Here is a 288,358-nt window from a genome sequence, read left to right as displayed (position 1 = left end):
AAGGATGGAGGCAGACATGTCAGGGCCTATGCCAGGAACTTAAGGCACATTATTTATAATTTCACAATAACTTGTGATGTCTCTCTGCCCCTCAACTGAGTGCCTCATGACAATTTCCATTGATTAAGCCTCTACTAGGTCCTGGGTTCTTTATACGTCTTATCTCTGATAGGCATCCCAGCCCTGAAGTTGGTATTAATAGCCTCACCTTACATCTGAGAAAACTGAATCTCGGAGGGTTTCATTTGACCAAGGACATACAACTAGTAAGCATGTTAGGTGGGCTCTGAACCTAGGTCCGACTAGGGCAAAGCATACACACGTTCAACTTTACCACCTCAGCCAGATCATTAAAAGTTATGGTAGCTATATTTTCAATCTGCTCTAGGCTAAATTAGAGTAGATGATTTCAATAAATTCAGGGTATTTTATTACATGCTGTGCTGTGTCCGGCACAGGAATAGAGACAGAAGAGAGAGCATGGAGTGAAGGAGGCAGACATAGGACACAGGGGCTCCAAGAAGGACTTCTTGGCACTTCTGAAACTAATTCACACTGGCACACTTAAAGCCGATAAAAATCATGTTCGTTGCCCCATCTCAAATAACCAAGTTGATTCTGCAAATCCTTTTCCCAGGGCCACTGAGAAAGTTTATGCAGTTCACTGGACTGATGAACCTAAAATCTTGTCAGTCTGCCTTTCAGTGATAAAAGATAGAAGCTAATCTTATCACTCACAAATGGAGGCAAGGGCAAGGCCTTTAGATGGAGTCTTTATTTGTCCAGGCGGCCATAATTTCAAGACTGCAAATGAGAGTTCTAATGGTGTTTCACCCCATCCAGTCTCTGTCTTTTCCCCTATACCATGTCACTGGCCAGGGCCTGCCTTACACATGGGCAAAGTAGGTGGCTGCCCCATCAAGTAATACAAGGGGTGCCCACAAAAGTCCTTACCCCAAAAATGCTTCTCTCACTAGCTCATCTCAATGTCTAAAATGTCACCATTTTGGGGTGACAAAAGGATCCTTTATTGACATTTATTATAAAAATAATGTACACTGACTGGAAAAAAATCAAACAATACGTAAATTTATGGAATAGAACATGAAAAATCCCTTTTGCCATCTCTTCACCCCAAACCCACAGGCATTTCCAGAGGTAATCATTATTAACAGATTGAAGCGTGTCCTCCCAAATTTTTTTCTCTGAATTTAAATAAGTAGTTAGACTTTTGCGAAAATGTACTTGGTCCCCTGTTGGACATTTCATTTGTTCGTGATCTTCACAATTTCCAAAAAAGTTGCAATTGATATCGCAGCACATATATCTTTGGGTACATGTGGAAGTATTTCTGAAAGATAATTTCTTAAAAATGGGATTGCTAGGTAAAAGGGCATGTGTATTTCCAATGTCCATAGACACCTGTGGAAACTCTGTAAACTGGGAACTGAGTTATAGTGAGTACAATTAAAATTGACTATACCATGAAGCCTGCCTCACTTGGGCTGCAGCCCAGAAAGACAGATATCTGGGTACATATCCACGAGTATGTGCCATGCATTCAAATACCAACCACTACATGTGTCCTGGAAACAAACAACAGTTGATAACTGTTGTTTTAAGCCATTTTCAACCATTTGAGTGTAGGATCTTGAGATAGTGGGTCACAGGAAGTATTAATGGGAGGGAATGTGGGTCCAAGATGGATAGTACAGAGATGAGTGTCATGAGAGGTCTGGGTACCAGAAAGCAGAGACGTGGGCACAGAGAGAAGAGAGGAAGGTAATGAGAGGAAAATGTGAAGGAAGGGAGAGAGCTGCAATCCATTCCTAAGTCTTCCTAGAGCTAACTGTTCACAGCCATCTTCTTTGTATCTTCTTCCTGACAGTGATGTTCTCACAAGACAGCGAGGTGGGGAGGGGGGGAATTAGACTAGAGGGGTGGAAAATCCATTGCAAAAGGAGAGGAAAGGGAAAGCTCCAGAATAGTTTTCTCTGCCTTTATGAAAGCACTTAGCCCTGCCCCAATGTTAGGTTCCTTCCTTTCTTCTTCCTCCTCCAAAGCTTCTGTCAGAGTCACCATGAGAAATACAAAGAACTGATACTTGAAGTCACCATCATTCCTTGTCCTTCTGACAGGTGATGTAAGCAACAGGCCACCAGTAAGCTTCTCAGCTTCTTATCCAGCCTCCCTTTGCACTCCTGCATTTTCTGTACGGTGAGTACCAATCTCCTTTCCATTTCTGTATCTTTGCATATACAGTTCCCTCTGCCAGGAATGCTCTCCCACCAACCTATCATCCCCATTCTCTGGACCAACAACGATCAAGTCTAAACTTTAATGCCAGTCTTCCAGGATGCTCCCCTGACCCCACCACTACGTTTTCCTCCAGGCTACTCAGTTCTTCCCGTTAAATATTTTCAGAGCACTCTTCCCCTTCTATGTCAATGGAGATTAAACAACTATTTGTATAATTGCTTATTTGCTTATGTCTAGATGAAAGATCCATGAGAGAGGAAGTATGTCTGTCTTAAGCACTAATGTATCTCCAGCATGGCATAGCAGAAGTGTATATACTGCAGAAGGAATGGTGAAATGAAGGGATGGATGGCTAGATAGACAGACAGAGAGCTCAGAAGCAGTCATCAAAAAAGATGATAAGTTGTGCCAAAAGCACTGAATAATCCATAACTGAAAAATCAATTCCTGAATATTAGGAGTTAGCTTTAATCTTGAACTAGTTTGGGGAAATTTTAAGCATAATCACCATGAGATAAGTGAATCTCACTGGCAGTAAGAAAACCCTGCTTCTATGGCCACATAAATTATTTTCAAAATTAAATATATCATAATTCAGGTATATCTCGACCAAAAGGTATAAGTACATTTAAATGTAAACATATTGAATAGAATATATTAAAACTATGGTGAAAGTGATTTTGTCCTTCAATGGAATTCTCAACTAAAACTGAAGAATTAGTTTCATAACAACGAAGAGTTGAAAATCTTTGGGGATGTTTTATATGTTGGAGGAAGAGAATTATTTCAAACAGATTAAGTCATATCCTTCCATTTACAAGAAAATTAACTTTAACATTCCTGGAATGATACAGTCTTTATTTGATACTTGATATTCAAGTTAAGATTTATCTTCATTTTCAACTCTTGGAGCTTAGTTAACAAAAGACATTTTACGTAAGGTGCTCAAATACAGTAATTGTAATAAAACTTTGCCTCTTTGATGAATATATATTTAGCACTTCTACCCTTGTTAAACATCTATACTATCTTGTTTACCTGAAATGCTGGAATGACTCCAAAACTCTCCATGTAATTACATAATTAGGAGGGTTCTTTAAATGAGGATCATGCACTCAAACAAAAAATGCCTGTTTTATCATGCCAATATATAACCAAACTGTAGACATTCCAGTAAAATTCTGGCCAAAACTCTTATTAAATATAGTGAAAACACACAGGAGATGCCATTTAGGTTTTAGGCTAATAAGAATTTGGTAAACATTACATCAACTAACTTTACTACCAAAAAGACCCAACTAATATTAAATGAATCATAAGAATTATATAGTTGGTGATGAAATAAAAATAAACCTCTTCTCACAAGCATAAAAAAAATCAGATCAACCCAAAACACTTAAATTTATCATAGCGCTGGATCCAACTTTTGAAATTATATTCTAATCAACAGTAAAGCAGTCAATCACTTTCTTTATCTTAATCTAAAGATATGGAATTTCTTCTAATTGTCAAGGATTAGATTATCCATAACATTTTTGTAAAAGTAGATTTTATAGTATCTCCAGCCGAAGATTTCTTTGTGGGTAAATATTCACTTATCTCACCGTAGGTAGCTCCTTCAAAAGAATATTCACCTTTGACTTAGAATTGTAGATGGATACCAATTTGGTTTATTTTCCAGGAACTAAATCAAAAAGCAATTCAGGGTCTTCACCTTTTTAAAACTCAGGTCAAAAGTTTATTTTTATGAACCACAAAAAGAATGACCGAATCTCTCAAGATTTAAACTGCATTAGATGTGTGCTATTGAGAAATCCACTTGTTTTCATAAAGAGTAAAACCAAAGCAGTAGGCTAACAATAATTATATCTCTAACACCAAACGACAGGCAGTCCTTATGCTGTTGTCTTTCCTGGCTTCAATATGTTCCGTTTTCTTTCACCCTAAACTCATTTGGCGTGAGTTGTTGATCAAAGAAAGTTATGCATGAGAGACCATTCTCTTCAGGAATGAGGGTCTGTCATGCCCTGAAACATCCCTGTGATTTATAATATATGAACTCTGTGTGAAAAGAGGTAAATAAATTAAAGCAATTTGAAAACAGAGGGGAAATTGGCTGTGCATGCAATTTATTGATCGCACAGCCATGGATATTATATTCTAATCCAACTTTAATTTCTAAATATACTTGAATGACTTGAGCAGAAACTGTCCTAAATGTACGTAAGAATGCGCACACACACACATACACATGTCAAGTATAATAGAACCACATTGGGGAAATAATTTTTCTGCTTATGTGCCTTTTAAAAATGAATTTGATTCTTTCAAGTTCTTATCGGTGTAATAAAATCAGATTGTCCTTTGTCAATACTTTTCATTTTTAAGTTTTATTCCTGTAAGCAATTTGCAGTTCACCAAGAATTTTAAGGCAAAATATTCCTAAACCAGGGAAAGTTTAAACCACACCTGCAAGAAGCAGAGAAAAAAACAAAAGAAGAGACGTCGGTTCGGTTCAGGCTGCTCTTGTGCATCAGATGGAAAGAAGGAGCCATGCTCCTTCCTTGTAGGGAAGGAGGGGATGGCGTGCTAAGCAGAGGGCAGCAGAAATTACCAGGATAATTTTGCAAGTCCTCCTAAGTCAGGGATGTACAATGACTTAAAGGTTGTTTTCTGAAAAATTTTAAATAAGAACTCAAACTCATAATCATAAGTAAATAGCAAAGTTTATTTCAAGCCAAATACAAATAAATTATTTTTGGGCTGCTTGTAATTTGAGATAGCTTTGTACAGTCTTCCTCTCCACTACTATGGAAAATGATGTCAGTTTGGGATAGTAAAATTAAAAATCATTAGAAATGTTTGTGATAAACTTAAGGCATTGCACATTTTGCACGTATTATTAAATTAGGAAGTTGTCCTAAAAATGTAACTGTTCTATGATCCTCATGAGTTAGCTCTTATCTTTCCAAAGAGAATCTGAGATGGTTTATTTTAAAAATACAGTCAAGCTAAAAAAGTAAATAATTGGAAAAAGTTGAATGAAGAGAAAATGAAGGCAGAAAAATAAGATGAAACCAGTATCAAGGTAATACATCATGTGAATCACGCGCAGTCTTAGTAATTTCCAGAATTACGTTGCGAATTGGACTCTGAGCTTCCTAGCATCCAAAGCAAAGTTGCATCAGCTAAAATCTGCTCACCATTCGGAAGGATAGATTTTCCAAAGAAGGACTAGGAAAAATTCCTTCCCTGAACCCTCATAAAAAGGACACTATGGGACACAGAAACATCTTCCACAATGTCACAAAAGTCCTATTTGTGCAACATTCTCCATAAACACCGATAATACAGGGCCAAAGTTCCATTCAGTAAAAGAATTCCTCATGAAGATACGTGTATGTCATCTTATCTGTAGCCTTCTAATGAACTGGATTGATTCAAGAATAAATTTTCAACTACCCTGAATTAATAGATTGCCTGTGCTTTAGGTAGGCCTCACAATCTCACAACCAAACTTCCTAAAAATAGAGAACAGCTCAAGGTTTTAGGCCAGAAGTGAACCCTGGAGCACAGACATTTCCTTTGCCATTACAGTCACCCTCCAGTATGCATGGGTTCCATGTCCCGGGATTCAACCAATCACGGATCAAAAGGCCTACGATGGTTGCATCTGTACAGAACATGTACACATCCAAAGTTTTTTCGTGTCATTGTTCCCTAAACAATACAGTATATCAACTATTTACATAGAATTTATATTGTATTAGGTATCATAAGTAATCTAGAGATGATTTAAGGTACACGGGAGAGTGTGCATAGGTTATAAGCAAATACTCCACCATTTAATCTAAGGGACTTGAGCATCCATGGATTTTTGTATGGGAAGGGTGTCCTGGAACCAATCTCCTCTGCACAGACCAAGGAGGGACTGTAATAGGAAACCCATGAGCTTTGACAATCATCCAAAGAGTGGGCAGAATTTTCAGCATCCTCTTAAGAAAATGAAGGCTCTTGATCCAAATATGTGGAGGAAATGACCACCCAACTTCCACAAGTACCATCTGGCCTTATTGGATGAGTTTGTAAGGATTTGCATTATGCATTCTCTGGCTGATATATTACAACTGATTACAGGTACCCACCATGCAAAGGAAACCCTATCAGATAACTTAAATCTGCAGATATGGAAAATGAAAACATGATATTTTTAATGACCTTTTCTGACCTCGCAACGCTTGGGAATTTCTCCTTCCATGTTCCCTAGGCATTTGAGCCTTGCCAAGTATATCATTTATCACACAATGTTATAAATGTCTGTTCCTTTTCCTGTTTGCATCCCAGGCAGGAACAGTATGTACCTTATTAACTTTTGTATCCCCCAGTGCCTGGCCCATTGGAGGTACTCAGTAAATATCTGTCATATGAATGAATGAATACCGCTTGGGCTAATTATGAGGATTAGAGTGAAATAATGTATGTGAAAATGCATGATGCATAGTAGGTATTCAATAAATTGTTTCTTTTAATCAAGTTTTCAGCAAAGGAAACTCAGGCAATTTTCAGAGCTTTCCAAAGAGTCTCAGGAGAGAGGAGGCAGAGTTGCCATCAAATATCTCTCTTACCCTCCCTGTGATATGTTGCCTAAAAGTTTGTCATTCTAGTAATGTGTAGAGCTTTGGGTTCGGACTTTGATTTCCAAACCTGGCTCAGTCAATAATCCGCAGAGAACTTAATCTGTCCAAGCCTGCATTTTCTCAGCTGTAAAATGTGGATAATAACTGTACCTATTTATCTGAGTCATCATATGAGAAATAAATGACATAGTGCATCTTCAGCGCTTGGAACACCACACATCCTCAATGAATGTGTGTGTTCATTGTTGTCTCAGTTCCTGGTCGGCACAGCGGCCACTACTCCTGCAGCTTCTCAGACCGTCCCCCTCTCTCCAGCAGTCCCTGGATCAAGTGGACCATGACAATTTGCTCAGGAACTGTGAGTGCAGAGATGGTCCAAAGATCTAAATCCATAGTTCTTAGAGGTGGGAACTTGTTAGCAAAAGATCCAGGAGTTATAAGAAGGACGGCCTTTGGGGATTTTCTCCCCTCATCTGAGCCTTCTACAGACTCATTTTGTCTCTTCTTCTTTATCCCTCTCCTTTAAAAATATGCAGAGAATGAAACCCCTTCTGTTTTTCCTAAAAACCGTGCACCCACACCTCAGTGGCATTTCTGTACAAAATTAATTCCACAGACACATTCACTCTCTTTTGTTAAAAGAAGAGAGCATATGTGTTAGAACAAAGCATTTGCTGTACTAATAAAGTTCTGGCTTGAGTAATTAATTTTAAGTCTGTTCAATATTTTCAGAAGTATATTTATTCCTGAAAGCCAGATACACCTGAACTATTTGATCTCTATTGTATTAATCTATTATCAGTTAGAAAAATCCATCTCAAACGGCTACAACACTGTATTTCTGAATGAAACAGAATGTTCCAGGGCAGATGCTGGAGGGGGAGTTTGGATTTAACCTGGTTTAAAAGGTGGAGTCAGAGCCCCCAGAATGATGGGGCAGGTGCCATGTTCAGCATCTGAGATTCTTGAGGGCAAGAGCAGTGACTGTCCTCACGGATCCAGCACAGCGCCCACCATGAAGTCAGCCCTCAACACACACTTGTTATTTAACTAATCTGGTAAAAGAACAATAACTAGAAAACTGGAATTGAATTTAGGAGTCAGCTATCCCAAACCCCTCATTTCATAGATGGGGAAGCTGAAATTCTTCTTTGAGGTGACTTGCCTGAACTCCCATTGTCAGGAAAGGCAGTCCTTCCAGCCTGCGCTGGGTTCACCACCTTGTGTAGAGCATCTTTCCCTGCTTCAGACTCAGTGTGTGCTCCTTTGTCCTGCTTAAGTATGTGCATCATAAGGCACCTGGCCAACTCCACTACTCTATCTGTTCTCTGCAGGGAGGGGACAGGGTCCTTCTGCTGCAACACAAGAGGAATGTGTGCAAGACAATAACCCTGCATCAGTCGCCCAGAGGGACCCACTTGCCATGGGGGATGCCCACTACTGAAGCTGGTCTTGTTTTCCTGCTCAGTGAGTAAAGCATTGTTATATCCAGTGCTTGATTCTACTGTATTTTTCTCGGCAGCTGTGATTCCAAGGTGCAGTGGGAAGAAGTGCTCAGACTTCTACTCTTGATAATTAGCAACAGGTATCACTTGTTTGACCCACATAACTCATCAGTTTGCAGAATTTGGTATGGTACCTAGCTCCCAAGGGTCCTCTCCTCCTGACATTCATGCCATTGTGTAATCTCCTCCCCATCAGTATGGGCTGGACCTAGTAACTTGCTTCAACTTAACAAAATACTGCAAAAGTGATGGCATGTCACTACTGAGATTAGGTTACAAAAAGACTCTGGCTTCTGTCTTACTCATTCTCTCTTCTTGCTCACCCTCTCTTGTTCTCTCACGTGACTCTGATGGAAGCCAACTGCCATGTTGTGAGTTCCCTATGAGGAGGTCTACGTGGAAAGAAGCAGTGAGAATAGCCAGTAGTAAAGTGAGGTCCTCAGTTCAGCAGCTCATGAGGGATTAAATCTTGCCAACAACCACACGTGTGACTGGAAGCACATCTTCCCTCAGTCAAGCCTTCAGATGAGACCACAGCCCAAGTCAACACATTCATGACAACTTCATGAAAGACTGTGAGAACGAGAAGTCAGTTAAGCGACGTCTGGACTCCTGACTGGCAGAAATCATGAGATCATAAATGTTCCTTCTTTCAAGTCACTAAATTTTGGAGTAATGTTACGCAGCCATAGATGACTAAAACATCAGACTTAGGACTCAACTTGAGGGTGTTTCTGCCTCAACACAGACCACTTTGCTATGATATTTTTTTAAACTATATTTTGAGAACTGCTTCCCCCATTACTTCCATTTTCTGCATATTTTATGTTTATTTTAAGACTTCCCCTTTATGCAGTAAATCTGAGTGCTTTACTACCAAGAGAGCTTTTTATTTCTTTTGCTTCCATTGGCAAAGTTCAGGATAGGTCTTTTGCCCTCAGTTATAGATGATGTAAGCAAGACACAGTATGCCAAAATGTGTGTCCAGGGACCAGTTTATTAGATACATATCAGATATATCTATTTTTAGAATTCCATAAAGATTTGAATAAGCTGAAAAACAAGAAATAGAAAAGACTGAACAGTTCCCCCATGGGGTACACATGTTTCCCCCCATTTCACACGAAACTGTGCTGTTCTCTACATCTTAACCAGACCTACCATTAAGTCTTGTGGTATGAGGCTTCCAGGTAGGGATTCTGGGCTTCCTGTCATTGACTTGGTATCTAACCTTGGGCAAGTCAATTAGCCTTGCTCTAACTCTTTCCTCCTCTCATAAGTAAAAATAATATATCTTGGGAGAGAATTTAGGAATCTTTGGAGAAGAATTATTATTGAAGGATACTGTATCAAACAGCTGCCCCATTGATTATATCATATTTGTACAGAAAATGTGTGTATTCATGAAGTTTTACTATCATGGTTATAGTCATATCCAACTGAAAAATCAATTGGCAGCCTCTACAACATTTTTTGAAAACATGAGAAGCTTCTTTTGTCTATATGATCTATATACTATTTACCACATTATGACACAAAATGCATAAAAGCAAGTTTTATCACTGATGAGAATGTACCAATAAATTACATCAATTAAGAAGTGAGGATGTGAGGTCACAATAGATTTTTGACCAAGAGTAGCGTAGGAAAAAATGCTAGCATATTATTGTAGGATTAATAATAGCTGGTTTTTAAAAACATTTATTGTTCAAATAATTCCAAATTGTCCCGTTCCCTGCATTCATCACATTTTTTTGAAAAGTAAAGATGTGGGGAATAAATGAAGTTGTATTGCTGTGAATGAAAGACTATAGGAAGAGATTTTTAATTATATTTTAAATACTTTAAACTTAGTAATTCATTTAAAAAGACCCCACTGGTTGATCATCTCAGCCGGTCATCTAAGTTGACTTTCTCTCACAAGCTCAGCCAAGTCCCACTGCATTCCCTGGGGTACAAGACTCTGATGCAGGGAGAACAGAGAGTGACTCTTTTGACTGACTACTCCTGTTATTCACTCTTTTCACCCCTTCCAGAGACCATGCACCCAGAAATCCCTCCTGGGCAGGGTCCCTTTCAAAAGGAACCGGCAATCAGGTTGAGAGTTCCCCACATGGTCCCAGATATTCTCCCACATTTAACTTGTTATTGGAAGGTCATGTCATGCACTCCCAGCGGCAGCCCTCACTGTTGGTCACGGGTCCTTAACAGGAGTCAGGCAGCACTGTGCCCCAAGACTACAGGGGACACATCCACCCTCTCCGAGTGATCCACTGAAGTCCCCTCACTTAGCTTGATATGCAGTGCGAAATATCTCCTGTTCTTCCCTTCCATCAGAAGACCTCACAGCCCAGTTCCCTCTGAACAAATTCTCTTTATAAATTCATCAACCAAAACTGGTTTATTCCCCTGGAACGGATGGGGGCCAAGAGTTGAGAAACTATTTTTAACCCGATTCCTTAGAAGAAGTTGCATACTCACTTTGGAAAATCACATCCATCCTCACTTGCCTCTTCATCAAAATTTCCAACAACCTACCTGATAGAATGAGCTGAACTGTGATGAAAAAGTCGTTCCGTGGCAAATGGATCCGTGACTCGATAAAACTCAGATGTTCTCACATGTCCTTGGATATTGAAAGCCGCTCTACTGAGAACACACACATTGAAAAAGACATAAGGTTAGCACATACTTCTCTGAGCCGATTACAACATAAACGTAAAAATGCCCCCTTCTGGCCCTTTAGATGCCAAGGTTCAGCCTAGGTCAAAGTCTTATGGCTAAGTTATAAATTCCAGGAAAACATTATTCTTGGAGCATTGACACAAGCTTAAAAGAGAGCTGCTGAGCAGGGCAGTGGAGAAATAAGAAACATATCCAAAGGCATGCAAGGGCAAACTACACAATGTGTCTGACAATAGGGTTTTTAAAATTATAATGAATGTCTTACATGCATCATGTATTGGCAGACTCCTTGCTAAAGAATACATCATTTGGGACTTCATTTTAAGGCTGATGTAAGTAACCACAAATGGGCTCTTGAGTGTTCCCACTATCTGCTCGGTGAAATAAACCAACTCAAAATCCAGTGCTATAGACCACAATAATTTATTTGATCATAGTTCTGTAATCTAGGCTGGGCTCACATGGGTGGTTATTCTAGTCTAACTTGAGGTCACTCTTGTGCCTGCAGTCATCCGGAGTCATTGACTGTAGCTGGAAATCCAAGATGGCTTCACTCACGTGTCTGTCAACTTGGCTAGCATGTTAGAACAGCTAGGAATAAGCTGACCATTTCTCTCTGTCCAGAGGGTCTCTCAAGCAGAGTAGCCAGAACGCTATGTGGTAGCCTGGGGATCCAAGAGAATACAGCTGGAAGCTGCCAGGTCTCTGAGGATATGAGTACAGAATTGGTACATCCTCAGTTTCACCACACTCTGTTCATGACTACAAGTCATAATGCCTGCCCACATTCCTGGGAATGGGAAAGAGAATTGATTTCCAATGGCAAGAGCTACCAAGAATTTACAGCCATCTTTAATTCGCCACGTGAGTTTTTAAACAAAATAGTATACTTTTCTGTCTCTGGAAAACACTAGCATCAGAGATGACTACTCTCTCTGAAATGCTGGCCAACTGAGCACCTCAAAAATCAATTTTAGCAACATTTATAAGTAAAAAGGAGACGGACATCATACAAAGAGATGGCGACAGGATATGAAAGGCCTAAAAAAAAGAGAAAAATACACACATAGGAAATAGCTAATGCTGCAGGAGGCAAAACAGAGCATTCCTAGCCATCTCCAACTCTGCTTTTCCTCTACATTGTCATTGCTGAATGTTCCAACCTCTCTCGCCCTAGAAACAAGATCCCACTAGGTCCTTAACTCTTTCATTAATCCATCTTTCCCATTCATTCATCCATTTATTCAGCACACATTTTTAGTACCTTTTACACGTACTACAGTCCAGGGATATAAAAAATGAACAACACACAGTCATTTCCTTCAAGAAACTCACAATTCTGTAATTACAACATAAGTTAAGGAGAGACGTAACAGAGAGAAAAAGGGCTGTTACCTCAGCCTCTGCAGGCCATGGTGTTAGATTAGATCCCTAGGGAGCACATGAGACATCTTTTGAGAGATGAGTAGGAGTTTACTGGGTGCACAGAACACATGCACAGGCAGGGAGGCATGAAAAAAATTTCATGCTCAGGAAACTGAGAGTAGTTCAGTAGGAACAGAGAACATAGTATGCATAGGAAATAAATCGATGATAAGGCTAGAGATAGAAGCAGGGCTTCATATGTCATTCCAGGGGACCGAATCTTAACCAGCGTGCATAAGGAGAGACTGAAGCAGAAGAGGCACCTCCCAGCAACCCATTCCTTAAGGTCATGGTTTCTTTCTTTTTCCCGAGCCCCACCAGTTCTAGTGTCTCCCTCCAGTGAATAACACTATACAGATAGCAGATTAAATGGTTCTTAATGATAACGGATATTTAATTACTGCTCCTTAAAACCTTTTCCTAAATCTGAGTTTTAGGTGATGGGGACGTTGTGGCTATTTACGCACAGTACCCTATTGTGTGGGTCTTCCTGAAGGCAGTTGTTAGGATTATTAACGCCCCACATAGAACCGGAATCAGTGCAATGCTGGTCGAAAACGTGGAAGAAATAGATGAAATAGAGAGACGGAGAAGGAAATATGACATGCCTTAATGTCAAAGGCATAAAAACCAATTCCTTTGTTCCACTCAGTGAAATACAGAGACAGTTGTTTGACACCCCAACAGAAAAACCATAAGATGTTCAATGAGTTAGCCAAACGGAAATCAGGGCAGGGCAATTCATAAAGACTAAACTTTAATTTACATTATTAACATGAGCCATACCCATTGTCTACCAGTGAGGTCCTGGGTACATTAGTAGATGGGAGCTATATAGGGCTGCATATCTGCTCTCTTTAGCTCTTACTATTCTTCTCCCAGTTGGTGTTTGATGGAAGCTTTGTAATTTCATTGCCAAGACTTTATTTTCTTACTAACAAAGTGAGAGAGAAGGACTGTGACTTTTCCTAGGGAACTTAAGAATTAAGAAAATCTCCTCCTTACCTTGTCTTGGCTAAGAAGCTGTTAGGACTTAGACATTGTCGCTACTTGGGGTTTTTTCTTTGTGTGGAATGGAAGGCAACGACCTGATTGGATGGAGGTGGAGCCCAGATAACTACTGAAGTCAGGTATGGACTAAGGCTGGGGACTAGGGCTTCCCTTCTGTCCTCTACAGAAAAAATCTCTCTCTGAGTGTTATTGTGGACTTAAACCGAAAGCATTCGATGACAAGATGAATGGGGTCATCAGGGATGTGCCAATCTCTGGCACATTTTCTTCGATGGACATCAAATACTATAAACACCCTCAATCCAAGAAGTCTACAATTCTTCTGACTTTAAATAAAATTTAGAACCTAGCTTCCGTTTATTCTCTGTTTGAAACTCAGTCCCTAATTTAGGCACAGTTCATTCCCGAGACCTGTTTGCCCAGTGATTGAAGGTTGACTTTTGGGTAATTATTATAGACAGAATCTTCCATTCCTAACTGTTCAAACTGCAGGACCCTCAAAATTGGAGGCTCCATTTTGATGCTTTTTAGACACAGATCTTGGCGATACGGTATTTCGTTTATTGAGAGCTTGAAGTTGACTGCATCAATAACAGAATGTATTGAAGGTCAGAGACGATCCTGAAAAGACCACCCCACCCCCTGGTCTTGATAACTAAATCAATTTGGGGTTTAGGGGTGCCCCTACCCCAATTCTCATCTCTATGCTTCTCACCTTCTCCAGTTTAACCCACTCTGTCTGGACATAGTCAGTGGAATATGCGGCCTCTTCCCCACCAGACATTAAATATTAATAATCTATTCATTTTGCAGAGTTGGGGAACACAATAAGAATTTAATTGCCCTGCTAAGATCCATTAAAATAAGACCATCAGAAGATGTTTTATAAGATTTTCATTTCTACTCCCAAGCTCTTTAATCTGGCTAATTTAGTACACCACTCCATGCTGGAAGCCAAACTTGCAATTTGGAAATAAGACGGGCTTTTCAATTTCAGTCCCCCGCCTTCCCCCTTTTTTGTTTATTACAGTCAAATGCAACATGCTCTTTTAAGATTCTCTGGATTATAAACATTTATGTCCAATCCTCTTTTAAAATTATTTTCTTTTCCAAACTTTAAGAGGCTAGACCTATTAAAAAGTTTAAGATTTCCTAAGTCTTAGTTTAGAAGGAAGAGCAAAAATGGTTTCCACTATTCAACATTTTGCATGCACAAATTCAAGGTCCTGTTTTTACAGAAGAACCTTTTTCCAAATTTATTTGCAGCTACTTTTGTTTTCCTTGAGGGACCTTTGAAACACTATATTGCTACTTTTCATGTTTTTTATTTGCCCTGTGGAACAATAAAAGCTCAAAGATTCATAAATATGCATTCTGTAAATGTATTATGCTGACAAAGTGTTGCTCAGATAGCTATTTTTGCCTTTGGGGAATGAGTAAGTTTACAGCATGCTTAAACAACACTGTATGGAGGAAAGCGAGCAAAGGAGAAAGAGGGAGAGCCGAGGAAATAGGAAAGGGGAGGAAGGGAGAAAATTGGAGAGAAGCAAAAAGGAGGAGAAAGAAATGGGGGAAAATTGAAGAGCCACAGCAACAAATGAGGAAAGCAATTCATCATGAATGAAAAACACAAAAGAAAATTAACCACAAACGTGCAGCCATATTTTACAAATGTTTCTTGACATTCAAGAAAGAGAAAGAGATCTGTTTTTCTACCAAAGATCCAGGGCTGTCTTTTTCCCTTAAAATGAATCGAACTGAGCAACATGCAATATCTATATTCTAATTTGTGTCAGGCTTTCATTAAAATAAAATTTGAACACAAGCTTTTTGTCCTTACTAATTCTAATTCCCTCTGGAATTAATCTAGTTCTGCTTCATTCAACTCAAATTAGATCAACCATAGGTCTGATGATTATCAATCTGCAAGGAATGGAAAGAGTAACACATTTCAGTGACAAAACAGAAAACACCTAAATAAACACACAAATCTCCAGTGAACTGCGTTAATGAGAGTAAGCGCAGAGATTAGTGAACTAAAGCTCGATTTGCAGGAAGTTTGTCAGGTGTAGAAATGATTATTGGTTAACCCTCTGTGAGCAGTTTCCTTTCTCACAAGAAATTAACTGCGAAATGTAGAAATTCTTCACATTTTTGAAATAAAAATTGTCTTATGCCAAAAATAATAAAAATTGGAAAGAAAAGTAAACAAAATAACATTTGTAACTTAAAGAAAAAATGCCTCAGAACTAGCCAAGTCACTGAGGAAGAAAGTGACAAAATATTTGAGATATTAAGGTTCATTGGATAATCCATCTGCAATTATTACCAATTATTTTATGCCACAGACATTTTTATTACCACTCAGTGAAAATATTGAAAAATAACAAGTATCTTTGACTTGGACTTAAAAAAATGAGCAGTTTGTGTAAAAGTTTTCTCCCTCAGAACTAACCATCTACCATTTGTCTACTTTACACCTTACTCCGCCATGTAACTCTCCACCACCATTAGGTGAGTGGAAGCTCCCTGCCAGTCTCCTGCCTTAAACATGTTGCTTCCTTCAAGATTTCCTCAAAATCCATAATTATGAAGTCAAAATAGCTTTTCTGTATTTTACAAGAGTTACTATTTCGTTTGTCTTTCTACTTCACTTAATAGACATTGAGAGCCTGACATTATAGTTGGTTGTTCTCTGGTAAGTTTCTCATCGCAGAGACATGACAACGAAATGTAACAGGATGTGAGAAGTGCTGTGAGAGAGAGGCCCAAAATGCCACAGGAAGTACTTAATTCTGCCTGGGAGGAACACAGAGGAAATGACATCTGAACCAAACCTTGAAGGTTCATCCAGCAGAGAAATGGGCTAGAGGCATCAACAAAGGTACCAAGATATAGAACACATTCATGGGTCTGTGTGAGGCATAAGGCAGTTAGATAATATGTCTAAAAGAATGGGGAGCAAGGGAGAGACGGCTGGGAAGGCCATCTGGGAAAGGCCCTATACTCCACACTGAAGTGGACTATATCTTATAGACCAGTGGCTTTCAAAATTCCAACCACAGTGCACAAAAGAAATACTTTCTACAGGCAGCCCAGTTCAAATATACATGTAATAGTTAAAATTAAAGTTTTACATAGCAAAACCTATGCTTTCAATTTGTGAAACACTGATATTTCTATCCTATTTAATTCTATTCTATTTCATTTTGTTAAAGTCTGTTATGACCCATCAAATTGACTGTAAACTTAATTTAAAAGAAAATTTGAGGGCCAGCCCAGTGGCACAGAGATTAAGTTTGCACGCTCCACTTTGGCAGCCCAGGGTTCGCCAGTTCAGATCCTGGGTGTGGACCAATGCAACACTTATCAAACCATGCTGTGGCAGGCACCCCACATATACAGTAGAGGAAGACGGGCATGGATGTTAGCTCAGGGCCAGTCTTCTTCAGCAAAAAAAAAAAAAAAAAAGAGGAGGATTGGTGGTGGATTTTAGCTCAGGGCTAATCTTCCTTAAAAATAAAAAATAAAAAAACAGAAGAAAATTTGCTACAGGCAACGCATTTTAGAATGTGAATAATACATTTAATCTGAGTTTTAGAAAGAGATTAGTAGCAGAGGGGAAGATGGTTTGGAAAGCGGAGCTGCTGGAGTCAGGAAGTCCTAGTTAGGACAGTAACTAAAGAGGTCTGGGCAAGAGATCTAGAGTTGAAATAGCAAGAAGCAGAGTGTTCCCCACGTCAGAGTGAAGAACTAATTCATACTAAGGGCTTGGTAATTTGCTACATTTCCACTCTTGGGATTATTAACATTTTCAAAGAGAACCTTTAAGAAAGGGAGTTCTTAAGACAAAGAAAACTCCTTAACAGGGGAGATAACGTGGGAAGGCATCTTCTCGGTGCTACTCAAAATATCCTCCTTAGGAGATCCCGTGTGCACAGAAATTGAGGGTGGTAGGACTGTTATTAGAAATGGGTATAAATAAGCAGGATAAAGCCATGGGTATGGTAGTGGCTTTGCCCATCGTTTCTCCTCTAAAGAATCTCATCTCTCCCTTGTTGGGGCAGAGGTTCCCTCTGACATATTGTGAGCACAAGAAATCTATCATCTCAGTATTTCCAAACTGTGCATGGGGTAAGGACTTGACAAACTGAAGGAGGAAGACACCACCTCTCCATCGTGGCATCCATGTGTCAATTTATTTTTCACTCTATCACCTGTTGAAAATTGTTATAAGTCATGTTAAAACAAGACAAAGAGGGGCCGGCTCCGTGGCCGAGTGGTTAAGTTCACACACTCTGCTGCGGCAGCCCAGGGTTCAGATCCTCAGCACGGACATGGCACTGCTCGTCAGGCCACGTTGAGGCAGCATCCCACATCCCACAACTAGAAGTACCTGCAACTAAGATATACAGCTATGTACAGGGCGGGTTTGGGGAGATAAAGCAGGAAAAAAAAAATTGGCAACAGTTGTTAGCCCAGGTGCCAATCTTTAAAAAGAAAAAAACACAAAGAAAAAGCAGTCATTGTCTCTATCATAGCAATTATTTCCTCTTTTTTCTGAGTGGTAGTCCTAGAATATGTATAATTTGAATTTTTTTTTTGTTACCTTGACATTTCCACATCGCTATGTGGTCTTTGTAGAACTGAAGCCAGAGGAATTTTCCAATTTTCATTTACAAAGTGTTTACAAATTTTCGCCCATTTTTCTCAAACTCAGTTTTAATTCATGCATCCGTGCAAGTCCCAATTTCCAAAGGAAGGAAGGAATTGGAAGTGGGAGAAATACGACGTGATTCACCTAAGGTCTCTCGGAAAGTCAGTTCTAGAATTTGAATTTAATGCTGTGTTCACGTCAGGTCTTTTAAACCGTGGTTCCAGGTTGAGCCTTTTCTGTGCGGGAGGTACATGGAGAGACTCAGAGGTAAGGCTAAAGGGCATATGCACTGAATACAGCGGAAATGAATTCCTTATTTCACTATTTCATCCAGTCTAAATGAGTGTTTAGATCGAGCACAGATCCTCCTTGTTAAGCAAACAGCCCCCCAGCCTTCAGGATGCCAGTTCTTTCCTCAAAGGCCTTTTGTTTTCCGTGGTCCTCAAGATTTCAACATTGCATCTCCATTTCATTCATATCCCATCCCCGAAGCCCAAATGACATTCCTTAACATATGAGCCTTTTATTGTAATGTTTTCACTTCTTTCTGCTTTGATTTCATCCCCTTTTACCTTTTTTGTGCTTTCTGGAGAGAACCATCCTCTTCTGAGGCAATTTTATCACATCTCTGAGGCTTCTTTAAGGAAAACTTTAGAAGTCAGCTTTCATGTGCTCCCATCCACGGTCCCCCGAGAACCCAACAAAATCAGCTACCGCCACGGCTAAAAACAAATCAAAACAGGCCCCCAAGCATCTCTTATTTATTTTTTTATATTTATTTATTTATTTGCTGTGCTTTGCATTTAGAAGCCGATTCCAAGAATTTTTTTTGGTTCCAGCACAGTCCTGGATATGGATATCGAAAGGAAACGTTACTAAATGGAGAAAAGAAAAACAAAAAGTAAACTTTCACCCAGGATTCTATCAGCTAGGGATCTCTGTTAACAAGGACGCGCACATGTCTCAGTACACTGATAAGCCATTACCATAATGACGGGTCTGAGCTATTGCAAATTTGCGGGCTGCTGTCTGAGGAGTCAAAGATCATTACATGCAGCCCAGGTTCACAAAGATGCTCCTAATTCCTTGAAAATTAGTTTTCCCTAGATGCTGTAGGTGAGAACTTTATGGAATTTCATTGTCCACAGGTTCAGAAACTTTGGAAAAATCCACAAACAACAACAACAAAACATCCCATGTATCGTGTGTATATTGATTTATTCGTGAATCAAATGGCTATGTTTCTGTATGTTCTATGGTAAGCTTTGGGTTAAAAGCTTTAAACGTAAAGATCTCCATCCTCATTTCACCTTCGTAATCTCATCTCTAGCACCGATAGTTCACTCCATCTTAACCCTGGCAGATTCTCTCTTCTCTCCAGACGGGATCACCTTCATCATCTCTGCCTGGAGCTCCCTTCTGCCACCTCTCCCTGCATGGTCAGGGGCTTTGCCAGGTAGATGGAAATCTCCATTTCATACTTCTAGATCCGCTTGTTGGTACAAAAGACATACACACACACACACACACACACACACATATACATATATATATACACACATATTTTTTTAAATTTTTTATGCATATACAAGTATTTTAAAAATTATATACCTTTATACACACACACACACATACAGTGCATGCCATCCTCAGCATCTCAGAACTGAGATAGGTTCCACTGAGCTTCCTTTATTATTCCTTTCGGCTATATATTCATCTATATTCATCTAATTATACAATACATATTCCAACATACACTCAGATAATTATAGTAGCATTTTGAACTTCCCATTTACAAAGTGCTTACCCATTCCTGTCCCATTTTCTCAAAACCAGTCTTAAATTCACTCATCAGCATAAGGCCCACGTGTGTATCACAACATCCCGATATCACAATCACTGGCCAAGAAGCACGATAATGTAAACATTAAGAGAACGAGTCCTAACGTCAGATCACCATGGTTCAAATGCCAGCCGTGTGACCTCGTAGGACTTACTTAACCTCTTTGTATCTCCGTTTCTTCATCTGTGAAATAAGGATATGAATAGTACCTACCTCGTGGGGTTGTGGAAAGGGTGAAGTGTGTGAACTCATGTAGTGTTTAGAACAGCTCCTGGTACATCATAAACACAGAAAACATAGGCTTGATTAGAATTGCTGTTTGTATTAGATGGTGAGCTCCATGGAAGGGTGGGTGTCAACGTGCCACAGTGGAGGAAGTCACTGCATAATATGGGTGCCCACAGAGGGACCACTAACTCACCGGTCATGGGACCAGAAGACAGAGGGCAGGCTTCCTCTGGGGGGAAATTTAACTATAATATCCTTTCAGCATGACAGTTGTCAGGATTTCAACCCCCATTCTCTCCTGAAATCATAATCCTAAACCCCAAATCCATACAAGTCCCCAACATTTAGGTCTCATGCATAATAGAAATATTTTCTTTCAAAACGTGTCCCATACTACAGTCCTGGGAAATGGAGCTAGCACATCAGAAAAACAAAGAAATTGCAAAATAATTTTGCTCCTTAACCTTAAATATTTTATGAGATTAATATTAAATATTAGTACCAGAAAATTTGCCACATTGATTACATTTCCCTGTGACAGCATTGTCCCTTTGTGCAAGTCCAGCAAGCATCATTCTCACTGTAACAACGGTGTATTGAATGTGTTCTCCAGGACACACCAGAAGCATAAAATTTGACGTGCCTAAGGCCCTCTGGAGTTGGGCAGCACAGAATGCTTGACTGTGCCCTCACCACCCAGTTTTTGAAGAAGAAAAATCAAGAGGTTTAAGACTTCTTTGGGAAAAGAAGTTAATTTCTTTCCTAAACTCAGTCATCCTACATTTTTATTCATCAACCACACCTTTGCCTACATACAGGACAAGCCCACGTTCGCTCTTAATGACATGGAAACCTTATTACCAAAGATCCATAGCAAAATCGACAAGCAACAGCTATCTACCAAGCACTTATTTTAAGCATAACACTAAACAAGGTGCCAAATGGATAAAAAGAGGTGTTAACCATTGTTCCCTTCCTTCAAAATGCTTGTAGTAGGCTGAGTGATGGCCCCTCAAGATATCAAGGTCCTAATCACTGGAATCCTTGTATGTTATTTTATATGACAAAAAGGACTCTGTGGATTTAATTAAATTAAAGATCTCAAGATGGGAAAGTCACCCTGGATTATCTGGATGGGCACAAAGGTAATCACATGCTTATATTGGGAGGCAGAGGGAGATTTCACTCCAAACCAAAGAGGAGAAGGTGTTGTGATAAAGGGAGCAGAGACTGGAGTAATGTGGCCCAAGCCAGGAATGCTGGCAGCCACCAGAAGTTGGAAGAGGCAAAGAAACAGATTCCCCCAACCCGGAGCCTCCCAAGGGAGAGCAGTTCTGCTGAAATCTTGATTTAGCCCCTCAAGACTCAGTCCAGATTTCTGGCCTCCAGAAGTATAAGACAATATATTTCTGTTGTTAAAAGCTAGCAAGTTTGTGGTAATTTGTTAAGGAGGCAATAAAGAAACTGGTACAATGTTAAAGACACTTAAGGCATCAAGACAACAGTCTAGGAGGGGAGCCAACCAATATTTCCAAGGAAAAAAATTAACAGTCCAATTCCTGCTAAGAGCAAATAAGGAGGTTGTTGTAAGCAGAGAGCTCAGGACAGCCTCAGGCAGGAGACAGTATGTCACCTGAATTTGTGAACTAGGGAGACGGAAGGTGATGATGGGAGGCATGCCAAACCAGGGAACACTACTAGCAAATACTCCCAGCTGGGAGCAGAAAGGTGTTTGAACAACTGCAGCTTCCATGATGCTCTCCACTCAGTTACTGTGGATTGGTGGTTGCAAAAAAAACAATTTGGGGTCATCAAAGACAACATGAGACAGATGGAGAACTTGACGACTACGGGTCAGATATACATCATCATTATCATAGTTAATATTATTATCGTTAACATTATTACAATAAATAATACCAACCTTCTCTTAAAACAATGCTTTTAGAGCTAGAAAACCCTAGTTTTTCAATGGCTCCACTCTTCACTAGCCTTATAATCACCAAGTCTCTTAACCTCTCTGAGTCTCAGTTTTTCAGATGTGACTAATAATACTTGTTTCCTAGTGCCGTGGTGAGGATTAACGGACATGGCATATGGAATGTGCAGAGTGCACTGATTGCCTAAAGTAGATTCTCGATATTAGCAATCCTTATAACAAGCCTGGGAGGTAGGTCATGTATAGCTTGCCTCAACAGATATTCCTGAACTGCTCATTGGATCGCCCACGCTGTCCATCCCTCTGGCACAAATAAGGACCGAAGCCCACGGTGCACTCACCACTTGTGAATAATGGGCTAGCCTCTAGAGCTGTCCTCTCCAATATGGTAGACTCTACCTAGAGGTGACTATTGAACACTGGCAATGTGGCTACTTTGAATCGAGATGTGCTACAAGTGTAAATTATGCACCACATATTGAAGACTTCATATGAAAAAAGAGTAAATATGTCAATCATTTTTATATTGATTACTTGTTGAAATGATATATTGAGTTAAATGTATTATTAACACTAATTTCACTTTTTTCTCTTTCCTTTCTAATGTAGCTTCTGGAAAATTTAAAATTATATCTGTGGCTCACACCTGCAATTGGACAGCAGCTCTGCGTCTGCCCTGGTGAGGTGCTGTCAGCTCTCAGCAATGGAGACGGATGCTTAGCAAGAATCAGCTGCATCTGTACACACATTCGCTTCTTGCCCATCGTACTTGTTATTGTCATTATGCAACCTGATTAAATGTTAAAATATATGAAGAAAAAGAGGCTTGTTATTTCTAGGAAAGACCTGAACAAGGCTAGTTGCTAAAATAAATTACCATTAAATTTGGCGTAGATGTGATAAATATAAAGAATTGAGATAAATTCTAACCTATATCAAAAGGCACTTTATCGAGTTTCTTCTGTGAGCCTCTTTATTATTCCCACCTTACATAAATAAAAACGAGAAGTCTATACAATACATTATAGATAAAACTTAGGTAAGATATTTCACGCTAGTCGGTAAAACCTAATCAAAGACTTGACATTGGTCTGGCATCAAAAGATTGTTGGATGAACGGACTTTTAGACATTTTAAGTAAAATTAAAATTTTGCATTGTACAGATGTCATTTTAACTTAAACCATTTTTTTCATTAATCAACAACCAGTCCTAATTGGATTAGATCAGAAGATTTCTGCTATATTATTATTAATTAAGAAAATGAGAACCAAATAGCTTAAGGCACTTGTCCAAGGACGTCTTCTAGCATAAACGGAGCCAAAGCTCAGCCTCAAATCTCTATGGATCCAAAGCCAAAGGCTCTTTTCATTACGCTGCATGATCTCTTGGTTTATAAAAACAACTTAGACCAAGATTTACAGTTCTATGAAAATCACTGTTGCACCCTAATTCCCCTACAAATACATTGATCTCTATAGGATTAATTCATGCAAGCAAAATAAACCGAAGACCAAATTTTCAAAAACTAGCCTTCATGTACCATATAAAATCAAACCACTCTTCAAAAAAAAAAAATGGGAAAGAAACCAACCTTTCTCCAGGTGCAATTGAATTTTCCCATTTGGCCATTTCTTTCTCATTTAGAAAATGTAAGCAGTCAATACAGAGCATAACTAAGCCCAACTATCGACCTCAACAGGTCGATATGGATGTTCAATATTAGTCAGACATAGCTCAGTTGTCAAATTTGCACTTGAGGAAAAGATTACTGTTTCAGTTCTTATTACTTATTCCAGGAACCAGTGGATCCCCTGTGGTCTTCTACGTAACCTCTCTGTCATATTCAAAGTGAAGCTGCCTTCAGATGCAATATTGACCTTAGAGAGCAATCCTATAGGACAGAGAAATTGTTCCTGGTCTGAGTGTTGATGCTTCAGCCACAGACTTATCCTCATTGTTGTCAATCACCTTGCTTTGGGAGAACAAGATAGACACGATATGCCAACCAGGCTAAGCAGTGACAGGTCTGAGCAATAATAACATAATCCTGCATTTCCTACACTTATTATTTAATGAAATCTAACTATGCTTTTCATTGCAAGAGACAATAAACAACTGTGATGTTCAACTGCCAAATGAAAAGACTAGCGAGACTCTTCAGACAGACCAACGAAAATGCATCATCAAGTGCGTGGCTAATCTTCAGGAAGCAGGAAGATGAACCTTCCGCTTCTACAAGCAGTAAATCTCTGCTGTGTCACTGACAGGACAGGGCACCATGCATCTCTGTTCCCCTATTTACAAGCACAAGCGTGCACACAGTACTCACACACACAACTATATCAGGAAAACAATATCAGGGTGGCACAGCTGTAAGTACCAAATAATACAGCACAAAGTAAGTGTTTTAATAGAGAGCATCATGGCGGAAAATTGTGCACAACAAGACAACTTAATCTGTAAACTGTAGTAGAATAATTAAGCTCACTGTGCCAAATTTCGAAGGAGAAGACAGGCAAGTTTGGGAAGGCACTCATCATGGGAAGAAAATACGGATTCTAAGATTTGTGTACCCAGAGATCATCTTCTCCCCACTTAGCTGTGCAAGTAAAACTACCTCTTCTTAGTCTGCTTTCATCTTCTCTCTCCCAGATACATCGGATACTTGCTAGCTCCTTTGTCCCTTCCAAGCAGGACAGGCTAGGACAGGAATGCCTCCCCAGACAAACCTCCATAGTCTCAGGGTTTATGTGTGACACTGGTTAGACATTTCCACTTTCATAGGATGCTTATTTAAATATTAGTAATAAAATAATCCCCTTTACCAGTTAAGTAGTGACTATGCCAAACATGTAACAACTGATTGTTTGATAAATGAAAACAAACTGAATGCCAATTCCTTAAGTCTCTGAGTGGTATGTTTGGTATTTATTGGGCATCTAGCATGTGCATGAGGAGACAGACATTGGGACACAAAAATAAATGGGACACAGTCTCAGACCCTAAAGAGTTTGGTGTCTAATGCAAGCGATGTACATATAAATACAATGTGATAGTGCAAAACAGATGCATAAACAAGGGGGAAAGTCAGCACACACTTCAACGAGGACAGAAGAATTAAAATCGGGTTTTGAAGGATAAGTAAAAACTCGTCAATTGGAGATTAGATGAGAAGCACAGAAACAGATACTTGAAAAGACCCAGAGTAATGAAAAGTTTGGGTAAGGTAAAGGATACTGGTGAAGATTAGTGAGAGAGAGGCAAAAAAGAAAGAAAGGAGGAAAGGAAGTAAGGGAGGAAGGGAGGGAGGGAGGGAAACAAAGAAAGAAAAAGAAGAATAAAGGAAATACTGGAGCTTAGTCTGAAAGACTATAGATACCATGCCCAGGAGTCAGACATTTTCCCCAGAGGCTATGATAACCCATCAGAAGTTTATAAATTTGGGAATAGGGGAGATGTTATCCGATAAATGTGCTAAGAAGAGAATTTTAGCACAATGTCTGGCACAAATAGGCACTCAATACATATTTGGTAGTGGAAAAGGAATATGAAGGCTGTATTGGAGGGGAGATGCACTGAAGGAAAAGAGACTAGTTTTATGATTATCGAAATCCAGGTGAGAGAAATAATGACATGCTATAGGCAGGAACAGGGGAAACTAACAGGAGCAACCCGTCCAACTCGTGTTAAGGAGGTGTAATTGACCTGATCAGTTGAGAGGTTGGATGTTAAGGAGAGAGGAAAGAGTCTAGAAGTCCTGGATTTCACGTGTATGTGATTCCCAGGATGGTGGTACCCATAATGGAGAGAAGAAAGATAACACAAGGATCAAGTTTCTGTGAGAAAATCTAAGTGTGTCACTAACCCTTTTGTAACGGTACATGTGTTTATGAAATTATATGTTTAATATGTCTCCCCTTTAGGTTTTAAATTCCAAGGATGCCACACAGCCCATGACATAATGCTTGGTAGGGAGTAAGTGCTCAGTTCTAGTTAGAGAAGAAAGAACGGAGGGATGGTGGGAGAGAGGAGAAAATTGAGAGACGGTAGTAGGAGTGGGTCTAGAGTTCAGGAGAGACGCGCACGGGTCAGCAATAGGATCCCTCATATAGACCCCAAACTTCACTAGAAAGTTATTGAATGAATAGTGTGGTATAAATGCAGCTTTAACTCCATTGCAATATAGATTGAAAAATCGACAAATTACTTCCTGGCTGAAGGGCATTTTTCACATGTGCTTATGTTTATTTCCAGTGAAGTTGCACCTGCATGATTCATTTTTAAGGTAGTACCTTTAACTGAAATATTATTCTATCTTAATTTTAAAGCATCCTGAAAGAGTAATAGCAGATTAATGATTCTTTATTTGCATCCCCACATGGAGTATGATAATGCCTTCAGTACCACATCTTCACTGTCCCGTTTCATATGATAAGATACAAGTACTCAAAAAACTGCAGACATTCTAACAGACACCATCAGAAAAATAAATCCCTGACACCAAAGTTCTCAGGATTTACAACAAAACCACCCATCGTGTATTCAAGCAACAACTCTCACATTACCAACTTGATGTTTCAATATGGAGCTCATCTCTGATCATTTTGATACTGTCTCCACCAACAATGTTTCAAATATGGATTGAAATTATTAGCATATCACAGGAAGAACGGAGAGGAAAAATTACACAAAGTGAGTAAAGAACACTCTGCATGTTTTAATATGTGGAGTCAAATATTCTTTTACACCTAACTCAATTTTGTCTATAATATAGGCCTGACTTCATATGAAGCGATTGACATGCTCTCCCTATTTCATCTATTGTAACAGTCTTTAATCGCCTGAGCATTTCTTAATCAAAAGAAGAGTTCCTCACTACCCTTGGATATCAGAGGAGAAGGTTTCTATGGCTATTACTGAACCGAAGAATTATTCTTTGAAGAACCTAAGGTGAAGCATTGAAAGATCCTTCTGGGATACAGATGAAAAATGCGACGTGTGTTTCCCCAAGAATCCTGTGCAATCCATCAAAAGACAAATAAAAACATAGGCCCACACTCACTTGATGAACGTATTCGTTTTCCTATTCTTCTCTTACATTTTCTGTGTGGCTGCGATATACTAGTCCTACTCAGGTGGAGCATGGCAGGACTAGGTGAAAATGCCAGCCCTGATTAACGAGTCAGGTGAGGAAATGACCTCTGAGATGCTTTCCTTTTAATAAACCTTTTATGCTAAGTAGCCAGGCCGCGATGGGAGAGACATCGTCACGGGAGAGCCAAAGATATGTAACAAACGAACAATAGTAAGATTTCCTGCATTAAGGCATGTCCCATCTGTGGCCATAATGTCACTGGGTGGAAGTTATTTAATTACTTTGTTCTGGAAACCCAAGCCTTTTGGGTTCAAAAGAAGGCATTTAGAAAGCCTATTGGGAATTAAGCTAATTAGCACATATCCCATTATTCAAAAGCTCAATCCTGGGAGACTAAATAATTATAAAATTCAAGTCAGAAATGACTCGCCTTTTTTTTCTACTGTGCCTGGCAAACGGAGTCTTTTTATTTCTTTTTAAGATGGAAATCTACCCATTTGAAAACAGAAGTTGTTAACTTGCTCCCTGAATTTAACATCTGGTAACATTTTCATCTTTTGCAAACTAGTAAAATGTTATAGTATTTTTGACAGTGGGCGTTCAGTGCCAGAAGAAATTTTATCAGTACAAAGAGACTACAAAATAGGTTTCTTACTGGGCCACAGGGTTTCTTAATCCTTATCTTACAGCATAAAAAAAAAAGCGCTGCAGGGAGGGTGCTATTTGCCTATAATTTCTCTAGGAATTAATTTAGGGAAAACATAATGGCCAAGAACGGGGCACAAGTATTCCCGTATACGGCATTAATGCAGAGAGCAAAGTCTGCTGCTATTTGAATGATTTACTTATTGAAAGACTTTATGAGTGCTGCCGCTTCACTGTAATCACTTTTCCTCTTATTTTATCAGTTACATCTATCTTTTATTGCACCATATTTATCACTCATTGATTTAGGCTTTAAAACAGCCTTAACTTTTATTACCACGTGATATTAAAAGACAAACATATTAAATATTACCAGCAAACTTTTAATAAGGAAAAATGGAAACCCTCTGGTACCACAGAGCAGAGCCGTCTCGGAGCGTGCGCGCAATGCCCGTTCCGAATGGGCGGAGATGCTGCACAGAAGCGGAAGTGGTCACAGCACAGGCTGTGGACGTAAGAATCGGGATGTAGATTCTGGTTCTGGTGCTTGTAAGTTCTAAAGACTTGCTCAAGTCCTTTAAACTCTCTGAACTGCCGTTTTCTCATTTGTCAGATTGGGGAAATAAGATGCGCGAATCAAGGTAATTTAGGAAAAGCAGCTGGCACAGTGCCTGGTGATCGCTCAGCTCACTAAGAGTCCTGTTATTCCTGTAGGGGGCACTATGTAAAGATTAAATTGACAGGCATTATTTTAAAATTTCAGCCTCATGATTTTGAGCAGAAGAGAGCTAGAAACACGTGTGTGCGCATGCACGTGCACCCCCTCCCCCCCCCATGATGAGTTTATATTTGACCATGGCTATATAACATAAAAGTGAAACATTTGTGTGTTCAATTTTCCAAAGCCTCTGTATACAAATAAATTATACAGCAAGGACTTGGAAGAACAAATGACTTCTCTGAGAACAAGGAGGGTCATGCTCCGTAAATGTTCTGATTAAGAGGTTCTGGCTAGGTCTGATTTATCTGGGGTATTATAGAAACAACTTAGAGGTGGGAAAGAGAATTAGCACCTTTTCAAAAGCAAAACAAAACAAAAATCACTAAAAATCTTGGTTAAAGGAAAAAATACTGTTACTATCACCCAAGTGTTCTACGCAGTACTCAAGTGAAATTATCTGAACAGGCCTTACATACAAAAGAACATTATTTGCATTATTATTAAAATAACAGAATTGCCAATGTTTTGGGGACAGTTACTATGTGTCTGGCACAAGCTAAGCGTTTTTCATGCGTCGTCTTATTGAGTCTACAACTCTGGAAGGAAATAGAAGTTTAAAAAAGTTAATAGTTTGGCCAAAATCTCACAGCTCCAAAGAGAAATAAAGAGGCTTGCCCTTACCTCAGGTCTATCTGATTACAAAACGGACACCTCCTCAGCCTAAGATGTGCTTCTGAAATCTGCCCTTTTTTGTGTGTGGAGAGGAAGATTGGCCCTAAGCTAACATCCGTGCCAATCTTCCTCTTTTTTGTATGTGGGACACCACCACAGCATGGCTGATGAGTGGTGCCCACATCTGCACCCAGAATTTTAATGCATGACCCCTGGGCTGCCAAAGCAAAACGTGAAAACCTAACCACTACACCACCAGGCTGGCTACTGAAACCAGCCTTTTTAAAAAGTCTCTATGAGATTAGAACAACTCAGACATCTCCAAAAAACCTCTTTTTTGGAATAAAGTATCTGGCATTTTTCCATGAGAGAGAGGACAGTATGTGTGCATGCCCACAATTTTATGTACTACCATCAAAGATGCACGTCAAAGACAAGAAAAATGAAAAACTTGAAATGTGCAGTAAGTTTTGTATGGACAGTAGACAATGATGACAGGAACAGAGTACGCCAGGAATTCATGTCACTAAGGAGGAGGATGAGGAGAGAGAAAGTTCAACTTACCTCCGGAATGTCACAGTGAAAACAATAAGATGGCTTGAACCTAAAGCTTTACAAAACCAGAGATCTATCATGGTAAATCCCTTACACATGCAACATCAATAGGAGTGAAAATTCACTCACTGATTTCGTGACACAAGATAGAAAATTATTTGTATTTCAAGCCCTGAGCCAAGAGAAGGGGATGAAAATATCCCTTTTATGCTGGAAAATTGAGGAGTCACTGCCTGTCTCCTGCTCCTTGTCCATCACCTCATTTCACACGAGGAGGAGCAGAGTCTCAGCTGTGTGGGGTCGGGTCCCAGCTCTGCCCTCATGGATGTGTCACTTGTGGCAAGTCACTTAACCTCTCTGTGGGTCGGTTCCACAATTCATAAAATGGAGAAAATGAGGGTATCTACCTCATGGGATAAGAATGAGGATTAGATTTGTAAAGCACTTAGAACCACGCTCAGCCCAGAGTAGATTAGTTTTTTGATAAATAAATATTTTTAGTTGCATGTCTAAATAGAAATATTTCAACTATAGATAATAAAAACTAAAATGTATGGCCTTCTTACTATGTGCTGAAACAAGTTCCTTCCATGGGTTAATTTATTAATTCTTGCAAGTTTTTGGAGTGGGTACTACTCAGATACAAACACTCAAGTCGGAGAGATGAGATAGCTCGCCCAAGGTCACGTGGCTGATAAACTGTGGAACTGAGAGTCCACCCAGGCCATCTGGCTTCAGAGCTCCCGTTCTTAATTAGAAAACAGATAATTATTCTCCTAAATACAGGAAGGAAATCTCATCACTGAAGAACTAGGGGAATTGATTAATGGTAAGCTTCAAATGAGTTCTTAAACTGGCTTATTTTAAAATTAATCAAAACAAACTGAGACAATACAGTATATTATCTTTAACTTAAGAGGAATGTGGGTCTGTTTAATTTGTCAAAGATCATTTATGTGATTCCAAAATATATATTCAAATTTTTGCACTTCCAGTATTGACGTACTTCACTATAAAGAGACAAGAAGAAAATAGCCACATAGATTAACTATGACCTAATTACGTTAGCCTTGTTCCCTGCAGGAACTTTCCATCTTAATTATTAGCTCTACATTGTACTAAAGACAACGCTTCCATCCTTAGGTACCCTCAAGTTGCTCTCTTAGAAATCCACGGATAACAGCTATTGACAAACCTCTCATGCTCCATGTGCCGTATCAGCCCAAGGCAAACGATGATAAGGTAAAAATGTTCTATGGGATGTAGTGAGATGATCCGAGAAAAAAAAAAAAAGCCCCAAACAAATAAGTTGGTATGTTTAACTGTTAACCAGGTTTCCTTTTTTGCTGCAGAATTTCTCAGAGCTATTAATGCACTTGTCAGTGTGTGTGTTGCGAACTTCCAAGAAGGGAATTTAATAAAGTGGTTTTTCCCACATTTATTTGACCATGGGGACTTTAGTTCTGAGAGCACAGATTTACGTCTCCTGGAGGTAAGTGATCTCCAGAACACACTTTGGTACTTGGCACTTCAACAATATCTCTGTTTTACACATGATCATGTTCTAAGGAAGGTATTATTACCTCTGTTATGCAACTGAAATAAAAGCTGGAGATACCAAGTAACTTGGCCAAGTTATAGTTATTATGTGGCTGTGACAAGATTCGAACTCAGCTCCGACCTGCTCCAAACGTTCTGGTCTTCCCCTCACATCATGCTGCATCCATCACAGAGAAGTGGAGCATGCACTCCCAGACCGCCTGCACACTTCCCATCTTTCTTCCTCCCGGTGCTTCCAGGTACCACCAGCATGAACCTGACGTTTGGATGAGAAGAAAGAAAACTGGTAACCGCGTCCTTGATTTTCTTGCCTCTTCCTCTTCTCCATCCTGTAGGGGAAAATGTGCCCACAGATTTGACATCTGACTCTGAGATGGAGGATTTGGGAAAGAAACAATATTTTGGTCCACCAGAGCATGAGCACAAAAATCCCATTAAAGACCACTAGGAGCCCCGCAGCCTTCTCAGAAACATCCAAGTGCAGACTGAATTTCCCTCTGGAGAAGTGCAATCCCTTTGCCTGGTTGGACCATAGCAGGCAGGCCTTCCCCTTAGCAGGGATGCTGAGGTGGGGCACGATGCCATCTAATGTCATTGAGGAGCTCACCTTCAATGGTTGCAAGAATCCAATTTATTCCTATGGACAGAGCATTTCTTCCTTAGGATAAACAAAAGTAGGCTTTTACTTTCTCCTGGCACATCAGAACTTTTCCTAATGTGCTCATAAATTGACTGCCTATTGCCTATACAAGAATATTACATATTCTTTAATTATTTCAAGAAGAATTATTTCATTCCTTCTAATATCACTCCAACTTTTCTTCTTTCTACGACTTCCATTCTCTCTTTAATACCATATCAGCAATGAATCTATTGAGCTGGGACTGTGTGCTTTGCACATTTTTCCTAATCCTCCCAACAACTCTGCAAGATATGCAAAGAAAAAGAATTTCTTGACCCCTCCAAGTAAATTAGGATGTAACTTACTTGTGAAAACATTTTCTTTATTTAATACTTAACTCTTCTACTCCAATTCAACATTTTTTGTGGTTATTTATGTAAAAAATATACTTATAGTACAATACTTAAATGATTTGTAAAAATTAAAAACATAGATTATCTTCTTTAAGGCAGCAAATCTTATGGTCCTTTCCATGCATACAGGAAGTGGTTATCATTTCTAGGTAACTGGTATTACGGTGTGGAATTATTCAGAGTTTGAACCATCCACACAGTCCTAATTAAGCCGTATCCATCCCCTTCAGCTCCTTCTCAAGTTTTCATTGATGTATTTACTTCGGTCAAATCAATGCAGTCCTTTCTAAACTGCGAGGTAACAAGAACCAGACCCTAAACATTATGTAATAAAATAAATCATTTTCCCTTCTGTTCAGTTCTTGTCCCATGTGTCTGACATGGCGTCACCATATAAGGAGGTGGCATTTCTTGTTTTCCAACACTGATCTGTCCTCAGCCTCTGAAAGTTTTGACAGCAAAGCCTCTTGAAATTAGATTGGGAATAAAGGCTGGGAAAACATTTAAGCAACTAAACTAGGCACAAATCCATGTTCAAACTGCTCACTTTTGTGTTGTCATCTAAATATCTATGGCTTATAATACACAAAAGAATTAGACAACAGAGTCTGTACCTCCCTTAAAAGTAAACACTCAAAATATTTTAAAATTTGTCCAACAAAACCCAGAACTTTACATTTTACTGGATTGGCATGTTTGCACGGTATTCAATCATTATGTGACTATATAATTAAGAGGGTACTTTTCATAAACACTATTGTCGACACCTATGGATTTTCAGTAACTACTAAACATTACCCAAAGAAACCTCTTTTTCCGTTTGCTGATGTCAGCTTTAGGCATAAAAAATGTAAGTCAGAATAGGGTTTGAACTTGCTCAAGTGGTTGGAGAGGGAAAATGGCTGAATTCAGCCACAATCTGATGACAAGTTGGAGAATGTATTCTGGATGGTTCAGTTCAAAGAATGAATAAAAATAGTGAGGGTCATTGGGAGAAGGTAGAAATGGGAAACACAGAGAGAAGCTGTAAATTTCAACAAGGGATGTTAATGATTCCCACTAAAAGCTCCATATTTAATTAATAAACTCCTCTACTCTTAAGATTAATAAATCTTTTAGGCAAAGATTCATTTTAAATAAATTCATGTCCAAATATAAACACTTATTAATTAATAATAATCATTTCCTTCATTTACCCAAGAAAACACGTCAGCCATTAATGGTAATCTAACTTTGAATACCTCACTGGTATGTTTTCAAATCCAAGAGCGATTTGTTGACGTGATGACAACTGATATGCAGTGGCGGACAGAACACTTTCCTATCAAGAATATTCCCCAAGGCGCCACACACCAAAATAAACTCAAAATGGATCAAAGACCTAAAGATTAGGCCTGAGACAATAAGTCTTTTGGAAGAGAATATAGGCAGTACACTCTTTGACATCAGTTTCAAAAGAATCTTTTCGGACACTATAACTCCTCAGTTGAGGGAAACAATAGAAAGAATAAACAAATGGGACTTCATCAGACTAAAGAGCTTCTTCAAGGCAAGGGAAAACAGGATTGAAACAAAAAAACAGCTCACTAATTGGGAAAAAATATTTACAAGCCACTTATCCGACAAAGGGTTAATCTCCATAATATACAAAGAACTCACACTGCTTAACAACAAAAAAACAAACAACCCGATCAAAAAATGGGCAGAGGACATGAACAGACATTTCTCAAAAGAAGATATGAATATGGCCAATAGACACATGAAAAGATGTTCATCATCACTAATCATCAGGGAAATGCAAATCAAAACTACACTAAGATATCACCTTACACCCGTTAGATTGGCAAAAACATCCAAAACCAAGAGCGACAAATGTTGGAGAGGTTGTGGAGAAAAAGGAACCCTCATACACTGTTGGTGGGAATGCAAACTGGTACAGCCACTATGGAAAACAGTATGGAGATTTCTCAAAAAGTTAAAAATAGAAATACCCTATGACCCAGCCATCCCATTACTAGGTATCTATCCTAAGAACCTGAAATCAGAAATCCCAAGAGTCCCTTGCACCCCTATGTTCATCGCTGCATTATTTACAATAGCCAAGACGTGGAACCAACCTACATGCCCAGAAACTGATGATTGGATAAAGAAGATGTGGTATATATACACAATGGAATACTACTCAGCCATAAAAAAAGACAAAATTGGCCCATTCACAGCAACGTGGATGGACCTCGAGGGTATTATGTTAAGCAAAATAAGCCAGTCAGAGAAAGACGAACTCTATATGACTCCACTCATAGGTGGAAGTTAGTATATTGATAAGGAGATCTGATCGGTGGTTACCAGGGAAAAGGGGGGGTGGGGGGAGGGCACAAAGGGGGAAGTGGTGTACCCACAACATGACTAACAAAAATGTACAACTGAAATCTCACAAGGTTGTAATCTATCATAACATTAATAAAAAAAAAAAAGAATATTCCCCAAGGCACACAAACCTCAGGAGGAAAACACTTTTCTTAGAGGAAAAACAAATTGAAGATCAAGACTTTGCAAATGAAAACCTGATATTCTTGTTTTCTTCATTGGAAGAGATCCAGAAAAAATGAGAAATGGGAGTAGGGGTGGGGCTGGGGCTGGGGGTAGCAGCAGGAAAGGCAACTTTTCCTTTTCAATGGGATTTGTTAAAATGCCATCTTGATTCCCAGGATGTCACCGAGTTCTGTGATGACAGGTCATGTCCAGTTACAGGTAATAGGGACACCCCTTAGACTTCTTACGCCAAGACACCACTTTTGAGCTGGTTGGAAAATATGAGAAAAGATCAAACCCAATTCAATAAAAGGAAGAGGAGGATGGGGGGTAAGGATGAGGCAGAGATGAAATAATTAGGAAAATTAGAAATGCTTTCTGAGGGAAAATCCACCAAAGAAGACATTATATATACAGCTTTAGATTCACCGTGAAGCTTAACGTTCAGGACCCCTCACTGCATGGACCCTTCCTAGGTCTGGGCTGGTGAACGAGAAATGTGTTCACATGGTGATAGAATTTTGTAAAATTTGTGAAAGTTCGCTATTTTAACCACAAGCGGTTAAGATTATGGTCTTCTTCTAGTCCAACTTTCCCTCTATTTCCTTCGTGCTAGCATGGAGTGGCTGCGGGCCGTATACTAACACAGCTGAGGGCAAGGTGAAGTGAGGGTACATTTAATTTGGAGTCAGTCTGGGTCACATCAGGAGATGAAATTACAGTAATTTAAGGTGAGAAGACAATATAATGAATTATTAACTGTAAAAGTGGATTGGAGTAGAAAGGGATTGGCTGGAAAGAAAGAGAACTCTAAAACATACAGGAATAGCAGATATAAGGGACAGTCACTACCCCCTAGGGTGAGATAGGGTGCCTAAGGCAGAGCGCCCCACGAGAGAGATCCAGACTGTGCTGGAATGGGCATGGTCATGCCTCCCTGAATGGCAGAAAACTCACCAGGTTTCAGCGCTGGTGGAAGTTGCAAGCAATCGACCCTCAGGGTGCTGGGGAAGACAGTTCATGGGAGGGCGTCTTGCTGGGAGCACTCCACTGTGAGACCACCCAGGGGGAGCGCTGGGAGAAGCCACCAACTTGCTGGGTGTGCTGGTCACTGTGCCCTGCAGCAGCCTATTGCTGGAGAAGCTGCAAGAGCTGTAGGAGCCTGTGTGGAGAGGCCTCTGCCCTGCAGGAGCTGAGCACTAGGAAGCTGCCCATGGAGCATACCAGAACCAGGAAGCAAAACACTTTCCTCCTGTAGTGTCTCTCGAGCGCCGTCTACTGACAAAGCTTAACATTGGGCCAGCTGGCAAAGAAAATATAAATAAAGGGCCCAGATGCATTTTTACAGAGCAGACAATGAATTTGGAGCTGAGAAGTAATAAACTGATAACTAGCACAGTCAATTCCTTTGACTATTCAGCTTCTATATGCACTCTTCTCTGCACACATATTTGAACTCCTGAACATCATCAAAACAATTATCTATTTCCACCCAACAAGAGCTATCTTATAAGTAAAGGTGTTTCCACTCCTTCCCCAAAATAAGAATCATAGCCCCACAGTCACTGTATCCATGGCTGCCTTTTTAATTACTGCTCCTATTCAGTCCCACTCCAGGTGCAATTTCTATTGCCTAAAGACTAAAGTATAAAATTGACATCCAACAACTTGTGCATGAAGTAAAAATGGGAAGGAGAGAAAAGAAGAAAATAGTAAGTACATGCAAAGAAACACACATGTAAAGAAGAGAAAGCATGGAGAGCTGCTGCTGTCCTTGTTTCCGTGATTGGTCCTGAGGTTGTCGTTGCGATCTCTGGTTTCTTTCTTCAATACCCATTCTGCATCTCCCTCGCCCTTAGCCAGAACCTCAGCTGCTCTGGGTTCTTCACCCGGTGGAGTCATGCAAACCTGCATTCCATAAGGGACTGAGTCCTTGTTATCCTGCCTGTTTTTAGGTTACTGTAGTCTTCCATTATCCTTTACTATTGGGCACAGAAGTACCAAAGGGACCCTAAAGATTTCCAAGGGTTCCAGATTGCCCCCATTCTGTAGCAGCAACCCAAGTTGTCCTTGGTAATCAGGTGTAATCATTTAAGCCAGAAAATTGACCCATTTTTGTTTGCCTACTGGTTTAGCACATAAAGAGCCCCAAATGGCCATGTGTCAGTTTCACCCTCCAGTTCAGTGGCAGAACTGCCATGTTCCCTGGTGGAAGCATTTCCCTCTTGAAGACTAAGAGCTCTAAACCAGCACAGCTCAAGGTTTCTTCTTCACTAGCTGCTCACAACTGGCAGCTGTGTGGATGACTCTTCAGATGAGTTGAAGCACCAAATTCAAATGCGCTCTACAGTACCTCCAAAATTCAGGAAGGCTTCTGTGCGTCACAGGTGGTGCAAGGTACAGCAACCTGTTCCTCACTTTGCAGAGGACATCTTGGCGTGGTCCAGACTACCAAACTCCTGGAAACTTCACCGAGGTGGGAGGGCCCTGAATTTTTATGGGGTTCTGCCCTCTCACTTGCGTCTGTTTTATTAAGGCATTTAACGTATTTACTACTTTCTGCTCATCGAATCCAATCCAGGGAATGTAGTGAACCAGGTGATGTTTTGTGCAATATCTAGAGATATTTATGTGGTTTTCAGTCACTTGCGTGTACAGTTGGCTTATTGTCAATCATTCGTATAAATTTATGTATATATATATATACCCACATAAAAGACACACCATACCTGTTCACTGAGCATTGTAACAGGAAAGCGCATGGCTAGATATCACACAAAATGTGAACTTTGGCAACCACTACTGGAAGCAAGTGAGTGAGTGGTGAGGAGTGAAGAAGAAACAAGGTATAAAATAAGCAAAGGCAGAAGCTAATGGCGGAAATTTCTCACAGTCGTCAAACGTATATCTGTAAGTAGAGGCTTCAGGTCTCATAAAAACTAACACAAAATGGAAGTTCTCTTTATTATTTGATAATGAAGCGTATACTATTATAAAGCCTCACACCATTTTTTTCTTTTTTGATGGGAATAAAATGAAATAGGATCAATAAGAATCCCTTTGTAGAGCATGAACCTGTGGCAGTACTGCCTACAGCAAAAACATTTGTCTGTGAAATCACATTTTATGCACCTCACTGAACAATAATAAAAATATGTTTATCAACTATGTACAAAAAAAAGACTGACTATTTTCTCGATTAGAATTGTGACAAAATACTTGTCATTTGAAGAGGAAATCCAAGAGCATGCACCTCCAAGCCCCCACAAGTGGTTGGGTACCATTTATTTATGGATTTGCATATGTGTTATTTCTTCCAGTAGGTGGCAGTAAAGGGTCTCATTCTAAATCGATTAGTCTATTATAACAATTTCTGACAGATGAAAATAAAATGTCTTGAGGACAAGGATTCTTTTTCCTGATTTAGACAAAGGTGCTATATGGTCCAATGGCCATGCTGACCCGTTTCAGTTATATGAGAATTCTAACCTAAAACTCAAATGCAAATGTAATTCCCCGAGCCTGGTAACCTACAAATCCACTGAATTATCTTACCCTGGGATAATCTGGAGGAGGAAAGGGGACACATATTGACAGCAGCATATTGTTTCTTTGGGGAGGATCTTCTTCTACCCTTAGTGAGGCATATTTTTCTGGATCAAGTTACTACATCTTTTGCAAAAGAGCTAATCTGTTAAACTCATGGTTGGTAACTCCCAACCAAAACATTCACTGGATAAGGTTGAAAATATTCAAGACAATGTGATCTAAACATGATATCAGTTTGGACCTGCTACTGGTTTTATGGAAAGTTCTAGTCTTCCTTTTCAAATATATATGTGTAGGACTATATGTACCCTTAGAGGAATATAGTTATTCTAAATGTGCTTTAGAAACCCAGAATTTTCATATGTTAAGAATGGATGGATGGTTCTATAAAAATTAGTGTTTCTACAGTATCACGGTAGGCAGGGAAGTTAAGTACTCAGAGAACATGAGTTAAAAACCAAAGCTGATGAACAGCAGGACTGGCTTGCAGGTGGGACTGAAGAGGCAGCGTGCAGCTGAGAGCTTTGAGAATAGCATCAAGTGGAAACAGGAACAAATGATTTTTAATAGTGGAAAGGCTTACACATCACCCTTAACTAAAAGATCACGAGTGGATGTGCCTGATCAGTTATTCTTTTAACTGAAGATTAATGCAAGTTGTTCCATTATTTTAGCTGCTTAAGATGCCCACGTATTTGATATAGCTTTAGCTGGCCTGCGGTACTTGACAGATCAGAATAAAAAGTCTTGTTTCAAACCAAAAAGCATTATAATCCACATTAAAGATATTTGACAGGGGAGCTCCTCCTTGTTAAGTCATTTTCCTTGTGTCTTAAAATCTAAGAATGGTACAAATTAGACTGTTTGTACTTAATTTTCATCTTTGACTGGAAAACTTTAAAAGTTTAAAGAATCTATTTGCCATTGATTCCACCTGTCAGTCAATAAGATAGACTTTCTTTGGGGAATTCTCTCTTCTCCCCATGCTCTTTTGTGATTCTACACCACACAAGATTCTTAAACATCAAAAAATATATATTTTTCTGGAATAATCCACCACTCCCATTATTATAGTCTCATTACGCAAAGTGTGAATTTTTGTTGTTGTCTTTTTAGGATGTGCCTGGTGTCTATGTGGGGGGGGGGGGTGCTTTGGGGTTTTTGCAGAGGCTTATTTTATTTGTTCCCTTTGGGTTTTTGATTTGAAGCAAGTGCTTTAGCCACATATGAGGTTTTACTAAATCAGGCTGACTTCCTTGTGAATAAGTATCTTCTCCCTCCAGAGACTAGTACCTATTAAAATGTGGCCCCACCTCTCCCAACAAATAAAAAGTCATCCAAAGTAAAAGCACCTTAGAAATGCTTAGTTCCTCACTGTTAGCAATCAAAGGGGCAGAGTAGTTAGAAATGTGAATGCAAGTGGCATCCCTGTGTGCCAGTGGGCAGGAAAGGGTCCAAGGATAAAACAAGAAAATGAGGATATTTAGAAAAGCTTTGAGACAGAAGGAGAATGATTTAATGAGAGGCTACTTGTTAAAGGCAGCTCCGGGAGGGCTGAAATCAAGAGGTTGCTCAGCATGCCATAGGTCCAGAAAGGGTTCTTTTAGAGACATTTGTGTGGATAGGAGAGCAATCTATTACTGCTTGGTTTGAAACAACTGAACCATATGACATTTAGGGTTCCCTTTTTTTCATTGAGGAGCTTCTTGGAATACAATATGGCCTCACTTAAAGGAAGGAGACATACAGAGAGAGAAGTAGAGAAAAGAGAAGGAGAGAACAGGAGATGAAAGCAGAGAGATCTGTAGCTTGATGTGAAAGTGGAACAAATTATGGAGAGTGATGGGTCTATAAATTCCTGATTAATGTGCTAAGTTGGGTTGAAAACAAGGCTACTACTTATAAATTATCTTCTTATATTACCCCAAAATTGGCAACCAAGGCTCCCAAATGAAGGACATACATGCTCTAAGATAAACACCAACAACTGGGGACAAGACGCCACCTCAAGGATGTACTAAAAGATTCAGAACCAGCCCTACCACAGTCACCTTGTCCCCCACTGTCACCCTGATCTCTTACATTCATCAATGGATGCTTGAGGAAAGAGGAAGGAGAGACCCGTCTGCATCGTGTGTTTTCAGTCTAGTAGAGTTTCGAGGGAGATGGGTGCTTCTCTTCCCGCCTCACCCAAAGCACAAGAGAAATACACCGTGAATGACTGGCGAAGCCTGGGGTGCCTTCAAGAAGAGGAGATGAGCATTGTCTTTGCTGGTTGGATCTTTTCTTCGTAATGGTTTTGTTAATCTGCCCCCTGTACCTATTTGAGCATGGAAAAAAATAGAATTAGAGAGCAGTGAAGGGAAGCGGGAGGAAGGGGCAGGGCAGCTGTGTAGCAGCCGGCACATCTGCAGCTTCATGAGGTGAGTTTTCCATGGGTCGAGTGGACAGTGAGGAAGTCTCGCTAGTCTTGCAGGAGCCCTCCCTGAGAACACTGTCCAGCAGGCGAAGAGACCACTGCGGTAGGGGACTGTGAGGTGCATATCCCACGGGAGGCAGGACCAGGGAGGGAGGGCGGAGGAGTGGGTGGAGTCAAGCTGGAATCAGCTTTCTGAGGATGTAAAATTTGGCAATTGGTTTGCTCCTCCAGGGCCCCTTGAGAGAGGCAGTACCCGGATGCTTATCGCCAGCAGCCCCTTGTCCATAAAGCTGAGGAAGCTGAATCTTCCCAAGTCTGAGAAGCGGCTGAACGATGTATTGACATAACCATGGCTTTTCATGTTTTGGGGCGGGGGAGGTGGGGAGGTTATTTTGCCAAACTTACAAAAGTAAGATATTGTAACTAAAATTTCTTGAGATCACTGTCTCTTTCTACTTCGATTTCTCTTTGCTCTCATTTCCTCTCAGGTTGGGTGGTGCTGGAACGCAGATGTGGAGAAATAGAGTTGGGAATATATTAGTTTGGGGTTAGTGGGATATATTTACGTGGGTCTCAGTCACTTCTGCTCATTGTTAGGTTATGGCTGGCCCTCTAGTGTAGGAAAGACTTCCAGAAATATTCCTACCACCCAGTGTGCCAACTCATCTGGAGTCGTGGCAGAAGGCACAAGGTGAGGGGTCATGTCATGATACGCATGTGTCCTAAGCACACATCATGGAAAGTATATAATCAGTGAGAGAGAAATGAAATTTAAAATGTTTGGAACCAGAAGCTAAATGTAGACTTATTCTCCCAAATATTACAGCTCATATTTGAAGGAGAATAAATAGATAACAACCCTAAAATTGTACTTGATACTACTAACAACAATTTATAAAGCTAAAGAAAGCTTTTCTAAACCATCAATAATTTTTAAAAACTGAGCAAACTTGTTTTCTACAGAAAATGAAATTACAAAATTGTTGTTAAGTGAAGAAGTGAAAAAAAGAATATGAAGCCAAAGAAAAAGTAGGAAAAAAAGCAATATTATAAATGTGTTAAGCAGCTAATAATAAAAAATATTAGGTTTTTTTCTGAAATCTATCATGTTTTTGGTATTCATTAGCATTTTAATTGTCACAATTTGTTGTGATTTCTTTTCTCACGTTGAATAAGTATTTACTTTCTTATCTAACTTTGCATCCTTTTCCTTAAAGATGCTCTGCAAAGTTATTTCAGCTTGAGGCTCCATTCAACCTGGAACCCCACTGGCTTGTCCTATAAAAGCCTTGAAGGCCAGTCAGTGTTGGAGGAGAAGTGGTAACCAACAGAGAAGATCACTGCCATGAGTCGCTAAGTTCCCAGTCCCAGCATCCAACATCATAAGAGTTTGCTTTTGATAAGGAGGATGTATCCTCAAACCAGCTCATGGCCCCACCTACTTCTGCTCCAAGGAGCAGGAGTGGCAAGAGGCTAGAAAGAGCAGACCACACTCCCTCCCTCTTTAGATCTGCTGTATCTGCAGCCTGGCCCTTGATGGAGTTTAAAAAAAAATTATATGACTTTGAATCAAATATGAAAGTATAATCTTAACTCAATTGGGCTGGACTTTTAATAACAGAAAGATACCAAAAAGTTGTGGAATCTGCCCAAGATGTTGTTAAGGGACCCATTACCTACTCAGAAAAGAAGATTCCACGGAACACATTTGGAGACAGTGAGTGGACAAAAAAATAAGACTGTATAATGTCTTGCTCCCATCTAGTTACGTCTATGCAAGCAGGGAAGAGAAAACAATAACACACCAGCTTGGACTAGAAGTAGAGATAAGCACGGCACTGGATGCCTGATCGCTGTCTAAGCAGGAGGGAGCAAGAGGACTGTGGTCAAAAATTACCTACTTGTTATTTACCTTAAATTTATGTTAAAAAATAAGTTGATCCCTAAGTGAGTAACTAATCTAGAACTGGGGTCACCCATAACAAAGATGAGTTGCAGGAGAGGGGGTTTTCAAACATAAGGACAAGTAATATTTTAACTCTTGGGGTGTTATCAGAAAGTAATCAGCACCAGCCTATGGGTTTGGGGGGACTTGGGGGGAACAGGTTGTAGGGAAAGGAAAGCATCACCATTTTGTTTGGGATTTCCCATATTCCTCATAGATCTTACCATAGCAGAGAACATTTAATTAAAGGAACAGTTAGCTGCCTGGGACTTGGCAGGTGCCTAGCAATGCAAGGAGGCACCACAAGAGCTTCACCCAGCTTCCTCCACCCTCTTCCTTCCTAATCATCTTCATCCTGTTTTACTGAGCTGGAGTCAGAAGAAGCGGCATCTTGTAAGCAGATAGGTGGCAAACCTACCTCTGTACATTCATTTCACTTGAGAGCTCCTGATATTTTCTTAGGTACTGTACTTTGATCTCCCACCACTCCATCCTCCACCTCCTGCCAAAGTGATGCCAAAATGCACGTCAGGTCAGATCACTCATCGGCTTAAAATTATCCAGTGGCTCCCCTTCCCTGGAGGAGGAAATGGAAAGTTTTTAACTTGGCATATTAAGTCCTTCTTGATCAGATCCCAGCCTTGTCTAAAGTCTCATCCACTACATTCCACCTCAGATGTCATTGCTATAACGGCACTGAGCCAACCGCTGCGCCCTTGCTCTGTTTTGCACCTTTTGAATAGTCCCATACTCTTCCCGAAATTCTCTTTCTCCTTTGCTGGTTCCCATCCTCACCCCCATGACTCAATTGAAGAGAGTCATCACCTCTGGATGGTCTTCCAGGACTCCTGCTTCCCCGTATCAAGGAGCACTTTTTTTGTACAAAGCACCTTGTTCTGTTGGTTGGTCTAGCATTTATCTAATTGAATTGTAAGCATTTTTTTTTTTCTACTTTTCTATCTCTACTAATGGACATTGAAGACTTTGAGATCTGGGACAGAACCTGGTACCTGGTAATTGCTCAAGAACTATTTCTTTATTTATTGAATGAGTGAGGAGGAGCTTGTGTGGGAAATGGGATAGCAAGGGAACAAGTTGGCAGCCTTTTCAAGTGACAGTTAGGTCCTGACTCACACACAGCGATGGCACAGCGGTACTAGAAAGGTTGGAGAGATATTTCTGAAGGAAATGTAAGGTCCATGAAGGAAATGATGTGGGGTTTAAGAAGAGAAGGGAGTTGAGGATGATGACCTTTCTAGATAAGAAGATGACAAGACATGTTATCATTAAATCACTGGGTTTGGGAGTCTGACTAATGAATTTACAATTGGAAATGTTGACAAGTTTCTTTCATGTCAACTCATCTTCGTTTATTGGTTTTCTCCAGGTCTCTTCAGTCCTTGGTTCTACGTCACACCTCATCACTACCCTTTACTTACTAAACACACCCTCAGTGTCTCATGCTCAAAACCTAAGCATAGAGGGGCCAAGTGGAGACTGCATGACTTGTAAACACCAGCTGGCTCTGCTAAGAGGTGCTGAGGTTCCACGTGAGTATTTTGAAATCTCATCTGAGTGGTTAGTTTTGTACTTTGAGGATGACTATAGCTGTCACCTCCTAGAAGTGAAGGATATGGTCATTTTAGCAGTTGCCAAAACCTGCTCTGTTTCTATGCTCTTTCTACTACCTAAATACCACAGAACATAAGTCATCTTCTGTGGATGGAAAAACTGCTCAGAGACTGTCCCCGAGATGGAGTTTGGAGACCAGTGTAGGAAATTCATCTGGACACAGTCCCCAAAATACTACACAGTAAGAAATCAGGGGGAGGGGTAAGTTGACCGTATTCTGCATGACATATCTTGAAAGCAAACGAGTTTCTAACTTTACCGAAAATATAACAAGTACTGTGTGAGGGGGTTTATTTTGCCCTCCCAACCAACTCAAAGAGTTTACCCAAGCCAAACAGTTCTAGGTGGCAGAGAAAGAAAGAAATGCCAAGCTTGTCTGATTACAGAACCTATGCTCTTCCCATTACATCCTATTAGAAAAGTTTAGCTGATTATAAAAAAGGGTCGCATTCCTATATCAGCAACACTTTGAGAGTCTTATAACCATCTGAATTAACTGCTTACTTTTCCTGATTAACTCTAGTTCGACAGTAAATCCCAACCATAGAAGTTTTACTCTAACTTTCCCATTGAATCTATTTATAAAACCCAAAGCATTTTGATAGCACATTCAGTATAGCGCAATCGTTAGAGAACACACGTAAATTATTTTAAAGGCATAACAGATCTCCAAGGACACCCTCATAGATTAAGTGTCAGAAATGAAATATTGCATTTCAACTCCATAGGACTTTTGGAGTAGATCTGAAGACAATAACTGAGACTCCTGTAAAGTGCGATTTATGATCCTGCAATTCTAGAGGCCAGCCACTTTTACTAACAATTTAATAAAACATATGATTTGGCCCCCTAGAGTAGACTCTGCTTCAGATCCTGTCACCGAACGATGATGTCCCAAGCAATCAGATTGCATTTGTGAATTTAAAGAATTTACATCAGTGAGCCTCATCATAGCAAAATTCTCCACACTTTAGAAAAGAATGTAAACTGTAGGGGAGTATCTGGCAAACCATTTGATCTCATCTCTAAATGAAATGAGTCTTTGGAGACACAGATGCTAAAAAATGTGATTTGCAATAAGGGGAGGTTGACTGGCCCCCGGGCTGTTCTTCAGAATGCCAGTCACCAGCATTGTACCACAGACATAAATGGGTGAAGGAATCAAAGAAGAAATAAGGTCCATTCCAGCCTCCCACCCAGCAAGGCAAAGGATGAATGCCTGTTGGCTCAACTTTTCTGCATTCAGAAATACACACACAAAGCCCAGTGGTCTCTGGGCAGCAGGCAATCTGTAAATTCCCCCGTCTGTTTGGTCCTGCTCAAAGAGCAGCCTCATTGAGCTCTATGATATTGCTGTTTCACCATTTCCTATACTGCTTCTTAACTCTTCAAAGAATAAGGAAATCAATAAAGTTTCTTCTGTTTGTTTATTGCAATTTGGTATACAGTCGCTTCAAAACCTCCCCTCCATGCTGGCTCTAACAGCTGAGGGAGGGCAGATGGGTAGAAAAGCATTTCTTTCTTCAGGAGCTTTGTTATTTCTCCCCTATTCCCTGTGGCTGAGTACAGGATGATTTAGCAACACAGCGCGGTGAGGGGGATGTCATGACGGGCTCTAACATCGCCTGCCTGGGATGCAGGTGCGGGCCAGACTCAGAGAGATGGCTCCTCACCTGGGGGAGCAGCACGTGAACATCTCAGCCACCACACTGGTTTGCCAGCAAATCTTGGGCTCTCTTTTGGATTTGGGAAGAGGGCATTTCTAGCAGTAATTTTTATTTTGATATGTTGTCAGGTTATTCGACCAACTCAACAATCACTTTTGACTGTTGCTGAATATTCTGCCAGCATGTGGCTCTCAGAAGCTTCAGAATAAAGCCAACCACCAAAGCAAATGGCTACTGCTTATAAAACTGACCTATTTCTCTGTAGAATTGTGCTTCGAGTCCAAGTCTCACTTCCTCTTTTAATTAAAAAGACGTAAACTCTGGTCCTCTGAACAACTCTTTCTTTGAAAATAAATAGTATAATTGAGTTTAACCTCAAGTCAATTTTTTTGTGAATTACGGAGGAGAGAGGGACCATTGCTCTGCACCAGTAAATAAAAAGTGAAGAGGGAGATGTCTTCTTGGGTGCAGAGACCTGGCACTTCCTTCAAAAACATCTGCTCCTATATTCAGTGTCGGCAGCTAAATGTATAGTCATTCTCCTTTCCTTTCATCCTGCAATGCAGGAGGATTTAGCAAAGCTTTGGTTATTAGTATTTTTCCTTTTAAAACTGAAGGAAAATTGTTCTAGAACACACAGCTGCTTCCAGGACATTGCAGCTGCTCTTGCTCTTGGCTGGAAAGCTACGTCTAAATACTGTGGGTAGAAATAGTTTAACATAATCAAGCGACATACTGGTGTTCTGTGTGGCTCCTTACCAGGGCTACTGGGGATTACAAGCCCATCAATGCTTCAGGACAAAGGATGGAGAAGAGAGCTTGCTCGCTCCGTCTGCAGAAGGGAGCAAATCCGAGGAGACAGTGAGCTAGTTGAAGGAGAAAATAATTCTGTGACCGAAGTATGTTAGAGTAGGAGTCGGAAACACATGTAATAAAGCTCTTAGGGATGAATCGGAGCAATTATATAAAGATACAATGAAACTGGTACATAATAGTTTGTGCAATGAAATTATACCAGTATAAAATGGGGATATGAAGATTTGGAAAGAAAAAACAACCCTGGAATTAAACTGGATCACAGCCTGAAGATGCAAGGAATAGCCGTCAATCATTTATAAATCAAGCACATCCCTAAGCGTGTAGAACACATCGCTGATTGTCCTAATTCTTACTACATCCTGCAGTGTGGACCATTTTTAACTCCATGGCAGAGACTGTGGGATGTTCAAGTATGTGTGGAGGAGAGCCACGGCCATGACCACACAAGTGTGAACTGGTTAAATCGCCAATGACTCCCTGATTGGGAATTTGATTAGGAGAACAGAAGAGGAACAAGGAAAGAAGACATCGATTTCCCAATATTTTAAGGGGTTTGTTTGCATCGTATAATTATTGGATTTTCGCTGCCATTTCTGAGAAAATATGAAAAAAAAAATGGTCCTAAATTAGTCTTGCCAATTATTTGGGGGGAGAGGGTTTATATAGAAGTTTTTTGGCCCATTATATAGTTTAGCCCTTACAAGCACATGTTTGTTAAAATAACACGGACTTGATGCCTGTTTTGTGTCAGTGCATGCTGGGCTGTGACAAAGTCACAAACATTTTCCATTTGTCTCTGTGCATCCCTACTACTCTCAGTCCTTCCACCACATCCCTCTCCATGTGAACCCCTGCACTGAACAACGTCGGCATGCTCAGTGGCCTGTATTGCACACAAGTTTCCTTCCTTCCCAGCTGCATATTCTAAAGAGGGAAGAAGAGGTATAATGAAGTGTTTACTTAAATTTGAAGCTCAGTCGCTCTGAAAAATATAAAATTTATTCATTATAATCTTGTACTACTTGGTAAAATTAGAGCTGTTTCACTAGTTCTATGTCAGTATTTTCATGGCGAAGACTGACAGCTGTAGACGAATGGCTACCCAGACCGGGGGAGAAAGAAGAGCAGCCCGGGGCACTAAGCGCAACCCAGGACTGATGGAGCCTCCCGGAGGAGCTGGGCCACTGTGTGTTCACTTGGACCTCAATTTTTTATGAGCAGAAAATACCATGCTCCTTTGACCTAGCTGCCCAGGTGGAGGGCTCTAACTTGTGGGTTAATGTAAAAGTGACTTGTTCTAACTCGGTGGGTCTCTGTTAACTAGTTGAGAGACGATAGAGAGTCCATTAGCCATAGGTAAAGGCTAAGGACCAGAGTTCAAAGCTTAGTTCTATTATTCACTTCAGAGTAGCCTCGAAAAAAGTCAACTTCCTCTCAGTCTGCTTTTTTCCGCATTTTCCCTCAAAATGATAGCTACCTCACCGGACTAGGAGAAGAGTCAAATGGGACGATGAATTGTGCAAGTTTGTGGACTGTAGATAACATGAATGTTAGTCACAATTATCACAGAACATGGAAAGTATGTTCTGAAACAGTGTGTCCAAACTTGCGGTCTTCACACTCAGGGAAAGAAGTTTTCACCACGTCATAACAGTCCCCAGCTCCCTCAGACCTTTGCCCTTTGCCCTTTTCTCTGTCCGCTTTCCCTTGGATCCCAGGACCCACAGTGGAAATGTAAACACTACAAATTCCCAGTGTGATTCAAGCCTGACCAAGGTTTTCAAGTGCCCTCCCCTCTCCGCCTTCCTCACCTCCTCCACGCCATCATGGCTTCCTTTTACTGAGAACTTCCTCTGTGCAAAACTCTCTGCCAGGCACTTTACACACAGTGTCTCTAAACCCGCGACACATTTCAAGGGAAACGGCACTTTATTATGGTTACAGATGGGAAACTGAGCCTCAGAGAGATTGAGTAACCCTCCAGTGGAAACACAGAGAATAGGTTGGCTAATTTACTTTCATGGAAGGTGGGTCCCTTCTGAGTCACCAAATGTTGTCCTCTAGAGTTTAGGACAAACTCCACAACTGTATGAGGAAGGAATAAGATTTATGGAGAAAACAGAAAACTTGGAAAACTAGGGTCAGCAAGAGAAGAGAAGGCACAAGTCTCTCATCTTTCTGTGCCACTTAAGTGTGGGTCTCCCTTCTGGTGAAGGGGCATTGCCCCCTTGCACTGCCTTTCCTAAGGCCAGCCTGAGTGGTGTCAGTGGTGTCGGGCAGTCTAGATGTGGGAATCAACTGCTTACAGGGTAATCTGAGAATCCCAGTTGCCCAGCAACTCAAGAACTTGGGGGGGGCCAGCCTTGTGGCCAAGTGGTTAAGTTTGCACACTCCACTTCAGTGACCTGTGGTTTGCCAGTTCTGATCCTGGGCACAGACCTAGCATGGCTCATCAAGTCATACTGAGGCAGCGTCCCACATAGCAGAACTAGAAGAACCTACAACTAGGATATACAACTATGTACTGGGGGGTTTTCAGGAGAAAAAGAAAAAAAGAGGAAGATGGGCAACAGGTGTTAGCTGAGGGCTAATCTTCAAAAAAAAAAAAAAAAAGAACTTTGGGCTCATGGGATGCTGCACATCCAGCAGAAGGAAGAAGCCCTGAAACCATGGGGGCTTGATCTTGGGGACTCCCCTTCTTGCTGGGACGAGGTGGGGGTGCCTAGTCTCAGTTCTTTTTCCAGGCAACCCTGAAAGGTTCCAGAATCCTCTTTAGACAACTCTGCTCCATACCGACGTTGATGAGAGAGGGATTCATTAGCGAAGCCAAAAAACAACTCCTCGTGGGTCTCTCTCAAAGCTAATGACCTTTCCTCTACATCAGTTTTGTCCGCACGTGGCCCGCTGATGACCCAAAATCCTGCGCTGTACGCAGACCTCCAGAGTTTTTTGCAAACAACTACCACCCCATCAAAATGTTGAATTGAAACTTACTTTCTCAAGTGTGTCACGAATTAGAAAAACATGTGGTGGAACTATTGAGCAGAGGGTCTGTTTTAAAATGTGTTATTTTTCACTTATGGTGAGGCCAGCAGAGTTGGTTACTCATGGAGCCCAAGAGGAGGGGCACTCCACGCCACGCAGGGAAGCACTGGGGTGCACAGGAGGAAATCAAGAGCAAGAACTGTTATTGTGGGTTTCTTGGGGAAAGGTTGGAGGAGGCAGGATAAACAGCTAAGCAGATTTAAGATAGGCTAGTTAGAATAATCTCAGTGGGCTCTGGGGTGTAGGGGTTGCCCATAGTTGTCTGGTCCCTGGCCAGGGGGTGATTAGAGCAGAGAATGGCAACCCCAGAGTGTAAGGGATGAAGAAGATGTTTGGGGGCTGTGGGCTCTGGATTGCTTAGTTTGCATATGAAAGGCACGGAAGCAGGTGAGACATTTGCTGTCTCCAGGAATTAACTAGCCCCGGGAGAGGCGGTCTCTCCAGGCTCAGCAAAGCCCCTAATGGCAAAGCATCAGAAATACAGAAAATTAAAAAGCCTGACAAATACAGGGTCTTCTTGGCCACTGGAGCTCCTGCCTCTTCCTCGCAGACACTGCTGCCTCTCTCCGTACTTTCCCTTATTCCACCCCATCCATCTGCTTGTGAATAAATACAGTCCAATGGCACCACTGGGAAAATATGTGTTTTCCATAAAATTTACGGGTAATTTAGACTTACCCTTTTAGGTACCATCATATTCATCTTTTTAAAAACTGAAGCATGCCTTATACAGCAAAGTACACTCATCCCGCGTGTCTATAGCTCGATGAATTATCACGAAGTAAGGACGTTTCTTTTTAGTCTAACCATTTTATGAGACACTTTCTGAAACATATTACACACTTCCTTAGAGTGTTTCGTGGTGGGTAGGGGTGCAGACTCTAGTCCCAGAAGCTTTGGGTTCAAATCCTGGCTCTTCACTTCCCATCTGCGACTTTTGGGCATGACACTTCACCTTTCTGTCAACTTTTCTCAATCTCCTCATCTGTAAAATGAAAAAAATAATAATAACAACTACCTTGTAGGTTTGTTGTGAGGAATCAATGTGCCTAGAACCATTCCTGACATATAATCCATGATCAATAATATTTGCTTTTATATGACTGAGAAACGGTACATAGAAAAATGATTAACTTTTTCTCAATGACAATTCCATTTCTCGATGCTGTAAGAGATTCAGAAGATGTCCTTAGCTGCTGGCTTACCGTCCTTGTCTGATGGCTATGGTCTTGGAATTCTGCTATTGGCTTTTTGTAGATTTTATTTCTTTTCAATAAGTCAGGCTGTTTGTCAAACTGTCTTTTTGTTTCTTCTCATTTTTATATCCTCAGTACCTAAAATAGAACTTAGAACTCAACATACACCCAATAAATATTTTTGAAAGGACGAATAAACTGTCATTCCTTGCTTTCTCCATTATACTTGCTTCTGGTACCAAATAACAAAATTTGTCACTTGTTATCTGCAACCAAATGCCCCAAGGTGAGCGGGTTCACTTGGGAGTCTAGGGCTGGGATACAGACGTCCAAACACCACCAAAAATCTATTTGTCTAGGAAATAAAGAAAAGAATCATATTTTCAGGACAGGGTGAATCAAACACAATCAGCGAATCCATTTATTAAGCTTGACAGTACTTTTCATGTTTCTAACTTGCTTCTGATCCTGATCCAGTCCCACAGACTGATGCCAGGGTCTACAGGGCCGTAAATAAATATTGACAACACCATTCACTAGAGCCCTATACAGCGGGTACCAGCAACACAACTTTGGTATGCCTCTCACCAAGTGTGGCTCGAGATGGGGAGACGGGGCGTTCTCTCCTTCCTCCACTTCTCTCTCGTTTTGTTGCCACAGGCCACCTTGAACTCTGGCACTTGGAAGATTCTCCCCCATCATTAGTGACAATGACCCCTAATGGTAGACGAGTGATAATGAACAGCGTCAGATGTACACAGAGGAAGAGGGAGCCAGACTCACCAAGGCAAGGGGTTCTTAGGGAGTTGATAAAGATTGTGGTAGGTTCCCAAAGATGTCCCTGCCCTAACCCTTGGAACGTGAATATTTTACTTGGCAAAGAGTCTTTGCAGATATGATGAAGATCAAGGACCTCGAGCTGGGCAGACTTTCTTGGATAATCCAGGTGGACCTGATCTGATCACATGAATCCTTAAAAGCACAGAACCTTCCCGGTCACAGAGAGACAGCAACATAAGAAGGACTCTACCTGCTATTGCTGGCTTTAAAGATGGAAGAAGGGGCCACAAACCAAGGGACGCAGCAGCCACTACAATCAGGAAAGGCAAGTGGTCAGATTCTAAAGCCACCAGAAGCGACACAGCCCTGCTGAGACCTTGATTTTAGACCAATAAGACTCCTGTGGGACTGCCGACCTACAGGACTCTAAGATAATACAGTTGTATTATTTAAGCCACCAAGTTTGAGGTCATGTGTTAGAGCATCAACAATAAATGAAGGCAAATATCTACAGAGCTCCATCTTGGGCCAGCACCGAGCGAAATACTGAGGCTACAATAGCATGCAAAGCAGACCCAGTTCCTGCCCTAAAGAGGCTGACGGTGGACTGTTTGCAGGGTTCTAAGCCAGCTGAAATCTGTAGTATAAGTATACTTCCAAGATACGATAGAGAGACTGTCTTGTGAGGACACTTACCCTCTACTACATTAAGACTGCAAACCATACTCGTAAGAATCGTAAGAATAGACAATTGTTGAATTAGCTTTCCTATGCTCTTGGCAAAAATATATTTGTGTAAGTAACTTCAGAATCTTTTACTACTGAGATAAAGTAGTACTCACGAATCTAATTTTTTTTCTTTTTGAGGAAGATTAGCCCTGAGCTAACATCCACCGCCAATCCTCCTCTTTTTGCTGAGGAAGAATGGCCCTGAGCTAACATCCACCGCCAATCCTCCTCTTTTTGCTGAGGAAGAATGGCCCTGAGCTAACATCTGTGCCCATCTCCCTCTATTTTATATGTGGGACACCTGCCACAGCGGAGCTTGATAAGCAATGTGTAGGTCTGTGCTTGGGATCCAAATGAACAAACCCTGGGCCACCAAAGCGGAGAGTGCAGAACTTAACTGCTAAGCCACCAGGCCAGCCCCGAAACTAATTTTCCAAAGGGCAAACAATTCTTCAACATTATTTAGTGAAAACTGCCAGAGAGGATGAGTGGGATGAATACCCAATAATTAACTTAGCAGAGGTAATAAAAACAAGTGGCATGTGGAATTAAATATAAACGGCTGCCAATTTTTGTCTTGTTTAGTAAAATTGGTTATTCACAAACCATTAACAGAAATATAAATGCATATACTTATAATACATTGACTAGTTGATTTTAGGTCATAACCATCTTAAGAACTGAAGCATATCCTTTCATTATTTGACCTCAAAATTATATTTCGTATTTGGGTTTAATACAAAATATTAAATTGGATGCCATTTCCTGAGAAATAAAATACCTTCTTTTTGGTCATTACTAATATCTCACAAGAATGCAAGGTAAGCTATAAATGCACAAAGCTACTACTGCTTATCTGATTGGCTTAGCTGGGAAGACTAAAAAATTGAAATAACTGATTATTTTTCATTTAACTTTTTGCTGAAGATTATCCTTCTCAACTATACCATGTCTCCTTGTAGAAATGCATCCTAATTTACGTGAAGATAAGTTAGGAAGGAGACAAGGGTCCTTATAGATGGTGGACTTAGAGAATGAGCCTTCTATCTGACCCTAATAAAATCAAAGACATTGTTTTTCGAGAACAACTATGCTATAACTAACGGCTCTCACTCTGATAATTTCTATAGACACTCTCTTCATGTAGGAAGTCAGCTCAGTTCCTCATTTTCATTATTCCATGGTGCCTTTCTGGTACGCATGAGGATTTCTCGACCTTGACATTATTGACATCTGGAGCTGGATAATTCTTTACTGCTGAGGGCTGTCCCGTGCATGGTAATATTTAGCATCATCTCTGGCCTTTACCCACTCGACGCCACTAGTATCGTCTCCTCACTCACCCCACTCCTAGTTTTAACAATCAAAAATGTCTCTAGACGTTGCCGGTGTCCTCTGGGGGGCAAAATCTTTTCGGCTGAGAATCACCAGCCTAAGCGACGACTAGTAACTAATGTATCCTAAAATAGCAGAAAAATATCTTTGGAGGCATGAAGCACCTTGTAATTCATGGTTGTACTTCCAATATGAACTTGGTGAAGAAGACACGTCATTAGCAGGACATGGGGAACTTTCTCAGGGTTAACTTTGCAACATATTGACCATTAATATAGCACAGACAGCGCTTTCGTTGCAATGATCAGACTCTTTCATCTTCATAACCAGAATTGAAATAAAACTTGAAAAATACTGGTAATTTCTAGAAAAATTATAATATTCTCCTAGCCACTCTCCCCAATCATTTTATAGACACCCTTCTAGTTCAAAGGACATCCATATATAATGAATTCAAAAATGGCAAAAATCTTGATAGAAACCCAAAGATTACATAAATTTTATATACATCATCAAGAATGAGGATTATAAAAATCACCAAACAGGTGCAGAGAGATTTAGAAAGATGACAAAACTTATTCCCTTGTCACGAAACAGGTTAAATTACCTGAGATACAAGATGTGGGATACCACATAAAATGTTAAAGACACACAAAATTCAGTTTTTATTTTTATAAGTTTATTTACAAAATGCTTAGTGCCCGGGGAGGGAACAGTGGGAGGCGGTGGGGGAGATGAAAAGAGATTCCTAAACGAGGCACTGAATTATATATCATTTCTATTCCTTCTACAACCAGAAAGTGTTTCGGGTTTATTTGCAACACATAAAGACAAGGGGTTTGAACAGTGACTTGTGCTTGGTGTTTGTTTTAAGGGGAATATTATTAAAGACTCTCTAGATTTTTTGGAAGTGGAATAACATAACCTGAAAATGAAAAATATCATCATATAAAATTTAGAACTGGTTCAAGTCTCTAAGGACACATACCAGAGAGTCAACCAGCAAAAGGGGAGCTGACAAATTTCTGTAGTTAAACTGTGCTCTGCGTGAGAAACACTGGGAAGAAAACATCTGGGCTTATTTGAACAGATGATATATTTAAGGGAAAGGATGAAGGGTATAAAGCTGTGGTCAGACGGTGCAGGGCTACCATTTTCACACCTCGGCATCCTAGACGTATTGCAATAAGACCAGCATCTAGATGTATTATCATTCTGGAGTCTCACAGTTAGCATAAAATTGGGAAAAATGGCATTTATCTGAAATTTTATTGAAAGAGATCAGCACCCTAGATGGATGACTTCGCAGAGCTGTAAGTTAAAAGTCACGTTCTCCACAATTTGCCACCAAATACACACAAAAGAGGACAGAATTTAAGTTTGCTCATTTTGCTTAGCTGGCCTTAGATGTGTAACCCTAGATTTCAGGGTATAATGGTATGTTTAAGAATATTGGATTTCACTTCTAAAGCATGAATACTTTTGAATTCCTCATTTTTAACTTACCAGGTGAAGTCCTGTGGTTTAACCTATGGAAAGGCTGGATCTTAGAGTGCAATGCTCACACACACACACACACACACACATACATAAGCAGGCTATACGTTCTTTTTGCCCTTAGGAGATTGAAATGTGATTTACCAAGCTAGTGGACAGGTCGGCAATTGAAATCAAACTGCTCTCTGCTTCTCAAAACACTAGGCATGAGGGTCGTTTCTTCTGATTGGTTGTCCCTGGAGAGAAGTAAAGAGCACGGGGAGGAAATGTTGTGGCCGACGCACCTGAGCTGGCTGCGGGATCAATGGTCAGTATCAGCGGGGCTCTCCTTAATGAAGCCCTCACCAGTGTCCCCGCCTTGCTGACAACAGTGGGTAGCACGGGGGCCGGGGCAGAGGCAGGCGAATCTATTACGAGACAAAATAATTGCTTCATTTTGTGGTACAAAGATATAAATCTGATTTTTGTGTACATAGAGCTGGCTTTAAATCCTTAACTGGAAGAGACCCTCGCACAGGACACAGAGGAAAACATGAGAGAAAGAGAGTGTGCAGGGCCGTCCGGCTCACAGAACTCCAGGAGAATTGCCAAGTGGGCTTTACAGTCAAGCATCTCTGAGGCTCTGCAGGCAAACAGCCACCCCAGAGCATGCTGTCTCCATCACAGAGAGAAAAGAGTTGTTTTCATTTGTGCTTTTCCATGATAAGGTATTTTGACAAATCGATAGAAGGAAAAGACCCCCCTGATTTACACCTAATTTATCTCATTATTGCCTCATTATGGTGGGGGAGCCTCGGCAGGGCCCCTTCCCCAAATGCTGTATCTGGCATACCTTGAGAGTTATAGGGAAAATGGAAATGAAAGGCCTCACTGAGGATGCCCATGTCATGCTTACATTTTCTTGAATTTCCTTGAACGGCTTTTGTGCTGGCAAGTAAAATTACGAGGCCGTTATGTCCTTTTGAAGATGTGTTTCTAAGATTAAAATCAGAGCACAGTCTCTCTGAAACATTAACACAAAGCAGCCGAAAATGAAGGAACTCAGATTCTATCTGTAGCATTCACTCCTGTTTTCAGATTTTTACATTGTAGTCCACCTGATAACCGATAAAAAGTACATTATGAAAAAATGCATTATGCTTATTTTTAAGCATGAGGATAAGTCAATCCTTTACTAGATATAGACAAATCACTAACATGGAGCTGACTAGCAGTGAAACAGCATGGCTGTAATAAGTAGAAAAGCAGAGAATCGTATTTGTCTTTACGATTTAGGTAGAATAGGATGTGAATTCAAATCGACAGCCATCCAAACCGTAAGTCACAACTTTAAGGCACAATCACCTCTTCAGAGCCACTATCCTTTTAAAGGAACCCCTTCTCCTGAACTTTTGTCAACATCTCAATACTCTTTCCAAAATCTTTTTTTTCTTGTCTTCCTAACTTTTTTTCATCCATTGATTTTTCCACACAAGTATGTATTTTGAGATTATTTTGTCCCACCCCTTACGGGCTCTGTGAACTTGAGCAAGTCAACATTTTGAGCTTACTTTGCCTGATCTCGTTAAAAGTGGGGATAATATTAAGAACTACTCAATAAAATAATAATGACAATTTACAAAAACGAATACAGGGAATGTGTCTAAGTGTCATGCTTGGTGCTTAGAATGCCCCCAATGAATACAAATTAAGTGTAAAAGCACTCCATTCTTCTATCTCTTTGATCACCATTCCCAGAGATCTTTGCAGGATGCTGGAGAAGTGCCTTCTTGCCTTTCTTCCGAATCCCCCCCTCCTCCCCCCAACCGCTGACTTAGTGAGAAAGCCCCCACTTCCCAATCTCTGGTCACTCATAATCAAGTTCTGCATTAACACACCTGCTGAGCAGACTGTCCTCACCTCTGATGTTGCTAAGCGTCCCTATCTGCAAACCACAAATGAGAGGGACCATGATGAATAAAACAAAGGCCTTCTCTATATTTTAGCTCTTTAATGCAATTCGGAGGATCCCTCTGCAGTCAACAGATAACAGCATGAGGCTTGAAGCAGAAGAACTGGAATAAAATCCAACTCTGTCAGTGACCTTGGGAAAACTCTTGATCCTGCCTTGAGTTTTCCAACTGCTAAATGGGGGCAATGACATCACTTTCCCAGGCATATTGAGAAAATATATAGAAATGAGTTCATGTATGTGAACGTTCGTTCAACAAGGATTTATTGGGTACTTACCATGTTCCGGGGCTCTGCTAAGCACGGAGGATACAGCAGGAATCATGCTGGACAGTGCCTCTGCTATCGGGGAGCTTAGAACTTTGCATGGAGAGCAGACATTAAATAATGACAGAATATTCAATCACAAGGGGGATTATAAAGGAGACATACAGTGTGTTAACAGAGTACGTTTCAATGGTTAGGATTGTCAGGAAAGGCTGGGTAAAAAAAAGGAGCATAACATTAGCCTCATTGTAAATACCTGATAAAGGTGAGGTATATAGAAATGAGTTTTACTTATCTGGATCTGGGACTCGTATAACCATTAAAAAGGAGAAATGTCTCCTAAGTACTCAATCTACTCCATTTTCATTCAAAAATGCATTGTGAAAAGAGCCTATGGCTTCAAACACACAGAGATCTTGGAAACAGCGGCAGAGATTGCGTTACTTTCTGATGACAGGTATTCAAACATACATTTCAGGCAGTTGACAATATGTAAGTAAACGACAAAGAAAAACATAAATGTTAACCAATAACCCACATTCCTTGGGCATTGTTAATCAGGCAGACTTGATCGTCTGAAGCTTTCAATATTTCATTCACTCATCCATTCATTTCCTAAAAAAGTATTAAGCAACTCTATGCCAGGTACTGAGGTTATCTCCATCTTAGCTTTAAGCAAAACCACAAAGAAACATTTACTCTGTGCATTTCTCAGACCTGTTCCTATCCTCCTGTTCCCTCATGCCTCCTCCGGACAGGTCACAGTCCTTCCTAACCCCTCGCATTGCCATCTTTCAGTGAAGAATTCCATTTAGCCAAATCCCTTTTCAAATGCAAACAACCCATCCCTTAGTAACCATGCCGTCGGATTCTCTCCGGATAGTGGACTACCGCAAGGAGAAAAGTACCCTGGTTAGCCTTCGGCAGTGGATCCTCTTGTGCTCTGCCTCACCTGCCCTTGGACCACCTTTTACTCCAGCCATTGCTGAGACAACCAGCTTCACGCAGGTGAAGTCTACAGCACCTGACCTCAGCTGCTGCGCTTGACTCTCACTGTGCACCCAGGGTTCTCTGATGCTCCAGTGAGGGATGCCTGTGGGAATCTGCCTGGTACGTATGCATGCACGGATGATAAATGAGGGAGTTGACATCGCAGGACAGGACCTGGTGTACGAATGCTTCCCTCTCCCACTCTGCAGGTGGAGAATTCCAGGGATGCATCCTCTGGCCTAGAAAGTCCCAGTGGGATTGGGGTCCAGATTCCCTCTGCGGGGATGAACTGGAGAAGACGCCCTTGAATTGCCTTTTCCCCCCTCCCTCCTGCACTCTTCCCTAGGCTCCCACTCTTGTTCCCTATGGTCACTTCCCCAAATAAACCACCTGCCTTCCACCCCTCATCTCAAACTGCCTTGGGACTGGGGTTGGGGTGTTGCCTGGGCTAAGGTACTTACTGGTGTCATTCGTGTATGCACTTGAAATGACAATGAGATGGGCAGACTGTGAGATAATTCCAGAATGTGATACATGCTTCAAAGAAGTAAAGGAGGGCAATACAGGAGTGGCTGCGTTCATGAGGTCGGGGCTGCCAGTGGGAGGGTGTGTGGTGACGTAGTATTCGATAGGGTGGTCTGGGAAGGCTTCTCGCAGAGAGAACATTTGAACTGACACCTTAATGACAGGAAGGCCCTGGCGATGGGAAAGTTTGTGGGGGAAGAAGGTTACAGTCCATCCAAACCGAAAATGCAAGTCCCTGAAGTAGCTTAGAGAGCAGCCTCCTGGAAATACAAACGAACATCAATGCAGCTGGAGCAAAGGGAATGGGAGAGAGAACCAGATGCTGGAATGTTCTTTAGGCCTTTTCAGGCGGTGATAAGGAGTCTGGATTTTATTCTAAGGGCAACAGGAAACTGTTGGAGAATTTTAAGCAGAGAAAGTGAAGTGACGTGATTTATATTATAAATAGTTCATGCTGACTCTTGCATGGAAAACTGAAGAATCAGAAGAGGGGAAGCAGGTAGGGCAGTTGGGAGATTCTGGTGACAGACGACAGTGGTTTAGACTCGGATAGTGGTAAAGGGGACAGAGAAAGTCTAGAGACGCAAGGACTGTAGGATTCCCCATCAGGCAGTATTTGGATTTAAAGTCCAATCTGATACCCTGCTGCTGGATGCAGGGGCCCATGTGTTTTTAGCTGGGGAGGGGGCCAGGGTCCTTTTCCTACCCTGGGGTTGCTTACTCTATATAATAATTTGGCATCCCACTTTTGAGAGACTGTGGGGTTTTAGTTTAGGATACTTTTCTCATGAAATAGTCTATTCTTATTAATATTTCTGTTCTCTTAGGTCAGAGTAACTTCATAACCGTCTGCACTACCTGCCAATCCGGTTACTGGGCTGGTGCAGAGTGAGCAAAGGGGTGGGATTCTGCATACAGCAGCCAAGCAAAGATCCATCCAAAGATCTGCCGGAGAAAGGAGGAAGAATGTTTTGTTGAGAAAACAGCAACAGGAGTTTGATGATCTAGGTAACATGTGATGGCAGATTAATTAATATTAGGACAGACATGAAATTTTAACTTTACAGAAAATAATGGGACACTGAAAATAAAGAATAATGAACACAAGAGGCTGGAACAACTTTCCTGGAATAGTTGCTGCGTGCTGATTACTAAATGAGTAGATATTTATTGAAGTTAAGGGAAAATATCCGATAGCAGCAGCATCGAGCTACACATTAAGAACATTACTGAAAGAGAAGCCATTTGTTGAATCCATTCTTGGGAATTATCTGACAGGCTTCTTACTGTCAGATAAGATTTAAAATTTGGAAAAATGAAAAAAAAAAAACAACCTGTGGTGTTGGGTGAGAACTGGAAGAATTGGTGTAACCTTGTAATTTTTAAAAATATAGGCAAATATATACAGAAATAGATACGCATGTTTGTATACATGTGTGTGTGTCTGAACACACACATATATTTCCTAGCTCTGTATATTAAAAAGGCCCAGAAGCAATGTCATCCCAATAGAAATAAGCACACCCAGCACCCACATCTTGACTTCTAAATACCCTTCCCCAAGGAAAGAAACCAGGGCTCCTTGAAGAAATGACTGATTCAAGGGCTGGAGAACAGAAAACAAGATGAACACGTAATTTCTTTCTGTGCCGGGAAGTAAGGAAGTACTCGAGAAATTATGGAGACTTGCCAAAAAGACAGGAGCCGGCTTGTAGGATCTCCTACTAACCAAATATGGGACAATTTCTGCATCAAAATAAATGATAGTAACAGATTATGACCCATGGAATAATATAAAAATCTGTGTCCATATTGATATAAATAATAAAATAAAAAATAAATTGGAGAAAAAGGGAAAGTTATTCCGTACAGTAGCATGCCAACTAACAAATGTAGAAGGAATGACAGAATTGCAAAGTCACTTTTGGCAACCATCATAGTAATAATTAAAACAAGCAAGATCGATATAGTGAACAAAAGTGTGTCGAGAAACACGGTATTTACATATTCTCAAAATATCTACCCACTACATACTATTAATTACAAAGAAAAAAATCAAACTTTATCATTAAGGTCACCAACTTACTAAGTGATCAAAGTTGCATCAACAGTTGCCGGAGTCCAGCTCCAGCCGAGTCCAGGTTTCCTGAGGGATGGACGGCGTCGGCAAAGAAAGAAGGCAAGGCGAGACTGGAAGTGAGGTTTCCAAGTCTGATTTATTCAAAGCATTCAAGCATTTACATATGGTTCAGGTCACATGTTTATGATTTCATGGAACTATCCCAGTGTATAATTTTGGCAAACAAAACGGGTACATAAGCATATCTTGTTACAATATTAGCACAGTATGTCTACGAGAAGCAAGCAACCTTTGTTAACTATAGATATTGACCTTTTCTATATGTCTACTAGGCGTCTAGAGGTCTAAGACTGACTGCAAAACGGGGTGTAACGTCTAGATTCAGTTCCCCATGGGTCGAATGGCCCTAAGCCTCTATCTTTATTCCTGTAACAACGAAAGCAGAAGTATTGCAACGTATAAGGGGACCAAGTACACACAAGCCCCCAGCTCCGTCTGATCAAAAGCCACACAGGCACAGTGCTTGGGGTTTCTCTTTTACCATTAACTATTTTATAGGGTTCCCAATCCTCATCATAATCCCAGTTCCTCTGTGTCAATATATTATGATATTTTTTCTGTAACTTTATCAGGATCATGAGTTGTTTTAGGAGAGTGTACCTTTTGCATATCTTTGCTCCTTGGTGGGTGCCACCATTTACCTCCTGTCCTAACAGGCCTAGGATAATCTCTGCCTCCTAGAAGGGACCTGAGGAGGGAATGTTCTCCTTTGAGGCTGATTATTAGAAGGCTTCCTCCTTGAGGGCTGTCCAAATTCCTTTACCACCTTTCCAGGAGGGGGTCAGCACGTTTTTTTCCTTCAGGCTGCTGTTCCCTGAACCCTCCCTAGAAGGCCAGGTTACATCATCTTCTTTCCCCTGCTTGGAGAGATTTTCCCCAGATATCCCCATGTACAGAAAAAGAACAGCGAGAGCAATACTGCTAAGATTAGCAGCATGAGTAGGATCAAGAGCGGCCGACCGCCATCTTCTGAGGGTCCGCCGTGCGTTCCCTTCTCTCTCTCCCGGACGGTTGCCCTTGGGTAGAGGCTTAGCTGACTGGTGGGCGGCTCCCGGCAAACAGTAATGGGCAAACCAGCATTCTTACTGCGTGGTATGTTGCACAGAGACAAACTCAGCCTTCCTTCAGGAATATTCCTGCAGAAGTGAATTATGAGGAAACATCAGACAAACCCGAATTGAAGGACATTCTACAGAACTGGTTTGCACTTTTCAAAAATGTCAAAGTCATGGAAGATAAAGAGGAGTGCCCAATGACATCATTTTTCATGTACATTGACTGATTTCTTTTGCTGTTGACCATTGATTGAATTTCTTCTGATGTGAATTATCTGTTTATAGCCTTTGGTTTTTTTTTTTCCTATTTGCTTGCATTTTTACTTATCAATTTTACTTAGCAACTTGGGGATATTTACCCATATGTGATTCTCAGTTTATCATTTGTATTTCAATTTTGTTGATATCCATTGCCAATTGTTTATGTGGTCAAATGCATTGTGTTTTCCATTGTATTTTGATTTTATGGTATATGTTAACATAAGATATCCATTGCCAATTATGGAGGTCACTCACTCCCGTGGTTATAGGGTTATGCATTCTCCTAAATTTCTCCTGATTTTTTCTTCCTTCCTCCCTTCCTTCCACCTTCCCTCCCACCCTCTTTCCTTCTCTTCCTTCTTTGTAAACTTAGGTCACTGACCCACCTGGTATTTCTTCTTCTATATAGTGTGAGTTAGGAATCTAACTTCATTTTCATCCAGTGAAGAGTGGCACCAGAGCCTTTTACCTAATAAAACACACTTCCCCATACAGAAGTCACTTCTTTCACATACTAAGTTCCCATACTGCTTCACTGTGTGTTTGACATGTCTCGTTCCCCGACTCTCTTCACCTGTTCCTCTGCCAACACCGTACTGCTTCAATTAAAGCAGCTTTATGGTAAGTTTTCATATGTGATGTTAAGTTCAGTCTATTCTTGTTTTTTTAAAACATTCTTGGCTATTTTTGTCTATTTATTTTTCCAGATGAACTTTGACATCATTTTATCTGCTTCAAAAAAAAAAAAAAAAAAGATGAGCTTCAGATCGATGTTGCATTACTAATATTATAAGATACTTGACATTTATATTAATCTCCCCACCTGGAACATGGCCTCTTTCTCTATTTGTTCAGGATTTGCTTTCATTCCTCAACAAGACTTGATGATTTCCCTCATATGGATCTTAGATGTTTCTTGCTCAATCATTTCTAAGCATTTCATAATTCTATTTGTCATTTTTCCCCACTTATATTACTAACTGGTTATTGCAAATATAGGGAAAATACACATTTCCAAACCCACCTGGCGTCACACCCCCCAGCTCACCCACTCTCATCTTTTGTTTCTCAGAGCGCCAAGCACTTCCGGCCTGAAGCCCTCGCATCCTTCCTTGCCTGTCAGGATCTCCCCTTGTTAGTTCTCTGGTTGACTCCTTCCCACCCTTAGGTCTTGACTTAGATGTCGCTTCCTCAGCATCTCTTTCCATAGCATGCATCACAATTTGCGTTTATATATTTCTGTAGATGTGTTTCTTCCTGGATTTTAAATCTGTGAAAAGAGGTATTTTGCTCAACTGTATCTAAGGGTCTAGTATATGGGGATGAGCAATAAACGCCTGTGGAGTTGGTGGATCAATCCCTTCTGAGGGCCTCACTCCCTCTCACCACCTTCTGCACTCCCTCTGCAGCATCTTCCGTTTCTTCTCCCCTTGCTACTACTCTCGTTTCAGTTCACTTTATCTTTAAAAATTGAGCTATTTCCATTTTTGGTTACCACCCGATTTTTCTTTATGTGCCACAACTCCCGTGTTTACTCCCATTTGTTTTCCACTCCAGTCCCCTGAGATGGTCACATGGACATCACCATGACCTCCTCTCTAAATCCAGGGGCCTAACCTCGATCCTTATTATCTTCCATTTCTTTGTAATTTAAGGCAGCTGGTGACTTCAAATTTTTCTTTTGGTTTAGCTTCTCCCTGTTTTTGATCCTCTCACCCCCTTACTTGTCCTCATCTTTCTGATTTTTGCTGTTTTTCATCTACGCACAATCCCCTGGACTGCTCGGCTCCACTTACAGCATTACAATGTTCGCTTACTAATTCAACAAAAACAAATTTACTACCACCAATACGGCATTATGTCAAGTGTTGACCACCACATGGGGTGAGCACCAAGAGGAAAAGCACAGGATTCAGTCTGGGTGGCTCCCGAAAACGTGTATTTAATGACAGCCATGAAAGATGAGCAGGGTTTTTTTCCCTAGCCAAACGGGAAGCGTTCTTTAAGCTGTACTGGCCCTACGTGAGAAAGAGCTGAGGGCCTTTGAAAAACCAGTCCAGTGGGACCAGAATGCTGAGAGCAAGGCAAAAGCAGATGGAGCTGTCGCTGGAGAAGACGTGCATGGATTCTTTGTCACACTCGTGTGATAACAGCGACATTTAGCCAGCACTCACTTGGTACCAGGGACTGCACTTGGTCCTTTATACAATGTATTGTAATTTAATTCTCCTGAAGAGTTAGGGATTTATATCCCTACTTTACACTTGAGCAAGTAAGGATTAGTGAAATTACATAATTTATCCACAGGATCATGTTTCTGGAAAGGAGTGAAAAAAATGATTTTCTATGCATTGTAACACTCACAGTGAAAATAACTGACTTAAAACCCCCCTGGTTTTGGACTGGCCCTGTGGTAAGTGGTTAAGTTCGATGTGCTCCACTTCAGTGGCCCTGGTTTATGGGTTCGGATCCCAGGTGCAGACCTACACAACTCACCAGTCACGCTGTGGCAGCTACCCACATGTGAAGTGGAGGAAGACTGGCACAGATGTTAGCTCAGGGCTAATCTTCCTCAGCAAAAAAGAAAAAACCCTGGTTACAAACCTTAACTTTAAAGTTCCCTTTTACTTTTTTATCTCAAGGATTAAAATTAGATCTAGAGACCTAAGTGAACAGTGAAATGGGTATGTACGAAGACCAGAAAGAAACTTCCTAGGATAAACGTCTCCATCCAAAAGTAAAATACACTTTACTAACTTTCACATCTTTCGCTGAAAAATAATGAGAGTCTGTTTTAATTCACTATTAATTGTGCCAGGAATTCACATGTAATTAAAAACAGCTAATTTAACAATTCCATCAAAGTCCTTTGATAAGGGTTTCATTGCAGGTGTCTTTCTCAACAACGTCATTTTGATTTTAAAAAGTTAACGCATCAATTTGGTGGTGACTATACCTGCACCAATGGATAAGACACTTAAACACATATGCCTGGTACTGACTTTTCTAATTAAGAAGCATACTTTTGGAATAATATTTATAACTAGTCCAAGACTATCTTGTGCCTAAAATTTACTCTTACCTTACAATCACGCACACACACAGACTGAAGGCTCTTCAGCGTAAGTCACAGGTTAGAAAATTAGCTATTCTTCACCACGATCTAACGGAACGTGAATGTGGAAGGTACTCCCATCCCTCCACCACCAGCCTCGCAGATTCTACCCCATTAAGATCTTCACTTATTATGTGGAAAGAACATTCCAACCATTACACTGTTAGCAGCACATTACAGTCATGGGAATGGAATCTGCTGCCTAAATTCTAGACTCTTTTTACAACTTTAGAAAACTTTTCTTATTCAAAGACAGAAAATGATGTACTGAAGAGAAGAGGAACATGCGAAGATGTGCCTGAGTTTTGCGTATTTAAAAAACTCCTTCTTAGGGTCTGTCAGAGCTCTCTCACCACCCTGGACGGCTCCAACCCTTGCGCTTCTCCCAGGTGGTAAAGTCACGGAAACGAACAAGAACTGTTTCTTTAGGTTTAGTGTCAAGTGAAAATAAACAATGGGACACTTCAGGGAGAAGAGAAATCAGAGATCCATAAACATTTTATTGTACTCATTTTTAAATTTTATATTTTTATTTATATTAGGATATTATACAATTTTCAAAGCTAACAACAGAATCTTTTTAGTAGGTGTATTTGAAGCATAACAAAATAAAAGTATTTCACAAAAGAAGTCCATATTACAGTACTATTGAAATATGAGGCATAGGATAATTACGCATTTGTGGGTTATAAACACAATACATTCATTTTAAAGAAAAAACATTTAATATGAATAACATTTTGGCTAAAATAAATATCATGTAAATGTTAACAGCAACACCTGAAGTATAATGATACAAGAATGGTGTTTTGTAAAAGAGACTATGCAAATGGTAAAGCATTCATGAAATGGCTGTAATATCTTACTACATTTACAATCATTGCACATCGTTGAGCACTTTATACAGGAATTCCCTTCTTCCACCATTCCTAAACCTCAGCTTACAAAACAAAGTCACCCCACATTTTCCCCTGGGCAACTGGTACCAAAGTCTAAATAAGGCTTAGAATCGGATGTACCTTTCATTTTACTGTTTGCCAAATCAATCCAAATGTTTTACTTAATCAACACAAAGTTTACCTATAAACAGGAATATAAAGAGAACATTTTATAAGTGATTATAAAAATTAAAACTTCTAATCATCTTCATAATTCTTTAAAATGATCCCATTCAAAATTAGAATTTGTTTTTTTATGCAGTGGTTTCTTCAGGAAAAATATGAACACTTAGATAAAAAAAAAAATATCCAAAAAGTTTCCACATGTAGAAAATAATAGTGGATTTCCCTGATCATTAAATTTTCCCCAGCTGTTTCCTTCTAGCAGATAGAGTCACTGAAAGAAAAACTTCAATTTTTGCTTGCAAGTCACTGCGAGGGGGCAAGCTAATGAATTTTAGATCCAGGTATTTTTTCAAGATTGCAAGAAAGAGGAGAGATCTATTCCAACCACAGAACATTTCACCTCCATCAATTATATTGCATTAAAATGAGCATGACAGTAATCGTCAACAAAAACAATTCCTCTCATACTTCTGGCGATAAATCTATGGATGCTCAGGGTAAAGGTTCTAAGTCACTCGAATCTGGGAGAAAGAATGCATCTGGCCCTCATAAAGGACCGATCAGGTTTCCTTTGCCTATTGCGAGATAAAACGACCCTTCGGATACCATAACTAGTGAACATACCATAACTGACTAAATTTTGAAAAAAAAGAAGAGTTTATACTTTTGCCCTTTATACAGTTTTAAAGTTTACAAATGACTTGAAAGTATTAAAATGATTGTAAGAAAAATACTTACATGAAAAAACAAACCCAGCAATTACATCGGCTAAAGGTAGGTGTTCTCTGAACATGAGGTTTTCACGTTGGCAGGATTATCCATCCCAAGGTTACATGGTGGCATGGTGTCCCGTAACGGTGACTGCGACTCGGCCTCTTGGCTTCACAATTCTGTGAGGAACTGGTCACCACTGACATGAAGGCATTCAGGGAAAACACACTTCCACGACAGCATTTAGGAAACTCTGCCCATCTCCTTGAACTAAGCGAGGCGTTACCATGTCGGTCATCTTCATGCATGAATACAGTACTTGGTTTCAAAGCTTCTCAACAGAAATGTTAATCTCATAAAAATTCTGACTGTGGTAATGGCCGGTTTTCATTTCTTTAAACATATTCTAAAATTACAACCTTGTCAAATTAGTTGAAACGGCATCAACATTCACAGGTACAGCACAAGACACATCCTTTCTTCCTCTCTAACAAGATAAAAATGCATGCATATGGAGTGGCCCAAATTTCTAAATATTAAAAAAAATGTTTTCAATCCAGGAAAACTTTCAAATACAAATATTTTTTTAAAGGGTATTATGTTCTCAGCAAATCTGAAACATTAATGGATAAAAATGCACATATGCACATACAATATAAATAAGAGGGAACTTGAAGAATATAAAAAAATTTCTGAAGGGGACCAATCAGAACTTCAATAAAATCTATGAATAAAAACATATGCTGACACTACGGTGTACAGTTATGAATAGAGCATTTAAATTTATAAAGAAATTGAAATATAGTACTGTAAGGCTATTCAAAGGATATTTTTCAAATGTACAAACAATAATAAAAACACAAAAAAGGCGTCGGGCAATGTGCAACTTTCAAAATTACTATCACACCAGCCAAACAAATCCTTAACCACTTTTGAAATGGATTCATTTATACCATTTTAATGCAAAGAGAAGATCAAAGATATTAAAACAAAACAAAGGCAAAAAACTCTTCAGTGTCTGACTCACATTTTGTCCCCGAATCTTTTCACATTTAATAGTTGCATTTTCAACGTATAAGCTAAGAATTCCAAATGCTTCTCAAATAATTTGTCTACACTTATCTTGAGAACTGTACTTGAAAGCTACAAAGCTAAGAACCAAAACACATACTTCAAACTTTTAAAAACAAAATGATCACGAAAGCACACAATTGCGTTCCTCTCGAATGTCCACGTCCGACTGTAAAGCGAACACGTCCCAAGTTTAGATACTCTTCCCCAGGCTGGGAGTGTATCTTGACGAGCGCCACGCTGCGCCTTCAATATTTGGCACTGAGAGTCTATCTGAACACAATTTATCAGCAGAAAACTCTAAATAACTCTAAAAAAATCTCTAGCCATTAAAAACCATCGTGTTTCGTTTACTCTCCTAACATGCAATTTGATTATTCCAAAGTCTTTTGGGGTTTGCAGGCAGGTGACGCAAATTGGTACAAAATGAAACTTATATGAAAACCGGTTAAGGATTCAAAGCACACTAGCTCTGAAATATTCATCTTAACACCCAGACAAAAACGGGGAGGTATAGTCTGCACAGAAACACTTTAAATTATTTTGGTTACGTTCTTCATAATCTTCCACGTGTCTAGCTGCTGGCGGTGCATGCGTGCATCCTCTTCGCCACGTCATAAACATAGGCGATGTCTGGTCGCTTCTCCGGGTCGGGGTTGATGCACATGTTTACTAACTGTCGGAGCTACGGAGAAAGAGAACACGACACACTCAGGAGAGCCATTCCAGTTACTTATTAAAAATCAACAAGCTTTGAATAGCTATAGATTTGCAGAGAAGGGACACTTTCTGAGTAAATATTCCTTTGACTAAAAATTTACGGGACTGCTGTCAAAGATTTTATAATTAGCTGAATGTTCTGAGAAGCACCTTCACACGTGGAGCAAGAAGTACTTCCCGCAGAGGCTTTAAGACGACCTTATGATTCTTCAGAGGAGTTTAATCAGAAGATACCAGTCACTAAAGACAACAGGTTTTTAACTGTAAGGCTTCAGATTAACTATAGATATACACACATTGATTGGATCTAGAATTTACCACATTAGCCTTGAATCTAAGTTTACATGTTCATAATTAGTTTACCATATCTCTAAATTTATATAAGGCAATTAGGGTAGATGACTATCATGGATTTATCATGAACCGAGATATATTATATGATTATATTTCTATATATCAAGTTTTTATCAGTTTCATGTTGAAGGAAGAGTACTCCTCTAAACTAAGAATAACGAGAATACTACTGCATTCTAATTCTTGTCTGTGTGAAGTAGTATTAACATCCTCATTTCACAGATGAGGGGGCTGAGGTTTACTTATTTACACCACACAAGAAAGCACATAGCAATAGACTAAGAAAATATCCCCCGACCTGGTCCTAAAGCCACTGAGTGGAAGAAAGTAGGACTTCCTTCTCAATTTTAATTGCCATGAAACTATGTGTCTTCGTAACACTGGAGATGGTGTTTTATAGACAGCGCGCCAAATGAAGAGGAAGAATCAGATTCTTTTGCTTTATAAGTATGTCTTTAGGAATAATCTAGATATTTTGAAAGCATGCATTAAGTTTTTCTGGACAGTATACTGGCTCTTAATTTATCAAATTACTATAAATTCTTCACAGTCCTCAACTTCAACCATAAAAATTTTCATCTAGAGCAAATAGAAGTGGTGATAAAAGTTGTGGGCTGAATCTTTTAACAGTGCAATGGAGAAGGTTAACGCCAGTGAGAAATGTCATTCTTACATCCAGGACATGTGTGAGGAGCTCACCAGACAGGAGTGGGGCCGGAGGAAGGAGACGGCAGGTACAGTGAGGTGGAAAGCAGGCTTGCTGAAGGCCCTTGTAGCCCTGTGCCCTCAGGTCAGGCGCTGTCTCTGGAGGTTTATTTCTTTGTCTACACAGCAAGGAGGGTGTAGATGCCCTATAAGGGTTCTCCTGGCTCTAATCCCTTAGATGACACAATTCTACCAAAATGACGTTTCATGATTCAACTTCACATTTGGAAATTGAACAGTATCAATGGTCATGTTACACTCACTGAGAGGGTCTGAGGACCTTAATTTGTACTCCTTGCAACGGAGCAAGGAATAGCTTTAAAAACCCCTAAGGGGACAGCAATACCCAAGGCATTTTATTATGGTGATCTAAGAGAAACTCAGATCAGAAAGAGGCTGGCATTTTACCCATTATATAAAAACATATACATCTAGTTATACACAATACAGACAACAATGGGAAAAGCATTTATAATAATACTTATATTTAAAAGGATAATGTGTTCTAACAGATCATCTAGTTGTCACATATTTTGTTTAGAGATAAAAATGATAAAAGCAGCAGAAAGGATAATAGGAAAACGTAACTGTGGTACAAAAATTCACTATATTTAAACAAAATACAAGTGGATGCAATAGCAATTTTTTCACTGAATAAAACTGCCACATCCTTCGAGCTGATCCAGAAACCTTACTTTTCCTGCCTAACAATTGAGAACAAGGTGAAATTTCCAACAGGCTGTGGCAAATGTCTGGCCCTGACGCTCTCCTGCCATGAGGAAAGAGCCCCCAATATTAGAGAGAGACTGACACAAGTTTGCTGAGACGACAGTGGTTCTCTAGCTCTCCAAAGTAAAAGACGGGAACTAGGAATAATATGGAGGGGAAAGATGAAGAGGGGGCACGAGCAGGTAGAGGGAGCCACATGAGCAGCTGCTGCTTAGCCCCTCTGCAGGGACAAGCCCTCAGAAGAGAGGACAGGTGAACCAGAAACCCTACAGCAGAGAGAGCCAGAACAACGCACTGCTTGCTTTTTTCTCCTCATTTATGTGGCTCGATCTCCATCAGATACGTAGCTTATCTCATCATCAAGATTTTTCTTTTCCAGAGGGACTATTAACAAGCACCACAGTATAAAAACCAGATATGAGATATAAAATAGGCATACCTCACCATATTTATGAATCAATCTCTTAATAACTTCTTCCCTAAATTTTTTGTTATGGTAATAAACTAATAAAATATGAAAATAAAACCCTATACAATTAAAATATGCTTCGGCAGCGATTCTCACTCGTTCGCGACACCAATCTTTCTGGAGGATCCACTCTGCAAGAGACACTGTGCTGGCATCTGAGGACACTGAGGGGAACGGGGACACGGAACTATGCACAAAGGAAGGCTTACAGCCCAGGACGGGAAGAGAGAACACGACTCATTCTCCTTTCTGTCATCCTGACTCTTCCTTTCTGCCTCTCTCTTCCTCCCGTCATTCATTCATTCATTCATTCATTCAGTCACTTAGCCAGTGAATAAAATCTTATTGAGTATTTACTCTGAACCAGACACTTTCCTAGGAGGTGCGGACAAAGCAATGAATGAAACATCCATGGTACCTGTCCTTATATGACTCACAGTCTAGTGAGGGAAGACTGACTGACAAAGAAATAACTGTGAGACTCAGGAAATCACACAAATAATTCTACTGTGAAGGAGAAAACAATAGGTAGCTCAAGAAATACTTGTGAGGCAGAGTTGGGAAGACCATACACAGCAGCTGCCCAGAGGATGCCATCATTGCTTTCCCCGTTTTCCTACAATCTACTTACCTCTGAGCGGTCCCACCTTAGTCACTGAGGACCCCCAGCTGACTGTATTCCTCTCCATTCCAACCACTGCACCATCATCCTGGGTCACTGGGCATCCATCTGGATCCCCTCTCCAACACAAAGTCCTTGATTACCTGCCCCCTCCCTTCACTTTCATTCCAGTTTAGTCGCTCCTCCCCAGGGGACACCTACTCCTTAAAACGCCGTGTGTCACAGAAGAAACGCAAGCACAAGCTCCTGTCCTTCCTGGTCTCTCACGCCGCCCTTCATCAAGACCATTTCCAACTCCTTTCCTCCAGTCGATCCTCTCCCTTTGGGTTTACGTCATTCGATTCCAGTCTCGACCTCTCAGCACAATCCTTTAGCCACTCACTTGGCAGCACCATTAATAACCGATCCTTTGTCTTTTCATTATCCCTATCCTGAAAAATTTTCCTTTGCTTCTACAGCAGGATGTTAAGGACTGCTGGAGAAAATTCCAGACAACATGTAGTCTGGAGTCACCGGATTCATGGGTTCCAACTGCAGCTGGACCTCAAAAGCTGTTCTGCAACCCAACTGTTACACCTGACGAGGCCCATTCCCCACAACGGCTAGTCTCAACCCCTACTACCCCGTGGGTGCGGTCCTCCTCCATTCCTTCTCACCCACCTCCCTGCCTCCCACCTCGCAGAGACACATAAGGACCATCAGACCTCAGCTTCCTCAGTGTCTAGCCTCAACACTTCCAGACATATCTGTATCTGAGCCATCTCATCTCTCTTCTTCTAGTATCAGAAGAATATTTCTTTTCTTCTACTCTCAATTCCATCACTGGAATCTCATCCAGAATCTGAACCTTTATCCACTGGTAACTAGGACATAGCTGGCTCTGAATGAATATTTAAGGAGTGAACAATGATCAGTGGTTCCTCTTGTCCATTTTCAATCTCTCCTCCTTTGCTGACACCTTCATCATAGTCCAGATAAGTACAGTTAAGTCTCTCCCACGTTAAAAAAAATGCATGGAACCCCTCCTAACTACTGCCACATTTTACTTATTTGCTCCACAGCCAAGCTTCTTGAGGGTGAAAAAAAATACTGTAGTTATGATATCCAGCTCCTCAGTCTATTACTGTAAGCTCACTGCCATCACCTGTCCACCCCCTCCACCCCAACAGGACTTCACTGAAGCTGCTGTGGCAAAGATGAGCAGTGATCCAGGTGCTCATCTCACGAACTCTGTTCTGTCCACCTCTCACGTGCCCTCTCTGTGCGGCTGATGCTGCTGCTGGCACCGCGTCGGGGGGGCACTCATCCTCGGACTCCAGGCCACCACTCTGGTCATCTCCTCTAGCTTCTCTCACTGTTCTCTCTGGTTTCCTTTGTAGGTTTATCTTTCTCAGACAATCCCTGAAATGTTGGTATGTCCCAAAGTTCTCTCCTTTCCTTATCTCTTCCTTTTCCACTCTACCTTCTTATCCTCTGCTTTTTTTTTTTTTTTTGAGGAAGATTAGCCCTGAGCTAACTACTGCCAGTCCTCCTCTTTTTGCTGAGGAAACCTGGCCCTGAGCTAACATCCGTGCCCATCTTCCTCTACTTTATATGTGGGACGCCAACCACAGCATGGCGTGCCAAGTAGTGCCATGTCCACAGCCGGGATCTGAACCGGCAAACCCCGGGCCACCGAGAAGCGGAACGTGTGAACTTAACCACTGCACCACTGGGCCGGCCCCTCTACCTTCTTATCCCAAACAGCTTTGTTTGCTTCCATGGCTTCCACGACCGCCACCAGGCTGAGGCACACAGACACGGATTGTCAGCCCAGACCCCTGCATGGGCTCCAGTCATGGATCTCCAACTGCCCTCTGAGCAGATCTATCCACAAATACTCATATTAATCATGTCCAGAACTGAGGTCTTACTTATTTTTCACCCCAAACCAGTCTGTCCTATCTTGGACAGTGTCTCCAATTTCTCAAGCCAGAGGAATCTGAAATTCACACAGGACACCTCATTATGCTTCCTCCCCACTTGCCCAACAACCATCAACCACATCCTACTGTTTCCTGACTGCTGACAACTGCCTTTCTTCCTGCGTCACGGTCTCCACTGTCGCTGTCTGGAATAGTCTTGCAGCTTCTTGTCCCCAGCTTTCTTCCAATCTCCAGCACTGCCTAAACACCAAGCTGACTACAGTTCAACATTAAGCATTTCAACGGCTCCCCAGCGTCCTCTAGAAAGTCGAACACCTTCAGCGTAAGATAACATGGGCTTCTAAAATCTGGCTCCTGCTCACCTTTCCAGACTCACATTTAGCCCCAAACCCCTCCTCCCTCCAGCCCCACCGTACATCTAACCATAAGAAATCACAGTTCTGTGCTCACCAAACTGTTTCAGGTTCCCGCATCTTTATTTATGCCGTTCCTCTTATTAGAATGCCTCTCTCAAAACCCCCTGCTCTCTTCTCTGACGGTCACTACTCATTTCAATGCCCATCTCTTCTCTAAAGTCTTTCCTAACCACCCTATTGCCATGTACAACTTAGTATTTTCTACTTGGCCTCCATAATATCCTTCACGTACTTTTACTAAAGCCCTTATTAACACCTCCTTGTACTTCACTCAGTGTCTGTGTTCTCCCAACGGCAAGGTCTGGAGGATGGACAAACAGTAAGTGCTCAGTGGCGTGTTGAATGAATGCAAAAACGAATAGGTAACTTCTGGGTGAGAGAAAAAAGGAAGGTTTTGTGGCTGTGGCATCTGAACTGAGGTCTGAAGCATGAACAGAATTCTAATATACAGAAGGGGCGGAGAGGATTCTAAGCAGGAGTAACAGAATGAATGAGGATGCTCAGCCAGAGAAGGCGTGAGGCGTGTGAAAGCAACGACAAGGGCTCTCGGATGGCTGGGGAGCAACGGGGATGAAATGATAAACTGAGGCCCAAGAAAGGAAAGACTCGAGGAGTTTATATCTATTCATGCAGGCAACAGGAACTCGGCCCTTACACCCAAGGGAGAGATCATGAGAGCTCTGTTTCACTTCACGTTCTTCTGAAATAGTCCAAGTTAGAGCAAAGAAAGAGCAATACCAGCAGAACGCTCAGTAAAGTTCCTCTAAGATTTCAGGCAAGAAGCATTGTTCATCAGAAGCTTTCACCAGGATATGTGAAAGGACAGTGTTGCCACTAAGAGGAGGAGGAAGGAGCAGTGGCCTTGAAGGGGCAAGAGGGACAGTGAGCTCTGAAGGTATCACATTTGAGATACCGCCATATTGACATTTGGGTGGAACTATGATTTTGGAATGTTAGGTTTAATTCTGCATCTATACCTAGATAACTGAATTGTATATTTGAACAATTTTTGTGACACTACCCATTTCTAGATTATGCAAATAAAGGAGGCAGTTCAAGTGAAAAGTTGTCAACCTATGGTGAACATAGTTTTCAACTGTATGGTTCTCTTAAATATGCACGTCTTCATTTAGTCTTGCTTAAGGGCAGCCATCATTTTGGATTATAAACATATCCCATAATTATATAGGATTTAATATTTTACAAAATCTCCCCTATCCTTTTAGTATTTATTTATTATTATTATTTTTTTTGGTGAGGAAGATTTGCCCTGACCTAATATCTGTGCCAATTTTCCTCTATTTTTTTTATGTGGGATGCCTCCACAGTATGGCTGAGGATTGGAGTAGGTCTGTGCCTGGGACCCGAACCTACAAACCTGGGGCTGCCGAAGTGGACCGTGCATAACTTTAACCACTAGGCCATGGGGCCAGCCCCTTAATATTTAAAGCACTGTAAACCCCCCACAACAATCTCATTTTACAGAGGAAGACATTAAGAATCAATTCAAAAAGCGACGGTGGAGCCTGAATTGGAACCCCATCAGCTGATCTTTAATCAGGTCTTCTCCACTCCTCGCTGCTGAGAGCTTGCTTACTTTTACTCACGGGCCTTCTGGTTTGAATTCCTCACGATCCTGATTTAACTCTGCATGCTTGGTGATCATTCAGTAAAAAGCACTAACTGGTTGAATTTCAAATCATTACCACTATAAAGAGATGTCACTTGGTTTAAGGTAGTATCTGGGTTCCAACCGAGAGAGATGAGTTACTAGGTTTAACCAGGAAATGCTAGTTCTTAGGTGGTCATCACAGAGCGGAGAAAGTACCATCTCAGGGACGTCATTCAGCTACTCCGGGGCTGGTCTGGTTTCTACCCAGTGAACACAGCAGTGAGATGCTTCCTCTCTGATCACGGATGTCAACCTGACTTAGTTTGTTTTCCCTTAAGCAAATCAGAATAGAATCCATCACTCCTGGTCCTTGTCAGAGAGTATCTAACAATGTATTGAATGTTCGAAGATTTGAATATTCAAAGAGTATTGAAAGGAGTGCTACAGAGCTCCCATCAAACTCTTGCTAAGAGAAATTAAAATTCAGGGAAGACTCTGTAAAGGATAAAATTCATCGTCCCAACTTTGGATAATTTAACCAAATTAGGTCACCAGAAGGCTGCATCCTGGGAGCACATGAGTTTATCCTGCTGCCAAATCACCTTTCCAAAGTCATCTTTGCTGCTTTTGGATTTCATCAAACATCACTTGGGTATCTGCTGCATAACTGCTGTTGAAGACACTGCCTGGCACACTATCCACGGATCCTTAGGGAAGAAACCTGCTGTCATAATTTAGTAGGAAAAAACCATCTTTGAGGAACTGGCATATTTCCTTCTTAAAAACAGAAACCATTTGCTTACTGTTTCCCTCTGAGCAACGACAGACAGGAAGCGATAACCAAATGAGCCAGTCAACCGCAGCACCTCTGCTGGCCATTAAGATGGGTACAGTTCATTCCCTTCCACCCTCGGTTCTGAATCGGTACTTCTATTTCTATCTTAGTAACCTGTGAGTCATGTTTCTTGTTGTAAGTTATCTCAAATCCTTTTTTTTTATTTAAAGTTTGTCAGCTGAGCTAACATCTGTTGCCAATCTTTTTTTTCTTTTCTTCTTCTTCTTCTCCCCACAGTGCCTCAGTACATAGTTGCAGGTCCTTCTAGTTCGGCTCTGTGGGACGCAGCCTCAGTGTGGCTTGATGAGTGGTGCCATGTCTGCCCCCAGGACCTGAACTGGTGGAACCCCGGGCTGCCGAAGTGGAGAGCATGAACTTAACCACTCGGCCACGGGGCCGGCCTCCTATCTCAAATCCTTTTTGAAAAAAGATGGATTGTAAATAGAAAATGAAAGATTTACAAAGGCCTGAATTCTTAATTTGATGCAGTTTTCCTTCATATATATGAGATGTCTATTGATTGTTCTAAAGATACATTTAAACAGATTGTCAACCTAGTGTGGGGCAGGGCAAGGGAGAATCAGTTGCAACAGTCTTTTGGCAAAGTGAGGGAAAAACAATCACAACAAATAACTTACTTTCGTGTTACAAACAGCCATGGCCTAAGTTTTATGCCTTTAACTTTAATAATTTGGTTAAAAATGCAAGTTTATGTGGATCCATGAACAGTCTCTTGTCATATCAGATCACAATTTGAGTTACATAAATAAGGTCACATCTCGTCCTTTCTTCTTTTTATGTAAAGAAAGTATGACCTCACTTTTAGATGGTAGAGGTATTTGTGCCCCTGCCATAATGAATAGGAGGATTAAACAGTCACCTACACATCAGAAACTAGGAATAACATTAAGAGACAGCAGAAAGGGTTTAAAAGTCATTAATCAGAGAAGAGAAAAACTCATACCTTTGCCATATAGTCTCTAATTTTTTTTTTTTTTCTTTGCTGAGGAAGATTGGCCCTGGGCTAACATCTGTTGCCAATCCTCCTTTATTTTGTATGTGGGTTACCACCACAGCATGGCTGACGAGTGGTGTGGGTCTGTCCTTGGGATCCAAACTCACAAACCCAGGCCACCAAAGCAGAGCACTCAAACTTAACCACTATGCTAGGGGACCGGCCCCTCCAAATTTCAAGTTGTAAATAACTACACATAACAGGTTGATTCATTTGGTTACTCAGGGGCACACTTTCTGCAGCTGGTGGACATGTCATCTGGAGGCCACGTGACTTAGGTTTAGAGGCTCCATGGAAGCGGTGGTTAGTTTTTCTAAGTTTCCAGTGGACAGCTGGAATACAGTATCCTGAGCATTCTCAGATCGAAAGACATCTCTTTGTGCCCCAGGAAGCAACTCTGGGCCTTCAACTACATCCTATTTCCGGTACCAGAGCAGAGAGAAAACCATTTCTTAAAAGCTGCCATGTCTTGAGTTCTCACTGTGAAGCAGGCACCATTCTGTGCATTTTTACACGATTTAACTTCCCAGTCTTCATAACCGCTCCATGGGGTAGGCATTACTAGGACACACTTTACAGAGGAGCAGCGTTCCTCAGGTCACAAAGGCAGTAATGGGCACGGCCTGGGACCGAAGGCAGGCGGTCCAGTTTCAGAGCCCAGCCTTTGACAAAGTTGCCGTGTTACGCTGCCCCATGAAAATCCTACTTGGTCTGCAGGTTCCTTCGTGGCCACCTCTGCACAAAGGTGAGGTGACCTTCCAGATAGGCAAAGACAGTTGTCAGGCTATTTGATTCTCAAAAGAATACCAGCTCTAACGCCGGTTCATCTGGTGTCTAAAATCAGTGGATCTGCCCTCATATTCCACAGGCCAACTCTGATCAAAAATTTCCTCCAAGAATTCTCTCCAGGGCTCTGCACAACGAGGTACGGGTCCACCTTATTCGTGAGAGAGACACATAAACGATGACACAAAAGTGTTCAGATTAGTAAGACGATGAGAGTTACAATTTTAATGTTATTTCTAATCTGACTCACTCATTAAAATGACAGTAACTCCCTTCGAACAAATGAAATGTACTTGAATGTTCTCTTAAGTTTTCTATCAGAAAGTGAGACATTAAATAATCAAAATGAAATAATTATCTTAGAGATCTCTCTCAATGTTAATCTTGTAATTTTAAAAAAGCTCCTGTAAAACTCTGGAAGAAAGGAAGTTACTTTAAAACTCCTTAACATTCATCCAATACTTTGTGATGATCCTAAGTACTACATTATTAACCATGTTCAAGGAAAACATATGTTCACATAATAACTTTAAGAATTTTATATATATTCGTATATGTCAGGCTTCAGCATCTAAAAATATTACTAGGTTATCACTTGCTCAAAAAATTTGTGTGTGTGTTTGAACTGAAGGAATTAGCTTTCCATTTATTATTTGATATTACAGAAATAATTCCAAATCAGTAGATATTACAACATTAATAAAAGTGAACAGGTGCAAGTAAAGAAACATTTCATGGTTTAGGTCATCTCAAAAAATTTATTTAGTTTGCATTATTTTACATGTTTGTAAAAACGTGTACTTCGGGTTTTTTCCCAATTTGTTTTTATATATGAAGCTAAACTTAAGGCAAAAATAAAGGTCTGAACATGCAAAAGCCTTTAGAAAATCAAAGAAGAAACTGTTTAATTCAGATGCTTAAGGGAAATTTAAAAGCAACACAGAAAGATTTAAACGAGAAAAAGCATATAAAGTAAAAAACAAAATGGATTCTAACATTTCTAAAGGATTACGAAATCATAAATTACATGAATTAATGAGTATTTGTTTTCAACGAAGTGGAGAAAATACTAATGTATTTTGATCTATATATTTCTAAAGAACCATCAAAGCATATAGGTTGCAACCAGAAATACTAAAAAGAAGAGAGCGTTAACAGTCATTGTCGTGAGGGCGATAACCCAATTACGCATCAAGTGCAGTCACGTACAGGTAATAACAATAGGGCTCTTTGTGTGTGATAGCTTTAGGTCACTAACACAACTCTCAACAGAACAATAAAGACTGGTGCTATTGGTACTGCTTCTTGTCCACCCCCATCTTAATCCCTCTGAGACCAATTACGTTAGATCATGCTCCCAGATAGACCCAATTTCCATCTACCCAAGGACATATTTTAGCACCCCAAAGTGGGTCTAATGCATTAAAGCACACCATATTTCGGAGCTTTAGATATTTATCCAGAATGATTAGGTATCTGCAACTTGTACACCCAAGTGTCACTAGTGAGTGACTCGGGGGTAGACGGAAGCGGGGAAAGAAAGCCATCTCGCACAGAGAGGAGGTAATGTAATGTCTATATGACACAACTGAAGATCACTCAGTGTCTTTTGAAAACTGTGATAGTCTTACAGAAAGTTACATGGTTTTATAGGATCCCACAGGATGTGTGGAATATAGGGCACCGTTTTGGATTCGCGTCTTCAAGGAGCAAGTCCCCAGTGTCACTTCAGAAGCATAAGTGAACAGAGGGCCTGCTTAAATATATTTTTTTAAATAAAAATGGAACATTCAAAGCTTAAAGATCCCACCTTATACGGAGGCAACTTTAAGATGGTCAATTGATATTACAAACGAGAATAGCTAACTTACTAAAACAATTTTTAGGAAGGAAAATCAAAATGTTAGAGTGTTTGAGGTCACATTCAACATTAAGTTTATTTCAATAAATAATGGCACAGTTATAAATTATACTTAATGTTATGCATCTCTTTCTACATTTTAAAGTAAAACATTCTCATCTCACTTAGCATTGGATCTTATAAGATCAGAAGGACTACGGAAATATTTGTGAAAACAGATTTACCTCCAAACATTATTTGTGCTTTATACTATAATGTCCCTCCTTTAAATATACGTGGCACAGTGTATTAGGAAAAATCTTCCAGCACCAATTTAAATAACATTGGTCAACTTCCACTAACAACTCCAGAGAATTTATACAGTTCTATTAAAATCTGTGAATCTAGCAACTATGAATAATACAACTATTCAGACTGCTTAAATGAATAAAAAAGTTTTATAAACCAACTGTAACTTTAAAAAATGCAAAAATAATCTGTGCCTGACACTCTCATCTTGGTTTTTTTCTTATTTACATAAAGTAGCTCTTTTATGAGCCAAAACAAAGGTCATGTTTTTTTGTTACTGGCTCAACTTTCTTAAAAAGCTTCTTTAAGCATATTCTGAATTTAAATATGAACAGCAGTTATTTATAAATGTTAGGTATTAAAAATCAGTTATAGTTTTCAAAGCTTTCATTATTTTCCTTTCCTTAAGGGTTACCATTTGGAAAATAAGTATTAGTACAATTATGACAAACTATAACATTTTTTGGTTTAGCATATTACACATCAACACATCTGATATCTTACAGGAAATGTAGGTAGTAATTTTTACATACTGTAATATGTAAAGATAATTCCAACCCTTCCGCAGACAGGGTCCTCATTCTTTCCTTTCAACACTACAGGCCCTGGAGTCCTCAAAGGGCAGGAGGGTTCTGAGCATACGCCAGATGGTGTCTGCCCTGGACCACAGCATCCTGCTAGGCCAGGAGATTCCAGATAAACATGGTGTGTGAGAGGGTAAGAAGAGAGACGAGAAAGATGAAGAACTGGCAAGTCCGAGGGTAGAAATCAGGAAAGGCTCACTCACACAGCACCTGGGAGTTTTCTTCGGGTGGTATAGTATAGGTCTTGCAGCCCAGCAGTGGCATGTGAGAGGTGGAGGCGCCTGGAGTCTAGTGTCTGCTCTAATACTGTCTGGGTCTCTATTTGCTCATTTGCCAAATGGGAATAATGCTATTGCCTTTATTTCTTTAACAGGAAAGTTGTTATACGGATTAAAGAAAAGTGGTGATTTTCAAAGCTGAAAAAACTCACTATTCCAATTTTATTTAAAGCCATGTAAATACATTCATACTCTGTAATAACCTATAAATATATAAAAATCAGTTTAGTCAACTAAAAATTTATTGTTTTGTTATTTATATATAATCAAGCATAGAAAAAGCATTGTGCTTTTTAATCCTTATATTTTAAATACTCTGGAAAAATCAATACTTTTCTTGTCTCAATAATGAAAATGATGCTGGAAATTGTTATACATTTGAGTGAAGCAATAGGAAAGACACCATACACCGTCAGGTTGCACAGCTAAATTACTCCTGGGAAGGTCAAAAGAAGGAGAAAACCCTTCTTCTGGCTTTCATTTCTCTAACTTAAAAAAAATAAAATAAAAAATAAAGGCAGGGCCATTGAATAACGAAAGGGAGGTTCAAGTAAAAAAGGTTTATTACCACTTACGAGGTGAAAGTTTATGAGATTTCATTCATCTTCCATTAGCTCTTTGATTGGATGTGAACTTATAGGTTGATATTTTAAAGGCTAATTGTATATTTCAGAAATAGTCCCATTAATGAATTTTTAATAAAAACAGATACTTTTCTATCTGTGGGCTGGAGGCAGAAAGTCACAAAATAAATACAATGTATAACAGAGAGGCATTAAATAACATGAAAACTAATTAATGGTTTAATAATTCTAATTCCAAAAGTGTATTTTGCTTTCTTCATCTATAAAAAGAACAAAACCTACTAAATTAACAAGTTTTCAAAAATATAACTGAAGATAAGCACAAACATTGGGTCCTATGAAAGTCTTTCTTCTTTACAATAAATTTAAAATTACTGCCAGATACCCACCTGCCACAGCAATCAGTTCAGATGCACAAGCGCCACTGCAGTAACATCCACCTCATTAGAAGCTTTAACCGTCTCATCGAGGTTTCACTGGCACTTAAATTTCTTGTTCACTCAAAGCATTGTTTTTGAATCCTCAATTTAATTTCTCCCTCCTCTATTTTCTCAAACCAAGAACACCCTGATGCTCCCTACTTATGCCATTTTTCACTTTCATCTGCAAACCCTTTACTCAACTCTTCAGAACTTCCTTCCAAATGTATCTGCTCAAACCTAAAATGAAGAGAAATCTGCCGAAAGCAACCATTCAGGCACAATTCTATTCAAACTTTCTTGTGTCTTCTCTATTTAAACTAGGAAATTATTTATTTATTTATTTTTGCTGAGAAAGATTCACCCTGAACTAACACCCACGCCGATCCTCCTCTATTTTTCAGTATGTGGGCCACCAGCACAGCATGGCTGCTAACAGAGTGGTGTAGGTCCACACCCAGGAACCGAACCCGGGCCGCCGAAGGAGTGCACCAAACTTATCCACTAGGCCACTGGGGCTGACCCTAAACCATGAATTTTTAATAATAAACTGAAAGTATTTAAAGAGACAAAAATCTCTACTCTACATGATTTTAATGCTCAGATCTTCAATACAATACGTTGGTTAAAAAGAACTCACTCAGAATAGAGTCCTATTTTATACTTTCTAAACAATTATCACTATAACTACTACTTTAACTTAGCATCTCAGGACATAATTTAGTGAACAACAGTGAAAACGCATAATTTTGATGACCACTCCGGTGTCTCTCAAGGAAACACTGAGATTGAGGGGGAAAAATCCATTTGTCTTATTTCCCAGTAAACGGACACTGGACAGTCCAGAAATGATGCTGCTTGCTTCTAAGAATGTAAAAATCATAAAGCAGGTAACATCAGTAAAAGGAACTATCATAGCTTCTGGCCTGTCTTTTGAGTAACTTTCTGCCTTACCGATAGAGAGCTCTTTGAGAAGTTTCTCTCACTGGTTCAATTGTCATTTATTGGTTCACTCATTCTTTTTTTTATTTATTCCTTTAATCTCACTCTTTCCCTCCATCACTCCCTCAATGAATCAATCAATTAATCACTGTATCTTTTACTGTGTTGGGCCATAGAGACACTGGGATCAAACACAGGTACCGCTCCTCAGGAGCAGGAGCTGGAGAGTCTGGAGGGGAGCAACGTGTAGGAAGAAACAACCAGCACTCGGTGTGATGCCAAGGGAGGGAGTACAGGAGGGGAGAAGGGAGAGGGCAGCCAGGTAGGAGATGACGTCTACGCTTTGGTTTAAAGAGACTGAGTTCGCTGCTAAAGAACCAGGGAAAGCATACTTCAGAAAGAGGAAACAGAACCCACAAACACACAGAAATTCATGGAACTTCTAGGAGAACCTGCATGGGTAGAGTTAGGGAAAAAAGAGAGTCCTCTGTGATCAATAAGTCTTGAGAGAAGCCCAGATCAGATGACGAGGGGCCCTTGGAATCATAATTCCCTGTACCTAATAAATGTTCAATAAATGTGTGCTTCACTGATGTTAATTTCATAATCACCAACAATACCAAGTTTAACTAAATCTAAGAGATTTCTAAGAGCAATTTGCTTTCCCAAACAATACTACTTTTGGTTTTTGATGCTTAAGTGCATCTATGTTTTAGAATATAAGAAATTTTTTAAAAATCCCAAACTTTTAAACTCTGAGTTCTTCTAAATGGAGTGACTATATCTAGAAATAAATATCATAGAGTTCCTTAGGATTCCCATTGGTCGAGGCTGGTGTGCAGGCATGGCTACTATTCTCATGAAACGTTCCTTCAAACCCTCCTTGGGCAGCACCCTTAAAAATTCAGCAGTAGCTAAACCAATCTGACAAGCTTTCAAATAGACATTTGGTGGGAAATTAATTTGCTTAAAATTTTCATTTTTCAGACACTTATATAGAGTCTGTTATTGTTTCAGCTATAAAATTGACTTATTGAGTCTTTTAATTAAAAGTTCCCTGTTTAAAAACTTAATACTTCACTTTTCATTGTTTCCTATATTTTGCCATGCTAAAAAGTCAAATGGCAATTTGGACTTTTAAAAGACCTAAAAAGCCTACTATATATAAAGAAATATTTAAGGTACCGTTAACGTATGGCAGCACCAAAACTGTTTGGGTTTTTTGCTACCATAAGTTCTGTATCATTATACTTAAAGAGAGAAATATTGATCAGCGCATCTGCATTTCAAAGCTCTGGTTCTGAGAACTTTCCCACATAAACGAACAGATTAAAGTAACATTATTAGTCTGTATTTGTGTATCTCATTTCTTTAGTAGGAATTAGTTTCCGCGTTTACCTAGACATGACCGCTTTCTACTTTACCACAGCATAACAACAGATTTCAGCAATATGAGGAATCGTACTGTCTTTTTTGAAAAGTGCACCCTGTAACGTGTTTTGCTTATATCTCCTTTCGAAACTGGGAACTGTATGGAGTGAAGTAAGAAGTGGAATCTGTTTTCCTTTCCCAACTCCAAGACCTTCTATCTGGGCCAGACTTTGATATCTGCCCCTTGGCTGAGGATCCACGGATCCGACTTCACACTCAGTTGCAGTGAGTAGCCCTGCAGGCAGGCCGACTTCAACGAACCACTAGTGGTATCATCATTAAAATCCTGCTGAAGGTCACCATGGCAACCGCCTGCTGAGGCTTCACTGCTGCACTCGGCATCTCCTAATCAGCTACCATGTGAAATGCAAATGCAGACAGTCTGAAAATTAGTCAAGAAGAATAGGGGATGAGGATGCAGATATGTGAAATATTCATGCGCTTCATGGAAAAAAGAAGACAGCATGAATGACACAACAAAGAACGGCCCCTGACATTCTTGCTATCATTTTGCATTATTGTTCACACCCTACTGTATTTCCAGGCCTATGGTTCTGAAGGTGGTTTTGTGAAATGCCATATTTATATTCTACACCCAAAATGGTAATTAAAAATGGCTAACGTGATAGCATTAACATCAAATAAAGATAATACTTCTAAATTATCATTACTGTCTTGGAAGAGTTTATTCTAATTACCTGAATACAAACGCTATGAAACACAAAGCCAGGCATCATTGATTATCAGTATCAAAACCACTAGAGAAAAAGGTACTTATAACATTCTAGGGCCACAAATGCTTTACATATGGAAAAATTCTTTAGAGATATAATTCAAGTTACACTGACTCAATTTTCCTTATATAAAACTAAAACCGATTGCTATTCACTTCAAAATAGAAAGAGCGACAAGACTACCTAATGAGTGAACATTACCATTGTTTTGTATTTTTCCTTTCCTCCTTTCAGGTTCCTTGGGCAAAAGACTCTCTTGCTCATGGGAAGGCAAGATGTCTAGCTCTAGACAGTGTTTTCTCTGGGTAGATCCCCAATGACCTTTCCAAAGAGTTACGTGAAACAGTTAACCTGAAACACTGCTTTTCTGCATATCTTCTGCTTAAATACTGGCAAAATCATGACATATTAGGTTAAAATGGGAGATGTTTTTTGTTCAATGAAAAACTGGACGCTGGGTAAAGCCAAAACAATTTATCTCAGTGGGTTCCCAAAGCAAGAAAGGATTTCAGACTTAGATCTTAATAAGGCAAAGTCTTCCAAAATTTTTAAACCCATCCCATATGCTTTTTAACATGTCTACAATGATAACCTCAATACATTTCCCCATAGGAATTTGATTTCAGCAGTGAGGTGGTGACAGGACAGGTATTGTCAAAGGAGGGAGGGTAAAGCTGAAAGAATAAGGCTGAGAAAGATGTGGCTAAGAGATGTACGTTTCAATTTCTGGAAAACATAAACAGGAGGGAAGCTCTGCCAAGAAAAGAAAGTTCTGATTGTTTGCCGGTCTGCGGCTGTGAGCATGAGGAGCTGCGCTATTAGGAAGGGCGAGCGGACATGCTGATGACCTGGAGCCTGCGTCTGAGCACTAACTCTGCCCTTCGCATCTTCAGTGTGCTGTGAAGGCAGCTACTGCTCCTATCACACCTAGGAAGTGGCCAATTTCACACCACATGCTGCGTTGTGTTCCACTCCACATTACGAATTGCAGAGTCAACTCTTTCAACAGCAAGTCTCTATGAGAATGAAAACAGAAGGAAAAGTGCTATTCCTGTCACCTATACTCATCATTCGTATTTCTGGATAAAGGAAAATTTCTTAATAAAATGCAAACATTAGCCAAATGAACAACAGAGGAACACATGGGCTGAAAGACAACTTACTTCCTCTGAATAGTGATCTGAAGGGAGTGGTGGGTAGTCGCACTGCTCTATCTTCTTACACAGCGAGTACAAATTCATCTTGTCACCGTAGAAAGGACTCTGTAGCGCGGCCATCTGTAAAATGCTCCCAATGAAACTGATATAGTTACAGGGCAACCTTAAAGGCGATTTCATCAAGTATTTTACACTGGGGTAGAAAATAATTACAAATATCTTAAATCAAGTTATCTGGGCATTTTGGTTTTTATGACTATCCCTTTCTGAGAATTGTTTAGCAAGTTCTAAAAATCTTACTTCAGTTTTTGGTTATTTTTTTCAACATTTAAAATTCCCTGAAAGGGAGAAATGGTTGGCATATAACTTTTTATTTATATACATATGCAACGTAAAACAATATTTAAGAAAAAGAACATCAAGTAACTCTTTGTAAATATAATGCCATAAAAACAACTAGTATTTCTCATGACGAAACAGACGTCAATGCTACTACATATCAACCACGTAATGTTCAAAATAAACAAGAGTAAAACTGAAGTTAAAACTGAATTGTAATCTAGCAATGGTTTCGGGAGTAGAATGCATAGTATTTCACCTTGCATAATAGTCTCTGTAGAGAAAGGTTATTTCGAGAGAAAAAAAAAGTCTTCTCAATCTGAACGTTATAACTGATCCTCAAGTAGTTTACAACGAATTAGAACTTCTTCTCTTTTGATAATGTCTCAGAAATACTCAATACGTTCAAAAGCTTTACGAGTCAAAGCCGCTACTTCAAGGCATCCAAATGAGGTTTGTATGTGGGGAAAAAAACGACTGGAAGAATGAACAACTTTAAAAAAGACATTATGGAATTTAAATTTATTTTAAGACAAGGTTCTAACTTGACATTTAAAGTGCAAGCAAGTACTGTGGTGAGCAGGGGTACAAACTAAAAATTCAATTGAAAATGTTCGCATCCTGTTCAGAACCTTCTAAATCCTTGAACCGCGGCAGCGAGGATACAACACGAGGTGCGAGGCTGCCCTGAAGTCAGTCACCCTTTTCTACATGTGCTAATAAGTTTGATTTTGGAAGGACAATGCGTACATTCCCCAGACAGGCAGAGTGTGTGTGAAACACGCTAGTCCATGCTGAGCTACTCAGCGAGCGTCAGCGGGGACAGGACAGGCTGAAAATGGCTCTCATCTGTCTTCTGGTGCTCCAGACAGGGCTTTAACTCCTTCGGAGCCCGAACGGGGAGGGCCGGCCCTGGAAACCAACCCGCCCAGCAGCCCAACAGATCTGCACCTGGCCGATGCTTCACAGGAAACCTACACAAACCGGCATGAAAGCACCGTAGGAAGAGTTCTGCCACACGAAGAGAAAAAGGTAAAAAGCAATGTGAATGTCCCTAAACACACAAAACCTCCACATCTGAGAGGAAATTTCTACAAGAGGAGATAACAAGAATAACCTCTTTTCTTGTTTAAAATGCAAGGACACTTTATGATAAAATAGAATATTAAAAATGTCACCTTAAAAAATATTCTGTATATGCAAACTATAGTCTCTCCAAGTTTGCAAAAATCCTAAGTTAATGTACACATATTCATTACCATACGCCAGGAGTTCATTACGGGACTTTTGTCTCAAGACTGCAGAGTGTTAAAAAAAAAAAAAAATCCGAACGTCCCCTAAGGAGTTAAACAGGAATAGTATATTTTCATGCATCTCCTGCTTTGACAGATGAAAAATGTCAACTGTCCTGTTTTTATTTTCAAGCTTTTGCACTATTCATCTGGTTCATTAGTGCATCTCGATGCTGCCCCTGACAGCTGCTCGCCCTCTCCTCCCAGCAGCTGAATTTTTCAGGCTAATTTGATCCTCCACACTGAGGCGATCGCTAGGATGATTGACTTGCTCCCTGACCTCCAGGGTCTGACTTCCCTGATTAGTATTCTGGGGGTGTCGGAGGGACGAAAGCCCACTGTCTGTCTGCGGGGCTGGTGGCAGCTCTTTTTTTTTTTGAACTGTAAGCCACCAACCTACAACCCTGTAAGGATGCGATTGCGGCGCCGAACAATAAAAGGAAATGTGTAAAACCTACTTTTCCATGTAAAGGTCCATGTAGCAAAAGCACAGCATCTTGATTTTAATTAGGAAAGTCTACTTTGTTGCATATCAATTAAAACCGTACCGCTAGTTTTTTTTTTTTTTTTTGAGGTTTCAGGAATATTTGAAAGTCTAATCTTCTGAGTTTAAAATACATTTTCAAAAAAAGGTTTCCCTACTCCTTCATTGTTAACAATAAAATTCTTAGTGGGATACGATACAAAATATCTATGTGATGTTATGGCCAATTTTTTAAGGCTAAATTACTGGGTATTTCTAGTAACGTTATATTAAAACATAACTGGAAGGAGATACAACATAAATGTAAGTTAAATTTTTAGAACAATTTTGGTTTTTCTAAATGACTTGCATGGAGGAACTGAGAAAATGCATTGAGAGGAGAACTAATGTTAACATAATAAATGCTTTAATTCAAAATCATCCACACAACACCTAAAATTCATGGATGGAGGAGCGTCCAAAGCAGAAATTTTTATTTGGTGGTCATTTTAAGTACACATAAAAATGGGGCACTGCCTTTCAAAAGGCAGAGCCAGAACGTGAGGAATGATTTCAGTTTTGACATGAGAGTCTGCTGGTCCTAGAAGAATTACGCAAACTCCCCAAAAAAACACTTATTATCTCAAGTGAACTTCTTCCTTTTCATTGCTAAATTTAATCTCATTAGTAGAACCCAACTGGCTGTTTACTTTCAGGTGTTTAAAGGGAAAACGCTGCTTTGATAATATTAGACAGTGGCCTGAAGGAATCCCAGGTTCCCTAAATAGGTACAAAATATTTTAAAATGTATAAAGTGACTTTTAAACACTACAGTGACTTAATCAAATCAGTTCTTTTCAACACTGTACCAAATTATTGACAGAATATAATAGAGGGAACATAAATCTCCTGTAATCTCATGAGCATACATAAAAACATATATTCTGTAATGTCACTAATTCATAATTTTTCACAATAAAAATTATCCTAAGGATGTCATTTAACAACATTTAAAAATCCTTTCTTTTTAAGTGGTCTTGAATCACCTTCGCAGGAAGAACAAAACAAATATTCTCAGGTTCCTTAAATTAAGGAAATTTGAATCAGCAATCAGTGAAATAATAAAGATTGTGATACACATTAAAAAAACCCTTCTGATGCTCTCCTCTCAAGTAATGGTGGAGCAATTAGAATAGATGATGTCATCATGTATTCCATTTAAATCAGGAGAACAAGAGACACAAAATACAGAGTAAAAACTATATTGGTTTCTATCCATCCACTTTAGATTTCTTTCGTACATATTAAAATATGAAAATGATTCCAGGTATTGCTTTCCTTCATTTTATTTTATTAAAAGAATTACTTAGATGTAGACTATTTTTTAATGAACAGCTTTGACACAAATACTATATTCCTAGGAAAATTACCACTCGATTAAAAAATAAAATTATAGAAGTCACTCGCTTGAGTGCTCTTTGATACCATTATTCTATAACATGGACATAAAATGTGCTCATAATACACTTTCCTCTCCACATCCAAATCACTGCACTGCAATATTTGCTGGAGGATCCACCTATATGATATCATTTTCCCTTGCTAAATATTACCAGAAGAGGACAGAGAGTATTTCACTGCACTTTACCAATACAAATTCTTACTCATGGAGACTAAATTAAATGACAATGTGATGAAGAATTATCTGTTCACATACCATCTTTAAAGCTGAATTACTCTATGTAAAAGTGAAAAAAAATTTTGATAAAGATATTTCCCATGCTTTCATATTTTAACCATTCCATTATACCTCTCCTGCTATGTATGCATAAAAAGGTTTTTTAATAGGTGTTCAAATGCATATTTTTGTAAATAAGATATGTAGAAAAACATTACATTAACATAAAAAACATTTTAAAAATAAAATTCTCATCCAAAGGAAACAATTCAAAAATATACTAGGGGAAGTAAATGTGTAGGAATGTGTGGTCACTAAATTCCATTATAAAAACAATTACTAAGTCAGTGAATTAACTCTTCATAATTAAAAGGCTAATTCTTAAACATCATCCAGAAAAAATAAGTATATACTATAAAGATAGGGGAAACACTACAGTGAGTGGCAATACATCAATATATGGACTTTATCAAATTACCTACCTCATACAGCAGACAGCCAAGGGACCAGATGTCAGATTTGAAGTTATATCCATTTTCATGTATTCTCTCGGGAGACATGTAATAAGGTGTACCCACTGCAAAAAAACAAACCAAATAAAATAAGAGGAGGATAAAAATGAAGATGCAGCTGTGGTAAGAAGTGACACACAAAATTCTGGGTTAAAAATGTCACTAAAATAATTCATTAGGATCAGAAAATTGTTTTTGAGAATACCCAAAACTTTTAAATTACCCCTTTACTCCCTAACCCTTACACAGCACATTGACATCTATCCTGGATTAAAAAGGGTATGTGTGTAGGGGGGGGTAAATTTTATTTCCTCTTGATCAATTCAAGGAGAATCTAGGAAGCATAATTAAAGGGAAAAAAAGAATTCTAATAAGAAAATCTACTTAAGTGGCTCACACTGGTTTCATTTCTTTAGTTTTTTGAACACGGCTTGCATATCCCAAATAATTAAGTGTGATAATATAATAATTTATTCAAAAATAAATACCTAATATGTAACAATTGAGTCGAGTGTGTATAAATAAGTCATACTTACTAACTTTTACAGAAACATCTCTTAGAACATTGTTGTGACTCTTAAAATTACAAACGATATTATCGTTGACCTTCAGTACCTTACTCCCACTTTACAAAGAATACCAAAACGTTATATAAGAACATGTGAAAAGTCACTGACATCTCCAGAAAAACGTTGAGATTGCTACTACTGAGACCTTTTAAAGACAAGATACTCTCGATAATTTGGGGGTTTGTTTGATTTGATGTGTGAATACTTTTTCCTCTTTTTTTATGGCCATTTTAGGAAACGCTAACATAGTAAATGCTCATATAATAAATTAATATTTATTAAACATTTAAAAATAAACAAGACGCATACATTGTATTTTGAAGGGTAAAAACATTTAAGTGACTTGCGAAGTGAATATCTTAAATTTTAAGCTTAGATGGTTATTATTTCACCATTATTAGCCCAAGGCTTTTTGCCAAATAGAAAAACTGTGAGAACAACATTTAGAAATTTTACTTGCTTCAGGCAACAGCTACCAAAACTACGCTGCCACTTACAGAGAAAAAGGCATTCCCCTTTTTCTATCAAGTTTCACCAACTCCCCAGGATTTTACTTAAATCTTAATGAGACTGTGGCTCACAGTATGGGGGGGGATGGGGGGAGGTTTGGTCAGAGGCAACGGGAAGAGTCAAGCCCACCATCAAAGCATCATCCTCAAAGGCAGGAGTGAGTTTTCCAAAAGAATAAAGTAGAACCTAATAGTTGCGTGCGGAAACTATACTGTGCCACAGGTGAAAACATCGCGAACCGTGTAGTCGCAAGAAATCCTATCTACACTACAATCCATTTTTACTAATAATGGATAGTCCTGGTCAGAAAGGATGAAAGGGAAGTATTTAAGAAAGTGAAGGAGAAAAGCGAAGAAAAGAGTGTGAAACAGGACGATAAAAGAAATTGAAATAAAATCTGAACTATCCAGATATGAAATTAATCAGACAAACTTTAAGAAATAAATTCTTTAACTGCAGCATTTACTTTGAAGACAAACGAGTAAATCTGCCAATTTCGGCCAGGGTGAGAAAAGCCAAGTAACTTTGAGAAACACCTAGGTTTAAAGAATTTGTACTGTTACTGGGTGAAACAAACACAAGCTCTCCAGCTTTGGGAGTCCCGCCACCCTCCCCTGTAGTCTGCATAGGCGACGCCGATTAGTCCTGGATTGTTTACACCCTCCCCGCACCTGAGCAGGGCTGGCAGGTGCAGTGGGAATGATGGGCGGGCTCAACACAGGCCCCCGGTTTCAGGACAGAAAGCAGGTGAGTGGCAGTGAGGAACGTGCAGAGAGAGGCTTCACGGAATCCACAGGGGGCAAGTGAAAACACTGAGGCTTGAAGGTTCAGAGTTTACCAACAGCAAAGGTAATTTTACCCAGGAGCTCTGGGAAACCTGCTGATACGTTAGGGGTTTGATATGAGTGTGAAAGATTGATGATAGGGAAAAAGAACAAATGCCAGCATTTTACAGAGATTAGCCGGAGCATCACACCTTAACTGCTACACGAACAACTCACGGACGGACGCCGCGCAAAGTGAAGGAGGCAGGGAGAAGGATGCTTAAAATTAGACTCAACACAACTTAAAACGTAAAAGGATTTAACGTACAAAAAAGCCTCTTCTAGGGAGCTGCTGGAGGTCATTACACAAAGTTACACACTGAGTTAACGCTGCTCCTTTAAACTGAGACCCTGACTCTTCTCTTCAGGTTAGAAATAACAAACTTCTTTATAGCAAATATGCATGTTTATTTTAATATTTAAATTCCATATACCTTGCATAGACATTAAGAGGTAAATCTAAGTATGCTACTCACCTCTTGGATTGACACATTTCCAAGAGTCATTATGTGAGAAGTAGAAAGTCTGCATCCTGCGCTACAGCTATTAATTGGTTAAATTCATAATTAACTGCTGACCACAGAGGGAGGTCCACCCTCTCCCTCCTGCATGCTCCCTACAGTGCACCTCGAGCTGGGCCAGGCTCCTCTGCCAACCGACCGACACCGAGCAGGGAGACAGAGGCCATCATATAACGATGCATCCTTACCTCTCTCCCTGGCAGAGGCTCAACAGCTCAGAAGCTCAGGAAAATTTGAAAGACATTTCAATGCAGTCATATGTTTTCCACATTTCAAATTTAACGAATATGTAATTATTTCCTAAAAACCTTCTTTTAAAATCCCTGACAGCTGTGGTCTATATTGCTGTTGCCTTAACAATGCTGTGACTTCTTTTAACAGCTGTACAAGAAAAAGGAGAGTTGTGGAGTGACACGGTTAGACATGAAAATGATCATGCAAATTCCTATGTACTGAGGAGCCTGAGGACTGCAGGATGCATAATTCCACTAATCTTTCGAGAATTTATGGCTGTAGGTAAAATGGGAATATGTATTCCAGTAGCAGATTCTTATGTCATTTTAACCTCCTGACATGAGTAGAAGTGAGTAAGAAATGGATAACATTCTGATATTAGTGGAAAATGGCTAACAACTGAAATGCTCTCTGACCTTTCTTTAAAATGTACTAAGATAGTCGTTCAAACATAAAAAATTTTTCATTACATTAATTGACTTATTCTAGCTATAGGAGAAAAGTTTTACATGGCATATACTCTACTAACAATAAACATATTCTAAAATTTATCCTGAACAAAACGAAAACTGATTTTCGGAATTTCTACAACATGTTTGAGAGAGCAAAAAAACTCTAACATGCTGCTATTATGGAATATATGACTAAATTAATAACTTTCATTTTATCAGAACAAGTTACATAGAGAATTTCAACAGTTTAGCTGAAAATTTAGCACTGCAATTTCTGAAAAGACTTGAATGAGAAAAAAAAAATAGAACCACGGAAGCATCTTTTTCAATGGTTAGCTTTGGGTTGCCACTTTCTTTGCTTTTTTAAACAAGGGAAGCACGACAAGGCCAGTCCAAAGTCAGGAAATCTGTTTCACATCTTCCCTTTACCACTAACCAGCAAGGACCACTCAACTTTTCTTTCCTCATCTGTAAAACGCAGTGATGAGAAAGATGAGATGATTTCTGAGATCCCTTTTGCTGAAATTCTACAGCACTCATAAAAATCCTACAGAAATCCATATGGAAGTGAAGTGGAAAGAAGGAACGTACTCCTTTTTTAAACTATTACCTAGGACAGCTAAACAAAGTGTTTTACATCAGAGAGTACAAACAAGCAAATTCAGTTGCTTCTTTCTCTTGGAATCAGAGCAAACTGCAGAAAAAAAAAGCTTTGAACATTCCTGGTTGGGAAAACTTAAAAAGACACAAATCATCTTATACCTCAGTTTCACTAAACAAACAAAAAAAAAGAAAACAAAAAAACCCCCAAAACCAGACACAAGTTTAGGGAACTGGAATTAATTTTCCTTCTTTCCTTCATACTCTCAAGTGAGCCCAGAAATTATGCTGGCAGACTTAACAGAGGGAGCCAAACTCATTCAATCGTGGAGAGTATTATCTGAGGTCAATACAGAATGGCTGAGTGGTATATCAGTATTTCTTCTGCAAAAGACAACTATAAAATAAAATTTGTCGTCTTTTAAGTGTAACTGATAACATTTAAGGGCTTGAGTAATGCTGAGGGAGAAAACTCCAGATGGTTGTATTGTTGCTGTTCCCCTGCTGTAGGCACTGCGTTAAACGCACTGCATTACACATGTGATCCTGCTGAACTTCTAACAAACGTTTATCAGGCCCCACTCTATAGCACACACCGTTCTTGGTGCTGGGGAGACAGACGCAAACGGGAGAAGCTCTTGACCCTGTGGAGCTCACGGGCTGTGAAACGGGGACCGCTGTGAGGCAGCTTTCCGAGATGTTGCTACTATCATCTTGTTTTGGAGAGGAGGCAGAGGGAAGTTACAAAATGTCCCAAAGATCATAACACTGGTACAGTGTAGACCTGGAATTCAATTCAGGTAGTTCTGCCCCTTGCATTTAAATAGGTAGTTATTTCATTAAACCTGGCCACTGAGAAATCTGACCCGAAAAAAAAAAAATATCTCTCCAAATTAAGGAGCAGAGAAATTTTCTAAAAGTCAGCACATACACATGAAAAGCCAGGAATAAGGGTCTGGGTTCAACGGGCTACGTGTGAAAATTAGCTACTGCCCAGCTACTCCGACTGTTTTAAATAAATACTTGTTAACGGTGGCTGAGAGGTTAAATGTGCAGTTTAAAATTAGGTAATAGCTTCTTCCCAAAGCAATTATTTAAGTCAAGAAAGGGCTGAAAGTTAAAAATGAATCAGTGAGAGCAGCCGAGAGTACTGACTGAACATATGCTGCCTTTCCAGCCCCAAACCACACTGAACCGTAAAGGGGTACAAGCTACGGAAAGACCAAAGAGGTGCTGGAGGAGGTAAGGGAAAAACAAGCATGTGACCACAGGTGGCACTTGGCACCAAAAATGAAACTGTGCTAATGTCTGGTTCAAGGACACTAATTTTCCAAGTTGAAATCAGATGATATATCACACTTGTAAACACTGTGGGGAACATGAATTGTACACTCAAGAGACTCCAGTGTGAAAATTCTGATATCTGGTCGGAATGATGGCCATGCGTTTACTCTTCTGGCCATATCACAAATCAGAGAGCCGTTAGTCTCGCTTTGGAAGGTAAAGGGGTTGATACAATCCTGTAACAATGACGACAACATAATTCCCACCACGGGGTTTCAAATGTTTCTTAGCACAAGGATCAGTATTAGAGAGTTCCGGTTAACTTTTTTTTTTTTTAAATCTATTCCATCTTCAGGATATACAATAAGCACAGACAATAACTAAACGCACACACGTACACACCAGAAGAAAATTCCCCATCTTTCCTCTTCTGGGGGACATCATGGAGCACGGAAATGCCATACTGAAACATTATTAGTGTAACTGTTCTCATTTGCTTTCCTCGTCTCACTAGAGCAAGAGTCAGACAGGAAACATGTCACTGTATATAATAAATGCAACTTTGATGCAAATAAATTTGCTTGAAGAGCAGGGAACTACCCCGAATTACATAACCTTTGCGGTAAATAATGTGGTTAGATTTTATAGCAGATTGATTTTTCTAATTAAGTGTTGTTAAAATTACTTTTATTCCTCTCCTCCTTTATTCTAGTCCACGATGGAGTAAGCCACTCAGAAGCAGGGTTGGTACTAAGGAGAGAAGCCCCTTGAGGATTAAATAAACTTTTGTAAATAGTAAAAAAAATAGAACTGCCAATAAACCAACAATAATGACAGAAAAGGACTTGGTTGTAGAATTTATATTATGCCAGGTGTGGTATTTTCTCCCTTTGAAAGTAAATGTACTTCAGAATGCAATAGAACACCTAAAAGGTCTATGATAAAAATGTGAAATTTTAATGTCAAAACATCTGTCCAAAAAAGAAAGTGCTTAATTTCAGGAATGTAGAAACTTCCATTAAAATCTCTGACTTTGAAACAATTTCACCTTACCAGGCTTTAGCGGAGGGTTCAAAGGACTCTGTCAACCTGCTACAGTAACGTGGGCAGGAGAATTTTGGTCCCCATGATCTCTGCCACCTCGTGTTACACCTGCGTGTGTTATGTTACATGGCAAAGGGACTTTGGGACATAAGGTTACAGAACTCACAACAGGGACATTATCCTAGACTGTCCCTGAGGGATGCAACAGAAGGGGCAGGAGAGACTCCAAGTCTGAGAGGGATGCTACCCACCGCCGCTGGTTCTGAAGATGGAGGAAGGGAGCCAGGAGCCAAGGAAGGAGGGCAGCCTCTAGAAGGTGGGCAGGGCCCTCAGCTGACACACAGTAAGGAAACAGGGACATCAGTCCCACAGCCCAAAGAACTGGATTCTGCCAACAACCTGAATCAGCATGAAACGAATCCTCCCCTAGAGGCTCCAGAAGGCAATGCAGTTCTGCAGACCCCTTGATCTTAGCCTGGCGAGGGCCATGTTGGACTTCCGGCCCAGGGAACTGCAGAGTAATAAATTTCTGTTGTTTTAAGTTACTACATTTGTGCTAATTTGTTAGGGCAGCAATAGAAAACTAGTAACAAATGTGTTAATGATGTATGCATTGCACGGGAGAGTGAAACATTCAGTTCAATGTGCTGAGGACCAAGTGCACATCGGGAAGCACATTAGGCATTGAGGGGCTACAGAGAAAAGTACACAACTCTATGATTTAAAAAATGTTTGACCTCTAAGAGCTCCCTGGCTTGTTTTGCGATGGGATGAAGCAGGTTTTTGAGGCTTTTGGGGAAGCGTGGAGGGAAGGGAGTGGGAGAAGTAATGCATTTACCATAGGAAGAAGAAAAGAATAAAATTATGGACTTTTGCAACTTAAATGAACCCTGGCCTGTTCACTAACTGATATGACTCCAAACTAGGGAATCACAACCACCTTAGAGACGTGAATTAGAGACGCACAAGAGAAAACAGTCCATGTGCTACACGGCGCTTAGTCTGCAGCTGGGGAGTGAAACTTCCTAAGTAGTAATTTTTTATTATAAATGTTTAAATTGACCCAAATACAGTCCCTACCACAAGCACGTCCAGCAGGGATAACCACAGATTTATTGATGAAGAGAAAAGTCACCAGGGATCAATACTCTAGTGAACTTCATGAATCATTCTGAATTTAAAAATAATTCTCTGCTCAGAGTTTCCTAATTTATAATGATGGAAATTCCCGAAGGCTGTAGATGGCTCCTTCATTCACCACTTCCACACGTTCTCATTAAAAGAGTTAACTACCCAGTGAGTTGCAACAGCTACAAATATGTCACAAAAATAAACAAGTAGAGAAAGGATACAACTATATAAAAAATGAGGTTTTGTTCCTTCATCTCATGGCCATGGACAATGCTCACCTTCATTATGCCTGGTTCTCCTCTTCCTGGACACGTGAGAGAATTACCTTTTTCCAGGCCCTTGAGACAGCATGGCCACAAGACTTGTTTTGGCCAAGAAAACATGAATGGGAGTAATTTGTGTTACATTCTAGTGGAAGGGTTTAATTAGGAGCCAGTAATGCTTCTGCATGCTCTCTTCCCCTCATGAGATCACAGAGATGTATGTGGATACGAAGAGAACACAAGATTGAAGCTGCTTAAAATGCCAAGTCATCACAGAGGGAGGGCAGGTACCCAGGGGGCCACACAAGGTCCACAGAGGACTGTGGATGACAGGAAACATACTGTGCTGTACTGCCAAGCAACTGAGATTTGGGTATTGTTTCTTACTGCAGCATAATCCTACCTATACTGACGGACAGAGTCAGTTAAATTCATCCTTTGATATGTCGCCTGTCTCTAAGCCCATCCATTCAAGCAACATTTACTGAGTGTCTACTATGTGCAGGGCCCTCTTCTAGGCACTTGAGATACATCAGGGAACCAAAAACACAAAGATCCCTTTCCTCATGAAGCTTAAATTTTAGCTGGAGGAGAGAGACAAAAAGTACTAAGCATAATAAATAAATTATACAGCATATTAGAACATAGTAAGTTCCAAGGAGAAAAGAAAATTTAAAACAGGGTAAGGATGAGAAATTCTAGAGACAGTGTGGGTGTGGGGGTCAGGTTCAGTGTTAAACAGAGGATCTCAGTTTCCTAATCTATAACACCCACTCTACCCACTACAGATACTGAGGAACGGAGGAGAAGAGGTGCTTTAAAAGTGCCTGTAAATTATAAAATGCTGTAAGCATATTCATGGCTACAGCTGTTGTTCCCATTTGGCAGCAAGAGGGGGTTCCTCTGGGTCATTATTATAGGAAATAAGGGCAGTTTGACATGATTTGCCTAAAAATCATATTTGGAATATATAAAAATTATTCTGTCAGGGCTGGCCCAGTGGTGTAGTGGTTAAGTTTGCACGCTGTGCTTCAGCGGCCCAGAGTTTGCGGGTTCGGATCCCAGGCAGGGACCTACACATCGCTCATTTGTATGTGGAGGCATCCCACATACAAAACAGAGGAAGATTGGCACAGATGTTAGCTCAGAGACAATCTTCCTCACCAAAAAACAAAACAAAACAATTATTCTGTGTATTCTGCTGTATTTTTAAATATTCAAAGGCAAAGATACTTGATCCCTTAGCAAGTTGCCTCTGGGTCAGAATATTCACATTTGCTGAAAGGAGATTTTAGAGCAAATTAAGGAAAGAAGTACACCAAAAGAAGATTCCGCCTCTTGTCACATAAGAAACAAGGAAGAGGGACAGAAACCAAAGAACGGTCTAGATCATAGATGACAGGCAGGTAAACTCTCTTCTAAGGACTGATGAGTCACATGGGTATACTCTGCCAAGTTCTGCGTGGCACAAAGAGGCACTCACAGCAAAAGAAGACAACTACCGGGCAGAGAAGAAGCTGCAAATAGCAGCCAGCTCTGGGAATGACGATCCTGAGGAAGACCAAGGAGGGTCACGGCTGCTGTCACCAAACCACATGGGTCATGGTGCTCTCCTCATTACGACCTTGCAGACGGCTGACACTGCACTGGGGGTGAGATGTGAACTCTTCCCAGGAGACCCTTCCTTCACCCTGCACCCGCCCCTTCCTACACACCTCCTCAGTCAGCCTGAGACATCACGCCCCCAGGCCCTTTTGTGCGCAGGAGCACCCTTCCAGCCTTAGTTCAAACATCACCCCCTCACTGAGGCCTTGTCTGACCACGTCCTTGCTAAAATACTTCCCGGACCGCTCACTCTCTGTCGCTACCAAATCATCTTATTTCTTTCTTTGTTTTTTTATTATCTATTTCCTCCCACCACAAGGTGAGATCCATAAAGACAAAAGACTTATCTTGTTCAGGCTACATTCCTGGTCCATTAACCAGCACTTGCATAAAAAAGGCACTAAAACTACTTTTTAAATGAATCAATTCAGGTATTTTAACAGAATAAATAAACTGCACGGATTCCCTCTCCTTTCCCCTCTTCTGCATCTGCGCCACCAAGGCCTTCATCATGTTAACATAAGAAACTTAACACTTATACAGCATATCACAGTGTTCAGAAAATACTTTTACATTCATTCTATTATTGGATTAGGGATTGGCTAGAGGTAAGGGGACAACATAGGATGGTTATCACCCACATCTCTGTTTTTATACATTTGGAAACTGAACCTTAGAAAAGTTAATGAATGGCTTGATCAAGGTCCTACAGAACAGTGGGCATGTAAATCCAGATGTCCTCCATTCTCTCCAGAACATCGTGCTAGTTCTCACTCAGAACTAAGCAAGAGGAAAAATGTGGCTGGCCCAGAATGAGGAAGGAATGTGCAGTCAATGATCAGGGCGGAAAGTTAAGAGGACACCCAACTCCAGAGGACCCTGAATGCTAACCAAGGACTCTGCATGAGACCCTTTAGGCAGCAAGGGACCATCAAGGATTTGGGAAAAGTAACATAATCAGATAACATCTCTTAGGAAGATAACTCTGCTGGGAATATACAGAATTGATTAAAAAAGAGTATTAGAAACAAGAGAGGATATTCTCACAATCCACACATGAAGTGATTATCCATGAAGGAAGAGGGAATAGAAAGGAGAGACATTATGATTCAATGTGTGTGGTGGGAGTGGGGAGGGGGTGAAGACAAAGTGAACGCCTCTGAGATTTTTTTCGATTTGGAGGATCTGAACATGGTTTAAACATCCAGCAACATCAGATTTAGTATTTGTAATTTTTAACCCTGTATTCAAGGAATTATTCTATTCTACGTTGACACACTTTCAATTTAAAAAGTTGGTTCTGAAAACTGACTGGACACATGGCCACCTACACAACTTCATTTGCTACAGAAAATGTGAGAGAACTACAGATTTTATTGCATGTTGATTTGTTATCATGGAATCAAAGGATTCAAATAAGAGACGCAAAATGAAGAGACAATTGAAAAATTCACAGACTTGCCAATCTCTGAAGCATTGTTAAATACAACAAATTTTACAAGTGTGTGTTCCTATTAAAGAATCAAAATAAGTGAAAACAGTATCCTTTATGATTCTCGAACAATAAAACGTATTTTGGAAAAAAGAAAATATAAATGCATAATTACAATCTTTCTAAAATCCTGCATATTTTTGCCTTTTTGAATTAAGTTCCTAACATCTTCTTTACAAAGTTAAATAAAATTTGGCTCCAGGACAGACTTCATTTAAAGTAAAATTATTCAGATTTCTCTTTATGAACTACACACAGATCTCATTTATTTGTAGTTTCACTAAAATTTAGACCTGCTCTATGGATAAACCACACCCTACAGATTTTATGCTCAGTAAAATCAGAACACAAATCAAGACACACTAAAACCTACAGTTCTACCATATTTTCTGTAAGTAAATTTTTATTTTTCAGTTGTGTTTTGGAAGCAACTTTTAGAATCAATCTTTTAAATTTGCTCTTAAAAATAAAAACATATGACGACACGTGAGGGTAATAATTCTTTAAGAGTAAAAATTAGAGTCAACTTGTCAACAAACAAAAGTCTGTGTCAGGATTTCTATCCTTGATATTTTATACATATTCTTTGTTAGCAGAGAATTTTTCCTGACCCTTGTAAATAGGATTTTTATTGTGTCCAAATGACCTGGGAAGGCTAGAGCTCAAACTTTAATTTTCGATGTTCAATGCACTTTGCTTAGTCAACTTTAGTTTCAAACCATCAAAATCTTCACTCTGAAGAGAAGACAAGCAAGAATAAAAGAAATTTTCTTATTTTAAGAATATTTTTTTCTCAAAATAATATGGGGAATAAAAATTCTTGTGAAAGAAATCACTTTTCTATTGATTAATTCAAAGAAACTGTCTCATTGTTACTTCCTCACCAGCTATACTTTACGTGTGTCTTAGAATATTTTGTAATTATGTGCATCCTCTATATATAATAAACATACACACACACGTATAACTACATGACCCTAAGTGAACTGATTTAGATAAAACCTGATATTAAAAATTCTTAATGGATTACTAAATTAAAATTTTACTATTTCACATAATTTGGATTAACGCATCACCTAAACTTGGAGATGCCTAGGTTTGTAACCCTGTGCAGAACTTTCGTAGGAGGCAGTGGCAGGCAAGTTAAAGAAGCCCATTTCCAAAACTGTTAAGATCTGGGTTTCATATGCTGGATCCTTAGGGTCAGGCCACTACTCCATGCTCAGAGTGACAGTCTGTGAAGCAGTATTTAAAAAATACATACGTGAGCATGAGCATGTGCAGGTCTGTGTGTGCGACTGTACCTGGATTTCTAAGTAAATTAATGCCAGGATGCTGTTAAGATATTCCGGTGAAGTACAGTACGTTATCTTCACTTGCGATAAATGGCACTGGCTTGAACAGTTGAGGTCTTCTTCATAGAAATCCTCCACTATTTGCATTGTAAGCACTGGAACTACCAAATAAAACTTTATGAAAGTGCAACTCAAATTTATACATTTCTTATGGAATTCCAGACCAAATTTTCTTTTCCAGAAAAATCTGTAACGCTCTATAAAAACAAATGTAAAGTGAAAGGGAAAAAAAAACAGTATTACTCTGCATCAGTTGAAATTTTATTTTCTTAAAGTACTTAACAAAATTGGAACTCTGTGAAAAGGGTAAAGTAATATCTTTCCACCAGGACCCAATATTTTGTCATTCAGCAGATATTGATGGGTGCCTACTCGTGTGCTCGATACTGTTCTAGATACAGAAAAATTAAATGACAGGCTCAAGGCTATACAGAATCTCAGTGAGAAAGCCAGTAAAACTTTAAATAGTCTAGTCAACCAATTGAGATGCTCATTTCACTACTTTGCTGCTGGTAACTCACTTATTCCTCATCAGGTCATTTAAAACTTTTTTATTTCACATTTAAAAACAATAATTTTACCAAAAAAAAAATCAACGGTTTTCAAAGGAATTGTGACACGAAAAATGGGACACCATTAAATTGAAACCAACTTATTTTACCTTAATTCTTATTTTATTCCGGTCGTCACCATTTCGTCTAAGTCTTATATTTACAAGGAGAAAATATGGGTTTAAGAGAAGCTAAATCTCTCTCTTTAGGTTATTCAGTCTAAAAATTATTTCTTCCTAGTAAGTTCTATTCCTTCTAAGCTGGACAACTTTCTATCCATCGTTAATATAATGTTGTAATAGCTACATTCAGTTCTATTATAGGTATAAAGGACACTGCTACATCACTAGCTCTAGCATGAATAAACTACAGAGATCTCCTACTTTATAACTCAGGGGAATATTTTCATCATTAGCCACAGACCATCTTTAGGTTTTCCCCTCTGCAGTAATTACAACTAGATGTGTTATTTAATAAATAAACATTTACAAACTACTATAGTATTTTTAAAAGTCCTCTTCCAAGATATGGTTTGTTCATCATATTACCTTAATATTATTAAGTGTAGAATAAAAAGAAATGCTCCGTGGTAATAGTTAACACCCCGTTTGTTCATGAGCATTTTCTTCTACCAAGTGTCCGCAAGGGGTCAAATCAACAAAAGTATCCAACTGTCGTGTGAATGGATGGATTCCTTATCCCTAACAGAGAGGTGCAGGTATGTGCTCAGGGTCTGATGATTTTTAAAGTAGTTTTATTTAGAATGTGAGAGCTGACATATAATTGGTACATCCCTTATGTTTTTAACCACATATACAAAAAAGGATAAGTGAATGAAATTATATTGTGGCTCTTACCTAAAGAATGTGCTGCTGTGGTTTTGGAGCTGAAAAACCGCCCGAGCCCGAGATCACCAAGTTTGACCACCCCAGTGGCTGTAATGAACACATTAGCTGGTTTTATATCTGTGAGTAAAATGAAGGGATCAGGTGAAAGATGATGTCAGTTTATGTATTTTCAAAGGATTAAAAACCACTTTTCATGATAGAATTTAACATATATCTTAAAAATGAAAGTCAGTTTGAATTTTGAACCAATTACTTTATTTTGAATAATTCTGATGTATCCTAAATACTTCTGAGTTCTCAGTCCCCTAATAGATAATCATCAATGCAGCATGATGAAGACCGCTACTAATTTTCATTTAAAATGCTTTGTTTTCCATTTTCAAATAAACTTTTTTGAAATTTAAAGCACAAAATAAATTTGTGTTCTTTTCATATCAATTTTAAGTAAGATATCTTACTAAATATTAATTGATATTTATTTACATAAAATATAAAATCATAACTACTATGTATATAATTATCTACTTAGATGAACTTACAAATCTTGATTGCTTAAATAAATTGTATGGAAATTTTTCATACCCCTAAAATCAGTGGATCAATTCCTTAGTGATGTAACTTTGAGATACTCTGCCCAACCATTTGGATAAGAACATATTAAGAGCTAATGCTGGAAATTAAAAATCTAAAAACAATACACATCTTTCATTTGAAGGAAAAAAAAACTCTCTTCCTTATGCATATTCAATTGCTTTCCTGCATCTATCTTTTCCTTTACCAACATAATCAGTAAGATGCTCAGAAGAGTCAAGCAGAATAATAACTAATTCTCATTATTATTTAAAACCAAGTAGGGATTTACTTAAAGGGTTATCATTTTAGTAAAATTATAATTCGGAAATAAATTACCTGAGAAAGCACGACACTGTGCAATGACTGGAAGGCATTTATTCTTAAGCTGCCTAATAACGTGCGCTGTTTCTAGCAACGGTGAAAGTTACTCACGGTCTTCTCTTACCTCTGTGCATGACTCGCCGAGAATGCATGTGCTCCAACGCACTGCAGAGCTGCACGAAGTACTTCCAGACAGTTCTTTCAGGAATTAGCCTCTTTTGTTTCTTAAAATGCTTTTTAAAAAATTAAAAGTAAGGATTATAAGAACTAAAGTATCTTAAGACTAGATTCTGACATGTAAAAAGCTGTTTAGTCAGAAAAACATCTACTTTTCTCTACTTATTACCAACTAAAAAGCATACCATTTTCTACAGTGAAATGATTCCAAGAATTTTACCTGACATAACAGCTTAAGTTTCTCCCTGTTATATCTAAAGTTAGCTCAGGCCATATCATGCTACATCTGTGTAATGTCCTACTATTTCAAAAACTTAACATCCATATAAAATAATTTCTAATCCTAAAAGGAAGATGTCAAACTTCATTTCAAGAAAAGCCAGAATAAAATAGTCTAGAAACCTGAAGGTAATTATGTTCATTAATAGACAATGCTTCTCCTGATAGAAGGTTTCACTATAGAATTCCTTTTAAATACTGAATCCCTTTGGTGATCTGAAATATCACTTAACTTATTAAAAATTAAATAAGGAAAAGGGATTTATGTAAAAAGTTTTCATGAATATTTCTATTGCACGTTACAGGTCGAACTTGCACTTTGCTTTGAACGAATGAAACAAAATTTCACAGAAGAAAAACATTACACGAAGGCCCGGGCAAAAAGGTGAGCACCGATAAGCTAGCAGGAGAAGGAGGCAATCGATAAAATAATTGCAAAACCAGAGGTCCGTGTTTATGCCCATTTTTCTACATTATAGTGGCTAAAAGAATATACTAATAATATACTCACTCAAGAACAAAATTCTTAAGTGTCATAAGATTCATTATATAAAATTATTTTTCAAAAACAAAAATGCAATTGGTTTCCTATTTAACAATACTTGTAAATGACTGACATATTTAAACAAGTTTTCATAAAATTTTCTGATAATTTTAACTTTTTAAAATACATATAGTTATTAAGAGATACCAACATTTAAACATGTACTTGGATGCATTTTATGTGGAAACTTGACATTTTGGGAAGTTCAACTGATTTGATTATTTGTTATTGAACAGGGAGAAACTGCACTTCAACTAATTCCAAAACACAAATCTCCATCACTTTTTACCCCTGTGACCAGTTGAGGGCAGGCTGAAAGGGAACACAACACAGGGAGACCTGCTGATACCCCTACTTCATACGGGGCCAACAGTCACATCCATGTCTCCCATGCACTCAGCATACCAAAGGATGAATCTTTAAGGAAAAGCTAATGACTTTAGGTTAATCTTTACCATAACAGATCCCATGGAAATGAACTTATTAGCAATTTCAATGGCTATACCATCAGTAGTAAAAAGCAAATAACAATTGGATGACCCGGTAATTAAAAAGCAGTTCAGGGTATTTTACTAAAATGTTGAAAACCTCCCATACCGTGTTTCATTATTAAGTATTTTTAACTGCAGGCTGTGTCAACATCAGTTTTCATTCTAAAGGGGCAATGCTGCAAAATCAGTTCTGCACACATCATTTTCTTTCAGACTTGGAAGGAGTCCAAATAACTCCTGTCTATGTGCTCTCCTCGACACTGGATTAGCATATCAGAGACTGTTTGATGTCAATAGGAAGATGGGGACCAGGTTTCTTTTCATTCAAAAATAAATATACCGTATCATGTAAGTATCAGACCATGAAAGACAAATTTTATGCTTTAATATAGATTCTGAAGTCATCACGAGTATAATTAATTTGGCAGCTTACTTTTAAAGTCCCCATTATTTAAAAAATAAATTATACAGGAAGAGGCAGAATGAAAAAACTGTCCTCAAAATGCACATTAGGGAAGATGTTATCGGACCAAGATGGTGCGATCATTTTCAGGTTTTTATATTCTTCTTTGGGACTGTCTCTTTGAACAACAAATTAGAAATGAAGACAATAGAGTGACATCAACATAGTGCCACTAGACAGAACGACCTGGCAAAAGGTAAGTATCCACATTAATAACAGGTTTTTGAAGAATAATGTTATGGAGTTGATCTGATTATAAAAGAAATCCAAGGCAGTTTTATTATGTCATTGGTATCTTCCAATATTATTTTTTATGTCTGTTTAAACATGTAGTTTTTCAACCATTCCTGAAGAACAGGGATTTTTTTTTTTTTTAGAAAGCAAATACTTATGATGAGAAAAGCCTGTCTGTTCTGATGGTGGCACTGTTGGCTATCTCTTAAGAAGAGGATGAACAGAAAAAAGGCAATGAAAATCTGAATTGTTTTTACTATTGGTAAAATTTATATTAGCACTATAAAGCAGGAACTTCCATAATACCAAAGTATTAAAAAAAAAAGAAGAATCTTTTCTTGAAACTTATTCTAAAATATACGTATCTTTTAAAAGTTAATTCTCTAGTCAAAATAGCATTACTGTTCAAAAATCCTACTTTTTTCTGAAAAAAGACAAAAAGACAGCCCTATCTAAATATTTAGCTCTAGATTAGGAAAAAAAAATCTAATGCAAAATTTACAGAAATAAAATATTTTGTACATATGTCATGTGGTAGGCTTTTAATAAAGCAGTAAATAATGCAACCAAATTTTTTAAAGGTTAGTATCAATAAAGATTTATGTGAAAAAGATGATTATGTGATATAGCACTTTTACTATATTTGTCCTATGAAATAGAATTGTAACTCTTTTATACCTGAAAATAGAAGAGGCAGAAATTAGCCCTTGGTATACCTGATCACTTGGACATAATTTTTATTTAGTCTTTGTAAGTCGGCTAGTCTTTTCTCTATGCAAAGCTCCAAATACTAATTGTTTTAAAAGCATATTTTCTATCTCTATCAACGTTATTCAAACAGACACTGAACAATATTCAAATTATAAAAACAGATGTAACAAAAAGCTAGTCAGTGTGCATATAAAACACATATAAAATATCACATTGTACTGTATTCTCACTTATGTGTAAAAAGATTACCAGCATTTCTCTTAGGTGAAATTCAGCATACCTAGTAAAACACATTTGCATTGCCACTTAAGTGATGTCTATTAATACAAAGGAGGCTAGTTGGTGTAAGCTGCTTCCAGTCAAAGACTTTGGGAAAACAGTCACAGCTTTTTTTTAAATCATCAAACATCTTCCTACAAATTAAATGCCCAAGACCAAATGCAATTATACAGTGAACACTGAATATCAAAGTGCCGTTGTCTGGACTCAACTGGATCTCTTGGTTCCTGCATTCTAGCCGCTACAACTCCACGAGGAACATACATTACTTATTACTTCTAAGTTTTGCAGTCCTAGCATTCCTCCTCCAGAAATCTTGGGAAAAGCTTCAATGATGTTACCCAGTATAAACTCATCCACAGAGGAAGAACAAAAATTATATTCTTGTTTTATACATATATATAAAATTAACCTCCATGGTATATCAAAATATTTAAGTTCACAGTTTGGTATGCTAATCTTTAAAGAAGAAAGTTTTCAGACAAAACACGTGGAACTGCCAGGGCCAGCTTCGTGGGCATGCAACCTGAGCAGCCAGCAGGGCTCGGCACTAGTTTAATGCTCTGCTGTTGCCATCTTGAAATTCTTAAGACTTTTTTAACTGGGGAACCCACAATTATGTAGCTGGTTCTGGAACCATATACCAAGCATCTTTAGAAATGTACAGCCATAGTTAAAAACAAAGAGCAACAAATGGGGTTCTGCTATGCGAGGCATTCTTGAAAGATTAGGAAAAACGATAATGAAATAATGAGAAATAATGAAGTGATAAGAGAACCAGAATTACAGGCACCGGCTGTTCCCCATCTCTTCCAAGTACCTAACAAGAGGAAGCAAGTAATTTATGTTAAATCTAAGGAAGTATTTGCGGCCTGGGAGTGTCATCAAGTGTTTTATGTGCCACTAACATAATCCATATTCACCTTTTAATAAGAGACTCGATGATGAGGCTTGATGGTAGCTGGTTGTGTGACCTTGAACAAGCCACTTAATCTTGCTGGGCCTCAGTTTCCTCACTATATTAAACAGAGTCTGGCTTATGCGGTCCCCACCACCTCTAAAATACAACCTACGGTTCTACAGTCTTGGTTACAAAAAAAACATAAATAATAAATGCCTGCTTGGCACGTTTTCATACTTAATTTTACTAGTAGGTCGTATCCTTCAAATCTCCAGTTAATAAAAATAAAGCAAAAAAATATATAATAATACCTCAGAGATCCCCATAGGTCCAGTTAATACTATAAATGGTCTTCACGTGGGACGACAGGTAGTTAGAGTTCTTTGTTATAAATTTGTAATTAGGTCAAACATTTACCATCAGAAGGGATGTTACATTCCCAGACAAGCGTATCTCTGTAATTATAATGCATTTTCATAAGACTACAGTTTGCAGTGGTTATTTCAAAGAATTAAATGCACAGAGACTGGAGGACGGGACAGACGGGATGCTTCTGCAAGTGTAACTGGCAGTTCTAAGTGATTTTTATTAGATATTAATCCTTCTATGGAAACGTCTTTCTTCTGAAGGTGTAAGGAGGTCTTAGCAGACTAAACTGCACCAACATTTGCTATACACATTTTGGGAATTATATAAATGCGTAAAAGAGTTACGCCTCCGTTAGAATTTTGCTTTGTAATAACTAATTTGCAGCATGTGAATATTTTCACTCTTGGCACCCTGAATAAAATTCAGAATCTTAAGTTGCTTTAGAAGGTGCGAAGTAGAATGGGATTGGCAGCCATGAGACCACTGAAAATACCTATCGCTGGCATCTCATTTTATCTACTTTGATAAAATATTTCCCATCCAAGCTCAACCAGTCTTTTTCCTTTCCTGTAATGCTGGAAAATCTGTTAAGGGTATTAAGCTGTTTCTAGATTATAATTTAACAGAATATCAATGTAAGCTCTTTCATTTCCCCAAGTCAAAACTGTATAGTGTATTAACATAAACTGAAAACATATTTCACCTTAGGGTGGAAAATGTGAAACAGGTAATGATTTTTTCTGAGCAATTAAGTTTTGGAAAAAACCCTTACATGATTTAGCAAACAAGAACGCAAGCTCCTATAAAGTCACAATGTTCATCCCCCCAAAAAGTTGTCTTCTGAACATTGGTGTATCAACCTCAAGGAAGCTTACCCAGGACATTAAAAATATCCACAAAAAATCTACGAACGCATGAGAATTATTACAAGGGACGATCCCTGCACTGCCACATGGATAATTCTTAAGAGAAGCTTCCATGTTACCCAAACGGAGAGAGAAAATACTTGGAAATACTTAAGATGCTTTCTCTACTGCATCAGAGCGAGAGAGAGAGAGAGAGAAGCAGTCAGTCTTCTGGAAGACACAGAAGGTCAGAAGATAAACGGAAACAGGTGCCTCTTTCATGGATTCTTTCGGGTTATGTTACACGGGACAACAGAACATAGCTTAAAAGATATTTCAATATTCTCGATGGACAAGGAAAACACAGCAGGACAATAACGAGACAGTAGAAGTCCCTCAGTAGAAACCTAAATGAAAAAAAATGGGACAAGAGTGTATCTCTTCTCTTTACTGAACTGTCTAGAGCCACCAGTGCTGCTGCCTGTGGTATCATACGGTTTTTAAAAGGCAGCTTTTGACGAATATGACCTTCAAACTTAAGGAGCAAAAAAGCTATCTTCTGATTTTCCCCAAGTAAACACAGATCAAAACTTCTACATCACCTTTTAGTTATGCTCACAGAATTACAGAATGGTCATTATGGGACATGACTTGCAAGTTACTAAAATCTCTAAGTGCTATACTACTTCACTATCAAACTCCTTAAGCATCAAAGAAAACCTAAGTGATATTTCCCCAGTAACACTGCTTCTATAAAAATAATTTTGTATAACACACCTATACGTACATACCATAAGTAGACATAAATCTATATGGATACATAGGTGTACGTGCATTATGTGTGGGGGCCTATGTATATGTGCCTATGTATATAATATTCAGTTCTATAGAGTTTTTTCCAGATAGTGCCATTAACTTGTAACCTTCAGACTTCTGAACAATTCTCAGGTGATCTATAATATAAGATAGATAACAATCTTATACAAAAGACTCAGTGGGAAACAGCCTGCATGAGGAATCACTGGCAATTCTCAGAGTTGTCTGGCTTGGGCTACACACTTGATGCCAGACGCTGAAATGGCAAGTGTAGGTATCTCGGCAAACTGTAAATCAAGTTATCAAAGATAGATGGTACTGCTGAGAAGATTTTACTGCTTACAAGTCCAAAGGGCAAGACTGTAGAAGACACTTCAAAGAGATTTTATTTCTAACACACCCTCTCAATTTGGATAAGTACAAATACAAAGGTGTCTGCAAATCCAAAAACAACCACACCAAGAAGGTGAACAAGATTTATAAGTTATAATATTTGAAGACAATAATTATCTCCAAAACACTGTTGGTATTTAGCTAATTTATCAACGTCTGTGGTAAGCAGAATTTTAAGACATACATCACTCCCCAAAATTCCCAATTCTGGTGTATAATGCCCTCCCCTTGCGTGTGAGCTGGGTTGTGAATACGACGGACCATCATTCCCATATCACATGATATCTTCCACGGCAGAAGGGATTGTGCAGATGTACTTAAGGTTTCAAGTTGGCTGCTTTTGAGTTAATCAGAAGGGAGATTATCCCAGGCAGGCCTGACCTAATCCGGCAAGCTCTTCAAAGAACAGAGATTCAAAGCCAGAGAGACTCTCCTCCTGGCCCTAAGGGAGCAGACTGCCAGGCTGCGGAGAGGTCCCTGTGGCAGGGAATAGCAGGTGGCATCTAGGACCTGAGGATGGCCCCCAGTTGACAATCAGGAAGGCAGCAGGGACTTTAGTCATATGACCCCACATGGGGAACTGAATTCTCCCAACAACCGGTAAACAAGGAAGAAAACCCTAAACCTCAGATGAGGTCACAGCCCCAGCTGGCACCTTGATTTCGGTCTTCTAAGACCTTAAGCAGAGAACCCACTAACCAGTATGTGAACTCACGGTCCCACAGAAATTGTGAGATAATAAGTTTATGTTGTTTTAAGCTGCTAAATTTGTGGTAATTAGCAATAAAAAGCTAATACAAAGTGTATTTCTAAACACAGTAAAAATCAATATATACAATTAACTTTGTCTGTATAAAGGAAGAGTCTGAAAGGTCCTACCAAATTTAAGAGAATGTCACACAAGTGGTAATAATGTAGAACATACAAAGCTGACAATCCAAGACAGCCTATACCGAATTATATTAGGAATAAGAAGAAATAGCCTAGATCAGGAACAAGACAAGGATGCCCACTCTCATCACTTCTATTCAACAAAGTTGTAAGTCCTTGCCAGAACTAGGACTCAAGAAAGGCAAGAAAGAGAAGCCACCAGAATTGGAAAGGAAGAAGAAAAATTGTCTCTATTTGCAGATGACATGATTTTATATACAGAAAATCTTAAAGACTCCACCAAAAAGCTGTTAGTTCTAATGAACGAAATCAGTAAAGCTGCAGGATACAAAACTAATGTACAAAAATCAGTAAGGTTTCTATACACTAACAACAGATTATCTGAAAAAGAAAGAAAGAAAATGATCCCATATACACTAGCATCAAAAACAATAAAATACTTAAGAATAAGCTTAACCAAGGAGGTAAAAGATCTCTACTCAGATACTACAAGACACTGATGAAAGAAATGGAAGATGACACAAATAAATGGAAAGGTATCTTGTGTTCAAGGTTAGAAGGATTAATACTGTTAAAATGCCAATACTATCAAAAGCCATCTTAAATTCAATGTAATCCCTATCAAGATTCCAATGGCATTTTTTACAGAAGCAGAAAAAATAATTCTAAAATTTACATGGAACCATAAAATACTCCACAGCCAAAGCAATTCTAAGAAGACCAAAGTGGGAGGCATCACATTTCCTGATTTCAAGCTGTAGTAAAAAGCAATAGTAATCAAGACAGTATGGTACTGGCATTAAAAACAACAAACCAGTGAACAGAATCGAGAGCACTGTTAGAAGGGACGCCATCAAAAAGACAAGAGGTAAATACTGCTGAGGATGTGGAGAAAAGGGAACCCATGTGCACTGCTGGTGGGAATACTGGTGCAGCCACTATGGAAAACATTATGGAAGATCCTCAAAAAGTTAAAAATAGAACCATCGTATGATCCAGCAATTCCACTTCTGGGATTATATCCAGAGGAAAGGAAAACTAACTCAAAAAGAAATCTGTACCCCCATGTTCACAGCAGCATTGTTTATAACAGCCAAGACATGGAAGCAACCTAAGTGTCCATTGACAGATGAATAGATAAAGAAGTTGGGATATCTGTATGATTTCACTCACATGTGGAAGATAAAAACAATGACAAACAAACACATAGAAACAGAGAAGTTACCAGAAAGGAAGGAGGGTGGGGAGAGGGCGAAAGGTGTACAGGGGAATATGTGTACTGTGACAGATGGAAACTAGACTTTTGGTGGTAAACACAATGTAGTCTATACAGAAGCTGGAATATAACGATGTACATCTGAAATTTATATAATGTTATAAACCAATGTTACATCAATAAAAAATTAAATAAAAAACAAACAAAATTTTACAGGGCTAGCCCTGTGGTGCAGTGCTTGGGTTTGGCACACTCTGCTTTGGCAGCCCAGGTTCATAGGTTTGGATCCTGGGTGCAGAGCTACACCACTTCTCAGCAGCCATGCTGTGGTGGCATCCCACATACAAAATAGAGGAAGACTGGCACAGATGTCAGCTCAGGGTGAAACTTCCTCAAGCAAAAAGAGGAAGACTGGCAACAGATGTCAGCTCAGGGTGAAACTTTCTCAGCAAAAAAGAAAACAAAGCAAAACTTAATGCTAAAAAAATAAAATGCATAAATCCAATAAGTCTTTAAAATAAACCTAATTCAAAATACAATACATTTCTTTTAAATTAATAAAATCAAACTTTACGCTTTGTTTGCAATAGCACTGGCTGGAGTGTCAGGACGCAGGGCCGTATAAATTGATAATGGTGGTGTCAGCTAGTTCAAGCTTTCCAGACAGCAGTTTGGCACTGAAACCACAGATATCCTGGCTCATTGAACCCACTTTTGGGGGTTGGAATCTAAGAAAATAATCCAAAAGAAGTATCTGAACAAGGGTGCTTAGAAGTACTATTTATAATCATAAAAAGGAGGGGAAAAAAAGAAACAATAAAAAAGACTGCACAAACTATGGTTATTAATGCACAGAATACTATACTGTGATTTAAAATAACAGAGAGGTATAAATGAGTAAATATAAAATACTGATGCTATTCAAGAATACAAGAACCATACACTGTACGTACTGATTACAACTATAAAAAAAATCTATGCCTATACACTGATACAAATGGATGTGAGTTTAGAATAAAAGTAAATATCATTTAAAAAAAGTTGTGGTGTATATATATCATGGAATATTATTCAGCCATAAAAAATGAGGAAATCCTACTATTTGCAACAACACGGGTAAACCTTGAGAGTATTATGCTAAGTGAAATAAGTCAGAGAAAGACAAGTCCTGTACGATTGCACTTAGATGTGGAATCTAAAAGAAAAAACAATCACACAGCACGATGGTTACACAGTTAACACTGCTGTATGATATACAATTTATATGAAAGTTGTTTATAGAGGGTTCTCATCAAAAGAGAAAAAAATTTAAGTAAAAACAAAATGTAAGTCAAACCATTATGCTGCACACCTTAAACTTATACAGTGATGTATGTTAATTATATCTCAATAAAACTGGGTAAAAAAAGAGAAAACTACCCTTAACTAATTATTTGGAATTGTGCCAAACTCTTAGCACAAAATAGATATCCATTGAAATCACGCGTATTGCGTATTTCACTAAAAAATATTTGTAAGAATAATATTCAAATACTTCCTTCTTAGCCAGTTAGGTGTGATATGAAAATCCTTTTGGCAGATAAAAAACTTCTCAGTTTCTGCTCAAGAGATTTATTACATGGGGTTATATTTTGTTTTATTGATATTTTAGCAAAATATAGGTTTTAAAAAAAATAACGTGAAATATATGCACTTATATTTTCTTCTGTCTCAAACTGACTTTCTAATAGATAATTAAAAATATTGGAACTTATAAATAGTTCAATGAATAAACTACACTTTGGCAAAATGGGCTAGGAAAATTTAACAGATATTTTAGCAATATTTTTACTGACAAGCTGAAATAAACAAAGCTCTTGTTTATGTAATTCTGAAATTAGTCTCGCAACTCCTCTACACTGAGTTTCCATCACCAAGTATGTTTCTTGACACTGGAAGAGTGAAATAAACAGTTTTAACAAGGCATACTACAAAATGGAGCATGCATTGGCCAAATTTGGGTACAGTAAAGAAAACGTATAGCATATGGATCACAACTTGATAAAGTGAAATCTGTTTTGTAAGAGTCTATTTTCCTTTAAAATTCTAATTACTGATGATAAAGAAATACATGATGAAAAATTCTGGATTTCCTTTTATCCTAAAACTCATCTGGGAAGTATTTCATCTGACCACAGCCTCAGGTATTCCTTTGTCACTAATTAGAGAAATACTGAATATTTCAACTATAAATTGCTTAATTATATTTGTCAGCCTGCTCTAAACCAATTAATTATTTACTTCTAAAAATCTTTGATGCTTTGCTATCCAGAGGTTCATTTCTGGAATACAGACCAGGAGCTACATTTCCTCTATGCCAATTAAGCTGAAGACCTGAGACAGTGAAATGCATTGTTGTGATGCACAATGATTTACAGTATTACTCACTATAAAGAGATGAACCACGTTCCTTACAATTGCAGTATCTACTTCCGTCCTTAACAAAGCATTAAGTCACTACCACGTTCCTTCATGAAAGAAGTTCCTATGATTTTTTCCTAATGTAGTCCCTTTTATAAAGAATAGCTTACAGCACAAATAAGAATGTTTAGAAAACAATTTTAGAGTTTCTTAGGGCCAAAAACCCTTCCTATATCAGAACACTGTCTTCTCTCATGGCAGCGTACACTCAATATCTTAGTGACTGCTCTTAAGACCAGACTGTGAAACTGTCTGTGACTGTCACACCACCACCCATGCACACCCGCTGACCCCTGGAACAGAGCAGCGTAACAGAGGCCAAAGAATCAACTTTGTACATATATTCACCACATATTTATTGAGTTACTCTTATCAGGTAGCCTGGCGAGCAAAGCAGACACAGTCCCTGTACTCAACAGGGCTGTCAGTCAAATGGGAAACAGAGACATCAACAAATTAATTCCACAAATAAAGGCGTGATTACATTACTGAGTGCTGTGAAGGAGGAGAGTTCCGCGAGGATTAATAGCATTGAACAGTCAGTGGGTGAAAGGAAATACCCTTGAGAAAGTGATGTCTGGGTGGAGAACTGAAGGATAACAGGCATAAACGCAGCCAAGAACGGGGGAGAAGAGCACGTCAGGCAGATGGAACTGCATGCACGAGTGCCCTGGAGGAGGGAAATGCATGGTACCCTCAAGGAATGGAGAGGTCAGCGTGCGGGAGCCCTCGAGAGGGAAGCAGGGCCAGACTCAGCAAATACTTGTCAAGCACCCACTCTGTGCAGGCACTGGCCTCAGACCAGGGATCCTTGAGTACACAAAACACACTGAGAATCCTCCCTCCGAGAGCTTACGCTCTGATCACACAAGGTTCAGAGCATCCTGTCAAACACTTTCATCTTTACCCTCAATGGGAAGCTCAAGAAGGATTTGAAGGCAGAGGTTTTCCTCGTTTCCTCTCCCTCCTCACCTCCCTTAGAGACTGATGGAGAAACAGATTTGAGGAATGGCTGCTTAACGCTGGGAGGTTAGCTGCGCAATGACGGTACTTCCTACCACAGGGAGAGAAATGGAAACGGAGCTGGGTGGAGAAATCCGAAAGACATTTGGAAGAAAAATAAACAGAACTTGGTGACAGATTGAAAATTCGAGGTAACGGAGAGAAGCGTGGAAGAGAGGCCTGGTCTCCAGCGAGCGTGGCTGGATAGACCGATAGGCGCTGAACCCGGAAAACGAGAGGAGGGTAGTCCGGGAGGTAGACTGTGAACCTCTCTGCAAACACACTGAGTTACACGGGCTCCGAATTAAAAGAGAGCTCCACAGTAAAGATAAAAAAATTGCATGTCAACAAGAGTATAGAGAGTAACTGAATGAGTAATTGAATCCACAGGCATGAATGAGATCAACTACGAAGAGTATAAAGCAAAAAAAAAAGCCAGGACTGAAACTTTTAAAACTCCACCATGAAGAGAAACTCAGCCAAGAAGAGAATGACTCCGTTACGAAGAATCAGTCTCCAGAGAGGCAGGGAGAAAATCAAGATACTTTGGGACTCAAGAAGCCAGCGGAGGAGTATTTTAGGAAGCAGAATATGAAACGCAGAGCCAAACGCAGCTGAGAGATCAAGCAGAACGAGGACTGGAAGAGGTCCACCGATTTGACGACAGAGGTCATTTGAGAGCCATTTCTTGTAGTGTGTTTGAAGTGGGGTCAGGAGTGAGTGTCTTACTGTGGAGGTAAAACAGAACTAGGGCAGGAAGGAGGAGGACGCAGGCGGAGGGGGTGGGGAGACTTCGATCAGTAGTGTCTTCTCTCATCACCTTACTTCAAATAGCAACCCTTCTCCTCCACGCTCCTCATTGCCCTTCTCTCCCTGACTTTTCTCCATTGCGCTCTCCAGCATCTGACTCACTGTATATTCCATGTGCTTATCATTTTGTCTTCCCCGCAAGAGGTAAGTTTCGTGAATGAATGAATGAGGGACAGGTGTGCCTGCAGGCGTTTGCATGTGAACGTGGGTAATTCAACAATGACCTCAGGATATTCGAATGATGACAGAAGGGATCCAGAAGACACACAACAGTTTAAATGGCTGACACACTGAATTCAAGCTGGAGAGCAGGGTTCTTAACTAACTGCTAGAGAATCTGTGAATGCCTTGATCAGAAAATCCGGAAAGCTGTGTAACAGAAAGCAAATTGCATATGCATCAACATTTTTCCAGGAAGAAGGTCAAGGGTTCCCAGGAATTCTGTGACACAAAAACCTTTAAGGGCCACTAAAGAAAAGCACATGGATTTTTGCATCAGACAAACCTAATTTCAAATACCAGTGTTTCAATTACTAGCAATAATACTTATCTTCTTTAAATGTCAAATTTACCTCTCAAATCCTTGCGAAGAGTAAATACGGTAACGCACATAAAGCACTCAACATTGCTTTTAAAAACCCCTTACAATAAGCCCATGTAGCACAGGTTACTGGCCGTGCTCAGCATCTGTTGAGAGACTGAAGATACAACTGGACAATGGCCAGACCATACACAAAAACAGAACTTTGACCCACAACCTGCAGCAACCTGACCAGGAAAGCAACCTTTTATCTGTAACAAACCACCCAGGAGGGCAGCCTGCTCTAAGGCAGACTCGCAGGAAGCCAGCCTGCTGCCTCCCGTGACAATCCAGGAAGCTCAACAATCGCTTCTGTAATAATCAGCCCCAAATGGCCAGGACTAGATCAATAACTCACTGTTTCCCTAATTTTCGTCCCTGCTTCCAACTCAGGACCAATCAGAGAGAGCGAAATATGCATTCTTACCAATCTCCTAGGATGCCCACTTCTCGTGAGCTCGCCTGCAGTTTCCCAGGCCAGCACGTCCAATTAGGGCACACCTTCCTTTCCTTTCCTTTCCACTGTAAAGATTTCCTACTCCCCTGCCTGCACGTGAATCCCTGCCAAGATGTTAGCGACAGCGGTGGACTCCCTTGTTACAGCAAGCTCTGAATAAACAGCCTTATTAGCTTTTCTCCTTTGGTTGGTCTGCGCTGATTTCCAGACTGTTCGCCTCGTCTTCCAGAGTGATAGAAGTTTCTCCTGGTACAGGGTCGGCCACATGAAGACTGTACATTCCAGCCTCCCTTGCAGCTGGATCTTTTCATTAGACTAAATTCTGGCCAATGGGATAAAACTGACGACGCTCAGCAGCAGCATCCAGTGATGTACCTTAAGATACAGCCAGCAAGCGCCCTCTGCCCCTTCAGGCCTAGGAATGGCGATCTCATCAGCTGTAAACAGGCCTGGTCTCTGAGAATTTGAGAGATCAGAGCTACCTTATTAGCCCCAGAATTTTATGTAATAGAGAAATATTAATAATAATAATAATGGTGGTGGTACCATTTACCTAGGTTTACCACGTGTCAGTGTTCTTAGCTCTTAATAACTATCAGCTAATCATTTAAAACAACCCTATGAAGTAGGTCCTATTAGTATTTTGTTTCTGAGAAAACGTGGCACACAGACGTTAAGTCGAAGACAAGCAAGCAGTTTTTAGGCTACTCTTATTTAGAAATTTCTACAACTCGTAGCTGAACTTAAACCCAATTAATATGCCCTTAGAAAAGAACATTAAGTAACTTTTAAGTGGTCGAATCAGCGTTTGATGTGCAGGGTCTGAATGCAAATGCAACGCCCACTTTCTTATCTGGTGAACCCCTCCCAGAAAAGTTCAGGCTGCTCTGGAATCTCTTTCTGCCTTCCTCCCCTGATGGCCAAGGACACAGGATCAGGGTGGTCTGCTCAGAGAAATCAAGCTGCAAAATCTCAGCTTTAGCTCACAGAAGACAACCCTCTCGGTCTATCCCCAAGTTGGGTTTGAAGTGTTTCCACATCTATGCTGACCAGGGTGAACCTCGCCAGGTACACCAGCTTCATAGTCATAATCACCACCATTGCCAACCACTTCTCACGGATCTACCATATGCCAAGCAACCCTCTGAGGTCTTTAAGTATCTGATGTGCCTATATGTTTAACAGACAACTCTGTTAGAAAAAGCGTAACTTTTAGTTTAAAAAAAAAAAGGACAAAACTCACCTTTATCATTCTGGACAGATCACCAGCATCTGCTAATTCCAAAACTATGTTTAGCTCATTATCTTCAATGAACGATGCATAATATTTAATTACATTTGGATGGTTGAGTTGCTGAGAAAAAAACAAAAAGCATCAAAAGTTTTCTTACTGTAAATTCCCAAGAGTTACTTAAAGTTTCATGACTTAAGAAGACACTCAAGTGCTACTGTGTTTCATTTGTAAGTTACAGAAACCTCACCATGACAGTGTATTTTTCTTTAATCTAGTGAATTTTGAAACAAGTATTGTAATTATTGAAAGTAAAACTAGATATCAATTTTATTTTAATGTTCTTTATTAGAAATAATAAATTATGCACTTAAAATTTTAGAAAGTATTGCTATATCCAATAAATACATAAACAGATGGCTATAAATGAATGACCACATTAAATCACCAACTGCTAAAAATTATATCCTTTAAAATGAGAACTGTCATTGAAGGGCACTCAAAGATAAGAGAAGAATCCTGTTTTATTCCTATTTTGAAATTGGGGCTGATCCTAGAATAACTTAGCCAGTGGTAAAAAAAAAAAACAAAAAAACTGGCATCTACTATATGTATCTAAATATTGCTTTTACATGAAATAATATAAATATACTGAATTTACCTATAGGGTTGATTCACAAAATAATCCTATGAAAAATTTTACCTTGTAGAAATATATGCATCAGTCTATACATATTTATAGTCTTTTTGTACCATCTTTTTGTTCAATCTTTAAGTAAGTTAACACAAGACAGTTTCTCAAAGAAAATTATTCAAGAATTATCCCAGGCAGTATATATATGATTTCCTTCTCTTTTTTCTACTTACAGGTTTTCCCCCCATATTTCCTATGATGATGATATATCATTTCTCTAATGATGATATATTATTTCTCTAATATAAGTTTACATATATTTTAAAAGCAGTTACTTCATGCCCCAGGAAATAACTAAACCTAACAGAACAGTTGGAAAGCACAGCTTATTTTGATCTTATTCTCATTTTTTTGGATAAATCTGATTCATTTTAGACACGAACAACAATGGATGGTGTAAAAAACATCCAAATCTTATTGAAAAGTGAAAAATAGAACATAAGCCACAGTATTCCCTAAAAGAAATTTCACCAGAATAAAAGCCGGGCAGAGTGAAATCTCATCAGATTCTTTGAGTGGCTGAAAAACTGAAAAGTTGATTCTGACATACTCTACATCAGCCTTTCTAAATCTGGAAAAAAATACAGAACTATTATTTTTTAAAAAGTGAGCCATTTGGATAGGTCCACATTCTCAATACATCACATCTTAAGATAATACTAACGTGCATTTATATTACTTAACCTTCAGAATACGTCTAATTAGGATGGTCAAGAAAAAATTTCTTCAATGTTTTATGCCCATTTTATCTAGTTCCTAGTTTGAAATGAGAAAAAAAAAAAAAAACCCCAAAAACTAATCCTATCAAATGTTCCGATTAAATTATTTTACAATGAATCCAAAAGGTAAGTAACTATATTCTTCAATATACTGAGATTCAAACTTGTATAATGTTACTTGAAATCAGTATGGCATAAGTCTTAAAAACCTTTCTGTTTATAAGTATGATTATTTTAATAAATCACTTCTACCAACATATTCAGTTATGTTCAAAACAGCCAGTAGTTCGTTTGTTACTCACCTTAAGGAGATCTATTTCTTTGATACAATCAGCACGTGCTTTGGCATCCATTAAATCAAATATCTAAAAATAGAAACCAGAGCTATTTAATAAAATAATAATCTACAGTTCAAGCTACCATATAAATTCATTATAACACTTTACATATAACTATACAAACACGAAGGAACTTCCTTTCCAATTAGCTTTTAGGAGCTGTGGAGATCTATAGGTATTTTACCTCATGCTACCCCTGAGCTTACATTTTTCCTCCAAAGGCAGTCAGAACTAAAAACAGGAAAAGAGAACAGCTAGATATTTCAAGGCTTAAGTTCAAATGGAACAGAATGGGAGTTATGAACATTATTATAATGAAATAACAGTTAATATAATTAATAAAATAATCAATAACAACGATTAATATGTGCTAAATAGATTCCATGAACTACGTCATTTACTTCTCATTTAATCCTTATGAGGACGATAATATTGGTATTCCCATTTCATAGATGAAGAAAAGTAGGTTTAGAAAGCTTAAGAAACTGATAAAAGTTCACAGAGCTAATTAGTGGGGCAGCCAGAAGCCACTCTCAGTTATCCGGTTACAACCCAAGTCCTGAACCGTTAATCTACATGGTCAAATGGCATCTCAAGGTCTAATGTGAGGTGCATTCCTGACCTGCTGACACCACCCCAAGGAGGCTGAAAACTGGTTCTTTGGAGAGGTGGGTACAAAATCCTACACTTTTTGAGTATGAAGCACAGATATACATACAAATATATTCCCATCAGTGGAATTAAAATTTCATGGGGGGAGGAGGGTAATTAGGAAAAAAATGTCTCAAAAGGCTGTCTGGAAGGTGACAATGAAGAAAAGGTGAGGAAATATCAGTCTAGTGTGAAAAACATAAAAATAAATAATATAATCAAAATTGTATATCTCTGAAAACAAAGAAACCTCTCAATGTTCTAAGTCTGCGGAAAACAAACAGTAAGTAAAAAAGCAACACACTAAATAGTACAGAAAATATGTGAATAAGTCAATACTACAAGATGATTAAAACTGGTCACATAACAAAACCACTTTAATGACATTTCTAGTCCTCAACTTGATCAAGGCTTCCTGACTGAGGAGCCGATGCGTTCCAGGAAAAGGAGGTGTGTAACCAGAAAGTAGCGCCTCGACCCACGTCCTTGTCACTCGGGCAGGAATCACTGGACACCTACAGAGGGCACAGCCTCTTCACACAGGCTGCTGTAATCTTCAGCACATTCTCATAAGGTAGGCAGTACTGGCTCCAATTTAGAAACGAGAACTGAAGCCCACAAAGGTTAAACAATACGCTTATGGTTGTAAAACTGGTAAATGGCAAAGCCAGGATTTGAATCTAGGTTGTTCCAGCTCCAGCGTCTGTGTTTTCCCCATTGGCCCAGGCTGCTGTGGAGTCTAACACACATACACAACTAACTAATAAGTACAAAAAATACGTGTGTAGAAAGTGCAGTATCAGAAACCTACAGAAGGAATCCTCATGCGTGTGAGGGGGAATTATAGGATTCTGCCAGCCAGAAACGACAGATGTCTAAGGCACAAAAGTCTACATGGAATGTGGGTGTATAATTACAGCTTATAGGAGGCAACTTTTGCTTGAATATCATTCTTAATATCCAGATATGCACACGGTTCTAATTTTTCCTTAATCAAAAAAACAATATGAAAAATTTTAAAACAAAAATAAAATCCATAAACTCACTGCCTTAAAGAATTCTAACGTTGCTTGCTCCCTTCCATTTCTTGTACGATGCACCTGTCCTTTAGGTGGTGAAAATAACTGCGGTACACAAGATGCTATATGCTTTTTCACCTAAGACTACGGGCAAATACTTCTCATATTTCTACACAGTCTTCAACTTATTTTGGTTCTACTGTTTCTAACGAAAACTTCAAATATAAGTTTATGTCTTGCAAGTTTTTAATGTGAGACAGCCGAGCAGTGTATACTGTTAAGATTTGAAAAAATAGAGAATCTTATCCTAGTTAATGGTTTATAAAAAGAGAGAGAGAAACCGGATGGTATCAAAGTTCTCCTGACTTAATTCAAGTACCAGAGAAGGAAACGTGTGTGCTAGCACGTGCATTAGAAATAGCAACGTCCTTTTCCTCCACCAGTAGTCATCCTAATCATCTTAGCCACGGCAAACTTGCATTAACTACTATGATTTCAGAAGGGAACAGAATGGAATGAAAGGAAAAGAAAAAAAAAAGGAAAGGACAAGGAGTGGCAAACACTATCACAACGTTGAACTAAAATATCTAGGAAGAAATGTTTTTGCAAACATCAAGTCCACGTATGTAACAAACTTTGGTAAAATGAGAGAAAATATTAGATTTAAATGGACACTAATAGCAGAGATAAAAAAAAAAAAAGAACTCCCCATATTAAAGCAAGCAGGGTGACCCTACTCACTGAAGGAAAACCTTACACACCACGATCCTCTTAAGAGCATCTAGCTTCACTCTACACACAGACGGGTAACAGAGATAAGGTTAACCTGCTCACGGTCTTGCTTTCCATCATTCACAGTTTCTATCAAAACTATGCTATTATTAGATTTTATTATAGATGCAAATAACAAAACAGGCTTCCAGTCCTTAAGATACACACCGTCAGACACAGAACGCAGACTGGAACACGGAAGATCGCAGGCAGGAAAGTGTGGACACTTCAAGAAGATTTCTCATAGAAATAAGTAAAGTCAAAAGTTCATTACCTTAAAGAAGTAAGCTTTACATTTAGCAATCTTAAATAGAAAAGTCACTTATCCCCCAAAATGCCAAAGAATGCCAGAAAAATGATGTTGTTACTATATAACACGTTAAACGATGATAAATATTAACGTCAACAGAAAATTCGGAGCCTGATGTTAGTTACAGGTATGAAATACACATACACAAACAGATTGCTTACACTGAAAAGTCAAAATGGCAAGAGAAATAACTGATTCTTGCCAAATCATGGATGCTGATGTCACTCGCGGGAACTACAAGTCACAGGGGACTTGATATAACTCCAAGAAATGTGAGGGAGAACAAAATTTTAAATGCCTTTGAAGGAATTCCTGAAAACTTTTTTTTTTAAGGAGACAGAAAAAGGATAATTCTTGTACTAGCGATTAAAACGAAGAAAACCACAAACTTGAAGGCACATATAAATCTAATCTCCCAGTAACCAGTGCCTCTACGATGGGAGCAATATTAAAAACCAAAAGATAGCGAGTAAGATGAGAATAAGAAGTGTAGAGAGCTTTAGGAAACCTTTCCAGACACAAACTACCCAGACAGACGTGTGCTACACAGAAATCACGACTCTTTAATTCAACATTTATAATTAAGCTAATTTAGAATCACGAATTGACTTCTATTTTTAACTGAATTCCCAATAATATAAAGTCAATCCTCAAACGCTGACAGAAAGAAGGATTGCTGACACATTTAAGGCAAAACTAAATTCAAATACATTTTTAATTGGGAATTCAGAAGTATGTTATCTCTCTTTTTCTTTTAGCCAGCAAGTCAGGGCAAAAATAAAAACTGAATCTTTAGATTAATCATTCCCAGACAGAGTGTCAAAGCTGTCTGATCTCATGAGCAAGAAAAGGCAACACATAGGGGAAAAAAATCTGGATTTTGTAAAAATATTTTTCATAAAATATTTACAAGCTTATTTTCAGAAGACATCTTTTTCAGCTGTACCAGAACTTCTGGGTTTTTGAACTTATTTTATACTTGGTAATAGAAAAGTTATTAGCAGTGTTCAGGCAAGTACTGGCTGATAAATTCTTGGTATTCTCTGAATCGTTTTAAAAGTTTTCTTCAAATTTTGCCAAAATCACTCATGACAAATGAAACTGAAAAAGCTAACACTAGATATCTTTTCAAGAGGAAAAAGAGGCCTTCAAGTAACTTAGAAATGTCCTTGAAAAAGCATATGTCAAATTGTGAGAAGAAAAAAACACTTAAAATGTAGCAAAGAAAGTATTTAAATATGTATACTAAGAGAGTTTGACAAACCTGGTATATCTCACTTTAAGTATATCTTACATAAATAGAAATCTTAACCAAGTATCTCCTGGGCCTCCCCAGCTTTATAGAGCCCGAATAAATGCACTGAACAGCTTGTCCCTAAATTGAGTCCTGTATTCCATGTGACAAGACCTCTGTCCTTCCCCTTCTGATTTCGCCTCTGAACACCCCTCTGTTCATCCCAGTGTTCTCGCCCCTCGAACCCCCGGTTCCAGAACAATGTTTCCATCCCTCTATTCCAACTGCCTGACAGCTGTGCAGACACACCCTTTCCTACCTGTTTTTGGGGTCTGTGAAGGGGACCCTTAAGTCCCAACTCTACCACAAGGAACATTTTTGCTACTACCAGCCTGCAATTTCTGCTTCTCCTGCTCGCTGACTGGCAGGCAGAGACTTTCCCTTCCAGAGCCTCCCTTTCATTTGAAGGGGCAGAAGATGAGTGAGGGGGTTAGAAATCCACAGCAGAAGGGCTGTGACCTCTCTGGATATAAATTACAATCTCTGAACAAGAAAAGTTCCAACTAATTATAGTCTCGACCACCAGCCCTTCCCTGTCTAAGTACACAGGCACTCTGAAGGGTGGGGCGGGCGGGGACGGGGCGGAACTTCAGCAAGGTGAGTCGGAGAAGAGTTCCACACTGGTTTCAGAAACCTGCTCCCTCTAACATCCGGGCGGGCAATCCAGCTGCTGTCAGCCTTCCAGCCTTAACGCATGTCTCAGAACTGCAACTCAAAAGAGAGGCCTCAATTTCCTTCTTGTGCATTCGTTCAGGTCCTGGCAAATGATGGCATGGAACTAGGTACGTGATTGTGTCACTAACCATTCTCTGACTCTGAAAAACTCTCTGTTTCCAAAGGATGCCTTTTAACTCAACAGGCTAGTATATGGTGACCTAACTTCCAGTCCATCAGTAGGCCCTGTTCAACAGGTTTCCTTAAAATTAAAAAGCCTCTAAAAATCATCCCAAGAAATTCATCTTTTGTTGTGATTTTATGAAGCTTGAAGCTCAGCAAAGCTTAGTCAGGGTCCTACAGGTTAAGGAGCCACCCTCCAGAGGAACGCTGGAAGCAGTGAGTGAGAACGTGGGCACAGGAGGAGCAGACAATCCAAAATCACAACTGTGAGAGGAAGAGAAGCCTCTGAAGGGACCAGAGAGGGGGATTCCCAGAGAAGTAGGAGAAATAAGATGGGAGATCACAGAAAACAGGAGAGGCAAGTTTTGCAAAGCTGTGGGTGTTGAAGCAACAGATTATACGGAGATGTCGGTAAGAAAGTCAAGTGATGACATGACAGCCGGAGAAGGCAGGCTGACGTGGGAGAAATGGGGCAGCTGGTGAAAAAGTCCACAGGAGGCCAAAGAAGAGGAACCCATCCGGAGCATAGGTGGAGTTCAGAGAACATGAATCAGGGTAGCTGGGCAATCGTGAAAGCACATCAGAGAGTAGAAACTGTCTCTGTCAAACAGGAGAGGACATTTTCTGCTGAGCAGGAATGCATATGGGCTGTGCCTAAGGCTTCAAAGTAGTTGTTTTTAACTTTCATTGTGGACAACATTATAATCATATATCTGCTGACTTGGGGTTCTTCTTACAATGAGGTTAAAACATTCAAGTAGTAAGTATAAGAGAGGACATTTCTTAGAGAAATAACCTGAGCCCTTCTGTGCTATGGGACGTGGAGCAATGATGACATGTGAATAGAGAAATGAAGAAATACACAGTGGAGATAAACCATGATGAGGGAGATTCTGAAGTGGAAGCACCCAGGTTGCTCGAATAGCTGACAAGGTCCAAGAAAAGTAAGAAAACAACTGAAACTGGACTTCAAATAAGAAGTTTGGAGCATATGGAACAGTGTGCGCGGTGTCAGGATGATTCAAAGAACAACTTTCGTTGGAAAGAGGAATGAGAGAGAAATGGGGACTGTAGTTAAGAGACAGACTTTTGAGAGTGTGAGAGAGAACAAGAGTGTAGAGAAAGCCAGGAGTGTGGACTGAGAGGGCTGACCGAGCGCCCTGGAGTCAGGCAGGCAGAGAAACCGTGAGGCCGCATCCTAGTACAGTCAACACGGTGCCCGGGAACGGAGAGGAGCAAAGGAGAGTAAGGGGCTGAAAACACATTATTTTTTTTTAAAAAAAGTATTGCCAACAGGCAAACAAGGAACAAGGATGGAAAAAAATATTTAACTGGATAGCACTGGCTTCAAAGATGGAGGAGCGCCAGCTGGCTGGGTGTGGAACAAGGCTGGAAGTGCAGCGGATAGCTAGCAAGCTCTCATGCAGTACCCCACGTCAAGGAAGGAAAAGCGTCTTACACTGGAGAGGGCTGTGAGGAAGTGGGAAGGCCAGATTCATTCAGAGAACAATGACTAAAGATCTACTGTGGGAAAAAGGTCAGACGTACTGCTCTTAAAACCTGCCTCCTGAATGAAAGCTAGGATGTCATTTTATTTGCTTTTACACATTCTTTTAGCTCTAATGTTTACAAACCTCTAAAAATCCCCTATTTTATAATTTTTGTTCATATGGCCAATAATATTACTTATTTAACAGCTGAACATGTTTCACTTAATCACGCTGGCCTTATTATTGCTGTGTACTGAAGAGGGTGAGTACATTCTCTACACCGCAGTCTGTGCAATCTTTAAAAGATAGACCAGATTTTATCACTCACCTGCTTAAACTCCTCCAATGGCCATGCATTACCCTTACAACAACAGATAACATATAAGTAACACATAAACCTCTCCACAGCCTACAGACAAAACTCTCAACATCTGGTTCCCACCTCGCTCTCTAAGCCATGCGACTTCTCTCCTTCAGCCCATTTACTGAGGTCACAAGGATCTGTGGTCAGGACACAGAGTCCATCCTACCGTTTGGGGCCTCCAGGTGTGCTGTTCTGGAACCCGCTCTGCCTGGGGCTCAGGACTCCTCGTCCTCCACCTCGGCTTAAAGTTCACATCCTCAGAGAAGCCTCTGCTACATGCTCTATCTCAAAAGCCCTCCTTCCCCGGCCTGGTCTGCCTCTAGGACCACACCATGGTCACGTCCTTCTTGGCCAGGATTATGTGATTTACTGTCTGTCTTCCCCACAAAAATACTGAACTCAATTGAACCCCTAGTGTTGAATACAGTGTCCGCCATATAGCAGGTCCTCAATAAATATTAAATGAACACAATAAAAATCCTCAAGATCATAAATAAAAAGTTATTTCAATACTTACTCACTGGGCCTGGCCAATAGAAGAAATTATAATTTTAAATTTTTAAGATGAACCCATACAATCAAAACATGTGTTATCATAATGCTAACCCCAAGGTACTGAAACCAGCTCAACACAAGGTTGACATAAGGGAAGCCATACTGTAGGAAAGAGACCATAGTGTAACTTTGAATGACCTCTGACTAACCAACCCAGCTAGACTTGCACCCTCCAGGAGATTCTCCTGTTCTGTAGATTTTATGACCCCTGCTAGTGCATATACCTCCTAGCTGCGATAAGATGATAACTTCATTCTTTTGAGTTCCTTAGGAACGTGATGACCCACAAACAGAGTCCATGCTGATAGCCATCATCAATGACAACCGAAAGATCTGGTGTGGCAACTCCCAGTCTGTAGCACCAGAGGGTCAACATTCCTACCCCCTCCCCTACAGCCCACTGGCCTATATAACTGCTTCAAGATTCTGTGCCCCCTTAAGATGGTTCTTTTGGACATGAGTCAGCCATGTTCCCTCTTGCTAGCAAGCTGTAACAAAATGTCCTTTCTCTGCCACCATCTTGCCTCTTGACAATTGGCTTTTGTCTCGCATCAAGCAGATGGTGCCCTTTGCGCTATTAACAGTACCATAAGATGCTAAAGAAAATAAAATGCGAAACATCAAAAAAGGACAAAGGACTAAATTATGCCACTGATGTCTACTGTATTATTTAAATATTTTTAACGTTAGTAATCCTTTTATACCATATGTGGTAATTCATTATAACCCCAAAATGTTAACTAGAATGCCCTATTCTCTAAACATTCAACAAGACTAAAAATTTACTATATCCCTTATATCCCTAAAATAAAATTGCAAGCACAGTAAAATAAAATTAAGAAGCTTTAATTTTTAAGATAAAATGCCTATATCTTCTTGACAAGTAAACTAATATCAATTACTAAATTAGTCTCCAATTTTTAAAAATGTAATATATGGATTATTTTACAAATGCTTCCGATTTTTATTTGCTCATATAACAACTGGAAGTTTCAAAGGAAGTCTCTAGAAATTAAATAATAAAGTTGATAAAAGCTGCAGGATGAATTCAGCAATCACAGTGAACACTGAGAAAGAGAGTGAATATATGGCTAACGAGGTTATGAATATATTAAAATCCTGTATCCATTATGGAAGAAACTACCACTGTCTACAAATATCTAATTGCATGCAATCCTAATTTCTAATCACAAGGAAACATGCAGAATCTAGAATCTAAAATTATTAGCTTACGTAACAAAACAAGCCACACTCATTAACATACTTTAAAAAGTGATTTTTTAACAAACGTTTTAAAATAACAACCAAATATAAGCAATATAAGTAAAGCATTAAACATCAAAGAATCCTGTCCTTTCAGGAAGCTTTTGTGAGGTTGCCTGGATCAAAAAGGTGACTTTGAACAAAATATAACTTTCCGTTTGCTTTTAGGGATACAAAAGTGCTTTCCAAACCAGTAAGTGTCACTGACTGACAACGGACGTCCCACAGTAAAACAGTATTATCTGGACATATAACTTAAGAGTAAGCAGAGAAATGAAGCATTAATGAACTAAGGATTAAAGTACCTCACCTATGATTACACAAGAGAAACAGTAAGACTCAAACTCATACTACTCTAACACCATGTCATAAAACCGATGAAATAAAAACCAATTCCAATTACATAGGTCTAATCAATGAGCTAAGTATAATAAAATACAGATTGCATGTACCAGATCAAAACAACTCTTTGATAATCTTTCCATACAAAGAACTGAGGTTTTGAGACCCAACTCATTTCCCCTGTAAAGACTTTCCTAGCCTCATCTCACCTCTGTGCCCCTCAAGGCTGCTCCCATTACAGTACCCATCTCATGAATTTAGAGGTGTCTTGGTCGCACTTCTATTGGAATCCCATGAGTCCCGTGATGCTGTTTATCTCAGGAGTCCCAAAGCCTTAGACACTGACCATTGAATGCTAGGTGATCAATAACAGTCGTGGAATGAAGTGAATGAGCAGCAGGAAGGGAGGCAGGCAGGGAGAGGGGGAAGCAACGTTGGCATATGGAATTGCGTGGTTACATCAGTTAAATAATATCTTAATTTTTGGCAAATGAATCATGATGGGTTGTGGGAAAACTTTCAACAAGCTTGGTTCATGTTGCTATATACACAGACTCTGAGATCCCTTTATGATTTCAAAGAAGTAACATGCCTTCCGTACACACGCTCTTCCTTCCACATACAGGTAGCAGGGAAACTTACAGGAAAGGCAAGAGCTTAGCACACTGCTTTTTTAAAGGCCCCAGCTCCTGAGTCAAGTAATGCAGCCTTTAAATAACAAGTTGCATGAGGAAGTCCTGTATTCCACTCTTTACGAATGTTTTTAAAAAGTGCTAGGATTCTTCAGAAAGGAAAATATTCTGGTTAAAGAGATTTTAAAACATTTTCACTTTAAGGTGCAAAGATAGCTTTTTAAAAGGGAAGAACTATGGGCTTTATTGTTAAGCACAATAAAGTGCAAAATATCACAAAAATCCATAACATGTCTGAAATGCAAATATATTTCTCCTCACAAAGGTTTAACACACAGCTCTCTAATTAAATAAGCTAAGAATACCTTCACAACATCATATCTCTCTTCTATAAACAACTTACAATTAAACTAGAAGATGCAATAATGTCAACACTTAAAAAGGCAGAGAGGAATGGCATAATCCAGAGGACAAACTTGGACTCCGCAGAGCAGGAGACATTGTCTGAGGTCTATCACAGAGTCAAACGGGGGCAGTGCAGGGGGCGTCTAGCACTGAATGGAAACACAACTGTGCACATTAACTCATGTCCATTCAAATTTCCAATCAAAAGGAAGAAAAATACAGGGAGGAAGAAAGATGCAGATGGTACTCAGAGAGACCTGGAGGAGCTTTTGTTCCTTCTCTCTCTCCCTCTTTTCTTCCCTTCTTCCTTTTCTCTTCTTGCTAAGTATTTCTAATGACAAGGCTCGGTGATTTAAAAAGTAATCAATGGAGATGGAATCAGTGGGAAGGTGGAGAAGAAGGCCAAGAAGGCCCCAGGGACCTCCAAATGATGTCTCAACCCATCTACCCTCTGGCCTTGACCACCTGCAGCAAGTCAGCAGCCATTTTCTCTCCAGTCCATTCTGTGTGTGTTCAGTTTGCACTTTTATTTTGAAAATAGCCAATTTTGAAGGTTATGACCCTACATGAGATTCCACAGTGAATCCTGACTTCCCTACGATTCAAATTCCTGTTCCTGGTTTCAATGCTCTCCAGAATCTGGTCTCACATCGACAGCCTGGCTTGAGTTCCAATTCCACCAACACCAGCAGCTCAAACTGACCTCTCCATTCTGTGGACTCCCACCTATTTAAATCAGGAATCCCCATCACAGGATTTAATAGCTCAATGTTCTAGATAGACTCGTTTCACCCTGAGGGTAGAAATAATACCACTTGTTTCTTTTTTATTTAGGTCAGTGCTCAGAGATAGAGTGGAAATTCAAAAAATACATTTTAAAAATGGATCAAAGAGTTATTCTGTAAGGCAATAATCATTCCAGAAGTCATCTGTTTCATAAACACTAATATCTCATTCTATACTGTATTTTCTTAAGCTATAAGTGGCCTATTAAAAGACAGAAGATTGCTACTCTTACAAGCTGCTGGTGAGAAAGTCAACTGGTCTAACTTTGGAAAATGGTGTTAACTTGTAGTGCGAACCATGTGCATCCCCTTTAGCTCATCATTTCCACTCTTAGGCACATATAAAAGACAAATTTTTTCATGCGTGCACTAGGAAAGACACATATCAACATCACAGAAGTACTTTTTATAATAGCACATAACTGTAAACAACATAAATAGCAAGCAACACTTAACAAGAACAAGTGAATACTATACAGCAGTGAAAAGGACCAAGTACAGCCACATGCACCAACATGTGACAACATCTGTATAAAGGTTAAAAAATGCAAAAGCCAACAGCAGATTTGCTTAGAATTTATACAGATGTAGGGGAAACTATAAAGAAAAGCAAAGGAATGATAAACACAAAATTCAGGATATGGTTACCTCTGAGGGAAGGGAGTGGCAGACATGGGCCAAAATTACTTTAACGTTTTATTTCTTAAGCTGCATGATGAATATGAGGGTGTCTCTATTATTCTTCATCTCTAACATATATGCCACATGAAATCTTTCATAAATATTTGCTACTTCATTAAAAATGTAAGTGAAAACTGTTCACTCTGTAATGGCTGTTGCAAGTATAGTGATCTTTAAGAAGTTAGAAAAAAAGTAAGAGGAAACTTAGGTTTCACAAGTCTCTACAGAGGAAAGGTATCAGGGTTGCAGAGTAAAACGGGAGGTCTACCGGCAGGTGTGAACACTAACTCCCTTATCTGATAAAGAGAAGTAAAACTGTATGATGTCAAACACACTCTGAGGCAGAAGGACAAGTACCTTCTAGACCAGAGGGCAAGTGAAATTAGACTTCAAGACTTGCTGGGGCAAGTGAGACTCCCAGGGCTCTGCCAAGCGAGCACTGCAGGGCAGACCAGTGGGGCTAACCCACGGGGCAAGGGCGGGACTCGGGAAGAGGAGCCGGGCAAGACAGAGAATCTGAGGAAAACAGAGAAGAGTCAGGGTGGGAGCGCAAGGCTGACCCCAAAATGACACAAATACGACACGGAGATTTTCAACAGGATATCAATCCTCTCATCTTATCTACTTCATTTTTGAAAATTTCCCAGGAAATAAAGTTCATTTTTCTTTCATTTATTGCCAGTGTGGTTCTCCACATTAATATACCTCGCCCTAATCTTGACTGCCGTTTGTCAACTTAGACAATACACATTGAGTCTATTTTTCCTACTGTGATGCCTTCAGCTGAGGACACAACATCTGGAGCCGTGTCCAGTGAGGAACAACAGTGCTGCCTCAAAGCCTGGACTTGTGGGAGCATGTCTAGGATTATTCCCGGCATCACTGAGTCTGGGTGAACAAAACCAGCTTAATTTTTAAAGCCTAGAAGTAATATTAAAACTAAAAATGAATCTCCACTGTGTGCTACACTCAATTCAAGCTTTTCAAGCACAACGTTTACTCTTTCTCAGCATTCTCAAGGCTGTCACTACTCAATCATTCAGGACATCCTTTTCTCTAGCTGTTATTCATAGCATAATTTTACATTGATTTAGATAATTAAAATCATCTTACCTGCACTTTTTTTAAAGCTACTGGTACTCCATCCAAGAGACAGGCTGCTCTATAAACTTCACTAAATTGCCCGCGACCAATTTTCTTTTCTATTCGAAAGTTGGCTAACGTATTATAGCCCATATCCGGTCGTAAGGCCTTCTGTAATTAAAAAAGTCAGAAAAGTTTTCAATCACACAATATACACACAATCATGGACTGTTTTCACATAAGCAGGTAAGGCTGCAGACATCCATTCATTCAACAAATATTTACTGAACTGTTCATGCCAGACACTGTTCTCTATAGACTGGGGATATAGCAGCCAATTAGACAATATTCCCTACACTCAGAGAACTTAAATTCTGGTGGGGAAGAAAAATGATACACAAGGTAAATATGAAATATATATAGAGAGAGACAGTACGTGAGCTAGAAAGGACTAGAAAAAAATAAATGAAGGAAGAGGCATACGAAATGTCAGGGATAAGGAGGATTTTGAAATTTTAGATAGGAACTCTGTATAAATTGTCCTTAGTTCACAGAACATAAACTTATCCCATTCAATCTAGCACCTCTTCGGTATTTCTTTTCTTTTTCAAAGAATCTTTGAATTGAAACGGATCAGGTATATACATACACATTCATTTAGTCCAAGCTGCCAATTAGTGCATGGGGAACTTCTGAACTTCCTGATAGTTACTTAACTTCTACAAAGAAGATTTTCCAGTGGCAGGAAGTTTCCCACCCCATCACTACTTTTTATGATTAAAGACTTTATTTTTTTAGAGCAGTTTTAGGTTCACAGCAAAATAGAGAGGAAGGTACAGAGATTTCCCAGACACCCTCTGCCTCCATTCATGCATAGCCTCCGCCACTACCAACATCTTCCACCAGAGTGGTACTTCTGTTACAACTGACGAACCTTCATTGACACATTACCGTCACCCAAAGTCTATAGTTTACCTGAGGGTTCACTCTTGGTGTTGTCTACTCTCTGGGTTTGGACAAATGTATAATGACATATATCCATCGCTACAGTATCATACAGCATATTTTCACTGCCCTAAAAATCCTCTGTGCCCTCCCTATTCCTCCCCCTGCCCCAACTCACACTGGCAACCAGTGATCTTTTTACTGTCTCCATAGTTCTGCCTTTTCCAGAATGTCATATAATTGGAATCATACAGGACGTAGCCTTTTCAGACTGGCTTCCTTTTCTTAGTACTTAATTACATTTTCAAACAATATTTTTTTTTCCTTCATGGAAAATATCATTTCTTTTTTTAACTAATTTTTTTTAGCACTTACTATGTGCCAGGTACTGTGCTAGCTGCTAGAGAAATATGGATGAATTAGAAATGTTTTCAACTCTCAAAGAGCCTACTCAAATACCTGAAAGACACTCTTCACTGTGCTATGAGAGAAACAATGATAGGGTAGTCTAGTTTAGCTATCATATGCCCTTATATCTTAACTTTTTTGGCTAAACATGCATGGGCCTTTTCAAGATTCTTAGATTATTGGTAAGTACACTCTTCCAAGCCTTTCACCACTTTGCTCACATTTTTGCAGACTTGCTCTACAAGCCAACTTAGAGTAAACATGACATTCTTGTGGGGCCTGACTAGTGTACCTCCTAATGACACTGAACATTAAATACTTATCAATGCAATCAGAGACGGCACTGGTTCAGAGATTACATTCAACTCGATCTCTTAGACCCCCAAATAAACCTCTGTTAAGGCTGGTGACTCCATGACTTATGCAGAAGGCTATTTTGTCATATGGGCAGTACTTCAATTAACCAGCAGTACGTTTTATCTCGTTAATTTCCCTGTACGTACCTCACGAGCAAAACTCTATAAAATTCTGCTGAAGTTTCACTAGAATTCAAACACAGTGTTTCTCAAAAAGACAAGAAAAGGAGCAAGAATTTGCTAGTGTACATTGCTTTTCTTTCTTCTGAAGGTCCAAAACATTGTCACAAAAAATTCCATTCTTCCATTAAGACACGCAAAATAATGAGAATACAAGAAATTTCACAAATTCATTTCATAAACATAAGGCCAAAAGTAATTGTTACAACAGAATAATAATAGTAACACCTACTACAATAATAGAAGGTTCCATTTTGGCAACTACAACTTAACAGGTACTATATATTAGGACTCATATGCCATCTAATTCAATGCCCATGACAACCCTATAATGTAGATGTTTATCAAAACTTGTCTCATTGACTTCCAAGCCCTGATTCCCAGGATAGCCTATGCTTTACTGTCATGGTTACTGAACAGTCACCTACAATATGACCCAACACTATGGGACCCTACATGATGATTCACAGATACTTTCCATTTCAAGTCTTTTGATGGGAAAAAAAACCCAAAAACCAGGAATAGGAACATGTGTCAAAAAGAAAACAAAAATATATACCATAATAAGAAAAATAAAATTAACAAATAAAGGGAGACAGCTTGCCATGCTGTTCATTCATAAGATTTTCCTTTTGGAGTCATTGAGATTAATTTATAATTAAGTGTTGCTGTTACAAAATGGCATCTATTTAACAAAGGAAACTGACAAAGTACCACTTCTCAGATGTATTCAATGGATATTAGCAACTTTTTTTAGTTTAAATAAAAGTTTCATTTAAAGAGGACAGATTTTTTTAGATTGCTTCTCTTTTCTAAGAAGTCTTTTTTTAAAAGATATTGACACACTAGCAGAGTCCCAACATCTAAGACACAGAATGCCTTCCTCTCCCGTGTATGTACAGACCATTCTTTCTCCTGATGAAAACGTGTCAATCTCAAGAGTAAAACACAGCTTCATCATTAGGAACACTATCATACAATCCAGATACTTCCAATTTGACTGGGAATTCCATCTTCTGTCTGCACAATAACTGACAAATGTTAGCGTGAACTGCTAAAGCAGTGTGACAACCGCATGCTGAGAGCAGAGTCTCGCTAATATGTTTTGGCGTGCAGGTTTGTAATCACACATTTACATATGCAATGACCTACATTTGCATGTCAGATCACACACTGTCTTGGTTTATTAAGACTGGGCACCTCCCTGTGCTTGGCGGCCAGAGGGGCGAGAGAAGGCCAGAGGGCGGTGTTTTTTGGCAGTTGAGGCATGAACTGCCACCGAGGATTAGGTTGATATGGCCTGAGCATTAGACACTTCATTAGACGTAATCTGTTTAACAGTGGGCAGTGTATGTAAACTTCACAGCCCATTTGCGGCACCTCTTTCCCCCCATGGCCTTTCTTCAAAGGGCAGTGTGGCTGAGTGACAGCTTGTCTCATCTGCTCCCATGTCCTGTCACCCAGTGTAGACGTGGAGAGCTGACACGAGAAGGAGCATAGCTGCACATCTCCAGCTACCCTTGGGTCTCGTTGCCACACCGCAATTTGTATAAAAATAAGCTCATGCTGGATGAGGTCTCCTTTAGGAGATCATCAGACAGGTAATACGCCTGCTTGGGTAATGATCCCATTACACTGTATTCAGTGTCAAACTTCATGTCCATGAGTTATATTCCATTGTAGGCAAAATTGTATTAGGTGCCTTAAATAAAAAGATGAGACATCAAATGAGTGCCCACTCAAGTAAAGAACTATTTTGAGGAAAAAGCTATATTCTCTTTTTTGAATGATACTCAATTTCCCATTTTTTTCAGTTTAGCATTTGAGTTATACCGGGAATAAAATAATTCAGCAAAATAATGAGATTCAAATCAGTATGAAATATAAACCCAGTGAAATCACTTTAATTGCCCTTTCTCTGTTCTCAGTTTGGCGTATAAAGTGGGTCTCAGGTCTCAGTCTCCTACAGGCCCTTAAGGCCCAGGGGATTTTTCTGAGCTGCACAAAATGGCTTTTGGATTTGAGATGAGTCATTCAAAGGACCTTCAGCTTTCATGAAAGTAAAACCAACTCTGTTTCTTCCACTCTAAAACGAGGGTAAGGACCCCTTACTGCGTATGGCAGAGGGCTCTTCTAGTCACTTGAAACTAGCCAGGGGCCTCGTCCACCAGCCACACCATTTGTTCCCCAAGTGCACACTGAGCTTTGGCCCCTCCATGCAAGGCATCTGCTCGTCCCATGCCTTCTGAATAACTTCACTCTCACACCTGCGAAACCACAACTCATCTTCGGGATCCAGCTGCCAGCCCTTCTATGGAACCGTCTTTAGCTCACTCAGGCAGCTCTGCTGCTCCCGCCTCTCTGCTTCCGCAGCAAGTGATGGGCGTCATTCGACTCCACGCACAGTTGTACCAATTCGGGCACTGGGCGAGGTTCTGGATCAGGCTGGATTTTAATGATTTGTTTATAAATATGTATTCCTCCTTCATACACTGAGCTTCTCAAAGGCAGAGATCAAGTTTTATCTTTGTACCCAGATGCCACGAAGGTTGCCTGACACGAATTTTTATATAAATGAATTTTTTATAAATTTATTTTAAAAAGACACCAAAGAGGTTGGCCTGGTGGCGTAGTGGTTAAGTTGGTACACTCCACTTTGGTGCCCCGGGGTTCGCAGGTTCAATCCTGGGTGCAGACCTACACACAGCTCATCAAGCAATGCTGTGGCAGCACCCCACATACAAAACAGAGGAACTCTGGCATGGACATTAGCTCAGCAACAATCTTCCTCAAGCAAAAAAAAGAAATTTTTTAAACAAAGACAATAAATATTTACTGAATAAGTGAATGTATTTGAAACAACTTAATGCATGCAAAAGGTTTTAAACACAGTGCATGACTGTAACACTGATAGGCCCCAAGCAGAACCTAGTGGGGAAGCAGTGTAGTGTAGCGGAAAAACATCAGACCCACACAGCACGGTGAATGCCTCTGCCTCTAACGGTTTCCCAACAGGAGAAAGAGAAATCCCTTCCATCCCCGCTATTAAAGGAGACCTTCCTTCCTAACCAAGCCCCGTCCCCGTGGAGTGACAGGGGAAGCACTGGACACTGTGCTCCAAAGCTTGGCCTCGGCATGGCATGACAGAAGAAGCCGCCGAGTTCCCATACAGCCCAATAGAACAGGCACAGGTTCAGGAGTCAGTCAGCAAGGCCTGGGCTCAAATCTCAGTTGTGATGCTCAGAATCTTTCTGAACTGGGCAAGCCAGCCAAACCTTGTTTCCTACTTCTGTGAAACAGGGGTAGGCCTACCCAAAGAACTGTGTCTGAGTGAGACAATGAATCTGAGAACCCACGACAGAGCCACGCACACAGCAGGGGCTCACTATACTCTCCGTTAAGATACTCATCTCCCCAGGAGTGCCAGCCGGAACAACTTTCCACCTCACTCTCCCCACCAGGGTCCTGTGTTTGTGGACCCTCCTTCACATCCTCCAGCTTTCAGGACTGAAATTCTTTAGTCTCCACCTAATTTTCTTTTCTAGTCCTTCTTTCTGAGCCACAGTGCAGTCTGTCTCTACCTACTGCTCGACTCCCCATATGCCAATGGCATACTCACCAGGGTTCTAAGAATCACCCAGTCACGGGCTCTGCCGTCCTGCTGGGACCCCACTCACCATGTGGATTATCTTCCTGATTCAAGAAGGAACAGAGCCTAACTCCTCGGTCATGAGGCTATTCGGGTGCACACAGCATATCTAACGATAGTTATTCTGCCCAAAGTTCTCTTCATAATTCTTGTGGGGGAGCGCTTAATACATAAAACCATGTTGGGTGGCAATTACATCATATGGTTGGAACATGCTTAAAATAAAGTTTAAAATCACAGGTAAACTGAAGAGGAGAACAGCTGGTTCAAAGCTCACAACCCCTGTGAGTAGGAAACTGCACACCCTTCATGACAAAAGAAAACTGAGAAAGGGCATTGCTAATGCTGCACAAAATATCTTCCAAAATTAGTAAATAAAGACTATACACCCCATATAAGTATTTTCAAACAGATTCATTTTTGGAAGAAGTCTCAAAACTAATTAATGGATAACAAACTATAAGCCTACAGAGGGTTTTTTTTTTTTTTTTTTAAACAGTTATTTGGTATATCTTTTTTTTTTTTTTTTTTTTTAAAGATTTTTATTTTTTCCTTTTTCTCCCCAAAGCCCCCCGGTACATAGTTGTGTATTCTTCGTTGTGGGTTCCTCTAGTTGTGGCATGTGGGACGCTGCCTCAGCGTGGTCTGACGAGCAGTGCCATGTCCGCGCCCAGGATTCGAACCGAGGAAACACTGGGCCGCCTGCAGCGGAGCGCGCGAACTTAACCACTCGGCCACGGGGCCAGCCCCCTACAGAGGGTTTTTTTAGTATTTATTTCTTATTTACTAAGTATTAAGACATCCACAACTCCTCTGATTAAAACTGCTCTTGGAAGCATTTATATTACATTTTTGTGGTAAATTATTAAGTTTAGCCTCTTGAGATATCTGAATGTATACACTAACAGGTTATATTAGGAAAGCATCCTGAAATCTCAGAAACATAAATATTCAAAATCACAGATGTCAACTAAGAAATCAAACCCTAGAGCGAATGAGGCTTTCTGGAACATCTTAAATGTTCTCGGTTCTTCTTAGTGAATCTCCTGTTGATCTGAATGCATTCAAATCACAAAACACCAGATCTTACTAACTAATTGGGATTAACTTCTACATGTCAGTCTGTGTTTACTGCTTTCTTCACAGAAATACTTTTCATCTCAAAAGAAAATTCATTCTGCTTTGCCACTAGCTCTTACTGTCACAGGTGCAAACTCCTTGAACAATTAATAACTTCCTAGCACTAAATTGATTTCTCTTAATTTAAGGCAACGACATTTAATGAGCAGTAAGATAACTCCGGATAGCAGTACGATGATAACTCTCTCTGGGGAAATGAGGAGCCACAGCACGCACGCAATGGACTCTCCAGAGAGAAAATTACATCCTGATAATTCCCAGAGGCATTGTTATCAATGGCCAAATATACAAGCCAGTATTAATTACAATATTTAGCATCATTAATAAGGTTTTCATTGTTACTGCAAACTTGCCTCTTACTAGTGATTTTCATCTTTCAATTATGTACATTAATAAATTACTTTATATTTCATATTAATATTATTGAATCTCTCCAAAATTTAAAAGTAATAAAACTTCAAAATGCCTTTCAATTTTATTTAGCAATAAAGCTCATGCTATGATCTTGAAAAATATATTACTCACCTCCAAACTATACAAACTAGAATACCCTTCTAACCCTATCTAACACAACTCTGACATACATTATTTTCCACAAACTTCACTGGAAACCAAAACAACAAAACAACACAAAAAAACCCACATGTGTCAGTGAATATATGCTTCTTCCCATTTGAAAAATCATCTTCCTCAATTTTTTTGAAGTATTTCAAAAGTAACCATCCTTAAAGATACTTAAGTGTCGGAGATTTACATCAGTTTGAACAACATGCCATTAATCATTATAACTGGCTTTTTATCAAACAAAGGAGGAAATTCACTATAGCATAAGAAAAATGAGTAGCCAAACATAACCTATTATCTGGTTAAACATTTATAAGACCCTGGTATCTGTACCATTTAATCATCATTAGCAATACTACCCAGCATAATTACTATATCCAAATTACGTAACCGAAAATACTGATTATCTTTCCCAGCTTATCGTGAGCAGAACAGTTAATTAATGACAAAGACTCTTCCATCTCCACTACCCCCCCACGAACACCACTAGCTATACACTGGTAAAATTATAGAGAGAGAGAAAAAGCTTCTTATTGAGAGAAGCAGAGACAGAAAGAGTGAGAGAGAGACAGACAGAGAGAGAAATAGAGGGAAGATGTATTCTAAAATGTATTCATTTAGTCCACAAATATTAACAGGGGAGGGAGTTAAACACATAATACAAAAACAATAAAAAGACAATGAGCAAATACATAACAGTATCCAGTACGCATTCATCATACTGAAGAACTATGCAGACAAACAGAGCGATATAATAGAAAATAAGTGGATAGTTATTTTAGATTGGGTAATTTAGGAATGACCTTGCTGAGGTGACACTTTCACTGAGATTAAAAGACCAGAAGGAAAGGAAGGAGCAGCCAAAGGGGAAAGAACATCTGGAGAAAATGTCTTTGGGAAAGGAGGAGCTTGGCGTGTTCCAGGAACAGAAGGAAGGACACTGTGGCTGGAGCATGGAGAACAGGGGGACAGTGGGAAGGAAGGAGGTTCAGGAAGTAAACTGACAAAACCACACGGTGCTCTGACGGCAAGAGTGAAGAGGCTGAGTTCTAGGCAGGGGAGCACCGCACTGTGACAAAGAGAACTCGTGACGCTGTGTGGAGAAGGAACTGGAGAGGAGACTGCGGAAAGCACGGTGGAGGCAGAATAAGGCCGCAGACCCGACCCAAGGGGCCCAGTTAGGCGCAGACAGCACGCGGACTCCAGAGAGGATCTTGAGGTAGAACTGCTGATGAACTGAATATGGGAAGTGCGGGACAGAGAGAAATCAGGGATAACTCACAGGTTATTGGCTTGAGCAGCCATTTACTGGGAGTAACTGAGGCTAAAGGAGAAGCAGTTTGGGCAGAAGGTTGGTAATAACAGTGCAATAAAGGCTGTTAGGTGATACAGAAGCAAGCAATGGGCAGAGGAATCTGTGTGCCAAGACAATCAGTGGCAGAACGTTGTCAGTGTGGTCATCGTCATCATCGTCATCACTGTCACCTGAGCGCTAACTAGGTACCAAGCACCACACTAAAAGCTCCACACGTAACAACTCTATGAGCTGAAAACTATTATTCCTCTCATCTATCGATAAGAAAAGTGAGGTGTACTGCCCTCCATCACATGGCCAGAAAGTGGGGGATCCAGGAATTCATCAGGCACTGACTTCAGGGCCCAAGCTCTAACCACCATCCTCAACAGCCAGCCCTCTGTTTACTCCCAGCTTCTCTCCACACTCCTCCCAGAAACTCGGGTGTCCCCAGGGCACTGCCCTCAGCCTTCTCTTGTCACTCTGCCCACTCACTTTGAGCAATCTAATTCACTTTTCTGACTCTCTCATTTGTTGGTTCTGCAAGTTAGCGCTGAGTTAAATTATTCCAGGTACTCCTCTCATCCTCAATCAGACCCTCTATCATACGCTTCCAGAAGCTCCTCCTCCTCCACCGCCTCGTTCTCCTACCTGGCATGAGATCCAGTCAAGGGAGAAAAAGGGATGCCTAATTAAATTTATTCTGTATAAATGTGGCTGAAAAAAGAAATAATTATCACAATTTCTAAATTTGGAAAATACTTGTTTTACGAATATTTTAGCCAGAAAGCTGTGTGAGACATAACTACAGTCAAATGAAAAAAATCAGAATATTCACATAATGATACAAAAGAAGACAAAATGTAAAGGTATTCTAAAGGTAAAATCATGTGACTGATCTCTAACAAACGCACTAGAAGGCAAACATTCAAGGCTGCTCCTCAGAACAGGAGCCCCGGGTGGGCATGGACTTAGCCAGGAAGGTTCCCGAGACTGAAAACAGGTCTGAAATTCTTCCCTGAATTGTAATCAGAGGTGGTTTGTGAACCATATGAAAATTATTAGTCTCATTTAAGAAGATATCTCATTTTGGTCAAAAGAAGAATAGTAAGACTATTTACTTTATTCACCAAGTAAACACTTGGTTCCAAAGGATTTTGGAATATTTCCAAATATCAAATTCACCCTCAAAAATAGAATAATTCTCATCAGTGAATTATTAAAACTTTATTTCAGGCCCTGAACATAGTTTTAAATAAAGTTGGAAAACTATTAGATTAATGTCAGCCTCATCTTTGCCCACTTCACTCTCAACAGACTGTTCAAATAGAAATTTCCAAGAGAGCAGAAGAGAGAATCCTTACTGCATTGCCATTCAAAATCATCTAAATTTCTCAAGGTATTTCCTTTAAAATTTGAGGAACACTTATCCCTAAGTACGTAAACATGAACAATCAACCTAAATTCAAAACTCAATCCAATTTTAAATACTGTGAAATCATTTGACAGCTTTCTTAGTATTCTATGTTGCCACACAATCTCTTCCAAAAACAACTCTAAAGTAACTAAAATCTACATGATATTAACACAATGTAGTTAGATTGATGAATATTTAGCTGGTGAAGAGGGAGAAATTAAATTAAATTTCATTTAGAGATTGATCCATTCATCCAACAAACACCTGTTGAGCACCCATATCTACCACTCATTGTTAAATATGATGCATTCAAGTGAACGCTCCACTGCTGGTAGAGGATATCCTTATTTATTAGAAGCACACTAGTATAAGGAACTACCATCAATAATCATTATTTTCCTGAGAGGAATCTTGCTGCTGTCTTCCAAATTACCTATTTCCTCCACTATAACATTTTCCTTAGAGTCTCTATCATGAAATGCAGCCCACATGCATTATAATGAGCCGCTTGCTCATTATGCTCCATTAGTGATTAAATCTTCTTAAACACCACCTGAAACCATTACTCATCACCTTAGATTTGGAGATGAAAGAGAGCATGGTACAAGCAAGATATGGCTGAATCTGAATTCAAAACACAAAACGCCGCTGGAGAAGTAAAAGGAGACCAGATGAGGCAAGACCTTCTAAGTCATGTAAGAAATGGAGAATTCATCCTAAGAATAATAAAAAACCAGCTTTATACGGACAGTGATGTAATAAAATGTACACTTCAGAAAGATGACTCTTACTACAACGTAAAGAATGGAATAGAAACAGTAAAACAAGGAGTAAAGAGATCAACTACAAAGTTGCGATAATCCAGGAAAAAAATGACAGTCACCTAGAGTAGTTACAATCAGGACGTAGAGAATTAGCAGATTCAATAGTTCTTCAGGGGGTCAAATCAAGAGGACATAGAAACTGCCTAAATGTAAGGGAGAAGGTCCCTTGTTTGCAGTCTGGGCACTAGACGGATGCGGGTACTGAGGTACTAATTACAAGCAAGAGTGCAATCCCGGGCAGAAACAATCAACTTCATCTTGAAGACTAGGAGCTTGGGGTACCTATGAAAACACCAGGAGTCACTGTGACTGAGGAGATTGGACTGGCCAGGAAATGCATGAGGAGCTTTCTCTGTGAAGGCTAAAGGATCAGCGCTCAGGGTCGCCCAGACCCGGGTCAAATCCCAGCTCCACCACTCTAGCTATGTGAGCACGGCCAAGCCAGTTAACTAGTCTGAGCTTCAGTCTCCTCATCTGTAAAGGATGAAAAATAATGCCTCATACGGTTTCTGCTAGGATTAAATGAAACAGGGTATCCAAAATGCCCAGCACAGGGCAGGTGCATTGTAAGAATGCAATCATCAGCAGGTACTGGTAGGACATACATGGACGGAAGGGGATACGACACTAGCCAAGTGGCCACATTTTCAGCTAATGGAAGGAGTAGTGAGGGGGTCAGAAGGTAACAGCTATAAGAAAGGTAACAGTCCTTTCGTTGGGTGGGTGGCAGAAGCCCCAATGCAGCATGTTTCACCCCTCCCTAACCCCAAGAAAAGGGAGAAGCAATGGTTTGGAAGAGGCACCATGGATGGAGAAGGCTGCTGGTCCCACCTCCTGACCCTTACCTACATGGGTGTCAGAGAACAAGTGGCCTCCACTTGAAAGCGTTACAGAGAAAGCAGTGTCCTTGGGGGAAAGAGGTATGTTCCAATGGGAGGTGACAAAAAAGTTCAATAAGAAATGGAGGATGTAGGTGGTTACCTGTACAGGGAAAGAGAAGTGCTGGAGATATTTATGTACTTTAACATTCATTTGAAAGGTGGTGCTTGAAAACAGAGAGAATGGGTTGATTTGACACCAAGTTTGTATTCACTCAACAAATATTTACTGAATCCCTACTATGTGCTCTGGGTACCATTCTGGGGACTAGGGATAACACTTCTACTCTGGAAAAGAAGACAGACAATGAATAAAATAAAAAGTGATAAGGTGATAAATTTTATGGAGAAAAATATGGCAGCAAAGCCATACCGGGTTGTGTGAAAGTTCCTTTTTCATTGAATGATCAGAGAAGAGGACATTTAAATATATACTTGAAGAAGATCAGTGAGCAAGCTGATGAGAAACTACTAGAAAGTTTTCAACAGACGTGATTTGACTGAAATTTCGTATTTTATATAATTTTGTATTGACTTCTGTGTTGAGAGCAGACTGGAGGGGGCGGCACGGCTGGAAGCAGAGACCAGCTGGGATGCTCTGCAATAAGGTGTGTGAAAATTAAAGTAACTGACGTGAGCGGCAGCAGTAGAGGAGGTAAGAAGTACTCCAATTCTAAATATATTTTAAAGATAGACCCTATGGGATCTGTTAACAGATGAGACATGAGATGAGAGAGATGGGAGGAAGTCCGGATGTCTCTCGGAGTTTTGGCCTGAGCAACTGAAAGGGGAGACTTGCCACTGACTGTGATAGAGAAGACTACAGATGCGATGGCTTGAGGGGGAATACTCAGAGTTCGGATTCTGACACATTAAGTTTGAGATACGCGAATTTGATGCCAAGTAGGCAACTGGACTTATGAGTTTGGAATTCACAACAGAGGTTTGGGTTGAGATATAAATTTTAGAATTATCAGCATATAGATCATACAGAGAATCATGAAGCTGGATGAGATCACCAAGTAAGGGACACAGACAGCAAAAAGGTCTGTCTAAAGCTTTGGAGACTCCACCGTTGGGAGGTCCAGGAGGTGAGAAGAAATCAGCAAAGGAGGAGGGACCAGGAAGACGAGAGAAAATCAAGGTTCTTGGAAGCTAAGTGATAAAATGGTTTCAAAGAAGAGAGCACAATCAACTCTACCAAACGGGTGCAGATGAGTCAAGAAAGACGAGGCCTGAGAACTGACCTCTGACAAGGTAACTGGACATCCTGACAAGAGCGGGTTAGGCTGCAGCAGGGCAGAGGAAGCCCACCTGAAGCGCATTAAGAAAGTGAAAGGAGAAACTACAAATTAATCTTTCTAGGAATTCTGCAACAAAAGGCAGCAGATATACAGGTTAACAGCTGGAGAAAAGGACTTCCAAAGCTGTTTTTTGGTTTTGTTTTGCTGTGTTGTTTAGATGGAAGAAATAACAGCATAATCGTATGCTAACGGGAAGGACCCGGTAGAGGGGGCTAAAACGATTAGGGGATGGAGATGGAACAGTGTGGCTAGTTGGTCTGGTAACAGAAAAGGCAGATCCCTTGAGCACGGATTCTGGGAGGAGGACATCCACTATCCACTGCAGGAGTCTGCGGAAGTTCTCTTCCGATTGTTTCCATTTTTTAAGTGACATAGGGAGCAAGGGCATCAGTTGAGAGTGAGGATGGGGGAGAAAGAGGTGGGTGTTTGAGGAGAGAAAAGATGTGCGATAGTCATTGAGGAGAGTGAGGAGTGAAGGGACTAAGGCTATGGTTGCTGAATAGTATTAAGGTTTACTTGAGGTTCATGGTCACGAATTTAAACATAGGAAGAGTCCTCTTTCCTCAAAACAGCTGCTGCTCATTCTCCTGTACCTACATCAACAAAGCTATTCAACAAAGTAAGCTGTTAAAAGGAGAACATTACACCTAAATTTCTATAAGGAGTTCCCAAAATAGAAGCTCCATTCAATGCTGTATAAGTACCTTGGCAAAATCAATTCAGCAAAAGAAACAAGCTAAATGATGACCCTTATTTCATAAAGAAAGTAATTCTGTAAGATAAGCTAAAGAGAGGGGAAGGTAATACAGTTATCATGTCCAAAAATCTCACCACTCAACAGAATCCACTGCGGGCTACTTCACTTTGACCCACAGTGCACCCGGATTACTGCCCCGGACATGCTACAAGGTAAACTTCCTCTCATCTCTCCATGCTCACTTCACAGAGATGCAAAACCACAGGCGGACTGCTGTTCTGTAATAGCTAGACCTTAAGTACATGTGAGGGAAGCCATCTTAGAGAAAAGAAGCAATATTGTAACTCTGACCCTGACTCGCCAGTCTCTGAATACATTCCAGCCTGCACGTAGCCTAGATGATTAAGCACCTCTTGATTTTACAAAATATATGATCTGCTTGTTCTATGACTCTTGCTTACATGTATCTCCCAGCTGTGATAAGACAACTTTGTTCTCTGAGTTCCCAGGAACATGATGACCTCCACAAAGAAAAATTCTGTGTTGGTACCCATCACGAATGACAGAAGAAAGAGATAATGTGGCGCCTTGAAGTTCGTCACACCGGATGATCAACATCCCTAACCCCCCTCCTTTCCTGCCCATTTCCCTTATGCAACTGCCTCAAGATTCTGCATGATTTTAAGATGGTTCTTCAGGCCACTAGTCCACCATCTTCTGATTATGCTAGCTAGTCGTATGAATTTTCCTTTTTCAATCACCCGCTTGTTTGCAACTGATTGGCACCAGATTGCAGTGAGCAGAACAAGCCCCTTTTTGCTCGGTTACAAATTTCTGGCGACCCAGATGGGACGTGCCTCTGCCTGTGGCTAGTCAAATCCAGGAGAAATCTTGGGACTCTCGCAGCAGCTGCTGGGATGTTCTTTCTCCCGGAGACTGTCCCCTGAGTTCTCCCGACTGCCAACCACCTTCAACGCTTCCCAGTGGCGGAAGAAACAAAACAGGCTCTAGATTTGTTTGCTTGTTTGTTTGTTTTCGCTTCTGGTGAGTCAATGGGCTCAATCTGGAGTAGGGTAAGTCACCTCGGTCAGGCCTGCCATGAACTCCCTGTCTCTTGGAGGGGAAATCCCAGAGGGATATCCCCATCCGAGTCTGGGTGTCGACTAACGAGAGACATAGTGTAGGACTACCTGGAATCTGTCGGGTGCACCTGTCTGTTCTGTTTGGGATCCCATCTGCGTATCAGTTCTGTTTGGGATCCTGTTTGTGTCTACGTGTCTATGTGTTTGTAATTCTGAAATGGGGGGAACTCTATCTGTCCCCAAGAAAAGCCCTCTGTGCTGCCTCTTGGCTAAACAGGCTGACTTGAGCTATGAGCCCCTGTCCAAGAAGAAGATGGTTTCCTTTGCAACACGACACGGCCACAATATTCTTTAGACTCCACAGAGGAAATGGCCAAAACGGGACAATTTCAGTTTACCCAAAGTGGTGTATTTACATACGCAATTGGAAAAAGCCAGTATAAAATTAAACAACCAATGGGGAGCCTATTTTAATCTGTTGAGGCCTCTAAATGAAATCAGGAATACTTTACTGCCTCTTTAAAAGAAAATAAATAATTAAACATGCTAGTGAAAGGAAACCAAATCTCCTCTCTTGCTAAGCTTCCCCACTTCAACTCCCCCAAAACTCCTGATCCAAAATTATGCAAGAGAAAATAAGTAAACTTTTGAGATAATTTGGAATTATAATGGTCATTCTGGGGAACCTCTGTTTCAGATGAGGCCACCTTAAGGGGACACCCTTGCAAGAGAGAATTCAAAACCTCTTATGATAGAATGCAGTCTTTGATTAGTACGCAGAATCTTCTAAAAGACAAAAGGATTTCAAAAACAGCTGTAAAAAGGATCCTTAGAGCAAAAAGAAAAGAATCCTTAGGAAACATTTTGGGCCATCTGAGCAGGTCCACCTGCCAGAAAAATAATTTGGACCCAACTATTCTTCTGAATTTTGTACCTGATATCTGATTACAATTTTGAAGATCTCTATTTGTGTCTATCTGTCTCTATATGTACCTGTCTGCCTCCAGATGATATAGTTTGTAAAGGAGCTCTATTTAATTGGCTTGGAGTAAATAACTTATAAGTTATTTCTAAATGTAACAGAAACTAGCCCGGATGTCTTTCAAATTAACACAATATAAAATGATCTTTGGTAAATGAAGAGCTTAAGTTTGTTGGTTTGATTGGAATAAATATGTTTCCAGAGTTATCAACATCAGATGTGGTACAAACAGTATCTCTGTTACAAAACTTGTCAGCAAAAATAATAATACAGGGGCTGGCCTGGTGGCGTCGTGGTTAAGTTCACACGCTCTGCTCTGGCAGCCAAGCTTTCACCAGTTCGGATCCTGGGTGCGGACCTACACATCACTCATCAAGCCATGCTGTGGCAGGTGTCCCACATATAAAGTAGAGGAAGACGGGAACAGATGTTAGCTCAGCGACAATGTTCCTCAAAAAAAAAAAAAAAAACCAGAATAATAGCTGATTTTGTCTGATGTATCATGAGGGTTTTGTAGGCAATCTAAACATAATTATTGGGAACAAGTAAACTAAAAGGATGTAAAAAAGATGAAAGTTTTTGGACAAACTGTTTAACAATAATTATGTTATAATCTATGTACTTAAAACAACTTAAGATGATGGCTAACCACTTTAACGTCACATCAAGTTTTTAAGAATAATCTAAACATAATTGTCAGGAACAAAGAATTTACATAGATAAAAACAGGTACAAATTTTCGGGTACAATAATTATGTTTTATGCTTTGTACACTTGAAAAATAGCTTCCAAAATCTTTTTGGTAAGTTAAATAATAAAAACCTGTTGAGTATCTAGGTCATTTCCACATAAGATAAACTACTAAAACTGATTACTAAGCATAGATTTACCTGCCTCTGGTCTCTTATCTTAAAGAAACTGGAAAATGCTTGAGTGTGTTAGTAAGCATGTTTTGTGCATGCTGAGCCATTTTCTATGAGAAAGCACGCATTTCTAGAAAGTCTGTATACAAGGAAAGTAAAATGTATGTTTTCAGTAAAGAAAGTATAAAGAATAGAGATGTTTCTGCTTGTTTTGTTAAGAAAGATAAACCTGTCCTAAAGGACAAGGAAAGAAAAAAAGAAAAGGTGGCATGGGACAAATTCTTAAATGTAAAAAGTAACTGACGGAAGGTTTGTGGAAGTAATACCCTGAGGAGTTTTGTGCATGGTCAAGTTGGCTGAGATTAAAATGAATGAGTTACAATATAAAAAAAGTAAGCTGATGCAAAATTAGAACTTGGCTTTCTCTCTTAAAAAAATAATTTTCTTCAACTTTTGGTCTGCTCTTGATATAGAAGTTCAAAAGGTTTTCCTTTGAGTAAGTCTACCTAAAAGACAGAAAATCTATGTTTTGTTAAAATAATTTCCTATGTTCAAAAAAACCGAGGTCTGTTAAGGTTTTTTGACTGTTGTAACTCTCTGTTGCCTTTGACTACTTCTGTTGTCACCTCGACTGAATGGATAACCAAGCATTATTTCCTATTTGACCAAGTGTTTTACAAACTTTTGATATTTTTGATGAACTTCTGCCAAAATTAAGGTCTTTTGACTTTAAAAAAAAAAAAAAAGAACCTTTAAGAATTTCCAATCAGCCTTGGGACTTCTCAAAGAACTTGTTCGATTTCTATAAAGAGGAAAACATTAAACAAATCAGACCTATTTGTATGTTAAATTACATGGGAAACATTATCAAATAAATGATAATAAGCCTTCCCAGATTATACTGTGTGGGTAAATGTTCTTACTGTAAGTGTTTTAAAAATTATACAACATTCCAAAACTTCTGATCTGTCCTGGTTGTCAGTCATAATTCTAGTTATTATCTTAAAGTGTTGTATGTTACAGAAACAGCCAAATGTCTTGTCAATTGCCATTTTTTAATGTTTTGTTATATGCAGACAGATGTTATTTTACTCTGATGTTTTTGCAAATGTATTTCATCTTCAGAGAGATGCATGGAAAGGACTCTGACATTTGCTCTAAAACAAAGGTTTCTGATAAACTTTCAGATTATAAAACCAAGCTGGGTAAAAACTTAAAGAACTACAATAGGGAAACTGATAGCCTCATGAAACTGCTAAGCGAAGATCAAAAGTTGATATCATGGGACTGAATAAACTGATGAGGATGTCTATAATTTTTATGACTTTTTCTTCGAAATATTGCTGATTTTTTAATGTTTTGTTTGTCCAGGTTTAAGGAAAATTTTTCCCTTTTCTTTTAAGGAACTATGACTTATAACAATTTGTAAACAAAATTAAAGCATTTATCTTTTTCTCCCTATCTGATCCCTCTAGAATTTGAAATCTTTTGATGAGTATTCTTATATTCATGGCAATATAGTTATTTGCATAAGTTCAATAATAATCTGTTCTCCGTATAGCAGGACATAATTGGAAACAGTGGTTATATTACCTAAGGCTTTGACTGGAATGTCATATTTGAAAAAAAACATAGACTCAGATACGACAAGACAGCTTTTGAGGAACAAAGACTGGACTTTACAGAATAAAGCCACTTGGAAATATTGGCCTGGTACATTGCTTACAGGGTTCCCAGTAATTTTACTAGGTAAGTAAGGAAGGTCACTTCCCTGGTAGCTGTAGGAACCCCAGGATATTTTGGGGACCTGGAGAAAAGAGGAATTCCCCCAAATCTGTAGGAACTGCAGGCAGAGTCTGAGGACGAGTCCTTGGTCTGCCTTTCCTGGCCTCAAGAGGCCTTTAAAGTTCAATCTGAGATTCCTTATGAAAAGTTCCAGCAAAGCAGATTCAAAAGAGTATACATGATCAATTGCTATTCTTACTGTACTTATGTAAATAATTGGGCCAAATTTTTTTTTTAAACTAGACCTAGTTTACAAACCAATGAGTCTTTGGCTATCTTTGGTAAAAATGAGGGTGATTTCAGAGATAAAAAATTGTGTTTCAATATAAGCTATAATATACATCTATGGATGATGGATTTTGGTTCTGTTAATTGTCTCTGAGGTTTTTGCTTTGTAGCTGTAAACTGGACTGTATCCTGAATTCTTCTAGTTTCCTCAAGTATCTGCTACAGATCTCCAAATTAACGTTTTCAACCTTTTTCTGTCCTTTTTCATTTAGAATTATTGAAAACTAAAACCACCCTTTTTCCTGAAGCCCTGAAAACTAAAATTGGACAAGAATGACGTAAAATCTTATTTGACATGGGAGCTGGAACTTAGACCTCACTCTGCAGTACAGGTCCTAGAAACTGCTTGGCGAGAAGAGGAATTAACTTTCTTTAATGAAGACTTAACACAGACCCTAAACCAAATTAGTCAAGGATATCATAAAGTACAGATCACAGTAGACAATGGGGGAAAGAAAAGTGTCCAAGTGGTCAATGAATATAAATGTCCATGTAGAGGATTCATAGGTGGCATAACCTGCTTTTCCTCTGCTCTCTCAACTTCACTACCTACCCCCATTGGAACCACTGTCCTGGTATGTGCCACCATTTTTCTCTTCTTTCTTTGTTGGAAATGTAGAAAATGTTGCCGGTGTCTCCAACAATGTTGTTGGTCTGCATTAAAACAATGAGGAGACCAAACAGCCTTAATAAAGGTCAGAACTAACTCTCTTTTCCAAGAAAGAATGACACAACTTAAAGGGCTTGCTTAGATCCACACTGTCAGGTTTAAGCTTCCAGAATCTTCCCTCTTGCAGCACCCCTCATCAGCAGGAAGTAGCCAGAAGATGTCAACAGCCTTATTCCTGAGCACTTCATATGATTATGAAGTTACAACTGACAGTGTGGAAATTGTAACAGCTGGATCTTAAGTTAGCATGAGGGAAGCCACTTAGAGAAAAGAAGCAATATTGTAACTATGACCCTGACTCACTAGTCTCTGTGAATACATTCCAGCCTGCACGTAGGCTAGATGATTAAGCACCTCTCTCTTTCACAAAATATATGATCTGCTAGTTCTATGACTCTTGCTTACGTGCATCTCCCAGCTGTGATAAGACAACTTTGTTCTCTGAGTTCCCAGGAACATGATGACCTCCACAAAGAAAAATTCTGTTGGTACCCATCACAAATGACAGAAGAAAGAGATAACATGATGCCTTGAAGTTTGTCACACCGGATAGTCGACATCCCTAACCCCTCTCCTTTCCTGCCCATTTCCCCTGTGCAACTGCCTCAAGATTCTGCATCATTTTAAGACGGTTCTTCAGGACACTAGTCCGCCATCTTCCGATTATGCTAGATAATCATATAAATTTGCCTTTCTCAACCACCGGCTTGTTTGCAATTGATTGGCACCAGATTGTGGTGAGCAGAACGAGCCCCATTTTGCTCAGTTACAGTTTGGCCTGCCGTGAACTCAGAGGAATGATCAGTCTACCTTACTGCTCGGGCTGGAAGACTCTGAGACAAGATTCTCATACCCTCCAAGCTGTAAAAATACGGAATGCTTATTTTCTGACCTGTAGATCTGGGATGCTCTTTCACAGGCAGCCAAAGCATTACATCAGATATCTTCAAACTTACAAACAACAATTATAACTAAGCCGTGATGATTCTTACAATTAAAATCAATCCTCCCTCTACTCGTTCCCAGAAATTCTCAGAATTGCACTCCGATTATAGTTGTTTTATATTTAACTTTATGACAAAAAGTGAATGTACCATAGCCCTCTTCATTCAGTGACTATAAGTTAAAATACTCACAAAACGTTAGTTGTAAACTTCCATTGTTTTAAAATTAGTCTCATGGTAAAAAGTAAATATTTTAGTACTTCTCTGTCACCATCTTTTATCCAGTCTGTATTTTTTTTAATTTAGCTAAATCCATAGTTCCACAAACAAGACTCCCAAAGTAATGAGAATATACAGGATAAAAATCTAGTCAAAACATCCTTCCAGTACCTTCTAGGTTTCAGTAGAAGGAGTCAAAGAATGAAAAAAAGAAAATGAAAGAAAGGGAGGGCAAAAGAAGCTGATATAAAAGATTTTCCATAAGTTCAAGAGAATGACAGTAATGCAAAAAAAAACTAATAAAGATACATAAATCTTACATTCTAAAACTGAAAAAAAAAAAGGAATTCAGACTGTACTAAAAATGAGAGCATACATATGCATTATGGGGTTACAGTATTCATGTTGGAACAAGAAAAAGAAAGATATGCCAAGGATATACATCCCCCATCATTCTAACAGGGTCTTGGTATCTGACACTCAGAAAGCGACTTCCTTAGTTTCTGCTTCTGTCCAGACTGATATTAGCATTACAGAAGTGACAGAAGTCACTCGGCGAACCAGATGTTACCACATCACCCCCGTTATTGAGGCCAATGGTGTGGAACAAAACAAAAGAAGGTTGTCTACCCCAAGCAAAGGCGGTCCTTTCCCAGCCTTTCAAATAATGCTACTGAGAGCAGGAACATTTTTCAAAGACTTAATAAGCAATAACGCCTATAAGCTCTTGTCGGGTAATCTCTCTTTCACTGTCTCACACCATAGGTCTGAACGCAGAGAGGGAAAAACATCCTCCCCCTCCCCCACCAGCCACGGGCAGCTAGAAGCTGGGATGACACCTGCCAGTTTCCAACAGGGAAAGGGGTCCGCCCACATGGGAGCAGCAGCAGGAGGCACAAAGGAAGGGAGCAGTGGGAAAAGGGATGCAGAACCATACGTATAATGTTGAAATGTATGCCATGTGGCAGCCTAGAGTGTCACAGGAAAACAGTGACTCTCGTTTTGGCCTCCTATTGCCACTGCGACCTTTCCTGGTCGGTGAGTCAGTAGGAGGCAAAAATGCAAGTGCTTATTGTTTTTTCCCTTTGAAATTTAGGGCTGTTCAAAACTGTGAATTTCAAAATCACAGCACGAGCTACGTAATTTTTAGAGGTGCATCTTTTACTGTCTTCGCTAGAAACAAAATAACATGAAACGATAGTTTGTGTATGTGTGTAAAACTGGGACTAAGATCTGTCTACATCTAGTAGACAGAAGTTGCTTACTGTAAGCTTAATAATTTACCACCATAACACAAAATATAGACAGTAGATTTAAAAAGTAATCATCGTGAAATTAAAATATCAGCCTTACACTAAGCTAAAGGGTCTCTTTTCTGAATACAGAGACCTCAGATAGGTCTAACAAAGAAAAGCAACATACAAGCCAGTTAGGTAAACGGCTAATAAACATGTTCATTTGAAGGAGTCCCTGGTTGGCATCGATGACATGTTCTCATTGAGTCTCTGCTACCTGCAAGGAAGTGCTGCCCCACAGAGCACTGAAGGGAAGTTGGACACAGTCCTCTTCCTCGAGGAGAGTTTCACCCAAGAGCAAAGATAAGGAAAATGTCCACACAAACTGACAGAGGTGGCAGAAATACCAGGAGACATACAAAGAATGTATCATCAGGTTTCCAAGAAAACATATTACATTTAGAAAACTGGAATTAGCTCCATAGTACAGATGGCATTTTAGATGGTCCTTGAAGGATGTGCAGCATCTCAAAAATTGGAGACGAAGATGGAAGGTGCAAAATTTGTGTGCAGTATTTTCTGAATTGTGCTTCACAGACTCTGATTCTGAGAGAAGCTAACAGATGTGCTTAAATCCAAAAAAAAGGGTCCCACAGTCAAATTTAAGTTCGGAAAACACTACACCCTACATCCTCCCCCCGTGGAAACTGACAATGCACGTTAGCATAGGGAAGGCTCTGAGGGAGAACTGCCATCAAGTAACTGTTTAACCCTCGTCTCCCAAACTTAGCTGACTGAAGAACCCATTGGGACAACATCTATCAATTCTTCAATTTCAGAATTACTGTCTAAGCAAAACTGGGACAAGGCGTATTGTAGAATTGAGACTTATTGCAGAATGCCTCCAACACCAACCTGAGAAGCAGCCTCAATGAATAACAACAACAAACTGAGGTGCTGCCCCTGTGTGGGGGTGTTTGTTCTTTTAAACATGCTTTATATATTGAGCTTTATGGCCCAAATCCATAATGAATAGAGGATTTCAATAGTGTGTGTACATTCTTTTTACTGAAACATTCTTTTTACTTCATTTTATGTTACAAAAACAAACAACTACAGAACAGGAGAAACACACTACTAGTCAGAGAGATCAAGAAAAGAAAAGTAACCATAACAGGAGGCAGTTGTGTTCAAGCTAGGAGCAGCCCATCAAAACGAAGACGGGCACAAAATACACTCTCCCACCACTCGGTGCAGCCACATCTTCTGTTTTCTCCCTAAGCCTAACATTAACCCTCAAAGCCTATGGTCATTCAATTAAAGTTAAAGGCTAAAGGTGCCCCTTTTTTCATGTTTGATATGAGAAGTAAGTATCCTAAAACAATATTTTAAAATAGAAACAATTCTGACAACCTTGGAAATTTCTAATTAGCATTTGTGGCTACTTTATTTCCTAAAGATACTGTGACTGTGAGTATAGAGAGGGATACTTGTTCCAGCATTTATTAGAAGAAATTACCTGTGGTTGGAACTGAGGAACAGGTGGCCCTTGCATTCCTTGTGATTGCTCATCCATTGTCTGAAGCAACAGGAACTTAAGAACTCTGCAAAAATGTAAAGTTGAACTTTAAATAATGTAACCATTACCAAACCGTGTTGTTCATCATATGCCTGATGCATGCATTCAAATATTAGAGATTTACTTAATGCTCCAAAAAGTATCCATTAAGAAATCCCATGTCTTATATCTGCCATTAGCTATATCCAAGCTACATTTAACTGACACAAATATTCAGTCCCAACTAATCCACTTCTCCAAAGTAGCCGTATGTGCCTAGAAAATCCTGTTTGGTGAGACGAAGTTCTCTCTTCTCCATTAGACCTTATAGATCAAAGACACTTCCCTTAGCCTCCCCAAAAGAAGGTAATTCCCCCAGTAAATCTCCTATAATCACGGTCAGTGTTTTACATCCCTCACCTTCATATTCTAAAAATGATAGTACTTTGGTTCTACTGTATGTCCAACTATAATGCTTACTGCAATTTTTAGGTTTAAACTTAAAAGGCGAGCCCTTACATGAGGGTGTTTACTCTTTTACGCATACTTTGCTTATAATCACAACGCAGACAGCCAATAACTCAGTCAACACAGGCTGAAGACCAACGATACAACAAGTGCTGCAAGAGGCTCAAGAACTGAACTGCAAACGAGACACAGCCATTGCCCGTCCAGAAGCTACTTTCACACCAATTCCACACAACCCCAAGTACTTCCAGGTTCTTTGTAAGTGTTATTTTATAACTAAAATCATGTGGTTTAAAAAACCAGGGTCCACTTAAACAGGATTAACAGATGGAGAAACTAAAACACACCTTCACTTCATTATACTCTTTAAAAAGCAAAAAAAAAAATATTCTGGACATGAGTCACTTGTATTGCAAATATTTTCTTCCATCCTGTGACTTGTTTTTTCAAAACCTTCGCAATGGCATCTTTAAATTAACTGATGAACAGAAATTCATACATTTAATAAGGTCTAATTAATCAATTTTTTCCTTTACAATTAATGCTTTCGTGTACTATTTAAAAGTTATTTCCCTACTCTAAGTTTTCACACATTATCTTCTAATGTCAGCTTTATTGTTTACCTTTCATATTTAGATCTGCAATTGATCTGGAATTAAACTTTTGTATGACATAAGGTAAAGTCAATATTTAGTTTGTTTTTCCATATGGATATCCAATTGACTTCAAATCATATATTGAAAAGATTATCCTTTACCCCACACTCGACTACACTGCTACTACATGACGCTTGTCATGTATCAAACATATATATACACACACACACACAAACACACACATACACACACTGTATTAATTCGTGTAGCTTTATTATAAAGTCTTGATATGTGCTTAATCACAGATCTAATTTTAACATGAATTTTACAATCAGCCTGCCCATTTCTATTTAAAAAACAAAAAGCCTGTTGGGATTACACTGATTTTATAGATCAATATGGGGAGAATTGACATTTTAATATTGGGTCTTCAAACCTATGAACATAGCATATCTCATTTATTTTAGGTTTAATTTCTTTCAACAATGGTTCTGGTCTTTCACATCCTTTTTCAGGTTATTTCCTAAGTATTTTATATTTTTTGATAATATTATAAGTGGTGGATTTTTAACTTCAATTTTTCTGATAAGGTACAGAAATACAACTGATTTCTGTATACTGACCTCTTATCTTGCAAACCTGCTAACTCCCTTATTAGTTCAAGCAGCTTTTCTGTAGATTCTTGCCCTACTGCAGTGGCTGGAACCTCCAGTACAATAAACAGAAGTAGAAAGTAGACATCCTTTTTTTGTTCCTATCTCAAGAGAAAAGCATTCAGTCTTTCACCATTAAGTAAAATGCAAGATACACATTTTTCAAAGATGCCCTAATTTATCAGGTTGGAATACTATCCTTCTATTTTTACTTTGCTGAAAGATTTTGTAAAGAATAGATGTCAGAGTTTTGTCAAATGCTTTTTATGCATCTGAGATGATTATACAGTTTTTCAGTTGTTAAAATGTTGAATCATGGGGACTCATTTCTCAACGTTAAATCAGTATTCATTTCCCGGATGAACCCTACTCGGTCATGATTTATAATCATATTTATATATTGTTGGACTCGATTTTACATACTAATGGATCCGAGAGGGGAGGTGAGGGAAAGAGAAAGAGAATCTTAGTAATGAATCAGAATGCCTTTCACTGTGAAATCCAAATCATCAAAATCAGCATTTCACATCTAGTGTCCCACAGATACTTTCACATGACAGGGCATGAAAAAAGGGGTGTCCTGGTCAAAGACCTCTGTGAAACACGATTTACTATATGGAACTCAGAGAATCACAAAAAATATTAGCACACTCAAGGAACCAAGCAGACCTGCAGTTTAAAAAAAAAAACAAAACTTCACTTAAATATTTAACTTATTTAATCACAAAACGCTTTCTTTGTGTAATGTTTTTTTAACATCCCACAGCTTGACTAATCCTAAGAACACACTGAAAAATTCTGTGCTAGATTATAATAAAATGGGTTTCATCATACCTACTAATGTGTAACAACGTCTAAGCAAATAAAATTAAGAAGGAAAGAAGCCTAAGTGAGAACAAAAAAACCCATAAAACTCAAAGAAAGCTTAGAAGTGATTTAATCTAACCATATGCATAACAGGGAAATCACTTTTACAGTATCTCAGACAGAGGTCACAGGGCCTCTGCTCAGAAAATAAAAGTCTGTATGAAATTCTCATATTGCCTGTAAGCTTAATAAGTACAATGAATAAAAAGCCACAAAATTTTCTTTGCATAATATCTAACATGGTTCCATGTGTCACTTGATTCTTAATGCTATTACAGGATAAGAAGATGTCAATGTTTATACACTGATTTAATACAATGATTTATCATATTTTCAAAGGCCAAAGATATTTCTCTTTCCACTAATCTCCTCATAAATAAAATGAAAACAGATTTTACTATGTTAAATATCTATTCAGTCTTATAGATTATAAATTGCATGTTGCAGGGACCTATCTGTGTCACCCACAGCTGTACCCCCAGGGCTGAGGTCAATGCTTGGCACAAAATAGGCGCTGAACAAATATTATTTAATGAATGAATGCATCTACATCTGTCATAAAAACATCAAATAATGATTGCTACAGTTAAATTAAGTCTAAAGTCAATGACGAGAAAAACTATGATCAAATTCAAAAAATCTGGCAACCTATCTTCGATCAAAAAAGGCTGCCCATGTGCACCGGTCCTGTGGCCTAGTGGTTAAGTTCAGTGCACTCCACTTCAGTGGCCCAGATTCGCAGGTTCAGATCCCAGGCATGAACCTACACCACTTGTCACCCATGCTGTGGCGGCATCCCACATACAAAATAAAGGAAGACTGGCACAGATGGGAACTAAGGGATAGTCTTCCTCAAAAAAAAAAAAAAAAAGGCTGCCGAAAGACGGTGCTGCCTGAATTGGGTTTTAAATAACGAACAGGAGAAGTTAACAAGGTTCAGATGAGCCAAGGAAGAGAGAAATTCAGGGAAGAGGAAAGAACACATCGAACATACCCAAATGCGGAACACAACATCTTATAAGTAGTTTCAAATTAAAGTTGGCAAGTGGTAGGAGACAGGTGGTGGGGAATGAGTAGCAGAACATTAAGCTAACAATGCGGAAAGGTGGCAGTTCATGAAAAAATTTTTTATGATATTTACTTTGTCCAGTTGGTATCAGAGAATTAACGTTGGGTTTCAAGCAGCTAAGAGAGAGAAGTTCACTATTTTTGAAAGACAACACTTTGTGCCATGTGACAGAGTAGAGAGTTCACAACCACATGATAAGGGCCCTCACCAAAGTCTTCTTACCTGACCTCAACTAGCTTTCAACACACTCACTATCTCACTTTCCTGAAATGCTCTGTGATCTGGCTTTTCTCCACATTTCTAAGTTGCTTTTTCTATCTAACATACATGTTGGAATGCTGTAAGCCTTGAATCTTCTTTTTTTTTTAAAAAAAAAAAAAACAAAACCTACAGTCTCTCAAGTCATCCCACCTAGTCCCATGGCTTTGAATACCATCTGTATATGACTGCTCTGAAATTAAGATCTCTACCACAGGCATCTCTTCTGAGCTCTGAGCTACAACACCAATATCCAACCGTCCAGCTGATATCTCCACCTTAAATAGAGGATTCCATCTCCTACCCCTCCAAAGAGAGAAACTGCTTCTCCTCTACTCTTCTCTATCTCCTTACACACACCATGAGGTACTCAGTTGTTCCAGACACAAAATTCTTAAACTTTTGGGTCTCTGGACCTCTTTATCTGAGAATCCTAAAGATTTTTGTTACTGTGGGCCATATCTATCAATATTTCCCATATTAGAAATTAAAACTGAAAACTATTTAAAATATATACTAATTCATTTACAAAAAAAACAGCAATAAACTCATTGATGGTTATATAGAACATTTTTTATGAAAAACAGTTACGTTTGCAAAAAATTAGAGGCACTGTTTCACATTCTGCAAATTTCTGTAATGTCTCTCTTTAGAGAAGCAGCGTCTACAGTCAATCTCTTGAGATAGGCTGTTTTGGCTGAAGCATATTTTTAAAAAAATCTAGTCTTATACAAATGTATAGTTGAAAAACAGAGGAGCATTTTAATATCCATTGTGAATACAACTGTGGATAGTCTTCTTTGAAACTTTGACTGCAACGTGGACTCTCAAATGTTATCAGTGAACTTCCTTCCATACTCTGTTCTAAAATCCAATGGTTTCTCTTGCCCTTTGAATAGATCTTTTCACTCCTGCATGATTTTGTAGTATCACGCACTGGTCATCTGAAATATTTTAGTTCACTGAGTTACTCAGATCTTCTTAATGTTGACCATTTCACTATACAATATTAAAAAAAAACACATTCGATAATATCACCACTAATCTCATCAGAAAAGTTTTTAAACATCCAGAAAGATGTCAAGCCGATAGCGATGAATACAATTTTTCCAAAATTCTAATTTTCACTTTAATAGTTCGAGTTTTGTCATTAGTAACAAATAATGTCTGTTATTTTCCTTTAAATGACACTTAATTTTCAAGAAAAGGTCTACAAAACACCAAAGTCTGAATAACCACAGTTCATCTGTCAGCCATTCTTTCAAGTAAAAACACTGTTTCATGAAAAGAGTGAATTCCTCAGCTTGCTCTTCCAACACCTGCACGAATGTTTCCTCGAGACAACTTTGATTTGCCACATGGGTACTGTAAGCATAGCTCCCATCTCATCACACATATTTAAAGATGTGTGCTCACAGGTCGAGACATGATCAAAATGATACTCTCTAACTGCTTCATCAAGGACATTTTTAAATGAAACTTGCATTTTTTTTTATTACAGTCACACAGAAGGTAAAGAACACAAAGACTAGTATAGTTTGGTGTCACTTCATTGATTCAAGCTAAGGTACCAGTGGCTTTACAAATAGTAACGTCTTAGTATTATTACAAAATTCATTTGACCTTGCAGAGCACATGGAAGTGTGTCAAGGACCCCACCCAGCCCCCAGCCCCAGAAATCTAGAAACCACACTTGCAGAAGAGCTGGTCTAGTCAAAACCCTAAAATTCATCCTTTATTCTTCCCTTTTCCTCATCTTCCTGCTCCCCATATCCAATGCATCAGTAAGTGTCATTTGTTCTGTTTCCAAAATGTATCTCAAATTTGTCATGTTCCTCTATCACCACTAATACCACCCTACAGGATATCACTTATCTCCACCAGGCACTATTTTAATAGCCTACTAATTGGTCTCTCTTTTCCACCATTCTTTTCACAGTGCAGATTTAAAAACATAAATCAACTCATAACACTCCCATTGTTCTTAGAGTAAAATCTGAACTCCCTGCCAGATACTGCAAGGCCCTGTAAATAATCTCCTGCCTACCTCCCACATTAACCCAACCCAGTCCTCTCATGACTATCCTCCATCAACACTGAACCCCTTCTGTTCTTGGAATCTGTTAAGCCCTTCCTGGCATCAGGGCTTTGTACTCACTGTCCTCTAGGCCCGGAATCCCTGAAGGGCTAGCTCAAAATCAGGTCTACCCTAACAGCCTCTCCAAAGTGGTACCCCCATCCGGGTATCTTTCACGTCATCACTTCTGTTTCTATGCAGCAATGATCACAATCTGTAATTATCTTACTTTTTACTTGTTTATTGTCTATTTCCTCTGCTATAATCCAAGTGACATGAAGGCAGGGACCTGTCATTTTGTTCTCTGCTGCATTCCCCAGAAAGTACATAGCATAGATGGCCCTCAACCAATACCTGCTGAATGATGGAAATGAGGAAAAGAGGAGAGATTTGAGATCTGCTTATGTTAAGACTTTTAGAACTTGCGACAGATCAGATATGGCTAGTGACAGAAAAGGAAGTTAAAGATGACTCCAAAAGTCATCTTTAGCTTGGGGGACACAGTACATGGTGGTAGCACCATCCAAATTAGATAACAGAGGAGGGGAGGTAGGGCAGGATACAGGATGAGAATGATACAGGAAAACCTCATGGTGATCATTAAGGGAAAGACCATATATATGATGTTCTATAATAGCCAAATTCTGCCAAGTAGAATCTTTGGGTAAGGGAAGTTCAATATATTGTCTTGTAGTTTTCATACCTATTAGTTTTTTATTAGCCCAAGGTTTTCAATGTGTTTGAAAAGAGTTCTTCTCTTAAGCACATTACAGTCCCCCTAAAATCTTCCAAATACTACAAATAGTTTCACATATAGCCACAAGTTCAGTACACATTCAAGTAAAACAATCTTCCCCATTCTGGTGTGCAGTCATATCTTTTGCAGAAAATAAAACTACAAAATCAGGAATTTGAATTTCAGATATAATAGCTAACTCAACGACAAAACTAGTTAGTTTTAAGAAACTGCGTCTATCAGTGGATTAAATTTCACAATTCAAACGACTCTAGGAAGAAAATTCATATGACCTGGTAAGAAAATTAATAAATAAGACACAATATATTGTAAATAATAAATAATACAGTCCTCAGTGAGCCCATATGACAACCATCTGAAAACCTGAGCACTGATCATTACATCACCATTCCCTAAACGAAAAGAATACCTTTCCTACTACCATATTTTAATAAATCTGCGAAATTTATAAAGCTGAGATAAAGCAAATTAAATCATGCTAAGCATACTTTTTTGAATACTATTTGACTTCAGAATAACTACAACTAATGTATTCACCTTAGCCAAAATCTTCATCAAAATGAGAAGATCTATTCTGTCTATAGACATCCTCAATAAATTTCACCTTCAAAAATTTAATATTCTTGGGGCCGGCCCCATGGCCGAGTGGTTAAGTTCACACGCTCTGCTTCCGCGGCCCAGGGTTTCGCTGGTTTGAATCCTGGGCATGGACATGGCACCGCTCATGAGGCTATGCTGAGGAGGTGTCCCACATGCCACAACTAGAAGGACCCACAACTAAAAATACACAACTATGTACCGGGGGCTTTGGGGAGAAAAAGGAAAAATAAAATCTTAAAAAAAAAACCAACTTAATATTCTTTCCAGAAACTGGCTTAATATAAACCAACATATATTTCAAAACACCAACCTGATTCTTTGTCAATTATAAAATATAGCATTAAAACTCAATAGGATTTTTTTCTTTTGAGGAAGATTAGCCCTGAGCTAACTGCTGCCAATCCTCCTCTTTTTGCGAGGAAAGACTGGCCCTGAGCTAACATCCATGTCCATCTTCCTCTACTTCATATGTGGGACGCCTGCCACAGCATGGCTTTTGCCACCAGTGCCATGTCCCCACCCGGGATCCGAACTGGCGAACCCCAGGCCGCTGAGAAGTGGAACATGCAAACTTAACCGCTGCACCACTGGGCCGGCCCCTAGAATTTTTTTTTTTTCTTTTTGTTTTAAAGATTGGCAGCTGAGCTAACAACTGTTGCCAATCTTCTTTTTATTTTCCTTCTCCCGAAAGCCCCCCAGTACATAGCTGTATATTCTAGGTGTGAGTGCCCCTGGGTGTGGCACGTGGGACGCCGCCTCGATGTGGCCTGACAAGCAGTGCCATGTCCAAGCCAGCATCCTCACCAGTGAAACCCCAGCCGCCTAAGCGGAGCGCGTGAACTTAACCACTTGGCCACGGGGCCGTTCCCCTAGAATTTTTTTAAAAGAGGCTTATGTATATCTTCGTGAGAAAATCATTTGGTACATTTTATTTGTGATCATGATTTTTTTAGTCAAAAGAAATTATAAGTAGCCACTGGACAGAAAAAAATTGAGAGTTAATATTAAAAATGCTTAGGTAAAGAAAAATACTTCTTTCATTCTACAACAAAAATTATTTAACAGTAAACACATAAAGACCAGTCAATTTTGCAATCTTCCAAATTCAACTTCTAACTTAAAGCTTAAAGTAAATCCGATTTGACTAACAAAGGGTATGTACAGATTCTATTCATTAAAAAAAGACTTTCTCTTTGTTTCCAAACATATTTTGACAATTCCATCACGCTATCCGTTTTCTCTACAGCCGTTCTTGACACAGTATTAAAGCTTAAATATGTAACTATGCACATACCAAACTAAAGAGAGACTTCAGATAATGGTTTTAGAAGTTTTTCTTTTCTTGATTTTTTAGAATTCTAAGAGTTGAAGAGTATATACTAATCCAAATTCACTTGATAGTTTCCTTTTCTTAAAATGAAGTTTCCTTTCAATCGTCAAGGTTATTCATAAAATCTCCAGTATTCCTTCTAGTTATATGTAACATTTAGATACTCTATAAGAAAATATTAATATTATTTCATTAACCAAAAAAGCAATAACTTAGGAATAACAATAAAGAGGATCAATGGTATTAAAACAGCCATATTACTCGTGCCCAAAAGAAAGTCACTGGCTTAACTGTATGTATATGTGACACCTAAAAAAGTGAAAGAGTATCATGGAAATTTTAGGGTAACTGATACTTGGCAGGGTCTAAATGCTCAAATCCAGAATTAAATATTTATCTTGGCCCCAAAGTCACCATTCAAGCAGGAATATTCCTGACCTCACCCTCCTGTCTTCATTTAACTAACTGAGTCATCCAGTAATTCCCGTCATCAAGCAAGTGACATTTCCGTATCAGACAACACAAAGAAAATTAAGTAGGAGTACTCAGCGTCAATAGTTCATTCACACATTTCTGTCTCACTACCAGGACATTTTTAAGAGTAATACAATAACTACCAGAACTTTGAAGAGAAGGATGAAGGTTTCTTGGGCATCACAACCTCAACAATCATAGTTGAAAACATTAACCTAGCACCAGTCTTGGCTTCTAAATGCCACTCTCCACTTAAAGGAGTCAGGGTGCTTCGGAGAAATGGCTGATTCCAGGGCTGGGACTAGGAAAGCACAAGCTGAGCCTGAAACATCTTGTGCCAGAAAATACAGTAGTGTTCAAAGAACAGTGTGGACACGTAAAAAGGACATAGAGCCAGCTTGAAGGGGTTCCCACTGGCCATGTTTGGAACAATCTGAGAGTAAAGGATTATAATCCACTGAATAAAATAAGAACCCATGAGTCCATAAAGATCTAAGTTGATAAATAGTGGGAAAAGGGCAAGCTATTCCTTACAAGATAGTGTCACCTAATAAAGAAAGAATGATGGAATTAAAAAGTCACCATTTGCAGTGATCAGGGAAATAACTGATTCAGGGAAGAGGCAACAATGGATGCTAAACTAGTGGAAGAAGTTATTTACAATGTCTCAAATTATCTCCCCCACACGCAAAAATACTTATTAATTACAAAATAATAAAGAATAATGTCATATTAGCGAAGCTGGCAGATATCACCTTAGCCAAATGACCAAAGTTAACAGCACCAGTACAGGACATAGAGACGTCAGGTAGCTGCAAATATGATGCACTTAAAGAAAACGTAACTTCTGTGCTATTCCTGCCCAAAAGGCAAACCCTGAATTTAAACATGAGGAAATATCAACTAAACCGAAATTAAGGACACCTATCAAATCACCGGCCTCTACTCTTCAAAACCATCGCCGTCTTAAAGGCAAAGCAACACTGAAGAACTTCTCCAGACTCCAAGAGGCTGAAGAGACACAAGGGGATACGAGACACAACCCAAGATTGTCTTTTCCTAGAAAGGACATTATTGGGACAAGCTGAATGAATGATGGAATCTGAATAAGGTCTGTATATTAGTAGTAATATTGTAACAGTGTCAATTTCCTGAGTTTTATCATTATACTGTGGTTACGTGAGAGAATATCCTTGTTTTTAGAAAATGCACAATGAGGTACTTGGGGGGTAACAAGGACATCACACCTACAACAAATCTCGAAGGTTTCATTTTATATATTTTTTATACTGTTATACACATGATAAAACAAATGTGGTAAAATCTTAACATTGGGGGAATCTGAGTGAAAATTATATGGTAATTCTTTGTTCTGTTCTTATAATTTTTCTGTAAATCTCAAATTATGTCAAAATTAAAAGTTCGAAAAATAAATCTAAAGATACAATATAAAAAAATGTTATGCTATACCAGTGTCTACAAAGAAACAGCGGCATACCTTTACGACAAAACTTTGCATTTCTTCCAATTAGAATATTACTACCAGGAAATATGTTATTTAAAAAACTCTTCAGTCACTACTATGATTCAATAATCTATTACTTCTCAACTTTGGAAACTCATCCTTTCTAGAAGTCTGTACTAAACTAGTCTCTTAAAACATTATTTACACTAGTTTTGGTACAAAAAAAAAAGTTCCTATAAATACTAAACACCTCAAAATAATGAAAAATAAGCACGTCTGTGCACACAGCTGACAAATCAGAACGGCTCATTCCAGGAACGGCCCGGGATCTGAGGAAGATTTAAAACCGTGTCATCCGTGAAGTGAGACCTGTGGAAGAGAGCTATGCATGGGCTCTTCATGTTTCACTCTTTCGTGACAATGACCAACTGTATCGCTCCTTATCTAATATGTAATTTGTATTATTAAAGAGTCTGGAAGCTATTCCCTGGTACTCATTACACATTTTTTTTAAAGTATTCTCAACATAGAAGCAGTTAAAAATGACAACCCAAATACAAAATAATAAAATTACAGCACTGGAAAAAGATTGGTAGAAAATCAAATTCTAGCTTAAATCTTGCCCACAGTTTCCTTCATAAGGCAGGGTGTTCCGTCTTAACTTTGTTAACAGTCTAATAGGCACAAAGAAACGTACATTAGAAATAAACACAAAACATGGTGACTGTCATGATAAAGAAATGCAAATTTAAGCAACAAATATTACACAATTGATAGCCTATGAAAATGACACATACTTAAAAATTGTAGGGGCCGGCCCAGTGGCACAGCCGTTAAGTTCACATGTTCCAATTCAGCAGTTCAGGGTTCACTGGTTCCGATCCCAGGCATGAACCTACGCACCGCTTGTCAAGCCATGCTGTGGGAGGCATCCACATATAAAGTACAGAAAGATGGGCACGGATTTTAGCTCTGAGCCAGTCTTCCTCAGAAAAGAGAGGAAGATTGGCAGCAGATGTTAGCTCAGGGCTAATCTTCCTCAAAACAAACAAACACACAGAAATTGTATATAATGCTTACCTGAGTGCAATAACCTTTCTAGAAAGTACTATGACAATAAACATTAAGAATCTTTCATACACTTTTCCTTAGTAGTCTTAACCCCGCCACTCTCTCCTAAAGGAATAAATGAGTGAATTTTGGATTACATACAAGAATGTCTATCAGAGAAGCACTTCTCATAAAGGAAAACTGGAAACAATGTAAAGATCCAACAATAGGAAAATGGCTAAATGAATTACAGTAAATACATAAAATGGAACACTAGACTGACAAAATGTTTATTAAGAGTTTTAATGATAGTTACAGATGTACCCAATATAATGTGAAGTGAAAAAAGCAAGACTCTGAGACAAATTTCCATGTCATACGTACTCAAAGGATACCATTCTTAACACTATCAATTAGTTAATTGTGTCATTATTTGTTTAAGCTATCTATCATGCCAAAATGTAAGCCAAATGAGGGTAGGAAATTGTCTATCTTCTACATCATTGTACTCCAACAGTGCCTGGCACAGAGGTAAACATGTAGCAACCAAAAATTTGCCTACGATTCTAATATGAAATCATCATATATGAAATCACAAACAGCAAGCTGCATGATAAAATGCATAAAATTATCTTAACACTGTTTTTAAGAAAAGCATTATTTGTATATGTATATGGGTATGAAAACAGGTACAGGTAACCTTTGCTTCCAAAATGGCAAAATGATAATTCAGACCAACCCTTGCTCTGCAGAAAACTAGGTGCACAAAATAAACTTTTTTTTTTTTGGTGAGGAAGATTAGCCCTGAGCTAATATCTGTGCCAGTCTTCCTTTACTTTGTACATGGGATGCTGCCACAGCATGGCTGATGAGTAGAGTAGGTCCGCACCCAGGATCTGAACCCACAAACCCCGGGATGCCAAAGCGGAGCACGCTTAACTTTAACTACCCAGCCACGGAGCCGGTCCCCAAAATAAATATTTTTTAATCTGCTTTAATGCATCACAGAGCTATGGAAATAGTAAAGAATTAAAGGATCACTATCTGAGGGGTGCAAGAAACCAGGAGAAGAGAGTCTGACACTGAGCATTTTGTCCCACTAAGTGTTGTACTGATTGTGGAGGGGCAGCCATGATGCTGAGAGGCTGTACAGTGTTTCTTTAGCCTCTTGGGACTGGAGAAACAGAAACTGGTCCACGGCTCAACAAGGGGCTCGGGTGGACAACCCCATCATTTGGGTTGGGACCTTCAAAGCCTTAAACCTATTACATGAGAGAGTTCTCTAGTCACTAAATCATGTGAAATCCTGAAACTGGATTGAGGTGATCTGATAGCTACCACCCCCAGACACCCGGCAGAAACAAACTGAAAATACGCTCCAGGGGAAGGTAATCTCTCAGGCTTCAAATTATTCCTATCAATAGTCCTGTACATATAATATCAACCACATAATAAAAAATAACCAGGCACCCTAGTAAATAAGACCACAGGAACAAAAATCAGCAGAGAGAACGGGCAGACCAACAATGACCTCAGACGGAAGGCTGAAGATGCAGAAAGGAATAATAGATAAAGGCAAGAGGGCAAATTTAAATAAACACTATCTGCATAAAACAACAGATGAAAGTGACTGTCGAGTTAAAAATGAATCTAGAATTGAAAACATGAAAACTGACATATAAACAGAAGGGATAAGTGAAAGTGTTCTATGGTTCCTATTAGAATATCTGGGAAAAGGAAGAGTACAAATTAACATTATCTTTGTTACTTTTCTAGTCTATGTATCTTTTTTAAAATTTATTTTAGCACTTCTTTTTATTATGGTATAATTTATATACAGTAAAACTGCCATTTTTCGTGTGCAATTTCTGTAAATTTTGACAAGCACAGTCATGGAAGTACTACCAGACTCAAGACTGGAACAGTCTCATGAGGCTGCACAATTCCCCCATGTCCCTCTACACTCAAACTCTCCCCCAGTTCCTGGCAACCACTGATGTGTATTCCATCCCTACAGTTTTGCCTTTTCTAGGATCTCACATAAACAGATATCATACAGAACACAGCTTTCTGAGTATGGCTTCCTTCACTAAGCATGGTGCACTGCAGGTTCACCTATGTTGATGCACACAGTTTGTGCATTTTTATGGCTGAGTAGTACTCCACTGTGTGGATGTACCACAGTCCATTTATCTATTCTCCAACTGTAGTACATTTGCATTGTTTCCAGTCTTGGACAACTACAAAGAAAGCCACTATAAACATCTGCATACAGGTTCACATGTAAGTTTTCATTTCATGTGGGGAAATATCTAAGAATGGGACTGCTGGATAATCCTAGATTTTAATAGGTTCAGGATGCATGTAAAATGGAAGGTCTTTATTTGGTATGATAGCATAATAGACAATGAAAGTTCCTAAACCCTTCTGCACCCCACATGCCCTCCTTGTGGTCTCAGCAGGTTTCTCCTCACTTACTTTTTCCTTGTTTACTGCTCTAACGAGAGCATCACACAGCCTGGATTTCACATTTGTCTACTGGACTCGTATCTCTGTCAAGTCATCAAGTGAGAAGGAAGGAAATGAGAGAGAGGATTTCTAATAAAAATTACGGTAAATTAAGAAATACAACAAACGTTTCAATTTTGTGAAAAAGTAGACATTACCTCCCCCTCATTATTCAATGAATTAAAATAGGTCTAAAATAAAAATAGCTAATTGTATGCTGAAAGAATATAAACTTCGTATTTTCCCTGGAAAACTAAGTCCATTATGAGGACAGCTGTTTATGAATTCCTGCTCCTATTCCTATAAAATGCACATGGCCGTTACCTAGTCAGCAGGAATGGAACACTGGAAAAGTACAACACAGATACCCAGAGAAATATTTAAACTGTTAAATACAGGCTTTTTTGACATGGGATAATTTATGTGGAAATTTTTTTCAAGACACAGAAATAGGAAAAGTTCATAGCACTTGGCAAACATCTTTTTCTTTGAACTAAACCTTTCTGGAGGTGTTGCTATACTTCAGACATGTGTTCTAAGACATCCGAAAGAATACAGATGAGGGTCCATCGAAATATCATTGTAAAGTTGTGTTACACTGAAGCATCACTGAAAAGTAACAAAATAAAGGTTGAGATAAGCGGGACTAATGTTTTTACTACGGTTCTTGCTGACACCTGCTGGTTCAATTTTACCTCCCTCTTTAATGTACATTGATATATTGAGAGTCTTCGATACCAGGGCTTGTAGCACATGAAACAGAATCCTTAGATTAATCAAGGGACTCCCGCCCCAAAAACTAAATGAGCACACATCAGCCAACTCACCACTTCCCAGATCCACTGACTTTCCGAAACCAGTGTTGTGACTATACCGTAACTCATTTCCCAATGAATCTAATTAATACAAACTCTCTGTTACCTAACATTTTGGTTCTGCCTTATTATTTAATTCTCAGAATAAAGTTACATTTTTTAACTTATTTTAAACTGCAAAAGCAAGTCAGTCACGTTGTTATAAATCAAAAATGCCAAAAAATGGATGTGTTTAAAAATATTATAGAGGGTAATTTTTTGGTTTGTCTTAGCACATCCAAAATCTTACACTTGTAAAATAGGACAATAATATATGGCCCTTGCTAAGTCCTCAAAATTTTACTCTCCTCCCTCCCTCCTCCTTTCCGCTTGCACAAAATAATATGCAAGAGAAGTGGCACTTTCCTCTGCCTAGAAACTTTAGTGTTTCATATTCCTAACATTAAAAAAAAAACTTAAACATCTAAGGAAATAAACACCACAGTGAGCTGCCTTTCTACTTACTTTTTACTTGCTCTTACTCTTTCTCTAGTTTAGCAAACCTAATAAGAAACAGACTCCAGACACCACTATTATATAGGCGACAGGATGAACTCAAATTCAAGACTGCACCTGAGGATACATAAGAGAAAGCCAAAACAAGCGTGCGGTGTAGGTTGTGAGTAAATGCCTTTCCTTCTTTTCTTAATTACACATTAATATGTCTCTCCCATAGCAAACAGTCATTTAAACCTAAATAAGAGTTATTTCCTAATATGTCATTTTGAACAAAATTAATCCTGTGTGTATGCTATGAATCAGTAGTTCTAAGACCTGACTGGCTACTGGGATCACCTGTGGAGGGTTTTGTTTGTTTGTTTTTTTGTTTGTGTGGTTTTTAAGGTATGCCTTTTTTTGGTGAGGAAGATTGGCCCTGAGCTAACATCTGTTGCCAATCTTCCTCTTTTTTCCCCCTCCCTGAAGCCCCAGTACATAGTTGTACCTCCTAGTTGTAAGTCCTTCTAGTTCTTCTATGTGGGACGCTGCCTCAGCATGGCTTGATGAGCAGTGCATAGGTCCGCACCCAGGATCTGACTGGCGAATCCGGGCCACCAAAGCGGAGCACCTGAACCTAACCACTATGCCACTGGGCCAGCAACTTTTTTTAAAAACCAAAGCTGCTGGGGCCCCCACATCCCGATCCCTGATTCTGACTGGACAGGTCTGGAGTGAGACCTAGATTTCGCCACTAAAAAACAAATAAACGAAAAGGTGCACAGATGATGATGGTGCAGTACCAGGCTTGAGAACCACACAGCACTTGACTTTAACAGGCGGTGGGTTCAGTCTATTTTCAGGGTGGCTCTCTGCGTCCAGGAGCATTACTGCAGCTGCAAGTGATGAGCACTCTGGCAACAGATGCCAAAACTGTGCCTTGCGTTCGGCCCCACCAATAGAGCTGTTTGAGACTCCGGCAGAGAACAGGAGAGAAGCAGTTCATGCTCAACTTCTTTCTGAGTCTAAATTGGACCCCAACAAAAATAAGCAATGGAGTTTTTATTCAAGGACGTTGACTGGTGACTTAGAGGAAGCAGGGGCAGGGGAGCAGCAGCTGTGGACTATCCTGAATGGATTTGTTGTTGTTAATGTTGTGATTATTACACGTTATCATATTTTTTTAAAAAGAAGGAAAATCGAGAAGGAACACAAACATCTCTCAGGCACCCACAGAAGTCTCTTCTGAATTATCTCCTCCTCCCCCTTTTTTTATTTTTGCTCAGGAAGATTTGCCCTGAGCTAACATCTGTGCCAGTCTTCCTCTATTTTGTATGTGGGTTGCCGCCACAGTGTGGCTAACGAGTGGTGTAGGTCTGTGCCCAGGATCCAAACCTGCAAACCCAGGCCACCAAAGCGGAGCATGCTGAACCCAACCACCAGACCACAGAACCAGTCCCATCCTCCCTCCTTTTTTAAAACAGATCTAAAGTTATCGATTAGTTTCAAATCCATATATAATCCAATTTACTCCCCAAATTGCAATGTTTGCAATAGTTATTTCAGACAATATCTATAAATGAAATATCTGAGTTTGATTTTTAAAATAATACATAGGTCTAAGCTATTAAACTTAAAAAGAGAAAGCAAGCATCTTGACATTTGCCAGTTTAGGAGACATGTGCCAAATAATGTTACAGCACAGCAAAGATGAGTGTTAAGACATGATCTCCTCTTTAGAGTTCTCTATTATACCATCTAAATACAAAGGCTACTACTTTCCTGAAAAGGATGTATGAAAAAAAAATTTGTATGAGAATCCAGGAAGGAAGGAGGGAACGGGGGAAACCAAAGCCAGATGAAATCCACCTCTGTGACTTTCCAGCCCACGTTAGGATGAAGCCAGTGTCTCCTCTTCTGAGTTCTCATCAGCAGCAGCCCCTGCTGTGGGTATGGGGGTGGGGTTCGTCCTTCTGTTATTTCTGCCGCTACTCCTCCTGGCATAGGGAGCGTTTTCATAGACGTCATTTACTTCTCACAATCCCTACTCTCTGAACACGGGTTTATCCTCCAAAGGCCAGTAGGACTGAGAGAGTCAACAAGAGAACCCTCTTGCCCTCTTTGGTAGAGAGACCGAAGTCCCCACAGACCGAAATGCCTGCTTCTCCTGGGCATTAAAGTAGCAGAGTTCTGAAGGGTTTGTCTAACTTCTCAGACTTTCCAAGAGCGTGAGGATAAAGTCCCCCCTGGAACCTGGGGGTGGAACCTGGGGCGGGGTAATGAGAAACGAGTCCACGGAAGTGAGAAATTCATTCAAAGTCTACTTTTTCTTTTAAAGGACAAGGAGCAGTTTTTATTCTCCACGTCAGTGTACAACACATTTTTCCCAAAAATATCTTCAACTGTAACTGAAGCTCCAGGAGGATGGTTTCAATCATTAGACTTGAGAGGCGCAGCCCCGAGTGGACACGGACTGCGACCATCTGACCCTCCGTATCGAATGGCAGCATCTCAGAATCCAAAGGGATGTGACAGAACATCTATTTCACCCCCCTTCAATTTCATATAGTCATTCCAACCACAAAGACTAACAGACTTTAGAAATCATTGGCGGGGGCGGAAATGGTTATAAACGCTGTGTGAGAATTCAGGAAAACTTCATATTAAATATTTTCTTTTATTCTAAAAGCACTTGTAATTCAAATATGTCAATTCTAGCATTAAAAAAAAAAGATGTGGCAGGAAGGCTTTTTCCCCAGAAATTTTTGCTTGTTTTCTCTTGGACCTTTCCATCCCAGACCCAGGAGTCATTCTGGGTAGGAGGAGAGTCAGGAGGGTCCAGCACGGCCCAGCCACCGCAGGGACGTCTGGTCAGACTATGCAGTGGAAACGGAAGGAAGGACCCGGAAGCTGAGCATGGCCTGCCTGCGAGGCCGTGCACGCAGCGTTACAGAGGTGCTACAGTCATTTGCTGCCGGCCCAAAAATAACACCTTCCAGAGTAACGAGTTTCCACAGCGGGGATTTCGGCAAGTTCCTCAGTGATTGACAGGGCATTGCTGCAGTGACAGAGGCGCCAAACCAGCCCTCTCCGGTCCTCCTTGTGAACAAAGACTGGGTCACATTTTTTCATGTTCCTGACGACACCTACAACAGCACTGAAGCTTTAATACGATGATTGATGCCTGTGAACATTTAGGTCCTAAGCCAGTGTAACTAATGTGGAACTCTGGCGCTGCTGAGGCCACGTCTGAGTTATTTCTGGTTTGGAAACAGATGTGGCTGAAGTACCTCTGACTTTTTAGGTACAGCCAAAAAGAGTCAGCAGACTGGACGCCCTGAGATGAATGACTGCAATAAACTATCCTCAGAAGTGAAATTTTAGCTTGGTGCTAAATCCAAACTACCGTGTTCTTGGTGATCGCCATACAGTTTATTAAAAGCCTCTGCTCCGCAAAGGGCTCCCCGAGTCTGACGGCTCTGAACCAGAGAGTGTGTCTCAAATCTCTCTCAGTATATGGGACGTTCTGAAATACAGCTTGACTGTGACCTTCGAGTGTCTCTTGCTTACGGTCACCGTGTGGGAAGACACGTCTCCCACGCATTACGCTTCCTCATCACTTACACTTCTCCGGTGCAGACACCCCGAGTGTCTCTCAAGGTCACCTTTATTTTCCCAATAGACTATCAACATGGTGAGGTTCCAGAGAGAGAAGAAAATAGGAGCAGAAAAGCAACTTTAAAAATCAAGTAAGGACAACAGGAGAGAGGGGAAAATACTTTTTTAGCTATAGCCAATTCCTTAGAATATTAATAATGGAGTCTATGAAAAGAACTGAATCACTTAAGTTTCGTCATCTTAAGCAGGGATCAGCAAACTTTTTCTTTGGGCCAGGTGGTAAACAAATTTAAGCTTCACAGGTCACACAATCTCTATTGCAACTACTCAACTCTGCAACAGCAAACCAGCCATATGCAATATATAGAGCAAGAGGGGTGGATGTGTTCCAATAAAACTTTATTTACAAAAACAGTTATGGCCACATTTGGCCTAGAGGACATAGTTTGCCAACCCTTGATCAGAAGTAACGTTTGTCACATTTTGGCCCAGTGAAATTCTGGGACCTGAGAAACATTTTATAGGCCCTGTTATCTGAACTCTCTCTACTGACCTTGGAGCTTGCCCATTTCCACTATATGCTCCTGGTTTTTCAAATGGGATTAATAAAATGAGTCAATAAGATAAAACAGAATATAGACCTATTAAATTTATACTAAAATAAGGCTGAAATGTTTTGTGGCTATCCTAACTATTTTATAAATTTAGAACGACCTATGGAATAAATTCTAGCAGGACTCCTTAATTTACATTTCTTTTTTTTTTTTTTTTTGAGGAAGATTAGCCCTGAGCTAACATCTACTGCCAATCCTCCTTTTTTTGCTGAAGAAGACCGGCCCTGAGCTAACATCCGTACCCATCTTCCTCCACTTCATACGTGGGATGCCTGCCACAGCATGGCTTGCCAAGTGGTGCCATGTCCGCACCCAGGATCCAAACTGGCGAACCCCAGGCCACCAAAGCAGAACATGCGCACTTAACCACTGCGCCACGGGGCCGGCCCCTTAATTTACATTTCTGTTATTCTCTCCTCACCATACTCAAATACCAGCCTCTCCCCCTACAAAGTCCACAAATTAATGACATCACGTACAATAAAACATACACATACTGTACATCACATACCACAAGAATCACTATTTAATATTCTATGGCTCTCAAGATCTCAGCATGAATAAATACAAAACGTGGGGAAGGCACCCAGTAAGTCTTATACCACAAATGACCCAAAAAACCCAAGAGAAAGCAGTTACTAACAGGAGAAAAAGCAAAGCAGAGATTTTGGCAGACTCATGGCACTGGGGAGACGAAAGTGGAGGACAGAAAGCGCCAGGCATCCACTCAAGATCCCTGAAGACAGGCCAGCCTCCACCTGATCAAGGTGAAGGTGATAAGCCCACCAGAAAACAATGAATCCCCTCTGGAGATGGTGACACCATTCAGAGCCCCTCCAAGTTCTCATACACAGTATCTAGTATGCAATAAAAAATCCCCAGGCTAGCCAAGAAATCAGACATGTGATGTAAAAAGCGGGGGAGGGAAGGAGGACTATAAAAATAGTCCCATAGGTCCAGCCTTGGTAGCCTAGTGGTTAAGTTCAGCGCACTCACCTTCGGCAGCCCAGGTTCGGTTCCCAGGCGCCGACCTACACCACCAGCCTCTCAGTGGCCATGCTGTCGCAGGGGCTCACATACAAGAAGAAGATCAGCAGCGGACGTTAGCTCAGGGCAAACCTTCCTCAGGAAAAAAAACCAAAACAGTCCCAGAGAAGAACCAGATTTTCGAATCATCAGAAACAAACTCGAAAATAATTATGATTAAGAAGGTGCATAAATTAGTTGAAAATGAGAATTTTATCAGGAAACTGAAACTATAAAAAGAAACAAACGGACTGCCCACGGAGTGATAGAAGTCCTAATTTAACGCTGGCTCTAATGAGAGAGGGGCTCAAGTCTCTCGAGTGTTCTCTGACAGAACAGCGAGGGAACACAGGACTAGCAGGGCAAACGGGCAGGGGATGCAAAACGACAACAAAGGAATGATCAAAAAGGCAGGAAAAGAGGCAAAAAAGGAACAAAGAACAGTTGAAACAAGAGAAAATTAACAAGATGACAGGCTTAAATTCAAATATATTAGTAATGACATTAAATGTAAATGAATGGAAAACTTCGACGATAAGACAAAAATTATCAGACCAGACTTTTAAAACTTCTAAATTGCTTGTAAGTCACGTCTTACATAGTAGGACACAAAAAGACTTTTTAAAAGAATGAACGATACTGTGTGAACACGGGCCGAAAGAAGGCTGGTGTAAATATACTTACATTAGACAAAGCTTTTAAGACAAAAAGCATTAGTAAAAACAGGAGGAATACTTCATAAAAACAAAAGTTACAATTTAACAAGACACAGCAATCCTTCATTCGAATAACTCAGCCTGAATCTGTAAAGTAAAAACGGACAGAACTAAAAGGAAAAAAGGACAATTCCACAATCAAGAGTTGGAAGTTGCAAAACCTCTCTCTCGGCAGCAAAGAGAACAAGCAGACTAAACAACCCAGTACATATAAAAAGGCATTAAACCACACAGTTAACTAATTAATAGCATTAAGCACATATATGGAAAAGAAGGAAGTCTGCACATCAGCATCTACACCTTGGCAGAGGATGCCGTGGTGCACCCTCCACGTGGCACCTTGGGACTGGGCACTCAGTCCCCAAGCTGCAGGGAACGACAACTGCTGAGGGCTCCACCCGCGTCCCTCTCCAGGCAGCTGCATCCAATGACTGGTCAATGTGAGGGTACGAAGGTCCAGACCCCTTCCACCAACCTAGGAGAAGCCTGAAGAGCTATTCCAGCTCCTGCATGTTCCCAGGGGATCGGCTGAAGCCTTTGTTGCAACTACAATGCGATTCAAGCCGCTCCTTCTGCCCAGCCCTGCTTCCCTCCCAGGTGTTGTTCCCAAATGCATTATACACAAAAGAAAAAAAAAAGGCCATGCATGCCGATCTCCATCTCAGAGTCTGTTTCCTGGAGAATTCAGCCAAGGACAGTTGCTAAGGAATGGTCCAGAAAGCAGACTCTGAGATGGGATTCTGCAGCTGGATCACAGGTGGCAGGTGAGTATGGCCAGCATCTCCCATGAGTAGTAGCCCGAATGTCAAAACTTCTACTAGGCACGAAGTGGGATGTGGTACCAGTTGATGGAGACTTATCAGCAGGTGAAATAATCTCAGGCCCCTGAGAGGTGACAAGAAGCAGTAATTACAGGGACGATGGAATCCGCTGCTGCTGGGGCTGTCAATGAACTGGGGGTGGGGGTGGGGGGTGGGGGGAGGCGGGGATGAAAAACTGAGACTGACTGAAGTCACATGTGAAAAGTAAGAAGGCTTCTTTCACCTTCCGCAGTCAGAGAGCAGAACAGGCTGAGGACTGAGCCCAGGAGCTAACAATCGGGGCAGCAGACCACCAACGGAAACTGGAACAGTCAACGCTGTCAAGACCGCTAATCCAGGTCAGGATCCTGACTGGGAAGAACCAGGACTCTGAGACTTCAGGCAGGGATGTTTGGGTCAACAGGCTTGAAAACCTTGAAACTCCAGATCACCTAAAACCTTGTGGGCCGACCCTCCCTCGCCCGAAAACAATACAGAAGCTTCTACCTGTAGGACACGCGAGGCCCATCAGGATCCACTCCCACCTCCCCTCGCAGCCGCCAGACCAGTAACCAGGATCAAGGGAAGGAGTAAGGCCAGGAATGGGGCACAAGGACGGCTTCCACAGTCCGGGTAACACTCGAGTATATCCTTACCTGGGCAGTGGTCACGTGGGTGTGTTCACTTATTTTTGTACACTTGAATAGACTATACTGTTCTTCTCTGTTGCACTTCAATATAAAGGCTTTTTTTTAAAAAAAAGCAATTATATTTAATTTACATTTTCAAAGGAAAGTGCTTTATTAAGAAACTTACACAGATCTTTATAGTAATAGCGCTCTGTAATACTGGTATTCATATATTTCTATCTCTGTCGCTGTAACTACATAGTAAGGCAGATACCACATGGATTAAAAATTATCCTTTTAGAAATGTTAATTGAAAAAAAATGAAATGAATATATGTTAAGTAACAGAATTACAAATATAATCAAATTGTAGAAATTTCTATTTATGCTTGCATAATAAATCAAGATACTTAATCACTGAGTAGATTGAAACAAGAGTAGAGACTATTCATAGGTTCCTAAGTGCCAGGCACTGGGCTAGATGCCTTACAGACATTACTCACGTAATTCTCGTAATTGTCTTCATGTATTAATTCTCAACAAATGTGTCTGTCAGGCATGGTTCTAGATGCTAGGGATTCAGTAGTACCCAAAAAGCCCAGGTCTCTCCCCTCTGGTTCTGTTACCGTGCCCAAGAGGAAACAGGCTAACGCAGGAAGCCCACGGCACCCATGGCCACTGAGGCAGACACCATAGACTGATCAAGCCCATGTGCACTCCCAACTCTGCCTGGCCTGCCTCAACCACAGATGAAAAACTGTGTGCAGGTGTTTGTACGTCTACAAAACTAACTGTAAAATATGAAAGAAAGAGGAGCCAAAAATAGCCAAGAAATTTTTGAGAAACACCTCCAAGGTAAAGGGTCTTTCCCAAAGAGATACCAAGACTTATTGAAAGTGCAGCCAAAGCAGAAAAAAACAAGACCAACAGAACAGAAAAAGAGCCCAAAAACAGAACTACTCGGGGCTGGCCTGGTGGCATAGCAGTTAAGTTTGCGTGCTCTGCTTCGGTGGCCCAGGGTTCACTGGTTCGGATCCCGGGCGCAGACCCACACACTGCTTGTCAAGCTATGCTGTGGCAGGTGTCCCACATAAAAAAAGCAGAAGAACATGGGCATGGATGTCGGCTCAGGGCCAGTCTTCCTCAGCAAAAAAGAGGAGGATTGGTGGAAGATGTTAGCTCAGGGATAATCTTCCTCAAAAGAAAAAACCCAGAGAACTACTCATGTATGAAAACCTTACATATGATAGAAGAGGCATCAAGGACAAGTGGCAGACATACAGACTATTCAATAAGCAGTACCAGGACACCTGGTTACCACCTTAAATAAATATAAACATACATACATGCGTATACACATTAATAAGGGATTACCACTATAAAAAATTGAGGGGGCCAGCACTGCAGCCGAGTGCTTAAGTTCACATGCCACTTTGGTGGCCTGGGGTTCACCAGTTTGGATCCTGGGCGCAGACCTACACAAGCTCATCAAGTCATGGTGTGGTAGCATCCCACATGGCAGAACCAGAATGACCTGCAACTAGGGTATCGAACTATATACTGGGGGGCTTTGTGGAGGGAAAAAAAAAGAGGAAGATTGGCAACAGATGTTAGCTCAGGGCCAATCTCTTCAAAAAAAAAAACTGACAAACTCAACTATGTCTGTCCATCCAGAGAGACAACTGAAAAGGTGCAAAGTCATACACCAGGAAAAAAATACTCGTAATACATACAACCAACTCAGAATTAGTATCTAGGATTTGTAAAGAATTCAGTAAACAAAAGACAACCCAATTTTTTAAAAATTGGCAAAAGACATGAACAGACAATTTTCTGAAGAACATCTGAAAAAATAATCTCAGTACAAATCAGGGATATACAACTAAACTAACAATAGGATACCATTTCATACCCATCAAACAGGCTAAAAACTTTAAATTCAGGCAAGATAAAACCACGGTATGGAGCAACTGGAACTCTCATACACTGCAAGTGAGAATATTTGGAGGGCAATGTACCTATGTCCCCGCAATTCCCCTCCTGGGTATATACTCTAAAGAAACTCACACGTGCACAAAAGACAGGCACAACAATGCTCAGGGCAGCATCGTTTATGACAGCGACATGCTGGAAAGAGCATTTCACGTCGCCCAGGCCCCCAGAGGTACCAACGGCCTACAGGACCACTTCATTTGTTGGTCTCCCAGTTTGAGGGTCCCTAATCCACTGAGTTAAAATAAAGATGATCTGTAAACTTAAATGTTGGTCTCTGTTACTACCTGTTTTAAAACACTTTGAAAATATAAAAATGATACTACAAGTTACAGCAAAGGAAATAACAGCAGAGGGACCAAACAAAATACTACATAAAATTTATCAGTACCCCTTTACTATTAATGTAATAGAAAACATGGCAAAATCCTTCTACTGATTTAGAACAGTCAAGATTCTAACAAATTCCACTTGTTGGAAATAAAACATAATAAAAGTTACCATCCTTTTCTTCTTGAGCCAATCTCCTAATAAATGGTGGAAATAAATGGTGGAAAACAAAACACAATATTTCTAAGAAAAAATACTAATACTATAATTCCAATAATAATTACTCATTTAGAAAAACTATCTTCCATTCCAAAAACCATATGCAATCCATACAACAGCATACTCTTAATAAATATTTTGTTAAAGCTTAGGTCATCTAAAAGCATTAAAGGAAAATAACGGCAAAAAACTCTACCACTCTCCCAGTTTGAGTTGGGTTGCCTGTTTTGTGAGAAAATATTGGGGTATAGATTTAGGAAGACGGAGGCATGCTGAAATTTAGAGGAATGTCAAAAAGTCTGTTTATGTTTGTTGTAACTCGCTGAAAACTGGCAACATGTTCCCGGATGACTACCCTAAAACAGACTACATTGCAGATTTTCACAGAGGATTTTGATGGCAACTCTGATAGTATTGGGCGGAGGGGGGGGAATCCCTGGATATTTTTTTATACATCTTCAGGAAAAGGAAACAATGCTGAAGCAATATTTTCATCGGAACATTTTCATCTTTTCATTTGTTTCAAGTATAACACAATCACTTCGGGAAATAATATGACTAAGAGTATAGGAAAGAATTTTCATGGCACTTGGAATGGTTAATTTATGGGTCAAACCTGACTGGGTCATGGGGTGCCCCGATGTTCGGTCAAACATGATTTCTGAGCGTGTCTGTGAGGGTGATACCAGATGAGATAAGCATTTGAATCAACAGATGGAGTAGAGTAGGTTGACCTCCCAGTGTGCGTGGGCATCATCCAATCCACTGAGGCCGGGACAGAACAAGGTGGAGGAAGGGAGGAGTCACTCTGACGGGCCGCTTGAGCTGGGACACTGGTCTTCTCCTGCCCTTGGACTAGCACTTACACCACTGGCGCTCTTGGTTCTCAGGCCTTTGGACTAAACTGGAATTACACCCCCAGCTTTACTGGGTCTCCAGTTTGCAGATGGCAGATCATGGGACTCTCCAGCCTCCGTAATCACAGCAGCTGCTTCCTTATAATAAATCTCTTTGTATATGTGTGTGGACGGATGGATATAAAGCTAGATATATAGCTAGCTGCATAGGTTAAGGTAACCACATATAGAGAGAGGGGGTGGGTGGGGGGGTGGGGGGGTGGGTGTGGGTGTGTGTGTGTGTGTGTGTGTGTGTATCCTATTGGTTCTGTTTCTCTGGAGAACCCTAACACAGTGTTGTATTCTTAAATTAATATATTTGTTTATACAGCAATACAAATCAAATAATTAACACAAAATAATGATCCCCCTGATTTTTTTTTTAATCACTGGAACCTAAAGTTAAGTTTAACTTTTAAATCAGTTAGTACATAAATCCATTATTCATTCTAACAACTTCTTAAAATCGATTAAATGCTGTTTGAGTAGTTAGCTTCTACAATTTTTAATAGTTTATCATCTGAGCTTAGTGGCTATTCTGAGTATAGTACTGAAAATAACACAGCCCCACAAGGAATGAATAAAATAACTTTAAGCTGTCGGTCCCTAAAGAATAAATATTTTGAAAACATATTTTGAAACATAAAATTAGCCTTCATCTTAAGAGCCCGTAACACTAACCTGAGTGTTTCAGGAGGCCTGTAAGTGGGTCATGAGATATTTGTTCCCAGACTGAAAATCTGTATACAAATTGCTCCCTGGAAAGAATTTTCAACCAGAAGTTATAAAAACTAAAAGAAAGATTAATAATGGAAAGTCTGACCTCACACCAGCCCGCCTGCTAGGATATTCTCCTCAGGAGGATCCTACAACTGCTCATCGCACTCAGAGCTAGAACGAATCCTTCGTTCTTTCAACCTGAAAGATGCAAATAGTAACTTTTTCTCTCAACTGTAATTTAAATGTAACTAATCAAGTTATAAGATGTTTGTTCATACAATCGGGGACTAACTACGTCATAACCAGAAATAACAGAATTTTAAATGTCTATTTCAAATGACAATCTTTTTCACTCTCTCTTCCTGTATGACACTGAAACCAGTAAAATCTTAAGTCAGAGTTATATCCAAAATATGTAATAAGCCACATATGAACTGGACTAAATTTTAACAGATACATTTCCCAAGCAAATTGCAAACTTGGGATTTTGAAGGAAGCCTCAAGAGAGTAATAAATTTACTGAAATACCATTGGCATACAAATATTATCCATAACTGACAAATCATTATTTTCTACTCATTTAGCATACTTGGTTCAGGGCAGTAAAAACAAAACATGGGAGTCAACAGACATGGGTCCAAGGTCTGGTTCCTCCACTTGCACATATATATAACCCACCACATGTCACTTAACCTCTCTGACCATCAGTTTTCTTCTTTTGCAAAATGGAGATGATCACACTTTCCTGACCTACTTCACACAGTAGTCAGGATGACTCAATGACATAAATTACAAAAGTACTTTATTAACTCTGAAAGCAGAACTCAAATGTAACATATTACTCTACTATTACACGTATGTTATTTGAAAAACACCTATACCTATAATATTTTAGGTTAGGTATTTCGTATTAATAACAACAATGTCAGGAATGCCATGTGCCATGGGCCCCAAGTGTCCCTGTATGGCCTCAGTGAGTGCACCAACTACAGGGTCTAACCTCCTCAGACCATGAGCCCTCTCTACAGCTAGTGATCAGAGCAACCACAGTGTAACTTCAGTACAAGGGCTTCCTCCCTGGGTGAGGGGGACAGGGTTGCCACAGGCTACAAAAGGTGCTGAGCCCTCAGCCCGGGGTCCTCAGCTGCAGCCCCATTCACTGCCTGCACCGCCGCCATCCGGGCAACCCATCGCACGGAGCGACCGTGGGCAGCAGAACCAGCAGCACCATGCTGATGTTCCTGCTGTCTCCTGCGCCTTCCATTCCAGCTCGCTCTGATCACCAAGTCTCACTGTCTACATCCGTCCCCTATGAAGTTGTGGCAGGCCAACCTGCTTGCCCACTCAGTCATTCCCTTTGGAATCTTGTTACTCCTTGCATTCTCTATGAGGTTCAGGTTCTTCCCTAAAGAAATTGGTTCGGCAAGCAGTGTGCTGAGAGCTGAGATAGACAACGACTTTTTGGAACCCCTCCAAAAGGGCCCAGCCGGAAGGCGATGTGACTATGGCTGTTAAGACGGGATTTCCCTAAGAAGACATGCATGGGATCAGCACCAAAGAAATTTTGCTCAGAAAGTGAACTATGGAAGCCCCAAAGCAAGCAGTCGGCTGAAACCAGGGCAGTCTGGCTGAAACTGGAAGTGCCTCGACGGAACCAGATTCCTCCATGGAAATCCATCCCCCACTCCTGGAGGAACCATGAAGCCGAGTGGCACCCTTCAGTACCTCTGCTCTCTAACCCTGTGCCCTCCAACCCCGACTTGTCAGCCTTTAAAGAGAAGGGGGACAGGAGATGGGGCCAAGGTCTCTGCATCGCCAGGGAGACCGCAGGAAGAAAGGGAGGGCGGGGCATACAAACTTTTATGGCTCTTTTGGATACTGATGTTCAAGCGGCTACCTTGCCAGCTTCTCTTGAAGGGCAAAGGCCACACATTCAATTGGTTGAGTTTGAAAATAGAATAAAAGAAACAGAAGTTACTGTAGCCACCCAGGTGGAACCTTCTGAGCCCCAATGTGCTGCTCCAATGCTGCTCCCACTGCTGAATGCACACCTGCCACTGACGTCTGACACATCTGTACTGTGAACGCTCGTTAAATCCAGTGGGTATTTCCTCAATTTGGAAGATCTGCCCGTAGGAAGGGGAAGTAGGAAAAGTGCATCACAGACCACCTAGTGAGGCAGTTCCCACCCATGTTACAGAATAAAAACAATACAGAATTCCAGGAGAAAAAATCACAACCTTGACTAAAGACTTAAAGGCGGCAAGAACATTGAGAGATGCAGTATTTCGATAAATTCGCCCCGCATGGCCCGCAAAAAAGATTAACAGGAGCTGGAAGCCTACAGTGGATTCTCACCAACTGAATTCAGTTGTTGCCCCTGTGCTCTGGCTGTTCCAGACACTATGACTGGGACTGACTCAAGTGCAGAAACCGATGACAACTGACATGCCTTCTTGGCCACTGCTAAAGCCTCTTTCTCAATCCCTTTGGTACCAGAACATCAAGACCACTTTACTCTCACCTGGCCGCAGGTTCCAAGACAGGATGACTGAGCAGCCATGGGGGTACTCGAATTCTCTCGCTGTTTGCACCAATGCAATGTGGAACAAGCCCTTCTCCCTTCGGGAATGACTTGGTTCCACTGTATCGATGAAACCATGCTGACTTACAGGCTCAAACAAAGAACAGGCAGCAGTAACTCTGGAATAGAACCTGACTGACATGAAAGCCCAGGGGTGGCGCATCAATTCTGATAAGACCCAGGGACCAGCCATTTCTAAGTCAAATTCTTGGGAGCAACGCAGGCTACCCTGAGACAGTAAATGAAAAACCCCTCACCCTCCAGCCCCCAGCTACCGAAAAGGAGGCCCGGGACTTAGTTGAACTGTCTGGAGACCACGTGTGCCTCCTGCAGGCTAGCCCACCCAGGGGTCACACAGAGTCTGGTTCCAGAGAGCAGTGCAAGTTCTGTTCCCTGGCAGTGGAGTTCCTGCCCTAGAGCAAACGGTCAGGAACCTCTCCTCAACTTTAGTCAGCACGGTCAGTGAGACTGTGCAAGCTCCAAAGACCGGTAAGTCAGTCTAAACTCCTTTGCACAAGCCATAGTGGATAACATTCGAGCCTTAAACCACATCCTGGCTGGGCAGGACATACATGAATTAATACCACTGGACAGGTGGGGCAAGCCATACATCCCGTAAGAAAGGAAGTCAACTCATTATCTGAGGTAAGATCTCCTGGTACTCTCCGGGCCTTTATTCAATTGGCTGAATCCAGAATCCTGGGGTACCCGGTTGAGACGAATAGAGCAGGCTGGCCTCATCCTGTTGACAATCATCCTTATAGAGCATTGTATGAGATAATTTGAATGGATCTAGTCTCAGTGCCTGACAGCACATCTAATCCAAATTGCTGATGGTGTGGCATAAAAATGTAAAACTGTGACTTCAGCCAAGAATGTATATGGCCAAAGGGTGGGCTGTTAGGAGAGGCTGTCCGTCACGGGCTCTATGCGTCTCTGTACATCCTCACCAAGTGCACCAAACTGCATGTGCACCCACCATCCTCCGTCCCTGAGCCATTTCTGTAGCTGGTCAGGGAGGTCAAGGCAGCCACAGTGTGACTGCAGGGAGACTGTGCTCCCTGCCTGCTCCCCAGGGAGGGGGACAGGCTTGCTTACTGCTTGCCTCAAAAGGTGCTGAGCCTCTAGCCCTGGACTCCTCAGCCATGACCCAACTCAACGCAAGCAGAGCCATCATGCAGGCCCATCTTATCTCACAGTGGGACTCGCAGGCAGGAGAACCAGCACCACAATGCTGATGCTCCTGCTCTCTGCTGTGCTGGAATCAACTGCCTGCTCCCATCACGCGTCTCACTGTCTGTTCTCAGCACCTGGGGAGCTGTGGCAAAACGTGCCTGCTTTGAAATCTCCTTTAGAGTCTCAGTACTCCTTGCCGGCCTGCAGGATAGCTGGCAAATAACAATCCTGAAAAAAAAACACCACCTGTTATTTCCACAGTATCCTGGCATTTCAAGCCTTTAAAGGAAACTGTATAAGAGGAAGTTTAACAAATCAGAATATTTACTTTGAGGCATTTAATATTCTACTTCACCAAACATCACAAACAAACATCACAAACATCACCTGAATTCATTACTCACCAGAAAATTAAGCAGAAAGTTTCAACAGCTACAGAAACAATTTCAAATACTTCCTTTCACAAGTTAAAAATAATTTCCACTAATCATCTGGCTGTTCTAAACATATCTGCCACAAGTTTAAATGAAATGGCCATTAAAAAGGTGATCTGGTAACAAACCTTCCAGCCCGTTAAGGAATCGCGCGTAAGTTCTCTCTCCCCTGCCCCGCACAGCTCTTTGGGATTCGGTCATCTTCCAGGGCCAGGATTCTGGGTACAGTTTTAACAAAGAAAATGATTGATAGATTTTCATTTTCACTTTCAATATTTCCGTATGTACCCACTGGTACAGCCTCAGGAAATTGAAACAGAAATGACAACTTATCTGGAAGATGATCAGAAACCAATCACCGAATGAGTCCTTTCTTTCAATAAAACCCAGACTTACATATTTACATAAAATGTTTTATTGCAAACTCTACCGAAACAAATAACAAGACTATCTTTCCTCTCCCTCTGGTCCCTGTCATCTACTGTTATTCCCTCACCAATGTGTAGTTAAGACTTAAGCATCTATCATACAATGTGCAGAAAAACAACTGCACGTCAGACTACGTGAAGAAGGTATCTGTTTCCTTCCAGATTCAACAATTCACAGCTTTCTAAGGCTGTTTCCCCAGGTGACACTTCACAGTTAGCAGGAATGTGCTGAGCTCAGTTTGTAAGAATACAAGAAAACACACACACACAGAAATTAACTTATCTCCAGTGTGTGCTCACCGGTATGCTCTGTACTTGGTACAACACTCTCATTAGTGTAAGAAAAATTTCAGAATAATAGTTTCTAACACTTAAATCAGTTTGGGCATAATTAAGGAAAGGAAAAAGCATGTTTTAAAAACAAAGAAAAAAACGTCTTTGAGATATGCTCCTGTTCTATCTACAGCATCAAACCTACTCCCACAGGTCAGTAGACGTCAAAGCGGTAAACAATTACAAAAACGGTTTCCATATCCGTTAGACCTCGGACAGGGGAGGGCAGAGCAACGTTTTCCAAGAAAGGAAACACAGAAATCCGCCACGATGTTAACATCTTGAAGAAAGCCTGATGAGCACGGCAGAGCAAAACCATATATGCTAAATACCAAGGTCAGCTGTGAGAAAGACAATTTACCCGTCATCTCAGCATGTTTAATGCACAGATAGCCACACAGTTAGGACACACAAAAATAAAACAACTGAAGCGGATCTGGAGGAAGGAGCCGGTCACTTTATTTTCAGGTTAGCTTAAATCCACGACAGGAGGCAAGTCAGTAATAGTCACGTGCTGCATAACGATGTTTCTGTCAACGACAGACTACATGCGACAGTGGTCCCATAAGATGAGTTCCATATAGCCTGTGTGTGTAGTGGGCTACACCATCCAGGTTTGTGTAAGGACACTCTGTGATGTTTATACAGCAACGAAATTGTCTAACAACGCATTTCTCAGAATGTATCCCCGTCGTTAAGCAACATACGACTGTGTGATTATAGACCAAACCTTCTAATGTAATGTCTTTTTCAATTTTTGGAAATTCACATACCACACCACCTTTTTCTTCTATTATCTTCAGAGTTTCACTCAATTTCATTGACACTGATCTCTTCACTGACAGAATAAGCTAGACACATTTAATTCAACCCATTTGAGTATTTTTATGGTCACGTCCTTGCCACATTAACATTCTTTACTAAGGGCCTATGACATACCAGGCGCTATACTAAGCCCTGGGCACGCAACCTGCACAAAGCTGACGTGGACTCTGCGCTCACAGAGCACGCGACCCAGTTAGAAGGAGTGACTTGGAGGGGCACTAACAAGTGTGATATGCTTGACAAATGAAAAATGCAAGGTGACAAGGGAGCATATAACAGAGTTTGGGGAGAAGACGAGGTGTCAAGGCATTCTTCCCACTGAAGAAGGGATTTTGAGCTGAGGGCTTAAAGGATGAGTAGGAGTTCATCTGGTAAAGGAATAAGAGAAGGGAAGAAATGGGCCAGAAAAGGCATTCCAGGCAGCTCTGCCTCCAGATGGGAGGAATCCTGTCTGTTCCTCACACTCAACGTATACTTCTAGAAAGGTCATATTTCATGGATGCTCAGAGGAGGCTGGCTGGCAACTTTCAATATGTCAAAACATGGTATTTCTTAAATTTCTAATGTTTTTATATTAGACCACTATACGTTAAGAAATGAAATTCTTAATTCTATAAATCAGAACAAGACCTTAATAGATCTCTCAAGGAAGATCTACTGAGGCACATTTTGAATTGGCAGAATTCATTTCCTCCCTCGCAGGGGAGTTTGAAGTGAGTTATTTACACCTTATGTAGTTTCACAAAACTGGACCACACACAAAAGGAGGCGATCACTGATAAGACTTGTTAAAAACAAAACTATCTGCCAGAAAACCTGGCTTATCTCAACTGATGGACACAATTCCCATTGATGAAAGACCAAAGTTCAAGTACAGAATCACTAAGCAAAAAGCTTCTCTTCTGAGAAAAGAAAAAATACAGAATGTGGGCAGTGCCTGCTAAGTAAAAGAAATCTCAGAGAGGGAGAGTGGACACCTAAAATAATGCACCCAGTGTCTCCATCAGCATGCTTGTTGGTATTTTGGAAAGAGACCAGGGAAGACACTGTTTTTAATACGCATTTTCCTAGTACCTTTCAAAAACGTCTTGTCACTGGATGTTCCCAGACCCACCAGTAATGTTCTATTTTAGCTTAGAATATTTTGTCATTTCATTAATGAAAGGAAGGATAACCCTGTTGTTGTTACTGTTGCCATCACTGTTACACTGTGTGTATATATGTTTTAAAGTTGGTAAAGCTGCTTTAAACACAATCCAAATTTCATTTAAGAATCCTTATTAAGTCAACCATTAGTCAGAAATCTTCTAGATTTTTGAATGATCTAGAAAAATAATGAAAAACATAATAAATAATGAATATATCAGCAACTGGACTATTTAAAATGGAAAATATATTCCGCATTTTCCAACAACAGCCACGTAAAATTTGTCTCTCGGTCAGAACAGGTCGACAGGAAGTCAAGTCCATCAGTTGAAGAAATAAAGTTCAGAACTGTATAGTGCTTTTTAATCTACTCTTCCAAAAGACGGCACTGAGTTATAACGTCATAAACTAATGATTATCAAGAATTCTCATGCCTAATTGGAATACTATGTACTTTATTCACAATGTATTTATTTACAATGTTTGTACCACTTGTGAAAACTGCCCAGCGAATAAAGTCAAGGCCTTGCAGACTGCTAGAGTGCCTAGTATACTGTGAAGAATCAATGAGTATTAAGCAGCAATATTAATACATTTTTTAAAAACTAAAATCTGGCATGTGCATATCTCATTATAAAACCATTTTAAAGAAAGCTACTGTTGCGGCCGGCCCGGTGGCACAGCGGTTCCACTTTGGTGGCCCGGGGTTCGCCAGTTCAGATCCCAGGTGCAGACATGGCAGCGCTTAGCAAGCCATGCTTGTGGCAGGCGTCCCACATACAAAGTAGAGGAAGATGGGCACAGATGTTAGCTCAGGGCCAGTCTTCCTCAGCAAAAAGAGGAGGATTGGCAGCAGATGTTAGCTCAGGGCTAATCTTCCTCAAGGAAAAAAAAAAAAGAAAAGAAAGCTATTGTTAATTACACATTCAAACTGTTAAATGGTCCAGGCACCATCAATACACACAAGGTTCGAGGAAGTCCAGGGGAGGCCCCTGCACTCACAGATCTCCACTTGTGATGTCCTTTAGAAAAAATGGAACACAGGAAAGAAAAACCTTTTTTACATCTTCTTCACATGAACTTTGAGCCACTTTAGAGTTCCCAATGATATGAGACCATTACAAACGCCTCCTAGAGTCACACACATGTCTGTCTCCTCATCACTGGGCCTCCAATGCTGAAAAAACAACAGGTGCCCAGTAGACACTCGAATATTTGATGAATGAATGACAACACCTACCTACTCCTGCTGTCTTAGCGAACTTAGAAACAGTGGTTGAAATTGACTCTAACATTAATTTAGAGTTTAAAAAAAAAAAAAGCAGGTGGGATTTGAACCTTTGCTCCATGAACTGACCACCACGCAAGTCTGCGATGACATTAACTACCAATGTTAATTTACTCAAGTTGGTAGTATTTCAGAGCATAATGTTTAGATGGCTAGCATTCACAATAATCAATTCACTGCAATTAAATTAATCATCCTAGAATACCTTCCACTACAGCATTCTTTTGTTTAAAAATTTCTCATTGTTCTCCACCATCTTTAGAATAAAGTCCAAATTCCTTAGCCTGGAATCATTATCAGAGAAATGTACTGAATACCTTCTTCGAAGCAGGCAGGGACTAAGGATAAAGAGAGGAACAACAAATGGACCTTTCCATTAAGGAGCTCACAGCCTGGTGAAGAACTATTCAGAAGCATCTGCCAGACACACAGCCAAGGGAAGACGCAAGAAAAGTCTCCAAGTTTCAGGCTATTGGGTGCAACCTCCAAAGACTGGTTCCCAGACGGGGAGTCAGAGAGTTGGTTTTTCATTTTACAAACACCACTTTGGAAGCTATAAAGAGAATGAATCAGAGCCTCATGTCCCACTGTTTCTGCCAAACTAGCGCCTTCTTGAGCTTTAGAAATCCTGATTTCACCCACCGCAATGGCTTCCGCTCACAGCCCAGCACAAAGCCCTACGCTCCCATGGGACCTTCATGGAGCCCGTTCAAACCAGAGAGACCTCCCCACCCAGTGATGGCCCTGTGCAGTCCTACACCAGGCTATACTCCCGAGGCTCCAAGGGCCTTCCTTGTATTATTAACCACACTGTCAGTCAGGATTATGAAGTCCTTGACAACAAAGACTGTAGCAGATTCCTCTTAATCTCCCATTATGTCTGGCACAGCTCTTTTTCCACAATACACTTCACAAGGTACAATAAATAACTGTTGATTATAAATTGGATTATATTTTATTGAAACATTAAAGCATGTGAAAGTCCATAAACAGATAGTTAGCCTGGAACAAAGAGCAAAGAGTTTAAAAGTAACAGTTTCTAAAATCTTGAAAAAGAAGGAATATTTCCAAAATATAACCCTAAAATCCCTGCACTGTTTTTTTCTAGATTACTTAATTACTTGTAATACATATAGAATCAAAGCCACGGGCCTGGCAGCAAGAATACCAACCAGAAAAACCAGCCTCATCTTAATTCACGATCATAATCCTGGGCTGTAGGACGAAAGCAGCACACACAAACCTCTCACACACCCACTTATTCACCGCCATTCTCTCTTTCTTTCCAGTTCAAAGTCTAACAGATTAAAACAACCTTGTCCACTTAGAAAGAGAAGCCAAACAAACCTACTTATTATTTCATATATTATTTAAACAAAAGAGAAAAATCCAGAATGGTGAAACTACTATTATGTATGTCCAAGAACACGCCAGCCAGCCCTGGAGGCCTAGCAGTTAAGACCCGGCGCTCTCAGCATCACGGCCTGGGTTCGTGTCCCGGTCAAGGAACCACACCACCCGTCTGTCAACTGTCACACTGTGGCAGCTGCATGTGGCCGTGATACTGAAAGCGATGCCACTGGGATTTCAAATACCAGCAGGGTCACCCACGGTGGACAGGTTTCAGCGGAGCTTCCAGACTAAGGCAGACTAGGAAGAAAGGCCTGGCCACCCATCTCTGAAAAATTGGCCATGAAAACCCTAAGAAGAGCGGCGGAGCACTGTCTGATGGAGTGCCTGAAGGGGAGAGGATGGCACAGAAAGCCCAGGCAGCGCTCCACGCTGTTGGACACAGGGTCCTAGGAGTCGGAATCCAGTCAACGGCACTAACAACAAAAAACACCTCCCCAACTGAAAACTGACCATCAGACTACGCACATCTCTAATTCTTCTGGGATTTACAGATTTGCAGTAAAAAATGTGCATTATAGGGGCTGGCCCCGTGGCCGAGTGGTTAAGTCTGTGCGCTCCGCTGCAGGCGGCCCAGTGTTTCGTTGGTTCGAATCCTGGGCACAGACATGGCACTGCTCATCAAACCACGCTGAGGCAGCGTCCCACATGCTACAACTAGAAGGACCCACAACGAAGAATATACAACTATGTACTGGGGGGCTTTGGGGAGAAAAAGGAAAAAATAAAAAAATAAAATCTTTAAAAAAAAAAAAATGTGCATTATAGTCAACTATTTAGAAGTTGATTATTCTGACACCCTTCTACTGACTTCTCCCTGTTGCCTATCTTTTGATTATTTCACTTTGTTTCCATCAAAAAGAAGTAAAGCTGAAGAACACCCACCCACATTGTTTGTTAATATGTCAAACCTATAAAGCATTTTAAAATTACATGTTTTATCATTTGTTTGTATTAAAACATAAAACCTGGTACCTAACAAATGCAATTATTTCATTAATTGACAAAGTTTTATGAGGTCTCCAATTCAAACATTTACCCTTTGACGTACCATTTTTAAGGAAGTGATTTGCTTTATGCTGTTAAACGATAAAATATATTTTAAACTCAATTTGCGGATTAGTCTAACATCTAGGTGGAATTTTTCAAATAATCATTTTTTCTGTTCTGGCACTGAACAAAACTTAGGAGTCATACAATTCTACAAGTTTAGAACTTTATTTTTGTTGTTTACTTCTTCGGTAACTTTATCGAGGAGATTTTTACAAACACAAATAAGCACTGGGATATGATACTGAGGATACAAGTCTTAACCCATTTTCACAAAGAACTTTCTTTGTAACATCGGTAACACACGCCTCAGTCACCTCAAATACGAAACGAATGTATTAGATTACATGATCTCCAAAGTCCTTTCCAGTCTTAAAAGTCCACACAATTCTAACTTCTTCTGAAATAAATAAGTAAGCCATATTGTCGAAATTAAGAGTTTACTCACTTTTTTTTTTCTTGGTGAGGGAGACTGGCCCTGGGCTAACACCTGTGCCAATTTTTCTCTATTTTGGACGTGGGGTGCCAACACAGCATGGCTTGGTGAGTGGTGTGTAGGTCAGCACCCGGGATCCCAACCCATGAACCCCGGGCCACTGAAGCAGAGCATGTGAACTTAACCACTATGCCACCAGGCCAGGCCCCAGAGTTTACTGACATTTTGATTCAAGTGGAGCAGCTCCAAACACGGGACTCCAGGGTGCTCTAGATTAGTTACCTCCCCAGAGCAGGGCCCCACTGATGGTGTATGATTAACTCCTAAGAGATCTCAATAAAAATCTTCATGGAAGAGAGCACTATTGGAAAAGTCAGGTTAAATGAATCTGAAGTCTAAAACACCAAGAAGGAAAAAGTTTTGATTTGCTTAGAATAGCTTAGCATATGGCTGACATCATGAAAAAACTAAGTTAATGCTTCTGGATTTGTTGTTGTTTTCTGAACTATTTAAAGACGATGCGATGCCCTAAGATTCCAATATATAATTATTTATCTTGTCAGAGTACCATGGGAACTATCACATGTTCAAAGTTAATGGGAGAACTCTATAAAATAGGTGACATTTTCAATTTCATAACTTATCCCCTTTTACCCATTTCCATATAGATACTTCTCTTACATTAAAAAAGAAGTCAATCATTCTATGAATGCATACTTAGAGCAACATTTCATGAAGTATTTTATACAGTATTTCCTATTATAAATCAACATTGAAAAACATGCGAGCTATAAGCCCATTACTTATTCACACTTCTATTTTTAGTAAATGACTATGTGAACATAATTTATTTAATAAGCCTGAGAATTTTTTTCTCAAAGAAAAAATTATATATCCTCTTATTGAGAATATTCCATGTAGGTTCTCATTGTGATTATTCAATTAAACAAGTAAAAACCACACATCATTCAACTATCTTCTTAAAAGACTATGATAAATATCAAAAACTATTACAAGGTCATAATTATCAGCAAGAAAATGCTGTACCCAAAGGGGGAAAATGTGTTCAATAACAATAAAAATTATGAATTCTAGCCCTGACTCTGTCACCATCCAGCAAACGCAAGCTTAGGAAGTCAATTTGCTTTCTCAATGCCCTTCCCAGACCATCTGTCAAGTGAAGAAAAGCCTGCACATTCCTCAGGCAAACTGTTAGAAAAGAAACCTCATTCAAACCTCTTTTGTCATATTTTCATCTAGCTACACTGTTAAAACTACAGCTTTCAGTGTACACCCTGAATTGCTTTAGAATAAGTAACAAAATGTTAGCAACACAAACACAGATTCTGAATTGCAATGCAACTGAATTATTAATTTTCTCCCTGTAAAGCAAAGGCTTTTAAATATTAGTTAAAATTGCATGCTTAATTTTAACTGAAAACCCAAAAGAAACAAGGAAAAAAAGACCTTCAAGTTTCCCTATGCCATGAGTTTTAGGATTTCCAAATTCTATGTTTGTATGCACTCTTCCACCAAAATGAGTATCAGTATGCTTTACTGACATGTTAGAGTTTTTATTTTTTCCAAAAGTTTCCACAGGTATCTTCTCAAAACATCACAGTGGAGCGAGTGGGAAATAACTTCCAGATTATAGAAGAGAAAACTAAAAAGAGAGAAGTTTTATGACTTATCCAAGATTATACAAGACGAAAATAATAGAACTCATAGGTTTCCTGACTCGTATAAACTAGTATTAAGTCTTGCCTATTTTGTGTGTGTTTACACACACACACACACACACTCACACACATGCTGAGCCCTGTATAACTGCAGCTTCTTCCTGGAAATTGAAAGACTGCAGAAATCTGCATATAAACAAAATTTTCTCAAGCTCTGTAAGCCACAGTTCAGGGCTAGGGTTTCATGGACTGCAAGGCAGTCCTCAGGGCCATAGGAAAACTGTGTTTAGCTCAAAATCCAACCACATCCTGGAGAGTTCTGAGCCAGCCACAGGTCCTAAAATCCCTTGATTTTCCTACATGAACACTTGTGCCATTATAGGAGTCCTCTTTATGCATCTTGCTTTATATAAGAATAATCCTTCTGGCCAGGATAATACTTTTTTTCTCCCCATTTTATTGAGAAATACTTGACATACATCACTGTACAAGTCTCAGGTGTACAGCATGATGATCTTATTTACATACATTGTGAAATATATTGTGAAACAATGACCACAACAGATTCAGCTAACATCCACCATCTCAAATAGATATAATAAAAAGAAAAGAAAGAAGAAGAAAAAAATCTTTTCTTTGTGATGAGAACCCCTTGGGATTTACTCTCGTAACAGCTCTCGTCCATACCACACAGCAGTATTAGCTACAGTCGCCGTGGTGTACATTACATCTCTAGTACTTATTTATCTTACAACTGCAAGTGTGTACCTTTCGACCACCTTCTTCCAATTCCTCCTCCCTCTCCCCTGTGCCTGCAGTAATTACAAGTCTGATTTCTTTTTCTATAAGCTTGAGGGTTTTGTTTTTGGTTTTTTTTAGATTCCACATATAAGTGACATCATACAGTATTTGTCTTTGTCTGACTGACTTCACTTAGCATAATGTCTTAAAGGGTTGATCCACGTTGTCACAAATGGAAATCAAAACCACAAGGAGATATCACCTTATACCTGTTAAAATGGCCATCATCAAAAAGACAAGAGATAACAAGAGTTGGCAAGGATGCAGAGAAAAGGGAAACCCTGTGCACTGTGGTGGGCATGTAAATTGGTACAGCCCCCACGGAAAACAGTATGGAAGATCCTCAAACAATTAAAATAGAACTACCACATGATCCAGCGATTCCACTTCTGGCAAAATATCCAAAAGAAACAAAAACATTAACTCGAAAACATACCTGTACCCGACGGTCATAGCACCATTATTCACAACAGCCAAGACACAGAAACAATCGATATCCATCGATGGACGAATGGATAAAGAAAATGTATGTATGTGTGTATGTGTGTGTATATATACACACACATACACACACACACATATATATACACACACGTACACACACAATGGAATATTATTCAGCCATAAAAAAGAATAATCTTTTTAAAAATAGTATTTATAATATTCCTTCACTGTTCAAGAATCTTTATAAATTCCCTGTCACTTAACTGTTAGACCAACTTAAATTCATCTTAAGAATTCAAAGCTTACTGGATAAATGAGTGAAGGAAACATAAAGGCCCATCCTGAAGAGTATCCATTTCAGTTTCGAAAAATCATGTATGTTCTACACTTAAAAAAATATTTTACACAAAGGAAAAATCATTTTTTTTCTAAAATCCATTTTAATCTAAAAATTACATAAGGATATGCTTCCAAATATATGTTTTCACTTAACAGTCACAGAATGCCTAAAATGTAAGGTCTTATATTAGAATGGGTCACAAAACACATAAAAATTCACTTATTTCCTACCCTTAAAGAGCTTAAAATACAGCAGATAAGAAGTAATAGGGACAAACTTCTACGGAATTGCAATAAGTTACGATATTGACTATATTCCATATCAAATGATATTCCCAATTACCTAAGAGGCTTTTTTTAATTAAAAAAAAAAGGGAGGAAGAGCTATCAGATGCTATCAGACGCTCTTCTGCTGTACTAAGCTTATCATCCAAGTTTTCTTACTGAACCAAATAAGGTAATGAGTCATATAACTAGAACTTTTCTATCAAACCATCTTTATATGCTCAGGACAAACCTTCCTTGGTCATGATTAATGACTCTCTAAGTGTCCCATGAGTCTTTATTTCACTACAGATTTGTGCACCAATACTCATAAGTGTTCCCCAAGCTCTACTCCTTAAAACACAACCCAGAGTTGTGAACTGGTATTCTACGACCAAAAAAAAAAAAGAGAGAAAGAAAGAGGGGTCCACGGTCAAACGAATCTACAAAATACCGGGCTGACCAAATCCTGGGCTAGACTTCTCAGGGATCTTAATGTGCTTTCTTAGGGGACGGTGACCGTCCTAACCAGGACCGTGGGCACACTCTTCCAAACATGTCTAGCCACAGAACTCTCCCGCAGAACTTTTATTACTATCTTGGGGAACGCTGGGAATTCGCTGAATGTGGTTTCATCAATATTTGATCTAAATGTTCTCCTTTTGTCCAATTTTTGGTATTCAGACTATACTAACTCAAGAGCACGAAATGGAAGATTCCCATTCATTTAATTTTAAAAAGAATTTAAAAATTGGGCCTAGAAGTCTGTTGTGAAGGCAGTTCATACACCTTTATCTCCCATAGGTGTTGGTCTATCAGTTACTACATCTTGAGTCAATTTAAAAAACTGTTCTTTATCTTATTTAGTGGTTTTCTTTATTAAATTCTACTTTGGAATTCACACTCTTACCCTTCTGTCTTTTCTGTTATGTTTTCCTTATAAATCTTGGTCCACCTTTTTATGTTTAACCTTTCTAGGTTTATTTGTTCTGGGCATATCTTTTGAAAGCAGCACGTAGCTGAGGATTGTTTTCTCAGTCTGAGTCAGTCTTTTAAAAGGGAAATTTAATACCCTGTATGTAAATTGTTCTATTGATACTTGTCTTCTATAATCTTGCTGTTTGTTTCCTTGCTGTTTATTTTTTCATCTCTTGCCGTAATCTTCAATCTTGTCCAGCTATTTAGAAAACAAACATATATCCTCTCCTATTTTAAATTCTACTAATGGTGACTTCCAAGTTTTTTTGTCTTCCTTTAACCAGTTTTTGGCTGATGATCAAAGGAAAAATGAAATCCACCTCATGATACACAATCCGATCAGGTGAGCCAAGGCCAGATCAGGCCATTACTCTCCCCTAATGCTTCATCCCCAAGTTCTTATATTATAGACTTTATAACCATAATCTATCTTTCTAAGTTACTTCCAGCCTTTTGCACTATTTCCAATCGTATATAACAACTGTTTAGTTTTGCTTCTACATTTAATTTGTTTCAAGGCTTATTATTCCCAGTGCTTTTGTACAAAGACGTCCTTTCCCAAACTCTTAATTTAGATTTTTCTCCTATAGTACGTGTTCAAGTAATTTTTTTTAAAGAGCACACATGTGATACATTTTCTCTAACCCTTGAAAATGTAAACATACCATTCCATTTTCATCACAAATGAGCAGTAACTTGGCTGTATACACAATTTTTTAGCCACAAACCTTTGTTTTGTTCTCTGCAGAACTCTGAAGTGACTGTTCCATTCCTTCCGGCATTTTGTGATACTAAAGAGAACATTTTGATCCCTTCCAGTTTCTTGGATGAAGATCCTAGTTCCAATGACTTACTTTCATCAATAACTGGGTAAGCACTGTTAAGTACTCACCATTACTTAATTGAGGCCCTGCCAGAACTACATCAAGCTGGCAGCCTGAATCAGCTCCACAAAGGGCGTGGTGAGGAAACTGTTCTATCTGCTTCTTTCATTTGCACACAAACACACCTTTGCTGTGTGATCAATAAGGGATTCTACTCACCCTCTCATTCAGGTTGCCTTGAATGGTGAGTCCCTTGATTATTCAAATCAATAACCATGCATTTTCAGCTGGCACATTCCTGCCTCCTACATACTGATGATCTATGAACCGGGAACTCCAGAACCTCATTTTCAGCTGGCACATTCCTGCCTCCTACATACTGATGATCTATGAACCGGGAGCTCCAGAACCTCATTTCGAGCTCCCCTGGATCTCTCTGCCTGACAGGCAAAACACACATGTCTACAATCTTGAACACCTCAAACCCCTTCTACTCCGTATTGCCATTCCTAGTGAATGGCACTGCAACCCCGTCATCCCACACAGTTCCTAGGTCATCCCAGACCCTTTGACTCCCTCACCTCCATGTAAGTCCCCAACTCCTATTAATTCTACCTCCCACACATCTCTCTGCTTATCTCAGACTCTCATGATTCTTGCTGCTATTATAACCTATTAATTGCTCTTCCCAACTCTGGATATAATTCCTACTCTATACATACTCACCATAATGATCTATCTAAAATGAAAATCTAATTAGGTCAAACTCCTGCCTAAAACCCTCTAAGGAATGAAACCCACTTTTCTTAGCCTTGCTCTTTATTTGCCAGCACTTTCCCCCTTATAAATCCTATGCTCTGACCTTAATGAGCCACTTGCACTTCCTCCAAATGCCATGCTATTTCATGCCCATGTGCCTCTGACACAGGCTGTGCCACAACTTATGAAATAGCTTCCCAGCCAGTCTGCCCAGCCAACCTTGCTCTGTGCTCAGGTAGCCCTTTGTAAAACACCTCTCTGTGTATTTGTCTTAGCGTGTTTTAAGGAATCAGTTATCTGTCCATCTGAGGTCCTGCCCATTTACCACACTAGCAACTACGAATTAAGGGCAAAAGCAGTTTCCTCCTCATTTTTTTTTTTTTACCTCCAGTACATATTAAGATCCAATAAATACTTGTTGAATAATCAAATTTAGAAAACAAGGAGTTATAAAGAACACAGGTCTAACCATCAGGACCTGATTAGTTCAAATTCACAAGAGCATCTACTTCTGAATGACTAAAGACAAGCCACGCTCCTGAGTCCCGCTCACCTCCCTCTGAAAGAAAGTTCATAAGGAGCACGGAGCATCCGATGACAGAGCAAGGTCTCGAATCCCTGTGATCTCTGAATAACAAGGACAGGCGCTTCCTACTGCACACAAATACCTGGAAGAATGAAGTATCAATCCCGCTCAAAAGTGTTAAGTGGTACTCAAATGCAAGACAGTAATATTTCTTCTGCTTAAAAGAATTTCCCTAAACGACAAGTAATCCCTATGTAGCCCTTTCCAAGAAGAGTGTCCAAAAAGCTTTGGGTAGACTTTCTAGTTGTTTAGGGGAATGGCGGGCAGAGACGGCTGTTACAAACACAGTTTCCCTTATACTCCCGCCACGTCATTCGGTTACTCACCTGGCAACAACTAAAGCCTGGCAGAAGGACATGATTACTAAGCCAGCCACTCCGCTGTAACACCAGAAAATGCCTGCTAACCAAACGGCACCATCCGCTGCAAAAGACGGACATCGGACATCCGTAAGGAGCTAAGATAAAGAGCTTGGACCCACTTCCAAACTTCACTATAAAAAAACACCCTACTGAATTCCTTGTACCAAATAGTGCAGACTAGTGGATTCTTTCATAACAAAGCTGATAAGGCCCTATGGAATAGAGGCTAGTAGCTGGAAATACTTTCATTTGCATGAATTATTTATTATAAGGTCATTGTCTTAACAGCCTTTGGTCTTGTAACAAGTACTCACTAACCAAAAATCATCACAAAAAAATTAACACTTCTCATTTAAATCTCTATTTAACACATGATTTTAGATTTTACCCCTGTAAAGAAACCTGCTCCGTTTCTTCCTTCGCTGTGCACACCTACTCTATTACAGACACTGCTCTATGCAGTGATGATTCGACTCCCAAAACCCTCTTTTCTTTACATGCTACGGTTTACAGTAAACCACAAAGTAGTTCTACAAGATTTCCTATCAATTCCTTCCTTTGATGCTCCTAAAAACTAGACACGGAAACGGGGGCCTGGAGCTAAGTAGTAAAGCAATCTCCCCAGCTCAGGTTTCCTGGGGTCCCCTCCAGGGAACTTCTGCATCCACCTTTACCAGGTCCTCACCACAGCCTCAAGATCTGAGTTAGTCACAACAACAGGGTCTATTTAAGGGAGAATTAGGTTAGCAGGACATAATCAATGTTTAACAAAACACATCTAAGAGTTTTACTTTACTTCCGCAAAAACCCCTGCCTTCTCCCTCCTCCTGCCCGTCCTCGCCCCTCAAAAGAAGAAAGAGGAATAATACCTGGATCTCTGCGTTTGCTTCATCTCTTTTGTCACTGTGCACAGACTTCCAACGCAAGTTCAAATTAAGAGGAAATTAAGGGCCAGCCCTGGTGGCCCAGCGGTTAAGTGTGGTGTGCTCCACTTTGGCGGCCCGGGTTCAGTTCCCAGGAGGGGACTTACACCACTGGTCAGTGGCCACACTGTGGCAGCGACCCATATACAAAATAGAGGAAGGCTGGCACAGATGTTAGCTCAAGGCAAATCTTCCTGGGGGGGGAGGGAAAAAGAGGAAATTAAGAAAAGAGGGGAAAAAAGCAAGTATGTAGAAGCCACTGGCTCACAGTTACACAAAACTGTTCTATCTTTTAATAGAAAGATTTTTCAACCTACTTACTTAACAAGATAAATTAGGTTACACTTTGATTTAAAATGTACCTTCTGAGAAACTCAATTCAATTGCTGTTACATTCTTCTTGACATCCTAGAACTGAACTAGTCTTTGAATGGACCGTGCAGAGCTAACCAAGGCAGCGGCTAAGCAAACTTTCTCACCGAACTCTGCCAAAGGATTTCAGTCCCGACCTGCACCATCCTGCCATCCCTCTCCTGCTCCTTCACGCACGGGCCTCAGGATCATGCCAAACTTCATGCGTGTGTCTTCTAACACACACAGAGACTAGAAACAAATGTGCTTTCTCTGGCACACTTATCATGTGAAACTAGGATGCTACGAAGAAGACACTATCCAAAGCATAAGGATTAATATTTTAAATTAATAGCAGGAATAACAAACATAATGTTATGCTGATGAAGCAATCTAGGATTTTATGAGACAAAAGGATTCACAAAAAAACTAAAAATCTAATTAATAGTGACTATAGACTTACAGACACTCAAATGGAACTATATAATTGATATCTATTAAAGTCTGCTTTCAGAAACCTTCTGAATCTATGAAAATGTATTCCTGTAACTAAAGAATAAAATCTCAGAAAGATGGCATACAGTAAGAGGCTTTAAAAGCACAGATTTATTGGGGGTCGGCCTTGTGGCCAAGTGGTTCAAGTTCCCCATGTTCCACTTGAGGGGCCCAGGTTCACTGGTTCAGATCCCGAGCATGGACCTACTCCACTCATCAGCCACGCTGTGGAGGCGTCCCATACACAAAAAACAGAGGAAAACTGCCACACATGTTAGCTCAGGGCTAGTCTTCCTCATAAAATAAAAAAATTTTAAAAATAAAAGCACAGATTTATTAAGGCTGGAAATGGTATTATTTGGGTCCTCACAAAAAAATACCTTACATATTATACTTAGAGCTAAAGTCAGGCAGCAATACCCGAGTTAACTTTTAGTGTCTCCCAGTATTCGTTGAGTATTTATTTGCCTTTTAATGCAACTGCCCTTGTAAGTGAGCAGGACGAACAAGACCCCTAACACACTTTCCCCAGACAGACTCATCTGCTTCCAGGCGTACTCCATCACCCCCTCCCATACCCAGGACATCAGAGCTCCACCCCAGGCCAGACTTCACTGTTACATTCAAGTTACATATAATCAACTGCCCGTTAGACAGTGTCACTCACGTATCCCACAGCATCCCAAACTCGACATGAGAGAGCCACCTGCCCCCTACCACACAAAGAAGCCGTGGTTTGTTCTTAACTTGGTTAGTTTTGATGAATGTAGATTTAATGAGAATTGGGGAAGCTATTCTATACTCGCTGCTTAAACAGTAGAACTCTGAATTCTAAGCTGGTCTGGTTAATATTTCTTCTCCCTTGCTCTTCACCATGAGACACTATGAGAACTTTATCTATAACAAAGGCAAAACCTGTAATCCCTTATATCTTAGAGTATTTCAACTCCCCCTTTCCCTAGCCAAGCACAGGAAGTTATACCATTTCAATATTCATTAGATTTGTAGGTTCTATGCACAGGAGGCCCTAGATGACAATCTTAGCACCAAAATGACATGTAAAGGCCAGCTGCAAGCATATTTGTATAGAGATATGAGAAGACTTCTAAAACCACACTGGGACTAAGTTTGCTCTTCCTAACTCATGACCATACTCCTCCTGCTTACGAAAGACTACAAAGACAGTCAAAATCGCCAACGAGTGAGAAAATATTCCACCAAAAGGAAAGATGATCCCTCTTTATGGTTAGTGAAAGACCTCTACACCCCTGCCTCCAGAGGCAGCAAATACCATGACATAAATAAAATGTCCTAAGAATCAGCAAGAAAGTTGAGTCTCTAATTTCTTTATTTTCATCCCACTTCAATAAAGAGCCACAGCTATTCAAAGTGCGGAGAGGGAGGGTGCTAGAACTGGAGATGAAGGGTACCCTCATCTATCAGACGCCCCTGCCAACACTGGGGGCTGTCCTGGACCCCTCATCTCTCCTATCTTCTCCAACTCATTCCGTAAGCCATTTTTTCCAGCACAACCAATGTGTCTACCTTAGCTGCCAGGAATACAAAAGGGACAAGGGCAATTCCGGTCCCTCAAGTTGTCCACAGGGGACACATACTGTACAACATAAGGAAGCACTATTCCGACGGACACCGTCACAGGGAACTGCTAACAAGAGCTGACAGGAAGGTGCCTAAGCAGGCTGCCGGGTCAGGCAGGACCCTGCAGAGAAGACAGCTGAGGTGCGTCTCACAGAATGCGTGGGTGCTAACCAGGCCAAAAAGAGGAGGCCATTCCTGACCAAAGCATGGAAGAGCCAGGGAGCCACCGCAGTGCAGGAAGACAGGAGCGCGGCAGGCAGCAGAGCCAAGAACCAAGGGCCCAATTGTATTTTTAAGAGACTGAGGGTTGGAAATTATTCTGAAGACAATAACTGAAGGACTTTAAGCAAGAAAAAAACCTGCCTAGAAGCGAGTAGGTGTTGGGACTATTTCTTAAAAAAATGCATTGATAGATAAATAAATAAGGTTAACTCAATCTTAAATTTTAAAAGGGGGAAAGAAGATACTAAAGGGGGTTCTGTTGATAAAAAAATAAATAACTCTTTTTGTTGGTAAAGTACACTATACTATCTCCGAAGTCTGGATTTTCAAGTCTAAACTTAATTTCTTCATACAGCTCATAGACCAAACATTTTTGAACAAATCTATCTGAGGTCCCTTTTATAATAATCTTGATTCTACTTGGACGCTAGCTCCTGATCGGCCATTAACTAAGAACCAAATAAAGAGATCTCAAAGCACTACAGCTTTTATTGCTATTAAAATCAAAATCTGACAACAGAAAGGTACAAGTAACTCTTTACAATCATACCACAGGAGAGGAGAGGGTCAATCTCCAGGTACCTTTCCAGGTGAATTTCCTATGTGTTCATTAGTTCATGAACATACATCTGTCTTTGGTCCATCTGGCACAGGCCCTTTTTAAGTACTTTAAACGTTTTTTAAAATAATTATTGGCATTGTGATTGTTCTTTTAAACTTCTGGCAGTGAAAACTATGAAAAGATACTAAACAAAATTTATCTGTTTTGAAGTAGAACCACCTTTCACCATGTCAGCATTTGATGGCCACAAATCCAATGACAATCTTCCATCATTTCGAATTAGCAATTATTCTTAAGAAAGGAATAAGTTCAAGTATTAAGTTAGTTATTTCTTTCTTTGACTCAGCTCAACATTTTCTCCATGAGGGGATCGTTAGAACGTCTAAATGGAATTAATTTGGCAAATATATAGTAAGTGCCTTTTACCGGCAGAGCAGTTCCCTACCCCTTTACAGACCACTTAGGGCCACCCCTAAGGAAGGGAAATACAAGGACACCTAGCGAACAGTTCAGTAAATCAGCTTCAAATCAATTTCAGCTGACTGGTCCTGTTTTAGCCTCACGTCCTAATTCCAGGAACTCAGTTCTTACTTTGTTCCTTGTTGCCCAAGCCTCCAACTTATACTAACCACCAAATGGTCTCTGTGTTGACCCTACACCCCCACCCCCCATTCCCACCAAATTCATGTCTGCCACACTCATTTTTCCTAGTTCTGATTCCCATCTTGCCCCACTCTGAGATCTTTCAGAACTTAAAATTCAGAAGTCAAATCCAAGCCCGAGTCTCAGACTAGATCTCTCAATAGCCTGACAGTGACACTTGCAGATCAGACCCTCTTCTGTACCACATGGTAAGACCTCCCTCATACTAGGGCCTATGGGCCTTGCGGGGACAAGTGCCTGGCATTCACCCTAGACTTCCCTGAAAGCAACTGCTCAATTGCTCTGGACATTCTCTCAGTGCCACGATCTGCCCAGAGCTTCTGCCCCACAGAGTTGCTGGGATGCAGTCATCTGCCATTCCCTGAATGGCCAGTTCTGACAAGAATGGTCCCAGGTCCTGCAGGAAACACAAGTATGTACAGGACATGATTCACATCTTCCAGAAGTTTATATTCCAGGAAGGAAGCTAAGACAAGCAGAACCACAGGGACAGTCAGGAAGTACTAAAGGCCTTAAGAAGCAGAAGGACGATTTCTTCATATTTTCTGTATAATATTCGAGCAGTGCCTTAAAAGATGAAGATGATTTTCATACACTGAGATTGAAGACTTGAAGTGCAGAAAATAAGCATTAAAAGCAGTGAGAAAAGCATAGAAATAAAGCAGAAAAGGCAGAAAGGGTACAAAATTTATCAAAAAAAATGGTGAGTTGTCAGATGTGACTAAAATATAGGGGAGTATAAAGAAATGAACCCAGAAAGGTTGATTGGGGTCAGGCGGACAGCGGAAGTCCCAATGTGGAGCCATTAAAACTGGGTGTCATTCCTGTGCTCCCATGTTCTCAATTAATCAAAACTGAGAGTGTAAAAGCATAAAGCTAGATCTTTCTTTAGAATATCTGTTTACTCACCTTCTGCTACCTACCAACAACCCCCAAATTTCTCTTCCTTCAACTTGCGAATAGGTGAGAGCCAGCAGGAAAATGGAGAAAAGAAGGGAACAAATGGAAAAAGGATCCTAAAGTGAACAGGATCACGGAATCACTCAGCTTATGGCTGCTGGAGATCTCCAGGGATCAGATGATCTCACCCTCTGCTCTCGGGCAAGTATGCCTTCCAAATTCAGAGAAAGAGCACCTCGACTGGAAACCAAGTTTAACAACAAATGCTGTGCAATGAACGGGATCATCTTTCCAACAGTCTCAAATGCATATGCAAACGCCCCACAAAGCTCACAAGGAAGAAAAATGGGTGTTTGTGTCTTACAGTGGAAATACTGACATTCAGAGGATGAGAACCCACCCCACAAACAAAAAAGGCCTCAGAATGACAGCACTGCCCAGTCAGGGACCACACTCCCAGAGACAAGGGTCCCAGCCTTTCCTAACTCTTCTTCATCAGTACATCATTACAGCCTGGGCTCCTGTTCGTCATCTGGACCATGAATCACACTATCAGTGCTCCCTCAGAGGCCAGATAGTTAACTCTGAAGACTGCATTCTGTGCATATGAACTGAGCGCACACTAAGTGTCAGATCCGTGCTTGGCATTTGAAAAGATGTAAAAATGAACACCTGGACTTAATCCAGGACTTCCAAAACCTTCTATGTCAACCTGCCTCTTATTATTAGATCAAAAAAAAAAAAAAAAAAGGATGGGGAATAGGAATGGTTATGAACAAAAATGGCCTGGATTGATTATAAGCTCCAAATCAAAGAAAAAGGTTAAAAAAAAATCACTTACAGAAAGTCCTTTTAAAGCGACCGAGTTAGGCTTTCTTGACTCGAGAACATACCATGCATGCAAAGGCCTGTATCTCCTGTCAAGGAGGGAAGTTAAAAGGAACTCAAGCACCAGCCCCTTGTTATCAATGGAAATAAGACAGTCATGGAAAAGGAACAGGTTACTCATCGACTCATCGTGATGTTCTTGAACACCTGCCAGCATGGCCAGATGTGCAAGACAGGAAAGTGCGGTGCAGCCAAGCCCAGGAGCAAGATTGAGAACTGCAGGCAGAACTCCGGCAGCGGGGACGAGAGGCCAAACCTGACGGCGAGGCACAGGGCTTGTGCCATGAGCACAGAGCAAACTCTCTCAGCTTACGGGAAGTGGTGAGCTTTCACACCCCGCCGAGAGAAACACCTTCGAAATGCCAAAAATGGTGAGAAGAGCAGGCAGCACAAGCAGTGCATTAACACGGGACCGTTCGGCGGGGACAGAACTAAAACTAACACTCAGACGCACGATTTTCTTTCACTTGTTTGAAGTGAAATTTTCTCATGTTACTACTCAGTTGTTACTTATAAAATATTTACACTTCTTTAGCTAATTTATTTTAATTGATTTATAACAGTGATTTCAATAACACCAATCCAGCCTTTGTGCTGGGACAATGGTGACATGCGCTGCAAGAGTCCGATTATCAGGTGTGAGGTACTCCGAAGGGCTGCACACTTCTGGCCGGAAATGACGTTAGCACAAAAAATGGACTCTCATAAACAATCATTTTTAAATTTAAAAACATTTTTTAAAAAGACCACACGGCATTTCTTAGTGCGGCCTGAGAACAAGCTATGTGAGAATGACCTGCAGGACTCTACAAATGCAGGTTCCCATCACAGACCTGCCGCTCTCCGAACCTGTGTGTAAAAATCACCCAGGGTACTTGTTTTAAAATGCCAATGCACACACTTATCAAACCAGAAGCGCTGACACAGGCTGACCGTAGTCTGAGAAACAGAGCAATAGGACAAATGCTTTGAAAATGCAACTTATCTTGCTAATGGCAAAAAGGTCACCTATATATTCTTGAACAGACATACAAATTTTGTAAAAATTATTTTCAATGTATAAAGAGATATAACTATTTCAAGGAATCATGAAATAAACCCTTCTGGTTTGATGTGATTAACTTCTAACCATTCTGCTTGGCAAGGCAGGATTTTGACTGAAACAGGGAACGTGTCTAATAACCAAACAAACGAGAACCAACTTCTAAGAGAGAGGCACAGCTCCAGATGAAGGGAACCCAGCCCAACAGGATCTCTGAGTCACAGTGAGAAGAAGAAAGCAGAGGGAGAAGCAAATCAGTGGGGTCCCAGACACTTAAGGCAAACACGCAAGAAGGAACGGGGGCAGGTAAGTTTCTGATATACTAAAACGATTAACACTCAAGGAAAGCTGGCTCTTAGGACTCAAGGCATATAATATAACGAAATACATATTTATGAAATATTGATCAGGCAACCCTGTGACCATCCATGAACTTTCTGGCCTTTACTATCCTACCTACTGCCTCTAACTAAGGGATCCTTCCTGGGACTAACCTCCATAATGGTAATTTCTTCTCCTTTGATCCTATTTCAGAGCGAGGATATAGCAACACACCCTGATGTTCCTTATTTTAGAGAAATACTTCACCACTGCACAATCAGGCACGCCAATATCTGCCGACTTGAATCCAGGCCCCGAGACGTGAAATCACAGGTACCATGTCATCGCTCTAACAGCAAGTCTGTCGAGCACGCAACATGAACCGAGCAGGATGCTGCTAATTCAGGCGAAGTGTGAAAAAAAACAAAACACTGTGCAGAATAGTACAAGGGTAACACACAAGGCAATATGACGGTCACGGAATCTAGAAGAACATGGATTAGCAAGTTTCCAACCCCGGGGTTCAGTTTACTCACACATTTAATGAAAAGGCCAGTTTAGACAATTCATCAGTTTCTTCCAGTTCTGAAAGTTTTGGATTTAGTGAATTGTGCACTTAAGGTCGCCTGAGGGAAACTACAAGATTGTAATGGTAAACGGAAAACTAGATTTTGGAACAGCTGTTTCGTGGCAGCAACAGAACCCTGAGCACAGACGACACATGGACAGGACAGCTCTGGTGCCTCTGTCTCTCAGGTATAATCTCTGAACGACCTGAAGACGTTCTGTTCAGAACAGAATAAAAAGACCAGAAATCTAAAAACGCTTTGCAGGGTAAAGAATCTAAAAGGCAAAGTACAGATTTTTCTTGTTAAATTTTAAGTTTAAGCGGATTAGAGGTAAAGATGAGGTCATTACGTTGCCCTAACCCGGTATGACTGGTGTCTTCATAAGAAGAGAGCCAACCCCGGCGGCCTAGTGGTTAAAGTTCGGCACTCTCGACTCAGGCGGCCCGGGTTCGGTACCACACCACCCGTCTGTCAGTCGCCACACCGTGGCAGCGGCTCATGCAGAAGAACCAGAAGGACTTACGACTAGAATATACAACTGTGTACTGCGGCTTTGGGGAGGAAGACTGAAAAAGAGGAAGATTGGCAACAGATGTTAGCTCAGGGCAAATCTTTCCCAGAAAAAAAAAAAAATCTGTATATAAGAAGAGGAAGAGAGAGGCAGACAGACACACAGGAAGGATACCACGTGACAGAGATGGATTGGGGTGATACGTCCACAAGCCAGGGACCATCAAGGACTTCTGCCAGCACTAGAAGCTAAGAAAAAGGCATGGGACACATTCTCCCTAAAGACTTCACAGAGCATGGCCCTGTGTCCACCCCATGGACACCTGAAGGTTTCTGACCTTCAGGACCATGAGACAATAAATTTCTGCTGTTTTAACCTGCTCAGTTTGTGGACATCTGTTGGGGCAGCCCTAGTAACTACAACAGGTGTTAAGAGCCAGGGCCCAGAGCATCCATTTCCTGGACCACAGCAGTCAAGGGCTGGTGCTGGGGCCCCAAAGAGCAGCACCTTCCTTACTGCGGCTGTGTCCTGCTCAGGGCAGCGGCTGTGCAGTCCCATACTGGCGGCTTTCTCATCACAGAAGAGGCAGCAGTTCCCTCGGTGGCCTGGTATGGGGAACTTTGCTGGACGCTCACACTCCCTCCCAATCATCAAACACAATATTAAGTACAATGTAATAAATTCCTTCCTACTTAACAAAAAAGAGAGAATGATTAGAAGAGTAAATGGAGAACTGTCGAATAAAACACAACTCTTTACCAGTTAGCTGATATTTTAAACAATCCAGGTCATAAAATGACAAAGTGAAGTTGAAAACAATATGCCATTCTATAATCAAAAATTTACCAAGTGTAGAAACTTTATTAAAACTTTATTTTAGGGGCTGGCCTGGTGGTGTAGTGGCTAAGTTTGATGCACTGCACTTTGGCGGCCCAAGTTCACAGGTTTGGATCCCAGGCACGGACCTACAACACTCACCAAGTTATGCTGCGGCAGCGACCCACATATAAAAAGAAAACAAGGAGGACGATTGCCACAGATGTTAGCTCAGGGCTGATGTTCACCAAAAACACCTTTATTTTAGATGTATGTTGAAAATGTTAAGAAACGCCAGTTTTCACTGAATACCTCACCTGCCGCCATACTGTTCTATATGTGTTCTAAGACCAAAGACTGTAAAGAAAATAAAGGAAGGAAATCTGTAGACTGCCATAAGAAATTGAAAACAAAAAACATCAATTTCTTTCCATAAAATCAATCCATCAATACGCATTCTTCTTGTATAATATCCTGCAATTTACCCATATTTGTTGAATAAGAAACCATGCCTAGAAATAAACTGTTTGGAATAAGGACATGCTATTTGCCTAAAATAAATTACCTACTGTCCATTTCTGGGTGTCTTCATGATGGTATGCAAACATATCACATTATTTTAATATAGGATCCAGCAGTTAAATAAAAAAGGCAGTGGAAAATGTGGAATCCCTCACACTTTGGAACTGTAACAATTTCTCATAAACATATCTATTCAATTTTCCCAAAGATAATACAAGATACATGGCTTTGTTATGGTTACGACCATGATGAAAATTATGGTAATCTGCCAGGTAAATATGAGGATTTGTGGAAAATACTTCAACAACAAAAAAATAAAACAGAACTGTAAGTACACCAGAAAGAAGAGTTTTAATTTTGCCATTGTAAATGGCAAAATCAGTTTAAGGATCTTTTTGCAACCCTCATTTTCTGCTGTCCAAAATACAACCTGCCAAAGCCTCTTGTGGTTTTTTCCTACCTGAGGAAAGGGATTACTGCCTCTCCCCACCTCCAAAAAGAATCATAAAAACACTAACTCTAACGTGGGCACCATGAAATTGTGAATCTGGAAATCAGCAAAGAGGAAGGGGCAGAATTCAAGCCGAGAAGCAGAAATGGCAGTCAAGCTGAGCAGGAGCCCACTCTGACAACGCTGGGCTGGGCAAAGGGGGCAACAGGGCCTGTCAACAGAAGAAACTGAGAACAAGAGACGTGTGGCCCACAGCTGAAGGTCCTAACAGAGAAATGGGTGAAATGAAGCTAATGCTTGCTAAGCCTAACACCCAACTTTTACAAAGACGTCTTCACATACTCCTCAAAGCAACCTTACCTAGGCTGAGAAAACTGGTCCAAACAAACCAAGAAACTCAACTAAGGTCACAAAGCAGGAGACAAACCTGGGGCTTAGTCTTTTTCACATCATAGTGATCACAGAAAATGATAATATTTGTGCAGCAAGGTCCAGTAAAGAGAAGAAGCTGGCAGCAGCTGGTGGCAATGAGGCTGGAAGCTCTGAAAGCCACATCTGACCAACTCAGGGGTCAATATTCCAGCACGCCTGGAAGCCCCTCTGGGCTAGGCCTGGGCAACTCGACTGTGTGATTGCAAAGCTACTGCGTTTTCCAATCCATTCCACTGCTTCTCAGCGGCTGCACCCAGCTCAGCCTACAGCCAGTTCTTCTCACAGCCAAGGGAAGGGGTACCCCCCAACACACGTCCTGACTGTACGCCCTCCCAAAAACACAGGACTTTCCAGTGGTATTTTTACTGGAAAAAAAGTCTTCTATAAAAGACTTAGATAAGGAAATGCTGTCAAGATGGCGGCGTAGGAGGACTCTGAACTCACCTGCTCCCACAGACACAAAAAATTTACAACTACTGTTGGAATAATTGCCCCTGAGAGAGAACTGAAAATGGGATAAAAAGAACCCCCACTACAAGCGAGTGCTGACTGAAGTGGAAGAGGGAGAAATTCCTTTCTGGAGAGAAAAAAGCCACCTTTGAGCATGGCGCCTCACAGACAGCTGGGAGCAATAGTAAGACACACAGCCTTCCCTGGAGGAGCAGGAGATCTGAGCAGGAGAGCATTAACAACAATAAGCAGCTTTTGGACTCAGCACAACCAAGACAAGGGTCATAATATCTAGCTTTCCTGGCTATTAACCACAACAGGGAATATCCTCAGAAAACCTAGCAGACAGAAGGGGGGGAAAAAGCCTGCTCTTAAAGGGCCCACACACAAATTCACCCATTTCTGAAGGCAACCTAAAATCACCAGAAAGGAAGGTGCACAGTCCTTTGGTGAACAGAGACTTACCTGATGGGCTCTGGGTACCTCTCAGTGAGAGGTGAGACCTCCCCAGGGACTGAGACATTGGCGGCAGCCATTACTGTGACCTAGTAGTGGATTGCTAACACAGATGCTGGAAGATGCCACTGGGGTTTGTCCTCTGGACTGTTAGCCCAGGATCTGCCCCACTCACTAGAGCACTGATTTAACCCAGCTCAGCCAGGGCAGGCAGCCCATCCTAGGGACTGGCCAGACCCAAAAGCAAGCCCTCCGGCAAATTGTGGGCCCATACAGGTGGGGTGAGTGGGTCCACTTCTGTGGGGCAAGGCATGCATGAGGGACATGCCTGCATTGGTGGAGTGTGTGGGGCCTCTGCAGTGGGGCAAATGGGTCCACTTCATTGGGTCAGGAGAGGCACACAGGGCAGGTCTGTGCTGAAGGAGGGTGTGGCCCTGCAGGTGGTGGGGCTTGTCAGCTGCAGCAGACTTGCACTTCTCAAACAGCCACACAGGGGATCAGCCCCACCTTCCAAAGCCTGAAACAACTGGGTGCTCCCATGCCTGGGGCCGGGCTCATCAGCTGCGACCCTGAGAGCTGACAACAGCCTTGCAGGACAGAGGCCTACAGCCACTCTAAGTCCGTGAGCCTAGCAACCAGCCACACTTGGGGCATACCCACTTAACAGAAAAGCTGCTGCAGGAATGTGCTGTTAGACCTGCAGCCAACTGTGCGGGGGCACTCCATGCCCAATAAAGTAACTGAAGGGTCCACAGCAGCCACACAAAGCCAAGCATTACAAGCAGCTGGACAGGGGTACAGCCTAGCCTCCCTGCGCACTTGCAACAAGAGCAACCCTGCCACAACAGAAGGACACACTTAGCCCACACAGAGGTCACTCCTGGAACATTTGGAACTGGTGATGAGAGGGAAGCACACTGCTGGGCCTCATAAGGCATCTCTTACATAAGGCCACCTCTCCAAGATGGGGAGACATAGCCGACCCACCTAATACATAGATATAAGCACAGAGAAAGAGGCAAAATGAGGAGACAAAGGAATATATTCCAAACAAGGGAACAGGATAAAACCCTAGAAAAAGAACTAAATGAAATAAAGATAAACCATCCACCTAAAAAAGAGTACAAATTAAAACTCATAAGGATGCTCACTGATCTTGTGAGAAGAACGGATGAACTCAGTTGGAACTTCAACAAAGAACTGGAATATATTAAAAAAACAACCAATCAGAAATGAAGAATACAATACTAGAAATGAAAAATTCACTAGAGGGACCAAATAGCACACTAGATAATACAGAAGGATAGATCAGTGAGCTGGATGAAAGACTAGAGGAAATCACCCAAGCTGAACAGATAAAAGAAAAAAAGAATTAAAAAGAATGAGGACATTCTAAGGGACCTCTGGGACATCAGGCACACTAACATCTGTTTTATAGGTGTGCCAGAAGGAGAAGAGAGAGACAAAGGGGCAGAGAATCTATCTGAAGAAATAATAGCTGAAAATTTTCCTAACCTAAGGAAGGAAACAGACATCCAGGTATAGGAAGCACAGAGAGCACCAAACAAGATAAACCCAAGGAGGCCCACCTGAAGACACATTATAATTAAAATGTCAAGAATTAAAAATAGAGAGAGAATCCTAAAAGCTGCAAGAGAAAGGCAGTACAAAGGAAACCCCAAAAGGCTATCAGCTGACTTCTTAGCAGAATCCTTACAGATTAGAAGGGAGTGGCACCACATATTTAAAGTACTGAAAGGAAAAATACTCTACCTGACAAGGTTATCATTCAGAATGGAAGGCGAGATAAGAGTTTCCCAGACACGCAGAAACCAAAGGAGTTTATCACCAAGAAACCAGCCTTACAAGAAATGCTAAAGGGGCTTTTTAACTGGAAAGCAGAAGACAGCCACAAATAGGAATAAGAAAATTATCAAAAAAAAAAAGAAAGAAAGAAAAGCAAGAAAATCACTGGTAAAGGCAAATATACAGTAAAGGTAGCACAGCAACCACCTGTGACACTAATATGAAGATCAAAAGACAAAAGTACTAAAATTATCTATTTCCATAAGAGGGTAACAGACACACATGCACAAAAAAAGAGGTTAGATGTGATATCAGAAACATAAAATGTGGGAAGAGGGGAGTAGAGCTTGTAGCAAGAGGTCAAACTAAAGAGACTATCAACTTAATATAATAGATTGCTATATATGTAGACTATTATAGATGAACCTCATGGTAACCACAAACCAGAAATCTTCAATAAATACATAAAAAATTAAGACAAAGTAGCCCAAACATAATACTAAAGAAAGCCATCAAACCACAAGGAAAGAGAGGAATAGAAGAAGAAATAACAGAGAAGAACCACTAAACACCCAGAAAGGATGTAACAAAATGGCATTAAGTACATACTTATCAACAGCTACTTTAAAAGTCAATGGACAAAATGCTCCAAGCAAACAGCACAGGTGGCCTACTGGATAAGAAAATAAGACCCGTATATATGCTGCATACAAGAGACACACTTCGGACCTAAAGACACTCACAAGCTGAAAGTGAAAGGATGGAAAAAGATACTCCATGCAAATGGCAATGAAAAGAAAGCTGTGGTAGCAATACTCGTACCAGACTAAATAGACCTTAAAACAAAAACTGTAACAAAAGACAAAGAAGGGCACTACATAATGATAAAGGGAACAATCCAACAAGAGGATCTAACACTTGTAAATACCTATGCACCCAACACAGGAGCACCTAAATATATAAAGCAATTATTAACAGACATAAAAGGAGAAACAGACAACAACACGATAACAGTACAGGACTTTAACACTCCACTTACACCAATGGATAGATCATCCAAACAGAAGATCAATAAGGAAACATTAGCCTTAAATGACACAATAACCAAATGGACTTAGTAGATATATACAGAACATTCCATCCAAAAACTGCAGAACACACATTCTTCTCAAATGCATACAGAACATTCTCCAGGAGAGATCACATATTAGGCCACAAAATAAGTCTTAATAAATTTTAAAAAGACTGAAATAATACCAAACATCTTTTATGACCACAATGGGATGAAACTAAAACTCAACTACAGGAAGAAAATCGGAAAAGCCACAAGAATGCGGAGATCAAACAAAATGCTACTGAACAACAATTGGGTCCACAAAGAAATCAAAGGAGAAATTTAAAAAATACCTGGAGACAGATGAAAATGAAAATATGACATGCCAAAATCTATGGGATACAGCAAAAGCAGTTCTAAGAAGCAAGTTTATAGTAATACAGGCCCTCTTCAACAAACAAGAAAAACCTCAAATAATCCAACAGTGCACCTAAAGGAACTGGAAAAAGAAGAACAAACAAAGCCCAAAATCAGTAGAAGGAAGGAAATAAAAATCAGAGCAGAAATAAATGAAATAGAGACTAAAAAGAACAATAGAAAACAATCAACAACTAAGAGCTGTTCTCTGAAAAGATAAACAAAATTTACAAATCTTTAGTTAAACTCACCAAGAAAAAAAGAGAAGACTCAAATAAATAAAATCAGAAAGGAAAGACAAGAAATTCAACAGACACCTCAGAAATACAAAAGATTATAAGAGAATATCACAAAAAGCTATACGCCAATAAATTGGATAATTGAGAAGAAATGAATAAATTCTTAGAATCATACAACCTTCCAAAACTTAATCAAGAAGAAATAGAGAATTTGAATACACCAATCACCAGCAAGGAGATCGAAACAGTAATTAAAAACCTCCCAAAAAACAAAAGTCCGGGACCAGACGGCTTACCTGGTGAATTCTACCAAACATTCAAAGAAGACTTAATACCTATCCTTCTCAAACCCTTCCAAAAAATCGAAGAGGGGAAGCTTCCTAACTCATTCTACAAAGCCAACATTACCCTGATACCAAAACCAGACAAGGACAACATTTAAAAAAAAGAAAATTACAGGCCAGTATCACTGGTGAGCATCAATGCAAAAATCCTCAACAAAATACTAGTAAATCGAATACAACAATACATTAAAAAGATCATACACCATTATCAAGTGGGATTCATTCCAGGGACGCAGGGATGGTTCAACATCTGCAAATCAATCAACGCAATACAGCACGTTAACAAAATGAAGAATAAAAACTACATGATCATCTCAGTACATGCAGAGAAAGCATTTGACAAGATACAGCACCCATTTATGATAAAAACTCAGAATAAAATAGGTACAGAAGGAAAGTACTCAACATAATAAAGGCCATATATGACAAACCTACAGTGAGTATCATTCTCAATGGAGAAAAATTGAAAACTCTCTCTCTAAGAACAGGAACTAGACAAGGATGTCACTTTCACCACTCTTATTTAACATAGTATTGGAAGCCCTAGCCAGAGTAATCAGGCAAGAAAAAGAAATAAAAGGGATCCAAACTGGAAAGGAAACTGAAACTGTCACTATTTGCAGATGACATGATTTTACATAGAGAAAACATAAAGAATCCACCAAAAACCTTTCAGAAGTCATAAATGGATACAGTAAAGTTGCAGGATACAAAATCAACATACAAAAATCAGTTGTGTTTCTATACACTAACAACAAAGTAGCAAAAAGAGAAAATAAGAATACAATCCTATTTACAATTGCAACAAAAAGAATAAAATACCTAGGAGTAAACTTAACCAAAGAGGTGGAAGACCTATACACTGAAAACTATAAAACATTGTTGAAAGAAATTGAAGAAGACACAAAGAAATGGAAAGATATTCGGTGCTCTTGGATTGGAAGAATACATATAGCTAAAATGTCCATACTTCCTAAAGCAATCTACAGATTCAATGCAATCCCCATCAAACTTCCAACAACATTTTTCACAGAAATAGAACAAAGAATCCTCAAATTTATATGGAACAACAAAAGACCCCAAATAGCCAAAGGATTGCTGAGAAAAAAGAACAAAGCTGGAGGTATCACACTCCCTGATTTCAAAATATGCTACAAAGCTATAGTAATCAAACTGGCATGGGACTGGCACAAAAACAGACACACAGATCAATGGAACAGAATCAAGAACCCAGAAATAAACTCACACATCTATAGACAGCTAATTTTCGACAAGGGAGCCAAGAAGATACAATGGAGAAAGGAAAGTCTCTTCCATAAATGGTGCTGGGAAAACTGGACAGCCACATGCAAAAGAATGAAAGTAGACCATTATCTGACACCACACACAAAAAATAACTCAAAATGGATTAAAGTCTTGAATGTAAGACCTGAAACCACGAACTTTTAGAAGAAAACATGGGCAGTACACTCTGACATTGGTCTTAGTAGAATATTTTCAAGTACCATGTCTGACCAGGCAAGGGAAACAACAGAAAAAATAAACTAATGGGACTACATCAAATTAAAAAGCTTCTGCACAGCAAAGGAAACCATCAACAAAATGAAAAGACAACCTAACAACTGGGAGAAGGTATTTGCAAACCATATATCTGATAAGGAGTAAATATCCAAAATATATAAAGAACTCATATATCTCAACAACCAAAAACTAACAACCCAATTAAAAAATGGGCAAAAGATCTGAACAGATATTTCTCCAAGGAAGACATACAGATGGCCAAGAGGCACATGAAAAGATGTTCAGTGTCACTAATTATTAGGAAAATGCAAATCAAAACTACAATGAGATATCACCTCATGGCCATCAGAACGGCTATAATTACCAAGACAGGAACCAACAAGCGTTGGTGAGAATGTGGGAAAAGAGAATACTCGTACACTGTAGTAAGAATGTAAATTGGTGTAACCACTATGGAAAACAATATGGAGATTCCTCCACAAATGTAAAAGAGAACTACCATATGATCCAGCTATTCCACTCCTGGGTATTTATTTGAAGAAAACAAAAACACTAATTCGAAAAGATATATGTACCTCTATGTTTACTGCAACATTATTTACAATAGCCAAGACATGGAAGCAACCTAATTGTCCACGGATGGACAAAGTTAAAGAAGATATGGTGTATATATATCTTCTTCTTCTATCTTCTATATGGCATACACACACACATACACACACACGATGAGAATTATTCAGCCATAAAAAAGAATGAAATCTTGCCATTTGCTAAAACGTGGATAGATTCTGAGGGCATTATAAGTCAGACAGAAAAAGATAAATACCATATGATCTCACTTATACGTGGAATCTAAAAAAAAAAAACAAAATTGAGTTTATGGAAATAGAGGACAGATTGGTAGCTGCCTGAGGTGGGGGGTGGGGAGTGGGCAAAATGGTTGTATAGAATCAAAAGATACAAATTTCCAATTATAAAATGAACAAGGCATGTGGAGGCAATGTACAGCATAGTGGGGACTATAGTTAATAAAACTATATTGTGCATTTGAAAGCAGTTAGGAGAAAGGATATTGAAAATGCTCATCGTGAGAAAAAAATTTTGTAACTATGTATGGTGATAAATGTTAACAGGACTTACTGTGGTGATCATTTTGCAGTATATACAAATATCTAATATTACACTGTACACCTGAGACTAACATAGTGTTATAGGAATTATATTTCATTTAAAAAAAGAACCACAAAAGCTGGTTCAGTCACCAAAAAAACCAAAGCAAAACAAAGAATAAGTCAAGTTTTCTTAAGAAAAAAAATCAACTCCCCCCCCAGATGCCAGAAATTCTCTCTAAAAGCAACAAAGGCAGTCACTCCAGTAGGCTTAACATGAAAAATCCTAGTTAAAGAAACACCAAAACACATTCACATTAAAGTGCTATTAGTCAAAAAAGCAAAGATAAACCTCTGAAATCAGATTCCATCTCACTTTAGTAAGAACAAGGAATCTGGAGAGAGGTGCACAATCATTCAACATCACAGAATGGGTGGAGGATCCTCCCCCAAACCCGAGGCAAAGAAAGGTGGAAAACCATGAAAAAGTGGATAAACTTAAAAGTGGTTCATATGTTTATGAAGTCTCTGAAATGAAACACAAAATCTGATAACGAATAATTGGGCATTATTCTGAAGGGACTGAAAAAAGGTCAAAAGATTGCCACAGAGGTCAAAGGACCAAAAAGTTACATATAAAACACTGCTGTGGAAAATCCATGTCAACCCAAACATCAATGGCCTAGAATCCTATTTAGCCCTTTGGTGTTACCTTTCAGGGCAGGGGTGGGCCTCCAGCCTGTTTGTATAAGTGAAGTTTTACTGGAACGCAGCCACACCCACCTGTTCAGGTATTGACCATGGCTACAATGGCAGCAGCTATGGCAGAGACCATATGGCTCACAAAGCCAGAAATATTTACTATCTGGCCCTTTAGAGAAAAAGTTTCCAGACCCCTGTTCTACACAAAAGCCACCTGGAACGGAAAAGTTGCCCCTTACTTATTTACACTGATGATCAGCAGAAGACCAATGGCCAGATTTACAGAAAGATCTATTCCCATTAAGTAACAGAAAACATATTCCTACATTTTTATAGACCAATTAAATAAGTTCCATTCACTTATATTCTGTTCTGATTAACACTCCAGATAGCGATTATAAAATAGCTCAAATTGTATAAGTTCATTACGTAAATAGTATGACAGAGCTGTTACTTTGACAAAGGTTAGGAAAAGAAGTCATCCTGCTTAAAAAACTAAGGAATGCTTCATGACTGCCTGTCCTCATTCCCACCACCCACCAAAAACCATGAAAAATATTCTCTAAGAGTTTTCCTTAGAACAAAAAAATATTCTGTAAAGACATATACCACAAAGGGATAATCAAAATATCAATCACCGAAAGAGGAATCGGCACTTTCTGAGTTTTGTAACTCTAAAAGTGAACAGTTCTATATTATTTTTATGAATAAGTTGAAAAATTCCGAACCGCCAATATATCCTGCAAACAGATATAATTATAATGATACAACCAAATGTTACTCACCTATATCCCCTACAAAAATGAGAAGAGGAGAGATTGAATTGAAACATGCAAAAATGTGAAGAAACACTTCTTAAAACATCTTGCTATGTATTTATAGACATGCTCATAAAGTCACTGCTGATAAAGCAATTCAGAGCCAACGGGCATCACACAGGTCATTTCCAAAACACTCTCAAGTCTTATACTGAGTTTGCTACCATATTTTACATATAATTTACTAAAATACCTATCCACATAACTCGAGCAAATATCTGAAGGGACAAATATTTTAATTTGAACGTGCTGCTTTGCGCAGCTGCAGCTACACTGCACATTTTTTAAATACCAAAGACTATTTAAAAAGGAAACAAAACCTGAAAGGAAATCTGGAACTTACTATCTCATTAAGCAACTTATTTTCCAAAACTGCATTCATTAAATAACCTCCTTTCTCTCCTCTCCAGGTGCCCTGAAGGGTGGCTACATTGGTAATACTATACAGAGATACATTTTAAAACATCAGACAGTTCCTAGGAAAACAGTGTTAGGTTCTAGAAATGCCCTAAGTCTCTGATGATGTCTCAGTCCACCACGTGTTTAAGTGAAAATGAAGAAACCTACAATTCAGTAAATGCACAACAGCTGAGAAGAAAAGAATACTTCAATGTTCGCAATAAATCAGAGCCCAGTGGATTGCAACCACCCGGAAGACGAAGGGGAGGGGACTATGAGGTTTTCACTTACGGAAGCAAACTATCAGTGCACTCCCGATTATCTGCAACTACAGCGCTGACTTTCATTATTCGGGTCTGGCCATTGCACCACCCGCCCCTCTGCCCCCTCCCCTGGGACGCCGTCCTCATACCAGACGCGGCTTCCTCATTCTTGGAGTGACTGCTGTTTTCCTGGGCTGGGAAAGAGCTCTTGCAAGTGTCCAGCCAGGAAAATGTGTAAGTGGGGAAGGGAACGGAGGGGCCAGAGAGGTACGAGCGACATAAGGAAACCCGACGAGTGGTTCAGACCATCCAGCGACCGCCTTTACGCTTTAAATGCAGACGGATTCTCCACCGTGGAGAGATTCCCGGGTAATGGTGAAAATGCTTTACAACTTGGATTCTGAAATTTATTGCTTTCCAATTTCAGAGGAAAAGCCCCATCACACAGTCACTCGGACATTTCGTTTGCTGACCGGCTTCGTTGCTTATCAACTATGAACTTTCCGTCCAAGCGGCGAGGCCGAGGTGCAGCTGAACCGTGAACCGAGACACGGACCAGGGGGCGACAGAGACCCGAGCCTCCCCCCTGTATCTTCAGGTCTCGGTCCCACGAGGTGCCCTCCGCCCCGCCCGCAGACATCCCCCGGGAGCAACCCCGCTCCCTCCCCAGCCCCGGGCCGGGAGGAAGTACCGCCCTCCGAGCGGGAACCGCGCCGTCCTCGCCGCACATTGGCTGCGGAGCCCGTCAGTCCTGCGGGGGCGGGGCCTCCCGCCCCAGAGCGCAATCTCAGGCCCGCACCACCCAGAGGGTCTCCGGGCTTCCCCACCCCGCGAGCAAGCCACCAGCCTCCACCAGGGGATCCTTCGCTTTCATTTCGCCGACCCTGCTCTCCCTGTTCCCGTACTTCTGCCTCTTTGATTCCTCCCAGAGGCAGAGTTTTTCAAAGCTCCAACATCTCTCATCCCTCACCCCAGCAAGCTCCCATTCCTCCCAAATGGAGGATGCTGCGGGTTTTAGGAGCGCGGTAAGCTGTGCACTGGGTCTCCCGAGGGGAGCCGAGGAGTACTTCCCCTGGAAATGAAATAACCACTTAAGTTTAAGTTAACCGTTTTCAGTGCACTGGCCTTCACCAAGTGTTACAGCCAAGAATACTCGGAGTCCATTCAGCAAGAGTTGCCACAAAGCATTAGAGGGTTAATTGTATCTCTCGTTTAACTATCCACCGTTTTCAGTGTTTGTCCAGTTGTCCCAAAAGTATCATACACCTTTTTGAGTAGAAGTACTATGCCATTCTTCGACCACACCCGCAGCAGCTCAAGCTCCTGTCCATAAAGATTTATCACACACACATCCTGCCCTGCAAGCTGACAAGACGCACGGCTGTCGCCTGCAGGGAGCGTGCACACTTCCCGAAACTGCACATTCCTTGGAGGAGGAATGAGAAACAGTGGTTCTAATTATGACGAGTACGCCATGCTCTACAAACTATGGGCATTTGATCTTCTTTTTCAACTGCATCCTTAAAAGGAGGAGGAAAATCATTTCACTTTTGTAATATGTTTCTGACTTTCAGTTTCGTCACCAGAACTGCTCAAGGATGGAAGCACATCGTACTGTAAGGTAAGTATATTTTTAGTGCTTATCCCAGCAAGGACTACAGCCATGGGAGAACACGATTCATCTGTTTGACACAGATCCCAAGGCCTACCCTATATAGGAAAGAGGCACAGGAATTCCTTAGATCTCACTGCAGCATCCTCTAGGTTGTACTCGCTTCCTGACACTGTCCTGGGGCAACGTGGTCCTCTCACTTGTCTCCTTTTTTTCTTTTGGGCTCCCCTTCGTCTCTCTGACTTTGGCCTCAATTTTCAATTTCTTTTGCATTGCCGCCATCACCCCCAGTTGTTCGCTTTGCCTTTCGTCCCTCTCTCTGACATTTCCTAACCCTGACAGTCTCACTAAAGCTCATTCTCCGACGGGACGCTCCCGCTCCCCGGACTTCTCAGGCTACTTCAGATTCTCCGCTATCTGCCGGGCTCCCACCACCCACTCTCCCAAAGAACTTCACTCTCCACAGTCTGGCTGGGGCCGAATCCTGACAGCAGAACCTAACCAATCCGCGACGGATAAATAACCGACGCCGCCAATGAGCATCGCCGGGAGGCGGGACTTCGCTCAAGTTCCTCCGGTCCTGAAACCAAAGACCTGTTGCCGCCGCCGCCGCCGCCGTGGCCGCAGAGTTTCTTAGCTACCGCGGCGCCGTGGCGGCCTCGGGCCCCAGAGCCCGTGCCGGGCGCCAAAGTCCCGCCGCCCGCTGCCGCTGCTGCCCCCCGACAGGACCGGAACCCCCACCCCGCTGGAGCGCGCGCGCCCCGCCCCACTCCCCGCGCGGGGGGATCCCGAGGCCGGCCCGCGCGGTCCCGACCTCCCCTCCCCGCCCGAGTCCCCGCGCCCGGGACCCCGGCGCCACTCACCAAGAAGTTGGGAGGTTTCCGTTCTCCTGCCCGCGAGGACCCGGGGTGGGCGGGCGGCTCGGCCAGGCGGCGCCGCGGAAAGGCCCGCTGGGCCGGGGGCTGTGGCCGCGAGGCCCGGAGCCGATCGCCACCTCCCGCCGCGCCGCCCCCGCGGACGCTGCAGGCGCGGGCACCCACCCTGCGCTCGGCCCGGCGCGTCCAGACTGCGAGCCTAGCGGCGGCCCATCCTCCCGCGGCCGCCGCCGTCCGCAGTGTAAACATCCCGGCATCCCCGAGGAGAGGGGCGGGGCGGGCGCAGGCCCCTCCCCGCGCGCCCGATCCTCCCCCGTGCGCCCCGCGCCCGGCCCTCCCCGCGCGCTCCATCCTCCTCACGCGCCCGATCCTCCCCGCGCGCGCCAGGCCGTCCCCGCGCGCCCGATCCTCCCCCGTGCGCCCCGCACGCTCCATCCTCCCCGCGCTCCCGATCCTCTCCTTGCGCCCGGTGCCCGGCCCCCCGCGCCCGGCCCCCCCCGCACGCCCGATCCTCCCCGCGCGCCCGGTGCCTGGCCCTCTCCGCGCGCTGCGTCCTCCCTGCGCGCCGTGCACCCGGCCCCTCGCGCCCCGCGCGGCGCCCTGGGGAGCGGAGCGGGCCTCGCCGCTTCCCCGCTGCAGCCGAAGGCAGCTCTCGACGAGCCCCTCCAGGCCGATGTCTTTCCATCGTCAGCCCTCGCGTGGTGCGTGGCGCTCCGCTCTGCCCCCTTCGCCGTCTTCCCCTCCTGCAGGCCAGCTCCGCTCCGAGCTGGGGGTCGGCAGCTTTTTGAGAACTTTATAGTTAAACGCCCCCACTTGCAAGCGGTAAGCCCAATCGGAGACCTCCCCTTTCTTATGGAACACGGCGTTTTGATCCCATCCTCTTTTGCTAAGTAGTTTAACTACTTAGCGGACCTTGTTCGAAACTAGTTCGCTTTAACTTAAAGCGAACCTTGCGTTAAAGTGAGAGGTCCAGCATAGGGGACAGTGGCTTTTAGGACATTTCCGAAAGGTGAACTACCTGGTTTGGTACCAGGAATCTTGGGCGGGGGTGGGATATATATATTATGTATCCAAAATATGTATAAATATATCCATATCCCAGAACCCTAGTACACGGAACTGCAACAGGAATACTTTGAATCCTTCGGCTTCACTGCTTCCAGTAACTGGACACGCATAACTAGGAGGCTGTGAGGGGTCAACCACGCCTTGATTCCAGTCTCAGCCCAGTGAAGGTTAACTCTGTGACCTGGCGTCAAGTTATTTCCACCTCTTTCAGGTATGAATCTCTTTGTCTGTAAAAGGAGAATAGTAATAATGCCCATCTCCAGGACGGTTACAATTAAATGAGATAAAGCAAAGTTCTTAAGCACTAGAGCCTGACACGTATGAAGGACTCATTAAATAGTTATTACTCCTAGGTCTTCGCTAGTTCACTTCCCTACCAAAGGGATTTATTCAGTCCAAGAATAGGTAGATTATAGCTCAAATACTTAAAATGATAAAGCTATGGAATTAAGATTCGGAAAGTTTACTTTTAGAGAAAAACTAATTCAAGATCTCAAAAGGAAATGTTGATTTCAGTAGCCCAAGAAGTAATAATAAATGTGCGAGGCATTGTTCTAAGGCATGAGGAAACAATAGGTCACCAAGATGCAAAGTCTCTGCTTTCATGGAGCTTACATTGCAGTAGAAAAGGCAAAAATAGTAATAATAAGCCAATAAATACATACTATGTCAGAGGGTGATTCATACAAAAATAAAGCAGGGTAAGGAGTCACGGGAAGGGAGGATGCTATTTGAAATATGTTTTTCTGGGAAGGCCTCTCACATTTGAGCAGAGACCTGAAGGAAATGAGCCACGTGTCTATCCAGGAGCAGAGTGGAGCACTTAACCCAACAACAAATGCAAACACCCTGAGTGGAAGTGGGCTTGGCATGTTTGAGAAATAGCCAGGAGGCCAGGGTAGCTAAGATCCAGTGAGCAAACGGAGAGCGGTAGCAGATGAGATCAGAAGGGGGGTGGGGTACGGGAAGGGGACAAATGTAGAAGCTTGTAATGTTTAGAATTAATTCTGAATGAAATGGAAAGCCACTGGAGGAGTGACCCAGTCAGATTTGGTTGGGAGAGAACAGCTGTGCTGTGGGGAATAGACTGCAGGCTAGGAACAACTAGAAGAATTAAGAGACTATCGTAATGGCCAGGCAAAAATATTGTTGATTTAGTCCTAACAGTGGAGGTGCTAAGAATCATCAGATTCCAGATTTGTTTTTTAAAACAGAACCAACAAGATTTACCAGTGGTTTGGATGTAGGATAAGAAAGGAGGCAAGAGTGAAGCCAATGACGCTGCCATTTGAACCAGATTATTGTCAGGTCACCCCAAATAAAAGTCAGCCAGTCAAATGAGAACAGTGTCACCTGAGTCATACACAGGCACGCCTTGCAGGAAAAATAACCAGAGGTTCCCAGGGTAAGGACATTTCAAACCAACACAGGAGGCATGGTTAAGAGTTTTGGGTTTTTTTCACTATCTTTCGCACTGCCTTTTAGAAAATGTAGATAGATAGATACATAGATAATCAATAAACAGCCTAGTTTAAGTAAACTTCAGATTCATCTACAGACAAGAGATTTCACTGGAATAAGGAAAACTTACATACCTTATGAACACTAATAGGCAATGGGTCAAAACAAACTTGTGAAGCCCTAGTGGGCGCAAAGACTTTCTCTAGGAAGTATCCTATCAGTGGCTAGGTGGTACCCAAAGTGTTCAAATCGTCTGTCTGTGTCCCGTTTCTTCATCTTGAAGGCCTACCAAGCAACAGCGAAATAGTAGTATAGTGTTCGCCAGGTTGTGAAGACAGTCAGAACTGAATCCACTGCACTTTGTCTTTGTGACTTTCCATCACCAAGGTGGTAGATAGGGAGGGTGGACCCCAGCTGCTGGCCCCTTGTTAGTGCCATTGAGTGGATTCCAGCTCCTAGTGACCCTGTGCACAGCAGAGCGGAACCCTACGCAGTCTTTCTGCACCGTCCTCTCCCCTTACGGCGCTCTATCAGACAATGCTGTGCTGCCATTTACAGGAGTTTCATGGCCAATTTTTTTCAGAAATGGGTGGCCGGTTCCTTCTTCCTTGTCTGTCTTGGTCTGGAAGATCCTCTGAAACCTGCCCACCATGGGTGACCCTGCTGGTATTTGAAATACTGATGGCATAGCTTTCAGCATCAGATGCAGAAAGCTATGCCCCATGGGCCCCTCGCCTGGAGCAAATGGCTAATGGACAAGCAGAAAGTTCTGGCCAAAGGGCTCTTCTGGTCCCGGGGATCGTCAGAACAGAGTCCGTGTTAACTACTTTTCTATTCATCCCTACCCCAAGCTTGCTCCAAAAGTGCTTGTTTGGCTTCCCAAAACGGGTGAATTACAGCTCTTTATGTGAGCTACTCAGTATTTATACCTAATTACCGTGCAATACATACCATTAACTATCAGATTAACTTTGCTGCCAATGGTATTTGATTATTACACTGAAAACCTTGGTTTACACCAAGTCTTGATGTTTTTTTATTCATATAGCTTTCTGGCCCCACACAATTAAAAATAAAAATCAGAGGTAGTATTGATGATCAAAGCCATTTTTTATCCATAGGCTAACCCAGACCAGATGTGACATACCAGCTTCAGCATAAGTGCAGCTTCTCTGTAAAGTTTGAGAAAACCTTGCTAGGAGAATGTTTTCCTGATGATGAAGGATGATGAAGTAATATTAAAAATAATTCTCCTTTGAAAAAGATCCTAGCCACTGGGATAGACCAGAAAGGGCTCTTGACTCAAACACAGTGCTGGCAACAGGTGTGCTGAAAAAGCTACTGGTGATATTGGCAGCCGCTGACTTTGGCAGCTAAATGGTGATGAGGCTTAGTCAAGCTGTTGAAATGTCTGGACTCAACTGGGCCAGGAGAAGGAAGTCAAAGTGCAGACTGCAGACAACCCAGGGGAGATCACTTTTCTCTGGCCCTGGCTGTGGTCTCTGTACAGTGTCAGAAAAATAAATCTTCATCTTGCTTTGAAGACACACATGAAAAATATTAGAAAGCCACTTTTTCACTTTAATGGCCCCCTGCATTTAATTGTTAATGGATGGCACAGATGAACTTCCCATTAAAACAATAAAGTCAGTCTTAATTTAATCACAGAAAGAAAACTCCACTATGTCCCAATTATCTCGTTAGGGTATTTTGAGAATACAGTTCACTGTTAAAAATAGTGGCAAACTGACTGTGGCTTTTTTCCGGCTATTTCTGTAGTAGTTATAGGCCTGAGGGAACATCTCACTACACTGTATATGTTTTTTAATGTAAGGAAATGTAATACTTTGTATTGATTTCTAAGAAGGAAAGAGTACAACCAGCAATTCATGTTTATAACATGATCTCCTTTGGTCAACAGAATCCAACTGAATTTATGGTTTTTGTCTCTTAGTATAAAAGCCAGAGGGCCAATATGCAATGGGCAATAAGTCAAAGCAATGAAGGAAGTATATTAAAAAATTATTTCCCTTTTCACACTTGTACATCCCATCCTTGATGTGGAGCCAAACCATAAGGCGCTTCCACAGGATACGCTCTCCCGAACAATGGTGGCATTTTCACTGAGTTCTCACAAGCACCTCTCAATTATCCATGCCAACAAACAGCTAGTGATAATCAAGTCCCAAAGAGCATTCAAAAAAGTGCTGGTTTCTCTGGAATATTTTGTGTGCACCCATCTACCCTGGAAAAGGGATGTTACAAATATCCTGGGATTTCACAAAGCTAAATGGGAAGATCTTAAAGGGTCCTGCTTAGTTTCTGTCGCCCTCTACCACTTCTGACCCAAACAGTCCTCTTCTGTGCTCCTCACTTCAGTCTTGGAATGCTCCAAATCCACTGAGGTCTGAGCAGTAGAAGCAACTATTTCCTACACGGGAAAGAAAATGGAATTTTCCCTACCCAGCCACTCGCTCATGTTCTAAATTAAGCAAAATTAATACTTCATCAGTATTTCTGTTTATTTTTAGTATTTCCACATAGTTAAATCAAGAGACCACTCATAGGCTACTGATCCGACAGTACATCCCTAAGATAGTCAATACAAGAGGTGAAAAGTTGCATTCAGTACACTTTGCATCTTTCTAACCCTCTTTGCTCATACGTAAGCTTTTATTGCTTAAAACATACATCTCTTCGATCTTCTTTTTCAGCTGTTCTATTTAATGGCGGAAGTGCATTTTAAAATACCTCGATAATTATTTCTTCAGCAGGTCCACTGAACTGTTAATGTTCAATCTGTTTAGACTTAGAAACACCGGATGTGAGTAAAACCAGATTTGGAGTCATGCCACATCCAACTCAAAAGAACACTGAGCGCAGGCTCTTATTGTCTTTATGACAATAAGCCTGGTTAATCATTGACAGCCCCAACGTCCTCCATAATTCTGCCATTGAATTCACCGTTGGTGAGTTCCATGCAAAAGTTAGCATTATGTAGAATAAGGAGCACCTGCAACAACATTTCCCAGAATAAAACTGTGTCATTTTCGAAGCTTGAGAATTGGGGGGCCAAAATCAGAGACGTGCTTAAAAACTTGATGAAGTGCCCATCCTTAAAAGTCAGGGCAAGAATGTTTGAATTCATAAACCATTCAACTACGGGAGAAGGCAAGCCGGTATTTATCTATAGGCTTATGGGATAATCTGTTCTTGCAAAGAGTGGGAGAAGACAAACAGTAGAAGGTCACCTGTGGAAACTGCAAACAGTCCTAATTGGCCCATCCCTGTTATTTATCCCTCTATAAGGAATAGGTTTATTTAATCTGAAGAACTTTTAAATTACTTATATAAATATGTAATTTTTTATTATCATTTTAAAATATAAATTATTTTTTAAATTATTTATATGTAAATAACTTAAAAATTATTTAAAAGTATATAAGTATACACACAGGTAATGTATAGTTTGGGCAACAAAGGAGGGAACTATTTAAAATTCTGTTTTGTTTTTATTTGTCCTTTACTTGCTCAGATTGAAAGATGGAAATAATTACCTTTTCCTGAAGACGAGTAAATAAAATATTACTTTTTCATGTTCTTTTTTTGAGGAAAGTTAGCCCAGAACTAACATCTGCTGCCAATCCTCCTCTTTTTGCTGAGGAAGATTGGCCTTGAGCTAACATCTGTGCCCATCTTCCTCTATTTTACATGTGGGACGCCGGTCACAGCGTGGCTTCACCAGCAGTGCATAGGTCAGTGCCCAGAATCCAAACCTGTGAACCCCAAGCCGCCAAAGTGGCACACGAGAATTTAACCACTACTCCATCCAGCCAGCCCCTCATGTTCTAAATTAAGCAAAATTCATACTTCATCAGTTGTACATCCTGTAACTTCTATCTAAGTAGTTAGGTATGTTTTACCATTTTACAGCTGGTGGTTTGTAGAAATATCACAATGTAAATTAGAGGAGACTGGAAAAAAAAACACAAAACTTAATCATGTCATGTCGATGATTAATTTGTTTTCATTTCCTGTATAAAACTTTTGAAATGCATTTCTGTAGTTACTGCATAACCAAACCTTTATTACTGATGCCCGGCTCGTGATATCATAGGCAATTATACTGTTTTGACATCTAAATACATACAGAGATTGTATTGTCAGAACAATCATATCATCTGAATCTTTGCGGTTGATTGTTTAGCCCCTGAAGGTTAGAATCTACTTTTATCACTTTCAGAATCTAATATTTTAATTCCTTTTATGGATATTCTGTGTATTTCCCTGCTTCTTGATTCTTTCGAGTGATGTGTGAACTATACAAAAAGCAAAACCAATACCCCCATCTGTTTCTTAACGTGTCTTGAGATAATCAGCTGCTGTATTAAGAGATTTTCACACCTGTGATGAGGCAGCAGCTCACGAACCAATTCTGGGCCCAGTACGGCTTCAGGATGGGGTTTCATCAGTATTTTGCCCCTGGGGTTCTACCTGGGATGATCCAGTGTGATGTGATGCAAAGGAAAAGATGGTGAGGCTCAGGTGGGGAGTGGAGTTGCCAACGGTAACAAGCCGCGTGGAAGTTTTCCAGGTATCACATCCAAAGACAGCAAAGAGAGAGTGATGCTCATGTACTAACAGGCTTGCTGTTCTTCACCAGTAAAGACAGTGATAAAGGGTCCTAAAGCGAACCATGAAAACCTTACAAAACATACAGCCTAGATTAACTGTAAGAAAGGGTTCCTAACCTTGCAGAGTCGGCTTTCAAATAGCCTTCTCGAATGAAATTGTGAAGTGGAATTGAGCTCATCTCTCTGGCCTGGTTTAAATGTAACGCGTCCAAACGCAGGAAGATGGTCTAAAATCACAAGCTTGCCTGTTAGCTTACATAAATCACACTAAATCTGCATAAGAGCTAGTCAGCAGTCCAGCTCCAGAAACACGGAAGGCGGTCACGTCCGTCCTTGAATCGCACTCTCGCCCTCGGCACACAGTTTTGTTCTCATTTACCGTCACGGATTAACCATAAATTTGTAGTTGTAGTTTAAAGGTTAATAAGTGTTACAGCATGTCGCCCTGTTTGTTTTTCAGTCCGAATCTTGTAATTAATACGTAGGCTTGCATTCCTTTGGTTCCTAAATGTTTCTTGACCTTTGATATGTCTGTCAAAGTATACACGCTTTTAGAAACGAGTGACGCATGAAGCCTACTTAATGCGCACCTTGTGGGGGTGGGTAGACAGTCTGAAGAGAACAAAGGATAAGATGCTGTAAGAGGAACTAACAACAGGAGACCCACTTTAGCTTGGGTAGTCCAGGAATGCTTCTCGGAGGAAGTGACGCTTACAGTGAGATCTGAAGGATATAAAGGAGCCAGCAAGGTGAAGCACCTGCACTGAGGTCCGAAGGCAGCTACGGGTGTTGCCCTCCCTTCTGCATGGAAGAAAAGTCTGCAGAGCTCAGAGGCCTGTGATTACAAAGATTACAAAGTCCCTCGGTGGCTTCCTGTTTATTACCTTGGAAGCGTCAAGTTACTATTGATGTAATAAACAAAGTTTCCATCCATAAAAAGGAAGATTGGAATAATTTCCCACCAAGGAAGCCTCAGAATTATGCAATGCTTTGGGAAGGATATGTAATTACTCTTTTCTCCCCTTTTTCTTGCTTTCCTTCCTCCCCCTCCTCCTCCACAAATCTCTCCTTCCCTTCTTCCTTGGATCTTTCCTCTCTTCCTTCCTTCCTTTCTTTCTTTCCTTCCTTCCTTCCTTCCTTCCCCAGACTTATTTGTTGAATGTCTCCCATGCATTAAGACTCCACTGTAGGGGCTGGCCCTGGGGCTGAGTGGGTTAAGTTCGCAAGTTCTGCTGCAGGCAGCCCAGTGTTTCATTGGTTCGAATCCTGGGTGCGGACATGGCACTGCTCATCAAACCACGCTGAGGCAGCGTCCCACATGCCACAACTAGAAGGACCCACAACGAAGAATATACAACTATGTACCGGGGGACTTTGGGGAGAAAAAGGAAAAAAATAAAATCTTAAAAAAAAAAAAAAAGACTCCACTGGATTCTGTAAATCCAGCATATCATTGTTTCTAAGACATTTTCTTTCTTTTTTTTGTCGTTGTTGCTGTTGTTTTCTGAGGAAGATTAGCCCTGAGCTAACATCCGCTGCCAATCCTCCTCTTTTTGCTGAGGAAGGTTGGCCTTGAGCTAACATCTCTGCCTATCTTCCTCTATTTTATATGTGGGATGCCTGCCACAGCATGGCTTGATAAATGGTGCTAGGTCCATGCCCGGGATCCGACCCCAGGCTGCCGAAGCGGAGCGCATGAGCTCTACGGCTGTGCCGCCGGGCCAGCCCTGACATTTCTTTTTTTTAACATTTAACATCTGTGAAGTTGGAATGCATCTCCTATTTAATGGCACCTTAGAATCAATGAACTATGATATAAGGATGCATAACAATGAATCTCTGTTTTAAAAGAAACAAAATATTTTGATGGAAATCTGAGTATAAAATGCAAATTATGGCAATTGTATACAAGGATTAGTGAAGGAGGCACTGAATCAAATCTTTCTACGTATTTCTTTGGAAGTTCTGTTAGAATTATTTACTTTACAACTCAATGCTTGCTATTTTTATTGTTTTAATAATTTGGAGAATCTGAAAATAATGGAAAAAGAATTCCCATCACCACAAAGTGGCTTTGTAGCTTTATTGCAGGAAGGAGTATATAGAAAGAAAGAAGAAAAATAAAGATATAGTTGCCAAGCTGACTCTTCCAGGTGATAGCAAGTTGGAGGTACTGAGCCTGGTTATAACCTCCATATTTTCAATAGAGGAATTGAGAAAGAGTAATAAATGCCTGGTAAAAGGTGGGAGTAATAAATGCTTCTGACTCCAGCTGGCTCAATGAATGTAAGCCCCAGGACTTTTGTTCAAACTCTTAAGACTAGAATATAATCCCAGGGCTCCTAAGTGCCTTCTCAGCCATAGGATAGGGGGAGCCTGCCTGAAAATGAAGTCAATACACAGGAAACAGAGCTGAGAAGTGAAGGAAGAAGGATTCCTGACCCTCGATGCAGCCATGCCTGAAGTTAGACTCCAGTGGATTTCTTAGTTACACAAGTCAGTACGTTGGTTTTCAATTTTAGTTTGCCAGTTTACATGAAGTTTCTATCCCCATAATCTAAGGAGCCCTAACCAGTGTTGCATCCCATCATGTAGCCACCCCAGGAAGACTGACACCTGGGCCATGAAATTCTCCTTCCTTGAGAAATAGGGAGGTGAAAAAACGGTGGCAGGTTGTAGACTACACTGCTTGTTCCTTCTGTGTGCTTGGCACCTCTTGTAAGCCTCTGCTTTCAGAGCCTGAGTGTTGTGTGCTGATTGGAACAGGTAGATTCAGAAGAAATGGAGCAGCTGTTCCTTCTGCAGGAGCACTTAGACTTTCCTGTGAACTTGGAATCAGCTCTAAGGCTTAAGCCTTTGGTAATATGACCTGGGGAGGCCAAGACCATGGTGACTTAAGCCCTCCCCAAATCCAAAAGCCATAGAGAAACCTACAGCCCTCCAGCAATACCTCACACCCGGCCTGGGCAGCGGACCCACGCAGAAAGATATCCTGGATTTTTATAGCGTGTTCAGATTCTTCCTTAGGGATTATGTTTACTGTCCACCCCTGCTACTGCATACCATGGCCGCTGAATCAGGGATTCTCTGTCTTACTTTTTGTAAGCCAATTCGTGGCCATCTGGAACATTCTCCAAGTCTTAGCCTCCTCATAGCTAGAGTATGCTTAAATATACTTAACGCAAATAGTTGTTGTGAGTATTGAATGAGGTAAAGCCCAATTAATATTATTATACTGAAAGAGAAGATATACTTATTGGGTTTCCCCAATTTTAAAATCATGGCGATTATTACTTTTTTACTTTATAAAATACTTATGAACTGATTTATGTAATATTTCCTTTTTTAACAGTCCTATGTTGAGGTATGATTATATACAGTAAAATGTATAAATATTAATTGTACAGATGGATGATTTTTTCTTTTTTGGGGAGGAAGATTGTCCCTGAGCTAATATCTATGCCAGTCTTCCTCTGTTTTGTATGTGGGACGTCATCACAGCATGGCTGATGAGTCGTGTGTAGGTTCATACCTGGGATCCAAGCCTGCGAGCCCCAGGCCGCTGAAGCAGAGAGCGCCTGAACTTAACCACTACGCCACCAGGCTGGCCCCTAGATTGCTGATTTTTGGCAAATGTATACACCTGTGTAACCAAAATACAGCTTTCATCACCCCAGAAAGTTCCTTCCTGCCTCTTTACAGTCCATCCCTCTCACTCTAATTGATTTCTATTCACCCAAGATTAGTGTCACCCCTTCCAGACTTTCTCATTAAATGGACCGTACACTGTATACACTTTTGTGTCTCCCACCAGCACTGTATGAGAATTCCAGTTCCACACCCAAATCACCATTTGGTATTTTCAGTCTTTTTTATTTTTGGCCACTCTAATGGGTGTGTAGTGATATTCTATTGTGTTTTTAATTTTGCATTTTTATTCTTCAAGTCATCATGTTTCATCATTAAACTCATTCCATCCAGTTATTATATCAAAGTTATTAAAACAATGAGTTCTCATCTTAGTTTTTCAAATTCTAAATTCACAGCTGAATATTTCATTTTAAACAATGTATGTGACGTAAACCATTTCAGGAAAGACCCCTTACGATGCCGTAAACAAAGTCATGGTTTCTAGACCAAAAGTTTTACTTTGAATAAGAGAGAGATTTAGCTACATTGGAGCAAGTTTGCCTTATGCATCCAAGAAAAAGAAAAAAAAGCACTGCTTTATATATTTGTCATTGTCTTGCCTTGGAAAAGTGTCCCATAAAAACACGCACGTGTGCACACACGCGCATCCTCAGAAGCCCAGTCAGATAGATTTGACATGCATGCGTTTGGTGTGACTACAGGTCCAGGGCGACGTGTAGCTCAGTGTTTCTCAACCCTGGCTGTACCAGGCCCCACCTGCAGATATTCTGATTCAGTTGGTTTGAGCTGAGTCTTTGATAACTGGTATTTTTAAAAGGCTCTCCAATGGGGCTGGCCCCGTGGCCGAGTGGTTAAGTTTGCGCGCTCCGCTGTAGGCGGCCCAGTGTTTCGTTGGTTCGAATCCTGGGCGCGGACATGGCACTGCTCATCAGACCACGCTGAGGCAGCGTCCCACATGCCACAACTAGAAGAACCCACAACGAAGAATACACAACTATGTACCGGGGGGCTTTGGGGAGAAAAAGGAAAAAATAAAATCTTTAAAAAAAAATAAATAAATAAAATAAAATAAAATAAAAGGCTCTCCAAGTGATCTTAATGTTCAGCCTAGGTTAAGAACCACTAGTAATTGATATTTATTGAGTTCTTGCTATTGCTCAAGCTCTGTATTAAATGCTCTGGGGGTGTAACGGGTTGAGGAGTATAAAGTTCAGTACTCTGGGGGACATAAAGAGGACTAAGATACATAAAGAGTCCATAATAATGTGATCTTGAGCCGCCATAAACGCTACCACGGTCATGCTAAGTGCTTGTGGAACCGCTATGAGTTTAGTAGCACCATCTCTTAGGTGTTGGCAGGATGCATGGGAACCTTCGTGTGCACACACACAAACAGCACGTCGATAAGACCCCTATAAGAGATGACAGTCAATTGTGTCATTATTGGTTTCATTGTGCTACATGAGCAGTACCCTATACCAGCGATTCTCAAAATGTTCTCTGCATTGCATGCCTGTAACCAAAACCATTGCCTTGAGTCATAATTACCAAACCTATTAATGATGCATCGGCAACACTCATTGTCAGGTGCAGGGCCCCGATTGACTAGGTTGTTAGTTAGGTACAGTTCCTGCATCCCTACCTGTTATATCCATTGCTTCCTTCCAACTACGGAAAACAGTATCAGAAAGTCAATGAGTGAGTGGTGTGACAAAAATAACTTTGAATACATTCTTACTTTTAGGAAAATGATTGGTACCTTCAGTATTCTGACTATTGTTGGTTAACACCTTATTTCCTCCAACTGTGTTCACCACAGTAAACTCATATGGGAATATTTAGGGATATTGTGAATATTCGAGGGAATTGCAGCAATCCTCGACGTTTGTCAGACATCTTATGAACTTCTAGCTCGAGGTAGTTCACTGTTTGCACAGGACATCGAGCTCCGTTCCTTTTGATGACCTCATATCTTTGTGAAGCTGAGTTTTGGGAGACTTCTGAGATTAAAAAGCGAGTATCAAGGGCCAGCCTGGTGGTGTAGCAGTTACGCTTGCACACTCCAATTCGGCAGCCAGGGTTCTCTGGTTCGGATCCCAGGCATGGACCTATGCACTGCTTATCAAGCCATGCTGTGGCAGGCGTCCCAAAATAGAGGAAGATGGGCACGGATATTAGCACAGGGCTAATCTTCCTCAAAAAAAAAATTAAAAAAGCAAGTATCAGGACCAGCATGGTGGCATAGTAGTTAAGTTTGTGGACTCCACTTTGGTGGCCTGGAGTTCCTAGGTTCGGGTTCTTGGCGCAAACCTAGCACTGCTTGTCAAGCCACACTGTGGTGGCATCCCACATAAAATAGAGGAAGACTGGCACAGATGTTAGCTCAGCAACAATCTTCCTCAAGCAAAAAGAGGAAGATTGGCAACAAATGTTAGCTCAGGGCCAATCTTCCTCACACACACACACACACACACACACACACACACACACACAAAAGCAAGTATCATGAGAAAACCAATGGAGAACCAAAAGTGATGTGTGGATGTCCAGTCTGACTCTGAGATTTGAGAAGCTGTGCAGCGTCCAACAAACATGCACATCTTATTGGTAAGTAATTGTGATTCTTTAAGAATAAAATAAAAATATTATTTGTTTTCTCAAATTATACGTATTATATTTTTCAAATGGCTACTAAGTTGTTAGGACATAAATTCTAAGTTGTTTAGATTTAACTGCTCAGTCAGCTGACCAGCCAGTGTTTGTTTGCTGGTTGGTTGTCTAAGGGGTTCTGTAAAAAAATTACGGACGTGCTTAAGGGCACCATGAACGGACGGGTGTGATTGCAGCATGCCAGTGAATTGCAGCATCAGAGCTCAGAATTTGTGCTCTTGACAATCTGGATTTTAATATAACTGAATTTGCCTTGTCTCCATCTAAACTCATCTATTTATTCCACCAATATTTATTGAAAACTCACTATAAAGTAAATAGTACCCAGGGGCATACACTAATGACTGATACAAGACTTCTCTTGTAAGTTTCCTTTCTATCTTCCTACACAAATGTACTTCCTACAGAATGAACTATTTGGTTATAAGTTCTTCCTTCTGTGTAACACATGTAAAAATACTGTATCCCTGAAGAAAGAATTAGAACTAATAATTCTACCACATTACCATTTTCTACTTCCCCAAATTATGCAGATGTATCAATAATTCAAGAAAACTTCCTGTGCAATGTACTAGACAATTTGAAGCTGTCAGAGCCAAAGCTTTCGACAGAGGAGCAAGATGACATTTGTGACTCAGGAACTGGAAGGCAAACTCAGCATTCACCAACATGATCATTATCCTTCAAGGGTGAAAGATTAGTCACTTCACCTTTAAGAGAAAGCCCACTGGATGTGCTGGGAAATAAAGGAGAATTTTAACTTCAGAAACAGTCTTATCCCACAGGATAAGCACTCTTCGGAAAGTTCTACTAGTTATTTTTTCTTCTTCTTTTTTTTAAACTGAATAATACTACTGGTGTTTTAAACAGTAAGACTCCAAATACCAGGGTAACGTGATGAAAATTTAATACCGGAAAATTTAAAAGTAGTTATCTAAAAAATCGTTTTATATTTTACCTCATAGCCAGAAATACTATGCCACTGTTGATGCATGCCAAGGGGACACTGAAACAATTCAGGCCCTCAAACATTTGAAAGCTCCTTTCTGGAAGTTCTGCACAATTCCCAAATTTATTGTGATTTCTTTCAATGACATAGATTTGGATTTAGAGCAAAACATTGAAAAAAAGACAAAGTTTTTAAAACATTCTCTCCTATTTTCTTCCACTATTCCTTAACTAGAGTTTGAATTATTGAATCATCAAGAAAATGGCCAAAAGGGAAGATAGGAGAGGAAAAAGGAAGAGGCGGAGGAAGAAGAAGAAATATGTAAATATTAACCTCAAGAGAACCAGAATAAGTAGAATTTACCATAGTTAATCAAGTTAAAAATTGAAGCTGGCATTGCAAAATTTGCTCTTATGCCAAAGGATTTCCACCAGGAAAAATAGCCATCTTTCTCTAGCTTAGAAGAAAGAAAATACTTCATTTATGTAAGTCTTCTTTATTGAAGAGACTTGTTGCAAAGACTTACCACATTGAATGAAAGACTGCCACCCACTGAGGCCACCATTGCCTGAGTGGGGAAAACAAGCAACCTTCATCATGGGTCTCCTTTCCTCCTCTTACGTGTCCTAGAGCTCCAATGTTTATTTCAGCATTCCAAGTTTCTTCATCCATTCTCCCACTCATTCCTCAAGTGGAAAAGTGGTTCCCCCATCACTAACCATGTGCTGGTAGATGATCTATTTTGTAAATCTGAAAATCAGTTAAAGCTGTTTGTTTGCATAGGAAATTATAACTGCTGACTACTTCAAACGTTTATAAACATTTTATCTATTCAACTTTCTAAGGTCATCTGGTGCTCTTTTTAATTTGAGGGGCATAAATAGTGGGTAGGTGTTTTGTGGGCATGGGCATTGAGAAAGTTATTTACAAAGCTATTACTTAAATTCTGAAATACTGAGCTGGCTTGGCATCTGTTATTGGCTGAATTGTGACCCCCCCCCCCAAAGTTCATATGTTGAAGCTCCAGTACCTCAAAATGTGACAGTACTTGGAAACGGTGATACCAAACCTTTAATCTCAGGTCTATGCCGGATGTACAGTAAGGCAATCACTGAGACTCCAATGCTTGGAGATAAAGAAATGTTTATTTGAATTGGCCAAAACAAGAAGCCAGGAGAGGATGTTCTCTCAGATCCAAGTTAACAAAGGAAGAAAGAGAGGATCTTTATAGGGCTAAGGGACTTGGGAGGTGGGGTTTTGTGGAAACAAAGGGTAAGTCCGTGTTTCTTTCACTTCAGATAAGACCTTGAGCAACTAGACTTCTTTGGCGCCAGCCACAGTTGAGGTTGGGTTATCTGGTGGTCATAACTTCCTTAAAGGCATCCTTTTTCTTCTGCAAACAAGCTCATAAATCCTTGTGACCACTAAGTCATCTCTCTAATTAAACAAGAAAACAGCAAATTAGCAAACTATAATTATGCATGGGCTGCGAAGCAAGCATTTGGGCTCTACAAATACATGTAACAGGGATTGAAGTTATTTATCTAGGATTTCTCTAGGTACTGACTTCTCTTCATCTGCGGCTGTGTTGGGAACAAGGTTGAAGTGTAACTATGTTCTTATGGAATCTTTAGAGTAATCCTCAGGTCCCTGGCTTCAATAGGGTCTTTACAGAGGTAATTAAGTTAAAATGAGGCCCTTATCCGATCTGACTGATGTCCTTCTAAGAAGAGGAGATTAGGACATGTGGAGAGACACCAGGAAGGCATGCACACAGAGAAAATATCACGTAAAGAGGCAACAAAAGGACAGCCATCTGTAAGCCAACGAAAGAGGCTTTAGAGGAAACTAACTCGGTGCCATCTTGACCTTGAACTTCCGGCCTCCAGAACTGTGAGAAAATAAATTTCTGTTGTTTAACCCACCCAGTCTGTGGCATTTTGTTACGGCGGCCCTAAAAAACTGTTATGGCATCTTAGAATTAACTGGTCTATATTTGAAATCTTACAATGTTATTGAGCCGTATTTTAGTCTGCCATGGAAGCCTTAAAACAATAGAGGAGATTTAGGTTTCGTTTGTAAGGAGAGCATGGTTTTTTAAGAATTATTATAGAAATCTTCAGTGTTCTCCATTGATAAGAATGTTGAATAGAACTTTGGAAGAGAAATAAAAATGATTCTAAGTTTGTTTTTGTTATTAAACTTGATGAAAGAAAACAGTGCTCTGAAAATTCCAGGGAAACGTGGTTTTCTTAGTTCATTTAACACGGATAGTGTTTTTTGAGGTATGCCCAATTTGCAGTGAAGCTTAGTTATTAAATTTGAGCTTAGCTGGCCTTTTACCTCTGTCTAGTTAAATTTTATAGAGAGCTCTGATAGCTCTTTTCATTTCATAGCTTTCTCTGAATTTATATTTGCACAACATGTGCTGGTTCACATAAATCTGATCGGTTTCGGTGGTGTTCTCCCATGCAAATGAGCTACTTAGAAACAAAAGCATTTTTAGAGCTCTGTGGAATCCTTATATCTGTCTCAATAAAAACAATTAAAATAGCAAAGTCTGGATTTTGTGATTGACAAAAATGTAAGTGAAGTCCTTAAAAATGTTAAGGTTACAGGAAGATGATGCTTAAGCATTCAGGGTTCCACGAGAAGAAAACCAATGCTTTTTCATATCTCTAACCAAATAGTTGGCTCTTAATGTGAGTTTAGTAAAATCTGGACTCAAATATTGTAATTCCCTAGGATTTTACCTTACTAGTTTTCTGCTGAGAATTCACCAGAGAGTCTACAGGACCATTATGCTTAATAACTACTTTCTCTGTTCATGTAAATTCTGTGATTGACAGGTGGCTTAAGACCTAGGCTGTATCTCTGAGTCCTCCATTAAGAAGGACAGTAAATGAGTAGAGAGAGTTAACTCGGTAAGGTTTTCCTTGGACTAGTTTCCAGAATTACAGTCGGTCAAAATGGTTAAGGGTGCTCATACTAATTTGCTCCTGTTAAACAGGTTATACTGTTTTTCTTTCTTAACTAAACTAGGTTTCTTTCTCCAAAACCTATATCTCAGCCATTTATCATGGTGACAGCATTATCAGAACTGGGAGAACTGATCAGACGCTCTGCCCTGAGGCAAGTGGTAAAACAGCTCATTAATTTGTTCCCCAAGTCGGTCAGCTGACGCTCACTGTCCTCACTGAGGGGTAGACTGCAACCAGGTGAAAGAAATGTTTTAGAAAGTCATGAAAAGAGCAATTTGAGGCAATATGGTATACCGGGATAGCGTTAGTACACATTTCTTATCAAAATGACATTCCACATAACAGATTAGAGATAGAGTTGCAAATTTCAATGGAAACAGCTGAGATTAACTGCCATTATTATTCAAAGGATGAATCTGACAGCCAACAGTTAGATTTCTAGAGTCATAAATTGAGTTTTGGTTATGTGTAGAGTGTATAACATCGTTGTAGCATAATTTTCAGATCCTGCTCTCCCGCTTACATACATGTCTTAAATATTCTATGCATATTTGAGTTGCCAGAAAACAAATCCCCGTCTTTAGGATTTGACTGGCATGTCTTATTACATAATTATATCTAGAAATGCAGTTCTGAACCATAATGTTGGCTAGCCAAATTCAGCGTCATTATTCTGCTTGTAATGTGTAAAATTCCTTTTAGAGTAGCATATTTGCTGTTCCCTTTATGTTAAGAATTTGCAGAGTCATCTGTCAATATTTCCCTGACAAACCCTGGGCTTCTGAGTCATCTATACCCATATCTGGGACTCACATCAGGCAAACAAAGAATAGGAACCTGAAAATAAATGTAATGTCAAGATTTGACAAAGCAAAGAGGGAGCACACATATGTGCATTCTTTGCTGGATATTTGTCGTCATAAAAATAAAAAATTTGTCAGGGCCAGCCCCATGGTGTAGTGGTTAAGTTTGGTGCACTCTACTTCAGCAGCCTGGGTTCATGGGTCTGGATCCCAGGTGTAGAGCAACTTGTCAGCCATGCTGTGGTGGTGACCCACATATAAAGTGGAGGAAGATTGGCGCAGATGTTAGCTCAGGGCTAATCTTCCTCAGCAAAAATAAATAAATAAATAAAAATAAAAGAAAAAATTTGGCAAGGTATTTTGTTTGAAAGAATATTGAAGTTCCTTTGCTATTTTCATTATCCATGATTTCTACTTCTGTTTTGGTCAGTTTGGGTTGCTGTAACAAAGTACCGTAGACTGAGTGGCTTATAAAGAACAGAAATTTATTTCTCACAGTCTGGAGGCTGGAAGTCTGAGATGAGGGTGCCAGCATGCTCAGGGTCTGGTGAGAACCCTCTTCCGGGCTGTAGACAGCCAACTTCTTGTATCTGGAATTATGGCTGGAAAGAGAGAGCTCTGGGTTCATCCTCCTCTTCTAAGGGCACCAATGCCATCATGAACGCTGTACCCCCATGACCTCATCCAAATCCAATTACCTCCCAAAGACCCCACATCTAGATAGCATCGCATCGGCGATTAAGCTTCAACATAAGAACTAGGGGCGTGGGGGCGGGGGGGACACAAACATTCAGTCCGTATCAACTTCTCGTTGTAACTTCTAGCACCCACTAAGGAAAATATAAGGAATTTTTTATTATGCATTTTAAATATTTTATACACCATTATATTTCCTTGTTAATTGATTACATTAAAAACATAATAAGTTTTTTGTCTAAGTGTTACATGCACATGATTTTAAAAAATCAAAGAATTCAGAAAGGTTTAAAATGAAAAGCGCCTCTGTCCCACTTCTTTCTTCCCCCAGTTCCGTTCCCCAGACACGACCACTTTTAAATGTTTGTGCTCTTAGCTCCTCTGGTAATGACACCATAACTTGAAATAATACATGCTGACATTTCTTGATTGATGAATTTTAGGGTCTATCTATTAGCTTTCTGCTCTGATAAACAAGAATTTAGGTAAATTAACTCCCCCAAGACTTCTGTAGAAAGTTTTACGTCAATTATTCATCCATCCATCCATTCATTCACTCTGCAATTGCTTACTATTTTCCTATTCCAGGAGCTTTTCTAAGTGCCTGGATACATCAGCTCACAAAAGAGACAAAAGTACTGCCTTTCTTGAGACAGAAAATAAATAGCGTAATTAAGGAAGTTATATGCAGTATGTTAGAAGGCGATCCTAGCTATAGAAAAAAGGTGAAGGAGTAAAGTGGAAAGGGCAAGTGAGACTGGGAGTACCGAGGGCAGGTGGGACCTCAGGGAATGAGAGAGTTGGCCATGCAGATACCAGGTGGCAGAGTGCGCCGGCAGAGGAACCAACCAGCAGTAAGCAGGCACTTAGGAGATTTCAGTCCTGTTTGATGCACCACGGGAGACCGCAGCGGCGAGAACAGTGAGTGAGCAGGAGTGGAAGGTGAGGTCACAGTGGAGTGGGGGAGAGCAGCAGATCAGGAAGGGCCTGGCGGGCTCTCAGAAGGCCTCCGGTTTTGACTCTGAGTCATCTGTGAAGTCTTTGCATGGTTGTGAGCGGAGACACAACAGGATCTTTCTTACATCTTGAAAGGATCTCTGGCTACTGAGTTCAAATCTTCTGTAAAGGGGACCAGCTGGGGAGTTATTTTAGTAATTTAGGGCAGAGGCTGCAGTAGCTGAGATGAAGATGTGAGCAGCAGAGGCATTAAGAAGGAGTCATGTTCTGTATATATTTTGAAAGCAGAGCCAAAGCATCCCCAATGATTTCGACTCCAATTGTAAGAAAAAGAGATGAACAAATGATAATGCAATAATTTGAGACTTTCTTTAAATAATTCTTGTAACTTTAAATAATATACTTGTATGTATTGTTCCATTGATGTAACAGACATCTGTCATTGCTATTTCAGGTAGCACTTGCTATTTCAAGTAAAAACTGATGCTGTGACTCCTTCCTCTCCAATCTGAGTCAAATTTAAAGTCTCATTTCTCTTGTGTCCATGACAGAATCATGTGACCTACTTTCTGTCAATCAGTCTCACTTACACGTGAACAACATGAGGGAAAAGAAACAGGCTCCTCTGGAACTTCCATTTGTGTGAGTGTGCGGATGGCAGTGGGTGTCGGGTGATGGCAATGATGGCGGTAGTGGTTTCCCAGTGTTGTCATCAAGTCCCTCATGCAACAGTGTAACTGGTTGGCCAGCAGAGACAGTTTCTCCTAGTGTTCAGTGGACAGCACCAAAGGTTTTCTTTATCATCAGACCTCTTCTGCAACATGCTTTTGGATATTACTCTTAGGAACAGCCTTGAGCCTGTTTTTTTCCAGCTTTCCCAAGGCTAAACACTTATTGTTAGCTTTCCAGTATAATTTTAATGGTCTCCTTTCTGCTTAGTAAAGTCAAAGTCACCTTCATTGCTTGTATCTAACACCCCTGATGAATGCCAGCAACTAGACATGTTATCTTTTCATTCTCCATTTTGTAAGATGACGATGCTGGTGGCCCTATCTTTCCCATAAGCTTTCCTTTCCACCTTCTGCCTTCCAACTTCAGTATTCCACTCCTGAACTTTTTAGAGAATCAAAGTTGATAACAGTCTCTAAATGTAGCTGTTCCTCAGACTCATTCCTGCATCCATTTCTCTAACAATAGTCTCCCCCTCTTCCATTTTTATGGCTATAAATACCATCTTATACTGATGTGTCCCAAATTTATTTGATCAGCCCAAACTTCTTTACTGAGCTCTAAATTTATGCATACAAGAGCCTACTTGGGTCTCTACTTGAATGTATTAGAGGCATCTCAAAATTGATATACCCAAAATGAAATTTCTGATTGCTTCCTTAAACTATCTTCCTTTCCCCATCTTCCATAATTCTCTACTACTCCCTTGCCCTTACTTCCCACATCCAATCCATTGGAAAGTCTTGTCAATTAAACCTACAAGATATTTCAAGAGTTTATCCACCTCTCATCACTGCTAGTACCTCGGCTCAAGCCTCCATCACCTCCATCTGGACCATTGCTAAAGCCACCTCATTAGTGCCTCTGATTCCACTAGTGCTCCCTACAATCCAGTCTCCACACAGCAGTCGGAGAAACCTTGAAAAGGGTGAGTCATTACATGTAACTTTCCCATCTCCAAACTCTTTAACAGCTTCCCTTTTCACTTGGGATAAAATTCAAACTTCTTTCCATGGATCCTCAGTTCCATCAGGTCATACAACTAATAGTTGGAAGGGCTAAATTCAGTATTTTTAAAACAGAGTTTTGGTTAATTAAGGAAAAGTAGATCGAAAGTGGCCAAGAGTGGACATAAGGTGACCAGTGAGGAAGGTTTTACAAAAATCCAGGCTACATATGATGATGGCCTGAATGAGGGCGCTAATGGTGGAAATGGAGAACAAAAATGGACAGGTTGAGATATGGTTATTTTTTTAAAATGCTATGACTGTACCATCATAAAAAAAAAACCCACAATAAAAAGTTAAAGAAAAGAAAACTGTAGAACAATATATTTGGCCTGATCCCATTTTGGTACTGAGTTTGAGGTACCTATGAGCTATCCAACTGAATATCCAGTAGCGCATTCATTATTCAGGTCTGAATATAGAGGTGATAATGATTATTGAAACGTAGCTGTAATGATGGTAAATGAAGCCAGGAGGGTGGACATCATAGCTAAGGGAGAAAGAGAAGCAGGATGAGGACAATGCCAATGAAGCATGCCAACATTTTAGAGCAAGGTTTGTTTTTCTGAACCACTGCAATATTTTCCACCTACATGGAGTATCCTAGTTGTTTTAATCTTTGCCAGTTTGGAAGGAAAACACGGAAGGGTTATCTCATTGTTTCAATTCATAGTTCTTTGATTACTTGTAAAATTATATATATTTTTGTATAATTATACATGCTTTTATATAATTATATATATCTTTATCAATAATTGATAGACATTTTCACCATAGAATCATCGGTTTCTATCCTGGTTTTTAAATTGTGTAAGATTTTTGTTGTTTTTTGTGTTTTTTTGGTGAGGAAGATTCTCTCTGAGCTAACATCTGTGTCCAAGCTTCCTCTTTTTTCACTTGAGGAAGATTAGCCATGAGCCAGCGTCTGTGCCAATCTTCTTCCATTTTGTATGTGGGTCGCCACCACAGCATGGCTTGACAAATTGTATAAGATTTTTATGATCTAAGAGGAGATATACATGAGAGTGAGTACTCCCTATAAGATAATTCAAGCTTAGATAAACTAATATCTTTTATTTAGACTTACCAATGTAAAAGGTAACACATTCCACTGGCAAGGTATGTGTGATGAAGGTGAGGTATGAAATTATACCTTTGTAAAGGACAGTGGAACTGTTTCTGAAACTTCCTGACCATATCTCTTCATTGAAAAATGCAACTGTGCTGTTTTGAAATGAGGAAATTTGACTACATAAGCAATCTGAATCCTTGTAACTCCAAAATTCTGTGATCCATTCACAACATAACATGATCACATCACCCCACAGAGTCATCCACTTTATGGTAAGAAAGGACTTTGGAGATCCTGTATTCATTCATTATCTTTCAAATGCATGTCTTGTACAGTATTTTGTTCTTTGTAGTTTAGAAAGTATTGTATTTGATATTGTATGTAGTAAAATACTTCATACTGCCTAACATGTAATAGTCATTTGATAAAATGTTAAACTCTCTGCCAACATATTCCATTTTGTAAATAAGGAAGAAAACTGAGAACTAGAAAGGTTAAGCACTTTTATATGATCACTCAGATAACCAACCAGCCGTAAATATGACCACTAGTTCAATCAGAAAATACAGAATTATTTTTGGACAGAACATTTGCCAAAAGTGACGTTCTAAGGGTAGCTACACAATAATGTGAAATAGTTCAATAATAATTTTTTCCTCTTTTTTTTGCCTTTAATTGTGTCAAAATCCGAAATCTGTATAACTAAATACAACAAAGCAAAAGGATGACTTTATTGCAAAGGTTCCGACCTGCAAGCTGGGAAACTCAAGGCTACAGGAGCAATGAGTTCTGAGCTGCTCACAGACTAAGGGATTTTTATGGGATAAATACGGAAGTTGTCTGGCTTTTACAGCTGATTGGTTCCATGGTGGTCATTTTTCTTACTTTGGGTCGGGTTAGCTGAGTCAGGAGCACAAGGAAGTCCAGAGAGGGTGTGAACAGACTTGGTGTTTGGGGATTGGCCCATGTCCTCTGCTATAAATTCCTGTAGGAATTTCCCTGGTGCGCCTGTGTTCACTCACCGTCTCCATTTTGTCCTTGACATAAGTGACTCCACTTGAGTTGTATCTCCTCAGTTCAACCACAGCCAACCTTTGCCTCAAGGTAAATTGAAGATGAAAATAAACACACAAAAACTCAATAATCACCTTTTCAATTCCAAATATTGGTCTTTGAAGTCTGTGTCAGAAACAATAGATGGGAAAACTAGGTTTTCCAATTCAAAAGCAAGGCGATTCAAGCTACAGAATGAGGTAAATCTTGATGAAGGGGTGACTTATTGCTTCACAAAAGGAAGAGAAGTTTCTGGAGAGTTGGTGGTGGGAGTCCAGAGATAAAGGGAAAAGAGGCAAACAGGGTGGAGGGAGAGTGTTCCTGGGGATCAGAGATTCTTGATCTGCCTTCTGCTCTTTGGTTCAAAACGTTGAAAGACCACCGGATAGGTTTCCTGTCCCGAGCATAGAGGTTTATTCCTACTTCCTGCCTGGATCTCTGGGAAGAGAGGACCTTAAAGTCCCATGCTGACATGGAACAGACCCAATAAAGTGTGAACAGTGGTCTGGCAGGTCTGGGAAGAGAAAAGGCACTGAGATTGCCACACAAAGGACACCTCACACGCCTGCACAGGCCACCCCACCCAACTCCAATCCTTGGGGAACTGGAAAGTGCCAGGAGGGACAATGGAGAGAAGGCCAGAGTCTGGATAAGGAGGTAGGGTTGCTGAGAAAAATAGAGGATACCCAATTAAATGCGAATTTCAGATAAAGAACAATTTGTTTTAGTATAAGTGTTGCATAAGACATACTTATCCTAAAATATTATGTGTTCTTTATCTGAAATTCAAATTTAACTGAGCATCCATATTCTTATTTACTACATCTGGCAACTCTAGTGTCCAATTATTTTCTAGGATGATATATTGTTATCATTCTTTTAAAGTTAGGAGAGACCTAAACATTGGTGGCTGGAAAAATTACTGTGCCTATGTTGGATGAGTGAGTGGATCATCTTTTGAATTATAATTCCTACCCACTAGTAAATTTATTATTTACCTTCTCTGTGTTTTCAAATATTTTAATTTTTGTAATTGGCTTTTTCTGCCCCAAATGACAGTAAGAGTCACTGTTTTGTAAAATGACAAGTGAGATGTAAGTTCATATTCACCATTAGAAAAAAACAGAGAACTACCTGACTTCACTAGTTGACCTTTCTAAATTATAAAAACATAAAATCATCTTAACCATGTTTTATGAGATTTGGACTCCTAACCCAGCTAGTTACTAATTACCAGAAAATACTTGACCTAGGGGTCACCGTTATTATTGAAAGCAGCTTAAAATTCATAACGAAAATATTACATAATCAATGTTTTATGTGTTGAAATGTGAGAAGTTGAATGGTCATTTGCCAACAGATTCTGTTCTGCTTGTCCTTCTCATGCTTTTTTAAAAAGTAGTTTAAAGAGTCCTCGAGTAACCAGTTGGAAAGCAAGTTTTAATTCTCAACATTCCATTAGGTTTATAATCTACAATAAACCTCCGGGCTACCACTTTTCACTAGCCCTGCAAATTAGCCTGTCTACATCTCGGTTGGAAACCAAGCCAAGAATTGAATGTTAAACGAAGTTAAAGGGGGTCTCTATTTAATCCATAATTTCTGCAATCCAGCCCACACCACTGTTAGGAGTCAAGAATGGAAAGGTTTCAGCGCTGACCGCTTCAATCTTTACACCACGAGGAGTCTGACAGTGATGAGTGAGCCCTGACATCGCAGAGACTGTGACTCCTTCGGTGCAGTGCCAGCTTGCAAAGTGCCTGGTATTTAAGGCTCCTCCTGCTTGAGCCTTCTGTATTTTGTATTCTCGATGAAGATTTCTTGAAATTTTTTCACTTGGAGCTGCTTGTACCCAGGGCATAATTTATTATTTGGAGAGTCCAGCTTATTCTTAAAAGAATATTTATTGGCTGGAAACATTTGACTTTCTGCATTTTTATTCCACTCCACCACCTGTTATAAGACACTATGGATTTTAAGACAGCTTTTGGGGACAAAACAAACAAACAAACAAAAAGCAATATTAATTATATATATAAAGTGATGCATATAGTGTATAATTAATAGCCAATAAGTACAGATGTTAATTGTAAATGTATTCTAATGTCAGAGAATTACTTTTATTCTTTCATTCAACTAATATTCACTGACCTTCTCTTTTTGCCAAGTGCTGTTTTAATGAGACCGACAAGGGAGCTTACGTTCTAGTAAATAAAAAAGATGTGTCACAGGATTGAAGATACAGTACCTTAAGTGAATTATTTAGAATTAGTAGCTTTAATTACGCCTTAGTGGAAATGAAGACATATGGGAAAATATTAAAGGAATCTTGACCCCTATTTGTTATCTATGTATGAAGCATCTATCATTGGCATTGACTTTGAATATTATGTATACTTTGGCTGGCTGGTAAGTCTGGTTTCCCATCAGCTATCATTTTAGCAAAATTTTAATATGCAGGGTTTTTGTATGTTTGTTTGTCCCTCAACGTAACTGACTCTTGTTTTAAAAAATTTAGATTGAGCCATCTGAATATAGTTTTGGATGGCACCCCTCCGTTAGAAGCTGCAGAGAGAATTAAAGCTGATACATTAGTACCTAGTTTAAAATTGCTAGATACCTTCATTGCCCTTATTGGGACTATCTCCGGTGGCTTCGTAGAGAGGGATGTGCACAAGAACAGTTTGTGCATTTTGATTCAGTCCCTTAAATACCATTATCACCTCTTTATTAACTTCTATTTGCTTGACAGTTTCCTCACTTGAAAGGACTTTCAAGTTGCTGATTTTGTAAGAAATAGAGAATAGTCATTGCCAGTACTATCTTTTTTTCAACAATTAGTCTTTCTAATCACATTAGACACGTATTCAGTATCTAGAGAGGATGCCTGCTCCCTACAGCGATCATGAACCATTAACTTTAATTAAAATTTACAAGTCTAATGTTGCTACATCTGCTAAATGCATTAACTTCCATGTTAATTACCAAAATGTTAATGTTGCATTAAAATAATGTTCCCTTTTGACAGATCATCTATAGTTTAATTATTTATTTTGTTGGGGAATATGTTCGAAAAATTGAAAAGAGAGTAGACTATGAAGTCAAATTAGAAAAACGAGAGAGTAGTGAACTTCTAAAGAATAACCTTATGGTTCAGACGAAGATGGCCGAAGCACGCTTGTCTTCATCTTATATTTAAAGGAAATATGTCCTCTTGCTTTAGATCTGAAATAGTTTTTAGAATAATGCTTCCCCTTTCTTTGCAGCTAGTTTATAGTGATAGCACTAATATTCATGTCTGATCCTTCTACTCCCAAGAGTTTACAAGGCTACACATTCCTTATCCATATAAATCATTTAAAAAGAAAACTTTAGTTAAAAAAAAAAACCCAGCCCTCCATGTTTTCTATTTAAATATTTATTCTTTAAAGCAGATTTATTTCAATAAGCTATCTAGTATACCTTTGAGCAAATAAAAATAACCGTAGGAAATTCTCAATGATCTGCATGGGTCATTGCAGTCAGCTGCTCAGTATGAATATTATTAAAGCATCTGATACTTGATTGAAAGGGATTATGCTACAATAGTATTAATATTTCTTAATAGGATTTGCTTGTCATGGGTGTACATCTTGAATACATCCTTTAAAAGTGTCAGTCTATGTACATGGGTTAATTTCAGATGGGATGCATCCTAAAACAGGAATATATTTGGGGTTGAGCAAAATCTTAGTCCTGGTTGTGGGTCACAGAGACCATGCCTGTGTTTTTTTATCACTGCATTCTCAGTGTCTAGAACCCTGCCTGGTGTATGGTAGGCACTCAATAGGTATTTGATAGTTGATGGAATGCCTCTTTAAATTTTTTCTATTTTATTGTATAAAATATTACCCTCTACTGCTTTTTCTTTGGGGAGCTTTTCTGTGTGACTGTAGAATTTGGTTAAATAAACAATGTAAGTCTTTACTTGCCTCTTTCCAAATTGTGAGTAGTCAGTTGTACACAGGTGCATATTATTCCTAAATACTTATTCTATACAGATCAAATAAAGCTGATTATTTGAGGGAAAAAAGACGAATAAAGTTTTTTCTGTATTAGAGCAGTAAATTAGTTTTAAAAATAATAAGCATTCTAAATACCTAAAAGAAGAGGAATCCCAATTTTTCTTGAATTTCTGAGTAATGAACCCTTAGTTCTCGTAGGTGCTCCTTTCAAGCGTTGCCGAAAGTCTCAGTGGGAAGTTTCTGAGCTCTCTCTGGTTCTCCAGACCTTTAGGTCACCATCTCTGAGACACACAGCTGGGCTGTAAGGCAGTTGTTGAAAAGACTAAAATTCTTATATTTACCTCCTTATGTTTGTACCTTTACGGTTATAGTTTAAAAAGATGTTCCACACACATTATCTCTGAGTGGGTCAAATCTTGCTCCAAAAAGGATTTGAAGAAACTTACTGAAAACATATAACAAAATGAAAACATCTGGACCAATGGGGGAAAAAATGGAATGGGTGGTTAAGGCAAAGGGAAAAGAATACAGATAGATAAGCCACAAGGTCCTTACTGAGCTGGAATTTGACCCTGAGCCTCCAGGATGACAAAGCAAAACTTTACTATGGTCAATTATGTGGTTCTCCACGGCCAGAGGAGAGAACAAACAGATTTCCCAGAGTCAACAAAGCTGTCCCTAACCTCCACCTTTAGCTTCAGAAGGAGTTGATCATGTGTGGCTTTCCATAAAGGGACCAAGAGAAATGAGGGATAGTGGTTTCTCAAACTTTGTTAAGAAAATGAAATATTTTTATTATTTGTTTTAGAATGAAATCTTATTACACAAATCAATATATGAAATAGATAAGAATGTAACTGCTCTCATTGAACTAGGGTCCTGGGCAGAGTCTCACCTGCTAAGCTTCCCCATCTCTTGGCCAAGGGACCCCTGGACACTGTGGGACATCAGCACCATCCACCAGTTAGGAGCTCAGACTTGAAGCCTGGCTTTCTCCCCCTCTGCTGGCTAAATTTATAATCCGGTGAGCTTCTTAACTTCTCTAAGTGTCAGTTTTCTCCCTGTCAAATAGGAATAGGCATGGAACCTATCTCTTCCTGGAAACAGTACAGCACGGAGCCTGTCACATGATAGTACTCCATAAAGATTTGTTAAATATGTGAGTGAATGAAAGAAGCACGAGTGTTTCATAGATGTTTTCACAGATTTGTTGGTAAGTAGATTAGGTTGTGTTTGTCTGAGAGTTTCCATTGTATATGAAGTAGAAGTCCATGTTTTCTGCTGAAAGGTTGGGGTGAAGGGTATGAAGGAGCTCTTTAGAGAGAAGAGAGCATGCCAGCTCCAGAATCGGGATGTTCAGAGTCCATTAGGGCATGTGACCGTGGACTCATACTGTACCAATCCCTCCTTCAGGGCTCAGTGGCCAGGATGCAGCATTGGAGAGTGGATCCTGGGCTGGGGTTTTGCCAGATGGAAGCAAAGAAAGCACAAGGGGGCAAGGGAATTGAAAATTTGGGCAAGAAAAAAGGAGGACTGCAATGAGTACTTACCTCATTAAGTTGTTGTGAGGGTTAAATGAATTAACACAATAAAGGACTTATAACAGTGCCTGCCATGTGGGACGTGTTCAGGAAAAGTTCATTATTATCATTATTATTAATAAAAAAACTCTAAGCTAAAGAGAGGGAAGTGAAATAGGGAGAAAGCCCATGAAGGAAAAGAATGCGAAAGAGAAAGAATGTTCTTGATATTGCAAGAACAGCAAAGGGAATAATTGAGAAAATTATCTGGAAAGATAGGAGAGTCTGGCTAGAGAATGTGATTTCTGAGTTATTAAGTTGAAATGTGGGGTAGTTTTTGACCAAACTAAGTTTAGCACAGTGGATCTCAAAGTTTGCTTTGCCCAAGGATCCCCTGGGAGGATTGTTAAAATGCAGATTCCTAGGCTCTTTTTTCAAAACATGGGATTCAATAGAACTGAGCAATTGACCTTGGAATCTGTTTTCTCAGACCTCCCAGATATTCCTGGTGCAGCCACTCCCTGGACCACACTTTGAGAACTCTGGGCTACATACGACTGTGGCTGGTGGCCGTGGGGTAGAAAAGCAGGTAACTGGAGATGAAGAGATCAAGGAACCAAGAGGCCTGGATGTGCGGTGACTCATTCAGATGGCTGCTGAGGTCACTCAGGATGGACACCAGACAAGACAGAGAAAAGGACCATGAGCCAGAAGGCAAAGTCATCAGTGAATGGGAGAGGCACAGCGAGGGACAAAGGACAAAAGGCTCTTCATGACGGAGAGGAGCTAGGGTGAAGGGAGGGATTTAACCTGACGGCAAGAGTCTTATAGGAGCAGGAGTATTTCAAAAATACTGGAAAGTAAAGGTCTGGCATTGGCTTTGAAAAGCAATTTAGGCACTAAGAGAATATGTAAGGGAATATTCATAATGAGAGAATAAGAAGCTTCCGTTTAAGAAAGCTGCTGGAAAAGCCGTGTTCTCAGGGGAGAAATTAATCTTGATTAAAGAGTAAGATACATCCTGTAAAGAAATCCAGGATGTGGGAGAGTTATTAGATCATGGAGAAAGTTCCAGAGGACACGGTGAAAAGAAGTGAGGAATGAGAACCTAGAGAAGAGAACAGGGAGCACAGAGCATTCTGAGACTGAGAATTTGGAAGAATGAAGTTGGCCAGAGGGGTTGACGTTGTGGGCAAAGATGGAGGAAACAGGACGTGAGGCACAGGATAACGTAATCCTGACAAACTCCAGCGAAGAGCGACTTTCTTCCCCACTAGGTACCTGGGTGGCTGGGGAGGAGGTTTTAAAAGGAAAGATGTCCAATAGTTTTTTTTTTCAAATAGTTTTTCTTAAATATCTCTCTCACACATTGTGTGGGAAGCTCTCAAATTTTCTCGGTTCACAGTGACCTTAGTGACTCAGGAATCTTTCATGGCAATCCTAGGACAAATGAAATACTTCACAGTTCTGTTTATCAAGTAATTAGGTCCAAACAATTTACTATGCAGTGGTGTCCTAACAGCTTGACAGCTGTTTGAAAAAAAATATACCTAGTTGGAAGAAAAAGTAATTTTTCTATCTTTAATAATCATTTCCTAATGTGATGTGCATGACAATTGGGCACTGAGCAACTTCTCAGACCTTGGAATCAGATTGGACACCACCACCCTCATTTCCTGTTCCACGTTGATTTTCACATAATACTTGTTTATTATCACAGAAATCACCCAAATCAAGCTATGCAAAGGTGTCACATCATCAAAAGAAGTGTAGCTCAATCTGGTGTTGAAGCTATGAACAACCTTGAGCTAGAATTTTGTGCAGGATCTGACAGATGTTTCTGTGTTTGTCTTGAAATTTTTTTTTTTTTTTGGTAAGAAAGATTGGCCCTGAGCTAACATCTGTTGCCAATCCTCCTCTTTTTGCTTGAGGCAGATTGTCCCTGAATTAACATCTATGCCAATCTTCCTCTATTTTTTGTATGTGGGATACCAGCCACCATAGCATGGTTTGATAAGCAGTGTGTAAGTCCACATCCAGGATCCGAACCTGCAAACCCCAGGCCGCCAAAGCAGAGTGTGTGAACTTAACCACTATGCCACTGGGCCAGCACCTGTCTTGAAATTTTTGAATATCCCGCCATACTACTGTGGAACTTGATGTGATGTCCCAGGGTACCTTGGTGCACAGTTTGGGAACTGCAGTACTACGCAAAAAATTTAGATGTTATGTATATTATGGAGTGGCATCAAAGAGTTGTAAAGGAAGTGAGTAACGTAGTCTTAGAAATATCAGTGTCAGGACGAGGCTGGAGGAGAGTAAGAATAGAGGCAAGTGGACAAGTCAGTAGGTGATGACAGCAGTTCAGGAAATATTCTCAAAGCTAAAGCAAAGTACGGGCAGTGGCTATGGAGAGAAGGAGGGTGGTGGTGTGAAGGGAAAGAGTGATGGTGGTTTTATAACTTGACCCTCAATTCTTTGACCATCTTTCCATCTAAAATTGTTATGTCCCCACTCCTTGAATCTGGGTTCTGTGGCTGCTTGGATAATAGAATATGGTGGAAATGATATGTGCTAGTTTCTGGGCCGAGGCCTTAAGAAACTGACTGTTCCACTTCCTGTCAGTGGGCTACTTGTTCTTGGAACCCACTTCCTCTCTCGTAAGCTGCTCATTCTTCACACTGTGCGGAGAGCTAATCGGCAGAGAGCCTCACTGAGGTCTCTAGGCCACAGCCCCAGCTGAGCTCAGCCACAGCCAACACCAACTTGCCAACCATCTGAGTGAGCCACCGTGAAGTGGACCCTCCAGCCCCAAGCCCAGCTGCCCCAGCCAATGAGCTGCCCACTCCCAGCCCTAACTAATTTACAGATTCATGAGCGTCATGCATTCACTAAAACAAGCTTAGTGGCTTGTTTTAAGCCACTAAGTTATGGGGTGGCTTGTTACACATCAACAGGCAACTGATAGAAAAAGCTAATGTCAATTTAAGACATTACATGTGCCAATGTTTGAAGTGCTTTCTGTGACTGTTTCATTTAGTCTTCTCAACAAATATTGCTAATGTCTCTGTTTTATTCATGAGATAACTGAAGCCTGGAGCATGTCCCCAAAGTCTTACAACTCATTGGTGATGAATTAGATATAGGGACAAGGAGGGCAGCAAGTGAGAGGAACATTCATTGTGACTAACTGGTAAGTTTGGGTGTCAGTGGTGTCATTGCCTGACAATAAATACAAGAATACAGGCAAAGATAGGAAATATAGGAAAAGGGTAAATCAGGTTTTGGAGGAAGATGATACTTATAGCTTTGGACATGCAGGTGACAATGCCTAAGAGCATTTGGTTGTATGAGTCTAGAGTTCAAAGGAGGACTTATAGCTACAGATAAAAACCTGGAAATTACTAGAATATAAATGATAATTAAAACCTTGACACTTGATGAAATCACACAGGGAAAGAATGTAGATTCAGAGAATAAGAAGAGGATGATACTCTGGTTGTGAGAAGATTTAAGATTCGAGGAAAGAAGGAGAAAAGAAAATGCAGAGTGGCAGGAGGAAAATCAGTAAAAAGCAAAATGAAGACATTCAAAGGATCAGGTAGTTTCAAAAAAGGAGAGATTGGGGACCATCCCTCTGGCATAGTGGTGAAGTTCAGTGCACTCTGCTTTGGTGGCCTGGGTTCAGATCATGGTCATGGACCTACACCACTTGTCAGCCATGCTGTGGCTGTGACCCACATATAAAGTGGAGAAAGACTGGCACAGATGTTAGCTCACAGTTAATCTTCCTCAGCAAAAGAAAACCAAAGAAAAAGAAAAAAAGGGAGAGATTGGCCAATGTTTTCAAATTCTACAGAAAGGGCAAGTGAAATAATGTCTGGCAAAGAGGAGGTGAACTTAGTGACAGAACTTTTAGTGGTGTGCTGAGACTAGCAGACAGATTATGGTGGATCAGAAATGAATGAGAAGGGGCTGGCCCCATGACCAAGTAGTTAAGTTCACATGGTCTACTTTGGCGGCCTGGGGTTCACAGGTTCAGATCCTGGGCACAGACCTACACACCTCTCAACAAGCCATGCTGAGGCAACATCCCACATAGAAGAGCTAGAATGACCCACAACCAGGATATACAACAACATACTGGTGCTTTGGGGAGAAAACAAAAAAAGGAAGATTGGTACAGATGTTAGCTCAGGGCCAGCCTTCCTCACCAAAAATTTTAGTAAAGTAAACTAAGAAAAAAAAGAAGGAAAGAAATGAATAAGCGAGAAATTGGAAACAGTGGGGAGCGTCACATAAGACATTTTTTTGCTCGGAAATGACAGGGAAAATAATACAGCTGAGATGACTTATGCAAAAAGCTATCTATTGGCTCATGTAACTAAAATATCCCGGAGTATTTCTGGCTTTAGTCACTGCTGGCCTCAGCAGCACCCATGACGTCACCAGGATCCAGTTTCTCTCCATTTCTCAGCTATTCTTCTTTCTGCTGCCTTCTCAGCTGGGCTCTCCCCCTTGTGCTGGCAGACGGCCTGGTACAGCTCCAGAACAATTGACTTCCAGGCTCCAAGCCCTTGGAAAAGAAAATCTACTTTCTCAATAACTCAAACAAAATTCCCAAAGTTGGGTCTAATCTAGTCTAATCTAATTGGCCTGACTTGGTCCCAGGCCCCTCTCTGAATCAATCAGGATTGCCTATGTAAGCCGAGGGACTGGTTAGATAGGTTTAGATTCCAAGGAGGCAGGAGGGACGGCTCCTCAAAGGGAAATCAGCAGCTGATTACCAGAAGAAGGAAGAAGGGATGCGAGCAGTGAGAACAATAGTCAGTCATTATGGGGATTAGGAACTGCCGTCTGAGGAGGTTTGGCTGCAGAGGCGAAAAGAGAGACCTACAGTGAGAGTGGGGTTGAGAGAGAGTTTTAAGAGAAACAAACAGGTGAAACAGAAGCTGAAGATGCCAGAAGGAGAAGAAAGGGGATGAAACACGCCACTGAGGAGTTGCCTGGATCAAGAGAACAGCTGAAGCATTAGCTTTGAGCTGCAGGAGGAGGGTTACCTCCTCCTCTGAGACCGGGCAGAAGGTTGGGGACAGATATAAATACGTTTTTCGATGCAGGAACAGCACGTTTAGGAATTCACACCTCATGACCTCTGTTTTATCTGTGACTTAGGAAGGTCATGTGCCAAGGCTGAGAAGGAAAGTTCACTGAGGAAGGAGCACCATGGTTTCTGTGGGAGCGTGGGACACTTTGGATGTGCAGACAAATTGATGGATGACAACGTTACGTTTTAAAAGAACATAATTCCCGATTTAACTTTTTAATATTAATGCCATTAGGAATTTCAACGAAAACAACAGAACGTGGACATCAGCTCATACAGTGGAAACGTGATAAAATTATATTCAAGTGTGGACATAAATTTATTCACTTCTTGGCTAACATGGGGATCATTTTAGTGAGAAATCTTTCTTGGGAAAATTGATTAATAAATTCATTTGGAGGTTCTGAGACCTGTGGTGGCCTCCATGGGGGCAGAGCTGATCGACAGAAGACAAAGAGAGCAGTGTTTTCTTTGTTTCTTGAAGAATGAGGAAGAAAATGAGAGAAAAAGAAAGAATGCTACGAAGACAGCTAAGTAAGGGAAGACTGCATTCCTTCTGAGGTGATCTTCAAATCTTTAGTGAAATTGCTAAACTGTAGAAACGATCAGTGAAAGTAGTTTTTGTTTTAATGGATGTTAAGCGAAGGGCTGTGTTTCCAAGCTGGGTTGATCCAAGCAGAATCAAGGCAGTGCTGTGAACGAGCGAGCATGGAAGCTGGAGACGTGGGGATGGCACCCCTCGCAGTGGTACGAAAGGTTCCAGAATTGCTCTGCAGGCTATCTTCACCTTTTCTTGGAGGCCATACTCACCGGTGAACGTACGCACTTTTCTGGTCATCCTCTTACCTTTATTAAAATAATAGCAGAAAAGAGAAGTCATATGGGTAAAATAAAGTGTAAAACAGATTTTATTTACCACGACCCATAACCATTTAGGTCATAGAAATTATGACTGGGACTCGCGTATATTGGCAAAACGTCTCCATAATGTTCAGCTCTTTGTTTTTTCATTCGAACTTACCTGGCTTTTTCTTCCAGGCATTGGGTGTATACTGTGCACCTAGAGAACCATGGCTGTAATTGTCCAACATCAATCTCCTGTATCAGACACCCCTTCTCAGATGTGCATGGCTTTGAGATTACAAACTGCAAAATAGTGAATATTTTGGTGTAAGGTGGATAGATTATGATTATCATCCCATGAACACTTTTGTTCTTTTGAGAAAAAATAATGGTATTCTACTAGTGCCAGTCTCAGCTTTGGACTTTGGGAGGTAAGGGAGCATTATCTACATTCACGACAGTGTTATTCATCCTCCTCATAACCCATGAGGAAGCAGGGAAGGATGATAGTCTTATTCTTACAGCTCCTGAAGTAGAAGAAGTGACGTGACCAGGGTCACGTATCCAGTAATTCAGAGCATCTCAACCCATGTATGCTGCAAACCAGAGTATGCTGAGAAATACTGATAACCACAGCCCTCAGTCAACAGGAAATACTCCCTACAACTCCGCCCCCACTCCACGCACGCAGGCACGCACACACGCAGGGAGCAGCTTCCGCTATGGACCACATTACCATTTTTTGTGTGTGCTATGACGGAAAAATGCGGTAAAGGGAGATGAGTAACGGAGTCCAACTGTGAAACCAGTTCCGTTTCATCCCGCTGCCTCTTCGTGAAGACCATGGGACTCTTTTATCAATTCATTTATCATGAAAGGAGTAAAGCTTGCCTATGTGTTTTCTTAATTCAATGCCTTCAATATTTCTTTAGCTATTTAGCTCTCCAGTGTGCTAGTCACTTTCTGGTCCAAGTTGATATTTCATCAAATCTGGATGGTTAGAAAGAATCAGTGGGCACTGGTGGAAAAATACTAGTGAAGCTTTCCCAGTCCATTAGCATCTGTCTAGTCAAAAAAGATGCCCACTCATGATGCCTGACCTGAGCACCAAAAATTACAATTCACCTGTGGTAGATGGTTGCTATAGACTGAATGTTTGTGTTCCCCCAAAATTCATACATTGAAAATCTAATGCCCAATGTAATGGTAGGAGTTGGGGCCTTTGGGAGATGATGAGGTCCTGGGGTCAGAGGCCTCATGAATGGAATTAGTGCCCTTATGAAAGCTGTCTGAGAAAGCTCTCTTGTCCCTCTTCCCTGTGATGTTACAGCAAAAAGATGGCTGTTCAGGAAGTGGGCTCTTACCACCCACTAAATCTGCCAGTGCCTTGATCTTGGACTTCCAGCCTTCAGAACTATTAGAAATAAATTTCTCTTAATTATAAGCTACGCAATCTGTGGGACTTTGTTATAGCAGCCTGAATGGGTGAACACAAATTCCTCCCATCCCTGTATACACACCCCCTTGTCATGTCACTTCTCACTTCTCCTTGTCTATTTCTCCACTCCCTTGAATCTGGACTGTATATACGCCTTTCTTTCTTTTTTCCTTTCCTTTTCTTTTTCTTTTTTTGAGGAAGATTAGCCATGAGCTAACATCTGTCGCCAATCTTCCTCCCCCCTTTTTTTTTTTTTTGCTGAGGAAGACTGGCCCTGAGCTAACATCCATGCCCATCTCCCTCTACTTTATATGTGGGACGCCTGCCACAGCATGGCTTGATAAGTGGTGCATAGGTCCACACCCGGGATCTGAACTGGTGAACCCCAGGCCGCCGAGGTGGAACATGCGAACTTAACTGCTGCACCACCAGGCCAGCCCCACTATTTGTGACTTTCTATAACCAATAGAATGTGGAACAAGTGATTTTGGTAAATATCAGGGATTAGACCTTAAAAGAATTTATCGTTTGCATTTTGAGCCTTGTGGAGTGCTCCCCTGGACTGCCGTGGCATAGAAAATTCCAAGACGAGAGACGACTTGCAAAGAGAGGCCCAACTGTGCCAGCTGAGAATGGAAAATGGATGGAGTAGAATGAATGAGCCCAGGGGGAACCAGCTAACCCACAGAATTGTGAGAAATTACTGTTACTTTTTAAGTCACTATGTTTTGGGGCATTTCTTATGCAGCAATAGATAGCTGATAAAGAACTCTAGGGAGATGTTGGGGTGTCTGTAGAGCTGCCAATCATGTTGTTGGTCTAATGCAATATTTCTGATACTTGGGAGACAATGAATAAGACAAGCACATTTTTAGGTTCTTTCTATATATCATCGAGTCCTTGGATTTATTGGTCTTTTCTGAAAGCCACTTTCAAAGGTGCAATCAAATATTTTGCTTTCGGAAACATTTCAATTACACACTTTTTTTCCCAAATGGAATAAATGTGGATGACTCAAAACTGTGCTTTTTGGCAATAAAAAGGCTACTTGGAAAATGCACATAATTTCTGAAGTGCAAAGGTATGAATTCAGCCACTCACTACCTTTTCCGTTTTCCCTCCTTTTAGCTTTTCCCTCCTTCCAGGGGAAAGGGTGCAATTAATACTGATTTCATTTCTTTTACATAAATTTGAGTTCACTTAAGAATCATTTTACTTTATGTATCTTTAATGCAGAGTAACACTGAAAGGATCATTTTCAAGAATAAAATAAGAGAAAGCAAGTTTTCGGTAAATCTTTTTTTCTAATAGTGTAGCAAAAGGCAGCTTTGCTCCTGGCCTTTGTTCAGTTGCATAGATTTAATTGCCTGGAGCAGGTCTTCTAAAGCTGAGTTTACTTAAAATGTGGGCCTTTGGGACCGTATTTTCTGGAGACAAATGCTTTTCAAACATCTCATTTTATAATTTAGTTGTATCCGGACTCTGCAGAATATGAACATTTTAAGAATTAAACGAATGATCTGAAAATAAATTGATGTCAAGTACACAATTCTTGAAAGTCACCCAAATTAAGGTAATTTTTGGCACATTTAAATGTTATTACCATACCTAACTCACCCCACCCCCTGCCCCTGAGCCTTTTAGCTCTTAAAACTGTCTGGAAACCAAACCATACTTTAAAAATTATTTTTATGGGGGAAAAATGAAAACACATTTTACTTTTCTTTATATGAGATGGTGCACCCTCCCATGACTTGCCGCTTGCCAGGGCCCAGGAGCGGTTGTGCCACTTCTGCCTGGTCTCTTACACACAGGAAGAGACAATGGTCAAAAGACTGTAATTTTCTAATCCCAGAATTCCTCTTCAAAATTATCAAAACGCTCGCCCTAATGAACTTCAACTTGCTCTTGCTCTGGTCAACAGCCTCTGCAGCTCCTTTTTTTCCTAACCGCACATGCGCTGAAGTATCTTTATTTTAACTCTTTCAGAGCATGCCTAGACCTGTTTCTCTCATCAGGAATGGGGTGAGAATCGGGGTGGCGGGTGCTTGTCAGAATAAATTACAGTTTTTGGCAAGCATCTGTGTCTCTTACCCACTTAGGAACTAGAATATTGCCTTGTAAAACAGTGCAGCCTTTCCATTATTACTTAATTACAAGGCCAAAATAAGGACACTGTTTTATAGGCTCTTTTAAGGTATATGCATAGGATTTTCATCATGGAACATATCAAAAGAGGTTAAATTTTTCCTAGCCGCCAGCGGGCTGGATCTGATGACACCAGCTCAGTAGATTGGTCAGGAACTCCAATCTTGAGGTCCCAGGGCGAGTTACATGGCCCATTTTCTTTGTCTACTTTCTCCTCCTCATCAATGAAAGGTCCGCACACCTCAAACCTGAGCCAGGAAATCACAGTTCCCATTCTTACAACACGACTCCATCAGGGTCCCCAAGGAGGGGTTCACAATGATTAATCCCTGATGCTGGAGGAACTTTGAGTCTCCTCAGCGCCATGAGGCACTCCAGGTTGAGTCCCAAGTCCTCATACCCCAGCCAAGCCTTTGTCACATGACACACACAGAGCCTCCCTCCCACCTGGGCCCAGGGTCATCTCGGACTCCCGACCCCTACCCCGGCTTCTTAACCAAATTGTGCTGTATTGTGCTGGGAAAAGGAGCAGATTTTATAAGCATGAAGAAATGGTTGACATTTGAGAAAGGACTTGGGATGGTGATACATGTCTATGGGTCAAGAGCTGGTTCTCCACGCGACTCCATCTGAAACTTTAATCATTAATTTCTTCAGGACCAATAACCCTCTAGAACTGGCTTTTCCACCAAAACTTAGGTGAGACAGATGTGAACCAGAAAATATATTTGCTACCTTACAACGATAAATATTGATTGGTATGCCAGTAGGGTTCAGTACATCATTTTCCACTTAAAAGATGTTTACTGAGGAGATATAACATCTAAGTGGCTTGGTATGAATATGCGACTTGTAGACTAAGTGTGTACCCATAGCATAAGCCTCTTTAAACCAATCAGTTGTGCCATTTCTCAAGCCTTGCCACTGTGACTCCTAACCAGTCCCGGGGTCCTATGCCCAGGTTTTTGTCTCAGTTGCCTTACCAGTTTTAGGATCACATCAAGAACTAATGTATTCAATATGCTATGTACAAAAGGATGTATAGTCGTCTACTACAGGGGCAGTAGAAATTATTTTCACTTATATTTGCACTGGATCTCAAGCTCTTTGGATCTTGGGGCATAGTGTGAACTTAAAACTGAATCTAGGGTCTGGCCCCGTGACCGAGTGGTTAAGTTCATGTGCTCTGCTTCGGCGGCCCAGGATTTCGCCAGTTCAGATCCTGGGCACAGACCTACCATCACTCATCAAGCCATGCTGAGGTGGCGTCCCACAACTATAAGGACCCACAACTAAAATATACAGCTATGTGTTGGGGGGCTTTGGGGAGAAGAAGGAAAAAAACCCCCACAACTCAATCTAGACCTTCAAGTGAGAATTTTCTATTTAATTTTATAATTGATTTTCATTGTTTTATCAGGGTGTTGGGGAAATCTATTAGGAATATAGCGAATAGGCAAAAAGCAAAACAAAATATATAACTGTCATTTATCAATCCTTCAAACAATCTGCAGAGTAGGTTTCATTAGCTGTGGAAACTGAGGCTCAGGGGCCAAAGTGCCTGTCCAGGGCTCAAAGCTAGTAAGTGGCAGAGCCGGGACTCCAGCCCACATCTTCCACCACACCCTGCACGTTCCAGTTTCTATGTGGAAAAGTGACATCATTATTCTTTTTCTGTCCCTCTGAAATTTGCTCTCTGGATCATCAGGGGCGTGATTTCCAAGACTGATCTTCCATCGTCTATATGCTGGAGTGACACAGAGTCAGCGGTTCTTGAATGCAGAGGGAACCTGAGACCTGGTTTTCCATGGCATTTCATCAAGGTCTTCGGTTAAATTAGTGCCTATGTTGTACCAGTTGAGAAATAATGATCTGGATATTGATGAGAATAAGAAGAAGAAATAATAGTTATGTAAATGTTACTTTGTGCTAAGCACTTATCTTTTAATCATCATAAGTATCCTATTCAGTGAGGTTTACTATTCATTTTACAGTTGAAAAAACTGGGGCTCAGAGAAGCACAGTCATTTGTCCAAGATCATAGGAAGGGGGCGCTAGTGCTAGATGGATGAGTGTCTACAGGCGTAATCTGGCTGACTGAGATCCTTGACGTTTTTGCATCTTAGGTGCTATGTGGTGGACTTTTGAGTGTCAACTATTGTGCCTTGGGCATGGAAAGGTCAATCTTATCAGGGCAGAGGAGACGTACTGTGACTCAGAATTACCAATAGATGCCATCATTTCAGTAGTGGTAACAGCAACAACAAAAAAGATTCAGCCACATAGCTGGTTCATTGGGGGTTGAACAGAAATAGCAGAGATGGAAGGACATGTAGGATGTATCAGTTTTCTATTCCTGCTATAACAAATTAGCACAAATTTGATGTCTTAAAACAATGCAAACCTATTATCTTACACTTCTGGAAGTCAAAATTCAGAAATGAGTCTCATGGAACTAAAAAAAGAGGTGTGTGTTCCTTCTGGAGGCTCTTAAGAAGAATCTGTTGCTTGGGCTTTTCCAACTTTTAGAGGTCCTCAGTTCTTTAGCTCATGACCTCCTCCCTCCCTCTCAAAATCAGCAATGGCCAGTCAAGTCTCTCACTCTGCATTAGCCTGACACTGACGTTTCTTCTTCCTTCTTCCACGTTTAAGGATTCTTACAATTACATTGGGCTCACCTGGATAATCCAGGATAATTTCCCCGTTTTAAGGTCAACTGATCAGCAACCTTAATTCCATCTGCAACCTTAATCACCCTTTGCCGTGTAACCTAACATATTCACAGGTTCCGAAGACCAGGATCTTTGGGGGACCATCGTTCTGACTAGCACACAGGTGTACCACAGCAACAAGTGGTCCAAGGGCAGAAAACAAGGAGGTATTTGGCCTCAGTGAACTTTGCCAAGAGGCAGCAAGCCTTCGGGTTCTACTGGAATTCTATGGGCAGAGGCTGAAAAATTGACAATCACGAAGCAGAGCTTCAGGTTTGGAGGCCTGCACTGGAGAAAGGCACCCAAGTTCCAAAATATGTGACCCTGGAATTAGAGCCACACCGGCAGCAAAGCTTATCATGGTGAGTTACCCAAGTGTTCAACAGGAATGATGTAAATGTCTCCTAAAGATATTTTTGTCCCAGGGTCTGAAGTGCAGCTAAACTCACAAGTGTGGGTTAAGTCCTGAGCGCTTTGTTTACTCATTTTGGGACCATCACCTGTGGCAGAGTCACAATAACGATTTGTAGAAGGTTTCAGAAGCTTACACGGATGATTAGGGGGATGGGGGTGGGGGGCAGATTTCTAAATATAGGTACCTCTCGTTGGTCTCGTCTTCCTTATTTGCTCAGATGCCATTCAATGGTATCTTGTGCTGTTTGTCAGGTATTTTTTTAAAGTTGTAGACAGCCCCAAGGATTAACTTGTTGAAACTCAAAACAGAGGTGTATTCTCATGGAAATAGAGATGGAAGCCTATTTTGAATGAAGGATAACTACGACTCTGGGGAGTAGACTGCTGCCGGGGTCTTTTGTCCAGTGTCATGTTCTCAGGCCTTCGGAATTCCAATCTGACTGGGTGACTGACCGAGCAAAAAGAGCTTTGAGAAAACTCCACCAAACCACAGCCAGCGATGATGATGGTCCCAGAATATCCAAGGAGAGGCAAAGTCAAAAGAGCTACAATCTAAAAATAATTCCGCTGCATTCCCATCTGTACTATCATCTCTATCTTTGAAAAGGAAGGACAAGGAGAAAAGAAGGAGCTAAGAGTTTGAGGAGAGAAGAGAGGGAAAAAAGAGAATGCCATAAGAAATTAGCACTTTATGCGTTATTTTCTTAAATTTCTTTTTATTCCTTTTGATATTTTACAAAGGGGGGAAAAACTCATACCAAAGACGATCTACTTACATAATAAATAAACCTTTCTATACTGTATCGACCAATTGGTGGTTTTCCAGGTCATTAAAAGAGACAGCTGCTTACAATGAATTCTTACCCTACATAGGCCTCATCTGAAGACAATGACAGCACAAATAACCAACATTCATGGTATTAGACAGTTTACAGAGATCTGTATCCTAAATTCTTCTCTAAAAATCTATCTACCCTGAGCTAAAACCACATTTTGATGGTTTGGGTTTCTGACCTGGTGACCTCATAGAAGTCTTTCGTTTTTCTCATATTTCCCAACCATACAACGGGAAGAATTTTAACGCTACACGTTTATATATTTGAGAACTAACGTGAAAATATGTTAATGTGTTCTATCTTGAGATTGCAAAATAAAATACTCACATCGAACATAAAATGCTATTTTGGACCTTCTTTAAGATTTTTTTGTCTTTAAAAATTGTACCTATGGAATTTTACCTTTTTTTTGTCATTATGCAAAGTGGCAATAATTTCCCTAGCCTCAAGAGTGATTTCCAAACGGATTCCTCCTGAAAGCTAAAAGATTTATCATTGCTGTTTTCCTGAGTGCATACATATGTTTTATCCTTCAGACTTCTAAAATCCAATCTATTAGCATGCAGTAATAAGAATATGGAATATCTGGGGCCGGCCCGGTGGCGCAGCAGTTAAGTTCACACATTCTGCTTCAGCAGCCCAGGGTTCGCCGGTTCAGATCCTGGTGCAGACATGGCACTGCTTGGCAAGCCATGCGGTGGCAGGCGTCCCACGTATAAAAAGTAGAGGAAGATGGGCACGGATGTTAGCTCAGGGCCAGTCTTCCTCAGCAAAAAGAGGAGGATTGGCAGCGGATGTTAGCTCAGGGCTAATCTTCCTCAAAAAAAAAGAGAAAAGAAGAAAGAATATGGAATATCTTACAGTGGTTCTCAGTTGAAGTGCCCAATAAGCTCTACCATGCAGTGTACTGGAGAGGCAGACAGCATGCCATAGTGAAAAGGGACTAGATTCTGGAACTCAAACAGGAATGGGGTGAATTCTGCCCTTACTATTAGCAAATTTCTTTACCTCTCTGTTTTCATTCCTGCGACGGTACAATAGAGAAACTGATTCTTTTTGTTTTGTTTTGTTTTGGGGTTTTTTTGAGAAAGATTAGCCCTGAGCTAACATCTGCAGCCAATCCTCCTCTTTTTGCTGAGGAACACTGGCCCTGAGCTAACATCCGTGCCCATCTTCCTCTACTTTATATGTGGGATGCCTGCCACAGCATGGCTTGCCAAGTGGTGCCATGTCCGCACCCAGGATCCGAACTGGTAAACCGCAGGCTGCCAAAGAGGAACATGAGCACTGAACCGCTGCAACACTGGCTGGCCCTGAGAAACTGATTCTTAACTCCGAGAATTTTTGTGAAGCTTCAATAAGATAATGTATCTTTTAAATGCCTGGAAAAATTAGTCATTTTGTAAGTGTTAGATCTCGTCTTACCATCCCTTTAATTTGGCTTCACTGCTTGGGGTTGTCATAGGTGGGGGTGTTTCCATAAGAATTTTAAAGGATAACATGTAGCACCATAATTAAAGTCCCTTGGACTTTACTCTTATGGCTGGAAACAAAGGCCAGAATGTTTTAAGGAATCCTGACTGTTCCTGATGTGAAATCACCCAGAATGCCCAAGACACTGGTTTTTTAAGGTAATTTAGCAAGATCATATTTGTGCCTCTACTCTTAGCACCAGGCTTGGCCTCTGGTTGACGAAGAGAAACTAATTGTCATTGATCAGGGGCTGCCCACTGTTAGGTTCTTCCGTGTCATCGCATCTGGTTTAGTCTCTCCAGGCTGCTCGGTGGTGGCCTGGAGAGAAATGGCAGAGCGTGGACTGGAACCCATGTTTTCTCACTCCAAGCTCTGTGTTTCCTCTTCTATGATTGCATTTTTGTTGGAGTTTTTTACACTCACCCAGCATTTGCGCCATTTTTAGAAAACCAAGATTAGACTTGACTTCTCTCTTCCAAAAAATTTAATTTCAATTGTCCTAGAACCTGAGAGCACTTAGAAATTCTCCATATTCACCTCCCTTTATTTACGGAGTTATGGTTCTTAGCAATAAAATGACACACATAGAGGCTGTGTCTCCATACCGTGGCCACATAAAACCAAAATTAACTGATGTGGTGCGAGAATGAAAAAGCTCCAGGCTCTAGCTAAGAAAGCAAGAGTCTATCCAGTTTTGCATCTGTCACTCTCTTTCTGATTCTGGGCTGGTCATTTAACTTCTTTGGATCTCTGTTTTGTAATCATTACATTGTGCAAGGGTTTATCATCTGAAAGATAGAATTTACAGCTCACATCCTAATGCCATAGACTTTTGTTTGACAAATGGCATTGCATCAAAATACATAAAGCAAAAACCCTTGACTGTAGGAGAAATGGACAAAAGAGTAACTTTAGTAGAAAATTCACCCCTAATTGAGTGGAGGATGTTCAACTGAGGAGGGTTGGCTTTAGATGGTCTCCAAGGTTCTTTCCACTGGGGAGTCTTTGGTCTGGTTATGAGGTCAGCGTTGATCATAGTTGCCTTGCTGTGTCGTTACATAGCAATTCCAGCCCAACTCTGCATATCCAGTGCCATAGAATGTGTAAGGCAAAACTGCCAGATTCGGTTGGATTCAAGCACTACTTGTAGGCAAAGCTGTACCCTTGGAACTTAAGACTGGCTCATGGATTTGGTGGCTGATGAGTAGAGCTCATGGTTTTGAAGCACTGAACATATTTTTTATCTTTCCAGAGGAAGTGTTTGTGTGCTTGACTTAGCTGAAACACATCGCGGGCACTTTCTTTGTTATCTTTCTTTTAGTATTTATTTCCTTGCCACATTTAGTGTTTTAGGCTGCCCTCGTACTTTCTGGCATTACTGCACGTAACAGCAGACTGAAAGTTACAGCAAAGGTAAAACGGTTTGAAAATGTGGTTAACAATGTGGTGTGACTGCTCTGGGCTGAAGTATTAAAATGGCCAGTAAATCAGAAAGAAAAGAGAAGGTGGAGCATTTGCCCAAAAGCCCAAAGCGGAATTTCACCAACATGAATAATTTTCAGGGCAGGAGGCTATTAAAGCTTTTCTTTACACATATTTTTAAGCTCCTTTGAGAGCTCTTACTGAATTCACAGATGTTTATAATATCTTGATGAGTCAAGCAATGCTCAATTTTAGAATCAAATTGTTAGTCCCCTCCAGCTCAAAAAATTTTTAATTTTATTATCTTTACTAACAGGTCTGGCATGCAACTTTAAGACCATAATGTGAAACTGGGTCAGACGGATGGCTGAACTAGTGGCTTATGGCCTAAGTCTCAAAATTTAGGAATGTGCTAAATCGAATTACCCAAATAATACCTTCATAAATTTTCATTTAAGCTTTTATTTAAACAAACAGCGACTGAGTCACTGCCGTTCACCAGTGTCTGGGCTAGGAGCCTGCAAATACCTGGATCTGGTGGTGCTCAAGTGGAGGAGCCTTAAGTAGACTTCACGTTTATGCTGGTAGTTTCATTTATAGTTTTCATATCATAAAATTCCTTATTTCATCTTTCATGGAATGGTGTCACTGTTCTTAAGTTCTAGAATCCTAGGTGCAACCAGCATACAATGCATTTAGGATTATTTCAATGTCGTAAGGAAGGAAACCCCAGGCTCTCTGGTTCCAATTCTCGCCCTTTCCCCACCGCCACCCAAGTGTACAAAGAGACCGGCAACTCCTTTTGTAATGCAGGAGAACACGATTTGGATGGATTCAACATGTCTGAGATAGATAAGGGAGGATTGTCATGCCCCTGTGTAATCCTGAGCCGCTTAGGTCATTACCTTAGAAAACATGCCAAGGAGTTTTGGCCAGAGTGTCTTACAACCAGAAAGGATTGGGTGTAGAGAACAGAGAGTCGTCTTAGAGTGACACAGTATCCTTGGTTACATTGATATGAGCTTGAATTGGTAGGTAATGTGATTTCCAAGTGAGGATTTTCAGGACCCTTTGGTTTCTCATAGTCTCCAGGGGCCATTTGAGCAGTACTTATACCCATTGGACTATTTTTAAAAACTCTATGCCTTTTTTTTTTAAGCCCTTTACAGAGCTTAAAAAAGACAAAGTGAGGCAGGCGATTATGAAGAAAGAATAGAACAGAGAGCTGGCAAGTGGTCCTGAAATGATGGAATCGTATATTTATTTGAACTACACTGAGGTTCCTCAGTGTGTTCAGGGCTGAATGGGTTTGGGATTCTGCACAAATGCCCTGGGCTGGAAGGGGATCTGAAGCTCAGTCAAACGCTGTGAGGCACCTGAAAAAATTGTTTTTTATCAGATGCTGAACCCACTGCAGCTGCCCTGGTTATCTCTCTGAAATCACTCTTTCATGCTGTAGGTCTAGAGAAAACATGCCGGAATCTTCTAGAATAATTACACCCAAATCTCTGGCCTCCAGTGGCCCTTCCAGGCTGCCACAGGGTTATAGCTAAACATTTCCCATCATAAGGAATCACTGTCAATTTTGTAGTCGGAAAACACAAAAATATCACAATCCATTCTTTCCTCTAATATCTTATTTACTAAATACAGGCCCATAGAGCTTGTGTCCAAAATAATCAAAGCAGAAATGGTCAACGAGTCCAATTAGAATGGCTCAGCAGACTTAAGAAACATTTAAAATATATTCTACGTGTCCCCATTCTATTTTCTTTGTTTCATTAATTTTTCAAGTAAATCAGTGGAAGAAAATTCTTTAGTATTTTTTTTCCTGAATGCAGAGAACAGGTAAACTTGGGTAAGATTAATACAAATGTTTGGAATTTCTATGAGGAAAAAACAGAAATTATGGCATGAATAAAAAGGAAGTCACATTGTTATTATTGCTGCATGCCAAATTTATGTGACTCTCTTATTTATGCTATTCAGTGTATCTAAATTATCTATATAACAGAAAACATCAAAGCAACTTTTTAACTTTAATTTTTTTTTTTTTTAAAGATTGGCACCTGGGCTAACAACTGTTGCCAATCTTCTTTTTTTTAAGGATTGGGACTTGGGCTAACAACTGTTGCCAATCTTTTTTTTTTTTTCCTGCTTTATCTCCCCAAACCCCCCCTGTACACAGTTGTATATCTTAGTTGCAGGTCCTTCTAGTTGTGGGATGCGGGATGCCGCCTCAACGTGGCCTGACGAGCAGTGCCATGTCCGCACCCAGGATCTGAACCCTGGGCCGCCGCAGCGGAGCGCGCGAACTTAACCACTCGGCCACGGACCTGGCCCCTAACTTTAATATTTTAAATGGGAATATTCTAAGAAAATGCAACTATCTCTGCTAACCCAACTGTCTTTATTTCTGCTCCCAATTCCAAGCTGCTGAGTGTTACTGGATAAAGTTCCGTGATCCAGCTGATTACACATCCATGATGGATAATCTTACTCAAGCACACAGGACATCTGGCAAACCCTTAGTCTGTCTCCTGTATCATTTACCAGGTCAATCCTTTCAAATTCTTCCCCTTGGTAAGCCCACAAACTCTGCTAAGATATTACTTTGTAAACTAATTCATTGATAAGAAGATTAACCTCTCCCTTCCTCGAGTTTCCCCTCTCTCTTTGGTCTTGGGGGACAAAATGTCCCCCTTTCCAGGGCAAAGGTCCCACCTGTGCCTTTGAACCAGTTCATTATAATCCCCACCAGGTCCTTGATGGAGCACTGCCTCCCCTTGAAACTTCAATCTCCCCCACCCCCCCACTAGTTTCTTACCTACACATCTGTGTGGAGGTCTTAAATCTTACCTATAAATCTACTCACATCTCTCTCATCTAAAGATATCCTCCATTCTCTGGGGCTGGCCCCGTGGCCGAGTGGTTAAGTTCGCGCGCTCCGCTGCAGGCGGCCCAGTGTTTCGTTGGTTCGAATCCTGGGCGCGGACATGGCACTGCTCATCAAACCACGCTGAGGCAGCGTCCCACATGCCACAACTAGAAGAACCCACAACGAAGAATATACAACTATGTACCGGGGGGCTTTGGGGAGAAAAAGGAAATAATAAAATCTTTAAAAAAAAAAAAAAAAAAAAAGATATCCTCCATTCTCTTCAAACCACTCTGACTGGGTGTCTGTACCTACCACTCATTAAGATGAACCTCTACACTGACAAACCCGAGAGTCACTTCTGGCTCTCGTCACCCTTGTCCCGTCAGCAGCATTTCACACCATCACCCTGTCTCAGTCTGCTCCGGCTGCTCTAACAAAGTACCATAGACTGGGTTGTTATAGACAACAGAAATTTATTTCTCATGGTTCTGGAGTCTGGGAGTCCAAGATCAAGGTGCCAGCATGGTTGGGTTCTGGTGAGGACCTGCTTCTTGATTCATAGATGATCCTTCTCACTGTGTCCTCACATGGTGGGACGACAGAGAGAGAGGTGGGGAGGAAGCTCTCTGGGGTCTCTTTTACAAAGGAGCTAATCCCATTTATGAGGACTCCACTCTCAAGACCCGAATTACTCCCCAGAGGTCCCACCTCCTAATACCATCACATCGGGGAATTAGGTTTCAATGTATGAATCTTATGGGGACACACACCATTCAGTCTATAGCACACTTCTTTCTTCAATGATTTTCTAACTTAAATTTGAGACCATGTTCTCGTGGTTTTCTTGCTTCCTCACTGACCACTCTTTCTCTGGGTCCAGCTCCACTTCTTGATCTTTATATGGTTCATGACCCAGAACTTGGTCCTGGGAACTCGTCTCTTCCTTATCTCCCTCACTCCTTATGTGATCTCATCCAGTCATTTGACTCTGAAGACAACTTACATATTGATGACCCTAAAAGATAGATATATGTCTAAACTGTTCTCAGACTTTAGATTTATTATATTCAAATGATACTTACCATCTTCACTTAAATGTGTAATTGACATTTGAAACATGTCTAAAACAGAATTCTTGATTTCCTACCTAAAACCTCCTTCTCCACAAACCGTCCTTATTCAGCATCATCTCTTCCCATTTACCCAGTGCTTCTTCCCTTTCCTCACACCGCACACCTTGTCCATGCATAAAGTCTTCTGGCACCAAACTTCAAACCGTAGCCAGAATCCAAACCCACTCATCACTTCCACCATCATTACCCAAGTCTAAGGCACTACTAATTTCTGCCAGAACTACAGAAGCCTCCGAACTGGTCACATTTCTTTTTATCTTACCTCCTAGGGTCCATTCTCCACACAGGATGCAGGGTCCATTTAAAATAATATATGTACAATAATAAATATTCTAAGTTTATATGTAGAATAAAGTCCACAGTCCTCTCCATGGCCCACAAGACCCTACACGATCTGGTGTCCAGCCTACCTCTCCAAATTCATCGCCTACCATTTTCCCATTGGTTCACTGAGTTCCAGACACACGACCTTCTTCCTTATCCTCGAGTACTCTAAATTTATTTCTAGCTTGTTTCTTTCCCATCATATTCCCCCTGTTGAAACAGCCCTCTTGTACATCATCAATGACCCAAGAGGCCAAATTCAATTAGTCTATAGCCAGATCTCAGCCTACTGACTTTTCCGTAGAGTCTGAAACCATTAACCAATCTATCATTATTGAAATCTTATCTTCCCCCTTGCTTTCTTGATATTGAACTCTCTTGGTTTATCCATGAATTCTCCAAATATTTCTTTTCCATCTCCTTGGTGGAGCCGCCTTCCTCTGTCCATCCCTCAAATGTAGACTTTTAATCAAATAAACAAAAAACTGTATATGGAGAAATAGCGTGAAGTAAATCACCAAAATGTTTTCTGAGGGTGGTGAGAGAATGAATTATCTATTTTCATTTTACTACCATATCTGTTCTATTTTTCCCTAATTAACATAGCTTTCATTTTATTTTTATCAAAATAATACATCCACATTCTTAAAAATTAAATAGCATAGAAATATTTATAACAAAAAGCAATGTTTATCTTCTAGTCAACCACCACCCCACACTCAATTCTACTCTCCAGAAAACAACTTTTAATCATTTCTATTTTAAGTCTTACATGCCTTTGTATCTCTAAATAATTATTTGTAGGAGTAGGATACAAGTCAGGCTGTTCTAACACAGCACTCAAAAATAGAGTGGTATAAGTGAGATAGAAGTTAATTTTCTCTCCTTAACAGCCCCAGTAGGCTGTTCAGGACAACTAGATGGAGTTGGGACCCAGGCTCCTTCCATCTTGCTGCCCTGGCCTCCCTCTGGAGAATGTGACCCTTTCCTGCATGCTCCATAGACTCTTCTCTTTAGCTGTGCTCCATCCTGCACAAGGTGGAGAGAGAGAGGCCAGGAGGGCACGCTTCTCTTATTTGAAGGACCTGATCTAAAGGTTGCACACTATACTGCAGCTTACCTCCCTGTTGGCCATACATAGTACAAGGGGAATGTGGTTTTTGGCTGGGTGGCCATGTACCCGGATTCATTTTTATTGCATAAAACAAAGGGAGAATGGATATTATTAGATCAACTAGAAGCTCCTGCCAAATGTATGTAGCTCTTTTTGGATAATCTGCTTCAGATGCTATCTGTTGACTTCTGCAATGTTAGATGAAGATCTCGTTCATCTATATCACCATTTTCTTCTTCTCTCTCTGCCCAATAGAGTGTTATCACACATATTGGTCCCTCTGTTATCTTTATTTCCCTCTTTGTAAAATGGCTATGTCATCACCTGTATCCTTCCCTCCACTTCTCAGTGTTGTAACCGAATCTTACTTTTCTATTGTCAAGGTTCATAACATTTATGTTCTTTTATGTAGCCAAATAAAGTCTTCAGTGTTTGCCTATAGGTTGATTCTAGACATTGAAAAACTGATTAATATCAGTTACAACCTTTGACAGGGCACATATTTATCACCATTGTGCCAAATAGTGTGCTCCAACTCCATTTTCTCCTCTAAGACACCAAGCTCAGGACCACTCTCAAGAGGATCTTCCTAGAATCAAGTTCAAACTGATTCTCCTTTCTTATTCTTCACCGTTTATTCAAAATCATGTCATATTTTCATTCCGCTTTTGAACCATGAATTTATTGCATAAATATTTTATCCCTCTGTTTCAGAATATTTTCTTTTTCTTGTTTTCTTTTCTCTACCCCTAATATCCTCCAGCTTCTGACTCATTCTATCAATTGCTTAGAAGACACTTCATTCATCTTCATGAAATGCCCTAGCTCATTTCCTTCATATTCAGGCCATGGTCTTCTGTTTTGACCTGAAATTCCTAATCACCCTTCTCATCCCGTGCATGGTCTGCCATTTTCTTATCCTTGAGTCTGCCATCCCTCAATTGCACCATCTGTTCTGTGGCCACTCTTTCTACCCTTCACTCCAATCCAGTTTGGCTCCACTGTCCCTGCTGACCAGCTCTCATCCTGGAACTTCTTGCTGCTTCCATGACTTGGTTACACTGTTTTCTGGATCCCACAGGTTACTCTATCCTGGCTTACTCCTTTGCTTTCCTGTAATATATCCTCAAATAATTTCCTTAGAAAAACTATGTGAGAGGCAAACTTTCTGACCCCATGCATGTCTATGACATGTCTTTGTTCAACTCTAACAGGGATCAATGATTTAGGTACAGAATTCTGGATTGACAGCACTGTGCTTCAACTGGGAAGGAATAGCTCCTCTGTCTTCTAGGATCATCTAGTTCCATACAGAAACCTGTAATTAATCCCTATCTTCAGTCCTGCTTCCCCAACTTACCCTCTGACAAATCTCACCTGATGGTCAGGAATCCAGAATCTCCTTGGATTCTGTTGGTCAGGCTCGCTTCTCCTCCCGCCTCTACTGCAGCCTCTCTGTGGGGACTTTAAGCCCAGCTTCACCCACCAGCACTTTTTTAGCAATTTTCCTTTTTCCACATCCTCTGATATCCACCATGCTTTCTTTCCATTGTATGTTTAAGTCTTTTTCTCTTTTACCATAATTTTAATGAGGTTTCAAGAGAGAGAATTTAAACAGAGTGTGCTCAGTCTGGCATCTTACATTGGAAGTACATATTTTGTGTTTAAAAATTTAACAAAATTGGTACTCTTTAGAGTTTTTCCCCAGTCTGTTCTCCACCTGCCTGCTCATTCTTGTTCTCCACCATCACCGTTGAGATTTCTGCACTTGTTCCACACAAATGATTCCTAAATTTCTGAATACAACCCTGACCTCTTACCTGATCCTTGGATCTGTATTTGAATTTCCCTCTATGACCTATAGGCACTTCTAACTCCTTAATCCACTCCTGGGAGGTTAGGCTAACAGGAAAGAAGAAATCAGAGGACTCATCCCCAACCCAAACCCAACTCTGGTGCCAGGTGGAGAGAGCTTGCTTCTGGAGATCACAGAAATATCTCATTGGAATTTTAGAAATTTTTCTCCTCTGTGGCATGTAATGAAAACCATTTCCTCTGCCATCCCTGTAATCATAATAGCTAATGTTTCTTTCTGTAGTGTTTTCTTATGGAAGGTACTCTACACACGTGGATTTATTTAATACTTACCACCCCTCTATAAGATAAATATTATCATTATCCCTACTTTATAGATGGGGAAGCTAAGGCACAGAGGATTTAAATTGCTTGCCTGATAACTCACACCTAGGAAGCTACAGAGCCAGGATTTAAACCATGTTCTTGACCATCATTCTATATTGACTTCTGGTGGAAGCATCAGCAAAGTCTACATTTTTCAAGGTGCTTTTGGATGGAAAAGGCAAAAGGATGCAGAATTCTGTATTCAGGTAGCGAGAGGCAAAGACAGATTAATTTTAGGGGTGCAGGAGCAGGAAGATGAAGTGACAGCTAACAATGGGGTTATAAAACAAGGGCCATGTCTCCTTCATCAGTCCACATTCCCTTTAACATTTAGTCCAGAGTTTTGCACTGAGTAGGGGCTCAATAAATATTTGCTGACTTGAGTAATAATACAGTAAATTTGTATGTCATAATAATTTATATGTGTCAATCCAAAATTGTATACCAATAGTTTGAAGGAAAGTCATTTAGAACTGCTATGTGATGAGTAATAGCAGTAATTACAATTTGTCTTTTACTAACTAAGCAAATCCTCATTCTCGTATGATTTTATTCAAAATCAGAGATAATAGATTGTTGTGACATGCTCATCCATAATCAACAGTTAACTGTTAAGTTACAAATTAGACCTGCTGAGTAGCCTTAAGCCTCAACCTTTCAACTCAAATAACATAATTTCTATGGTCACTATAGATTAGTAATGCATCTTAAATAACACAAACATTAAAAAGTTAGTTAATGTATTACCCACTCTTCTTATTATGCATTCTTCTAGGACTACCAGTAATTCTGATTTACTGACAGACAGCATATGTTTTGTTTTCGTGACATTTAGCAGAAATATGCCATTAATCAGCCTTTTATTTTTCCTAAATCTGAAAATCCATTCCGAAAGACTTTCGTAGAAACTCTTAATCACTGAAAATCATGATTCTGCTCCTACATTAATGTTCTGAATAATAAATACTATACTTATGGGGATTAATTATTAAATCCAGCTAGGAATCATAGCCTTCCTAAGGCAAATAATAATAATAATTGCACATAATAATGTTTAACATCTATGATGGGTATTGAAAATGAGAGTGCATCAGTGCATGTAAAAATACTCAATAACAGAGATTCTGTACATCATAGTAAAATAATTCTGAGAACTTCTCTAATAGAAGTAACTGTTGGTCAAACTGAAGAGCATGAAATATCTCCTACCAGGAATCTATATGTCCTTCCTGACCTATCTTTTAGGACCGTGCGTAGAAAGTCTCTTCTAACCCTAGAATTTTATATTCCTACCCATGAGGGGAGGATAAGACCAGCATGAGGCAAGATAATACAGTAATATTGGCTTTGGGGTCCAACTATGTTGAGTTAAAATTCTGGCTTCAGGTTCAACTACCTACTAGCTGTGTGATCATAGGTCTTTTATTTATTCTCTCTGACTCTTAGTTTCCTCATCTATATAATGAGGAGTATACTAGCTATTTTAGATAGGCAATTAGGAAAAGGCCTACAGGAGGTGATATTTTTTCAAAGTCTTGAGTGATATAAAACACTAGCATTTCTCAGAAGTACAAAAAACCTCAAACTCATAAAGAAAATAAATTATAATTTCCTTATAGACTCTGGGAAACCATAACCCAATTTGCAAGGAAAATGACAGATCTAGAGATAATTTCCATAACTAATAAAGAGTTCCTGTAAACCAATAAGAAAGAGAAGAACAATCAAATAAATAAAAAATAGGATGTAAAAAAGCATTTTAGAAAAAAAAATACCTATGGTCAGTAAGCATAAGAAAAAAATGCCCAACTTCTATCACAATATCAAATATCATCAATTAAGAACAAAGAATTAAAGAAATTAAAACAAAATAACAAAAAAACAATGCCACCCAGTTCTAGAGAGGACACATTGTCTAAGGCTGCTTTTGTGTGATGACAGCAGAGTTGAGCGGTTACAGCAGAGACTGTGTGGCTGTGAACCTGAGCAATTTACTAGCTGGCCCTTTAGGAAGAAGTTTGCCAATGTCTGATCTATAGGAAAGCTATTCAATTTTATGTATTCACTTATAAGCAACTTCCCTATTGAATTTTCTTATTGTTTTTAATCATTTTCACCTTGCTTAGGTTTTTCTAGATTAAAACATCATATCACGTGCAAGTAATGCTAATATTACCTCCCTTCCTTTATTTGAAATTTTTATTCTTTCTCTGTTCTAACTGCATTGGATAGAATTTCCAGAGAACCATCAAATAACTCTGGTGGTAGTGGGCATCCTGACTTTAATAAAGATTGCTTCTAATATTCATTGTAAACTGTCGCCCTGGATTTTAGCTTCAGTTCTGTATTTTTACTCACACTAAGGAAATATCAATCAATTCTTATTTTAATAGAGTTTATATGAATCAGGCTTGACCACTGACCTTTATCAAAGAAGCTTTCAATATCTACGATCTGTTTTTAACAATCTTCACCCATTCCTGCAGCGCATGCATACTTTTCCTAAGATGGCAGACCCAGAGATGCGCTGTCCACATGTCCCTCAAAGGCAGGACGAGCTGCCCGGCTCTGGGAAGTGTGGCCACAACACAGCTGCCAGCTGTCATTCCTTCAGGGTCAGCCTCTGCTGTAGGGTTGTCTCACCCATTGTCATGCCGTTCCGGGGACATCCCGCAGGTCTGGTGACTGAACAAGGGCAAGGCGTGAGCTCCTTGTGGGACTGACTCCCTGCTTTGCAGTGCCCAATCCTGCTTTCTCCTTCTTTCTTTCAGAGAGATCTTATACTCCCCAACTCCATCTCCGTATACGCTGCCAGAGAACTCAACCTGCTATGCTTAGGGAGTTACTGAAAGGCTGAGTTTGAGGTCCTTCTGTGGTTACTGTTATTGTGTCTCTGGCTTCCTCTCCACCTTCCCTCCCCATCCTGCCTTCCTTGTTCACTCAACTCCACACACTGGCTTTCTTGCTAATCTACAACATGCCTTGCGTGCTCCTGGCCTGAGGATTGCTGCCCCCACGGTTTCCTTGGTCTGGAACACTCTCTCCAGATGTTCCCCGGACTCATGCCCCCACCTCATTCAGGCCACTGCTCAGTCGGCTCCTCATCGGAAAGGCCCTCTTCACCGCCCCCCCAATTTCAGTGGTGCACGCTCTCTCCTTTCCACCTCATCCCAGCTCAGCCTTCCCAATCCCCTTATCCTGCTGACGGTCTTTCATGGCTGATCACAACCCGTGCATTTGTCTCTTCATTTGTTGTGCCTCTCTGCAATGTCCAGGAGAGCAGGCCTTTGCCCATTTTATTCACTGAAACAGTCCCAGGAACAGAGTAGGTGCTCAGTATGACTCTGTGGAAGGCACAGTGGTACCTAAAAAGAAAACTACCTTCTACGACAGGGACGATAAGATCTCACACCAATTTCTACACAAGTTGAATGTAAAACGACTGTTGCGAAGAATCCTACTTGGCTTTTGACCTATAGTCTTCATTTAGAGATATTTGCTTGGTATTTGTTTACTGACTTTAATCTTCAGGGACTTCTAAAATTTTGACTTAAAATTTTTCTGTTAGCATCCTTTTTCTATAACTAACAAGGAGCTAGTAAACTCTAAAGCATCAAAGTATGGTTGATAAAACTCAATAATTGATAAACATCTTGTAATATGAATACTTATCTTTTAAAATTAATTTTAATTAAACAAATAGTATATGATCATATTCTTTTTGAAAACAAGAACTCAAACGAAACACTAATGATAAGGTGCACATCTACTTTGACTCTACCCCAGGACTGGCTCCCTCTCAAGCAAGCAGTAATCTCCGTTAGTGGTTCGATGTGGATTCATCCAGACCTCTTTATACACTCTCTTTGTATATTTAGTTAAGTGATATAGATTTATGTGTATCGACTCATTTCATAAGTGTATTAACTCATTCAATCCTTACAACAGCTAAATGCAGTAAGCCTTCTTTATTAATATTATAATAAAATGTTATATATCTCATAGGGTTATTTTGATGATTAAGAGAGATTATGTCAACAAGAACACCTACCAGTGTGCTTGGCACAATGTAAGCCCTTCTTGGGTGAGAGCAATAATTATTCTAGATTCTGTATTCTTCAATACGAAAATGCCCATAATCACTGAGGTGGTAGGATTGTGGGAGCCTTCTAAAACCTATATTCAATTCCTGAGATTAAAAGAGGTATTTTTTAATATCCTAAGAAATTATCATATGTCACAGTAATTCTTAGACTTTTAGTTGTTCTACTGTTAGTGGTTTATGGTTTTTATCTAAAAATACAATAATCTAATCGCATTATATTTAAAGATAGCTTTTTGGTTTCAATGCAAAATATCCTTATTAAATGCAGTGAAATGTGGCTGAAATTTTATGAACAGAGCCATTCATTACAGGATTATTTATTGGAAGCAACTAAATATCTAACAATAAGGATTTTGTAGGATAGTTTGTGATACATACATGTGATGAAATAGCTTGTAACCATGAAAATGATATTGATGAAGACTTTTAATGATAAGAGAAAAGGCTGAATAATTATGTAGCTTAAAAAACAACATACAGTGATTTGGGACTTAAAAGGAGCACATGAAAAGTGCTCCATTTGTAGAAGGCAGTGAGTATGGAAACAACAAAACATTGTTACCTGATAAAAAGAAATTATCAGAATATAAAATCATACGTACAGCATGATTTCAACTTTGTAAAAGAATGTCATGGAATAAGAGCTAAAATGAAATAACACAACATGTTGTGGGGAGGAAGACATTTCCTCTACCCACTCTGGGTCCTTCTGGCCAGACAGTGAATTAAATTCACATGAGACAGAATCACAGGAGAAAATTAAACAAAGCTTTATAACATGTATACATGGGAGAGACCCAGAAAAACTGAGTAACTCACCAAAATGGCGGACGCTCTCCCCTTAAATACCACCCTCAGCTAAAGACAAAGGAGGATGTTGAGGGTGGGGGGAGTCAGTTAATGGGGAGATTACCAGAAAAGCACAGTAAACAAGAGTAAGGTTGTTATGCAGATTTAAGTCCTTGCCTTCCCCATTGATAAGAGTTTCTAGAGATAAGGTCATCCCCCCTTCTTCCTGATTCAGAGAGGGAGACACCTTTAAAGATGGAGATTTCCTTTACAAATGTAAATGTCTCCTACAAAGGGTAACTTCTGCTTTTCAGAGTTTCTCTCATGTCTGCAGTTTTTAAAAGTAACCAGCCCAAAATAATCCTCATGCCAAAGAGATACATTTTGGGGTGGCCAATTCAGTCCCCCGGAATGTCAACAATAGTTATCACTTAGTGAAAAAATCAGAGATGATTTTAAATTTCTTTACCAAACATTCATTTTTATAACCAGAAAAAATACTCTTTTAAAATATTTCCATTCATTTTCTACAGACACCTAACTTAACCACACATAATATAATCTGAATCTTCATATCACAGGAATTGAAGAAAGGACACTTAGTAAGGCAACAGGCATGTTGTTAAATGTAAATTAGCTGTTGGGTAACATGTTTAGAATTTGATATTTATAAACTGTACAATTAGAAGCATTTATATCCACTGTATACCTGAAATTACTTTTTTAAAGTAGCTCCATGACCAATTATATTTCATGTGTATGTTAATTCTTCATTTTCTTAAATAAAAATCTACTGTTTTATTCCAAGTATCCTCTATAAAATAAAATATATGTATTGCTAGAGAACAAAGAAGGTAAATAGGGTTGCCATTAACAAAGTTCTAAGCTTGAATCTCTGTTTGATAAAGACATATAATTAACTGAATGTAATCCTAACGCCTGGGTCAGCGCACCCTCTATGAGTTAGCTCCTCAGATAATTAGTTCAGGGAATGTCCTTAAAGAGGCGTTTCCCCTCCTAGCACTCCTTGGCTTTTTCCTTCTCCAGAATGGTCAAGAAATGCCATGCCCACTTCTTCAGAAGTGCTTATGATTCAAGACTACATGGAGAAATGTAATTAACAGAAAAATATATAATGGAAAAAGTACATATACGCATACGCATAGACTACCTATGGTCACTGAAAATTCCGATGAGAAAACTTGGTGTTTATTAAATGTCCATATCCTCTCAGAGGATCGCCAAGCCAGAGCACTCACTTCCTCTTTGCCCGGCCAGCCCTTGAAGTCTTGGCCCCTCCTGATGCTTCCAGGCCCCCGTACCACACTGCCATAACCTCAACCAAGGGAACTGAGTTCAAACTGAGTTCAGCCTCCGAATCTGTGTCCCCTCCCCTCCACCTTGTAGAACACACTTGGCCAAGGGCCACCAGAAGATAAAAAAAAGCAAACCTCCCCAACAATCCTGCTGGGCCTGTCAAGTTTTCTCAATGCCTTTTCCTACGTCATCATTTCTCCTATCTCCTGAGAACGCCAAGGAGGGAAAAAAAAAATTCTCTCCCCTGCGAAAGTTGGGGCAAGTTTCAAAACCTGGCTAGGTCTCCTTCTAGTGACAAAGTCCATTCATTTCTTCTGAGACACATTTTTGGTTTTCATATTTTGTTATTTCATAAAATGCGGGAAGTAAATATTTTCCAGAAGATGAAACCTAGACCCAATTCTTTATGAAAATTCTACGGAGTGCGAATGGACGTTATTAATGGGAATCCTGATTTCATGGCAAGTTAATATCACAATTTCAGCATGAGGGCATCCATCATAATAAACTCCAAAAACATAACCCACAGAAGCTCTGTATTATTGGTGCCAGTGATGTGCGTGAAGTCATAAATTCCACAATAGCAACATTCTCAAATTAGTTCTCCCAACATCATTGCCAGGTAGATATTATTATCCATTATTTCATTTACTGTGTCTTATTTATTTATGATAGTTAAAGAAATAGGGGCTCAAAGTTGATGCGTTCAAGATAACGTAGCCAGTAAAAGGCCAACCTGGGAGCTGAATTTTGCGTCTCTGACTTCCCAGTCTTTGAGCTCTACGCCGCGCTGTGTTCACCTCTTGTTCCGTGCTCCCTGCCCTCTGGCCTGCCACTGGACGTGTGCTGACTCTGGCTTGGAAGTCTCACCCAGACTTCATGCTTTTGTGCATGTTTCTGTTGTAATAATTCCTGTTTATCTTTAGGCTCATCTCAGTCGTTGCTTCTTCGAGGCAGTCTCTCCTCAGCGCCTGGGCTCCCATTTCATACGGCACCATGAACTGTCTCGTACCCCTGTCACAATTCTAATCAGGTACAAAGGCATGGGATGGGATGCTGGCTGCCTCCACCCTCACCTCCTACACCCCTCAATTTAAGTCCTGTAAAGGGAAGGACTTTGCACAGTGTAGATGATCCCTAGATGTTTGTCAAATGAATGAATGAATGAGTGAGTAGACAGATGGATGAGCCAAGCTCACTCACATAAGCTGTGTTGCTAACCTCAGTTCTTCCGTCACCTCCGCCTAGCCTAACATCCTGATTCCCATGTTTCTGACATTGATTTGATTACTTAACTCTGATCGTGATTTCTGACTACGTCCTTGCTCTAGTGTTGGCATTTTGGGACCTGGCTTGTATTCCAAGTATCACACCTAGAGCTCTTTCATCTTAACTGGAAGAAGATAAATCCTTTCCCATGTCATGGTCAGTGCCATTAAACTAATGGGTGACAAAAGGACTAGACGGTCCTCATCTCCGGGGATGCTCCCTGGATACAACTCTGCCTAAAAAAAGTATAAGAAAATATACTTACTTTATAACCCACCACCTTTTGGAAATCCATCTGTTCGACAGATCAAGAGAAATGCAGTTGGAGGGAACATATCTCACTTAAAACCTTTAAAGTCTGGCTCTCTGAATGGTTAATATCTGATAGGTTACTTGACCTTAGTGAAAGAGATATGAAATGGCCGGATGAAATTTTCCATTCAGAGAGAATCTGCTAGTGGCTTCCTTATATGAAGAAAACGGGCACAAGGTGTGTCCCATCTTTTCTCCAATTTTATTTTAAAACTATTTTATAAATATTTAAAAGCTATGAAAACAATACTATTTGTTAAACCTAACACAAAATGGTTACTTTTGATCCTAGTAGCACACGCATTATGTGAAAAAGAAAAGATTTCTGACATTTTCACCTGACTGAAAATATCTTGCAAATCGGTGCTTACCTTATGCATTTTACTGACTATCTTGTAATCGTAGGCTGTGACTTGCAACAATGTTTAG

The 288,358-nt window shown here is 40.1% G+C and overlaps 1 protein-coding gene and 2 long non-coding RNA genes across 10 annotated transcripts; 1 reads left to right on the top strand and 2 right to left on the bottom strand.

The window, feature by feature from the left end:
- Window positions 1–55,763: 55,763 nt before the first annotated feature.
- Window positions 55,764–61,565, bottom strand: LOC139080662 (uncharacterized). Its single transcript, XR_011535344.1, has 5 exons — window positions 61,438–61,565; window positions 60,210–60,296; window positions 57,849–57,929; window positions 56,515–56,716; window positions 55,764–56,026 (listed from the first exon to the last, which is right to left on the bottom strand). It is a non-coding gene; the product is annotated as an uncharacterized lncRNA (long non-coding RNA).
- A 4,854-nt stretch (window positions 61,566–66,419) lies between these two features.
- On the bottom strand, window positions 66,420–227,147 carry NEK7 (NIMA related kinase 7). 8 transcript variants are annotated; one of them, XM_070602453.1, is made up of 12 exons: window positions 226,846–227,109; window positions 204,395–204,642; window positions 203,490–203,586; window positions 158,321–158,405; window positions 135,108–135,248; window positions 122,560–122,622; window positions 120,857–120,967; window positions 105,820–105,928; window positions 104,811–104,918; window positions 91,489–91,583; window positions 87,241–87,354; window positions 66,420–69,453 (listed from the first exon to the last, which is right to left on the bottom strand). In XM_070602453.1, exons 3-12 carry the CDS (start codon window positions 203,519–203,521, stop codon window positions 69,343–69,345), a joined length of 969 nt encoding a protein of 322 aa, XP_070458554.1. In that variant the 5' UTR covers window positions 203,522–203,586; window positions 204,395–204,642; window positions 226,846–227,109; the 3' UTR covers window positions 66,420–69,342. The 8 variants fall into 8 exon arrangements, with proteins under 8 accessions (XP_070458554.1, XP_070458557.1, XP_070458555.1 ...); XM_070602456.1 differs by lacking the exons at window positions 203,490–203,586; window positions 204,395–204,642 and adding an exon at window positions 185,483–185,577 and having other exon boundaries at window positions 226,846–227,118; XM_070602454.1 differs by lacking the exon at window positions 203,490–203,586 and having other exon boundaries at window positions 226,846–227,100.
- A 10,245-nt stretch (window positions 227,148–237,392) lies between these two features.
- Window positions 237,393–243,210, top strand: LOC139080663 (uncharacterized). Its single transcript, XR_011535345.1, has 2 exons — window positions 237,393–240,278; window positions 241,525–243,210. It is a non-coding gene; the product is annotated as an uncharacterized lncRNA (long non-coding RNA).
- The last annotated feature ends 45,148 nt before the right edge of the window (window positions 243,211–288,358 follow it).

The sequence above is a fragment of the Equus przewalskii genome, chromosome 31 (assembly GCF_037783145.1).
Source record: "Equus przewalskii isolate Varuska chromosome 31, EquPr2, whole genome shotgun sequence".
In the NCBI taxonomy this organism is placed as follows: domain Eukaryota; kingdom Metazoa; phylum Chordata; class Mammalia; order Perissodactyla; family Equidae; genus Equus; species Equus przewalskii.
Note: the sequence above shows the minus strand (reverse complement) of the source record. Positions and strands in the feature narration are given on the sequence as shown.

Bases quoted from the DNA above. Each gene is read 5' to 3' on its own strand.
- NEK7 (XM_070602451.1), bottom strand. From the start codon at position 227,106: ATGTTTACACTGCGGACGGCGGCGGCCGCGGGAGGATGGGCCGCCGCT. The intron at 105,929-120,856 runs GTGAGTTTTGTC...TTTTTTAAAAAG, and splicing joins ATCTGTCCAGAATGATAAAG to CATTTTAAGAAACAAAAGAG. The intron at 87,355-91,488 runs GTAGGTAATTTG...AGCATTTTACAG, and splicing joins TTGGCTGTCTGCTGTATGAG to ATGGCCGCGCTACAGAGTCC.